This window comes from Ursus americanus, chromosome 21 (assembly GCF_024610735.1).
Source record: "Ursus americanus isolate L20-20 chromosome 21, mUrsAme1.1.p, whole genome shotgun sequence".
In the NCBI taxonomy this organism is placed as follows: domain Eukaryota; kingdom Metazoa; phylum Chordata; class Mammalia; order Carnivora; family Ursidae; genus Ursus; species Ursus americanus.
In genome coordinates, this window is record NC_142147.1 from 14,691,641 (window position 1) to 14,944,702 (window position 253,062).

General features: G+C 51.4%; 7 protein-coding genes across 15 annotated transcripts; 3 read left to right on the forward strand and 4 right to left on the reverse strand.

Moving 5' to 3' along the window:
- Positions 1-2,009: 2,009 nt before the first annotated feature.
- On the reverse strand, positions 2,010-63,894 carry CNGB1 (cyclic nucleotide gated channel subunit beta 1). Its single transcript, XM_045806719.2, has 32 exons — positions 63,721-63,894; positions 61,594-61,651; positions 61,241-61,313; positions 60,313-60,433; positions 60,182-60,224; positions 59,951-59,987; positions 57,871-57,946; positions 57,543-57,582; positions 56,981-57,140; positions 56,109-56,184; positions 54,632-54,668; positions 48,950-49,112; positions 47,880-47,960; positions 42,057-42,144; positions 41,355-41,391; positions 35,618-35,777; positions 33,314-33,421; positions 31,106-31,263; positions 29,867-30,022; positions 28,006-28,214; positions 26,969-27,019; positions 26,635-26,721; positions 24,649-24,713; positions 23,702-23,824; positions 18,861-19,002; positions 17,994-18,153; positions 16,011-16,108; positions 15,829-15,912; positions 12,626-12,744; positions 12,217-12,363; positions 5,458-5,677; positions 2,010-2,954 (listed from the first exon to the last, which is right to left on the reverse strand). The coding sequence occupies exons 1-32, from the start codon at positions 63,892-63,894 to the stop codon at positions 2,646-2,648; spliced, it is 3,660 nt and encodes a 1,219-aa protein (XP_045662675.2). The 3' UTR covers positions 2,010-2,645.
- Positions 63,895-70,209: 6,315 nt separating this feature from the next.
- SPMIP8 (sperm microtubule inner protein 8) lies at positions 70,210-76,912 on the forward strand. 2 transcript variants are annotated; one of them, XM_087853347.1, is made up of 7 exons: positions 70,210-70,436; positions 73,816-73,877; positions 74,369-74,543; positions 74,973-75,034; positions 75,150-75,319; positions 75,671-75,703; positions 76,775-76,912. In XM_087853347.1, exons 1-7 carry the CDS (start codon positions 70,214-70,216, stop codon positions 76,803-76,805), a joined length of 756 nt encoding a protein of 251 aa, XP_087709473.1. In that variant the 5' UTR covers positions 70,210-70,213; the 3' UTR covers positions 76,806-76,912. The 2 variants fall into 2 exon arrangements, with proteins under 2 accessions (XP_087709473.1, XP_045662676.1); XM_045806720.2 differs by having other exon boundaries at positions 75,255-75,319.
- Positions 76,913-83,331: 6,419 nt separating this feature from the next.
- On the reverse strand, positions 83,332-90,181 carry ZNF319 (zinc finger protein 319). The gene is made up of 2 exons (XM_045806885.2): positions 89,238-90,181; positions 83,332-87,241 (listed from the first exon to the last, which is right to left on the reverse strand). Exon 2 carries the CDS (start codon positions 86,987-86,989, stop codon positions 85,232-85,234), a length of 1,758 nt encoding a protein of 585 aa, XP_045662841.1. The 5' UTR covers positions 86,990-87,241; positions 89,238-90,181; the 3' UTR covers positions 83,332-85,231.
- A 50-nt stretch (positions 90,182-90,231) lies between these two features.
- Positions 90,232-113,745, forward strand: USB1 (U6 snRNA biogenesis phosphodiesterase 1). Of its 5 annotated transcripts, none has more exons than XR_015728036.1 (8): positions 90,232-90,430; positions 91,302-91,468; positions 93,252-93,435; positions 99,625-99,678; positions 100,609-100,714; positions 101,960-102,043; positions 107,454-107,566; positions 112,877-113,745. XR_015728036.1 is itself a non-coding variant. In XM_045806887.2 (7 exons), the coding sequence occupies exons 1-7, from the start codon at positions 90,321-90,323 to the stop codon at positions 107,514-107,516; spliced, it is 768 nt and encodes a 255-aa protein (XP_045662843.1). In that variant the 5' UTR covers positions 90,232-90,320; the 3' UTR covers positions 107,517-109,138. The 5 variants fall into 5 exon arrangements, 3 of the variants coding, with proteins under 3 accessions (XP_045662843.1, XP_087726591.1, XP_045662842.1); XR_006781306.2 differs by lacking the exon at positions 112,877-113,745 and adding an exon at positions 108,216-108,468; XM_045806887.2 differs by lacking the exon at positions 112,877-113,745 and having other exon boundaries at positions 107,454-109,138.
- Positions 113,746-114,909: 1,164 nt separating this feature from the next.
- On the forward strand, positions 114,910-136,448 carry MMP15 (matrix metallopeptidase 15). The gene is made up of 10 exons (XM_045806890.2): positions 114,910-115,637; positions 127,000-127,148; positions 127,837-127,965; positions 129,261-129,568; positions 129,928-130,089; positions 131,087-131,340; positions 131,709-131,847; positions 133,012-133,162; positions 133,250-133,365; positions 134,494-136,448. Exons 1-10 carry the CDS (start codon positions 115,476-115,478, stop codon positions 134,943-134,945), a joined length of 2,022 nt encoding a protein of 673 aa, XP_045662846.1. The 5' UTR covers positions 114,910-115,475; the 3' UTR covers positions 134,946-136,448.
- Positions 136,449-175,364: 38,916 nt separating this feature from the next.
- Positions 175,365-187,659, reverse strand: CFAP20 (cilia and flagella associated protein 20). Its single transcript, XM_045806891.2, has 6 exons — positions 187,319-187,659; positions 178,303-178,382; positions 177,512-177,623; positions 176,722-176,910; positions 176,316-176,426; positions 175,365-175,804 (listed from the first exon to the last, which is right to left on the reverse strand). Exons 1-6 carry the CDS (start codon positions 187,400-187,402, stop codon positions 175,799-175,801), a joined length of 582 nt encoding a protein of 193 aa, XP_045662847.1. The 5' UTR covers positions 187,403-187,659; the 3' UTR covers positions 175,365-175,798.
- A 6,929-nt stretch (positions 187,660-194,588) lies between these two features.
- On the reverse strand, positions 194,589-231,670 carry CSNK2A2 (casein kinase 2 alpha 2). 4 transcript variants are annotated; one of them, XM_045806892.2, is made up of 12 exons: positions 231,490-231,667; positions 230,592-230,703; positions 221,250-221,351; positions 218,782-218,832; positions 209,963-210,022; positions 205,201-205,284; positions 204,288-204,398; positions 203,933-204,034; positions 203,301-203,401; positions 202,342-202,490; positions 200,793-200,887; positions 194,589-195,040 (listed from the first exon to the last, which is right to left on the reverse strand). In XM_045806892.2, exons 1-11 carry the CDS (start codon positions 231,591-231,593, stop codon positions 200,811-200,813), a joined length of 1,053 nt encoding a protein of 350 aa, XP_045662848.1. In that variant the 5' UTR covers positions 231,594-231,667; the 3' UTR covers positions 194,589-195,040; positions 200,793-200,810. The 4 variants fall into 4 exon arrangements, with proteins under 4 accessions (XP_045662848.1, XP_045662851.1, XP_045662852.1 ...); XM_045806895.2 differs by lacking the exon at positions 205,201-205,284 and having other exon boundaries at positions 231,490-231,669; XM_045806893.2 differs by lacking the exon at positions 194,589-195,040 and having other exon boundaries at positions 196,562-200,887; positions 231,490-231,668.
- Positions 231,671-253,062: the final 21,392 nt, after the last annotated feature.

Consider the following 253,062-nt stretch of genomic DNA (forward strand, 5'->3'; position numbering starts at 1 on the left):
TCTGAGCCCAGAGTCCCTGTTCATCAGCACACTACATCATTGCACAAGTCTAATGGAGATGGGGTCATCGTAAACAGTCGGCGTGGTGAGACCAGTAGGGTTTGACCAGACATAAAGGGGCTGTTTTTGAGGGTCTTAGAGTCCTAGGGCCCATGGAGAGGTGTGCCACAAGGATGTCCCTCCAGCAACAGGAAGGCAGGATGGATGGCAGCCCCAAGGACGTCACTCGCAGATAAGAGGAGCCTGAACCAGGAGACAAACTTAGTTTTCCTCATCAAAGGGTCTGTCACACATGGTCAATTTCTGGAATGAATCCACAAGCCGGGAACATTTGTCTAAACATTTTAATTAAAATGCACTGTAACAGGATGAAAGCCAGCATCTACGTGCAGTGCTCACTGTTGCTAAGAAAACAGATGAAAATATTCCAGGTGGCCAAATACATTTTGATAATGAAATTTAAAACAGCTTCTCAGTTTTAATCTTATTTAAAATATTTATATAGTTAAAAAAATAATTTGCTATTCCTTTTCTACCCCCATACAAGAAATGTGGAGACATCTGAAATCGGTACAGATTCAACATAAATAAATAAAGATTCTGTTTCAGGCACAGAATTACAGTGTTCTGAGCTGTGCCATCCATACCTGGGCAACCAACCAGTCCAATTCTACTTGGAGAATAATGCTAGCTTCAAATTCAATTTATCTACTATCCGACTTTGGTGAAAGCATCAAGTTTAATGAAATATCACAGTGAAATTAAGACACCGCTCGTCTCATTTCAAAATCAATTTTCTTTCCAGGACAATTCTTGGGAACCTCAAGAATGTCTCGCTTTATATAATAAGCAGGATACAATCAAGAGTTGATATCTAAAAGAATGAGTATGTTCATATAAAAAAAAAGATTCCTTATAAAACAGGATCTCACAGTGAAGGTGCCTTTGAGACATTTTGCCAACTACTGGAGGGTAATACATGGACTTTACTGATCTATCCGAAATCCTTGGCTAAAGAGGGAAGCATTCTATATGCTTGGCTCTTAGAATGTGTAGTTTAAATATGAATATGATAAATGGGGATGGTGAAGACAAAAATTAGCCCAAACCTCCAGACTTCCCCTATTTAAAGACAGTGCTTACTGTATGAAATTATGTATAAGATTTTTTGTGTATTGCGGCCTTATTTATTTTTTTTTTTTTAACAGCGTGAGATTGGAAACATTGCCAAATGCCTGTCCGTGGGAGAGCAGTTCAACATTATGGTCCTTGCAAACGATGGACCAGACTGCAGGCATGGAAAAAGCAACATGCCCTTGATGGACGAAGAAGGGAGGATCTTCAAAAAAAATCAAATGAAAAACAACAGCAGCTCTAGTATGTTACTATTTGTGTAAAGAAAAGAGAAAAAAGAAAAACGGAAGGGTACGAGGAACTGATAAGTAGTGGTTTAATTCCAGGAAGGGGACCACCGAGGTTGGGCACCCGGGGTAGGAGAGATCATTTTAACTGGGTAGCCTTTCGGATCCATGAAAATATGTTATTAGCTATTAAAGTAAATCCAGAAAAGCTTTTTAAACAGCTAAAATCATGCCGCTCATCATTATAGTCGATGCAGTGATTACTCAGACCACGTGGTATGTCATCAACTGGATAAATCTGTTACCCTGGGATTTGGAAATGTTTAGAGCAGCCTGGCAACTCCCATATTGTGTCATTTTTTCACAGGGGAAATGAATGTTCTGCGTTTAGTCTGATGGACAAATACACACATTTGCAAGCCCTCAAAGGCCCCTGTGGCAGCGCACAAGGTCCCGTGATTTTATGTAAGGTGGGCAGTATCTACTGGAATTCTGGGCCTTTTGTGTTCATTGTTGCTGGTGGAAACAAATAGCCCAGTACTAGTTTTTGTTTCTAATCACCCACTGCCCCAGAGCCATTAGGTATGCAAATAAAATCCTCCCAATAGTCAGTGACTGAATGACTCCCCCCCCCCCCCCCCCCCGCCTTTTATCTTCTTGAATCGTGAAAGCAACATGAGTTGATCTGGAGAAACTTCAGGAATGTCAGTGGTGTCAGCTGTGATTTCTGTCTCCTAGGATTAATGGAAGTTGCTGCCATCATCTCTGTAGCGAGGGTGTCAAAAGCAAGCAAGCATGAACCCCTGCAGACCTGGGGACCGGCAGGGGTGCCCAGAATCGCCCACAGCCCACAGCCAGTTGCCAGTAGGCCCACTTCCATTTTATCTGTTCTGAGATACCTGCATTGGACTCGGAACTGAATACAGCATGGGGAAGATCCGTACTAACCACCCTAATGAGCATAAGGTCCCTTCCCAGATGTTGGAACCCCGTTCCCTGCTCCGTCTATAAACCTTTAAAATAGAAAAGAATTTTGTTCTTAAAAATCATAGTCGGGAGAGGTAGGGTTCTCAGGCGACGGGGGACTTCGGGACACGAACACTACATCGGTTGACTTCAAGACCAGCCGTGGCAGAAGCCGATGCCGGGGCAGAAATGACAGACTCTACTGTGCCCGGGGAATCCGGGCCTGCGGAAGCCGGGCGCGGGGCTGGGGGCCCGCCTGGGGCGCGGGGAGGACGCGCCGGCACTTGCCCTGCTGGGAGTGGCGCGCTGGGGGCCGCCTCACTCGCCCTCCTTCTTCTCCTCCGGGATCTCCACCGACAGGATCTGCTCACCGGGATCCGGGCCCGGGCTCACGCGGATCTGCACCGAGGGCTCCGAGGGCCTGGCCTCCCCCTCCCCGCCTTCCTCGGGCCTCCCAGAGGAGGCAGGTGGCGGAGAGCGCGGGGCCTGGGGCTCCGGGGGCTCCGGGGGCTCCGGCGGTGGCGGTGCGGGCTGCTCCGGGGGCTCCGGGGGACCCGGCGGTGGCGGTGCGGGCTGCTCCGGGGCGGCCGGGCCCGCCTCTCCCGCAGCGTCTTGCGAGCTCTTGGCCTGAAATCCGGAAAGAGAACGTCTGAGAATTCTTGGAGGGTTCTTGAACACCTTCCTGTTCCCCTTCTCGGACCCCAAGGAGGAGGACAGCAGAGCGCTCAGGGGTGCAATCCAATGGATGGGAGGTGGGGGGTCGGAGCGGCATCAGGATTATTCGGTAGAAACAGAGTATATTATGGGGAAGTTTAGGCTGGATTTGGTGGATGTTTTCTGCCTCTGTTGATTGGCAAGGCTAGAAGCCTGAGTGAAGCTGCAGGGGCAGGCCTGACCCTGAGCTATGGAGGGGGAAGAGGCTGTGACCAGGAGGGAGGACTTTGCAAAGCTGAGCCAGCTGCCCTGTCCACCCCGGTTACCAGGGCTGCATGCTCCTGGGTGAATGAGAAAAATTCCAAGCTAACAAGATGGAGGCTGAGATGGCCGAAGCAGCCTGGCCCCCTTTCTGGAAGATCTCAAAGGTGGAGACCCCACCCCCACCCCCACTCCCATGCCCCAGGAGAACGGGCAGGGTACTTCTGGCATTCGGCTGGGCTGAGCCCCCATGTTTGGGAACTTGGTGGGGACTTCCAGCCTCCAGCCTTCGGGGCTCCTGTGGACACTGGCCATAGTCCATGTATCAGTAAAAACCCAATCCTTCGTGCATACCCATGGCCTGTCCTGCCCCGTCTGACCCAGCTCTGCCTGGACAGAAATGGGAGGGAGTGGCCCCCGGAGGAGACCTGAATGGTCCATAGCTACCCAAGACCCACTTGAGATACTGGTAGTGAATTTAAAATGAGAGCAGTCAGCACACTTGTAAGGAAGAAAGACCCCCTGAAGTTTGCTCAAATCATAGGGTGTTGAAGGAAGGGAAGTGGGGTGGGGAACCCCACTCCCAGAAAACCCGACAGCTCTGGGGACCTGTCCCTCCCTCTGCTTCCGTGTTCCCGCATGTTCTGCTGCCCCTATTCTGCCTTCCCCTGTCCATCCTAAATTCTGACCACACACTTCCAGGGCAGGATGGTGCCCATTATGGGACTTCTGGAAGCATCCTGCTATGAATGGAACCGGAAGAATCCTGGGAAGGTTGGTCAAGTGCTTCGTCATGTTCAAAAGGCTTTAAAAGACATCCAAGGTATCCTGCTTCATCTCTGCAACCATGAATAATCGGTCTCAGAAAGCGTGAGGAGCTTCGCCCGGTCACAGAGCTGATGGTGACAGAGCTGGGATTTAGACCCGTGTCTTCGGATTGTTATTTCAGAGCTCCTTGCACTCTGCCTTTCTGCCCTGATTGTTCTAAAATTGCCTTTTATTAGAATTCTCATGCAAATTTAATTCACCTCTCCAAGCTGCCTGGGTGAAGAGCTAATACTCAGGAGCGACAATCCCCATTTCAGATAAAGCCTTTCACCGTCCTGAGAACAGTCCTGGAGCTCATGTCCGCTCATTCCCACACAGCAGCGGGCACTAAAGACACCAGCTTGCTGGCTCGACCTTGACCCTGGCACTTGGTGAGCCAGGCAGTTGTGTCCGTCCTCCGTCTGCGGCCATGAGTGGCTGTATCTTGAGAGTATCTTGGAACCCTGGGTAGCTTTGATGTCACCTCCCAGACTCCAGATGTCAAATGCTCTCTGGATGGGTCCTCTGGACTCACACCAGCCTGGATTGAGACTGAGTTCCCTAGGATCCCTTGAATTCTGTCCTGTAGACTGCAGCACCCTCCCTGCCATTGAGCTCCTGCCTACCCACTGCCCCCCTTCCCAGCGGCCTCCCTGAAGGACGGTCATGAATAGTCATAATTAGTGCAATCATTCTAATTGGCATTTTTGGCATTAGTCACAGAAAAGAGTCCCAGAACTAATTTTAAAATTCCCTTCAGATTTCCGAGAGTGGGGACAGTTGGCGCTGTGGCTGTCGGCAGGGTTTTTTCTCTTCACATCTCTCAAACTGTCACAGACACAAATATTAAATATGAGAATATCACTGCCATCTGGGGAGAGACATTCCCTGCCCACACCCACTGCTCCCACCTCTGCAACAGCACCAGGACTTCCCGCGAGGGAACGGCCCCCCTCAGCCCAGGGATGGGCACAGGAGCCTGGCCTCTCCCAGGGCTCCACAGTGAAAGGCTCAGGAAGTGACACGTGATCCGATTCTGTCCAACGACCATGAGCCCTGGGACTTCTGCTGGAATCAGGGGGCAAGAGGGGCTTTCCGTGGGCATTGCTAACCCAGGAGGCTGCAATCCCAGTGCTCTTGCGATCTGAAGCCATCCTCGAGGGAAGCAGAAATGACAGGACGGCAAAACGAGTCCCAGTGGCAAGATAGCTTCTGGATCCAGCCGTGCCTGAACTTCTCAGCTAATTGACCCACTCGATTCCCTGTTCCCCTAAGCTAATGTGAGCTGGCCCAGCGACCTGCATTTCTGTCACTTGCCACCAAAGGCATCCCGACTGAAAGGAAGGAAGGGGAGTGCAGTCCACGCCCTGCCACGAGGTTGAAATGGGGGGGTTCCCCACCGCCTCACCTGTTCCAGCAACTGCTGCTGCCTCGCGGCTGCCTCCAGCGCTGCCAGCTCTTTGAGCCGAGCCCTCAGGTGGGCAAGCTTGCCGGCTTTGCCCCCCTTGCCGCCCATCTTTCCTGCTACGGCCAGGGCGGCATTGAAGAGCTTGGGGGTGCCTGCCCGGGGAGGGAGGATGAGCACGCTCTTCGGCTCCTTGGGCTTGTTGTTATTTCTCAGCATGCGCCTGGAAGAAAGCAGTGCCCGCTAAGGTCCCACGCACGCTGCGGGACAGAAGCAAGGCTCGTCCCTGGAGGACCCCCTGCTGGACCGCGTGGTGGTGCTGTCCTGCCTAACAGTCTGGGAGCAAGCACGCCGTTAAATGCGTTGCACAGCATCGTAGGGAATGATCAGAACAACCAGAAGGACATGGGTCTTACTGTCTGGACCTTATAGAGGAGGGAACGGAGGCTCAGAGGGGTTGAGTCACTTTTGTGAGGTCACACAGGAAATACCGAACGATACTACAATAGATGGACTCAGAAACAGGATGCCCAGATGAAAAAAGACCCAAAGCTTTTCTTCTCTGCCTTTTGCTTTCTTGTCATGTCACGCTTCTCGCCATCACGTCTATCAACACTGAATGAGTGTCTATACGTGTCAGGCCCTGGGCTCGGTCCTTTACAGGCACTCTGGTGGCCCTGGGGGTCGCCCTTCCTGGTGTCCGTGCCTCTGTGTGATCCCCTCCCCTCGAGGGTGAGGGGGACATGTGACTTGCCTTCGACCAGTAGAATACAGCAAGGGTGATGAGACATCCCCTTTGTGAACGTGTCACATGGGACTGGGATCTCTGTCTTGCAAGGAGACTCTCCCTTCCTGGCTTTGATCCAGCCAGGGGCCATGTTGGGGGAGGCCCACGTGGCAAGAACAGAGGGCAGCTGCTGGCCAACAATTAGCTGGGAACGGAGGCGCCCAGTCCTACAACCACAGGGAACTGAATTCGGCTGACCACCATGTGACCTTGGAAGCAGGTCCTGCCCCAGGGGAAACTTGAGATGCGAGTCAGCTCTGGCCAGCACCTTGATGATGGCCTTGGAGCAGACCGACCTTAGCCGTCCCAGACTTCCGACCCACAGAGGTAATACATACATGCGGTTTTAAGCTACTGAACGTGTGGTAATATTATTTCACAACAGACAACCGATAGACACTTCGTCATTTAAATCCCACAGAATCCTCACAGGCAGGCCCCTATTTTTCTCCCTCATATCAAATAAAGATATGGAAGACCAGAAGGGGTAAGTAATTTCCCCAAGGTTACACAGCTAGGAAGTGGCAGGGGCAGAATTAAAACTCAGATCTAAAGGCAGTCTGCCACCCTGCTCTGTAAATAAGGATAGAATCTTTCATCGAGCAGAGCCCCAGCCTTTGATGGGGAATTGTTCACGCTACAGAGATGTGATGCGTGGTCTGGCTCAGGAACAAATGAATTTCGTCTGCAGTCTAGTGGGCCTACACTCCTAATTGGCAAATCCATTCATCAGGGCTGCGGCAAAACTTGTTTGTTGAAGAATGAGGCCGTTACCGGCTGCTTATCTAATCAGAGGCAATGGATTTAAATTGTGCATATTGATATTAATTGGCCAAGACTTGCATTTTCTGGCTGGGGCTCCCCCAGGAGAACACAAACATGATAATTCATCAGAGGCCTCTTCATGCCTGGCACGGTCACCTGTGTTACTCAGTCCATAATTCACAGCACGACGGCCTGTGGGAAGGCTCAGCGTGGTACAAAAATGACACAAAAGAACTCTCTGTGGGACCTTTGCTGATGGCTAATGGCCGTCTCTCTTTTGAAACATTGTGCTGGCTTCTGGGCCGTTTCCAGAGTCAGGAAATTCAGCCTCACTTTCAGGTAACGTGTTTTCCTCTAAGCAGGATCATACGTTCATCCCCGGAGAAAGCGGCATGCGTGAAGCCCTCCTGCCCCAGTCCTTGGAGTGGCCAAGCCAGAGAGCTGAGCCCTTCATGTGTCTGGGGCCGCAGGTCCCCCATCTGTAAAGCGGGGAGTTGAGACAGAATCCTACACGTGTCTCTCACCAGCTCAGATATCCCCAGACCCCATGGCTCTCAGACCACGTCTTTCCTTTGATGGGCAGAGCTCACACACGGTCCCCTGGCCCTGTCGTGAAGCTCGCCTGTCCAGGGAACCAGGCTCTCTGACGAACCCGGCTCAGCCTGGTCCCAGGGCCTCTGCTGCAGGACCCGGCAGCTCCTCCTCTTTCCTCACCTTCTCCAGCGCAAGGCCAGAGGCTCACCGTGCACGGGTCAGCAGCCTCTGCGGGACCCTAGCCGATGTGCCAACCCCTCACCTAACCTTGCCAAAGGAATGGCTGGTGACTATAAGCTTGGCTTTCTTGGGCCTGGCTCCTCTTGCAGGGGGAGGAAGAGAGAGCGGGGTTGGGGGGGGGGCAGGTGCCTGCTTTCAGACAGAAACAGTCGATTCTCAGTATTCGCAGTAGTGTCGTTCCATAGAGTCCCTGCAAATACTGAATTAGTGAATACCGAAACCATGGCTTCTGGGGGAAATACAGAGTTGGGTTTCTGGTGAGCCTCTCATGACAACATTTCAGCAACTGATCAATACGTGTGTGTTTCTGTTTAAAGACATCTTATTTTCATACAGTGGATTCGTTGACATCGAACTCACGACCCACAGCTCTAGGAGTCATGCCTGAGCGAAGCTTGTCTAACCCACGTGTCTTCTCTGTATGAGGGACATCCCAGCCTCCTGGCCCTCGGGAACGCTCACAGCACCTCAGCACCACGCTTCGAGCCCATTTTCGATAGAGACATCGCCAACGACAATCACAGAAATGTGAGCGATGCGGCACTAAATAGACCACGGAGAGACTCTTGTTGACAAGTGCTCAGACGCTTCTGAGCCGAAACGGTAAAGCAGAGCGTCACCTTGGTCAACTTCTGCTGGGAAGGTGAGCTTAGGGCAACGCAAATTTCTCACTGCTCTCTCTATGCACGTCCGCGAATTACTGGGGTGCCCATGAGTGCTGATTTTGGGGTTCCACATACATTTCAGTGAGTAGGTGAATTGCAGATACAGAATCGCAACTGCGTGAATGGTGAGGATGGACTGTGCTTGCCTGCTCCTCAGGAGAGTAGGAGGAAGGGGCAGAGTTTGTGGGAGAAGCTCAGACAGACCAGCCTTTGGAAGGGCCCAGTGGCTTCCTTAAGAGCAAACAGGTAAGCTGAGTTACAGGGCAGCTTCCTTCCTCAGGCGACCCCAGGAGCCTGTGTGTATTACCTTCTAACAACAATACGGAAGCCACTCACCTGGGGTTGCCAGAGGGGTCCTGCCATCTGCCTCAGAGCAAAACCCAAGGCCACTGCAAGGCTTCACCTACAAGGCCCTACCCACTTGCATCCCCTCGACTTCTCCCATCCCGCATCAAGCTCCGCTTATTTTCTGGTTCGTCTGCACACACACCGAGCCTGCTCCCCCACACAGCCTTCCCACCCTCTGTTCCCTCTGGCTGGAATGCTCTTCCCTGCAAGCAGTCCCACTCATTCTTTCATTCTGTGCAGGTCTCACCTGAAATTCGACTTCCTCAGAATGGCTTTTCCTGACCAACCTATCTGAAGGAACTCCCTCCATCACCTCCATCTCTTCCGTGTGGCTTTCTGTTTCCTCATAGCCCTGTCCCCAGCTGACACATCACAGGTCGTTCATTTCTCCACGGTTGGCCTCCCCTAGTAGAAGGCCAGCTTGATTTGGTCCCTGCTGTGTCCCCAGGGCCTAGAACTACGTACTCAATAAATGATCATGTGCAATGGGGAGATGTTGGGTTTGTGCCCTTTATCATGACCTCTCTCTGTGCAGTTTATTTATGGTGTCATTTCATAGAATGAGGTAGAAAATAGGAATATGGAGTAAAGGGCAATAGAGGAAAAACCAGATATGTAGATTTAAAAGACTTCATCCGGGGCACCTGGGTGGCACAGCGGTTAAGCGTCTGCCTTCGGCTCAGGGCGTGATCCTGGCATTATGGGATCGAGCCCCACATCAGGCTCCTCCGCTATGAGCCTGCTTCTTCCTCTCCCACTCCCCCTGCCTGTGTTCCCTCTCTCGCTGGCTGTCTCTATCCTGTCGAATAAATAAATAAAATCTTAAAAAAAATAAGATAAAATAAAATAAAATAAAATAAAAGACTTCATCCAATGGGAAAATTACAGAGAGGATTTAATGGATAAAGAGGAACAATTATGATTATGAATATTCATTGAGCTCTCCCACATGCTGGGTACCCTGCTGGAGACATTTGCCACACATACTATTTTGTTTAATTTTCCCAACAACAAAGTGAGGGGTTAAAATACCCTTAATTTACAGAATTTCAGAAAACTGAGACCAGAGAAGTTAAGTAACTTTTCCAAGGCCACATAGCCAGTACCTCACACAGATAGGATGTGAGCCCCATCAGCTTTCCAAGCCTGTTGTGGATTTTCTATCTTGGCCGTGCTGCCTCTGTCACTTGGCCTGAAACCTGATCCTAAGGGTCTGAAGGCAAAAGTTACCCACTTTTCAACAGTGCAAAATACAGATGCACAAGGTTATTCACTGTGGCACTGTTTATAATTACAAAATATTGGAAATCTAACTGTCCATTCATAAGAACGCTCTGCAACTGGCAGGAACGAGGCAGCTGATGGGTCTACGGACTGAGAAAGAATGTTTTCCAAGATTGGTTGTCATGTGAAAAAAAGCAAAGTGCAAAAGAAAATCTACAGTATGCTACATTTTGTGTAAGACGGGGAAAATAAAATGCACTGATCTGCCTATTTTTCCAAAAGGAAACACATTAAGGAAGCAGCAGAAACTAATAAGACTGGGCTCTTGTATGGCTGGGGCAACAAGTGGGGGGAGCTAGGAAGCTTCTCCGGTCACCCCATTCTGTTGCATTATGACTTTTGGTACCATGTTGGCATATTCAAAGCAACAAAAAATCAACAAGCATTGGGGCAGGAGGGATCATAAAAAATGGAGTGCAAATGGAAACACACGAGCCTGGCGAGCCTGGGTATATTTCAAACGAACAAGCAACCACACTCAAGGGAGGCGAAAGAAAATGAATCCAAATAACTCTGAATACAACACGTACCTCATAGGTACTTAGGCTAAAGACAAAAAGAACAGCACCAAATAGTAAATTCTGCTGAGAAGGCTTCCCCACCATCTCAGTGCTTTGGGATAGCAATTCTGAAATTGCTTTGTCTGTATTGTAGGGCTGAATAAATGAGTGAATGCAATGAGGGTAAAGAGAGCCACATTTCTTAGTGTTGGAGAAGGAATTTACAAAATATGGAAAAGGAGAGGATTAGAAAGAACTCTGTGCTGTGGGACTGAAATTGTTAGATAGATACAGATATAGATACAGACGGAAAAAAACAAATGGTGATATATACATATATGTATATTTGTATATGTAAGTGGGCATGCGGGTGTGTCCCAGCTCTGTCCACTTGGGAGCCTAGTAGCCGTGAGCACACATGATGCTCAAATGTTAGTTTCTAAAAACCATTTCCACCTGCAAGGAATCAAGGCTCCTTGGAGAAATGGCCATTCCCAGAGATGTGGCAGGAAAGTCACGAGATGAGCCCGGAGCGTCTTATCGTGCTTGTAAGCAAGGATGTGCTCAAATATTTTGGGGACATAACAAAGAGCCACAGGGGCCAGCCTGGAGAGGCGCCTGCTGGCCAAATCCGGAACAATTTGAGCCCCGAAGTAATGATTATAACAGGATATTTACAGAACAAAACAAATCCACACGGATGTAGATAAATGAATAAACAAATAAATGCGGGAGAAGAGAAAGCTCTTCCTCACAGTAGAATGCTCACTAACAAATGTAGAAGGCACAACGGAATCTGAAAAATCACCATTTTGCAACCATGACGGCAACTGCTGACTCAGCAGGGAGCCCTCCGTGGATGCTGAACGTCGCGAGAGAGCGAAGGCTTGCCGGATGGGAAGCAGGAGGTCTAGAAAGTCTCAGACTGACTCCCCGCTAATTACTTCTTAATTGCAAAGAGAAAAATGTTCACTCTAGAGGGCAGAGACCTTAACGCAGTGATCGAAGGGACAATCACCGGTACTGAGAGAAGCCAGCATCCCGTGCCTCTGGCTATGCTGCACTAAGAAGAATACAACGTCACTTTTTTTTTTTTTTTTAAAGCAGGCTCTGTGCCCAATGTGGGGCTTGAACTCACAACCCTGAGATCAAGAGTCGCATGCCCTACCCACGGAGGCCACCAGACGCCCCACAGCATCACTTCTGAGAAATTCCTGCCCCCATGCAGAACCTGAAAGTAATCATGAGAGAACATGAGAACCTCAGCTAAACCTAAGTGAAGGGACGTCCCACGGAATAACTGGCCTGTCCTCTTCAAAGACGCCCAAGTCACTAAAGATGGAAAAAGCCTGACGGGCCAACCCAGATCCCAGGAGACTGAAGACACGAGGCGATGTGATGAACAGGGGGTCCTACCCTAGGTCCAGGAATGGAAAAGAAGACAGGAAAGGCTATAAAAGGCATGGTTGGAACAACTGGCCAAATTCGGAGATGGTCTGGGGATGAGGTAATAGCGTCGTCTCAACACTGAATTTCCTGATTGTGATAAAGGTACCATGGTAGGTAAGAGAGAGGTTTAGTCCTTCAGAAATGCACGCTGACATAGATGCGGATTGTTTTATAAATTAAAAAAATGTACCTGGCCTTCTTCCGGAGTAACTTCTGAGACTCGGGATAATGCACCAAAATTTCATTGAGGTCCTTCTTATCCAGAATGAAGAGGTTGGTAAACCCGTGGGCGACCACGTTGGCTGTGCGCCGATTCCCGCCCCCAACAGCCAGCAAGCTGGGGCAGAGAAGGAAGGAGGTGAGACCTGGCGGGCTGGGGTTGGGATCCCCCTGAAATGTCCCTTTCCACCCCTTGCCCGGAGCATAATGGCGGCCCCACACGGGTGAGAGCCGGGGCCCACCCTGCATATGTCAGCATCCACGGCACCTTACTGAGACCCACCACAGGGCCTTTGAGGATGAGGTCCTCCCCCCACTGGCCACTCCCCCCCCCTCAGCTTGGGCCCAGGTCCGCTCATTTCACCCCAGCTCCCCCTGACCTTATTTCTCCAAACACGGATCCAGCCTTCAGCGTCACCAGCACGGCCTTCCCATCGGGGCCACCCAAGACCTGCACCTGTCCCGCCTGGATGATGTACATCTCTCGGCCTATCTCCCCCTGAAACAGAGATGGGGTGAGCCCCTCTGCCATTGCCAAGAGGGCCCGCAAAGGCGGCGGGCTGGGCCCGGAGGCTGCTGGCACAGCGCGGAGGAACCTGGGCTGGTGTCCAGCCGACTTGGTGTGTGGTGCAGGGTCCGTCACTTCCCCTTGGGGGCCTCAGTCTCCCCATCTGTGGATTGGGGAGAGTGGCCCCCCCCCCCCCCGCCACCGGCCTGCTTAACTGACAGGATCTGTGGGGAGTTAGTGGTGTGATGGAAAGGAAAGTGCTAGGTAAGCTAGAAGGTGTGGGTGTAATGGCATTCTGCAAATTCCCAATTATCCACGCCAATGGAGGGCCGGCGGCATGGAGGAAATTAACAGTGGTTCATACAATACACTGACACCTGTGCCTAGCACAGGTCACTTCAGGAGCTCGGTAAGCATTTGCTAACTGAAACAGGAGTGATAACAACGTTGGTAATGAAGTCCAGCTCTCGTGCAACATTTTTCTGTGCAAGACATTCGCTCTACGTGCTGGGCCTGCTTATTCCTCCACAGCTCTGGGGTAGGAGCTCCTTGCCTGAGGCTGCAAAGCTAGGAAACGGGAGAGCGGGGATTTGAGCCCAGACAGTCCAGTTTCAGACCTCATGGTTGCTGTGGGTTGAATGCTGTCCCTCCCAAAGCCATCTGTTGAAGTCCTCACCACCAGTTGCTCAGAATGTGACCTTCTTTGGAAATAAGGTCATTGCAGATGTCATTCGTTAAATTAAGATGAGGTCGTACTGGAGTTGGGTGAGCTCCTAATCCAATATGACTAGTGTCCCTATTAAGGGGACATTTGGACACAGAGACAGGCATACTGAGAAGACATGTGAAGTGACGCAGGGAGAAGACAGCCATCTATATGCCAAGGAGAGAAGCGGATCCTTTCCTCACCGCCCTGAGAAGGAACCAACCCTACTGACACCTTGGTCTTGGACTTCCACCTGCAGAACTGAGAGACAATGCGTTTCTGTTGCTTAAGCCGCCCGGTCTCTGGCCCCCTTGGTAGAGCAGCTGTAGCTGACCAATGTATGGTCTTAATCCCAAATTAAAGCAAAGGGACGGATGCATGCATGCATGGCTTGCTTTGGACTGCAATCAGAAATATTCAGTCTGGGGCACCTGGGTCGGTTAAGTGTCCACCTTCGGCTCAGGCCATGATCCCAGGGTCCTAAGATCGAGCCCCGCATCGGGCTCCCTGCTCAGCGGGGGGCGTCTGCTTCTCCCTTTCCCTCCACCCCCCCTAATGCTCTCTCTCTTGCTCTTTCTATCTCAAATAAATAAATAAAATCTTTTTAAAAATTTAAAAAAGGAAATACCCAGTCTGCCATGCGCTTCCCAATCCTCATGCCCTCACAAGGCCCCTGCTCCCTGTCCATCACACCTGGCATGTTTAAAAGGAGAGAGACCAAGGATAGGTAAATTGATGACACTTTGGATTCACGCAAAAAACGTTTCCTGGGCGTTTCACACATGCATGAGCTTCTTAACAACCAGAAGAAAGTTTCATGTCCCTGTTTCTGGGTCCAATTTGACACGGGACTGAAGAGTCTAAAGCCCTGGGGTGGGCGGCTGGGGGCGTCCCAGGGAGGTCTCTGCGAGATCATCACAGAGCAAGACGGGACAGCAGAGGGCGCCATTCACACTTGCTCCTCAAGTGCTCACTTCCCTGCCCCCCCCCCCCCCCCCCCCCCCCCCCCCCCCGCCAACTCCAACCACCTGGTTTGGTCTTCCTCATTTGCCAGCAAGTTCTACGTTACCCCCAGGGATAGTAACAGCAGCAGTGGCACCTACTCTGTGCCAGCATGGTGCCAAACTCTGTAGGCACCGCTTAGTCCATTTTCACAACAACCCCATATGGGAGTACCAGCAACATCCCTACTTTATCCATGAGAAGAGACTCAGAGAGGGCAAGCCACTGCCCCAGGGCGGCACAGCTAGGAAGTAGCCCCAGGGTCAGACAAATCACTCTATTGTTCTCAAACCCCTCTTGGCCTCTAGGGCTGCAGCTTTAAGTTCTCAACCATCTGTAGCACTGTTTGCCCATTTTCTCTGGGCTCTATGCTTCCAGAAACTTCACTGCTATACAGCGCACAACTTGGAGATGAGGGCCTACTTGGGCTGAAGTTTCCTGAGTCTCACAGGGGTTGCTTGGGTATTATTTTCACCTCTGTACACATACCCAGCCTTAACCACCCAGTAATAAGGGGACTGAAATCTGAGTTCTTGCCATTCCGCCCTAACCACTCACTCCCCAGGTGACCCTGGTCTCACCTTGAGTTCCAAGGAATGGGAGCAGAAAGAGCTCTCAACACTCTGTAGCCCCAGGTTCAAATCCAAATGTTTTCGAGGATCAGATGGGCCGTGAAGGGAGCCTGGTATGGGGCAGTGGGGAGGGTGGGGCCTGTGGCATCAGGAGGGAGGGCGACATCGCCCTTTGGGGGCAGCCCCTTCTCCACTCCAGTTGACTCTTGCTATTTGGGAAAGTGGGGCTCCATTTTCAACCAGAAATCTGGATTTTTATGTGAAACCTTCAAATTTTTAAAGGTTGGGGACTAATTCAACCTTTTTTTTTTTAAGATTAGGGGAAAAAAAAACCAAAACACCCAGAAAATCACGAAACAATGTATCGGCTGGTTACTATGGGAAGGCCCTCAGTTTGCAACCTCTGACCTATCCCAGCCCTTCCTCTGCTCCATTTTCCCGACAGGAAGACCAAGACCCTGGAACCATTTCCATCGACACAGTCAAAGCCCTACCTCTCACAAGGCTCCTCACTTTCCTTTTCTGAAAAGTGGGGTTCCTCATCCTGGCTCCCCTGGTCCTGTGTCAAGGAAGCAAAGCCTGATGCACACCGGAGTTCAATGCCTGGAGCCGGACAAAGGCTCCTGTGCCAAACAACCTGGGAGCCCCGGGGTCAGCTCACGGGTGCTGCGGCTCCTTGCCCTCCGCAGCAGTTCCGCCCTCCTGGGCCTTCGGAGGCACCCCCTTCAGCCCAGCTCCTGCCGGCAGGTGCACTGTAAATCCCAGACTCCCTTGCAGCTGCCTGGGGCCACCCACCTTCTTGCACACGTAGTCATTGGGCAGGTAGACGACAGAACGGAGCCTCTTCAGCATGTCAAAGATCAGCTGTCGGTCACAGCCCTGTCCCCAAGAGGAGGGGGAAAGAATGCCCGTTTAGAGGAGGGTGGGGGCTTGGGGTGCCCCAGAACCCCAGGACAGGGGTGCTGGGTGGGCCGTACCTGGAAGAGAGCCACTTTGCTGACGATGTTATAGTTCACGTCGATGGCAAGGTCCAAACGCATCTTGTCTGGAAGCTGCACCATCAGTTCTGACTCGTCTGCAAAGGAGACCCTGGCAACGGTCAGAGGCACATCCGGCCTCCCCCGCCCCGCCACCCCCCCCACACGCGGGGCCCTGGCCACACCATTCCTCGGCCAGAGCCACGCTGTATTGGGAGAGTCCCCTCTCTGGGCTTTTCGGGTGCTATTCCCTCTGCAGGGAACACCCTCGTGTATTTCCCTGGTTAATGTCTACTCCTTCCTCAGAACCCAGTACTAACGTCACCTCCTCCAAGAAGCCCTCCCTTGAGATCCCCACAGCCGGCTATTATGTTCAGCAGTCTCTGTGCTGTAGCACTGATCACACGTCTTATTGCGATGGTTGTTCCTGCTGGTCTGTCCTTCTCACGCTCTAGGAACGTTCGCAAGAACTAGAGCCTGTCGAGCACTGTTTGTACAGAGTGCTTTACAAAGATGGTTGTGTTAAATCCTCCCAACAACCCGACAGGTGCCTGCTACAGAAAGGGGGGCTCGGGAGGGCAGGGACTTGCCCACAGCCCCGCAGCCCAGGGGGAATGGAGCCAGTATTCCACCTGGGGCCGGAGGGCTCCAGGGCCTGTCCCAGGAGAGCAGGGGCTGAGACTGTTTTGCCCATGATGGGGTCTGCAGTGCCCAGCGGAGAGCCTGGCACAGAATGACTGTTGCTACTAGGGACAGGAAACATACTAATTGGACCCCAATCCCGATGCCCCTCCCACTGCACCACAATTATTTATGGGCTCAAGTGCGGATCTGCACGACCCCGGGCAGGGGGAAGCCCTCCCTGGTCCTTCACGTGCGCCCCTGTGAAAGGGGACAATGATTCAGATGTCACATGGCTGTCTCTGGAATGGAATGAGGTGATGGACGGGACCATGCCTTGTACAGAGTGAGTGCACCCACGACGGATACCAGCGACACCTCAACCACTCACTGTCCACAGCTGTGACAACACCCTCAGCTCAGGAAAGCTTGGAGCTGAAGTGTGGCTTCTTCGAGGGCAGAGGAAAGCCCATGGAAGCCGGGGGCCCTTGAATTAGCTGAAAGCATCGAGGGGCTCTAAGATAGTCCCCGTGGCCCACCGGCTTGTCAGGGGCCTCCAGAATGCTGTCTCAGCTCTGAAAACAAAATTACTAGCTCTCAACGATAAAAAAGAAAAAGAGACCGGGAAAAAAATTGTGACTTAATTAACATATAAGTAGCATATTCCCATTTCATTAAGGGTTCCATTTCGAAGTCACGAAAACATCACTACATTTGGAAACAACGTACAAGTGAGATTCTCCCACTTCACAAGAAGCACTGAGCACACCCCAGCACTGACGAGAAAGTGGAAACAGTGGGGAGTTTAACGCATTGTTGTGGCCAAACAATTTCAGAAGCAAAGCATAACATCAACAAATTTACAAAAAGTATATGTGTATGGGCACGTGGGTGGCTCAGTCAGTGAAATGTCTGCCTTCAGCTCAGGTCATGATCCCAGAGTCCTGGGATCGAGCCCCACATCAGGCTGCCTGCTCAGCAGGGAGTCTGCTTCTCCCTCTGCCTGCTGCTCCCCTGCTTGTGCTCTCTGTATCTCTGTCTCTCTCAAATAAATAAATAAAATCTTTAAATATATATGTGTGTGTATGTCTATGGAAAGAGAAGGCGAGAGAGGGTCTTGCTTCTGCCCTGATTTCAACTGTACTTCTCACTCTGATGGGGATGCATTTCAAGGCAGGGGAAGGGAGGGGAGTCAGGGCGTCCAGAAGACAAGGCTCTCAAGCCTTCAGGGGTCTCCTGACGGCCCAGCTTGGGGCACCGCGCGGGCCTCCCTGGGTCCCCCTCACATGAATATGTCCAGTCAGGGACACAGGTCAGAGGTAGGGCCCTGGAAGGAGGTGGCAGCCGAGGCACCTGTCTTACCCAGCATGCCTTGGGACTGCCAGGTGTACTCGTACCAGGTCTTGACCCGGTTCTGCACGGACCGGGGGATCTTGTAGAAGTTCATGTACTTCACGGTGCTGTCCATGCAGCTGCGGTAGTAGGTCTGCCCCGCGGTGGCGGCTCCCACCACGTCTCTCATCTAGGCGCAAGGTGGAAGCGTCAAGGGGCAGAGTGGGGCTTTGGGGTGTGCGTCATGAGCACGGGTATCTACTCGGACCAGGGGTGCACGCGGGAGGGGGGTCAGGAGAGAGGGAGACCCATGTCCACCGACAGAGAAGGTTGCCGACAGGAGAAATTTTGCCCCCAGGGCGGACACGGGAAGGGAGGAGTGACGCTGCTGAGCACAGCCCCCACTAGGAGGAAACGCCTCGCTGGGCTGGCCCCTCGGTGCCAGAGGCCACTTTGACCTCCTGGAGGAAATGTGAACCCGGTGTACTGCTCCTCAGGGCAGGACCCAATTCCGAGGCCGCCCGACTGTGGCCTCATGCACTGATTAGAGTAAGAGATGGGCCGCCTGCACACAGACACCCCCAGGGGTCTCTCCGAGGGAACAGCCCCAATCCCCAGCCTTTGCAGAAAGTTTTTCAGCCTAGCTCTCCAAAGATATCCCAAAGGGACCAACCTCTCCGGTGGAAGCAACCGTAGAGAAGAATGGGACCGAGACCTCCACCCCCATCCCCTTCACCTAGCAGGGCCCAGAGCTCCAGGCTCCTGAGTCCAGGTCCCGTGGTCTTTCCCGGACTTAGGCTGAAAGGAATGGCCACAGATGGTGACATTACTGGCAGCAGTGGGGGGAGGCGGGGCTGCAGGCAGGTGGGTGGCAAGCCCGACTAGTGACCCAGCTACCTGTCCGATCATCACAGAGAAAGCGAAGACACCCGTGAAATAGTTCAGCCCCTGGAAGACGATTTCAAAGAGCGTCCTGGGGTCAGGCAGCCCACCGATGGTGATGAGGGTCTTCACAGCCCAGTAGTAACAGCGAATGTAACTAGAGAGAGAAGAGGAAGGGGCCCCGGTCAGCAAAAACCCCGCCCTGCTGGGTCTGGGTGGCCTGGCTCTGACAGACGTGCAATATGCAAAAAGAAAACCCTTTATTTCTACGTGCAAGGAAAACAGCCTCACACCCCCAGAGCACGCGGTTTGCAGAGTGTGTTCACAGAGGCAGAGGCAAGTTGTCACCTCCATTTACAGATGTGGAAACTGAGGCTCCAGGAGAATGCTAGAAAGACTTGGCGGGAGGATAGACCAGCTGACTCCTGATGCCTGGGCTCCCTCAATATTCTTTCAATTTCCACTAACTTCCCTTTGCCAACCCGCCATGTTGGTTCACAGAGAGCAAGAGCAACGTCGAACTTGGAAGATATCTTGAGGACCTTTTCTGATCCTCTCCCTTGCCCATCCCTTTTCCAGACGGGGAAACTGAGGCCCCAGAAAGCAAAGGAAACACGCAGGGACACCAGCGGGCCAGGTCCAGAGCTGGGATTAGAATTTAGGCTGTCGTCAGCTTCTCTGAGCTGTCACCCACTGTTGGTGACGCTTCTCCACGGGCGCGTGAACCCTGGAAGGGAGGTACGGGCATAGCAGATGCCCTGAGCTTATCTCATCATCACAGAGAAGTCAGAGTCCCTCATACATCTGTTCACACCTTCAGGCTGTGCCCTCCCAGGGGTCAGCAATGGGTGAGGTCAGCAGGGCTCAAGGACAGGACCATCCCAGCTGGTTTTCCTGCGCCTTCCTGTCTTCCTCCCTGGGCACGCAGGAGGCATCCAGAGCCTGCCCTCGCTTCAGTGGCCTGATATGCCCACACTGCTGAGTCCCTGCTCAGCTCCAAAATCAAGACTGGCGAATCACCCAGTCTGATGACGACGCCAAATGGGTCCTCCCCTGGGCTCCGTCCTCCCCTGGGCTCTGGACGGGACTGCCTGGGCTCAAACCCAGCTCTGCCACTTCTGAGCCACGTAACACGGACAAAGCACTCATCTCAGCAAGCCTTGGCTTCTTCGTCCTGAAACGGACATGGCAGTAGCACAGACTTCAAGGGGGATGGTGAGAACAAAGTGAGGCACTAGAAGAGCGCCTGGGACGTGACAGGTGCTCAGTAAATGTCAGCTTCCCTGTCGCTGGTACCTGCCACATGCCCACAGTCAGGGAACAGCAGACTCGCCTACATCCTCAAGAAGTTCACCGTCTAGTGGGGACAGGCAAGAAATCGTGCAAAGAGCACTGGGAGGGGGAAGCAGAGGTGGTTGGGGAGTTATGTTGGAGGGGGGCTCTGCCTCTGACTACTAGCTGGGAGGCCTGGGGCTGGGCGCTGGTCCACCCTGCACCTCATTCCCACCTGGTACATAGAAATCTCAGGGCATGGGGCACCTGGGTGGCACAGCAGTTAAGCGTTTGCCTTCGGCTCAGGGCGTGATCCCAGCGTTATGGGATCGAGCCCCACATCAGGCTCCTCCGCTATGAGCCTGTTTCTTCCTCTCCCACTCCCCCTGTTTGTGTTCCCTCTCTCGCTGGCTGTCTCTATCTCTGTCAAATAAATAAATAAAATCTTTAAAAAAAAAAAAAAGAAATCTCAGGGCAACACAGGCCTCCCCTGTGGAGCCCCCATCATACTGTGCCTAGCCACCAGAGGGCGTGCAAAGCAGCCTTAAGCAGGGACTGAGCTAAGCGCTGAGTGGGGGCTCCTGGACCCCCAACAGAAAGGCTATGGGAGCAACGTTCCCAAACATTCCCCCCAATAGAAGGAGGAATCCTCTATTGGCATGGCACGTCTTAGTAGCCTCCCTGAAGTCCCCGTGTCTTCCATGCTACATGACCTCTGCATGCTCCAGGCCAGGCAAAGGCAGAACAGGACCCAGCTATGTGGGAACTTGGGTCCTCAAGCCCCTGGGCCAGAGCAGACACTCAAAAAAAGGTCACTATTTTGAAAGTGATTATTACCCGTGATATTGGACTTCTGGAGGGATCCTTCACTCTGTGCTTTTTTGCACATATTGGGGGTTTACTGTAGGATTTTGTCTAGAGAAAAGTAGGACTGCCAAGACAGTGTGCCCCTTCCAAGATTGCTGCAGAAGGAAGTCCCTGCCCTCCCCTTCCCTGCTTGCCCTTCCACCCTCGGTTTGCCCGTGATGGGTGTGTGCCACACCCAGTCCTGGGACCTGGGTTCTCAGGTTGTTGGGGCACAAACCCCTTTGAGAATCTAAGGAAAGCTGCCACCTTCTCCTTAGGGAAGCCAGCATGTCCTCAAAATTTAGCTCCAATTTCTGGGAGGGCGGTGGTGGGACCCCCGTACATCTCTGGATCCCAGGTTAGGAACCCCTCTCCTGCTATGCTGGTTTCCCCGTAAGAATGATCGTAGCTAGGAAATGGTCACTGACTCCTGTCCAGGCATGATCTGGACATGTTACACACGTGAGTTCATCATTCTTCGCAAAAAATCTGAACATAATACTACGCTCAGGTTGTAGAGGAGAAACTGAGTCTCAGAAAGGGGAAGGGCCTCAGCCAAGGTCACAGAGCAAGTTTTAATGAATACCTTCTGTTCCTCCCTTCCTCGGATCCTGTCCCTAAAGCCTGTATCCTGGCTCTCCAGGCTCACACCAGGACCCCAGGAATTTCTGCTTGCCTTCCCTCACTGCCCTCCCTCCCCCTGACTGCACAAACCCTTTGTCTGTTCCTCCCCCTGACTGGTTCCTTGGCTTCCCCCCGTTCCCCCCCAGTCCATCCTCCCCTCAGTAATCACCAGCAGAGTCATCTTTCTGAGATCCCCCTGGGTCCTGTCATCTTCCTGCTTCCAAGCTTTGGAGGCAAGAGGTGAGGGGGTAGCCGGGCTATCTTTCCATATCCATCAGACCTTTAAAAATATGGCAGCCTACGGGAACTCCCTGTACCTTCCCACCAGCTTTTCTGGAAACCTGGAATTGCTCTAAAAAAATGGCGTATTAATTTTAAGAATAATAATTTTTTTTAATCTTAAAAATGTTCATATCCTTGGCCTGGCCATCCCTCTTTAGGAATTATTGTGAAGAAAAAATCAGGCCAGAGGACAAAGGTTCAGATACAAACATGTTCAGTGCAGCATCATGTGTCAGACTGAGGAACTGGAGACCCTTCCGTGCCCAGGGACGAGGGCATAATTAAATAAACACTGGCCTCGTTGCGCGGGGAGGATATCAGTATCGTGGTTTTAAAAAGAATTAATGATGGGGAAATATGCACGATATTATGTTAGTCAATATCCCTGTGGGTGACATATTTTTCCACATTTTCACATTTCTTTAAAACTGGGATGGATCTTACAATCTATGTGTCCATTTATTGTAATACTTATTTTTTTTCCCAAAAAGCTGCATTGACTTAATAATAGGTCATAGAAGGAACTACATCTTAGAAGCAAAGAAATATAGTCAAGAATGTTCCTGACCTTTCTTCAATAATCAGAATAAATAATTATGAAACAAAGAACAGCAAAAAAGAACCCCATACCCGTACCCCATCACCTAGAACCACATTGTTATCCTATAAAAATACAATGCGACCCACCTACGTAATTTAAAATCTTCTAGTTGCTACATTTTCACAAAGTCAAAAGAAACAGGTGAAATTAATTTCAGTGTTTTTTAGTGACCCAAAATACCAACATTAATATCATATCAACATGTAACCAATATTTTAGGCACGAGTAATAAGGCAGTTGACATGTTTCTTCATATCTTCTGAACATGTATATTTCACAGCTCAGTCATGCTGCGTCTCAAGTACTGAGTGGCCCCCTGTGGCTCGCGGCCACGGTACTGGATAGTCCCTGCCACCACACAAGATGGCTCCCAGAGCCCCGACTCTGCCATTTTGCAACTCCGTGCCTTTCTTCAGGCTGCTCCCTCCCCCAGAGCATCTCTGCCCCTGCTTTCCACCTACCGAGGCCAAAATCAAACGTGACTTTTTGGAATTGACTACCCCGTGCCACCTTCCCTATGCCTCTCCAGCACCAGGCAGATGGTACACACGTTAAAAAGGCAGCCACACGCCTGGGGTTCAAATCCCAGCTCTGGAACTGATGAGCTAACTGTGTGACCTTGGAAAGTGACTTCCCATCTGTTACCTCCTCTGTAAAATGGGAATGATGATAGTGCCTATTTTTGTGTGCTGACTGGAAGGATTAAGTGAGACCCTATGTTGAGTACTTACGGCAGGGCCGGTACAGAATAAGCGTTCTCTGCTTGCTGCTATGATTAGAAGTACCGTTGTCATCGTTATTACTTGAGCATGTGCCACAACATACGGCAGCTCTCTGGATTGGCAAGTAGGTTTCACCTTGTTTGCCACATGGCTGACGATGCCCAGGGAGCTATGTTGAGAAGTGTGCTCTGGCTTCCTTCCCGCTTGGCCATGTCCATGGGGTAGAGGAGTAGACACACATGGGAGGTGGCTCTGCCAACTCTACTGGGCTTTAGGAGGCTGAAAGGATCTTTCTAGCAAGTCTTGTTCCTGTCTGTGCCCCCCTCTGCCTGGCACATGGCAGGTGCTCAGGAAATGTTAGCTCAGTGAGGACACGGACACATGGTCCTTAAACTTCCTCATGTCAGTGGTTCCTTGGGAGCAAGACACCTTCAGCAACATGGCGGCCATGGGACCGCTTTCCGAGACTCTCAGTGAATTCTAGCCCCAGGAAGAAGAATGTGGCTCACCTGTTTCCCACACCATCGTAAACCCAGTGAGTGGAGCCGATGCCCTGATAGGCTGACGCCCAGTAATACAGACATGAGTTCACATGCAGGCTGTAGAGCAGGTAAGCCGTGGTCCTGACCACCCTGCAGAAGAAAGAAATGCATGGACACAGCGGCAGGGAGGGTGGCCATGATCTCTCACCCCAAGGGTAGGGACTCCAGGAAACAAGCCTACCTTCACCTCCCCCGACACCTGCCTCGGCATGCCCCTGGTGGAACGTCATGGCCTCGCCCCACTGTCTGGCAGGATGGACACCCAGCAGGACGGACACCTGGCAGGATGGGACTGGGCCAACTGCATGCTCTTTGGGGACTTCACCAGCTAGGGATGGTGGTGGGTGAACAGCAAGTTGTCAAGGCCAGGGGCTGGGCTGGCCCTGAGTTCCGTGTGCAGACGGGGGAGTGAAGGACAGCGGGGGGCTGTATCCTTGGAGAGAGGCAGGGAAGGGGCAGACACGTGCAGAGAAGGGCCACTCCGTGAGCAACGTGGAGAAGCTTTGTCCCTGCGCCCGGCCCGGCCGGTCTTGTGCCCTACTCTCCGACGCAAGAGATGGCCCGCCGTCCTTACAAACATCCCCTCTGTGTTCGAGCTGGATCGAGGGGCCCAGTTCCCTGAGCTGAGGTCAAAATGACCCAGCTCCCTGGAAATACCGGCGAGCGCGCATGCGGACCTCTGTGTGCCCTCCTCACAATGGGGGGAAATGGGACATTCCTGGCTCTCTGAAAAACAAACAGCCCTTCAGAGAAGGGCCAGGAAGAGGCCTGGCTTCCGGTAGCACTGGGGCCTGCAGGGCCAGAGGAGCTTGAAAGGGGAAGAAATATGAGTAGAGAAGGCCTCGCTCCGTTGTTGCTGCAAAGGGCCTGTGTGCGTGTGCGTGTGCGTGTGCGTGTGCGTGCGTGTGTCTCACCTGTAAACATAGGCTTTGCTGAGAATGGATTCCAGGCGGCTGTTAAACTCGAAGAAGGCCATGTACTGGGAAGAGAGCAAAGCATCAGGACAGCCCGCCGTCTGTGGGGTGGGGCGCTACCCTCCCCTGTTCCCCTGCACGGAGGACTCTTTCTGCAGCGCCCCCCAGAGGAGGCTGGACAGTGAGCATTCAACATCAGAGATCCTTAGCCCTCTGAGGGTTGGGGGCCAGAAACTCCATTTACCGAACCGCAGGAAACCGTGCCCCTCCTCCCATAGAAATTACGCCTAGTCCTGTTATCACAGTGTGCATGTGTGTAAGGGGATTCCCAGACCTCCCGAAGCCTATCGTGGCATTTTCAGGGGTACATCTCAGGTGAAGGACCCTGTTTGCAACGTTTCCTTATAAAGGAAACCATTTTATCAAGAAACAGCATCCCTACCGCCCCTTACTTAGATCTTTCAAAGGCTTGTTTTTTATAATAAAACTGTAACAGGAGCTGCTCTTCTTTACTGAACACCTGTGATGACCGCACTTTCTATTCCTTACCTTCTTGCTTATTTACATGTGAGGTACGTGGTACCATTCTCCTTTTACAGAGAGGACACTGCACTTTGTGACCTTCAGTCACCTGCCCAAAGCACACAGCTGCTAAGTGACAGAGGCAGGATTCGAACCCAGAGCATACTCAAAGCGGCAGCCCACTGCATACGTGTTGTTGGACATTTGAGGATGACCGCGAGGGAAATTCCCGAGCCATGGGCTGGCCGTCCTCCAGGGGGTCCTTCTTAAAGTCCCTCCAGAGTTTACATCGGATGCAGGGGGCTGTGGGCTTAGATCTCTCTCCCCTAAGGCCCAGAATTTTGTCCCGAGTCGTGCTAAACACCGGGCAGGTGAGTTATGCACACTCACCACCACCCCTGGACCCCAGATATGGATCCCACCACTATGGGCGGGGGGTGGTAATACCTGGCTTGTGGATCCAGCCCTCCCTGCTGTGCTGTTTGGCTCTAAAGCAGCCTCCCCTCTGTAGCCCCAGGGGACGGGCATGTCCCCAGATAAGACTGGTGCCGCTTCGGGTCCCCCGCCTCCGGGCCAACTGGGAAGCTCTGCAGCGGCACCCGTGCTCCGTTCCAACACGGCGTGCCGTCTTCTCATCCAGGGGCCTGCCTACTTCCTATTTCCTCCGCCCTGTTTCTCCAAGTTATGAAGGTTGTTGTGTTTGCCTCTTTCGTAAATTCCCTCATTACTGTTTTGGGGGAAGAGGCAACAGTATCACGTCAGGAGAGAGGTGAATTTAATTGTTCTGCCAGGAAAACCCATTTGGGGGATCCCAGGGGCTCCAACTGGCTGTCGACTCTGGTCACATTAAAAGGACCGCTGCCAGGTCTCTCCTTTACACTGTGTCACCTTCACTGCGACACCGGCTCTGCCCCAGTGTCAGGAGGGATGGCTGTCATGACGCTGAGCGACAACCAACAATGAGACAGGTATCGGGTGGCACGTCTAAATCTATCCCGGCTACTTCCAGGCTCCTGTGACCTTGGGCAAATCACCCAAGCTTTTCAAGCCTCGCTGTCCCCATCTTTTAGACGCAGACCATCATAAGGCAGAAGTCCCTCTGTTGTGCTTCTGTCATTACTGAAAGCATAGACAGTGGAGGCAGACTGCCTGGGTTCAAATCCGGACTCCATTCCTTCCTACCTGTGTGACCTAAGGCAAGTTACTTAACCTCTCTCGTAAAATGTGGGTACTAACAACACTCATCTCGTGGGGTGGAGGAATACGTACTTACAAAGCTTCCGGAATAATCCCTAACACACAGCACAATGAAGAAGCTCTAACACTTTTAAGGAACTTCCTGTCCCCTCTGGGCCACCCTGATGCCCCCCCACTCTGCCCCTGCTCCCCAGTGCTGCTCAGGGCGGACAACCAGATGCCACAGCAGAGCACGGGGTAGCTCAAGGCCCCAGATGGGAAGCCTACCTTCAAACAGCGGGGCAAGCGCAGGAGGGGACTCACACCGAACTTCAGGTAGAGCAAGTCCAAAGGCAGGAGGCAGAGCATGTCCATCTGAAAGCCCAGTGTGTAAAACAGGAGCCCCAGGACTTGAGGGTGGGAGAGTGACAGGGTCTCTACCTTCCGTGGAAGGGTGAGGTCAGAATGCCCCGGGAAGGGGCAGACAGCATTCTACCCTCAACCCTCCATTTGCCCAGTGTGATTCTGGTGGGAATCACATCACACCAGCCCCAAAGCACCCAGGGCCCCCAGCAACACCACCTGCCAAGACCCAGCGGAAGCTTGCACCCTTGGCACGCACCTTAAAGCGACGAGATTTCAGGTAGTTGTTGCGCATCTCCTTCTTGTCCGTCTGAAAGAAATGGAATACTGCCGGTGAAGTGGCCCGAGAGCTTAATCCCTGACTCGGTGGGAGCAGCAGGGACGGGCCTGCAGAGTTTCCACCTTCCTATCAGAGTAACAGCCCCGGGGGCCAGCTGAGCTTTGGGGAAAGCAGCAGGGTCTGCAGGCCTGCAGGTCGGGAGGCAGGACACCCCGGAGGGAGGCAGCTGTCCAAGGTCACCCGGCTAGGGTCCGATTTCCCAGCTGGAAAGTCAATATTAGGCTCATTCTCTTAGCACAGGGGTCTTGCCTGGACCATTTGCAACCTGGTTTACTGAGGAACCCGCTGCTGCCCTGATCAGGCCGGGGAAAGAGGCTGCCCAGGGAATCCTTTTTCCTCTAGACTGTTTGAGAGACACAACCCCAGCTTGCCTGCACACAGAAGCAGGCACCCCATGTGTGGCATTTTGGAAAGTGACCTGCACAGAGAGACAGTCTCTGCCAAATCGAAATCAGGACTCGGTTTCCTCCCCGGTAAGTGGGGCCTGACCAGAGCACAGTGTCTCACGCCGGTCCAAGCAGCATGCTCTTTGCAGGACCCCCAGGAGACACCGTCCGCCAGCAGTTCCCGTGCTGGCCGCTCTGTGGACATCATCTCAATCCCCCCTCGCTGCCACATTCTGAGGTGGGAACAATGACTCCCCCCGTTTTACAGATGAGAAAACCGAGGCTCAGAGGGGGGCTGCAGCTAGTGGTGGTAGAGCTGGGATTTAGACCAGGTCCACCTAAAGGTTGTTCTCTAGTCCACTTTCCATCTTTAATTACATCAGGTGGTGCAGGTGCCATTTCACCCATGAGCAACATTTGGCGTGTGTCATTTGAACAAGGACGGGCACACGTTGCCGAGGTCTTGTTCATTCGTCTCATCTATCACAGCGGCAGCAGGGCTCAGACTCCCGAAGGCCCTGGCTGCAGGGTCTGCCCCCCCACCCCTACCCCTGCCTGCCCAGGACTCACGATGATGTCTCCCCCTCTGACGAACTGCAGACGCATCTGGAACACGGTGATGTCCAGGAGGTAGATGAGGTCGCACAGGTAATCCAGCAGCAGCCACAGGTGGATGTTGGCTGGCGTCTGGTAGGGGAAGGCCCAGCGCACGGGGATCAGCCAGCAGTTCCAGTTCCAGGCCAGCACCACGAAGAATAGCCACAGGATGTACATCAGGTCTGCGGGGGAGCGGAGCGGCAGGAATGTGCTAGAACGTCGGTCAGAGGAGGGCTCCTTGCAGTAGCATCAGGGTAGGGCTTCCTTCTTTCCACTGGTCTGTTCCTAGACATGGCACTTCCATAACTGGGGTATGCATGTGCGTGTGTGTGCCTGTGCCTGTGTGTGTGCACGTGTGTGTGCCTGTGTGTGAGTGTGCCTATGCACATGTGTGCCTGTGTGTGCGTGCATGTGCCTGTGTGTGCATGTGTGCCTGTGCATGTGCGTGTGTGCACATGCGTGTGCCTGTGTGTGCGCACGTGTGTGTGCCTGTGTCTGAGTGTGCCTATGCACGTGCGTGCCTGTGTGTGCGTGCATGTGCCTGTGTGCGTGTGTGCATGTGCGTGTGTGCACATGCGTGTGCCTGTGCATGTGCGTGCGTGCCTGTGCCTGTGTGTGCGCACGTGCGTGTGCCTGTGTCTGAGTGTGCCTATGCACGTGTGTGCCTGTGTGTGCGTGCATGTCCCTGTGTGTGCCTGTGTGCATGTGTGCCTGTGCATGTGCGTGTGTGCACATGTGTGTGCCTGTGCATGTGTGCATGTGCCTATGTGTGCACGCGTGTGTGCCTGTGCATGTGTGTGCCTGTGTGTGCATGTGCTTGTGTGAGTGCATGCCTGTGTGTGCCTGTGTGAGTGTGTGCCTGTGTGTGCGCACACGCACGTGTGCCTATGTGTGAGTGTGCATGTGTGTGCATGTCTGAGTGCATGCCTGCGTGTGCACGTGCGTGTGCCTGTGTGTGAGTGTGCCTGTGCATGTGTGTGCCTGTGTGTGCATGTGCGTCTGTGTGTGTGTGTGTGCGCGCCTTTGTGTGTAAAACTACCTCTGATTTTAAAAATAAATCACAGCCAGGCCTGAATAAACCAGAGAACTTGGGGGGGGGCAGTGGGGGCATTCTTAGATAATAGGCAGCTAACTAGAAAACACTTTTGCTCTCATTCTTATTGAAATATTTCCAAAAATATATTTCCTGCTTTAGTAAATACACAACAGTGGATAATGCATAGAAGATGGATACGCAGACAGATGGATGGATGGATGGATGGATGGATGGATGGATGGATGGATGGATGTCGTGGGTCACGTGGTCATTTTAGAGGCCCAGTGGACACCAGGGTTGGCATCCTGTCCCCCCAGGGCTTGTTGTGTGACCACAGGAAAGTCTCTCTCTGGCGCCTACCCTGCCATCCAGGGAAGGCACAAGGGAGAGGGCAGCTAAGAAGGGCTGGGAGGTTCTTCGTAAACTGTAAAGTGCTGTGCCCATAGGAAGGGTTGTCATTCCCGAGAAATAGAACATGGGCTACAAGCGAAGTGAGGAGAATTCACTTCAGAAGTCAGAAGAATTTCTGCCCTTTTCTGCTCAGAGCAGCAGCTCCTGGAAGGGCCCGGCAAGAGCAGAGTAGAAACAGACTTGGCCAAGGGTCAGGGCCCCTGGGTCTGCCACTCACGCGTCGTGCCTCAGTTTCCTCGTCTGTAAGGTGGGGGTGATGGCAGGTTCCCATTCAGGGGCTTTTGGCTCGTTTGCTTCTGGCATGCCCTGCATCCCCCCGCTTCTCCGTCTCGCTCTCCTGCCCTTACACAGTACGGAGCGCGAGGCCGGGGCCCAGCCAGGACTCACTGGTCAGCGGGTCGATGCTCTGGGGAAACCGGTACGTCTTCCAGGGCCGGCGCTTGACCTTGCAGCACAGCATGTCACAATAGTGCTCCTCCTCCGCCTGCCCCCCCTCAGCCGGCTTCACGTCCGGGGCCGGCTCCGGGGCTTTCTTGGCCGGGGCTGTGGGATGACACGGGTCACCATCTGGCCCAGCCCTGAGGCTCGGGCAGAGGCTACAGAGACAGGGCAACCCAACGACAGACTCTGGACCTGGAGCCGAGGGGACCCTGGCGTCACCCCCCAACCTGCTGTCAGCTCTGCATGCAGAAACCGGGGTGCTCTCCGCAGCGAACCCCACAGCACCCAGCCGGACACTCTTGACAGCCACCAGTCTGGAACTGCTTGTCAGGGGCTTCCCAGAATGAAGTGTTTCTGGGCAAGTTGGGTGTTTCCAAAAGTCTGTTTGTGTGTCTGTGTTTGGACCCCGTTGGTTCTCTCTGGAGGGCTGGGGGCGTTTTGTACCCCAGGCCCCCACCGCCCAGGGCCAGAAACCTGGGAAACCTTGCTCTGGGCTTTTCAGAGCAGGAACCTGAGCTCCCTCATCTCTGAAAGAAGACACGGAAGGACCACAGCCTCCCTGTGCATCGAAGGCAATGGCGCTGGTGACCTAGAGGTTGACTTTCGTAGGTTCGATATGGTTGCGTTTCTAGGTTTAGGACTGTGGATCCAGGCCCTGCTAGGTCCATCGTTGGTGCCCTGAGCTCTGAGGCACAGTCCTCCTTTGGGAAGACCTGGAAAACCTCCCTGGCAAGAGAGCACTTCCCTTATTTCCTCCTGAAATCTTGAAAGCAGGAAACTTTCAGGTAGCCCCCTGAGACTATTGCAAATGAGGCCTCCGAAAAATAAGACAGCCCGGTTCCAGAGTGAGGTGAGGACACCATCTGTGTGTAAGGCCATGGGATGCCTCCCAGGCTGGACCACCTGCCTGCCAGTGGGAAAGGGCCAGAAGGGTCCATGAGGGTACTTGCCCTGTGGGAGTGGGAGCCAAGTACGACTGGATCATCGGTCAGAACTTTGACCTTATTCCCTCCCCCGATTCCATAGCTAAACCTGTATATACGGGACCCAAAAATCTAGACAGTGGGGATCTGGGCTTTTCTCAAGCACCCCGAGCATTTCCTTGGGGGTACCCTCACGATGAGTTTACAAGGGGCTTTGGGGGCCCCATTTCCGGTGGGGTGAATCACCCAGCTCTGGACTCACAGGGCTTAGGACTGTCCTCATCAGAGGTGACATCAGGGTCGATGAGCTTCTCCTTCACCTTCTCTGTCCGTTCCTTGAAAAGCCTCACCAGCTCCTGGAGCCGGTCGTTGATGATGGCGCTGTTCTGGCTGGCTGCGGAGGCTGCGCGATCCTGGCCACTGTGGACACACCACCCGACGCGGAGTGGGCTGGATGGGAAGGGGCCCTGTGCCCCCGGGGAAGAACCGAACGGCATCTGTCCACCCCCCCCGGCCCGAAGGATGCAAAAGCTGCCCCAGTTTCCTTCTGACACCAGAAACATCAAACCCATTTTAATAGCTCCTAGGAGGAAATTCAGTCTGGGGCTCACACCTGGGGGCCCAGCTTCTAGAAAATGTACCACACAGGATCTGATTCAGATGGACAGCTCTGAGAAAACTTTGATCCTATTTGCGATTTAGGGGGAAATTCTTGGAACTCAGGTCAGGACTGTTGGTCCTAGTTTGGCGTTCCCATGAAATTCATGTCTGGGACAGATCAAAGAGGGGACAGGGCCACTCTTGTGGCTCGGGAAAGAGCTGATGGAAAGAAATAGCGCAGATACATTCTATACCCTTTTAACTTACAGGAATTTAACCTGTACGCACTTGCAGAAAGAGAGACCCACGGACAGAGAGAGAATGAATGTGAGTCTGTCCAACGCTCCGCTCAGCATGGGGCAAGTGCCCTGGGTGGGCTGAGACAGGCTGCACATTGGCTGTCCTCTGAGCAGTGTCACTGTGCCCATCATGCTGAGCTGAGGGCAATTCTAGTGTCTTCACATCTATTTGTTTTCAGACACGGGGGTCCCGGAACTCAAGCCAGCTACTCCCCTAGTGCTCTCATGACAAAGCGGGCTGGAGACAAGCAGTATGGGGGTCCCAACAAGAAAGGGCACATAGGTATGGTGGAGATGCTAGCCACTCGCCCACATGTACTCCCTCCCGTGGGGCGTGGCCGCTGGGATTCAGACACCCAGCCAGAGCTCCCAGCAGGGGAACCTGGGTAGACTTGCTACATGCATCATCGAGCCCCCTGTCTGGCGTTCTCCCCTTCTAGGGGTGACCGGCGGGGTTCTGGGAGCCACACAGAGGTGGCAGAGCTGCTGTCGGCCCGGTTCCTACATGACTGCATGGAGCAGAAGCCTCTCCTGAGATGAAACAGGTGTCTGGTGACATGATGATGATAAATGAGACGTCTTGTTGCTTAAGCCACTGAATCTGTGGGGTCTATTTGTTACAGCGGCTGAGCCCACCTCACTAATGCACGGATCCCCACGCTGAACTCTTTAAGGGGCTTCAAGGGTAATTTTTATTCTTATAACTGATTTCTGCCTGGTTTTCTGATACTAAACTCTGACCCTATCCCTACCCTACTGCAGAGGATGGGATCCCACTGTATACTCAGAGGGACCAGTGAACTAGGGCTAAGGTTTGGATTTTTTTTTCTTTCTCCTTTAACTTTTCTGAACTTTCCACAACTCCATAAAACAAACACCATAAAATTATGATGGGGGGGGGCGGAGGAGAGGCTGGAAGGAAAGCCCAGTGCCTCCTGTGGCCACCCCAGGAGCTGTGGCTGGGAATAGGAAGGGGATCGCAGGCTAAAGCCTGGGACCAGGGGATTCACCACCAACCAGGCATCTCAGACTCTTCAGGAAAACACCTTCCGTTGGCCCAGCCCTTGCAATAGCTAGATGTCAGAGACCCAGGTCCCACTGCCCTCAGTGTGGCCTCTAAACATTGTCCCACAGACCAGCGGCATCAGAACCAGCTGGAGGCTTGTAAAGACATGGACCCTTGGGGCCCACTGTCTGAGGTTCTGATCCAGCCGGTCTGGGCTGGGAGCTGGGAATCTGTATTTTTAACAAGCTCCCTGGGTTCAGGCCCCTGGAGATCCTTGTGGTCCTCGTGCTGCCTGCTGACCCTCTCAGGGGTTCAGAGCCAGGAGCCTCTCCTTCACCACAAAGCCTCTGTGCACCGTGCAGATGGTACAGAACTCCTAGGCCCACCAGAACCAGCCTGGACAGGAGGCCCAGTCCTGTCTTATTGCTCAGAAGCCACAGGCAAAGTTGTGGTGAAAGGTTCTAAAAACGTCCATGTTCTCCCCCCACCTCAATCCCCTCCCCTCATGTGCTCACCCCATCCAGACTTCCAGCTCTCTGAGACCCCGGGGGTGGGCCCCACTCACTCAGTGCCCTGTGGGCTGGATGGGTCCAACCAGGCGACCATGGGGGACTCAGCTGGTGACAGTGCCTTGAGCTCTTCAGCCTCGTCATCTTGGGAGGGCAGCCTCTTCCTGCAAGGACACAGACATGGAGGGGCCTTCAGCAAGGGCAGGAGCCATAGCGGGACGTGAGCCAACCCTGACCCCTGCAGATTACCCGGAGCTGCACCCTGGGCAGGGGGAATGAGGCAGGCGGTGGTTGGTGCTGCCAAAGGGCCCCCACTTGCCTGCAGGGAGACAGAAAGGGAGAAGAGAGAGACACAGCCACTCTCTGACCGCAGTCTTCACATCTGTTCAATGGCCTAGTGCAATAGTAACAACATTAACTTGGTATCTGGCAAACCGGAGTTTGCATCTCCATCCTGCTTCTTACTAGTGTGTGATCTTGGCAAGCAACTTAATCTCTCTGAGCTACCTCAGTTTTACCCTCTGTAAAATGGGACTAGATTTACTCAACTCCGTGAGATACTCAGGACTCAGGGGGGCCTCAGCTTAAATGTTCTTCTGCTTTCCCCTCCCACTCCCCAGCACACCCCCTCCAGGCTCCCTATCTGAGGAAGGAAGACATAATCCTCCCCGGGGTCCCCTGTCATTCAGTTCATGTCTGCCACCAGGTAGTGAGCTGGGATTCCCACCAAATCAAGGCTTTAAGCTATGAGGCATGGCCTTGTACGTGTGCCCCTCCAGCAGGGTCTGTAATTTCCATGGTTTTTTGGTGCCTCTTAGTTGCCCACAATGCTCATTCCATCCCTGATCCTAGGCAGCCCCATTGGCCTCCCAAGTCAGGTATCAGAATTCTCCCTTCTCAGGGCCAAGCTCAGGCAGGGAGGCTCAGGTAGATATTCCCCTTGTTTCTCAAAGTCATGTTCGGGACAGTCTTGCTTGTGTATTTAATTCCGTGTTCATTGTCTGTCTCAGCCCCACTAGAACATCAGCTCCGTGACAGTAGGCCCCTGTCAGGCTTCTCCTTGATGTGTCCCCAGCACCCAGAGCAGAGCCTGACACATACAGATGTTCAATGAACGTTTATGAATGAATGAATGAATGAATGAATGAATGAATGAATGATAAGGACAAAAGGAGCCTCACAGGCCCAGCCCATAAACAGAAGGCAGAGGGCTTGGATTCTGTCCCCAAAGGAGCCTACTCCTCTCTCTGTGCCCAGATACCCACCCCCCAAAGCAGCCCATATAAAGAGAACAGAGGGAGGTAGACCAGATGTCTACAACAATGTTGGCTCCATTTCTTCTGCTATGTTCTGCATAGTTCAATTAATGAAATAAGAGGATTGATGGAACAGTGAGCTGTGTTCCAAGGCTAGGTGAGATTATGACTCTTTTCTTCACATTAAAATCAGAGAGCCCTCAATTGGCCATATCTAGCCATCTCTGTTATGATAGGCTTTTTACTTTGGCTGAGAAAGTCCTCAAGGACCCATGGATGAGAGCAAAGATTAACCAAGAAAAAAGAACTATCTCCCACTCCAACCACCTCAGGAGAAGCACTGGCAGCTCCCCTGCAGCTTGAATGCTGTCATTCACAAAGCAATGCACTGCACTTCACAGTTTGCCTACAGCTGTACACAAGACCTCTCTGTTACCTGGCTCAGGTTGTACAAAACCAACTTTAATCATGCAACAAATTTATATCAAGAAGCATAAAAATGTGCACAAACTTGACCAGGATTCCCACTTTTAAGAAAGGAGCCCAAGGACAGAAAGAAGCCCAAAGAGATGTCCATAGCTCCATTATGGACAGTGCCCAAAAAAGAAGGTATTTGTTAAGTTCATTCTGGCACACAGAAACAGAGGAATGTCAGATGTGGTCTCAAATGAATTGTGATCCAAATCACCCCTCCAGGTAAAACCATACAAAAGCATGGGCCCATAGACAAGGTATGAAGAGAAGGCAGTAAAATGAAATCACTATCTAGCGTGGTGGGGAGAGGGATGCTTATTTTTCTAGGGTTTTTTGGTTACTATCTCCATTCCATTATTTTAATAATAAAACAAGGGGGTGGAAATTAGCCTTGTCACATTTATGACCCCCCTTCTATACTTCTGTACTTGGGACAGGACTCCCTTGGAAAACTCCTTATAGAATCCTAAACCAGGGTTGAGGACCAGGAAGTGGGGCCATAGTCCCAGTTCTGACACTAAGTCAATGAGTGACCTTGGGCCAGCTGCTTTCCCCACTCTGGCCTCAGTCTCCCCAAACAGACAGGTGGCCTTGTGCTGCGAAAAGCCCAAAAGCAGCATAGAAGGTGACCTTTCAGTTCCTGCGGCAGATCCCGGGATGGTGAGGGTGTCGGATTTGGCAGGAGAAGGTGGTGGCAGCTCGGGTGATGGTGGGTTCTCCACGATGAGGGGGTGGCTGTCTGCATCAGCGTCTTCCACCTGTACTTCGGGGTGCTCTTTTGTAGCAGGCACTTGGAGAAGGGAAGGAGAGGACAGTCAGAGAGAGAGAGAAAGAGAGAGAGAGAAGCTGGGTCCTAAGGGCCTTGCTCTGTTCCTGATAAAGCCATAGCAAGCACGTTTGGAGGGGCCTCTGGCTGCCTTACCTTCCAGTGCGGCCCACGGGAAAGCTCCATGCAGGGGGTGCAAGAATGCAGAGCCTGGGGGCCTCTGAGGGCCTTGGCCACCCCAGACACCAACCCAGGAGCTGCAAAAGAGCCATGACACCATCGAAGCCACAGGTGCCCCTGAGCACGGCGTGGAGTCCAGCTCTCCAGTGAGACTGGTTTCCCTGGGCCTAGTGCAGCCTCAAAGACCTGGGGTTTGGCCGGATTGGGGGTTGGGGTTGGGCGGCAGCACCCAGAGAGGGCAGGGGGAGGCTGTGAGAGCCCAAGTCAGAGTGCCTGGCCTAGCAGAGTCTCAGCTGCTTCCCCTTGCTGGGCCTCAGTTTCCCCATCCCAAGGTAGGGGTGACAAAGGCACACGACCTCACACTCTTGAAGGGCCTCAAATGGAGACACTGGGCCATTTCTTGCAATCAAGGATACCAGCCTGTCCTTGTAGTGTGTGTCACCCCTGTTTGGGAATCTGTCTCCTTGTTTCCAGACACTCCAGGAGCCCCTGAAATTCATCAACCTAACTCTTCTTCTGACCTCTAGAGGCCTGGTGCCGGGTCCCACGTCCCAAGGACCAGGTCTGCCCTGGTGAGTCTGGGGGCGGCCCTGCCTCAGACTTCATCACCCACCCCAGGGGCTGTGGGGACAGGCCTGCCTGAGATGAAGCTCAGAGGAAGTGGAGGGGCCAATACATGGACCCCTCTCTCCGCCACACCTGGGCGGGACCACTTGCTAGCAGCCAGGCCCATTGCACCCAAAATAAGGAGAGGGAGCATTTTGAAGCCCTTGGAGACTCGACTTTCTTTTTAAATGGCCCCCATGGGGAAAAGCCAGCTCTTCACGGAATGTGGCAGAGGGAACCTAAGCAAGACCTTTGGCATTTGTTCTAAGACTTAAGCCCTGAGGGGAAGAGGATGAGCAGGAATGGAGAAGTTTGCAACATTGAAGCAAGAAGTGTTGCCAGACTGACAAGAGATCAGCGGGGCAGGGTGAGCTGGGGGCGGGGCGGCCTGTCCAAAATGCTCAGTGTCCCAGACTGCCCCCAGCGTGGCCCCCGGAGCCTCTGTGAGGCCGTCGCGGGGAGCCTGGCAGGGGGCAGGTGCTCCCCTACTCTGCCTCCCCCTGAGCAAGACTGTGCGACCTCCATCACCCTCGGGAATGGAGGAAAACTCCTAAGCCTGGTGTTTCATTTTTATAGAACGAGAATACGATTATGAAAGATAGAATAACATGGCACGATGCTATTGGTTGAGAGAACAGTCATATTTACCGGGAAGCACTTCCTACGTGCCTGCCAGCCATTCATTTCACTAAAGTCTTAGTGCTTTATATAGATTAATTCTTTCCCCCTTCCCGGCCCTTCCAGAAGGCCGCCGTTAACACTGTCCCCATTTCGTGGATAAACGAAGCACAGAGAAGTGAAGGAACCGGCCTCAGAGCCAGGACGTGGACCCAGGCAGCCCCGCTCTAGCACTTAGCCTCCTCTTGCTTCGTCCTGAGGTTGGTGACCGGCTGGCATAGAGGCCTCCGTATAAACAGAACCTCACTCCAGGCCAAGCGGCATCACTGCAGCGGGGAGAGTGTTTTTCCCACGGGCTGCCACGCCTTATCCACAGTATCTCACATCATCGCGGGCCATACCACCATGGCCACATCAGCCCACTGTCCCAGAATGGCCGTGGGACTATTTCCCCAAGTGTGGGGCTCCCGGGGACCAGGGAGGACACAAGATGACTTTGGATGGCGCAGACAAGGCAAAGGGAACGTGTGATGAGAAGATGCCTCTGATCTCAACTCTCTCTGGATCTGGAATGCACAGAGACGGAGTCTCGGCCTGGGGCTCCCCCCGCCTTAACGCCGCTAGGACACAGCCGAATTCCCCTCTGGGGCTAAGAGGGCAGGTCTGGGGGTGGGGGGAGGGTGCCGACAGGTCATTGCCCTTCACTAAAACTACCAGCATGACTTTGTTTTCAGTTCATTTGTGGTTATTCCTATTTATGCCTTCTAGGCATGGCAAGCAATGCTGGTTTCCCACTGGAATAGTATGGTCAAGGTTCCTGATTGAATAAGCTTAATTAAATTTAAAAAATGAATCCACTGAAAGAAAAACAGCAAGCCAATAAAAGTAGAATTGGTACAGAATATAGCACAAGTTGGGAAGGGATCTGTGGGGGGTGGAAATTGGGGGATGCTTGGGAGTAAGTAGATGGAGGGCTTGCCCAGAAGACCAAGCCTGGGGGTGTCAATCCTTGCTGTGGGGGTGATCACCCCCACTCTGTGCGTATCGCAAGCTGGGAAGAGAGGACTGTGGTGGATCATTCTCATGAAATGTTCAGTTCTGCTGTCTACTGACCTCACAGGCAACCTTGGACACTATCCCCCAAAATAAACAAATGAAAAGGGAAGGCAGACGGGTCTGGCTTGAGTCAAAGCAGAGTGACAGGGGCTGGTCCGGAGGCACTCCGCTGTCCCTGAGCACTTTGTCATCAGGAAGCAAGCAGTAGGAGCCCAAAGGTTGTCACAGAAACCTTGTCACATCGAAACAGATCTAGAATGGCCCTCCTTCTTCACTGGCCCCTAAGGATGTCTCCCCCCGCCCCCGTCTGCCTACGGACACCTGGGGGCCTCTCCTTTCCTGAAATTGGATTTGCTGGGCAGATATCAACTCTCCTCAGAAAATCCAGCTCCCAGAAAATCCTCAAGGTCAGTAGGATTCTGTCTGAAATGGGTCCCCACGTCCTTCTTCTGCTCCATTTCCCTCAATTTATTCTCTTCCTCTACCCAAGTCTTTTAGCCTAGAGATTATAGTAATTTGTTTAAATTAGGGTGTGACTGACTACCTGTAAAAAAAAAAAATGATGATCTGCAGAAAGTAATGTTTAACCCAAAGAAATTAATTGCTAATTGTGGGATTTTAGGTACAGAGATAAGGGGACTAATACCCCTTAAGTCACCACAAAGCAAGATGAAGGCAATGATCAACAGAGGAAGAGGGGGTGGTTTTCCACAAGTTCAACCGGTAATCCCACACCTCGACCATGGCACCCAGCAGGGAACAGCCCAGGCCATGCAGAAGCCCACACCACAGGCGCGAGCATGCTGGCGGCACGAGGTCACGCTACCTAGGCGACGGATGGAACTCCTGGTCTCCTTGGCGAAGCTGGAGTTGGACAAGGTCGTCCTCCGGGAGATGAGGACAGGGATGCGGGTGATTGAGGGGCGGTAGCTGGGCACATTGGGGAGGTGCTCCGCCAGGGTTGGAGGAGCAAGCCCTGGGGCCACCTGGCCAGGTGGCTGGTCCTGGACCAGGCGATTCAACTCCACGTCCTGGCCTGGTTGAGCCATGGTGCTGGGGCCAGAGGGACTCAGGCAGATGTGGGACCCTGGGGACTGCAACCAGGAACACAGGGTTGGAGGAGACAGGGGAGGTGGGCTCCGCCCCACCAGCATCAACTCGGACCAGCCCGGTGACCGCCTGCTCTTGCAGCCACCACACCCGAAGCCCGAGCATCGTTCGTGTCCCTGGAGTCAACGTCGAAAACATCACCAAGTCATGTTGGCTGGTCTACTCGGCAGCTCTGAGGGACAGCATCAGGCCCCCCAACTTCTTGTGTTCTGTTAACCAACCACCAGTAACATTTCCCACCTCAGACAGAAAAAGTTAGAATCAAAGAACCCCCACCTCCTGGACTCAAACATTCCTAGCCTGGTCGGATTTTCCATCCCAAAGAAACCCTGGAGCTCAATGAATTTCACTTCCTCCCGAACAGAAGCAGGAACTTTCCCTGGGCTTCTCATTGGAATCACCTGGGGACACTTGGAAATATCTGATTTTTTTAAATCTCCCCAAATGATTTTGATGTGCAGACATGTTTGCAAACCAGGGCTCGAGGCCATCGCCTCTCAAACACTAATGTGCAAACCAGTCCCGGGGGATCTGGTTATAACGTAGAACCTGGCTCAGCAGGTCTGGGGTGGGGCCTGGGATTCTGTATTTCCAACCTCCCAGGTGACCCCAAAGCTGCTGGTTCTAGGGCCACACTTTTGAGTAGCGGCAGACAAAGGGCCATGCCTGTGTTTCTCAGAGTGTGGTTCCCAGGCCACCCGCTCTCTAACGAGCAGGGGCGGGTGGAGAACAAGCCCCACAGAACCTGAGTCAGCATCGGGGTGACCCCAGTCTTATTCACCTGTGTGGGGTGCAGACTTAGCAGCTTTCCTACAGATAATGTGTTGAAGTGCACAAAAGGTGCTTTTCAGGGGCGCCTGGGTGGCTTAGTCGGGTAAGCGCCTGCCTTTGGCTCAGGTCATGATCCCAGGGTCCTGGGATTGAGCCCCACGTTGGGCTCCCTGCTCAGTGGGGAGTCTGCTTCTCCCTCTGCCTGCCGCTCCCTGCTTGTGTGCTCTCTCTCTGACAAATAAATAAATACAATCTTAAAAAAAAGAAAAAAGGTGTTTTTCAAAGACCAGGTAGGGAGCAAGCTTGGGACACCTGGGGTCAGGACACCTGCGTCCAGTCCCGTGTCAGTCTCAGGCTGGCTGGGACAGGAGCATCATGGTCCCCCTTACAGCCTCCTGCCTCCGTGCTGCACGGTGTTGGGTACCTTTGACACTGTGCCCCCCTACTCTGCCCCACGGCCCTGTGAGGTAGGTACTACGATTGCTCCATCTTTCTGGATTTGGGGGCCACAGTTAAGAGAGGTCACACACCTGGCTCCAGGTCCCACAGCAAGGAGGAGGCAGGAGCCTAGAGCGAGATGCAGGTCTGTGCCCTTCACCGCTCAACCCCTTCCTGCCCACTTGGAGCCTCAGGTTTCTCATCCATGAAATGGTCTGTCTGCCTCACAGCGTGGCTTGGGGAACATGGAGGCCCGTAAGGCCAGGGCTCCATGTCTGTCTGTCTCGGGGTCCCCAGCCTGGCTATCCTCGACTCCCCTAGTCTCTGCCACACCCACCCTGGAGTTTTCGGGTTTGGCAAGAAATAATAACCAAGGACCTGTGCTGGGTACAGCCTGGACATCTGAGCAGTAAGGGAAAGCTCATCAAGACACATGGGGTCTCGGACAGGCCCTTAGCAAGCCGGGTCCCGATTTTCACTCAGAAATGCTACATTTCAGCCACACCCTCCCTAGATGGTAGTCCGGGGAGCTGCGTTCCCAGCGAGAGTGGCAGGAGGGGCTGACCGGGAGTGGGGTTTCCACAGGCCTGCTGGAGTCCCGGGAGCCTGCAGCAATTCCCCTGGGGCCTCTGAAACGCATCACCAAGCTCTGATAATGTGGCCCCAAGATGCAGACGATGGCTTTCGCCTGAGGATGAGACAGGTGCAGGGGTGTGGGGACGGTAGGGATGGAGGGAGAGGGGCTGAGTGCCCTTGTCCCCAGGCATCCCCAGCCTGCAAGTATCATCAATGCTCTGTGCCCTCCCCCCACAACACACCTACCTTCTGGGCTGACAGTTGCGGCCTCCTCCTGCAGCTCCTGTTGGAGACAGGGGAGGGGAAACAGAAGCTGGATCTTCAAGGCCCCTCCTCGCCCCAAGCCAGCCCACACCCTGTGGGGAGATCTGTCTTCAAGAGTCCTCCCTGATTCTACTCCTTGCCCTGCCTGACTGGCCAGGCCCTGCCACCCCACCTGCTGGGGCATCCAGGGAGGCGGCCCCCACCATGCAGAAGGGAGGGCACCCAGGAGCCCTGGGCCCCAGCGCCTGGACTTGGCACAGATGGAGGGGTGTTCTCATGCAGCCCTGTGCATGTGGGGACCAAGCAGCCGCCACAGCTCTCCCCACCTGGGCGCCGCACTTCACAGGGACAACAGTGTGGGACACCCTGGGGAGGCGTTTTTAGCCCCATTTTACAAAAGTGGCCACTGAGGCCCAGAGTGGGGAGGTGACTCGTCCAGAGTCACACAGCCATGTGAGGACTGGCGTGCAGGCCCAGCTGCTCCCCACCCATGGCCATGTCACTCCAGGCCCTCCCTGACACCACCTGACCCCTGGTATAAGCCAGGCCCTGCAGTACCCACCACCCTGCTCCCCTCTGTCCAGTGGGGATCTCACCAGCTGAAAATCCCCCTGTAAACAAAGTAGACAAAGCCCGCCCAGGCCTCAAAGGGAGTCGGGTACCAGGCCTGGTGCTGCTCCGTACCTGGTGCGAGGCCCTCTGGGGCTGCGTCCTGCCTACTCTGCTCGGATGCTCGCCAGCCTGTGCCACCAGACAGCTATCCAGCAGGACACTGTGACCCCAAGAGGAGAGGAGGAAAGGGCTAGTGTTAGGGGCATTAGACATTTCCTGAGCCCTGCCCACCGAGAGCCAGCCCCTGTGCTGGGAGCTGGTGCACAAAGATGGCCAAGAACAGGTCCTCACCCTCATGAGGCTTCCCACGTGGGGCAGGCAGACCACCGTTGTGCCTAGGGAGGAGGCCTGCCCAGAGAAGGTGGCCTCTGGGCTAGACCTCAGGGACAATGAGTTGACTATGAGGAATAGGTGAGGAAGGGTGTCCAGGAAGGGGGAAGAGCATGTGCAAAGAAAAGCATGGTGGATGGTTTGAGGAGCTGTCCTCTGGGGCGTGGGACCAGAGGGTACTGGATAGTGTTCAAATGTACTCCCAGCTTTTCCCCTCCGCAAGTCTCCAGGTGACGTTGGTGATGCAGGCAGGGCAGGGAGTATGAGAAAAGTGAGGCCCAGAGAGGTGATCTGACCTGGCCAAAGTCACACAGCAGACTGTCTGACATCATAGAGATCTCGAATGCAGGCCCTGGTTCTTTCCAGGCCACGAGATCAGAGCCACACTTCAGCGCTGAGGTTTCAGGGGTCCCTGGCCCAGGCTGCAGGCATACGCAGGTGACGGGGACCAGAGGTGCAGAGAGGCCTATGGCCCAATTAGAGAACGTGCACCCATCTGAGTCGGCAACCCCACTTGGCTTGGAAAATCTTCCGATTTTCAAGAGGAGCCTGAACTACATGTTTTAAAGGTGGAATCTCTAATCTTTGGATGCTGATAATTAATCCAATTTAATAGGCTCATAGCAATACATAGATAAACAAAAAAGCCGGTTTACAGGTTAAATTGGCCCCTTCAATGCCCATGTGTGGCCTCTGGGTTAAAATGGTGACTCAGATCCAGGGGCCAATGGGACTGTTGTAGTTAGAATTGGATCCTGGTTCCTAGTGGCCCACCCCGCCCCGCAGACCTCTGTCAGCGAGGACTCATGGAGGGTGACCTGCAGTGTCTACCGTTCAGAAAACTTGGATTCATCATCTCCTGCCCAGAGGACTAAGCCTCAGCCCTCCCAAGGTGGGTGAAGATGTGGGGACAGCATTGCAGCCCCCGTCAGTTTGGAGCTAGCGGCCTGGGAGCATGACTCAGTCGGTGATCACACGGTCACAGCAGCCCCCACGGGCTGTGGCTCCCCACATCCTCACCCAGACTACCCTGAGAGCCCATCCCAGGGTGGTCCCATCCCAGCTCAGCAGTCGAAGGCACAGAGAGGGCAGATGGCCCGTCCATGGTCACACGGCTGGCATAAGGCAAGCCCAGATAAAACACGGATCTCTCTGACCCCACGGCCATATACGCGACACTTGGCTGTCTGCCCCCGAGCGTCTACATGGCCCCATGTGACACAGAGGAGTGAGGCAAGTGTGCTGAGGCCCCGAGCACCCAACTCTCTTCATTTCCCTTCACTAACACAGAGCTATTTCCATCGTAAGGCGCCTCAGCTGTCAGGGTCATCCCCCCCACCCTGCCCCGGAAGAAACAGGTTTTCATAAAGAGATTCAAGTCACAAAAGCAAGGGCACATGATAACTTTCCAGGGGACTGAGCGCTTTAGCCTTCATGGGCCTATTTGTCCTTGAAAATAAAAATTATATTCTGGCACCGCCCGTATGTAAGATTCAATATTATATATATTCTCTTCCACAGAAAAGTTCATTTTGGGGTCTGACATTAAAAGAAATTAAAATGTGCTTGAAGGCCCCTAGATGTGTGACGGGAACCACGCCCTTCCCCGTTCTCAAAGCACAAAGGCCCAGGACATGAACATCCGCAGCCCCGTCTGGGACTGCCCGGCGTCTTGCTCATTCCAGAATCAGGCCAGGACAGCGCTGGATGGCCCCAAGCACGTCACTGGGAAGCCCTCAGGCTGCCTCTCTTTGCCCATCTGTCAAATGGGTAGGACTTGCTCAGCCTGTCCAGCCGGACTTATTTGAGGGAGGTCAGAAGGGCCAGTGAGAATCTCATGAAAAAGTCAAAAATGACATCCCATGTCTGGTGTCCTCCTTGACCCTCCATCTCTCGACGCCGATAAGCGACTCTCCTTGCGTGCGGCACCAAGTGTTTGCTTCGCTCCCAGCTCTGCGCCTGCTGGCAGCGCACCCCTGCACATGGAGGGGACCATGTCTGAGCCCCCGTTCTCTCGTCTGGGAAACAGGATGAATAATCAGTGCCCAGAGTCCAGCACGGACACGATGTGTGAGGCAAATGGCCGCTGTTGTCATGATTGTTCTCGTCATTATTATTACTAATAGTAGAGGAGGCAGCATCCTGCAGGGTTATGATCACCCACGTGGATTGGGGAACACCTTACACAAACATCTCTGGCTATCAAGACACCTAACGAGCCCTCCCGTGGCCCTGCCAGCACCACCAGGGGCTGCTTTGGGAGCTCCATACCCAACGTCATGTTGCCCCTGATCGGTCCCCTCTTGCCCATCCCAGAAGCCACAAGCCAGCAACTTCTAGAAACCTCCCCAATCCCAGGGGGTTTCCAAGCGGAGATCAGACAGACGGGCTGAGGTGGGTACCCCTGGAGGGCCTCTCCCCCCGGCCATCCAAGTTAAATGTGCAGGGAGTAGCCAAGAGATGGCCATCCCGCTCCCTGTCTCCCAAGTCACCTGGCGGGCTACACCCCTAAGCTAAGGTCCTCAGTACACTCCTCACCAGATACCCCAACCCTGAAAGAAAGAAGGGAGCCCTTAGGAAGGAGCAGCCACCTACTTGGGTCTCGCCGTCTTTGCCAACAAGAACGCCCATGATGCAGGAGGTCAGCTGGGGGCGATGACATTCATCCCAAGCCCCGGGGTCGGGTGCACACGGGTAGACAGTGGGAAAGCCCCGGCCCAGCCCCAAGCCTGCCAGGCCAGCTCTGGAGCCAGTGTGGCTCGGGTCGCGGATGAGCCACTGATCCTTCCTGCTTCTAATCAGATTGAGGGGATGTGCAGGGAACTCTGCAGAAATGCCCCCAGGGAGGCCAGGTGGGGACCAAAAGGCTGCAGTTGCTAGGAAAAGCCGAGCCGTTGCCGGCAGAGACCAGGTCGCTAGGCGACCGTCTGCCTGTTACCAGGGCCCGCGCGCGTCATCAGTAACCCCTGTGCCTCCGCGAAGCTGGCCAAGAGCCCCCTCCCCCAGCCAGTGACAGCCCAGTCCACCTGCCCATGCTGCACCCCCTCTGGCCCCGGCGCGGGCATCACTCACTCTATCACCCAGTGCCCTTGTCCCGACCTAGGGCCTCGGGCCCCAAAGTTTGAAACTCTGGGTAAACATTTATGTGAATACGTGTGTGTCTGCGGCATTTGTGGGTGACTCTATACATGTGCTTGTGTGCATGGGCACCCGTGCAGGGCGTAGCGTGCCCACGTGCAAGTGTGTATCAGTGTGCCTGCGTGTGCACGTTTGTGTGTGCGTGTGCATGTGTGCAGGCTGCGTGCAGGTGCAACTGTGTGCAAACCTGCCCGTGACCCAGCGTGCACGTCAGTATCTGTGTGTGTGTGTACCTGTGTGTACGGTGCACTGAGAACACGTGTGTACTTGGTGTGTGTGCATGTGTGTGAGCACACTAACTCACTGGCCTCCGAGGTGGAAAGCAGACAGCAGACGGGGCTGCACTAACGAGGCTGGGCCACACCTAAGTCTTCACCCAGGAGAAGGGGTGTCACCTGTCAGTGAGAGCAGCCTGGCTCTGGGGGACCCAGAGGGCAGAATTCGGACCAGGCTACAGAAACCATAGGGACACATGCTTATTTTTGGTGGAAGAAATACTTTCATAAGTCAGAGGTGTATAAGGATGGGATGGACAGCCCTCAAGAGGTTGTGAGCTCCCCATCACTGGAGGCAAGCAAGTAGCTGTGTGGCCTCCTGCCAAGGATGAAAAAATTATATGTGAACTAGGGAAAGGTGGACTAAGAGCAGAAGCCACCGAGCAGGCCTCCAGCCCGGAAGTCCTGCGTTGGTCTCACTGTGTAACTGTTTCCTGCCTGGGTCTGTAAGTGACCCTCCGTGGGGACAAGAACATCAATGACCTCTGATGGGGCGCCCACTGAGTGCCATGCCCTGCTACGCCCGCTACACAGCTGGCCTTGTCACCACTCCACAGGGGTTGTGCGTGTTCCCCTTCCACAGACGCGGAGGCAGGAGCTCTGTGCGGTGTGCGCCTGCACAGGTCACTCTGTCAGGAGGAGCGGAGTCCATGTCTCAGGCCAGGGAGGAAGGGTGTGGGCCAGGGGGCACCACAGAGGGCTCAGTGATCCAGGGGGCACGCAGAGGGCCCAGGGAGTAATGCAAGGGACAGATTAAATCCCTTAATGGGGCAGTCTGGCCTGCCGCATGATAACAGCCTTCTCACAGCTCTCCCTGCCTCAGTCTCCCCACAGTGCAGCTGCCACATCATGCCACTGCCCTGCTCATGAAACTTCAATGGCTCCCCATTGCTTCCGGGAGAGCAAGTCCAAGCTTTCACAATCCGGCCGCCCCCATCTGAAGCACTGTCTCCCCCCACTTCCACCAACTGCATTGTCACTGTCCCTGGACATGCGGGCTGCTTTTGAGGCTCTTCAAAACCCCCAGGCTCTACACTCTTCTTGCCTCCCACTCCCCTCATTGGCACCTCCTCATCAGGCCTTTCTGGTTCCTCAAACCCTGGCTGTGATCTGGCCTTTGGGCCTTTCCTCTGCCCACGCTGGCTCCCCCAGCAGCTCCACCAGCCCCATGGTTTCCAGTTCCGTCTACGTGACCAGACTCCTACTTCACATCTCCAACCTCTCACCCCCAACTCCACACTCAGGCCCAACTGCCTGCTCTTCATCTCCCCATGGGTCCCCCTCTCTAGCTGTCCTTCTGTCCATCCCACGTTGCTAAAAATCTTCTCCCTCTTAGTGGTCTTTTTGTGTTATTGTTGAAAGACGTTTGACCTGGAACGTTGTGGAAATTTTAGATGCGTGTTGATTTGATGCGTTTGTAGATAATATGATTGCCACCGTGGGGACAATTAGCACCTCCATCGTGTCACATAATTATCATTTCTTTTTAGTGGTCGGAATAATTAAGATCTAGTCTCTTATCAAGTTTGATGATTTTAACTTTTAGTGGTTTCTGATCCCCATTCTTAACCGTTATTGTAGCTGACTTCTCTGTGTGTTCATGTGAAGTCTTCATGAATCTGGACAGAGAAGCAACCATTCCCGGGCAGGAGGACAGAATTCAGGGCGGCCTTCGCGGTGTCAAAGGCACCCATGGGACTGTTGCAGGCGGGGTGGAGGGGGACACAGCCCGGTGCTTTGGCTTTGTTCATGACGGGGCTGTGAGTGCACTGCATGGGCCCCTTCACTCCTCCATCCATGCATTCAGTGACATTTATTGGGCGCCAAGGATCTAGGGACATGGGAGTGAGAGCAACAGACAAAACTCCCTCACCAAGGAGGCTGCATTCTGGGGTGTGTGTGTGTGTGTGTGTGTGTGTGTGTGTGTGTAGGCGTGTGGGAGGCTGTTAAGTGGTGGGCAATAAGTGTCCTTGGTTATTATGAGCACAGTGGGGGACCCCCAGCTTCCCCAGCCTCTCTGGTCAGTACCCGGCAGCACCCAGTACAGAACAAAGGAAGGAGCTCCCCCACCCCAGAAACCCGGCTGCCACTCGCTGCAACCCCTCCCTGGGTCATCCTCCAGGGGAAGACGGAGAACACACAAGCGCCTTACTTCGGCTCCTCCTCCTCTTCTTCCTCTTCCTCTCCATCCTCCTCCTCTTCTTCTCTCTCCTCTTGAATCCGAGGCAGCTCCCTGAGTTGAGGTCAGAAGCAGGAGGTGAGGCCCCCTGCAGCTCCACCCCAAGTCCACCTCCTGTCCCCATTTTCAGGAAGATGTCCCATGACCCCTGAGACCAGACCTGAACTTCTCCACCAAGGCTTGACCCAGGGAACCCCACCAGAGCAGCCTCGGGCTCCCTCCAGCAGCAAGGCCTCCTCATGGCCAAGGGCCTGGCCCAGCCCCTACCATCCTAGTGGCAATCCTAGGTCAGCCCTTGAGCCTCTCTGAGCCTCAGTTTCCCCACCTTCACAAGTAGATCATGGACCTGATGACCTGAGACCTTCCAGCTCGAGAGGCTATCACCAAGATCACTAGTGGGAACAAAGATCATGATGTCCCTACAGAGGGCAAGGGGGCAGTCATTACCACCGTTACAAGTTCCCATGGAAATTTATGGAAATTTCTAGAAATTTATCCTGCACACCTACTCATGTGCCTATGTAAATTTCTAGAAATTTATCCTGCACACCTACTCATGTGCCTATGTAAGGACATCTGTGCCAGAGTGTTTGTTGCAAAATTGTTTATAACAGAACTTCAGTATCATAAATGTCCACTCACAGTGGGCAGATTAGATCAATTCTGGCACATTCACACAACAGAATATCACACAGTTGTAAAAAAAAAGAAAGAAAAAGAAAAACGGTGGATGATCTTTCTATGCACAAGGTGGAAAGACCTCAAGGTACAGCTAGGTAGGTGCATGTGATATGCTATTTTCTGCGCAAAAAAAAAAAAAAAAAAAAGGAGGGGGAACCATGCTTGTAAACGTTCAGATGCTCCCTGGACTGGTAGGCACTGTTTCTGTCCACAGACAGAGGGATAGAAGTCTGGCATAGGGAGGAGGAAAAAGTGGAGGCGGGTTTGGTTCCTGTTCTATACCCTTTGGTACCTTTGGGATTCCCTACCGTGTGCCTGTTTTCTTCCCAATCATTTTTTCCAGGGCTTTCTCTGGCTCCCACCTGGGCATCTCCTCCACGGCCTCGTTCTCCTCTTCGTAAGCTGGAGCTGCCTCTGAGCCCTGCAGGCCAGTGCCACCGTCCTGATGCTCGTCCTCCTCCCAGTGAGGGTCAACCTCCTCTAGGACGAGATCGGGCTCCTCTTGGCCTCCAGGGAGGATGCAGACTGCAGGCGACATAGGATGCGGGAGAGAATGAGCTTGGACCTCTGAGTCCCAGGGACCACATGGGGGGCCTTGGCCATCACCCACCGCGAGCCAGCTCTCAGCCAAGCAGCAGAAACAGCAGCATTATTCAGGGTGATAGCACTGATCAGATCAGTGGTAAAAGGACAAGCTGAAACCCATGATCATTCACCCTGTCTCCTTCCAGTTGTTTCCCCTCTCCTTCTCCTCTCGAGCTAGAGCTTCGATTACAGTTAGCCCTTATGTCCCCGTGGGCCTCCTTCTTGGAAGTTTGCACAAAAACAGAACCACAGCACTACAGGTGATATGAAAGATCTGGGCTCAGGGACCGCCTTGGCATGTGCAGGTGCAAGGTGGCCTGGACTGTCCTGTGAGATTCAGAGAGGGCCTGCCCCTGCCTGTTCTCTAGATGCCGCCCACTGGTGACAGCATACTACATGTTCCTAACCTCAAAATCCGCTTCCAGAAGTCTTCCCCTCCTGGGCCTAGAGGCTCCAACTTCCAAAGAGATTGGCTTTCTGGTAGAGGTGGTCCCACCTTCACATAGGAATTGGTCACTTTCACTATTTCTCCATATACCCAGGTCCCTGACAATGCAAACAGTGTGGGGTTGTGAGCTTGGCAGAAGTGGGCATAGGGGAGACTCGTCAGGAACCTAAGCCCCCAACAAGCAAGAGAAAGGGGGGAAGAGGGGAGATTGCCTGGATCCCAGGTGTTCCCAAAAAGCTCCACAGTCTTGGTTGGCCCTTCAATCAAGCATGAAATTATGAACAGTGACTTTAAATGGGAATTGGTCTCATGTCTTACCCTGAGACTAGGAATTATTGCTCATGGTGTAGAAAAAATATATATATAATGGCAGCTGCACTGATTGAGCACTTACTATGTGCTTGGCCCTGTACTTATGATATACATGGATTAACTCAACGAGTCCTCACACCAACCTTTCGAGGCGGGTCATTGTTACTTTCCATTTTATTTCCCTCTTTTATATTATTCCCCATTTTATCGATGAGCAAACTGAGACCCAGGTGAACACCTTCCTTTCCAGGGTGCTTCCCATGTGCCAGGCTCGGGCTGTCTGCTTTCTGAGAGCTGCCTCTTCCGGCTCCCGCCTCCTGGCTCCCAAACACAGACATTGTCCTGCCTCACAGAGGACGGATCAGCCTGCCCTCCAGGGAAGTACCCCCCACCCCGGCCATGCATCCTGAACTAGCTAGCCTTTTCCACACCAGTCCTGGCTCCTCCAGCCCTACAAACAACCGTGGTGTCTGACCTGGGAGGGCCTTTCAAGCAGGACCTCGAATCCAGTGGTGGGACACATCCTGAACATCATTCTAGAACATCGTCCGGTCATGGTATAGCATCTCTGCCCTGAGCAGCCACTTGGGGTGCAAGTCCCCACCTGACATAGCAAGGGACATCCAGGGGACAGGACAACCTCTGGCCCATGAGCTCATTAGCTTTCACAACAACCCTGCTTGGGGAGAACAGTACTCTCGCCATTTGATAAACCACAGAGCCAGCTCAGAGAGGCTGAGTGACTTGTCCAAGGCCACACAGGATGTCGGAGGCATTGCCGGGTCTCCTGACTCCCTATTCCCTGATATGCTATCTTAGGAGATAAACACGTGCCATGAGTGTCTCTCTGGCATGGGTGGCCTCTCTGTAACGGGCACTGGAGGAGCCCAGCATGTGGGTCCTGAAGAGTCAATGCCATCTTTGTTTACATCCTTGCTTTCTCTTTCAACCCTTTCTTTTTAGGTACTCTTTAGTGAGCAAGCATTTTACAAGCTTTTCCTCCTTCCATAGCTTTGCCAGGCCTGTGAGCCATGCTCTATACTGTCTCATGTGACAGCTCAAAGATTCTGTGGCTCTGAGAAAAGGATGGTGACCAAGCACTGGACAGGACGGGCAGGCACAGGGTACTCTGCCACGCTGACTGGGGCAGGGTTCTGAGACCCTCTCTGTAAGCATCCGATTCACAGCTCTCCTGGCTTTTCCAGGGCCCCACCCTTGGGTCACAGATGGGGCCACCCAAGCACTGTGGGTGCTTGAGCTCCCACAGAAACCCCTGCCCCATCCGGGGCTGAAGCTTTGCTCCTGGAGTCCCTCCCTGTCACACCACCTCCTGGCCAGCATCCTCTCTGCCAGCCTCAGGTGTCCCTCAGGGCAACTGAATGGGGTTCTGACTCCAGCAGTGAAGGTCATCAGGTGCATCTGGGGAAGGAGCTCCTGTTTCCAGGATCAGCAAACAGGCAGCCTGGGGCATGGGTTCTAGGCCAGGCCCCCCACCGGATCCTGGGGTGTTGGCAAACCCAAGCTCTGGCTCATCCTCTCTGGCAGGCCTGGGTTCCAGGTGCTTTGGATGTGGCTTCGATTGCTTTCTCTGCCTCCAATGCTCAGCCTCCGAGTAGTCTTTGTGAAGGCATCCCCCTGCTCAATCACCTTCAATGGCTCCCCACTGCCTACAGTCTAGTCCCCTAAAATCAGGCCCCAGCTTTTCTAGTTTTAACGGGTACAGCAAGAACTCAGGTTTCATGGAAATACCCACCACTCTCCCTCTCCCACCTCCAGGCATTTGCTCACTTTATTCCCTCTCCCGAGTTGCCCCCCACCCGCGCCGCCTGTTTGGGACCTCAGGTGTCTCCAAGTCAAAGGCCTGTGTAGCCAGGGAGATGGTGTATGTGGGTGTGGGAGTGTGTCCCCGCCTTCGGAAGGCAGTTGCTGCTCAGACTGTCCTCACAAGCACGGTGTGTGTCCGTCACAGCCGGATAGTCCTAGATTTTGAGAGAAGCCAGGCTTTTCCTCTGCACCATCACCTCATTTTTAGATGTTGGCAACTAATTCTAACATTGAAAATCATTCCGTGCCCCAAGCACGGCCTTCTGTGAATCAGCTGGGCCCAGGGCAACTGGCTCAGTATCCCTGGCAAGCTCCTCCTTCCTGCTCCCCCCACCCCACAGGCCGCATGAGCCCGTCCATCTTTCGAAGCTAAGTACTCATAGTAGCTTCACCCGAAGCAAGGACATCATGCAATCACAGCTCTGATGTGCCAATTTGTGCTTTTTAATGTCAGTGAAGGCATGTGTTGCTGTCCACTGCTGGACCCCAGCTCTTCAGGGAGAGAACATAGCCAAGTCTAAGGGGATCCTCTTCTGGGAAAAATTGTGTCCCCTGGGGGCACCAGCTGGGTGCCCAGCCCCACGCTGAAGGCTGTGCAGGCGACCTCCCAAAGACAGTCCTCCACAGGCTTTCCCACAGCCTTCTGGGGGGAAGTCCTCCTGCTGTCTAGCCTGAATCCCACTGGCTGCCCTTGGCCGCCCTTCTCCTTGTTTCCGTGGAAAGGGGCTGGCCTTGGTCTCGGAGAGGCAGCTCTGGGACTGGCTCCCGTCGCCCTGCCTGGGAGCGTGGGGAGTGGCCGGGGTGGGGAGGTCATTGTTCAAGGAGGGTGCGGGGTCGACAGCCTCCTCTTCCCTTCCCCTGCCAGTCTTCAGGGCACCCTCCTTTCTTTCCATCCATCCGTCCGTTTGTCCATCCGCACTCTCCCAGGATCCCTTCTCTCTTGTTTCAGAGGCCTCCCGCTGCTGCCACGCCTGAAACAAGACAGAAGGGTGGGTGGCTGGGTGGGCAGGCGGAGAGAATGAATGAGCAGGTGCGTGCGTGCGTGAGTGAATGGGCAGGGAGGCTGGGGGCGGAGGGGGCAGCCGGGGAGGGAACTCATCCCCCAGCCCCTTGGGTTCACCCCCTAGCATGGGTTGAACAGTGTCCCCCCAAAAAAGGTATTCAGTCCTAATCCCTGTGACCTGTGAAGGTGACCTCATTCGGAAACAGGGTCGTTGCAGGTGTTATTAGGTAAGGATCTCAGCCTGGATTTAGGGTGGGCCTTACATCCATGACTGGGGTCTTTACAAGAGAAAGGAGAGGAGACTGGACAGACACAGAGGAAAAGGCAGAGACCGGAGGCCAGCTGGAAGCCTATAGGACACCGAGCATTGCCGGCAGCCACCAGAAGCCGGGAGAGAGGCATGGGATGGTTTCTCCCCAGAGCAGCAGGAGGAACCAACCCTGCCAAGGCTTCGAGTTTGGGCTTCTGGATCCTGAGCGGTGACAGAACGCACATCTGCTGTTTGCAGGTGCCCAGTTTGTGGTCCTTTTCTCTGACAGCCCTAGGGAGCTCACACACCCGGCTCCTGGCCCTGGAGCCCCCGCGCCCACCCATGACCCACACGCTCTGGGCTCATGGGGCAGCGCCGCCCACAGCTGGCTGAGCACCCTGCCTCCTTCCAGGGGAGCAGAAAGGAGAAGAAAGGGCTGGGGCCTCCGTCTTCAGAGCTCTCCAGGGCCCCAGCTCCAGGGTTTCTGCTCCAGGGAACGTCTTCTGCTCCTTTAGTCTCAACAGCGGCTGCCGGGACAAGTGGACGCTAGTCGCCGCTCCGTGACAACTTGCTCTGTGACCTTGGCACATCCCTGTGCCCTTGCCAGCCCCAGCAGCCATTTGGGGCTCACTGCTCTACGCAGGGTCTCCACGAGACCAGGCAAGCCCTGCTCTGAGGCCTGCCCTCACAACATCATCACCATCATACAAATGCCATCTCTTCCTGCAGCCCCCTCTGCCAGAGCCCAGCTCTGTGGTCACTGGCCTGTCTGAGCTATGGGCCTGGTGGCCATCCTCATCCTCAGAGTGCTTGGAAAGACCGCCATCTGCCTAGCGGAGCTAGGGTTGACAGCCTGAGGACACCCAGGGCCCAGGCTCTGAGGGCCCGTGTCCAGGGTGGAGTAGGGCCACCGCCCACAGGCCCTGAACTCTGCTCTGCTCGCCTCTAGAACATATCACAGGCCTGGTACATAGCAGGCCCTCTATGACCTTCGTAAATGAATAAAAGCCCTGTATGCCACATGCTTATCCTGAGGCCATGAAATACAGGAAGGACAGACTTGGGACCCTGGCCTTCCCCTCCTGGCCTCTGTTCATCCCCCAATACCAGTGTGGGGCTAGGATAAAGGGCAGCACACAGCTCCCCACCCCACCCATAGATGAGGGGAACCCTCCTGGCTCAAGAGAGCTGGAGTTTATGGGACCTAGTCCCCCAGGGAAACCCCATGCCTTCTCCCTGCCCCCTCAACCAGGGGCTCTGCTTAGCCCAACCCACTGGCCCAGGGAAGCAGTGGGAGCTCTCTCTAGGTGTTGCCAGAGGAAGGCGGTCCATCCAACTTGGCCTCAGAACTGTTTCCTCTGCATAGAAACTGGAAGGCAAACCAAGTCCCCCACCACGTCTCTCCCCAGCCCCTAGGAGGGGCCTCCAGCCACCATCTGGCACTGGGCTGGGTTGACCTGGGGGGAAGTCTGCCTGGCATGGGCGCTCACAGCTCCAGGTCAGGAGGCCCTGACTGAACCTCCCAAGCAAGTCCAGGCCTGGCCAGGGACTGGCCCACCGCACATTCAGACTGAGGAACCCTCCTGGAGACGCCTATGAGGACCCACTAAGGTGTCACTTACTCGTCTGCACGTCACATGTCCCAGGGGAGTCAGGCTCCTGCATGGGGAGAAAGGAGCAAATGCCATGTCTCCTCACCAGCCTCCCCGCTCCCACCACCCCTCCCAGCACACACAGAAGCAAGAGAGTTTTCCTCATCCCCTACTAGGTCCCATTGCTCCCGGCTCCTCTCTGGCCTGCTTTTCCCCTCCTGCCTCAGAGCTTGCTCTCCCCTCCCTGGATCACCACTGGGTTCCCCCTCAGCTCCTCTGCCCGGCTGGGCCCCCTGCCTACCTTCTGCTCTCCATGTGTGGGGAAAACCTCCTCCCAGCCTTCCCTGGGCGGGGGGGGGGGGGGGAGTGTCTCAAAGATCCGTCTGCAGGAGAGCACCGTGTCTTCCCCTACCCCAGCCCCGTCCTCAGGAGCCCCTCCTCTCTGTGAGGGCATCTTCATGGACACAGTGTTCCTGCCACCAGGCCCCTCTTTCCTTGTCTTGGAAAACTCCAAAGCTCCATTTCCTCTGCTTCCTGCAGAGTCACATGGATACAGAGTCTGAGGGCTTGGCCTGCCCGGAAGGGGGCCCTGAGGCTTCTTGTCCACCTCCTGTTACAGCCAGGACTGGGACACAGGCCTCCTGCCTCCCAGCTCCAGGTGCTGCTGTCAAGATACACAATTGTCCCCAAAGGAGAAGGGCCAGATGCCAGGGGATTTTTTTCTTTTTTTTCAGATTGATCAATCAATAGATCGATTATTTATTTATTTATTTAGAGCACAAGCAGGGGGAGCGGCAGAAGGAGAGAGAGAAGGAGACAAAGAATCTGAAGCAGATTCCCTGCTGTGATCATGACCCCAGCCAACATCAAGAGGTGGACGCTAAACCAGCTGAGCCACCCAGGTGCCCCCAGGTGCCAGGCTCTTGGAGAAGGAGAGGAAGAGGTGACAGAGGCCTTGCTCCCCCACCCACCCATGTCAGAGTTCTAGGTTCTCAGAAATGCATACAGTGCCCTCTGCCTTCCTACAAGCCCCACTTCTTTCCAGAACATTCCAGGCCTCTCCTGTCTCTGGGCCTTTACATATGCTGATCTTTTGCCTTCCTACACAACCCCCCTTCACCTTTACCCATCCCCATCCTACTTCTCCCTCAGGTCTCAGCTTGCAAGCCACCTCCATCTGGAAGCCTTCCTTCATGCTCCTGGGGGGCTCCTCCTCTGCACCCCACATCCTCTCTGCTCCCTCTATAGAAGCACCTCCCCCACTGACTGTGACCTCCTGGTTAGCAAGGCTGAGCTGGCTCTTCTCAGCCCTGTGGACAAGGTGCCCCGGAGAGTGTGAGTGGAAGAAGTGTGAGCCGAGCAGATGGGCAGGCTACATGGGCTGGGCTCCCACGGCGGGCTCCCTTCTTCCTTCTGTACCCCGCCCCCCAGACCATCCATCCTTGTCTGAGCTCCCAAGACTCTTCCCCCCACGACCTAGGCCCCAATCCCCCAGCCCAGCACTGACCTGCTCCCTGGCCTTCCCGTGGAGCACTGGCTGCGGCAAGGCCATCTCCAGCCTGTGCAGGAGCCAAGCCGTCAACCTGCATGTGGGAGAGGACAGGCCATGTCTAAGCAGCAGGGCTCATGGGGAAACTGACACCAGAGTCAGGTCCCCTCCCACGGCAGACAGCAAGCCCACTGGAAGGCAGACCAGAACCCAGGACTCCGGCCCCAAAGACTGTTGTCCTCCTCCCTGGCCTCCCTAGGCCAGCATCTGGGTACCGCTCAGACCCCAGCAGGTAGCTCAGCAGCCCCCCAGCCCGCCCTGCAGGTGCACGCAGGCCTCTCCCCTACCGCCATGGCAGGAGCATTTGGCAGCGCCGATCCTGATTTTTAAGGCACGCGTTCTTTGGCTCAGCAACTGCCGTGCCTTGGACTTACTCTACGGATTTACTTGCACAGGAGCAAAATGATGCCTATGCAAGTGGAAACAAACCTAAGTGGCCAGCAAATGGCTAAAGAAAAGCTGGTGGGGCCATAAAATGGGGGACTAGGCAGCTGTTGAAAGAATGAAGCAGGCCCATGTGCATAAAACCACCTCTAAGATACACTTTTTGGTGGAAAAAAGCAAGATGCGAAGCAGTATATAGATTTTGCTGTTGTCTGGTACGTGTGTTTGGCTAAAGGAGAAATGGCTGCCCTGGCCTGTGTGTGTGTACAGAACGTGTGGAGGACAGTGGCTGATGGGGCTGCCCGGGGAAAGGCCGCTGGGAATCCCTTTAAATTTCTCCCAGGGGCATATGCTACATTTCTCATTTAAAAAACTAGTTTGGTGATGTGTTGGGCGTGGGGCTGGGTCCTGCTCCCGAGGAAAGGTGTAGCATTTGGGGGGCTCACCTGGTGGGGTCGCTGGGGGGCAGCAGGGAGGAAGCCTGAGAGCAGGGCTGGGACTCTGAGGTCAGCTCCTCCGTGGGCTCCGGGGGGCCAGCCGTGGGCTCACTGTGGCTCTCTGGGGCCTGCAGCATGGGCTCCGTTTCCAAGGTGGGTTCTGGGTGCTCTACGCAGCGGGGAGAGCAAGAGTCTAAAGATGACAAGGCAGGGCTCCATGCAACCCCTCATGGGCACCGGGGGCCAGATTCGAGGCACCAGCCAGACCGAGAAGGGAGCCCCTTGGGCCCACTCCAGCTACCCCTCTCATCAGACCAACATGGAACCGAGACCTGAAAGCTCAAGGCACTTGTCTAAGACCTCACAAGACCGTCCCACACCACTGGCTTCCCAGCCTAGACTGGGGAGGAGTTCTGAGGCCCACCACAACAGCCAGTACTGGCGAGCCTTGAACCCCTCTGTAGCCTGGGTGATGGCTAAGGTCCTCCCCCAGGGTCCCTGAGGCCCCAGGTGCACCCTCAGCCCAGCCTGTGACCATGCCAGGCAGCCCTTCCCAGGTCCCCTCCCTTACCTGGGCCCAAGGCAGCACCTCCAGCCTCATCTCTCCAGTCCTAGAGCAGAAACAGGGAGTGGGGTCGTGGAATGAAGCAAGCCCTGTGCATTCCCTCCCCTGGCCAACTGTGCCCAAGGCAGGTGTGGCAGGTGGCAGGGGGGTCCCATCCTTCCCTATGAACCCCCCTGCTGTTTTGCAGTCACTCCTCTCCATCAAGAACCCTCCAGGGAGGAGAATACCCCCTCCATGTGTCCCAGGAGGTGGGGATAGCATGCTGGGTCCTTCCTGAGGCCCCAGAAACCCTCCCAGGTGGTCATCTGCCTGCTCCCCCTTTTCCTTGACTTACCTGGGAGGGTTTTGGGGGCTGAGGCAGCACTTTCTCCAGATTCTGCTCAAGCCACCTGAGCAGCCAGGGCCCAGACCTGCAAAGGGGCCAGCGGTCAATGCAACAGCCTAGTCACACTGACCTGAACATCTGTTGGAGTCCCAGGCTTTGACCAGCCCTTCCTCACCTCTGGTCCCATTGTGCACAGTGGGGACGTTGTATTGGATGCTCTGGAAGAGCCTCAGGTAAGGGGGGGCGACTTCCTCCAGCCTCAAATTCTGATGCATGGTTGGACCAGACCCAGAACAACAGGCCCAGCCCTGGCCTCCTGGGCAGCAGGTGAGGAATAGGGGCTGCCTAGGAACCTGAATGCAGCATGGGGGGGCTGGCCCAGGTAGGTCTGGCTCCATGGGTCTGGGAGCAGTGCAGTCACACGGGGCCTGATACCTAGAAGGGCCCAGTTTAGGTTTCATGCTGTTGTCACAACCTTAAACTCAATCTCAAATTTTTTTAAAGATTTATTTGTTTTAGAGACAGAGAGATCACAAGCATGAGAGGGAGAGGCAGAAGGAGAGAGAATCTCAAGCAGACTCCCTGCAGCCCGACATGGGGCTCGATCCCACGACCCTGAGATCATGCCGTGAGCCGAAACCAAGAGCTGGACACTCAGCTGACTGAGCCGTAGGAGCCAAACTCTTATGAATGTTTAAAAGAGTCCTGCATTTTAATTTTGCACTGAGTCCCACAAATTACACAGTTGGTTCTGGGGTAGATGGGTCCCAGACCCACCTGGCCTCCAGGCAGCTGCTCGCTCCTCAGGGAAGCTCCATGTTCCCAGGGGAACCCATTCCCCCAGGTATGGCCCAAAAGAAAGCTGGCAAGTCCTCTGGGGGCCTTCATCCTAAATTGTGTTACTGGTCTCGTGAGTCAGCGGAGTGGCCCTGGGGACCCCTGACCTGGGCAGCCTCTGGGAGACAAAAAGACTATGAGCTAGGACAATGAGTGAATGAATGGAGTACATTCATTCATTCATCCCCTTTGTGCTGAGTTCCTTCCTTATGGCAGGCACTGTGCCGGGTGCTGGGGGTTCAGCAGAGACGAGACAAAAACCTCTGCATTCAAGGACCTAAAAGTCTCACAGGCGCCTGGGTGGCTCAGTTGTTATGTGTCTGCCTTCAGCTCAGGTCATTGTCTCAGGGTCCTGGGATTGAGCCCCTTGTTGGGCTCCCCGCTCAGCAGGGAGCCTGCTTCTCCCCCTGCTTGTGCTTGCTCTCTCTCTGTCATAAATAAATAAAATCTAAAAAAAAAAAAAAAAAAGAACCCAAAAGCCTAACAAATGAATAAGAGAAGGAATGAATGAATGGGGTGAATAAAGATGAATGCATGACTCTGGGTTTCCAGCAGAAATTGCAAACTGGAGGCTTCAGGCTTATTTTGGGGGGTCCACAGTGTTCCAAAAATTTTTCAATTAGTTGGCAACAGCTAAAAATTAAGGATTACATAAAAACCTAAATTTCTAGCTTCTCTTGAAAAACTGGAGGATCTGGCCACACTGGGCCTGAACTCCTCCGAAGCAGAGGCAAGGGGAGCAGAGCAGGGACCCTCCAGGAGAAGGACATGGGCTCCCCTGTTTGCCATAGCCCTCACCCAGCCCGCCACCCTCCTTGACAAGACAGCCGCCCACCTTGGTCAAATCGGAGAAGTCTGAAACTATCACCAACTGTGAGGCCAACCTGGGTACCTCTGTGTCCCCCACAGTGGCCCCAGGCCTGCCTCTGGGCTCCACATGACACCCATGTACACCAGCCCATCTATGAGAACTCATCCATGCCCCTCCCTGTGGCCCCTCACCTGGGGACCTCCCAGAAATCAGCACAACAAACCACGGGAAGCACAGGGCCCTTTGGCTCCATTTTATGGATAAGAAAAGTGAGGCCCAGGAGAGCTGAGAGGCAAGTCCAATGTCACACACCGAGGTGGGGGTGGACCCCGCTGCTGAACCCAAGATCCTCAGCTCTAGGCACACTGCTGCCCCCACCACACACACACTACACATGAGGCTCAGGGGATCCCAAGCCAGTGCTCAGGGATAGGGACTCACCCAGTGTCCTGGGCCCCAGGAGCCTCCCCGAGTCCATCTGCAGAAGAGAGTAAGGTGGTCAGCAGCAAGAGGCCCACCCAGCCCCTCTCCTCCGGTCAGCCTCACTCATACCCAGGCTGGAGTCTGGGGCCAGAGGAGAGTCCCCCGCCTGTGGGCTCTCTGCAGGGGCAGGGCCCATCCCAAGCTCCCCCTGTCCCAACCCCAAAAAGCCGTCCTGCCTCCTGGCCTTACCTGAGCCCCCAGTGCTGCATGGCCCAGACGTCTGTGCACCTGCCTGCTAGGACAGATGGACACATGAGGACAGAGAGCCCAGATGCCATGGCCTCCCAGGCCGCCCACCTCAACTCCTGGCCCAGAAGTACCTGAGCAGGGCCCTCCGAGCCAGCAGCCATGCTCTGGGCGGGCCCGCCGCTGGGCACGGGCTGTGGGACAACCTTCTCCATGCCCTTCTTGAGCCAGCTCAGCACCCAGCCGCCGGAACTGCTGAGGGACAGAGATACAGACCCACCCTCAAGGTCCCCAGCCCCCCCACCCCCCGCCAGGGGGCACTGCACAGTGTCCTAAAGAACTCAGTTTGAATCCCAAATGTCTATCTCCTTACTGTGAGACTTCACATATGCCACCTCCCCCGAGTCTTGTGTCCAACTCCGGAAAATGGGGGACACCGACCCTTGGTGAGGCCAGGTATGCCCGGAGCCAACCTGAGCCCAGCCCCATCAGATGCTGGGTACAAAGCAGCCAAGTTTGTCAACCTGCTTCCCCCGACCCTGGCTCTTGGGGGTCCCCTCCTATCCTTGGCACATGTCTTGTGCTCCAGAAGGGTTGAGGGTTTCCGGTGAGGTGTTTCCTTGTGGCTGAGGCTGGGAGGCCTCGATAGAAGGGTCACAGACTCACTGCTTGAGCCTAGCCCCCCACAGGTAGGCTCACGTGGATAAGCTCTAGGGGTCTAAAATGAGCCCACTTGGAGATGTCATCTCAAAGTCTGGATTTCTGGCTCAGTTAGAAAAATGGGAAGCTCTGGCCACACTGGGTCTGCATTTCCCCCAAGCAGAGAACACTCTGGCCCCTACTCACTGTTTCTCTTGGTCACATTATCCATTTGGCCCAGGAGATCCCTGCCCTCTGCCTGAATCTCCCTTCTGCCGGTTCCCAAGATGTTCTTGGCACTGGGCAGCTGCCTGTGAATGACTAGCGACCTGAGAGCAGGGCTGGTCCCCACCCCCAAGTGGCTCCTTAGTTTTGGGGTGGGGTGGGGGCCGGTCCCCAACAGAGGGGTGGTTGGTGTGGTACCTGTTCACTTCGGGAACCACGGCGACCTGGGCCTGGAGGGATGTAGGCGGAGTAGAGGCAGCCTCCTGGATTTCTGGAAAAGAGTCCCTCATACTTAAGATCTGGAGTCTCAGAGCGGCCTGTTTCTACCCTGCTGGAAAGTCGAGGCAGGGGAAAGGGGAGAGCCCCAAGGGACTCAGAAGGCCAGGGTTCCAGCTCAGCTCAGCTAAAACTCCCCAGGAGCCCAGCCCTCAACTCCTCTGAGCCTCGGTTTCTTCACGAAGGGGGCCCGCCATCCCCCGGATGCAGAAACACCTACGGGGAGCACGCTCCTGCCCGCTGCCCGCCCGCCAGCCGGGGCTTCCGGCACTCACCCTGAGGGCCCGGGGCAGCTGCAGCCAATTCCTCCCCCTCCAGCGGCTCTTCAGGTGGCTGGCAGGTTCGAACAGGACCACGGAAGGCCTCAGTGAGACCAGCCTGGTTCGGCACGGGCAGCCCCTACCCAACTGCAAGGGACCCACTCACCCCACAGGAACGAGCAGCTCTGCTCTCACAGTCGTCCCTGTAAATCCTGGCAGCTTCAGCTGCGGCTTGGGACGCTCCCTTCCTCACACCCCAGGGATCCCTCGTCCAGGCTAGGGCCCTCACCGCCACCCCCCTGCCCCCGCCAAGGCAGTCCCCCGGCCTACCACACCCCCCAGGAAGCTGCCCTCCAGTGGCCTGAGAACAGGGAGGAACACTGGCGCAAACTGAGGGGGAGAGGGAGGTGAGAGGACCCTCCACACCTAACCCCCAGCCAGAGCTCTCCCGCCTCCTCTGGGCCAAAGCTTCCATTCCCCTCCAGCAGCTGGAGAGCATGCAGCACCTGCCACCTGCCTCGCCTCTGCCTCCACAGAGACGGCTCCTACTGCCGCATGCGCATACGGGTCTGTATGGACAAACATGCACGCGCACGCAGAGACGCGAACACGTGCACGCTCACCGTGACGTGTAAACGAAGGAGCGCCCGTGAATTTCCATATACGTACAGATGCTTGCATACGTGAGCACACATAGGTATACATGCAGTAACGCAGAGATGGGTGTATATACGCATGAACAGACGCAAAACCAAGGGTATCTGCCCACACGTGCATGTGTACGTGCAAGACAAAAAGCATACGTACATATACACTCGCACGTGCATGCATGCCGCGCTACACATGCATGTGCACGCGGGCCATGCAAACATTCATATATACATGGGCACGCATGCAGATGTACACATGTGCAGACACCAGCAAGTATCAGAGACACCCAAACGTGTGCATATGCACACACGGACATTTGTATATGTACACGCCACAGATGCTTGTGTATACACTCGTGCACACATATATGCTCAGTCACATAGACATGGGCATATACACACATACACACGCACTGACACACAGACATGTATTCATGAGCGCATCCTTTCATGTGTGCATCGACACACACACCTAGATGAACATACATATGCATATACACCTGCTTGCGCAAAGTTCTGCATCTGAATATGCATACATGAGCAGATGTGCACAGATGTATGAAATATGTACACATACATTCAGACACATATAAATATGTCCATACATACATGCACAGATACACAGACACGTGCACACACAAACACACGTATACATTCACAGACTCAGAAACATTTGCATACATATACACAGCATGCCCCACATGCACATGGAATCACAGGTACACCAATGCATGTGTGTGCGCGTGCATACATGTATGTGCATGTGCACACATACACATGCATGTAAACATGTGCACATTCATGTGCGCACAGTTTGCTAGTGTGTATGTATGCCCAGGCATACCAGTAAGGACAAAGGGCATGCACATGTGTGTACACATGTGTGCACATGTGAACACTATAGGCACAAACCCTATACCTGGGTAGTCATTGTTTACTGCAGGTGCCCTGCACGGCCCAGACTTGCCCTTCCTCTGCCAGGCACGCCCCACCTCTTCATCTCCAGTCACACTGGGCCCAGCCCACCATGTCTGGGAAGCACTCCCCCAACAGCTTCCACTCTTCAAACTTAAGACGATTCTCTCCCTCCTCTGAGCTCCCCTAGTTCTGTCTTATACACTGGTTTGGCCCTCCCGGGAGGGCAGAACTAAGCCCAGTGTTGGAAGTCCCCGCATTTCCTTATCACCTCTGTCTTCTGGTAGAATGACCTGGCTGGTACTTGTCTGCTAACCCCCGGGGGCAACGCCTTACTCATCATCATGCTCCCAGCACAGCGCACAGGCCTGGCATCAATTAGGAGCTAAATCAAGTCTGTGTAATTGAGCTTCTGAATTAGTTGTCATCAGGCTCCTGAACGGATGGGATGCAGAACTGGCAAGCATGGATGCGCTCGAGTCCCCCCTGTGGAGGGTTCCCAGGGGGCGGCAGATCCAAGCTGGGAATCCGTTGAGCCGCTAGGCCGGCAAGCCCTCCCTCAGCCTCAGTCTCTTACCAGGGACTCAGCCCCTCTCTCAGCCTCCTCGGGGGCGGTGTCAGGCTCCGGCTCTGGTTCCGGTTCCCGCTCCACCTCCGGCTCTGGTTCTGCGCCCCCCTCCTCCTCCTCCACCTTGGTCTTCTGAGGGGTCCCTGGGGGCTGAGGCAGCACCCTCTGGACCCAGCTCAACATCCTGACACCTGCAGGACACAGAGTCCTTAGGCCTCCCCAGAGTGCCCACCGTTGCTCCCACCACATGCAGGTCACTTTTGTGGGTCACACATTTCCCTTTTCTCTCATTCATCTTTCAAAACATTTCTACAAATTATACCTCTAAGTATTCACCTGATAGAAATACCCAGGCAAGAAACGAAAAGAAAAGAAAAAAGAAAAGAAAAGAGAGAGAGAAAGAGAGAGGAGAGGAGAGGAGAGGAGAGGAGAGGAGAGGAGAGGAGAGGAGAGGAGAGGAGAAGAGAAGAGAAGAGAAGAGAAGAGAAGAGAAGAGAAGAGAAGAGAAGAGAAGAGAAGAGGAGAGGAGAGAGGAAAAGAAAAAAGAAAAAAAGAAAATACTCAAGCCAAAAACCTGTGTATGAAGAGGTTGGTCACCACAGTGTTATAGCAAAAGATGAAAAGCGTCCAAATATGCATCAGTAGGACCCTGGTTATTAGAAAATATCTAAATGTTCATCTGTAAGAGAGACTTGTATTAAATAAATTACAATACATCCAATAATGGAATATTATGGAGCCGTAAGAAAGTGGCTCTATTTGAACTAATACAGAAAGATGTACAGCTCTGGCCTCCGGTCGTGACCAAATGAGTTAAACTCGGTGCCTCAGTGTGCTTGTCTGTGAAACGGGATGTTACAGAACCTATTTTGTGGAGAGGGTTGTGAAGATAAAATGTACCCACACAAACGTGACGGGCACACATTGGGAGCTTAATAAATGCTGGCCATGACTATTATTTGGTGTCAAGCAAAAACACCAATTGTAGAATATCACATTCAGCACGATCCCAATATAAATTTAAAAAAATACATTACGAATAGAAACTATTTTAACATAAACATTAACCTATTTTCATGATTTAAAAACGTTTAAGATGACAGTCACTTCCCCTTTTCAAGATGTACTGTCCCACCTTAGATGGGTCTAGTTTCTGGCGTCATTTCCCTTCTGGGGATGGGGGGCCTCTGCCCTTCTGACTAAATCCTTGCGGGCTGGCCCGGCCCAGCGGGTACAACGCAGGTTAGTACCTGCAAACTGCTGCCCTCGAAAGGGCCCTTTTGAGGCAATGCCCAACATGACAGAGTGCTTCTCTGTCCCTCCTCTGCCAGGACCCTGGCCCCACGCTGAAAAGGACAGGCAGAGGGCCCAGGATCCCTGCCCCAGTGCCCAGCTCCCCACAGCCCCCAGCCATGCTGCCTGCCCTTCTACTCACAGCCCTGACTTCTGCCCCTGCTCCGGCCTCAGCTGCCCAGCTCTCCTAGGAGAGGCCGCGGCGAGGGACCGAGCTCCAGGTGGGAAATCAGATCCCTGACCCAGTGTCCAAAAAGGTGAACCCGAGCCAGACGTGAACCCCTCCCGTCTCCCGTTCTCTTGTTGGGTGGGGGCACAGACACAGTGATTTCCGAGGTTGGGAGAGCCCAAGATCATATGTTTAGGATGGCAAATTCCACCAACAAGACCAGCCCCAGGCAGCCCCATGAGCCCAAATGGAGCTAAGTGTCCTCCACCCCGGATTACACTCATCCTCATTCTCCCCACCGGCCAGTAGCCTCAGGAAGATAAGTGCTACCACTTTACAGCTAAGGAAACAGAGGCACAGAGAGGTCAGTAGACCTGCCCAACGCCACACAGCCGGTAAGCGGCCAAGCTGAGTCACACTCAGGTCTGCTGGCCTCCAGATGTCCCACATCTACCCCTGCGGGCCAGTTCTGCAGACCCTTTCCCAGTGGGCACAATTCTGGCCTGAACCTTCTGGAAATGACCAGGGAAGCCTTCCCCACTCCCAACTTTTCTCCTTCCCCCAGACCCAGTCATTTCCTCCCGCATGGGCATATCTGCACATCCCTGTTGATTCCACAATGATAAGGGAGGCAAAGATGGGAAGGCGTAGCTGAGAGCCCAGGGTAAGTCTGGGGCTGGGACCACCAGCCTTTCAGAATCTCCTGGGAAGCTGGTGAAAACACAGATTCCTAGGCGCCTCTCACCCCTCTGCGGGACCTGGAGTCTGCATGTCACAAGGTCCCTTGAGGATTCACTAAGGTTTGAGCCCCACAGGCAGAGAAGGAAGCTCCAGGTTTCCAGCCTTGCCCTATTTTGAATGCCTTGCTAGAAGGAGAGCATGGGGGTCCGACCAGAGGTCCCACCGAGCCACCACCCCATTCTGTCTTACCTGCTCAGATGCCGACCACCAGCCAGGAATCACCTTCTCCCCGCCACTCACGCTGGTCTCCCAGACACAAGGGGGGATTAGCTGACAGCAGTGGGGCCGTGTGCAAAGGATTAGCAGGTGCCCAACAGGAGTGGGGAGGTGGCGGTGGAAGACAGGAGCTCGATGGCCAGGCAGCCAGCAATAACCCTCTGGGGGCCGTCAGGGATCTAGGCGCCTGGGGATGGAGCCCCTCAGGGCCCTGGTTGGGGTACCATGAGTTGCCAGGGGACCCAGTGTACCACACACCTTGGCCGGTGGGAGAATAACAGCTTCGTGTCCCTTTGTGATCCTGGGAGACTCTAGATGGCAGGGGCTGGTCAACTTGCAGTCATGAAGGGCAGGAGGCACACCCCAGCCCTCCAGCTCCAGAGCCAGGACTCAAGCAGAGTCTCCCTGGCCCAGAGTCTTCTGCAACTCCCCAAGGTAGCTGGCGTGGGAGAAGGTTCTTTCTGCCACCAAGGCCGAACATCAGAGGCAGAGCGCAAGGAGGTCCCTGCCCCTCCTCTGTAAATACACTGGGCTGCAGGGCATGAGGGCCCCTCCCACAGCACCTCTGGCCAGGCGCTGGCAGGGAACAGCATCTCTTCAGCTCTGCCTGGCCTGCAAGCGATGGCCTGGGTTCTCGGTGATATTCGCCCTTTCCTCTGGCTTGCTGGAGGCCCGTGTGGAGGTGGCAGGGCTTGGGCTTGCGGGGGGGCAGGCAGCCAGAGACAGAGAGAAAGGGGAAGGGTGGGGGAAAGGGAGGTGTTGGGGGTACAGCTTGAGCCACTGGTGGCAGGTGGTGCCCTTTACCTAAAAGAGGAAGCCTGGGGCTGGGAAGTGGGGGGAAGAATTTAGGGGGGCAGGGGAAATCATGAACTCTACTTTGGTAAGATGTCTGAGAGACACCCAAGTGGGAATGTGCGGTAGGTGGCGAGGGCGTGTGTGTGTGTGCGTGTGTGTGTGTGTGCGTGTGTGTGCGTGTGCGTGTGCGCGCGCGTATCCGGAGTTTGGGGAGATGGAAATGTTGGACTCATGAGCTCATCTTATAGATGCTTAAAGCCACAAGATGGATTGCGAACCCCTGGGAAATCCAATACAACTCAAGAAGAGAAAGGGACAAAGAACCCTCTGGCACATTTTGAGGCCAGGAAAAGGAGGAGGAGCAGCAAGCGAGGGGAGTGAGGTGCTGGGGGAGGAGAGATCACTCGGGGCCCTGCGTGAGCGTGGCTTGGCCTGGGCCCCTCTCCCTGGGCTGAGCAACCTGGAGGCAGTAGAGCCCCTGGGGAGTGGGCCAGGTCAGATGTGCCTGGGGGAAGAGGCAGGGCCTCTAGAGCAAGGAAAAAGAACAAACTTTGGCCACACACCAATTTGGACGACCCTCATGTGCATATATATGGAGGGAAAGAAGCCAGACTCAAAAGAACCCAATGAGCCACACAGACAAAGCTCAAAAGGGGCAAAATTAGCCTGTCTTGTCTATGGCTGCAAACAGAGGTAGTAAAAGGACCGAGAAAAGCAGTGGTGATGTTCTATAGTCAGAGAGTGGTCACCTCTGCAGGGCATTGGGCTGGGGAAGGGGTATATGGAAGCTTCTAGGGGCAGGCAGGGCCTTCCCCGTTTCTTGCTTCCTTTAGCTGGCATCACTTTTTAAAAACAACTTACTGAGGTATAATTTCTATGCCATAAAATTCGCCCATTTTTAATAAATTGACTGAGCGAGGCAGTTAGCACTGCCCCGTTTTAGACCACTGCCGTTCCCCCAATGAGACCCTTCATGCTTGATAGGACTCACGCCCGTCCTCAGCCACAGCTCTGGACAACTGCCAGTCGCCTTCCTGGCCCCTCAAATGGGCTTTTTCTGGACATTTTCTGTAAATGGGTCATACAACACGGGGAGTGTTTTTGTGTCTGATTTCTTTCATTTAGCATAATGTTATGAGGATCACCCACATGGTACCATGTATCAGTAATTCCTTTTGTTAAATTCCTGAGTATTCCACGTGGGGGTATGCCACAGTCTATGAACCCACTCACTCGTCAGTGGCCACTTGGCTTGCTCCCACCTATCGGCTATTTGAAATCATGCTGCTGTGAACATTTCCATGCCAGCTTTTGTGTGGACATACATATTTTCCGTATGTTTGGGGAGATTCCTAGGGGTAAAATTGCTGTGCTCTGTAGTAATTTTATGTGCCGTGTTTTAAGAAACTGCTAATCTGTTTTGCAAAGTAGTACCTCTTGTCTTGGCCTGAGTAATAGAACGTGGGCTCTCGCTTTATAAATTATTAGTTACATTCTGTATTTACATGCCTGCTGTATTTTGTTGTATTTTATAACTTTAAAAGAATTAAAAACAAATCGGGGGTGGGGTGGTGCATAGGGGCAACTCTGGGAGAGTTTTCTCTAAGGGGTGGGGCTCAGAGGTGCTGTCTGGGGGTGGGGGACTGTCTGGAGCAGCGAGGGAGCCAGCTCCTGCATGACCCTCCCAGGAGGGGTCTCCCAGGACCCTGCAGTCTCAGCACCTGGGCCAGTGACTGCAGAACACACGCCAATACCAGCAAGTCAGTTAGCCTCTCCCCAGGTCCCCTCACCTGTGGGGCCCATCGCCAACGGTTGGGACCAGGGCAGTGGGCAGGCCCCAGGGCTTTCAGGTGCTGGGCTTAGGCACTCATGACCTCTCTTTTCTGGGAAGGAGGGAGGGAGGCAGCAGACCTGCAAGGGGTCGGGGCTAGAATATCACCTGCTAATCCCTAGCCTGCTGAGGCCACCACTCTCCCTGATCCCTTTATGCTGACCCTGGATACTGGCCACTGCTAATCGCCACTCCCTGGAGGCTCAAGGGCTGGGCAGGCAGGGCAGCACCCTCTTCTCTCAAGTCTGCAGGAGGGCTCACGGTCGCCCTACATGGCAGGTCCTAGGGTCTTGCCTAACACGGAGCCTCGAGGCTCAGAGAGAGAGAACAACTAGCCCAGAATCACACAGCATGCCCTGGCTTGTGCTGGCATGGCCACCTCCAGGGAGGCCCGCTTCCTTTCTGACATTTCTCAACACGCCTGGCTTGGGCTCAGGTCTGAGAGACAGCAACCTTCAGGAAAGCCAAAAGCGGGAGCCAGTGCGCAACACCCCAGGTAGTGGGCTCCCCTCCTCAGAGCCGAAAGTTGCCAGGGTTGCCGAGGAGTTGGCGCCCTCATAATCAGGCGGCAATGGGCGTTGTCTCTCTGCAGAATGTTCCTTTATTCTCCTACTGTATAAGGCACTAGGGCCAGCCCATCTCCCTACCTCTTCTCCCCACTGAGCCGTCAGAAGAGCAGAAACCCCTCACAGGCCGGTGTACCTGCAGACCAGGTAGCTGCTTTCGGGGGGGGGGGGTCAGGAGCAAGGAGTCCTTTCTCCCCTCTTCTCCCTGCCCCACTTCCCCGTCCTCCCTGGGAAGGCCCACTCCGGAGACAGCTTCCCTAGGGCCAGTCCCCTTGCCCTCTCCCTGCTGCTTCATGGTCCAAGGTCCTTGCTTCTCCTGCCCACCTACACTCACCTCCACCTCACACGTCTAACTGGGTCAGGCAGAAAGCAAGCAGACTCAACAAATTCGCACTAAATTTCAATGACCGACAAGCCACTGGGAATAGCCACTCTTTGAAGGGAGGCACTGAGCAATCAGCAATGCTTTTCTAGTTCTTATCTCTCATGCCTCACCCCTTATTTAAAACTTTCCTGTGTCTCCCTGTAGAATTTTGAGTAAATGCCAGATACTTTAGCTAAGGCCAGAAGTCCATAATTAGCTGCCCAGAGGCAAACGGTGCTAAATTCTGAACCCACTTGCCGCTGCTGCTTCCCGATCACGATTTAAGAATAGACTCCCATGCAGCCGCTTTTAGACGGTTCCCAGCCACACACCCTGTACTGACCTCTCAGAGCCCTTAGCACATCGTGCGTGCGTGCGCAGGGGCGGGGCGTCTGAACATCCCTGACTCCGCATGGGGAGCCCCCAGCTCCGGGTAGTAGTGTTGGAGGAGTAGAGAAATCCGCACTGGCCAAGGTTGTGCTACCCCATAGAAGGGTGTTGGGTCGGGGTGTCTCTGCTCCCCAGCCATGGCCCGCATCATCGACCTGGTGCCCTGGGACGACGGCTCCACGCACGTGTACGCGTCCCCGGCCATCCTGCTGCCAGTGGAGCGGCCGCGCAACCATCTGGCCGGCGTGAAGCAGCAGCTCTACCACCCGGCCCTGCCCAGCCTGCGCCGCATGGACATGGACTCGGTCAGGGCCTGCCTTTCCGACGAGCACTGCCGGTCCACCACCTACTGCCGCAAAGGTCCGGCCACCTGGCTGCCAGGGTCACCGAGCCCCTTTGGGCCTTGCGGGGGAGGGGCAGGTGGTTTCCAGGAGAGCCCTGGGGGAGAGAAAAGCGGGGGACGGGGGGTGGGGTGGGGGGGGGAGACACCTGCCCGGGTCTCAGCCTCTGTTTCCTTATCAGGAAAATGGGATAACAGGGCCTGCCTCATATTATGGTGAGATTAAAAGGAGCTGAGAGAATAGGGGAAGGGAGGGCAAAATAAAACAAGACAAAATCAGAGTGGCAGACAAACCATAAGAGACTCTTAATCACAGGAAACACACTGAGGGTTGCTGGAGGGGGGTGGGGTGGGGGGATGGGGTAACTGGGTGACAGGCATGAAGGAGGGCACGTGATGTGATGAGCACTGGGTGTTACATACAACCCACGAACCACTGAACTCTATCTCTGAAACTAATAATACATTATATGTTAATTAATTGAATGTAAATAAATAAATAAATAAATAAATAAATAAATAAATAAATAAATAACAAGCTAAGAGAAGCACTTAAAGTCATGCCTAGCACAGAATATGTGCTCAACAATAATGGAATGGTGGTTACTAATGGAGAGAGAAGTGTGCAGAAGTCCGTCATCACGGTAGCAGGAGTGACCATAAAGCGATAGTGACAGTCTCTGCCCGCTCTGCTCTCCACATGGAAAAGGAAGAGAAGACGCTCCTCACACTTCCCATGAATGAGAGGTAGACAGAAGAGTCTTTGGGGTGAAAAGGGCACATGCACCCAAGGAATAGCCCTTCATCAATTGAAAAGCTTGGGTGTGGAGGTGGGGGTGCCTGTGAATGAATGAATGAGTGAATGAATGAATGAATGAATACACGTTCATTTCAGCACAGGTATTCAGCATTTGCTTTGTGCCTGATGCTGCCCCAGAGGCAGGGAAACAGGGGGAACAGCATGTGCAGGGGCCTGGAAGGGAAAAATTGCCCTAGGTATTGGGGGAACTTGAGGAGTTTGGTTGGGCTGAAGGACAAGGTTGGGGCAGCAGCAGGAGCTGGGGCTGGGGGCAAGGGCTCTGTTGCTAAGCTCAGGGAGATTTGGAGGCAAAGGGGACCCTCTGAAGACCTGAAGTAGAAAAAAGGTCTGAGCATTCTGGGGTGGGGAGGGGGTGAGGAGGGGGTGGGGGATGGCCCAAGGGACCAGAGATGGATGGTGACTGGGGGGTATGACACTGGGAGGGACCGCCCTGTAGGGCCTAGATGGGAAATGCTGGAGGTGGGTGGGGAAGCAGTGAGGAGGGAGGGATGAAAGGTGAAGTGGAGCCCCCATACCTGTCCCTCTAAGGGGGAGCAGTCACAGGGCTCTGGCTAACTGCTGCGTGGGAAGGCTCAGCACGTTTCTTCCAATTTCCTGGTTTCTCTTATCTAGATTTTTTAGGGAAAGCTCTTGATTTAGATATATATTTTATTGCAAGTATATGCTTTTAATAAAAGTAATGGAGTCACGGGTTCAAAATTCAAATGCTGTAACAATATACATCTTAACATCTCCCTCCCCCCACCTCTGCTGACTTACAGGTAACTGCCCAGTTTCCAACCTATCCTTCCATTGTTTCCTAATGTGAATACAAACATATATTCTTTTGCTCCCCAGCTTTTTGTTATGAAGATATTCAAACAGAGAAATGTGAAAGGATAATACTATGGACGCCCAGTGCCTTCCACCTGCTTCAGTTAATCTATTACCATTTTTTATTATTCTCTAACACACACACACACGCACATACACACACACTCACACTCTCTCACACACACTTCAGCAAGCAGTTCCCAGTGACAACAACTTCCTATATGACACAATACCATTATCACATCTAGGAAAGTTAACAATCATTCCATAACATCCACTCTTCGGTCCATATTGAAATGTCCCAAATGGCCCCTAAAGATGTCTCACAGCTTCAAAATCCTTCTGGAACCAGCCTGCAATCTAGGATTGTGCATTGCAACTGGTTGCTACGTATCTTGTTTCAGTCTGAAATAGTCCACCCACTTTCCCTTTTCCCCTAATACCGGCTTTTTAGAGGTCAAAATAGTTACATTGTAGATAGTCCCACATGGTGTATCTGAGTATTTCCTTACAATGTCATTTACTTTGATTGCCTTCCGTGAACTAGCAACTAGATGCAGAGGCTTGGTTAGCCCGGTAAAACGCTGCTGGCCAGAATCTTGCACCGGGGATGGACGCCATGTTTGCCCTAATGCTTCAGCGGGAGACACGTAATGTTATTATCCTGATATTCGTGAAGTGAAGTTTGATGACTTGGTTATGGTAGTGACCTGAATGCATATTCTTCTCTGCCTCCAATGGCCTCAGTTTTAGGCGTTTAAGCAAAAGGCAGCAAACAGCATATACCCTTGTGCGCCTTGAGGTTGCGTATGGAGAACTCCGTCTATTTATTTTAAGTGGCTGCCTAGTGAGGACGTCTCATGGCGTATTTAACAAGTCCTTGAATGACAGACCCTTGAGCTGTTCCGTCATTCTCTGCTACAAACAATGCTGAAATGGGTAGATCTTTTAGCCACATCATTTCCCAGGTGTACACCTGTAATGTGGGATAAATTCCCCGAAGTAGTACTGGAGGGTCTGCAGGTATGTGTATTTATACTTCTGATAGATAATGCCAATTGCTTTCCATCGGCTGGAATCAATTTATACCCCCTCCGGCAATGTTACAGCAGTGGCACTGTTTCCAATAACTGCACTGACTTTGGGATTGTTTCCAATCTGATAGGCAAATATTGGCATCTTCGTGTAATTTGAATATGCATTCATCTTATTGTGAATGAGGCTGAGTGTCTTTTTCATGTTTGAGGGACCATCTGCATTCCCTGTGTTTGCGTGTGAACTACCTATGCACGTGGCTCGCTCCATCTTCTTTTCTTGTCTGGATTCCTAGGAATTCCTTAGGGAAATTTCACCTCATCTGTAAAATAAGTAGAAATATTTTTTCCCATTTGCCCTTTGACTCCTGTCCGTTTTGCCAAGTAGAAGTTTGTTTTTATGTAGTCAAAGTCATCAATCTTCCCTTAATGGCTATCAGATTGTGAATGAGTTGGTATGGCCTTCCCCACCCCAAGGTTATAAGGGAATTATAATGCCTTCCTCTAGTACTTTTACGGTTTCGGGTTTTTTAACATTGAAATCTTTTATTTACTTGGAGTTTATCCCGTTGAAAAAGTAAAAATCTCTTTTATCTTGAGTTTAGTTTTTTTTTTTTAAGTTGTCAAATATTTCCAGGAACTTTTGAAGCAATGTGAGCCAAAGTTCTCCTGAGTGGGCCCATGATGGCAGGTGGAGGAGACACCTCTTCTCCCTCTCTCTCTCTTCTTCAGATGACTTTGACAACGCCTACTTCACACTTTTGGGTGTCCCCAACAAACCCCTGCAGTGTTTGGTGAGTGTCCCCTGCTCCTGGCCGTGGGTTTGCTCAGGGGAAAGGGTGTGAAGGTCCCGCCTGAGGGGCACCTGGGTGGCTCAGTCGTTAAGCGTCTGCCTTCGGCTCAGGGAGTGATCCCAGGGTCCTGGGATAGAGCCCCACATAGGGCTCCATGCTCTGCTGGGAGCCTGCTTCTCCCTCTCCCACTTCCCCTGCTTGTGTTCCCTCTCTCGCTGGCTGTCTCTCTTTCTGTCAAATAAGTAAAATAAAATCTTAAAAAAAAAAAAAAAGATCCTGCCTGAGCCCAGGCCAAGTACCTCGGGTTCTTCAGCTGCCTGCTTGGGCCCTCGCACCCTTCCCATCTCCTTTAGGGGGCTTCAGGCTCTCCACCTGGCGCCTGGGTCCCAGGGGCCAAGCTGTTAGCCCCAGGCAATGGGATGGAATGGTCTGGGTCAGCCTCCAGGCCTCTGCACTTACCACCGTGGCCCTGACTCCCATCACCCTGGCAGGACGTCACGGCGACCGGCCAGAGACTCCGCAACAGGTGCCACGAGGGGAAGCTGGTACCCATAGTGCCGGGCATCAACCGGGTCGACTGGCCCTGCTTCACACGAGCCATTGAGGACTGGTCCCGCTTCGTGTCCTCAGCCGGCGAGTTCAAGCTGCCCTGCCCAAGCAAGAGGGGTCCGTCTACTGGGCCCGGGGGACGCCCTAGGGTGGGAGAGACCCGGAGCGCCAGCTGTGGACGGGAGGGCAGGGGTCGGGCGGCTGGCGGCAAGGACGGCGGGGAAGCTGCGGAGCAGCTGGGGCACTTAGAGCGGGCAGAACCGAGGTGGGTTGAGGGGCAAAGAGGTGGGGGTCGTCGTGGGGAGGGGCCAGGGGCCAGGTCCCAACTCGAGGGAGCCATTGGGGCGGCGGCCGAGCGCGGGGCGGGTTCTGGGACTGGTGGAGCAGGGTCTAGAAGCGGGGCTTGTTCAGGCGAGGCGGTAGAGGCGGGACTGGCTCCCCGACCAGCAGTGGGCGTTGTTCGATCAGGGGGCGGGGCTCAGGTGAGAGCAGGGGCGCGGCTTGTTTGGGGTGGGCTGGGACTGGAGCAGGGCGGTCTCCCCACAGTGGAGAGTTTCAGTGGCTACGCGGTGCGGTACTTGAAGCCGGAGGTGACCCAGAACTGGCGCGTAAGGAGGGCTGCACGCTGACCTGTCCTGGGGACCAGGGGGTCGGGGAGGAGAGGCTAACACGGGGGACGGGGTGGGGGAGAGGACACCCAGAGTAGGGTTTTCCGGTCCCCAGGGCCAAGATCGCTGGCAGAGAGCTATGTGGGGGGCGGGGGAGGAGGGTCAGTGTCCCCCCCTTGGCTCACGGACCCCCCCCCCCCATTCCTCTGGCCCTCTCCAGTACTGTCTCAACCAGAACCCCAGCCTGGACCGCTACGGACAAAAGCCCCTGCCTTTCGACTCCTTGTAAGTGACGCCACAGGCCCGGGGACCCCATACCTGGAGGGGGGAGATGGGGTCTTGGCCGCTTTCCTCAGAGCACACTTAGTGACTCTTGAAAGTGTAAGACCCGGGAAAACTGCTGGGTTCCAATACACCACAAGAAAACTGCAGGTTCAAAATGAATAGATGTTTGATTAAACGGAGCATCCCGTCGTCCAGTCCCTGGCAACCCCACCTTTCCAAGTGGAGGCATTAGGTGGGACCAGGGTGGAATGTAATCCGTCTGGTTGGCTGGCTCCTCCCGACATGGGAGTGAGGTTCCCGGAGAGGGTCGCCCTTCCCCACCTCCGGCTCACCTTCCTCCCTTTTTCTCAGGAACGCTTTCCGACGCTTTGGCTCTATCTACAGGTAGGGAAATGACCCCGGACCCGCTCCACACCTGGCCCCTCCCCCCTCAGGCTGTGCCCAGGCCGCCTCTGGGCTCAGGCGACTCTCAGACCCCTCTCCACCTGGCCTCGCACCAAGGGCTTGGTACCCCCCCGAGTGACATCCAGGCCGCGCCAAGCGAAAGCGCAGCCTACTGGGAGATGGGGGGAGCAGAGTGCATGTCCCACCCGACGTGGCTCAGACTAGGCCAAAAGGAGGGCGGCTTACCAGGGAGGAGAGCAGGGACCAAAGGAAAGGACCAAGAGTCTGCCTTCCAGGATGCGGGTAGGTGGGAAGGGCTGAGGCGTGTGTTCCCAGCAGGAAGGTGCTAGGTGCAAGGTATTCAAGCATCATTTGGCCATCGCCCACCTACCAGGCCCCCTTTCCTCCACCGCAGCAGTACCACACTCCTGGGTGTCCCCCAAAGCACCAGCACTACGAAGCACACAACACCCTTGCTGGTGCTGTTTCAGGGCCTAGGTGATCCTTCCTTCTCTGCCTGGAAAATTCCTCCTCACTCTTGAAAGCTCAGCCTAGATGTCCCATCCTCCTCGAAGTGTTCCCTGACCCTCTGCCTCTCCCCTCCAGCTCAAACCCCCTCGGGTTGGTCACCACAGGGGCATCCCTATCCGATAGCACGTAGACTACTGCATTATAATTACCGATGGGAAGTTGGCCTTCTCTCGCCCACCCTGGGCACACACACGGGAACGCTTTCTGATATTTTACTACATGTAATGCCTGCCAGAGTAAGCGCACAAAGGTCTGAAGAATGAGTAAAGCAGGGCAGGACTGGGGGTCAATGAGAAACAGGGATGAGGCAAACTGGAAGGGGGGGCTTGAAAGTCAAGCAGAGTCTCAGAAAATATATAAATGAAAGGAAATAAAGAGCTATTGAGGGCTCTTGAGCCACAGAGAGACAAGGATGGAAGCTGTGTTTTCAGAGCCTTGAGGACAGGAAGGTGGGTTTGGGGGGCAGGCCTACAGAAGGACAGCTTGATTTTCCCCAGGACACCCTGGAGGCCCCTGCCTCAGCCCTGTTTCTCTCCATAGTCGTGTCAACTACCTGACCCCCTGGCATTAATCTGTGAAAAGGAAGCTGACCCCCGGGCTGCTGGACTACGCCCTCCTCAGGTTCTCCAGCAGGACAGACGGTGTATGGTGGGACCGCCCATCTCCCTAAGAGTTCAGCCTGACTGGAAATAAACCTAATAATAATAATAATAAATCAGGCCTGTGTGTGTGTGTGTGTGTGTGTGTGTGTGTGTGTGTGTGTGGTGCAGGGAATGGGAGAGGGGTCAGTACCTCAGGATGATGCTCTCTCACCTTTACCTGTCCCCTGCCAACTCCTGGAGGACTGGTGGGGGGAGGAGAAAGAGGTCTCGTGACAACCGGTAGAGTCGGGGTCTTAGCCCTAAGGCTCAGCTAGGGGTGAGGTATAAAGGCAGCTTGGGAATCGGGTTTTCCCTGTGCCCCTGTCCCCTGCTTGTAGCCCCACAAGCAAGCCCCCTCCACCTCAGACTCTGAACTTGGGCCCTAAAGAGAAAAGAAGAGGTCTGAAAGGGATTTTAGATACTTTTCTCAGAAGCTTTCCCCATACCTGTATCCTCTGGGGGCTTCCCTGGGCCTGGCAGGCTCTGGTGGGCTACAGGCAGCCTCTGGGCATGGAGCAAGGGTTGCCTACTCTATCCACCTAGCTTCAGGACCAGCCCTCACATCTGTCCACCAAACTACAGAAAGGAAAGCATGACGTCCTGGGATAGCCACAGGCTCTCCTGGGCCAGGTATAACCCCCCTCAAAGGGCTAGGGAAGAGTGTCTCTGGCACAGTTAGGGAGAGCCAGGATCAATGCACAGCTCCCAGACCTTCCAGATACCCCACCCTCATCCCACTTGTGGGAAGTCTGCAAGGACAGATCCCAATCAGGGTAAATAGCCACCAAGCTCTAAGACTATTTGAACAAGACCCCTGCTGCTAGGATATGGGGCCTCAGGGATCCTTGAACTTTCTGAAATCATAAGCAAAACTGTATGTCCCCCCACATATACATTTTCCCATGGAGAATCTCCTTGTTTTCATCTGATTCTCAGGAGAGTCAGTGCCCACAAAGGTTAGGAAACCCTGACTTACACCCTCCCCATCCCCTTCCACTAATATTTACTGAGCACCTACTGCATGCAAGCCAGGTCTCAGGTGGAAAGAATTTAAAGAACAATACCAGCCTTTTATTTCTGGACCCCATGTTACACTATTCAAAACACATTATCAAGTGACTCATTATCTCCTGCACGCCTCATAGCCCATAGACACTCTGGAAAGTGACGGGAACAGATGCTATGCTATATCATAGACGGAAAAACAGGCCCAGATCAGGAAGTCGTTCACCTCAGCCAAATCCAGAACTCAGAACTCAAAACAAGTCCCAGCACCTGACACAGTGCTCAGATAGAGTTTGCCCTCAGTGTCGTAGAACAAATTTTTTTCCCGGAATGGGAGGTCTTTTGTTCAATCTTGGGTAAAAAACAAGATGAGTTGTGTTGTCATCTGATAATGCAGACAGAGCCTGCCTTACAGACTCCTGGCTGATTTTAATTTCTTTTAGGGGTGGAGGTGACAGTTACTACCCTTATACCGAGGTGAGGGACCATGGTGTCTGTCTCTCTCTCCTTGAGGGTGGGGTTCTGCTGACAACAGAGCAGGAACATGGGGAGGAGCAGATGGGGAGTGGTAAGCAGATCACGGAGCCCCTTCCTCCTTGGGGGCTTACTGAGAAGGTAGCCAGCTTCCTGCCATTTCATGCAGGAAGAAACCCTTTCCTCCAAGCCCAGTGGACAGTCCACCTGGCTTGAACCTCGGGAAGCCACTGGCAGAACCTCTTGGGGTGTCAGAGACACATCCTGAGAACCTGAATGCCTCCTCCAACATGACAGCTCGGAGAAGAGAGAGATTTGCCCAAGCCTCCCTTCACAGCAGGGATGCTGGACTCCTGGCCTGTGTGGGACTGGAGACAGCCAGAGAGCATGCCTCAGTGTGCCAGGGGGAGTCAGGTAACTGGGGTTTTTTCCTGGCCCTGCTTCCTTCATGTTGAATGACTGGGCAAGGCCCTCTGGGAGTTTGGCCCAGCAGACATCTGAGGCCTTGCCTGGCCCCATGCTGGGTGCAGGAAGGACACACACCAGATGCCATTCCTGCCTGGGAGATGCTTCCAATCCAGGAGGAGGAAGGCAGACCCAGCTGATTCAAACCTGAAGGCAGAAGGTGAGAATGTGGGCACACCTGGACCATGTTCCTCAAGCCCAAGACACTGTGGATGGTAACCCACGCTAGCAATATCAGATTCTTGCTCACCAATTACACACTGAATCCTGGTTCCACAGACCTAAAAATGTGTGCCCAAGAATAAAGGAAATGCGGGGTAGATGAGCATTAACAAGTCTGATTCACTATATACTTTCTTTTTTTTAATTAATTTATTTATTTTTAATTAATCTCTATGCCCAACATGGGGCTCAAACTCAGGACCCCAAGATCAAGAGTCGCATGCTCTTCTGACTGAGCCAGCCAGGCGCCCCAACACTTTCTATTTTTTAAGTGCAAGATAACGTATTAAACACTTTGCAGACACCATGAGGTGGGTGATTTTAGACCCATTTTATGGATGATGGAATGGACTCAGGGAGGTTAAGTACCTGGCCCAAGGTCACACTGCCGGTGATCGGCAGAGCTGGGGACTGAAGCCAGCCTGCCTGACCCTTGGGCTCGCAGGCACCACATTGCACTGCCTTCCCGCTATGAGAGAGATAGAGGCAAGAGTGGGGAGGAAACCAGACGGGGCTTCCTGGGGGTGAGGACATCTGATAATCCCACCCAGAGGCCAAGAGATGGGAAGAAGCCCCACTCCAACCTAGCCTGGGCCACTGTTTCCTGGCCTCGAAGTCCCCTCAGCCTCAGGGGGCTCTTTACTCATCATAAATAGATCAAATTAGAAATCCTCCCTATGGCCACTACCTTGGGGATAGTCCAGTCTCATGGCCTCACCTGTAGGTCTTCCTGGTCAGTCCCCCAATCCACTTCCCTGGCCCTGGGCCTCAGTGAATTACCCCACACAAAGCTCCCTGCCAGCCTCCTTGCTGTTCTGAACACCCAGGCTCTTGTCTGCCTCCTCACCTTTGTTCAAAGCCTTCCTCCCACCCGAAAAGCTTTCCACATCTCTTCCGACCCAAATCCCACCATGTCTCCCAGGCAGGCCTCTCTCAAGTGTTCCCTTCTCCCCGTATCTCTTCCCCGATACTACGGAACAACTCCTAGCCTCTGGCCCACAGTCGGCTCTAAGGGAACACTGCACTTGGAGCCTCCTTTTATCTCTCTGAGTGAATGGGGGCTCAGAAATGGGGCCTGGGGCCACCCAGAGCCCACACGCAGATCTGGACTAAATGAAACAACTACTACAAAGTACTAGCTGTGTTGATGACAAAGTAACACACCAAACACATCCTCACCCAGGGCCTGGGGCCGGCAGTGGGAGTGGATCAGGGGTGAGGCGAGGGTCAGGGAGGACTCACACGTCATCTTTTGTGCTAAAAATCAGAAGCTTTGACATTTCTGACCCTACCTTTTGACACACGAAAACCTCAAACCTCTCTCCTCTGAAGTGTTAGCTGCATACCCCGCAGCACCAGCTTGTGGATGAACAAAGGCAGGAATGCAGACCCAGGTTGGGGAGGGATGCAGAGGGAAGAGGGAGACCCCGCGGGCGCCCCCTGTTCCCACCCCTCCTGCTGACCTCCTTTTCAGGGCCCTGAAGAGGACTGGGCATTCCGAGCCTGGAAGCTTTGTAGATTTGTGACAATCAATAGCGGCCAAGGCTTTTCCTGGAGGCATGACCTTCAAGGAACAAAGAACCCCCCCCCCCACCCGTGTGAGGATGGGATGTGGAGCTAGGGAGGCCCCCGCCAACGTCCAAGGCCAGAGCAGCCCTGGGCCTGTCTGAGGCCTGCTCTGGAGGAGGGAACGAGGCCGGGAGGTGGGAGGTCAGGATGGAGGACTGGAGACAGACAGAAGACTTCCACAAAGGCGTCTGAGGAGGTCTAGGCTCTCCATGAAGCTGCCTCTGCACAGATGGGGAGACAGTGCCCCGTGGCTTTAATCCCTTGAGGAGTCGAGGGCCCACCGGATGGCTGGCCACCCCCTGTGCAAGCCAACGAAGAGCTTTCCTGCTCCCCTGGCCAGACTGGGTACCAGCATGGGGCCCAGCCATTGTGACCGGCTTCCTGGCCCGCGAAGAATGGGTTGGAACCAGAGCCCCAGGATTTAGTGGCCAGAGCTGGAAGCCTGTAAGGTCCAGAGCCCAGGGCTGTTGCAGCCCCTCTCTTCCCCACCAGGCCAGCCCCCACGATTCCAGGCCTCCTTCATCACCAAATGCGTGGCTTTGGGCAGCCCCAGGACTTCTCAAGGGTCAGCCCGAAGGGAATACTCAGGTCTGCCCTGCCCGTCTCCTGGAGATGGTAGGAGGGGACAGGGCTTATGAATGGGGTGTCGGGGCGGGGGCGGGGGGAAGAGCTCCGACATTCAGAAGGAAGAGTTAGGCCAGCCCCCTCTGGCCTCTGACCTCCAACCGTTCTGCTCTCCCGAGTGGCCACGACATGCCCTACCCTCCACACCTCCACACACATTTCACTGTGCCCTCGCCCTACCGAATTACGAACTCTGAAGTGGGAGGTTTCTGCCCGCCTCGCCCCCTCGCTCCCCCCAGCTCTGGTTGTCATCCCAGTGTCACCGCTCACCCCAAGGCACCACCTTCTCCCTATGCTGTCCGTGGTTGGGGCAAAGTGCATGATTCCCCAGAGACTAAAGGAGGTAGAACTAAGGAGGTAGTTGACAAGGAGCCCCTTGTCACAATGTCCCAAGTCCCCTCGTGAAAATGCTCTGCTCTACAAGAGGGAGACTCACGTCAGCCGTAGGATGCAGGAGGTTGTGGGGGCTCCTGGGCAGGCAGACGGGCGGTGTGGTCAGCTGCAGCGGACAGCTGCTCAAGCCAGTCTGCGCCGTTTCTGTCGCTTACAGCTGAAGCCAGACTGAGACAGGAAGACTGCAGGCTGGAGGCCAGGAGAGGCAGGGAGAGGAAAAGGAGACACAGCTTGATCCTGTCACCCTCCCAGAATCAGAGTGTCAGGTCTCTAGGGACACTTATAGATCAGGGTCAAGACCTCTGCTTCACATGGGGAACTGAGGCCCCATGAGGGGCAGATAACAAGTGCCTGGGGTCACTTCGTATCAACAGACTAGGACTTGAACCTGAACATTCAGGCTCCCAGGTTCCATTCACTGCCCTGGTTTGGGGGCGGGCTGGAGTCTGGAGGCTGAGCGCCAGATGGGAGCTTTGTGAGAGGAGCAGAGGATGGAGACAGAGCAAGGGAAAGTCACCGTAGGCTCCTTGTGAGCTCAGCCTCGCCCGGCCAGGGCTCCTCCTGCCCCAGGCACACGATGACCATGTCTTTTCAGGAAAGACAACCTGAAACTATAAAGCACCAAACACAGGCTAGTGCCTTCCAGGAGTCTCTGCAAGGTGGCTGGATTTTGCCTAAGGTCACTCAGCTAGCAAGGAAGACAGGACTGAAGCCTGGCACGGACACGAGGGGCCCTGGGTGTCCTCTGGCTGACAAGTGGACGCCTGCAGGAAGGGACCACACGGCTCCTCAAGGGAGGTCCTCCCATGGGCACACAGTAAGGAGAGTGTGTGGTCTGGGTCACTTCTGGGGTCCTCCTTAGCCTTTCCACAAGGCATCTGCACCCAGTTTTGAGCCCCCTGTGGCATGGGCAGCTCCTTATGCTCTTGACTTTCTACGCTCACCACCCCAACCTCCGGGGCAAGGTGTTGACCACCCTGCTGACCACCCTCCCCAGACCTGGGGAGGCTGTTTCTTCCTCTCTCCCCACCTCCACCCCTGCCTTTGAGAAATGGAAGGAGCCTGAGTCACAGCTGGCCACAGCAGGCCACGGGGGCCTGGGGCAGGGAACAGAAGAAAGGTGGGTTGGAAGGCCGAGAAGGGAAGCAGCTGGTTGGACATACAGCTGGCTGGCCATGGGATGGGGTGAGTACAAGTGAGGTGAGAGCAGGCAACCCTCTGGGGCAGGGCACCTGGCTGGGGCCGCTGCTGCTCCAGGCGAGCCCTGGTTTCCCACGGGGGCTAGAGCAAGCACTCATGCTTACCAGGCCAGGCTCCTGCTTCTCAGCATCCACACGCTGCCTGTCCCTCCAGCCCAGCTCCCTCCACCAGGGCTGCAGCTAGACCTCCAGCAGGTCAGGAGGCCGAGGGCCTCTTCCCTAGGGCCCCAAGGCCTGTCAGCACCTTCACAGCTCCCCTGCCCACAGGGCCTCCATATATGATGCCGTGAATCCGCAGCAACTAAGCAAGGCGACGGAGGCAACTGAGCCCCAAAGAGGTCGAGTGACTTGCCCAAAGTCACACAACCAGAACATTCAAAACTCAGGATTCGAACCCAGCCTCATGTCCTGATCCCAAGCCTGCCAACCTGAGCCTGTACCCCTCTGTTTCTCTCTCTCCACACCCCATCATCCCCTGGGGAAGAACGACTAGAACAAGCAGTGCTTTGGTCTGTGATGGTCAATGTCTTTACTTCTAAAGCATACATTGGACTCACTATATATTAACATCAAAAGGGGCTATCTAAAATGGAGTCGTTCTTTTTAAAAATCCAAATTTTCACATTTTTTATATAAGATCCAAAATGACATGAAATTAAACTATACAATGTTATGAACAGTATAACAACTGCTTTTAGAAAGCAAAGGAAAGGGAAAAATTAGCAGTTGGCCTGTTGTCGGCCTGGGTTCCATGTCTTTTGAGGCATTGTGACTGAGAGCCAGCACCGAGGGGAAGGACCAGCCCCTCTCTGCAGGCACAGGAAGGGAGCCCAGTCCGAGAGAGGAGGCGGATGTGGGCTGTTCAGCCTTCTCAAGGTGCGAGTGAGACAAGGCGGGCCTCCCTGCTCCTCTGGGCCCTTGGTGCGAGCACTGGTTAAAGTCTTTCAAGACCTACGCCCAGGGAGGGCTGGAAGAGGGCGGGGCAGGGGCACAGCTGGGTTCAGAAGAATCATTTTGATAATAAAGCTCCTTTGGGCTTCCCAAGGAGGGCCCCTGCTGACCAGCGATCTCAGTCAACTCCAGGCACCTACTGACTCCCTTAACAACCCTCTTCCCTGGCCTGCTCCCTATTGCCCTGGACACCCTTGACTCCATGAGCCTAGTGGGTAGGCAGAGACCTACAGGGACCCCAGGAGGACCCCAGAGAGAATCTCTGGCCTTGGAAGTCACTGGATAATGTCCAGGGCATTTGGACTGCCACAAGACTCCCAGGGTCTAGGCCAGGAGCCAGACTGATGGGGAGGGCTCTCAGGGGCTGGGAGAGCACTGGTGGAGACAGAGTCCTTTCACCTCCCCCACCCTGGGTGCCCAGGCCTGGTCCTGGCCCAGAAGTAGCTGGGGCAAGCTGTTTGGGGCCATGCCCTTGACACTTTGGTTCACACATTCAAGGGGGAGGACACCTGTTTGCATCCACTGGTAAGATCGTGGACTTGGCCCTGCTGCCTCCCAGGCACCAAGGTGGTCTAACAATCCCTTCTTTCACATGGGTAGATCTGTCTGGCCGAGAACACACTCCCCAGAGCTTGGAACCATGCTGCAAATGTTGGAGGGGTGCTTTCTGAACAGGAGGATTAGCCCTCAGTACAAAAGCTGCCTTTCCTCCCTTCCCTGTGGACAACACTGTCCCTGGCTGAGTGTGTCACAGGAGAACTTCTCTGCCTCCTCCCTTCTGGCTGGGCTGATTCTCTCCAGGCAGACCCCGCTCACAGATGTGCAGCCCTCCTGTATGTCTCCCTGTCAGGACCCGGGAGGCCACATCGCCCCTAGCTGGAGCAGACGGAGAGACCTGTGGCTCACTGTCTGCCCTCCTGGTCCCCAGGACTACATCACCAAGCTGGCCAGCTCCCTCAAACGGCGACTTGAAGAAGGATGCCCTACATCCAGACCACCTATGGGATTCGACCTTCTCCCAGGCCCGACCATGGCCATCCTCTTTCCTAACCTATCTGGTTTCTAGTTAGGCTGAAAAGTTTGGGAAGGTGGAGGCTGGCACCAATCCCTCCATGGGGTGGAGAGAGGCCACTTGACTTCCAGCCTGGTTCCCGGCCCCCAGAGACAAGGGAGGCTGATGGCTCTCAAAAAAAGGAATCCTGTAATGGGAAAGAGGTTTGTGGGATCTGGGCCAGCCACAGCAGTCTGGCTCCTCCCCGCCCCCCCCAACCTCCAGGCCGGTACCAGGAGAGCCAGGCACCCCCACCCCACGGCTGCCCAGCGCCCTCTGTCCTCACGCCCCTGGGGCCTCAGACCACCCGGCGGGGTCGGCAGGGGAGGGCTCGGTGGGCAGAGCGCCGGCGGGGACCAGTGGGGGCCGACGCGCACTCCGAGGCGCGCACTCAGGGCCGCACTCAAGGCAGGCAGGCGGCCACCTGGTAGGCGCCCTCGGCGGCCGCGGCGGCGGCGCTGTGCTGGGCGCTGTGCTCCTGCAGCAGGGCCACGTCCAGGAAGCGCTCGCCGCACCACACGCACTTGAACTGCTGCTCGCGGGCGTGCACTCCCTGGTGCTTGTTGAGATGCTCGCGCTGCTTGAAGGCCTTGTCACAGTTGGGGCACTTGTAGGGCTTCTCGCCCGTGTGCACTCGCCGGTGCCGCTGCAGGTCTGACGCGTACTTGAAGCGCTTCTCGCAGTCCGGGCACTTGAGCGGCTTCTCGCGGGCCGGGTCGCAGCGGTGCTGCACGAACTCCGAGGATGAGAAGAAGCGGCGCTCACACAGGGTGCAGCGCAGGGGCTTCTCGGCCGCGGAGCAGTGCGCCAGCTGGTGCTTCTGCAGGGCCGACGCCCGCTTATAGGCCTTGTTGCACACGGGGCACTTGAAGGGCCGCTCGGCGGCGCCCGGCAGGCACTTGTGCCGCAGCAGCTCGGCCGACTGGTCGAAGCCCTTCTGGCACACGGGGCACTTGAAAAGGGTCTCGAGGGTGTGCACGTGCTGGTGGTAGAGCAGGTGGCTGGGCTGCCCGAAGCCCTTCTCGCACAGGCCGCACTTGAAGGGCTCCTCGGTCTTGTGCGTGCGCCGGTGCCGCATGAGCGCGTACTGCTGCTTGAAGCCCATGGGGCACAGGTCGCACTTGAAGGGCCGCTCGGCGCTGTGCGTGCGCTCGTGCTGCCGCAGGTCCGACGGCCGCTTGAAGGCCTTCTGGCACTCGCCGCAGCGGAAGGGCCGCTCTCCGCTCGGCGTGCACGGGTGCTGCAGCAGCTCCGAGGACTCCTTGAAGTGCAGCTCGCACACGTTGCAGCGGAACAGGTGGTGCTCGCCCGAGTGCGCGTACATGTGGCGCACCAGGTGCGAGCGGTGCTTGAAGGTCTTCTCGCACACCGCGCACTTGTACGGCCGCTCGGAGCTGTGCGTGCGCTTGTGGTGCACCAGGTGCGACGACTGGCTGAAGCTCTTGTCACACAGCGTGCACTTGTACGGCTTCTCCCCGGTGTGGATGCGCTCGTGCCGCGACAGCTCCGACAGGTGCTTGAAGGGCTTCTGGCAGATGGGGCAGCTGTACGGCTTGTCGGCCTGCTCCGCAGGGGCCACGGCCGGCGGCGGCGGAGCCGGGGGCAGGGAGGTGGCGGCGGCGGCCGCCGGTTCGGCCGCCTCGGCAGGCTTGTAAGTCTTCTCGCAGATGGAGCATTTCACGAGGCCGCTCGTGCCGCTGTGCGCACTGTGATGCTGCGCCAGCGACGTGAGCAGCGAGAAGCCCATCTTGCAGACGCCGCAGACAAAAGGCTTCTGTTCGGCCTGCACACACTGGTGTTCCAGCAGGTCTGTAGCCTGATGGAAGATCTTGAGACACTGTGTGCACTGGAAGGAGCGGTCGTGGCCCGCCAGGCACTGGTGCTCGTGCGGGCTGGACAGGTGCGCCAGGTCGTGACCGCACACACCGCACTTGGGGCCTGGCTCGCCCGCCGCCTGCAGGGGCGCGTGCTGCGGGGGCTGGAGGCCCGGGTCCGGCTGCAGGAGGATGCCGTAGACCGCACAGCCCAGCGGGTTCTCGGCCGAGCCCGGGGGCAGTGTGTGCTCAGCCAGGGCCGGCGGTGGCTCTGCGTGGTGCTGAGGCTGCGGCGGCTGCGGCTGCTGCGGCTGCGTCTGTGGCGGCTGCTGCCAGCTTTCCGACATGCTTGGGAAGATGAAACAGGGTTTGGAGAGTAATGGCTTCAGTTTCCCGCTTAAGGTGATCCAGCCCAAAGAGAAGCTGCCCAGGATCAGGTATGGACAAAAACCTCGGACAAGGCACAGAAGAGGGACTGGTCAGACCACCCAAGTCATTAACCAAGACTGACTACGAGGCTCTGCCTATGGGATGGCGGGGCTCTCCGAGGCAGGGTGCCAGTGATGCCAGAGGGGCTCTGCCTTCCCCGATGATTGGTTCTGGAAAGAAGAGAAAAGCCATAAGCTTGAGGCAGAGACACACAGCTGGTCCCTGGGCCCCTCTCCCCGTCCTGCCCGCAATCGCCACACTGCTGCCACATCAGGGAAGAGAGAGGGGTTCAGGGCTGGAAGACCCTCTCTCTTCACACACGACCAAAGACGTCTGCTGGCGGCTCAGCCCCTCCAGCAAAGAGAGCCTCCCGCTTCCCAGCCTACCGCCAGCCCTCTGTAGTCAACTGTCTCACAGATAACGGTCCGGGATGATCTGCCCGTAATACAAAGAAGTCATAAATTCTGCTCATGCTCCAAAGGAAGAGGGAGGGCCATGGCATCCAAACCAATTTCAGCAGCATAACTTTTTTTGCAAATAAAAATCTTACTTGGAAGCCCAATATGTTATAGATAAAAGCCGAGAGGCACTGGTGGAGGACGCCCCGAGGCCTTCCAGCTCCTTTCCCCTGGCTGCCCTGAATCTCAACCCAGGACATCCCTGCTCAGGGTAATAACCTGCTGGGACAGAGAACCAGGCCTCCCAGACCTGAAGGCCCAACAGCAAACAGCCTCAGGCAGCCAATATTTAAAACAACTATAGGAACTGAGGACCATCTCAAACAAATTATTTTGTGAGGGGCTGACCCACATCCCTTTCAACTATCCCCCAGACCCTCTCTCCTGACCACGTGCCTGTTCTTTCTTCACACAACAGTTAGGATGGTCTTGCAGAGGCCTGAGCCGATGTACGATGGGGTAGCGATGACAGGTCCGTAGACCCACCCAGCCTGGAGGTCTCCATAGCAGAACATCCCTGCTCTAGTTATCTCCCAGAGCACCAAAAACTCCTAAATCCTCTGAATCTGACAATGCCAAGGCCTTCAGGAAAAAGGAGGCAATCAGGAGTCTGCCTCGGCAATGTGGGAAGTAGCATGCTAAGCACTGAGCATTTCTCCTCTTCCCAGGACAACCTGGAAAAGACAACCTTTCCAGCGACAACCCCGTTCCCTTGCTCCAAGTCTCTAACATTTTGGATAATCAATGGAAGGTAAAGACCACCCAGCCCAGGCAAATCTCTAACTCACCACTTTGTGGCAGCAGAAGGTAATGACAGCGAGAGGGAGGAACTTTTAGAATTACATGCAACCCACTTTCAGGTTTCCAGCTCCTCTGCCTCAAACATCGAAAAGTTTCTAAGTTTTCTCCTGAGGGAAAGAGGAGGAAAAAAGGGGATGCCTTCACAGGCCAGCCCTGCCTCTAACTGTTCTGCCAAAGAAACCTAAGAGTCAGGCGAACAACTGTCACCCACAGCATCTTCCCGGAAGGAAAGAAGGAAAGGAGCAGTTGCTCGGGGTGGACGCAGCAGGTTGCATGAGCAAGCAGGTAGGAAGCCTCCCCAGGAAAGAGGGAAGAGAGGCTACTCCGAGCACAGTCTAGGTCCGGATGCGCCAACCCAGATGAATTTTTTTCCGGCATGAATGGCTACCCAGAACCAGGGTCCCGGATCCTCGGCCCCCAGCTCAGCTGCCCACCCCTGCCCTTTCCAGGAAGGTGCGGCCCCGAGGCCTCAATGATCGTTCCGCAAAGAGCAGAGACTGAGGTAAAGGAGGCAAAGGGAGGCCCCCACCTGCGCCCCACGCCAGCCCTTCCTCCTCCCTGGGAAAACGAATGAAAGGCGATCACCTCCCCGGCGGCACTGCCAGCCGGCCCAGCTGGGCTGTCCCCTGTCAGCCCTCACCAGGAATGGCCAGGCCGCTACGGGCCGGAGCGCCGGCCCCGCGGGCGATTGGGCCCGAGGAAGGCCCCAGGGCCGCAGGCTGGGCCCGGTTAGTAGCTACGCGCCCAGGCTGGCCTGGGCGGCCCCAGAGCTCAGGAGGCCGCTGGGTCGGGCCGGAGGTGGAGGAGGGGGGGAGGTGGTGGTGGTGGCGGGCGGGCCGGCTGGGGAAGGGGTGCGGCGGGCGCGGGAGTGGCCCCCAGACGCAGCCCCGGGCGCCCCGCCGCTCACCTGCTCCAGGCCGCCCGCGGGGTCAGGCGCGGGGCGAGTGGCGACCGGCTGCTCTCTCGGCCGCCCCTTTATTCCGGCTCCAGCGGCGGCGGCGCGGCCTACGCGCACTGCCAATCCCCGGCCTCGAGTAGCGGCGGCGGCCGGCCCGGGGGCGGGCAACGGGCTAGCGGCGGCCGGAACCGAGGAAGCGACGTGCGTGGCCGGGATAGCGGGGCCAGGGCGGAGGAGCGCCGGGAGGGCGGGCGGACCGACCGACGGCCTTGCAGAGACCGGCGGACAGGCGGGCGGCGCGGGGGCCAGGGAGGCGGGGCCGGGGGAGGAGCGGCAGCCGGGGCGGCGGCGGCTGCGGGAGGAGCGGGCGGCACGGAGCGAGGCCGCCCCCTGCCGGGGACCCCGCGGCCGGGCCGGGTCGGACAGTCGGGCGTGCAGGGTGGCTCTCCAGTTGCCTGGCCTGCACGCTTCAGCTGACCCAGGGAGGGCGCCCCGCTTCCGACCAACCTGCTTGGCCTTAGGGGAAGGGGCTCCCGCGACCCGACCTGCGGCCCGACGCCCGCGCTTGAGAGGAGGGGCCTCCTAGACCCTCTGATCGTCTGGAACTGACCCGCCTCTGACTGCTCAGCTTGCTCTTAGGAGACGGGCCCCAGGAGCTCGGACTCTGGACCGGCTTGAGGAGGGGGCTTCCGGACCCCTGATCCCGTCCGGGCCTCGAGGCAGGGAGCTCCGCTGTCTAGGGCGCTGACCGCTGACCCAGGGACCGTCCGTGGCTAGGAGGTCTGGTCGCGGATGGCTGCTGACAGAGGAGCAGACAGAGAGGTCAGGGCCCAGAGCGATCTGCGAAATGGGCACGCAGAGACTAGGGGTGGGGTTCCGGGAGGCTCCAGGTAGCAGTCAATGCGCTGCGAGGTGCAGACAGCGTGCTCTGGGTGGTAGCGTCCCGCCAGAGTCCTGCGGGGCCCCGCCCCTCCAGGCCCCGCCCCGAGGCGGTGCTTACCCGGGCCCCGCCCCCGGGAGGGCACTTCCGGCGCAGCGGAATTCCGGGTGCGATCGCTCGCGGATACCGCCTGCTGTCGTGAAGGAGGCCCCATGAGTGCGGCGCCCCTGGTGGGCTACAGCAGCAGCGGCTCGGAGGATGAGGATGAGGCAGAGGCCGAGGCCGGGGCCCAGGCGCGGCCAGGGGCTGGAGGCTGCCGGCGGTAAGGAGAGAGATCTTTCTGGGGAGGGTGCTGGTTCGCGCGACACCCCGACGGAATCCGAGCGTCTGGGGGGAAAGGGGCGATGGCGCGGGGCGGCTCGCCAGGGAAGGAAGAGGGGCACAGCAGGAAAGGAGCGTCCGGAGGACACCCCTGGACACAAACCCCGAGGGCCCCCACCTGGCTAGGCCAAGGTTAGAAGGCAGGAAACGTGGGCTCGGGTCCAGCCTCCAGCGCTGGCCGCCGGGATCTCCTGGCGCGCACCACAGCACCACCCTAGGTCTGTTTCCACATTTCAGAGTGTTTTCATTCATCCAGTAAATACTGATGGAGAGCCCGCTCTGCGCCAGGCTCAGAGCTGGGACGCTCGAAAGTGAACGAAACGGTCGAAGTCTGACTTCGTGGAGCTTCAGTTCTCCAGTGCCACGCCTGGTGCTTTGAAGAGAGCCTTTCAAGCAGTAGTATCTCTGTTGATCTCAAAATAGCTCTATCAGGTAGAAATACACTTTACAGATGAGGAGACTGAGGCCCACAGAGTATACATGACTTGCTCAAGACCCCAGAGCTAGGAAGCGCTACTCCAGTTCAGGCTTGTCCACTGTTAAGGGAATGTGATCTCTGAACCACACACTCCTGCCTGCCCAGTTGTTTCCCATGCTCCCAGCTAAAGTCGGCCTCCTTGGGCTGTTGGGAGACCCCAGTGAGACAGTACTGGGGAAAGAGCTTTGTGGTTATCTAGAAGCTGCCTCCAGCACCTGGTGGGAAATCGATGCGCACAGTCACCCTGGATAAGGGGTTATGACTTTTGTTGTAGGTACAGAGGTAGAGAATGCCAGGAGGCTAAGTGTGCTCGTTTTCTTTTTCTCTCTTGCAGTGCGCAGAGCCCCCTTCCCAGCCAGAGGTTGCCAGTACCTGACAGTGTGCTGCACATGTTCCTAGACACCGAGGAGGAGCCTGAGGATGACAGGGAAAAACATGGGGGCCGGGTGCGCACCTTCCCCCATGAGCGGGGCAACTGGGCCACCCATGTCTATGTGCCATGTGAGTAACTAAAGGGCAAGTGGCTGAGACTGATAGGTGCTTCTTGATGGGAGGAAGCTGGCCCCAACCAGGAGGAACAAGCCAGAAACCTCTGACGTGGATGGACTTAGCAGAGAGAGAACGAGTTTCAAGAATTGGGGAATTTTTCTGTAAACTTTTTTTCAGTTTAGAGTTCATTGACTGAAATTTTTCTTTCTTTTTTTTTTTTTTTTTAAATTAACCCTGGGTATAATGTTTTCCCACTCATGAGGAGGTGACCAAGAGAGGGTCTAGGGCGGAATGTCAAGGCCATCCCAGAATGCAGCCACAGCTGGCAGTTTATTTCTAAGGGGGTCTGGGTGTGCTGGGGCAGGTCCCCCTCCTGCCCCTACCAGCCTGCATGAGTGAATGGCAGGCAAAAAATGCCCAGGCTTCGGAGTCAGACCTCACTTCACTACCCACTACTCTGGGCACCCTTTAGTAAGTTACTGGACTTCCGAGAGCATGTTTTCTTATCTCTAAAATGGAGATTATGGAAATCCGTATCTCCTAGGACTTTTGTGAAGATTAAATCAGATCATTTTTGTCAGGCTCTTAACACAATACACAGGGTAGGTGGTGGCTCTTAGTATTTTGTGTTAGATCAGGTCAACTCTTAGAACCTCCATTTCCCCACCCACAGAATGAGAACGATTCTCTACACTGCCCACTCACCAGGGCACTGGAACAAACTAGCACACTGGGTGTGAGCAGACTGTTACCCATGCAGCTCCAGTCCCACATTTGGTTAAAAAAGAAGAAGAGAATGTGAACATACAGTGGTGGTCATTGTACTGTTCTTCGTCTCTGTGAAAAATTAGGAGCATTCTAAACGTTTATCCGGAGAGCCTAGAAGTCTAATAGGAGACTGATCAAGGAAATGCTATTTGTGATTGTGGATTTCTGTGGAGCTGTGATCATGCGCTTGCCCTCTGCACTGAGAGGAAGACAATCCAACATGTAGTGTTACATGAAAAAAGCCAATGGAAGAACAGTTTGAATGGTACACTGTCATCTTTTCAACAAATAAGATGTGCACTAGGAAATGCGCTGAGAAGAGGCTGGGGGGGTAGGCATCCGACTGTAACAGTCTTGAGCTCCAGGGTAGTGGCCCGGAAAGTGGGGTGTGTGCCTCCTGGGGGAGAGGTCAAGGTGATCCATCCGGAAGAAAAGGATTAGAACTTCTTTATATATATCTTATTATCTCATCTTTTTAAAGTTTCTGTTCTTGGGCCGCCTGGCTGGCTCAGTCAGAAGAGCGTACGGGTCGATCTCGGAGTTGTGAGTTCGAGCCCCACATTGGGTGTGGAGATTACTAAAAAATAAATAAACTTTAAATAAATAAAGTAAAATTTTTGTTCTGAGAGTGTACATTTTACAATGGACAGACTTTTGTAACGTGCTGCACATTTGTAATTTATAAATAAATACACGTTTATTGCAGGTATATGTGCGAGTTTGTTTGACCAATGGCCCGGGTGACCACAACAGTTTGGAGACCGCTGCTCTTAAGTGCTAGGATTTCAGGGGGCCCTGCTTTCTCCTTGGCATAGTTCCTTTTTTTACTTGAATTCTTTACAATGAGCGTATGTGTGTTACTTCTATAACCATAAAATCATATTAAAATACATAGAGCTAGTCTGCTCTCGAAGTGATTTTCCCAAATCCAGAGTAACGAAAACCTTTCTCTGCCTTCTGGGATTCTTCATTCGGCCACATGGCCCTGGCTAAGCGTATGGCCTGCCCTATCCACTCTTCCCTCCAGATGAAACCGGGGAGGAGTTCCTGGGCCTGCTGGACGTGTTGCTGCCCCACGCCCAGACATACGTGCCCCGGCTGGTGCAGATGGAGGCGTTCCACCTCAGCCTGTCCCAGAGCGTGGTGCTGCGGCATCACTGGATCCTTCCCTTCGTGCAGGCTCTGAAAGACCGCGTGGCCTCCTTCCAGCGGTGAGTGCCCGGTGCTTCCTCGGCCTCTCCTCTCCCCTCTTCTTCTCTCCTCGGCTCCTCTTCCTGTCCTGAGCTACTGTGGGGGTGTATGTGTGGGGTGTGCTACCCCAGCCAGCAGGCCAGACCTAAGGTTAGAACACTGAATATCTCCTGGAGCCACCTGCCACATACCCCATCTTGTGTGACTTTGGACAGGCCATAGAAGCTCTGGAAGCCTCGACTCCTTACCTGTGGGCAGGTCATGGGAGCAGTGGTAGCTGCCTCCAGGGGGACCTAGGAGAGTGAAACGAGGTCATGCGGGCCTCGGCGTGGTGCTTGGCGAAGGATGGGAACTGTCTCTGGTTTGATCTGCCAGCCTAAAACTTTTCCTTCCTCAACTTTGCATATCTCTTCTTCCTACCAGAGTGCCTTTCCTCCTACACTTGGCCAGACAGAAGCCCTGCTCCTTCCTTGAGGCTCTCTGATTTGGTATCTCCCGCAGAGTTCCTCAATCCCGGGGAATCATCCCATGCTGGGGCAGTGTATACCCTCGTGCTCATTTTGTTCATATCCAGTCCTTCCGGTCCGTCTCCCCTTTGGAGCCAAGCGCCTGCAAACCCAGGAATGCGACTTCTCTCTGAATACCCCACTTCTCCAGGTGCTTTGCTGACTATAGGCATCAAATGGATGTTCACTGAATGACTGAGCAGGAGGAGAGAGGTATCCTCTGAGTGTTGGTTCCAAAAGGAGCCTAAGAATCCGTCCAGGTGGTGGTTTTATTTGCAGAGCCCTTGCTTCAAATGAGGTGTTACCCAAAAGCCTGGATGTGTTGATGTGTAGGAGAAAAACAGAAGTCTAGTGCAGCCCCACTCCCACAGTGCAGGAGGCCTCAGGCCCAGGAATTCCATAGATGCACTCCACCCAGTAGGGAACTGCCCATTCGGTTCAACCTCTTCTGACGGCCAGAGGAGGAAAGGATTTGTTCCAATTCAGTCAGCCAGGGAATCGGGACCAAAACTTATCTCTCCACCTCAGTCCCCACCCGCCCCTCCCCTCCCATTTTTTTTTTTTTAAATCAACATTACCAGGTTTACTGAGCAATATGTATGTTAGTCAGGACTTCCTTGGTCACAGGCACCCGAAATTCAACCCAAAGTGGCTTAAACTGAGGGGGAATTCATAGGCTGGTATGACTAAAAAGTTCAGAAGTCAGGCTGGCTTCATGCCTGAGTGGATTGGGGTGACCAGAAAATGGCAGCTGACTCTCACCATCTCTTAGCTCTGCCCCTCCCTGTGTGGGCTTCCTTCTCACAAAGGCAGAGAAGGCCATTGGCAACTTGGGGGTGCCAGTCCACCAGCCTGGGAAGCCAGCCCTCTTTTCTAATAGCTTCAGCAAAAGTCACAGGAATGACTTTGATTGGTCTGACTTGGCTAACGTGTTCTCCGTCTGTGAGTCCAGTTAGCAAAACCCTTTCCCCTTCTATGTGAGGCTGTTTCAGCTACCTGCTTCCAGCTCCGTTCTCTGGGGGAAGGTGGAATGTCCGCCATGTCTGGGGCCACGTGACTTCAGTACCACACTGCATGCATCTGGGCTGCACAGACCGTGAGGGAGCAAAACCTCTGGGAAGCCACGGCTCGGGGATCCTCTGCCTTCAGTGGGTCTTCGACTGGACAAGTCCCTTACTGGGACCTCTGGAAACTTCACCCCCGGGCCATTACTAGAGATACGGGTCCCTGGGGAGCACAGACGTAGCTCATCCTCTTCTCCCTCTGAGACTGGAGAACAGCTCCTAGGTCACCAAGCTGGCTCCCCCTGACTCTCCCCTGCTGGTGCATGGTGTTTCCTCCCCTGTGTCCTGGAGAAAGCCGGACTGGGTGGCCTCTTCAGGTTTGTCTGGTTGAGCCTATGACCAAGAGTGGGCAGCGCACCTTCGATCTGTCACTGCAACTGAGGGAGTGCTATGTTCTGACTGGCCAGGAGCCCCGGGGCAGCGGGGTAGAGAGCCCTCCCTCAGCACAAAATGGGAGAGCGGCCCTCCAATACGAGATTCCTGGGAGGAGGGGGGTTGGCTGGTGTCTTAGGGTTCTGTGAAGTCTGGAGTAGTGGCTACTTCCTGCTCACTGGGTCTGATCCACAGTGCCACCTTCAATGTCATGGGCCAGTGTAACGTCTGAAATAAGTGACGGCGTAGAGCCGGAGATGATCTGCCTAAGAGGCGGGGCCGTGAAGGGGTGTTGCTGGCCTTGCCGGCTGAAAGCACGCTGACCCTGGCCTCGTGGACGGGGCTGGAGAAAAACGTATTTGCCAGATCAGTAGCCACATGCCAGGAACCAGGGGGCATGTTGATTTGCTCGAGCAATAAGACCACATCTGCATCACCAGCTGCAAGTGCAGTCGCCACTCAGTTAAGCCTATTCTAACCTGCTGTCGTTCTCCAAGATCATCTGGTTTCCACACGGGCCAGATACAGTGCAGTGGAGGTGGGGGGACCCCCATCCCCGCACCTTTCAAGTCCTTGGTGGTGACACTGATCTGTGCCATCCCTCCAGGGATGGAGTATTGTTTCTGATTCACTACTTTCCTAAGTAGAAGCAGTTCCGGTAGCTTCCAATTGGCTGTCCTACCACAATCACCCTCGCTCCACGGGTCAGGGAACCGATGTGGGGATTCTGCCCGCTGCTTAGTGTGTGTTCCAATTATGCATTCAGAACTGGAGGAAATAACCACAGGGTTAGGGGCCCACTGAGACAGACCTGAGCTGAAACTCCATTGGTCACCTGGCTTCCATGAGCCCCCACCTGACTAGAGGGTGACAGTGACGTTTTGGTCTCCTGGAATTAGTTCAGAGCCAGTGTCCCGTGGTTTCCAAAAGGCCTGATTATTTCCTTTTCTCTAATGCACCATTACCCCGGCAAAAGGCCGTAGGTCCCTTTTGAGAAGGCTAGGGAAAAGATGAACTCTAAAACTTTAGTAGTGTACCAGGGTCCTTCCTCAAGGGGACCCACCGTCCCCTTCATTCAAAGGGTCTTAGGTCCATAAACTGGCTCAAGTCTGGAAATTGAGGGTCCATGACTTTCTTTTTATGATTCGAGTTAGACTTTGTTCACTCGGCCTAGAACGTTTCTGCTTGTACAGATGAAGTAAGAGTTTAGTAGGCTTCCTGTCTCACTTCTGGGAACACCACGACAATTAGCCAGTGCACTAGGCCTGCCCAAGACCCTGCCGTCTACCATGGTAACTACACCCACCTGTCAGCTCGGCTGTTCCCAGCCCCCTCACTGGAGCCACCTCTTGGTCCACGTTTCAGGCAATGAACCCAGCAAACTGTGAGATCCCCTTCCTAACTCCCCAAGCTGCAACATTCACGCTGGATCTCTGCTTAGTGAGCCCATATCAGGAAATTCGGCCTGATCCAACAATACGATGCTTGCACCATTATCGCAGACCTTTAATATCCATTCCCACACACGTTCCCTGGATTTCTGCTCATGCAGATTAGAAAACTCGGGTAGCACTTTGGAGTATGGCACATCTACTCACGAGTCACGCTTTGAACCTCACCTTTAGGGCTCTGCTGGGACTTCAGTTATAGGTCTAGAAGCAAACAGGGTAGGCTCAGTCGGTTAAGTGTGTCTGCCTTTGTCTCAGGTCATGATTCCAGGGTCTCTGCTCAGCCGGGAGCCTGCTTCTCCCTCTCACTCTGCCCTTCCTCCCTGCTTGTACACATTCTCTCTCTGTCAAAAAAAAAAAAAAAAAATCTTTAAAAAAAGATGTTAAAAAAAAACAAACACAGCTTTAAAAAAAACAGAAGCAAAGAGAGGTTGGGGGGGTGGGTCCTGAAGAGACTCGCCGTCCTGCAGGGTAACGCCTCAGGGGAGGCCATTACCCGGCCCTCCAACAGTGCCAGGTGACTCCCCTCGGATGGAGGTGGCCAGGCCCAAACCACTGTTGGTGGGGGAGCCACTTTCACTGGGAAAGAAACCTTGTGAGAATTTAGGGGCTCAGTGCCCCAGCCTCGTCGGGGTTTCCCATGAATCCCCATTCCAAAGGATCCCCGTCTTTCTCAGGCAGTGTACTTAACTTGAATTGTAGCACCCGGCACAGCTAGGAGGTCAGCTGGTGTAATTCAGCCGATCACAGGATGCGGTTCTGCCTTTGAGTTTTTGCGGTTACAGCCCTGAGGCTACAGGACAGGAGGGTCTAACCTCAGGGCACACCTAGAGGCTCCTAGGTCCTCAGTGCTTCTTGAGTTGGGAATTCGAACGCCCGAGCTCACCTTTTTCTTTTACCACTTTGTCCGTTGACATTAGGAGCAACCAACCAACCAATGTTATTATGTTCCATAGTTTCCCCCAAATTGTTTGAAAGTATACAGTCGCTTAGCTCCTTCGAATAAATGGTTGACTGGGATTATGCAGTGCAGATATCGTAGACGTCTCTATAATTGGTTCCCACGTGGACTACCAGCGCTCTCTTTACTACTAGAAATAGAGTCAGCAGTGTCTTTGAATCTAATCAGATTAGAGAGCCAATTCCAGAAGCCCCAGAACCAATTCAGAAAACTCAACCTTAAATCCTGGTTTAGAACCACTCTCAGTACCAAAAATCTGTTGGGGTTCTCTAGAGAAACAGAACCAATAGGATAGAGACAGAGACAGAGATACAGAGAGATTTATTATAGGAATTGGCTCACACAGTTACGGAAGTTGAGAAATCCTACAATCTGTCATCCGCAAGCTGGGGAACCAGGAAAGCCAGTGGTATCATTCAGTCTGAGTCCAAAAGCCTGAGAATCAGAGGTGGAGGGGGCGGGGGAGCTAGGGGAGGGGGAGATGACTGATGGTGTAAGTCCCGGTACAGCCTAAAAGCCTAAGGACGAGGAAAGTCAACATCCAGTGTCCAAGGGCAGGAGAAGATGAATGTCACCGCTCAAGCAGAGTAGGAGCACCAGTCTGCCCTTCCTCTGCCTCTTTGTTCTGTCCAGGCCCTCAATGGATTGAGTGATGCCCACCCACATTGGGGAGGGCCGTTTGCTTTATTCGTTCACCAATTCAAATGCTAATCTTTTCCAGAAACATCCTCACAAACGCACCCAGAGATAATGTTTTACCAGCCCTTTCGGGATCCTTCAGCCCAGTCAAGTTGACGCATAAAATTAACCCTCACGGTTGGGCACAAACCTCCAATGTCCACTTCAGGATGTTTGTCAGGTCCCTAGCAGAGCTCCGTGTAAACTCCACGCTTAACCAAGCTCCTGCTGGTTCTGTCATGCCTTAACATTTTCCCCAAATGGGATGCATTAGGAGGCTGAAGGCTGATGGGGAAGCCAAAAGTTCATGGAGTCTGAGCCCCTGGACAAGCTGTGAGATTCTGCCCGGCGTGCTGGGGTGTGGTGTCCCGTCATATGGAACCTTGGCCTGAGGCCATCATTGATCCTTAACTGCAATGGAATTTGCCAAGTTGGTCCACAAGTAGCCCCCCCTGCCCCCCGCCTGAGATCTCCTAGTGTCTCAGAGAACATAGCCAGAACCAGTCAGAATGAAGGCATTTACCTGAAGGAACTTGATGGGCCCTGTGTAACTGATCTGAGGGATGGGTGGGTAGTGAGTGGGCAGGTGTTTCTGCCCCATTTCCACACCCACAAAGACCCACTTTCCCTCATTAAAGCATCATAGGTGACAGCAAGGGTTTTGGAATCAGACAGACTGAGGTTAAGATTGTGGCTCACCGAATTCAACTTCACCTCACCTCAGCTTCTGTGTCTGTAAAATGGGCATAGTTCTAGTGCCCGCATCACAGAGTCACGTGAGGATTCCCTCAGCTCATGTGCGGAGAGCCCTCAGCTCAGCCCCTGGCACATGGGAATTGTTCATCTGTTATCACCTCCTTGATGAATAAGACTTTCTCAGTTCCCATCAATAAAATTGAAATAGTCTCAAATTGTTCATTGGAATGAATTGCTGTTAATAAAATTTTTGCTAGCATCTGAATGAAGCTATATGTTACTTCAACTGGGTGATTATGTAAGGCCTTGTCCAGCGCTAATATTTTAGGGTTCAGTTATACCACCTGTACAATAGGGTAACAAAATGAAGTGTGCAATGAGTTAACTGTATTTTCAAAGTCCTCCCTTTTAACATAGACTTTTGGGGGATTTTTTTTTCTTATTCTTCTTCCTGAAATGTGGTCTTTTCTCTTCTAAATTCCAGATTCTTCTTTACTGCCAACCGGGTAAAGATTTATACCAATCAAGAGAAAACCAGGTGGGTCTCCCCGTCTGCCCCCACCTGCTTCCAGAAGATTCTTTGGAGTAAAGACTGAAAGGGTGCTTTGCTTCTGGCCTTGTCTGCCCCAGTTTTTTCTTTGTTTGTGTTTTAACCAACTCTGTGACTACAAAAGCAGCTGTTCCCAAATCTGGACCTTTCATTAAGAAAAATAACTAGAGGAACGTGGGGGGAGGGAGGCAGAGGTAGAGAAAAACATCTTGGTAAAGTGAACAAAAGCCTGCCACTGGAAGAAAACATGGACCCCTGCCCAGCTCCGTCCCCAGCTGAATGTCTAGCTCATACCATCACCTCCGTGACCTCTCATTTCCACGCCGTCACATGCCTGCCCTTGATACGTCCATCCCTGGGCAGCCATGAGATGCAAAAGAGCCCAGCATGTTCCAGAAGTGGTGGAGTGGGTTGAAGCTGAGAGGTGAAGGATTAAAGATAGTGACAGTAGGCAAGTCATCTAATAAGTTTCACTGAGACGGGGAGGGTGTCTGGCTGAAGAGGGTTTTTAAAGATGAGAGAGCATGCCTGAGAGCTGAGGGGAGGGTAGCTGGTGCCCGAGATCCCCATCCCCAAGAGAAACGGTCCAGACTCGGGAGCGATCTGACGCTGGAGAGCAGGGCTGCAGAAGCTTGGGGGTTGTAGACACGTGGCAGGGGCAGATGAAGGAGTTCCTCAAGGGCCTTGAGCCCGCGGGAAGGAGGAGAGATGTGTGGTTAGAACTGGGGACGGAAGGTTTAGGGACAGAGGAAAGAGCCAGCTCAGAGAGTGGGCAAGCAAGGCAACCAGGAGAGGGGGCAAGAACCCACGGCCGACCTGCTTCCTGTCTCCTCCCCCGCCCCCAGCGTGGATGGCGTAGGTTCGCACGGGCTGCAGCTCATGCCCCTGTTGTCTCCACTTCTGCCTTCCCTCCCCCAGGACCTTTGTTGGGCTCGAGGTCACCTCCGGGCACGCCCAGTTCCTGGACCTGGTCTCGGAGGTAGACAGAGTCATGGAGGAATTTGACCTCACCACTTTCTACCAGGTAACAAGCAGCCTCTTCCTCTCTGCTGGCCCGCCTAAAAGTGGAGTCAGACCATCCTCGAAGCAGCCCTTGTTAGAGGCAAACTGAAGAGCCCTCCAGAACTTGCCCCCATGAAGGACACACGTGTCCAGGAGAGAGAGGGGAGTAGAGGGGCCTCGTGGTGTAGTCAGGTGCAGTCCATCAGAAGTCTGACGCTTCATAGAAATCTCTTGTTTTATCTTCAGTTTGCACAACATTTACCCATTCTGCTCCGTATGGATCCATGTTCATCTCTTTTTAAGAAGTAGTAGTTCGCTCAAATTTTTTTTAGTGAAATTGGCACACCAGGAAGAGCGGTAGCTTTCGGTACCTTCCTGCACCTCGCCCCACCCCATGCCCTCCAAGGGTATCTGACTCCAAACCGAGTATCAGGTCCTTAAAGGGCCCTTGGTTTTGCTTGTTGTGTTCTTTTTAAAACCTTGCTGAGGCATAGGAGTATGAGTTTCAGTGGAGATTATTACTCATAATTTTAGACATTTTGGTTTTTGTTCATTTCATCTTAGAAAGTATGTCATCTATTGAAATGTTCTAGATCAGAAAATAGAGTTGTAGCCTGCGTTCTCATCCACGTCCCAGATTTAATGAGTGTGTAAGGGAAAGCCTCTGGAAGCGGGACTTCATCAGCTGAGACCGCCGTAACAAAATACCCAAGATGGAGTGCTTTAAACAACAGAAATTTCTTTTCTCGCAATTCTGGAGCCTAGAAGTTCAAGATCAAGGTGTCATCATGGTCCGTTTCTGGTGCAGACTCTCTTCCTGACTTGCGGACAGTGGTCTTCTCACTGTGTCCTCACACGGTGGAAAGAGAGGAAGCCAGCTTTCTGCCGTTTCTTATACAGGCATGAATCCCACCATGAGGGCCCCACTTTGATAAGCTCATCTAAACCTAATCATCTCCCAGAGGCCCCATCTCCAAATACCACTGCATTGGGAGTTGAGGCTTCAACATAGGCATTTGGCAGGTTTGGGGGGGAGTGGTGGTTTACAGACAAAATTCAGTCCATAGCCAGGGTCAACCCGGAGCTATTTTATCTGTCTGCGGAGGGTGCTTGGGATCAACACTGATCAGCACTGAGGGTCTAGTCTGTCATGGAGCAGGCCAGGGCTCCAACAGGAATACCGTGACAATGGTCAGAGACCCTCTGTCACGTCTGGACCTGCCAAGGCATCCAGGTAACCGCCTGCTTCCCTGATGTTCCCCCGCAGGACCCTTCATTCCACGTCAGTCTGGCCTGGTGTGTGGGTGACGCGCGTCTCCAGCTAGAAGGACGGTGCCTGCGGGAACTACAGGTGAATTCGCGGTGTGGGAGCACAGAGGGTGCCTAGGGCCAGGAGTGACAGCCGCGTGTTGGTGAGTGGGAGAGTTGGCAGCAGGCCCTGAGAATTATGCGTGCAAACCAGAATCTGGGGGAGGAGACCCCCATCACTTACCTTGCTCAAAGAGCAGTCCCATGGCTACAACTCCCGGGAGCTTATTAGCAATCCAGACTCTGGCTCCAACCCAGACCTAAGAAATCAGAATTGCATTTTAACAAGATCTCTAGGGATTTGCGTGCACGTTAAAATTTGAGGAGCACTCCCCTACACCACTGATCTGAGAGAATGCTGTAGGCCTCTCCTGAAGTCCTAGCCCCTCGAGCAGAGGTCAAAGGCTCAGGTGCCTACCAGGGCCCGACAGGTGTTGGAAATGAGTGAAACGTGCCAGGCGTAAGGCCTGTAGCCTTCCTGTTCTGATAAGTGGGCGAGACGTCTCACTTTCCCGTCAGTGCCTTCGGAGGACCTGCTGCTCCTCCACCGCTGGGAGAGGAGACAGCGGGGAATGCTGCCGTGTAGGAATGTGGGCCTAGTGTCGCTAGCACTTCTGTTTTTCAAGGGAGACCAGAAATCCAGATTTTTATGTGCAATTTCTCATTTTCAAATGTTGGCACTAATGTGTATTTTTTTAAAAACATGTTGCAAGCCAAGCAATCGTGTGCAGGCAGGATAGACCCCCTGGGCCATCAGCAAGCAGCCACTTATGCTCTTGGCCTAATCATGCTATGGGGGCACAGAGCCCTGGTTTCGGGCTCCAGCGGACCCGATCCCCAACCCAGTTTTATCGGGTTCTGAGCATCCATTTCCTCCTCTGCAAAGTTGGGATGCTAGGACCCACCTCACCAGATTGCAGAGCTGATGAGACAAGACACCTAAGCGCACGGTGCCTCACCCCTGAAGGGTTTGAGTAGGCTGGTCTGGTTCGCCGTGCCCTCTGGGTCCCTGATTCCCCTAATGCGACTGTCCTTTCTCGGCTCCCGGTGGAAGAACATTGTGGATGAGTTTGAAGACCCGGAGATGGTACTGCGTGCGCTCGTCGAGCAGGTCCGCTGCAAGTCTGGGAACAAATTCTTCTCTTTGCCTTTGAAATGAGCACCAGAGACCCTGGTCCCAGGCCCCTCTGCAGGCCAGGCGTAGATGGAGAAGCCTGCTCCAAGCTGTGGGGAGGCCTGGTCTGGAGGGCAGCCACTGCCCGGTGTCCCTGGGGGCTGGTTCGCTCCTGGCCAGTTTGGGTTGCAGGTCCGGCCCTGCTGTGTGTGGTTGTTGTCAGGAATCGCCAGTAGAGGGCAGCCTGGGCTTCCTAGTTTGAGGTCTGTGGTCTGTGGTCTGTGGTCCTGCCATGCACAAAAGAAAGTCAGGGTCACCTGGTGAGCCCACCCAACTCAGCCGGCACCCCCACTGTGGCCCCTCCAACGAATGGCCTCTCCCCCACACCCTTCCCCCACCAGCTGTCTGCATTTGGAGGCCATTGGCCTCCATCAGGGTTCTTAAAACCCTCAGGCCCTGGCTCTCCCCCACTCGTGCTGGACATACAGTGCTTTAATGGGTCTGTCACCCTTCCTCCCTGAAGCACGTCACTTTAGTTGTTTATTTTTGGTCCCCCACCCCCCGCGCCCCCGTGCCAGCAGAGGCCATCTCAGGGCCAAGGTGCAGAGCGCTCATTCGCGTTTCAGCATCAGTTTGCTCCAGGCCTGCCTCCCACTCGCCCCCGCCAGGTGCCTGGGGAGCCGCAGCAGATGTTTTATTCTGGCCTGGCTGGTGGCTCTGAGCCCCGCCTGCAATGCTCTGTGACCTCTGGCTTCTCATCGGCTTTCCCAAAGAGGCGGAGGGGCAAGGCCTTCCCCCCAGTTCTCTGCGCTGTCTCTAGCCGCCTGTCGCAGGCTGCGGGCATTCTGAGGGGAGCTCGGAGGAAGGGCCAGGGGGTGCCCAGGGCTTTTATTTTCCGTCAGGCCTTCACCAAAGCAAAAGACCAGTGCTCTCCCCTTGTCATCTGCATCTCTGGTGATAGAGAAAGAGATATTTTTATGTTATAGTTTTCAATTATGTTCCAATAAAAATTGCATTGTTAATATTGGATTTTGTTTGGGACTGCTTCTGTTTAGCTAGGTGACAGGATGACTGTCCTCGGCACACACCTTCTCCCGTGTGCCTCGGTGCCTCTTGGGAGTCCCCGTTATGGCTTCTGAGGTGGCCGTGAGAGGCACTGATGGTGCCTCAGTAAACTGACGGTGGGGTAACCCGGCCCGCCAGGCCTGCACCCAGACAAGTGGCACAGACCACCTCTAGCCCAGGGCGGGGCCTGTGGGGGGGGCACCCTGACTCCTCAACGGTGTAAGCACAGACATTCAGACCTGATGGTGCTGTAACATGTTCAGAGCTCTTTCTAGAACCATCTCATCTGTCCTCCCAGTCAGCCCCCCGAAAAGTAAACCGGGGAGGAATGAGTATTGAACTTGTGCAGAAGAACAGCTTAAATGCCTTATCTCTGGTCCTCCCTGACCTCAGTGCTGCCCCGGGGCTCCTGGTCAGGACAGCTTTCTCCCGCCTCACCCCAGGCCTGAGGAAAGGGGACGTGTAGTCGCTCTGGCTCCCACTCTGCCTCCTGCTCCTCTGCGCTCTCTGAGGCAGGCCCCCAATCACTGCCCAAAGACAGGAAATCACGTTCTGTGCCTGGTTCCCCAACTGCACTGCACTGATCTGCTGATGCAACTCCAGCCGGGCAGTCAGTTCTTATGGATTTTGAGGTCACACTGGAAAGGGAGAGGAAGCCTGGCCTCCTTCCTGGCATGCAAGGAACACAGCAAGTGTGCTGTGCAGCCAGCACGTAGGGCCACCAGCTCTGTGTCAAATGCTTACAGCGAGGGGGCAGGCAGGGCTTGTGGAGAAGCAGCCCCGTCCCCACTTTGCACTTCTCACACTGGGAAGTGCAAGCAAGGTCACCCAATATTCTGCAGGTTCCAACCTCAGCATGGAAGCCAGCCTCCACCAAGGCCGGCTTCGTAGGCTCAGACCACCCGATTTTCCTCATCGGGGCACTGGCTCTTCCCAGGAGGGCACCACCACCATTAACGAACCCAGGAGGACTGGCTGGGCCAGTCCCAGGGGAGGATGTGGCCCGGATGGAATTACAGTGCGGCAACTTTAAGAAATGGGCCAAGATCAATAAGGGGCTCTTCAGTGGGGAATGGCAGGTGGTGATAGAGGAAGGAAGCTGGAGAGTCGCTGAGGGGGGAGGGTGGGCAGGCTGGGCCGCAGGAGGCTGGGCGGCAGGAGGCTGGGCCGCAGGAGGCTGGGCGGCAGGAGGCTGGGCGGCAGGGCCTTGGCGGGAGCCCAGACATGGAGTGTGCCTCTGGAGCCGGGAGCTGGAGCCGCCCGCTCCCCAGCGCTCCGCTGACAGTGCAGAAGTAGCTGGGGCTCTTCCATAAGAGGAGATGTGATCCGAAGACAGAAGACAAGACCAGCACAGGCTGGGGTCCACCCCTTGGCAGGCTTGGCTCGGAATAGAGAGGTGCTCCTGATGCGGGTTTTATCACACTAAAGAGAGTGCAAAATCAACACATCTGGCCTGGGTGTCCTCAGATGTTCCCTGCCCAGCAGGGAAGTGATCTTCGAGGCCTCCTTGGCCCCTTTCCACCTGGCACTCTTGGCTCTCTCTGCACACGCCTCTCCAGACCACCCCAGCTTTGTTTCCAAGGAAGAGGGAAATTACCTCGGCTTGTTTGTTTATTTCTTGTCTTGGTACCAGGAGCCTGAGGGGCCCTCCAGGGTGGGGTGGGGGTTGGCCGGCAAGGATGGGGGTGGGGGCTCTGGGCCTGGTTCCAATCCACAGCGCCTGGCCTTCACAAGGGACCTCGGCCCCTACCTGAGCCAGAAACCTCCTTTTACCAATGAAGAGACAAACCAGAAGAGGGGAAACAACTTGCTCCAGATTGCCCAGTAAATCAGTGCTGAGGCAGCCCCCCCCCCCCAGACCTGGCTTCTAATCCCCACCTGTTTGTACAACCCCTCAAAACACCTCAGGGGCTCAGAGTAAATTTGGCCTATGAAACCACACATCTGCGTTTTGATTCCAAAAGGCTCCAAGAAAACAAGAGGGGCGGGGTGGGGGGAGGTTCTAAATGAAATGATATTAGCGAAATGTGGGTAAGTTTTAATGCTGGGTGACGGAAGCCTCGGGCCCACAGTGGCTGTCTTGCCAGTCCCCTCAAGCCTTGGGTGCTGGCCAGACCCCGCAGAGCTACTGACTCCTGTGATGGATGGGTGTAAAACCCACCTGGGAGCCCAGAGGAGCCTGCTGGGGCCAGAACCCAAATACTGGGAGCTTCAAGTTTGGGTCACAGGGATGCCTCCTCTTTAAATAGGATTTACCCCAGGAGAGGAACCTCCAACAGAGAGAAAGTAATTACCAAGCTGACCACAGGCCTCTAAGAGCATTACTCACGGTTCCTGGGTCCCTCTCTTGACTAAAAACCTCCTGAAGTCAAACTCTTTTGTTAATTTATTTTTTATTTTTTTAAGATTTTTTTAAAAGTAATCTCTACACCCAACGTGGGGCTTAAACTAACCCTGAGTCCCATGCTCTACCAACTGAGCCAGCCAGGCACCCCTCAAATACTTTTTAAATTGACTGACAATAAATATCGTGAAAGATTGCAATGCATTCAGTTAAACCAAGACAACCCTGTCGTCCATTTCCAACAACCACTATACATTTCACAGTAAAAAATTTAGAAATCTACCACGCTTACCATGGTGAGCATAGTATATGTAAAGAATTGTTGAATCACTGTGTCGTACACCAGAAGATAATAATAACACTCTGCTGTCAACTATTCTTTGATTTTTAAAAAAAAATTAGAAATCTATTTCTCAAGTGAGGGGTCCCACAGGTAAGGTAGTAGAAATGGATAAAATTGTCCCAACTGTTTCCCTGAAGAACCAAGGTCCTTCTGGGTACTTGCTGCTAGAATCTAGTTTTAGCAAGAAACCTGCTTAATCAGTTTAGCGAGAAATCCCCGCCCCCGATAATCTGATCAAACTTCGCATCCCCACTACCTCCTAGGTGATACCCGATCGCCCTGGCCTGCCTCAATCAGAGCCCACCCCAGACTTAACGTCTCCTTTTAGGGATTTCCCATCCACCAATGCCCTCCTCACCCCCACCCAGCTCCTTGGCTAGAAATTCCCCCATGTTCTGGTTTTATTGGGAATTGAGCCCAGGTCTATACTGGAGTCTCTTCCCCTATTGCAAAAGTTTTTTTTTTTTTTTTTTTTTTTTCGGTAAAATCTATCCTCACTGCTTTAACTTCTCTCCGACTCTGTTTCTCCTTAATGGTTTTTGGTGTCGTGACCCGGATCTGAACTGGAACCACCATCGGACTCACAGACGGGACAACCAGGCTTTGTGGTGTGCACCTGGAGTCTGTGCGCTGGCTTGGATGTCCCATGATAATCTGACTCCGGAGCCCACTGCGCTGAATAAACGTCCCCTGGAACACGGTGAGGCCAAATTTCGATTCTTAAGGATTCTGACTATACTTTAGAAGCTGGGTCAGAGTCAGTCCCGGGTAAACAGAGGCTAGGTGGGTCCTAGGCTTTTCTGATTGGAAGAGGCTAGTCTCTGTAAGGAACAGAGGCTGGGTTAGAATCCCAGGTATTTTTGTTCCTAAGTGTAAAGGTACCGTTAGTTAAGAACATGGGAGCTTTACCGCCGACTGAAAGCTCTCCTCAAACTCCTGCTGACTATATCCTTCTATGGCCAAGTGCTGTCCACTTTCTTTCTCATTAGCAAAACTTCACTAAAAACTCTCTTTACAGTGGGCCCTCTGGGGGGCTCTTGGGATATGCCCAAATTAGTCCACCTAAGGGGAGCCCTCAGGCAAAAGGAACAAAATTCTCTGAGGCACAATGTTCTGCTTTGTTCACTTGGTATGAAGAAGCCAAAAAGCAACTAAATGATTCACACCTCATTCAAACTACAGAAGTTCTTTAGCAATATCTTCAGAGAATCTGCTCTGATCCAATAAATCCCCAGAACCCATCACAGCTCCCCATTTTCCCCTCGCAGTTCTCCTTCATATCAATCCCTCTCTCCCAAAATGTCCTTCACCAACACCACGCCCAGCCCCTCAACTCCCATCTCTTGCAGATGAGGCCCAGGGTGTGACCCCTACCCGTTCTCAAGCCAGGCTGATGGAAGAGACACCATTTAATCCTTGGTGTCAGGGGCGCCTGGGTAGCACAGTCGTTAAAAGCGTCTGCCTTTGGCTCAGGGCGTGATCCCGGCGTTCCGGGATCGAGTCCCACATCGGGCTCCTCTGCTGGGAGCCTGCTTCTTCCTCTCCCACTCCCCCTGCTTGTGTTCCCTCTCTCGCTGGCTGTCTCTGTCAAATAAATAAATAAAACCTTAAAAAAAAAAAGTTTAAAAAATAAAAAAATAAACCTTGGTGTCAGTCAGAATTAACATCGTCGAGGACTTTCCTGACTCCTGAAAGAAAAGGAAAAGATTTATTGGTTACTTTAGGATTGTTCTGGGAGCATGGTCTCCAGATTCCCTGTTTAGATCAACTTCTCCACCTATGGTTTGGCCTTGGGGATGCCTCCCTTCGGTTTGGAAAGGCCAAAGGAGCACCATACCTGCAGACCCTCAAGGGTATCAGACTACCCCTAACTCCCATTAGAAAATGAGGGAAGTAAGAAAAAAAATGACTAGAAGTCATCCCTCAGGTCTCTCTCGCCAAAATTGATTGGTCACGTATTCAAAATTATAAACAAAGATGAAATGTGATGGTCACCATCAATTAGAGATAACAGGAAGAGGCTCTCGGGACTGGAACTCACCCTTCAAACAGCCACAGCTTTGGCAATGGTCTCAGACCGGAGCTCCCTGACACATTCCAGAGAAATAATATTAACTGGCAAAATGCAGACATGTCTAAGCGCCAGACATTAGCCTGGCGTTACGAAGATGGTGTTTCAAAACCATTGGGAATACAGAATGCAAGCTGATGGCATTGCAGTTAGAACAGCTAGGAGGACCTGAGAGCTTTCATCTATGGCAAATTCCAAAATCATGGTCTTCATTGATCTAGACACTCGCTGAAATGGTTAAGAAAGAAGGATGCTGGGCTTGGGAGTGCCAGGCCTCAAGAGGAGGGAGAAAACCTGAGTCCCGTCCTCACCAGAAAATTCTTGACTCTCCTCCTGGGAAGTAAGTGTCCAGTGCCCTCAATTGCCACCAAACTCACAAGGGGAAATAACCCTACATGTTCAAGGGCACCCCACCATGCTCTTGCTGACACCAGGGTAACACGTTCTACCCTTAACCCCACCTTGTTTCCTGCCGCCCTTCCTCAAATCGCCGAACTTTACCGGTGCTGAGTTTTGATCATTTACCTTGTGATCTGCCTGCCCGTGTCTCCACCCCTTAATATTTCCATGGGACCTCCTGAGGCTCTGCACAACTTCCTTGCCAGTTCTGCCAACCCGGAAGCCTGTTCGGAGGGAATGTTCTCATGAGTAGGAGATAAGAGTTCATCATGCCCTGGAAAGACCCCTTCTACAGGTCCCTGACTCCTCCCCTTCACGTCTACCTCCCTCAACAGCTCTGTCTGACTTCCCTGGGGTCCTCTGACCCCTTCAACTAACACCTCCTCACTGAATATTTAAATCAACTATCAGACAGGATTCCCTCTTCTTTATGGACCAAGAAAAACTCCACTGATACGGATGCATATAGATACAGAACCCCCTATGGTAGAAATAGATGTTTCCGTGCCCTCCCCAGGTTTCCTCAGGATCATTTAAAGCCAGAAGGATTTGAGGGGCCCCACCTGATAATCCAAGGTTTATCGGACAAAAAACTTCTAATCCCCACTTCTAATCCATGCAATATGCCCATTTTGGCCACTAAAAAAGCCAAATGGGCAAAAACATCAGCCCAAGATCTGAGAATCTGTCAATAAAATTGTTAAGTCCAGATTTGCCTTGGCACCTAACCCTAACACTATCCTGTCTGCCACTCCTTCCAACCCCCAGTACCTCACAGTCCTCGGTTTGTGTTCTGCCTTGTGTAGAATTTCTCTTCATAGGGAATCCCAAGACGTGTTCTCCTCACCTGGGATAGCCATCAATATACCTGCACTGCCGTCCCCCAGGCTTCACTGAGGCCCCTACGACGCACTTCCCACACACCCTAAATGCCAGTCTGAGGGACTTAAACGTCTCAGGGGACTCCACTTTAATCCCATACGTAGATGACCTCCTTCTATGTTCCGACAGTTATGACACTCCTCCTGGACACTGACTACCTTCCGAGGGCATTAGCAAGAAAGGGCCACAAAGTGGCCAGAGACAAAAATTCAGCTATGCTCTCTGTGTCTGATTTTTGGGTCACGTACTTCAGCTGCACGTGAAACTATCTTCACAGACCAAGGCTCCCCTATTTGACATGTTCCTCTCCCTGAAAGAAGATGACAACCGATAGGTATTTGGGGTCTTGGAGGATATTGTAGGATATGGATAGACCTATGTTCTCTCTGTGGCCTCACCCCTCTGTGCCATGACTAAGGAGGCATCCCTAGACCCGGGAGTCGGGGGCCCCAAGATCTCAAAGATGCTTTTGAGAATCTTAAGGGCTCTCTCTGCACTTTCACTTCCCATCCTTAGACTGACCAGTTACTTCCTGCCTTTTTCTTTGTGCATGAACACAAGGGTCACACTCTCAGAGTGTTATCCCAGAAGCATAATGGTCACCAAAGATCTCAGCCCCGTGGCTAAGGCATAATCCCCCTTGCCCGTGAGCCATGGCTACAACCACCAAACTTGTCCCAGCTGCCTCCGATTTAGCTTTAGGTCATCTGCTTGACATACGTGTTCCTCCGCTGCACAGACCCTATTGCTTGATGAAAACACATAGTACTTTTCTGCATCTTGACTCACGTCTCATGAAATCTGACTCTCTCCCTCTCACATCGCCGTATGTCACCGTCAAAACCCTGCCACCTGGCTTCCCTTACCCACTAATGGGATGCCCCACCATTGTGTCCTTAACCACGATCCTGTCCTAGGCTAGATTCATCAGAACCCCCCACCCTTCACTGCCCCCCCACCCACACACACACTGACCTCACTCTTCCTTTCAATGGCTCCTACCTCTGGAAGGAGGATGGAGCCTTCTAGGCCGGATATGCCATCACTGATCAACGTAAACCTCTAGAATATCGAGCCCTGCCAAATGTCAAATCAGCCCTGGCTGCCGAGTTAATAATTGCTTTTACTTGGGCTTGTATTAAGAGCAGAAGGAATAAAGGTTAACATATACACTGATAGCTGCTATGCCTTTGGGGTAGAATGTGACTTGGGTACGTAAAACGAGAGGATCCTTGACAGCAACCAGTCCCCCAGTCAAAAATAGACCCCAAATCGCAGAACTTTTAGAGGCACTGTTATTATCCTAGTAGATTACTATGGTAAAAACTGAGGGACACAGCACAAAAAATTCAGACTCGACCTAAAGAAACAGATTGACTGAAAAGTATGCTATATCAGCAGCCTCCTCTGTGCCCAGCCCAGAAATCCAAGCAGTTTCCAAGCCTTGGGACTATGCCCTTGCATCCTGCTTTGAGGGCCTAGGCCCCTGGTGGGATTATTCACCTTCCCTTGAGAGACAGAGAGCACTATTTTAGGACAACTCCTCAGGAAATCATAGTCATAATCATGGCCCGATGGTAGCTGCAGACTGAGAAAGAACCGGATGGGGAAAGCTGGATATTTAAGCCATTGGGATGGACTTTGGAAACACCAAGATGGCTGCTCCACAGTCCCCAAGTTCATCTCTTGAGTCATGTGTGGTTTACGCAACACGACTCACATGGGAGAGGACAAAATGCAGGATATAGTAGACAAATGGTAGTTTGGACTCTTTGGCTTTTATTTGGATCAAGCAGTTGCCCCTAGCCTCAACGGCCAGAAACATAAGCCTGGGAAAACCACAAAGGTGCAGCAAGGAAGGAAAGCAGCTCCCCCTCCACCATTTTCGCCCAGGTAATTACCCCCTTCGAGAAAACCCCGCACCTATTCCAATCTCTCCTCACAAGGGTCACGTCTTTTCCATTATAATTTTACCACAGGCCTTTTTCTGAGAATGAGCATTTATCGATACACTTACCTAACCAGCACTAAATCCAACATAAAAGCCCCAAGCCACTGCAGGATTCCCTGGAGATCCCTCACAGGAATGAAAATGTCCCCACAGGCGGCATCTCCTACCTCGCTTCTCAGACCCCGCGCAACCACACAGAAACCACCTCCAGACACGGCTTTTCCCCATCCTCACAATTAGCATTCTTTGGTTATCCTCAGCCACCAGATGGTTATTTCTATGACCCCTGGCAAATTCCCAATGGTTCTGACTTTGTCTGGGGAACCCACGCTTCTTGGCTCTTCCCTGCCAACGGGACCAGCTCTTGCTACCTCGTCAATCTTACCAAATCTCTTCATCTGACTCTATCTCCTGCAATCTTCTTGCGTTCTTAAATTATCTCTGAAACAACCACCCCCTCCCTCAGGGTCACTCAACTCTCCCTATAAGAACAAAAGGTATCCGTGACATCCCAGAGTCTCCTGCAGGTGATCTCCGTTCTTGGGAAGGTGAGGTAGAAAAAAAAGCCACAGAACTGGGCCTGTGTTCCATCCAGGACCTTGAGACTTTTGGGGGGAAAGTTTGCCACTTTTTGGGGTACCATCCCTAGGAATCCAATCTATCAAGAAGTTAGATTCTATAACAGAATCATCTATTCATTGCTGAAGCCATTCACCTCGTCCCTGGATAATATCACCATGGGCCTCGAATCAGTGACTGGCCAACTACAAGAAACCCAGCGAGCCATTCTCCATCACTTCAGAGCCCTCTATATGACCCTGGGTACAGAAGGGGGCACTTGCCCAGTGGTCAGAAGTAACTACTGCATCTTCAACCCCAACAATCTACCGGACATCTTTGCCATACCCAGGAAGGTTCCAGAGGTGACTGAAGAAGTGTTTCACTGCCATTCTAACTCACACCACCAAGGAAGGACAACAGGTCCCAGGACTTTTGGTAGCCCTCTGAAGGTCTGTGAAGTTGGGGACACATATTGGTTCCATCTCTAGTGTTCATCTACTTATCTTCAAGGTATTCCTCTCTTAAAGGTCTTGTGTGTCGTACAGCAATTATCTACTGTCACCAAGGTTCTAAACGATTAAAAGGCGACCACATAGGGAATGGACTTATGTTGTTCGGAGGGAAGAAAATTTCTTTTCTTCACTTGAGCAAGGGGGGAGACTGGCAAAGATTCTTTGCTTGACCAAACTTTAGTCAGGATCCCCTGAAACTTTCTAAGGAGGCCCTGCTGTGTACTTCCTTCTAGAATCCAGTTTAGCAAGAATCCTGCTAAATCAGTTTATCCAGAATTTCCCACCCTGAGATCTTATCACGCTAGGCATCCCTACTAGCCCCCCCAACAGGTGATATCTGATCTCCTTGGTCCACCTTAGGTCAGAACCCACCCTTCCCACCCCACCTCCCACCTCCATTCCACTTGCTTCTTGGCTGTAAATCACCCCTGTTCAGGTGCTATTTGGAATTGGGTCCAGTTCTATACTGGAATCTCTCTTCCCCTACTGCAACAGTGTTTTTTAATAAAATCTATCCTTGCCAGTTTAACTTCTGTTTTTCTTTCTCAGTGGTCTTTTTCTTTACCTCCAGGTCTCTGAACAGGCCATTTCCAAGCTCAGCTGGATTTCTGCCCATATCCGGGAGGTCAGTTGGGCTGGGCCACCCCAGGGTTTACTCTAGAGAAACCCGCCCTCAGGTAGGAAAGTTCCCATTCCCGGTGCTGGGAAGTGGCAGAGAGGAGGGAAGGTCTCCACCCTGCTGCTCTCCCCACCAGGTCATCACCTCATGACCCTGGAGCCAGTCTGTGGGGCCAGCACTGCCCTTGATCTGGAATCGTAGCCTCTGTGGACTTTAGACCAAGGCCCCTGGCCACCCCAGGCAGTCTGCGTCCCTGCAGGCGGATCTTAAGCTGCTCCCACGATAGGGTTAAATCTAGCACTTTCAGCTCCGCTCTGTGGAAGTTTTGCCCACTGGCCCATCACCTGGTGGAACCACATTGTTACATTTCACTTGCACAAAACAGTGTCCTCTGCTTGGACAGTTAACAGTGTGGAGACAGCGGCATACCTAACCCTCAGCCGCCGTTTGCCCCACATTCCAGATAAGGACCTGGAGGCGGCAGGTAAGTGACGAAAAGTGCAACTACCTCTGTCTGAAACCTGTGCCTTTGCCCACGCAAGCTGCCCAACCTCAGTGGGCGACTGAGGAGGGCCACTCAAGGACCAACGACACCCTGAGGCTTTTGAAAAGGCTCCTGGGGCCAACAAGCCGCTAGATTTTTATCTTTCTTTTCCCCTAAGACAGGACACTTGGGTCCCTCTTTCCTCAGCCCCCCTTCCTGCCTTCCGCTACCTTAGTATCCCTACACACCCGCCAGGTGGGAGAAAGAACAGTCTTTCTTCCTCCTTGCTCCCTCCCTCCCTAGGGGGTTGCTAGGAAGGGGGGGGTGTCAAACTCGCTCTCCACAAGTAAGGAGGGGGTGACGGGGGCGGGCTGGGAAGGATTCCCTCCTTCTGGGAAGAGTAAAAAGGCCGCCCGGTCGGACTCCACCGCCGGCACCTGCTACCGAGAAGCCCTCCCGCCGAGGTACCGCCCCTGGCCCCCGCCCGGGCCAGCGCTCGCGGAGAGCACTGGCCCTTTAAGAGGCGAGCAAGGGGAGGAGGGCTGGGAGCGCCCCGAGCTGCGCCGAACTCGCCGGGGACGTCGGGCGCCGGCTCCCTGGCTCGCTCACTCGCTCCGAGCGGCTCCCTGCGCCTCCTCCCGGGACTGCGCGGGGACCCGGGCCCGGGCGGGCGCGGGGCTAGCCGAGTCCCCGGGCGGGAGGCGCGCGCTCTGAGCAACACCCGGCCCCGGGCATGGACAGAGGGAGCTGGGCGCGCGGGGGACGCCGCGGGACCGGGCGGCCGGAGCGCTGAGCCAGACAAAGGCTCAGGAGTTGCGCTAGCTTTCGGGAGCCGGGCCCCGGGCGCCGAGGCTGCGGGACCCCGCAGCGGGCGGCTCCGGCCGGCCACCTCCCCCGCGGGCCGGCTCCGCGCGCCCGGACCTGCCCTGCCGGCTTCTCCTCGGGCGTGGGAATTTGCCGAGGGGACCTAAGCGGCTCCGACGGGGACAAGGACCGAGAGGTCTGCCGCGCGCCCCCCGGGCGGGGAGCCAGGGAGCGTCGCAAGTTTCCGAGCCGCGTGCGGGGCCCGGGCGCCCGCCAGCGGGCGAGCCCTGCGTGCAGCGCGGCCGGCCGGGCTAGGCGCCGAGAACATGGGCAGCGACCGGAGCGCTCCCGGACGGCCGGGCTGGGCGGGCAGTGTTTTCGGCGGCCGGGAGGCGGCGGCGCGGCCGCGACTGCTGCCGCTGCTCCTGGTGCTTCTGGGCTTCCTGGGCCGCGGCGCGGCGGCGGAGGACGCAGAAGTCAACGCCGAGGTAAGGACCCCGCCCGGCCCCTCCGCTGCGGGCTAGGGGCTTGAGGGGTGGGCGGGAGGGAGCTACGCCCGCGGCCTGGGGCGAGGGGTGGAGGGCGCGGAGACGAGCTCTGGTCCGAGAGATAGGGGGCGGGGAAGAATGGGGCCAGGCTAGCTGCCCCTCCCCAGCTCGCCCTCTGCGGCGCACCTCATCCCAAATCCTGGAGGGTGTAGGACTAGCGCCCATTCTATCCTTGCGGCCGTGCCCTGGGCACTGATCCGCCCCAGCCCGGGTCCCGGGAGTCGCTTCTATTGCCCCCAGCACTCGCTCCCCTCCTTCCCTCTCCCCGCGCGGCTGATTCCTCGAGAGCCCTGCGGGCGCGCCGTGACGTTCTCTGCGAGTGGGGAGGGGGCTGCCCTGGGGGGCCCACGGGCGGAGCGGGCAGCGCTCCTGCCTCGGTAGCCTCTGGTCTGGGTGACGGCGAGCCGAGCGCGCGGCGGGCCGAGACGGGGGAAGGAATTCAAACCTCCGAGACAGCAGTCTCGGATCGCGGGGACGCTTTGGCGACTTCCTTGGGCTCTTGCGCGGAAGCCGCCCCACGGTCAGGTGGGTCCAAGAGAGACCCTGTCTCCCCACGGCACTTCCTTCCACTAGCGCCCCTACGCCGAGGCCTGGGTCGGAGAGGGCAGACTCCGAACGTGTTTTTATTAGGAGCCCTCCTGACGTCTCTCCGGAGCTCCGTCTCTGGATCGGTCCCGCGAGTGACCAGGCTCGGCCTCCTGGGCATACAGTGGGGTACAGCTAGCAGCCCCACCACCACACGCGGGCTCCACGGGGTCGCCCAGCGCAGTCCTCCCGAGCACGGACAGTGAGGGTACCAGCTCCGTTGCCCCAGCGAAAGCTGGGTCCGTTCTCTCCAGACTTCTAAAACCCGACTCCCTGCCCCAGACTAGGAGCAGGGTGGACTGGGCAGGAGTGAGGGGGTGGGAAGAGAGACGCGCCTCAGTGCAGACCCCGGTAGGCTCGGGCCTCGGTGCCCTTGGGTCGGCCTGGAGCTTCCCGCAGCCCGAGCTTCTATTTGCAGCCGGGCCAGTGCTCCCTCCCAGCCCCCCGGCGGCTTCCCCACCTCCCCCCGCAGCCTGGGAGATTTTTCCGATGGAAGCCTGCCCTTCCCCGCCCTACTTTAATAAAAGCATGGAGGAAGGGCAGGGAATTCCTCCCGGCTCAAGTTACACCTCCCAGCCAATTCCCCACCTGCTCTGCGCTCCCTCCCTGGCCTGGCCAGGGAAAGCTGTGGGGAGCCAGGCCTTGGCTGGAGGTGGAGTGGGAGCCCAGCCCATGCCCAGTCCAGCTGCCCCCCCTTTCACAGAGTCAGTCAGGCAGGGGCTTATAGGGAGCTCCTGCTGATGGGGACTCCCATCCAGGTACTGGGTAGAGAGTGCCTGTTAGGCCCACCTGCTGCTCTGGAGTGGAGGACCCAATGATTCCAAGTCACAGACCCACCCTTGAGGAGTTTACAGTCTATTTAAGAATGGCATCTCCTGGAGCGCCTGGGTGGCTCAGTTGGTTAAGCGATGGCCTTGGGGCTCAGGTCATGATTCTGGAGTCCCAGCTGAGCAGGGAGTCTGCTTCTCCCTCTGACCCTCCCCCCTCTCATGTTCTCTCTCTTCTCTCTTTCTTTCTCTCTCAAATAAATAAATCTAAAAAAAAAGAAAGAAGGAGAGAAAGAAAGGCATCTCTGCACAGGAAGCAGTTATGGATCAAGCTGGAATTTGGTGGCCATGGTGGTGAATTGGCATTCTGAATGGCCGGGAGCTGGGGCGCTGGGACCTGTGGTTGGAGGGGCTTTACTCTCTTTCCTTTGCTTCTGCTCCTTCATCACCCCCTCCTCTCCCAGCTGAGGGAGTGCCCATAGCCCAGGGCCTGTACTGTCAGCCCTGAGTACCTGCAGATCAGGGCCCTAGCCTGTGGTGGCTCTGGCTAGAGATCTGTGACTGGCCTGCAGCCTGTCTCCTGGGGGGAAACCTGGGTTGGGCATTGTTGGAAGAGACTCTGGAAGGCAGAAGGACCGTTGATGTTGGAAGACAAGGTAGACAGAGGGCTAGAGACAGGTGGACTGTCCCAGCAACTACAGTTGGCTTTGGGGTACAGGTTGTTCTTTGGAGTCTGTCAAGTCTATCCAGATCTGGGCCTAAGAAGTCAAATGGCTTCAGCAACCAGCCCATTTGCCAGCAGGTCATGGGAGATGTGTCCCCAGGCCTGTGCTAGCTGAGGACCAGCATCAGAGACTCCTGGGCCTGGCCCTCACCCCAGAACCCCCATAGCTCCAGACTTCAAGTCGGGCCATGGCTGGGACCTTCTCCGAGCAGCCTGACAACTGAGTCAAGGCCAGCCTCTCTCGCTTCCCTCTCCCCCTCCCAGGACAGAAACCATAGGAGTTTGACCAGACTAGGAATCAGGAAGCCCTGTGGGTGGCATGTGCTAGGAGCTGGCTGCCACCTGCCATCTGCCAGGTCCCTGCCTGGAGTAGGCTGTCTTCCTTGGGGGAGCTGCCACTGAGCAACTCTGCCCTGTCCACTGGCTCCCCTGGATGTCCGTAGACCCACGTCCTGCTGGACTGAGGTGCCAGCGGCAGCTCCTGGACTCCCTGCCCTGAGAGTCCAGCCCCCACCTTCTTCTGCTCTCTGTCCTGCTGTTTCTGGCTGCAGCCCCTACTAGCCTGCTTAAGTGCCTTCCCTGTTCACCAGAGAATCTCTGGTGTCCCCCGCCCCCACATACCCCCTCCTTTTAGGCACAACTTCAGGCTCTTAGCCCCACCCCATGGAGGTGACTCAGCTGCCAGAGTTCACAGGTGTGGTACCAGGGCCACTAAAATGTGGACACACCCAGGTACACCGACGTAGAGACTCTCGCACATCTTCCTTGCCCTTAGGTGGTGGCTGAGCAGAATGAGCAAAAAAGGGGTGCGGGCCAACTTGAATTCTGATTTTGACCTTCAGATCTGACTGGCAGGCTGAAGCCGCAGGCTTCCAGTGTCCAGTCTCTGCTCCCACTGCTATGCTGGCCCCTGGGGGCCCCAAGGGTGCTCTCCTTTTGTACCCTTTCTTAAATGTGGAGCAGAAGGTGCAGAGGTTCCCTGTGTCCCCTGTCAAGGAAAAGGGGTTCATGCGAGGGCCTTGTCATCAGGAACCTGCAGAAGCTGCGTCTTCTCTCCTCCCTCCTGTCTCTGCTTTTCAGTCCTTTCTCTAACTACTCAACAGACCACTCCTCTCAGTCTCTTTCAAAACCCAGACAGAACTAGGCTGATCGGCACGGCTAGGGACCTGGCATCCCATTGGGCCCTGCCCTGCATGCTCAGTCCTCTGCCAGGTCCCAGTGCTGGGGCCGCCCCACGGTCCAGTCAGTCCACTGCCTCCGTGCACACAACAGCCCGGTGTGTGCTTGTCTGAACAGCGTAACTGGCTGACCCGCCCATTCTGACCCCTGGACGAAAATGCCTACCTTTGTCCCACCCCAAGGAGCAGAAGAAACGACCTAGAAACACACCCAGATCCCCCACAGGAGACTTTCTCCAGACCCCCAGTGCTCACGGCCTGTGCTGAGGCCAGCTCAATGGCAGCCTGGGACAGCCGTGCCCCTCTGAGCGCTGGGTTCTGGCCCCTTTGTGCCTCCCCTGCCCAGCTGGGATTTTGACGTCTGCCTGAGGCCAGCTGTGGGGGTTGCTGTGGTCGCCACTGCCCCCCACTTCTGATTATAGTTGGTGCTCTAGACTGAATTTGGCATACTCCCCCAAATTCATAGGTTGAAACCTGACTCCTGAGGCAATGGTATTAGGCAGGAGGCCTTTGAGAGGCGATTAGGTCATGAGAATGGAGCCCTCTTGAATGAGCTTGGTGCCCTTATAAAAGCAGCCCGAGAAAGCTCCCTTGCCCCTTCCACCATATGAGGGCACAGCAAGAGGTAGGCAGTCCACACCCCAGAAGAGAGCCCTCCCCAGAACCCGGGCATGCTGCCACCCTCATCTTGGACAGCCAGCCTCCAGAATGGTGAGCCATGCATGTTATAAGCTGCCCAGTTTGTGATATTTTTGTTATTGTGGCCCAGACAGACTAACACATTTGACATCTTCCATATCATCCCAAGGTTGACGTGGCTTGCATAGCTGGCAACTCAGGCGGGGACCAAGCCCCATGGCCATCTCTGCTTTCGGAGATGTGGTCTCTGAGGCAGCAGAAGCAGAGGGGCCGGGAGCTGTCTGCTCGGATGCTGTCCCCCACACAGTGTCCTGGGAGGACCCCACAGATGAATGTGAGGACCTGGGGCCATGCACATAGGTGCACCCCCAGGTGCCTTCTAGTTGGAGGAGCCCCCATGAGTCAGGGCTCCCATGAGGCTGCTCCCCAGAAGGACACCAGTTCCAGGGATGCCTGGAGACTAGTGGCGGTGGACCGGGCCCTTTGGGGGAGAGAGCCCAGATGTTGCATCCCCAGGTAGGAACAGTTTAGGTATACAGGCTGGGCTTGGATCAGAGGGACGAGGAAGGGTGCCTCTTACCAGATCCCACTTCCCTCGTGGGAACAGCAGGAAATGAGCAAGAAGACCCAACTCAGTCTCTGACATGTGGACAGGCAGATGAGGACCTAGCACCCCCAGATGAGGATGCCGGCCATCATCCAGCCTGTAGAGATGTGTCCCATCCTACTGCCATCCGGTGGTCGAGCTGCCAGAGCCTGGAGGCCAGGGTATGGAGCAGCTTTCCAGGGCTGGCCCTTAGCCCTGAGAACTACCTTGCCCTCCCAGGACTGCCTGCCACCCCAGAGGGGTGAGAGCCCAGTTTCACATTGAGCATTTAGGAGCTTGGCACTAGGGACTTAGGAAGTGCTTGCAAAATGGTGGCCGAACACAGTGACAGCAGCAAGTGGCATTTGCTGTTGGGCAAGTCATGAAACCTCTCTGACCTGTTTCCCTGTCTACAGAATGAGAATCGTAATAGCATCTCCTGGATGGAGTTACTGGGAGATTCAGCGCGTTTATGTGTAAAATGCCGAACACCATGCCCGGCGGTCCTCACGTGGGGCCCAGTGAGGATGCGCTGTCATTGTTGAGCACCTTCAGCACGCTTGGTTATATCCTAGGCACCGCGCACAGGGGTTTTGTATGTTTCCCATTTGATCCTGGCGTTAACTCTGCAAGTGGAGGGGCTATCATGACCCCATTGTACAGAAGAGGAAACTGAGACTGGGGGATCAGAGAAGTTGTCCTAATTCCCCAGCCAAGAGGTGGCAGAGCTGGGATGAACCCCAGTTGGTCTGGCTTGGAGCTGAGCTCCCAGCCCACATGCTGGGCAAAAGGCTTCGAGGTGCCATTCTGTGAAGATCCAGGTGGAGAGGTTGTAGAGGTGGGGCCAGAGCTGCCCTCGGCCGTCCCCCCACCTATCCAGCCACCCAGGCTTTGCTCCATGAGCAGCCCTATCAACACTGATAACACCTACCAGAGAGTTTGCAGGTGAGGCCTCAAGGCCTGGCTCTCAGCCAGCCCCGAAACCACTAGCAAACAGGACACTTTCACCCCGCCCACTGGCCAAAGGACCGGTCTGTTTTTCCCTCCAGGTTAAGGATTGCAGGAGCAGGCCCAGAGGGGGCAGGGTAAAGGAACCCAGGAACTCAGGCAACCACCTCCTTCCAGCTTCCCTGGCTGGACATTCCCCACCCCTCCTACTCTCCCTGCTACCCAGAGCCCCTTCCTCAGCTGTAACTTTCACATAGTGAGGGGAGGGCAGCTTGAGCCCCAAATAAGCAAACGAGTTCTTCTGGAACTGCTAAAGTATGGACCGTGCTGCCTGGAAAGGTAAAAGATCCACCAAGGACAGGGGGCCTGGCTTGGTGACCCCTCTCCTCACTGGCCTTGGTCTGTGTCATCTGTGCTATCATCCCTGTGTGACAGGAAGGGAGTGATAATATTGACTCTGCTTTGCAAGGAAGGAACAGGGGGCGCAGAGAAGCTTAATTAGCCCCCTCCATCACCCTAAGGCCTGTTATGCGGACAAGCAGTCGGGACCGAGGGGCAGGTGTCCCTGGGAGGCAGATTTCTGCTCAGCCTGACAAGCAGCTTTCCAACAGTTATTGAAGCCCAAAGACAGAATGGGCTACCTTGATGGCAGTGGGCACCCCATCTCTGCAGGGGTGCAGGCTGGAAGAGCCCTGGGCCCAGCTATGGTCCACAGAAGCTTCAGTGAGGCAGCTGGATTTGACGGCCCCGAGGTCCTCTCCAGACTGAGGCTGGATGAGTCTAGGGCTGGGTTGGGTCACCTAGCTGGTGAATGGGCTTCTGGCTCAGACCCCCTGGAGAGGGTGGGCCCAGTGGGCACGGGGTGCATGCTCTGCGCCTGCAGGGGCTGTGGCTTCCCAGGACTACAAATCTCTTTCAGCACTGGCTCTGTGCCGGCCAAGACCGGGAGTGCAGAGCCAGGCCAGGCCTTGGCCTGCTCCCAAGAGCCCACAGACTGAGAGTAAGGGAGACGAGCACGATGAGGACCTCACACCATGGAAGGTCCGGGTCCGTCACCGGCAGCCCTGACAAGATGCCTTTTATGCCTGACTGGCAACTCTGCCAGGGTCTGCGTAGATTGCAGAAAGAGCTGGGGTGACAGCAGCAGAGCAGAGCCTTGCAGAGATCCTGCTTTATCGCACAGGGTCCGATAAGGCCGGGGTGGGGGGGCTGGTGGAGGGGCCCCAGCAATCTGAGGCCAGGGGAGCTGGCCAGAGGAGCTGGCTGCAGTGGCAGCAGGGGCGCTCCCCCTCCCCCACACCCCACAGCCGCTTAATGCACAATATCGATCCGCGGCTCCTTCTCAGACACACCCTCCCCGTGGGCCTGCCTTGGCATTGTCTCAGCAATTCTGGGGGGCAGCCTTGCTGACATGGCCCGGCGCCCAGATCCAGCCGAGAGGTAGGGTGTGGGGAGGATTAGATGCCCTCCCCCAGTACTGTGCTCTCCGGCCAAGAGGAGCTGGTGCTGCTTCACAAGCGGCCTGGGCCAGTAGCACTGCTTGTGGGTTCCAGTTCTAACCAGACAGCTGTGTGACTGTGGGGGGGCCATCGCCCTCTCTGAACCTCACTGTCTGTATAATGGGGATGGGGTACTTGTGAGCATAGAATGGGATGATGAGAGTAAACTGCCTGGCCCACCGCAGGGTTCTCAGCCTTCTGCTACTGTGTTTATGGCCTCTTCTAAGGGCCAGGGGGCCAGGAATCTCCCCTCAGACTCCTGATGGCCCCATGGTTCCTTACCTAGGGCTAGCCTCACCTGAAGCGTCTATACATAGTTTTTTTTTAAAAGATTTTATTTGAGAGAGAAAGCATGGGGGAGGGGCAGAGGGAGAGGGAGAACCAGACTCCCTACTGAGCAGGGAGCCCAAATGGGGCTTGATCCCAGGACCCTGAGCTCATGACCTGAGCGGAAGGCAGACACTTAACCTACTGAGCCATCCAGGCACCCCACATCTATACATACTTATGGGATGGGGTCTGGAGCTCAGGAAAGAATGGCTGGTAGAATCCGGGTGGGTGGGGTCTCTCTGCATGGTCCCTAGAGCTCTCTTCAGAACCTTCCCTGCCTCCCACTGGACAGTGGCTCTCATGGAGGAGCTCCCCCTATTTTGCAGCTTCCTGACCTGTCCGTGCCTCAGTTTCCCTACGTGAGAAACAAAGTTTCACCTGCTTAGCTTACCCCACCTACGAGACTCTAGGTAACAAGGAAGAAAAGAAGGCTACTTTCGTAAAGGACAGAGTTTACAGTCACCAGTAGGAGCAGCCCCTCCCCAACTTCAAGACTGGGAGGTTGGTCATGACCTTGGGAGTCACGACCCCCTTTTGGCCCATGGCAGCAGAGCACGTCAGCAAGCTGGGACTTCAAGGGTGCAAGCAGCCCCGTCACACACCTGTGCACCCCAATCCCATGATCTTTTCCTTCTGCATCCTCACCTCCTGGGTTTGTCACACTCAGTGTGGCAGTAGGGTGGAGAGAAACATCCTCCCAGACACAGGGGACAGGAAAAGCCCACACAGCCCTACGGTTGGTGTAGACTGATGGGCACTTGGCAGTCAGCCCTGGGCACAAGTCTGCCAGAGTCAGGCAGGCTCCAGCAGCTTGTTCACCCTATCCTCTGGGGCTCAGTTGCTCTGGGCCTAGACCAGTATCTGCTCCCCTCCCTCACGTGCCATTGCTCCCTGGCCTGGATCCTCATCCTGGCCAAGGGCATTGGTCACCAGGAGACTGAGGGCTCAAGGTTTGGCTGATGCTGAGTTGGAGGCGCCTGGCTTCCCTAAGACCCCAAGGGTGCTTGTCTGTGGGAAGGAGGGTCCGCGGGCACCCATGGGACCTTCCCGTCAGCCCCTGAGCTGCCCCCAGGAGTGAAGGGCCTCTCAGCCCCGTCGGCTCTGCTGGGCTCTGGAGCTCTTCACTGCAGACAGGCCCAGCTCCCCTCCCTTTCTCTCCCCAGGGCCCCAGCCTGAGCCTCCCCTGCCTGCCCTCCCGCTGTCACTGCAGACACCGCTAATCAGCCCCTTGGTGGCCTGTGATTGCGCTCCCTGAGATATTTTTACCTTATGCAAATAGGTGATGTAGAGGCGCCCTCCTCCGTCAGCAGGCGGCTCCCCCCCCCCCCCCCCCCCCCCCGCCTCACTGTCAGAGCTGGCCTAGTATCACCGCCCCGCCTTCTCTCTCTCCCAGCTTCTTTAGGAAACTGCCCATTACGGGCACTGGACTTCCCACCCTGCCCTTCCACGCGCACAGAGCCTCAGGAGAGGTTTCCCGTGCTTGGGAAGAACAGGGAAGGAGCCCTGGGCCAGAGGGATGGGGGCGGGGGGGGGTAGTGCAGGGCACTCCTGCCTCCCCTTGCTGCTGAGGCTGCCAGGCATTCAGGCCCTGTTGGAGCCTGGACCCTTCCACTCTCTCAGGAGAGGCAAAAGGCTGCGGTTCCAGGGACAACCAGACAGGCCTCCGTCATTAATGATACATTTATTGAGCACCCTTCCCTACCTGGCACATTGCCACCCAGTGGTGTGGCCTCCCCATCGAATCCTCAGGGAAACCCATGTATGAGGCCGGTCCGGGTCCAGCCCGCCCTGTAAGTGGGATTTTACCTCTGCAAGCTCCTCCTCCCCAGTGCCTCCTGGGGGTCAGTGCCCCTGGCCGGTGGCCTGTTGACCCCTCCCAGCGCCTCCAGCTCTGCTGCTCCAGCCACCGTGGCCTGCTGTCCCAGGGGAAGGGAGCTGCTCCGTGACAGAAAGGCCCCTCTGAATGGCCGGGGCTCTGTGGTCGTCTCCTGCCTCCTTTGCCATCTGACATGGTTTTCCTTAAATGCGGCCTTGATGAGTAGACGTTTGATTTTTTTTTTTTAAACAGCACTAACTTGTAGCCTCTTTATGTACCTGGAAATGTCCCTTTGAATAAATAAAAACTTGGTGGTCTTGTCTTCTGAAAAACAAAACAACAACAAAAAAACAATTGAGTCTGATGATGCCTAAAGCACAGGAGGCACGCGGCCACAGCTCGCAAGTGGCCGGGCCAGAATCTGTCCCCAGCCCTGTCACCGGAGCTGATGGCTGTTTCCCAGCTCCCTGTCTCTGCCTGCTCGTTTGGTGGCTGTTTCCCAGGGCCCGGGAGGCCTGGAAGCTGCGGCCAGGCATCCGTCCATGTCACCCTCTTTGGCTGAACAGCCCCTCCCTCCAGCGGCCACCTGGGCACCGCTGAGCCGGCTGTGTGGGCCGCCCAGCCATGCCGGGGGCTGGCGATGGCATTGAGGGGGCAAATCTTTGGGGAGTTGGTTGTGATGCTGGTGGCAGACAGACATGGGCGTGGCCCTGGCCAGCTGACACAGGGCTGTTCGTCAATGGCAAGCACCATACCTGGCCATCATCCTGCCTTATGGGACTTTGATGTGCAGCCTTAACCTTCCAGAGCCTCCCAGAGAGCAGGCCTCAGGTGCCCTCACTCTGGGAGCCCTGGAGAGCCAGGGCGGGCCAGGAAAGGTACAAAACACACTTCCATGCAGCCAGAGCCCATAGCAGTCCATGGCCTCTGTGCTCACCAGCAGCCTCTCTTGGCAGTCACCGTGCTGTCACGGCACAATTCAGCTTGGCTCATCGGGGATCCCATCCTCCATTTGTGACTGCGACAGCCATGTCTGCTCACAAACCTGCAGGCGTGAGTCCCTCCCTCTGTGGGAACGCCTGGTCTCCCCAGGGAGCCTGGAAGCCCCTGGAAGGAAGCACACCTGTCCCGGGGCCCTCCGTAGCCTCCAGCTCGCACGGTGTCTAGCACAGAGAGGGCACCACAGACACACTTGGCAGGAGGGGAGTGGGTGACTGGATGGACAGATGGAGAAGACTCGCCCAGCAAGCTCTGGAAGGGGACAGGCACCCCCGTTGTGTGCCAGCTGCTTTTCCCAGGGCTGCCCCATTGTTCCCTGAGAAAACTCAGGCCCGGTGAGAACAAAGCATTTGTGGCAAAGCAGGGACTGAACTTCAGGCCTCCTGTCCCACCCTACTGGGCCCGGGTGGGCTGCCCGAATCCCTCCGCTCTTCCTCCAGGAGGCTTACGATGTGCAGTGGAGCAGCACCAAGGGGCTGGTTTTCCTCCTTGGTGAGAACCCCTCAGGATCCCCAGCGGTCTGCCAGGAGTGGTAGGGGGTCTACCCTGGAGCAGCCAGTACGATGATAAAGACAGCTACTGTGGACTGTGCTCATGGACAGTCTCCATCCTAATGGGGAAGACAACAAACACCGAAGTGAAATAGGTGTTAGATGACGAGTTCAGGGAAGGACAAGAGGGGAGGCAGGGTGTGCAGGTGGGGGTCGTCTTTTAACATTGTATTGTCAGAGAACACCCCTCCAGTAAGGTGAGGTGAAAGCAGAGACTGAGGGAAGTGGGGGGTGGGAGCCATAGAGATAGGTCTGAGAGAGAGTGTGCTTGGGCAGCAGGAACAGTAAGTGCAAAGGCCCAGAGGCAGGAGTGTGACCGGCTGGGGGTGGGTGGGAGGAGTGAGGGCTGAGGCAGGGGCAGGTAGTGAGGGCCTGGCAGCTCCTGTAAGACGGCTTTTCCTCTGAGCTGGGACGTTTTTGGAGGATTCTGAGCAGAAGTGGAAGATTGACCAGACCTGACTTGTAAAGGCCTTTTGTTCTGGCTCTTGTGTGAGAACAGACCGTAGGAGGTGGAAGTCGAGAGAGCAGTACAGACGCTCACACGGCCACTGCAGCAGGAGGGGGTGGCGGCCCCGACAGGGCGATGGTGGCCATCGCGGGCAGTGGTGGGATGCAGGCTGCGTGTGTTCAGAGGTAGCAGTGCCAGACATGCTGACCCAGGGGCGGCCTCTCCTTTGCAGAACTGGCTGAGGCTCTACGGCTACCTGCCGCAGCCGAGCCGCCACATGTCCACCATGCGCTCCGCGCAGATCCTGGCCTCAGCCCTGGCTGAGATGCAGCGCTTCTATGGGATTCCCGTCACGGGCGTGCTCGATGAAGAAACCAAGGCGTGAGTCCCTCCGTCGGGCCCTTCCCAGACCCCACTGGCACCTGCCCTCCTTCTGGCCTGCTCTGACAGGGGTTTGGCAGGTGGAGTTTCCAGAATAGAGTAGCCTAGATAAGAAATGGCAAATGGTCTGGTCTTCCCTGCTAGCTCTGATTGGCTGGGAGTGGCTGCCAGAAGCTTAAGGTCGAGAAAGCTCCGGAGACGAATCTGGCTGGGCACAAGGAGCATGGGAGTGATTAGTGATGTCTGCCACAGGCACGGGGATGGGGAGAAGCAGCACGCGGGGCCCTGGCTGGGACATCCTCGCTGGGCCTCAGCTCTGCGCTGAATCTGACAGAGGTGATGGGACCCAAAGTCACATCCTTGAGCATGCACTGAGCATAACATAACATGGACAGAGGGCCTCAGGAGTAACTCTCCCATTCCTGGGTGATACCGGTGAAAGGGGGCTCACTTTTGTGGAGCCCATGCTGGGCACTTGGTCTTCCAGCCTGAGGTCAACATGTCTGTTTTTCTGATGAGGAAACTGAAGTGCAGAGAGTCTCCCACCCCCACTGCGCCCATACAGAGGACAGCTGGAGGCCAAAGGCAAAAGGGTGGAAGAAGGTGGACTGCCTGGAAGAGGCAGGGCCAAAGTGGGCAGGCATAGGGAGGAAGCCTCTGGGCTTACCCCTCTGTGCCGGTGACCCAGGTGGATGAAGCGACCCCGCTGCGGGGTGCCGGACCAGTTTGGGGTGCACGTGAAAGCCAACCTTCGACGGCGGCGGAAACGCTATGCCCTCACGGGGAGGAAGTGGACCAACCACCACCTGACCTTCAGGTAGGGACTGTGGCTCTCCAGGGCAGCAGCCCTCCCACAGTGTCGGCCAGAGACTGCCCGCTCCTCTCCCTACTCAGGCTGAGTCCTCAGGCTTCCCAGTGGGCTTGTCTGGAAGGCTTCCTTTCCCAGAAGCCCACCCCAGGGCGCCCAGCATAGACCATCCGACCCACTCCCACGCTGACAAGATCAGCCCTGCATTCTAGGCAGTCTTCCCCCGGCGAAGGTCAGGACCCTTGGAGCTGCTTCCGCTCTGTCCTCCTTCCCTCCCGGTTCCCCACCCCACCCGCCAGCGGCTGGGGGATGGCTGCACAGCTGGGGGCCTCCGCAGCGCCTGGCACACAGAGCTTCGGGCACCTAAGGGATAGGGAGGGTAGCAAGGTGTTGGAATCCAGGCATCTGTCAAGTGGGCAGGCAGCAAGTCGCCTGCAAAAACCCTGGTCCAGGCACCCTCCTCCTTTGGCGAGGAACCCCCCCCCCCCCCGCCAAGCCCCGAGCCACGTGGCAGTCCCCAAGGGCTCCCCTTCCTGTTTTAGTCCAGCCATGGCCCCACCCTCAGCTCTGTCTCCCAAGGAAGAGCGGCTCCTGCGGCCACTTAGACCCCAGGCCCCCAGAGCGAAGTCATGGCCCAACCAGCTTTTAATGGAGGAGATCTGTCCAGCACACAGAAGCTTAGTCTGATTTATGTGGGCAATACCAGGCCTCCTCCTGCCTTTATCACATGAAGACTCAGGGCCCGTGTTCTCCATGAGCTTATTCATGTCCTCCTCCCAGCTCCTCAGGATGAGAGCACGACTGTCCTTTTCCCATTTTACAGATGCAGAAAACTAAAATACAGAAAGACAAAGTCGCTTGCCCAAGGTCATGTAGATCATGTCAGAGCCTGGCCTTGAACTCAGGACAGACTGACCCTGCAGTCCAATAACCAGAACTGCTTGGCCCATGTTTCCTAAACCTCAGCCATTTGTCTCCAAACCCTCTAGTTCTTTCTCTTAGCTACACGGCACCTGTTCTTTTATTTGCTTCATGGTTTTCTTATTTAAGCTAACTGGGCACCGTGCAACCTTATTTAGTGATATCCTCGTGAACTCCCAGGTTTGACGTGTTAGTTCTCTTTTTCAAACTCACATCAGAGTAAATGAATGGTTGGTATTGACGGGCACTGTCTGTGAACCAGCTCAGATCTTAGCGTGTCTCTTGGGACCATGTGTCTTCACCCCCATCCAGTGGGTGCTAGCAGTGGGCGGTGGAACCCAGTAGGCCCTGGGTTTACTCCCTGTCTCCCTGCCCACCCACAGCATCCAGAACTACACAGAGAAGCTGGGATGGTACCACTCGCTGGAGGCAGTGCGAAGGGCCTTCCGTGTGTGGGAGCAGGCCACGCCCCTGGTCTTCCAGGAGGTGCCCTATGAGGACATCCGGTTGAGGCGGCAGAAGGAGGCCGACATCATGGTACTCTTTGCCTCTGGTTTCCATGGCGACAGCTCACCATTTGATGGCACAGGGGGCTTTCTGGCCCACGCCTATTTCCCTGGCCCTGGTCTGGGCGGGGATACCCATTTCGATGCAGATGAGCCCTGGACCTTCTCCAGCACAGACCTGCATGGTGAGGACACCTGGCCAGGGCAGGGCAGGGGAGGCAGAGCCGGTGGTGGGCATCGCCCTCTGAGCCGGTTCAGTAGCTACGCGGTTGGGAGGGGAGAGTTTCCCCTGCACATTTCTCTGGAGCACTGACCCTCCATCTCAGTCTTTTGTCCCGTGATCTCCAAAGGGTGATAGGGAAGGGAAGGGATCATCATACCCATTTCCCAGGTAGGGAAGCTTGAGGCACAGCAGTCAGAGCAGCTCAGCCTCTTCTAAGATTGGCAGAAGGGCCAGCTCTCTGATAGCCTCAGCCCACAGGGCCTTGGGGGTCCAGAGCCTGGGCCAGGCCAGAGCTGACTGTGCCACCCGCCCCCACTGCAGGGAACAGCCTTTTCCTGGTGGCAGTGCATGAGCTGGGCCACGCCTTAGGGCTGGAGCACTCTAGCAACCCCAGCGCCATCATGGCGCCATTCTACCAGTGGATGGACACGGACACCTTCCAGCTGCCCGAGGACGACCTCCGGGGCATCCAGCAGCTGTACGGTGAGCAGGCAGCATGGGTACGGCCGGGAAGCTCTGCACGCCGGCTCTCAACTCCCAGCCCAACGAGGCATAGGTACCAGTTTTGTAGATGAGGAAACGGGCCCAGAGAGGATTAGTGACTTGTCCACATCACTGAGTAACTGATGGTGCTAGAAATCACACCCAGGGTTGGCTGACTCCAGGGCCTGGCCCTTGCCCGGGGCCCTCATGGTGGCTCCAGGCTGGGGTCCCCAAAGCCCCCCAGTGACCCCTCCTTTCCTCCTCAGGGTCAGTGGTATTCTTATTAAACTAGGCATGCCCCTGGGGTCCCAGACCCCGTTCTTCCCACTCTCGCTCCCAACCCAAGCCTGTCCCAGGCTCTCCAGTGAGTGTTGTTGGCTTATCACTGCCCGGTGGCTTTGAGGCAGGTGGTGCCCCCTCCACCCAGGCCCCACCCGAGAAGGTCTCCAGTGGTAAGGTCTCCTGAGGACCAGTTCTGTGGGTCAGGGCCTGTGCTCAGTGCCCCACTGAGCCCCTTGTTAGAGCTGGCGGTACCTGCCCTGCTGGACACATGACAGACATTCCCTTACTGTATCCCCGGCAACCTGGCAATGAGATGGGCCCTCGGCAGTGGTCCCAGAGCCACGTTCTTTCCTCTGCATGTGCCCACTACTTCCTGGTACACTGAAGCAGGCTAGTGTCCTGAGGGGAATGTCCCCAAGGGAACGTGGAGGCAGGAGCAGACTCAGGGGCACAGTGACCCACGTCCAGTGTGGGGAGGTCGAGGAGGGGGCTGTATGGAGGAGGATGGAGGTCCTGAGGATGATGGCCCACGTGGGGGAAGGGTCTGCTAGGGACAGACGGGGACTTGCACCTGGTTAGGCCTACCACCGAGGCACGTGACCCTCCAGGCTGGGGGCCCCAGGGTCCCCCGGTTCTGAGTAGGAGAACCTGGCATCCTGGCTGGGTTCTGGGGCTATCTGCTGACTTCCCACTCCCCCCCCACCCCACTCTGCAGGCACCCCGGATGGCCAGCCACAGCCCACCCGGCCTCTCCCTACTGTGACTCCCCGGCGACCGGGCCGGCCAGACCATCGGCCCCCCAGGCCCCCCCAGCCACCACCCCCAGGTGGGAAGCCAGAGCGGCCCCCAAAGCCAGGCCCCCCAGCCCAGCCCCGAGCCACGGAACGGCCTGACCAGTACGGCCCCAACATCTGCGACGGGGACTTTGACACAGTAGCCATGCTGCGTGGGGAGATGTTCGTGTTCAAGGTCTGGCCCCCACCCATGCCTCCCCTAGCCCCTTGGCCCCGTCTCAGAGCAGGAGAGCAAGCCCCACATCCCACTCCTGGACCCTTTCCCCACCTGGTTGCCCAGGCATCCCGGCCCTCCCTCACTGAGCAGCTTCTGGGGAGCCATCAGACCCTAGACCAAGAAGAAACCAGCCTGAGGGACAACGGGCTTGGCCAGGGTGACACAGACGTGCAGGGGCCTATGCCCCGCCCAGGGCTCCCTCCCCAGGCCACCCTGGGCTTCTGAGCTACCCCTCCGATCTCCCTGACCTGGGAAGGGGTGGATCGAAGAGGGGCCTTTCCCAGGATGAGGCCTACCCTGCCCACTCACACCCACACCCTCCCCAGGGCCGCTGGTTCTGGCGGGTTCGGCACAACCGTGTCCTGGACAACTATCCCATGCCCATCGGGCACTTCTGGCGTGGTCTGCCCAGTGACATCAGTGCTGCCTACGAGCGCCAAGATGGACGTTTTGTCTTTTTTAAAGGTAAGTAGGGGTAGGTGGGAGGCCTGGGAAGCCTTCCTGCCCTATCCTCTGATCTGGCCTCTGACCCAGCGGGCCTGAGGGAGGAGAGCAAAGGGCTACATTGCATGTAGTATCCTATTGCCCACTGTGGGGGGAGACGAGTCAAGGCAGGGGTGCGGGATGTAGACAGAAACCAGGAGACACCCGAGCCCCTGGGGGCCAGAGGCTGCTCTGATTGGAGGCCACTGTCCGTCCTCTGCAGCACAGGGGCTCCGCATTGGTTCCCTCCTTCCTTGCCTCTTGTGCCTCCGGCAGCCCCTCCTCATAAGAACAGATCTCCCGAGCCCACTCGGGCAGGATTTCTGGGGTTGGCCTGCAGGGACAATGAAGCTCCCTACCACCAGGCCTCCCTCTGGGTTCTGCCCCCCTGGGGAGGGCCTCAAGGGAAGTACCCCGTGACAGATCAACCGTGTCCCCAGCCCCCCGCTGGCCTGAACCCAGCGAAAAGCCCCCCCCCCCCCCGCCCCGGGCCCAGAGACCAGGCAGGGCTCCGCCTCTTTCCTCTCTATGTACAAGAACTGTAAAAACCAAGGGGCACCTGGGTGGCTCAGTCGTTAAGCCTCTGCCTTCGGCTCAGGGCGTGATCCCAGAGTCCTGGGATTGAGCCCCACATCAGGCTCCTCTGTTGGGAGCCTGCTTCTTTCTCTCCCACTCCCCGTGACTGTGTTCCCTCTCTCGCTGGCTGTCTCTCTGTCAAATAAATAAAATCTTAAAAAAAAAAAAAAAAAAAAAAGAACTGTGTTTGGGGGTGGGGTGGATGTTTACGTGGGAATGCAGGCCATATATAGTGTGCCTGAGTGGTATATATGTAAGTGTGAGTGAGTGACTTGTACATGTGTCAGTGAGTATGTCGCAGGTGCCCATGAGTGCCAAGTGTGTATGACATGCAAGTGAGTTGTGTTGTGTGTTGTCTTGGGTGTGTATAGGGGTCAGTGCCTGTCCTGCGTGCAAGGGTATGTATGATTCTGTGTATGTGTGGTGAGAGAGAATGTGTGTGTGTGTGTGTGTGATGAGTGTGGCCGTGGGTGTGAACAGATTTGTGGGCCCAAGGTCAGATTCCCTGTACCCCCCCTATATACCCCCCCCAGCCCCAGGCCCATCCTCATCCACCTCCCACTCCTACAGGTGACCGCTACTGGCTCTTCCGAGAAGCGAACCTGGAGCCCGGCTACCCTCAGCCACTGACCAGCTATGGCCTGGGCATCCCCTACGACCGCATCGACACAGCCATCTGGTGGGAACCCACAGGCCACACCTTCTTCTTCCAAGAGGACAGGTGAGCAACCCCTTCCCCAAAGGGAGAAGGCTCCAGTCCAACCTCTCCTACCCAGAGAGAACCCACAGCCCAGTGCTTCTGTCACAGGTACTGGCGTTTCAATGAGGAGACACAGCGTGGAGACCCCGGCTACCCCAAGCCCATCAGTGTCTGGCAAGGGATCCCTACCTCCCCCAAAGGGGCCTTCCTGAGCAACGATGCAGGTACCCGGGCCAACCCCCTGCAGTCTGCCTAGCACTCACCAACCCCCCCCCCCCGGATTCACCAGGATTGCGATGGCAGGTATGGGGGACACCGCTGTGTCAGGCCCTGGGCTGGGGGCTTCCAGAGCATGACTCTCCGATCCTTCCTGCATTGTCTCCATCCTCTTTTTACAGACAAACTAAATCAGAGAGTTTGAGTAAAGGGCCCCAAGTCCCATCGCAAGGGAGTTGGGGAGTCGAGTCCAACCCAGGTCTGCCTGTGTCCAGAGCTGGCACTTGGGACGGCCTTGCTCCCTGCAGAGTCCAGCTAGGCCTGGGCAGCCCAGAGGGAGCCTGAAGCCCGAGCGGTGAGCTTGGCCCAGGGCGATGGGGGGCAAGGGTCCTCCCAGTGTGCCCACTTTCCCGCCTGGAAAGGAAGCTTGACCTCTGTCACTATAACTGGGCAACAGGGAGCTGTGGCTTTTATTTCTCCAGTGGGGTCTCTGGCGACCTTAAGAAAAACCATTAGTCTTGGTTCTCAGGTTCTGGGTCTTTGGGCTCAAGGTAGACCCTGCTGGCTTTGCCGGGGCTTAGGCAGTCACGTGCATCTCTGTATGTCTGTGTATGATGGCATCACTCTGATCTCAGTGTGTCCAGCAGAGTAAAGACTCACCCATAGTTCAGACTTGACCCTTCCTGGGGCTGATGGGACGTGGGCAAGGTGCCCAAGGCCGCAGAGGCTGTCCAAGGCAGCGTTGGGCTCTGTTCCAGCCCAAGCTGCAGGGTAGCTGTGCGGCCTTGAGTAAAACACTGGCCTCTCTGGTGTGGGGTGGAGCCAATCCTGGGACAGGGTAGCAGGGCCCCCTGAGTGTCACCGCGGGCCCAGCGGGCTGCAAGACCCTTCCGTGCACCGTCCCAGTCAATGGCAGCCCAGCCAGGAAGCGCTGGAAGCATAGTCAGGCCCTTGACCCCAACCCGCCCCTCTTTGAGCCCGGTCTGGCTCCTGTATGTTGAGAGAGGGCCGATTTGAAAGTGCTCAGGCCAGCAGGTGAGAAGGGGGGTATTTTAACGCCGGGCGCCTTCAGCATGTCCTGGTCTTCTTTGAGGGTCTGCGGCCTGACAGCACGCATCCCTGCTTGCCCTCCGCAGCCTACACGTACTTCTACAAGGGCACCAAGTACTGGAAGTTTGACAATGACCGCCTGCGGATGGAGCCAGGCTACCCCAAATCCATCCTGCGGGACTTCATGGGCTGCCAAGAGCACGTGGACACGGGACCCCGATGGCCCGATGTGGCCCGTCCGCCCTTCAATCCTGACGGGGATGCAGAGCCCGGGGCGGGCGGGGACAGCGAGGAGGGCGAGGAGGGCCGAGAGGCCGGCGCGGGCGGCGGCGAGGGGACAGACGAGGACGGGGGCAGCCGCGTGGTGGTGCAGCTGGAGGAGGTCGCGCGGACGGGGAACATGGTGCTGGTGCTGGTGCCGCCGCTGCTGCTGCTGCTCTGCGTGCTGGGCCTCACCTACGCCCTGGTGCAGATGCAGCGCAAGGGCGCGCCCCGCGTGCTGCTCTACTGCAAGCGCTCCCTGCAGGAGTGGGTCTGACCCGCCGCCGCTCTCCTGCTCCTCTCGGTGCTACGGGCGCCGGGGCTGGCGGGGCCTGTGTTCTCAGACGGCTCCTGGGGGCGCCCGGCCAGAGCCTCCCGGGGCTCCCTCAGCCCCTGGGTGGGGGCCCCTCCGGGCCCTCTGACATCCCTGCCAGCCCTGCCCCATTGTTTATTTATGCCCAGGTTTGGGTGGTTGTTTTTTTTTTTTTGCACACTAATTGAGTATTTGTTTCTACTTTGCGACCAGGAGCAGCGGTCCCTCAGCAGGGGTTAGAGCTTTCTAAATGTAGTTCTGCTCCGGACAGGGAGTGAGCCCCCCGCCCAACAACACCTCCGGCTTGGCCACAGCCAGAGGAGCAGAGGGTCAGAAGGCCCAGCTGGAAAGTGGCTAAAGGGTTTCTGAGGCTCCTTCCCGCTCCGGGCCCTCCTCAGCCTGAGCTGGCTTTGGAGACTGGTGGGGCCTGACTGGTCTCCACCCACCTGGATCTCTGCCTTGGGAAGAGCTTTCACCCAGGGGCAGCCCCAGGCCACAGGGGACAGAAGGGTGAGGTGGCCTACTGGCCATGAGTCATGTGGAGTTTTGATTCCTTCCCCACCCACCCCTCTCAACCCCTAACCCAGCTTCTCATGCCTAAGACGCCTACTCTGGCCCTGGCCAGCCGAGCGGCCCATAGTCCCCAGCTCCCACATACCCCTTGAGCCCACACCTCCTCCCCTCTCTGCAGAAGAGGCCCTGGGCCTGCCTTACCAAGGACCAAAGGGGGTCTGCCAAGGCCCCTCCACCTAGGGGCCTCACCCCCCAGGCTGGGCTTCCAGCCCCCGTCCACCCCTCTCTGAGCTATGACCACCCTGGGCTCCTTCCCTGGGCTTCATCCCACTCTCCCTCACCCACACCACCATCCTCAGGGGTCTCGGAACCCCACCAACCTCAGGCACCAGCTGCCTGGCTCCTAGCTGTCCCAGGAAGACAGGGTGCTGCTGGGTGCCCACAGCCCACCATGCACCAGGCTTGCGGGTTCCTCCCCTCTAGCTCCCTGTCCACCAGGGCTCTGGGAAGAGGGACACTGGTGGAGAGAGGCCAGCAGCTCATCCCCTCATGCAGACTTGTGGGATGCGGCTGTGGAGCCCCCAAAGGAGCCACTGTGGTCTGGAGACTCCCCTTCTCCTTGGCTCAGCCCCAAGGGCCGGGATGCCTCCTCCTTCTTTTCCTTCCCAAAGTAAGCAGGAGGCAAGGCTGCTGTGGAAATGGTACTGTACAGCCGGCTCCTTCCCCTCTGCTTCCCCTCAGCCCTGAGCAAGTGGGTTCGCCACCCAGACCCCTGAGACCCTTGGAGGGAGAGGCATCCCATGGGCTGGCCTGGAGCAGGCTCCGGCGGCTTGCTCCCCGCTCCGTCCTCAGACCCGGAGAGCCAGCCAAGGGATGGGGGGTGGAGGGCAGTGTCCACCCCCATACAGTTCTTTCTGTAAATACTCTGCACTGATTAAATTGTACAGCCGGCAAGTGTGGCCTCCTTTGTCAGGGGCCCTGGGCTGGAGCCTAAGGCTGGAGGGGCTGCGGGGGACAGGAGTGAGTCCACGCTGCTATTAGGGCACCTGCCCTCCATGCTGAAAAGACCTTATTCCCAGTTCTACGGGGTTCCTTCCCAGTGGCCCTGGGAGGGGCAGAGCTCAGAGGAAGAGTGAGGGGTGACTGCCCTCCACAGACCAGAGGCAAGTGGGGCAGGGGACCAGGGTTGGCCCTGCTGAGGTGAGGCAGAGAAAACGCAGAATTTACTGGACATTCATGCACAGTGAGAAAGGGCATCCCAGCTTCCCACACGCAGTACATGTCTAGGAGGGGTGGGAACACCAGGCCAGGCCGGCCAGCCCTCCTTCCACTCACCCAGACTGGGTGCTGGGTGGCCTGAAGACCCAGCTTGGAGGCAAGAGACTAGAAGTGGTACCACTTTGGATTTGGAGAGGTCCCCTTGGCACATGCTCTGCTGGGGGGAGGGGGCACCCAAGATCGGCCTTGTCATCTTTGAAGAAGCAGGAAATCTCACCCTGGGCAGCCTGCAGATGAGGCCCAGGAGAGCAGGAGACTGAAGCTTTACTGCCCCTGGGGTCTGGGCACGGCTGGCAAGCCTTGGACCCCACATGCATCCTCTCGGCCAAGCTATTGGGCACTGGCCTGCACCCCCAGAAATGCAATGGTCAGCTGTAGTGGGGTTCCACCCCAACCATGGAGCAGGCCAGGCCTCTACAATAGCTGGGGCAGGGTCCTTCAACCTGTTCCAGGCCCCACCCTCCCCTCAACTGCACACCTCCTCCCCAGCCCCCTTGATCCCACCCTTTCCTCTCTTTGTGTTGAAAACTGGCTGAGGAGAGTAGGAAATGCTGGCCCTCAGAAGCCCCAAAGGCCTCTCAGGCTCAGCTAGGAAATGGCCCGCGAGCCCCCACACACACAGGGGCCTTGGCGGGCAGCATGGGGGTCCGGGGCAGACACCATCTTGTCAGCTTTCTTGTGGCAGAAGCCACAGGGCCACACCCAGGTCTGCCTTCTGCCTGAAGCCTTAGGGTCACCCAGAAGCCCAGAGGTCACCAGGCAAGTGGGGGCACAGGGACGAAAAAGGAGAGGATATGAGACCTCTCACCGAGCTCTTCCTCAGAACCCCGGGCCAGGGAAGAGACTTGGCAGAGAAGGCCTCGGCTTCTCAGGAAATCGCCCGAGGAGACTTCCACCCCCAAGCTCTCCGGTAGAATCTCAGAGCGACCCAGCGGCTGAAGGAACAGCCCATCTGGTGAGCCCGCGGGTGTGAAGGTCTCTGAGGTTTGGGTGTCAGGCCTTAGCCCTGCCTCCCCCAGCCCCAGAGAGCCCTGCCTTGCGACTTGACACCCCCTGTGCCCCCCCAGGATTAACAGGAACCTGCATCTTTAAATTGGTTTTGCTTAATGTGGCTGCACCTAGACTCACCATGGGCCCCACAGCCCCCACCTTGCCGATTCCCAAGTAAGATCATTAAGACTTAACAGATACACAAAAAGAAGCAAAAGAGGAGTCGTCTCATTCCCCAGGCCAGTGTTGACAGTTTGGCGTGTTTCTTCCAGCCTTTTTCCCTCTTATTTGCACAGCTTGGGGTTTTAGAGTCTAAAACATCCTGGGCTTTGGCCCCATGCCCCGGGTGCTTACATCTCAGAGGCGGGAGTAACGCGACCTGCCGCATGGGCCACTGGGGGGGTGAACGGAGGATGGGTGGCTGTACTGTGCCAGCCACGGTGCCTGGCACTCGGCAAGTGCTCGATGGGCGACTGCGACCCCCGTTGACTTGCACACTCCCCCACTTACATTTTACTCATGAGAAAAGTGGGGCTCAGAGAGGTCAAGTGACTGGGCCAAGGTCACACAGCTAGGACATGGCCATGATAGAGACAGGAGAAGAACCCAGACAGATTGACTTGCACAGCAGCTCGGCCCCAGCTCACCCTGCTGGAGCCTGCTGGTGCTGCTGGAGAATAGAGACAACGATGAGGAGGCCCCTGTCCACCCTGGTCTTCCCTCCCCACACATTCTAGGCCTCGAAGACCCCAGGGCCACCAACAGAGCCCCCTTTCAGGCTGGGGCAGGGGCCAAGCTGGCCGCTTCCTCCCCCTCTGACTTGGCAGAAAAGCCTTTTTGTTGTGGCTCACACAGAGGCCATTCTCTGGCTCACGGGAAGGAATGGCCGGCTTCCTGTCCATCCACAGCCTCCCAGACTACAGTGGACTCCTCCACATAGGTCCGACGTCCAGTCCTGCCTCTGGGGCCCAAGGCTGCCAGGCTTTACCCTCCAATTCGTGACACCACTCGAGGGGGTAGGGGTCAGCCACCCCTCGGCTCTCTCAGAAAATGCCAGAGATTCCAGGCCTCAAGGCACCTTCAGGGCACAGTAGTACCACCCTCACCCCACTGCTCAAGTGGTTTTGTGACTCACAAAACACTGGTAGAGGCCCCTGCCGGGCTGCTTGCCCTGTCCCAGCTGTCCCCTGCCCTGGCTTGCCTCTATGCCTTTGTTTATTCTGTTCCCTCCTACTGGAAAACCCTTTCTTGCACATTTCATGCTGTCTCAATTGTATAGATCCTTCAAGGCCCAGATGAAGCCTTGCCTTTTCCAGATTCCCACCCTCCCTCCTCAAGATAGTTGAGTTCCCTTCCTCCTCAGGCTCACCCAGCACTCATGTCCTGACCATTCCTTGTCTTCAAGCTTAGCTGGCCTTTTTTTTTTTTTTTAATTTAAATTCTAGTTAGTTAACATACAGTGCAATGTTGGTTTCAGGAGTAGAATTCAGTGATTTATCACTTACATACGACACCCAGTGCTCATCCCAACAAGTGCCCTCCTTAATGCCTGTCACCCATTTAGCCCATCCCCCACCTCCCTCCCCTCCATCAACCCTCAGTTTGTTCTCCATCTTTAAGTGTCTCTTACGGCTTGTTTCCGTCTCTCTTTTTTTCTTTCCCTCCTTCCCATATGTTCGGTTGTTTTCTTTCTTAAATTCCACATATGAGTGAGATCATATGGTATTTGCCTTTCTCTGACTGACTTATTTCACTTAGCATAATACGCTCTAGCTCCACCCACATCATTGCAAATGGTAGCCTTCCCATCCTTACAGGCACTCAGCTGCTAACCGTGGCTCCACTGCTCATGAGCTGTGTGTCCTTGGGCAGGGTACTTCCTGTCTCTGAGCCCAGATTCCCCCATGTGTAGAATGGGGCTAACAGCATGCATATCTCATATGCTTGTGAGGCCTGACCGAGCGAAGCCCTGTAAATAAACACTTAGAACAGCCCCTGGCCCATGTCAGACTCCAAATAGTTTGTCACTAATATCTCTATTTTAGGTGCGGGTGTACCTGATGGGCACTGAAGAAGCTTCCCTCCTTGCCTTTCTCTCCAGGAGTGTTTGTGGAATGTGGTCAAAGGTCGAGGAGCCTGGGGACAGGTGCCGGGAGGAGGGATATTCCTGTCCCACCAGCTCCCCTCCCAGCTGCTGAGCCCCTCCTAGCCCTTGGCACCAGCCCTTCTTCCCAGACCCTGACTCAGGTTTCTTCCCAGGGGCCCCTGACACCTCCCACCCCCACACTGTTCACCCACCTCAGTCTGCCAGAAATAGCCGCCAAACTCCCCTTCACTTCCAGCCAGGCTAAAAGGCCCCTCCTGGAAAAAACGGTATCAGTCCCCTGCCAGCATGGATCACAGCAATAAACTGGATTCCATTAAGAAATCGTTCCAAGTCACTGGAAAGGGAGAGGCAGTTATACCCCAATACCTTCATCAAAAACACACAGCACCATCCTAAAACCTGCAGGCTCCGGTCAGATCAACCTCTCTGTACAGATGGGGATACTGAGGTCTGGAAGGGGGCTGATTTGGCCACCATCCCTCGCTGACCCTGACTGGTCTTCCCGTCTTCAGGCAGGACTCCCTTCCACCTCCCCACCCCCACCCCCACCCCACCCCACAGTCTTTTACTCCTCTCCCTGCCGCACCCCCACATGCGACCTCCCTCTTCTGCTCTTTGGAGAGCTGAGGGCAGGGTGCTGTGATGAATCCTGCCTTCCAGATAAAGGGCATGTCTGTGCTTCATAGAGCACAGACCGTGGAGTGGAGCTCTGCCCTCTGCAAATAGCCCCCCATTGTCCTGTGAGAACAACCCCTCCCTCCCTCTCAGGCCTCGGATTCTGGTAGAGCTGACCCCATTCCCTTGGTGGCCAGATGATCTTGTGACCCAGGACCAGCCAATCAGCATCCTAGCTCATGGTTCAGGGGTGGGCAGAAAACCCATGCCGGGCCAATCAGGGCCTTCCTGGGACTTTCTCTGGAGCCCCTGGGAGAGAGAAGCCCTGTGTCTGCCAGGATTGCTGAGCTACTGGAGCAGGAGCCTGAAGCAGCTAATGGGTTATCTTGCCACTACATGCAGAGAGCCTGCCTCAGAGCAGGGACAGCACAGAGGGAAACAGAGCCTTGAAGATTCTGGAAGGCACCACTGGAGTACCTGGATCCAGCAATGCCTGAAGCTCTAGGGCCCTCGGCTTTCAGTGACATGTACCAATAAACTCCCTTTATTTCTTAAGCCAGTGTGAGCTGTTACTGGTTTTGGTCTTGACTTCTTAGATTTTTGTCCTGACTGATGCCCAGGGTTCCAAACTTGTGCTTAGCTTAACGCATTCTTTTCACCCATCTAGGACTCTTCACAGGATAGCGCCAAACCCCATGGCCACAAAGCACCCATCTCTCCAACCCTTGAATGTTTACTGAGAACCAGGGCTCTCTCTCGGGTCCCTGACACAACCCCCCAGCCTCAGTAACGCTGCCTAAGACAACATGGGGCACCTGAGTCTTCCCACCAGGCCCCGGAAATCAAGGAGCCAGATGGTGGCAAGTGTAGGGAGTTGGGGAGGCTCAGTTGACTGTTCCCTGACTTTTCCAGGTTGCAAAAGGTAATACATAGCCATCGAGGACAATCAGAAACCACAGAAAAGACAAAGATGACGACGAAATATTTCTACTCTCCCGCCAAATAGTCCTAACATTTGAATGTAAACCCACAGGCTTTCCCTTATGAGTATATATGAACATAGTTTATATTTAAAAAGTGAGTTCATACCAGGCATGTGTTTTTTTTTTACCTGTCTTTCCCATTTCATATAGCATGAGCTTTGGATGAGAAACGTTAGATGGAGAAAACTTTTACCTTATCGGTTCCTTGCATTTTTTTTAAGCATGCATTATATGCCCATAATGATGAAAGAAGTGAGTAAACGGTATATACCTGTAACCCCTTTTTGTGTCCACAGATTGTTTCCTACGACATTCTTTTGGTAAATGCATTCAATAGATGCCCCAGAGGAGTTCCCTCAACCCACGGCCAGACAATTACAGATAGTATTTTAGAAGCATCCATAATTATCGCTAATAGTTCTCAAGGGCTCACTCTGCACCAGGCGTTATATGCTTTACTATAGTTGATCTTGATAAGAACTTCAAAGGGTAGTTCTTCTGTTTCCACTTCATACCAGAAGAGCACAAGGCTCAGAGAGGGGAAGGAATTTGCTCAAGGTCACACAGCTAATCAGTGGTGAACTCAAGCCCACACCTGCTTCTGACCCGAAAGCTCATGCTCTTGACTCTTCATTTATTCAATAAATGTCTGCTGATGTCAGGAGTCAGGCCAAGGATCCAGCACTGAATAATACAGAGACCTTCCCTCGTGGGACTCACATTTGAGGGAGACGGGCATCCCAGGCAGAGGGAATAGGCTGTGCAAGGATCCTTAGGCTGGACCATGCCTGGAGTGTTTAAGTAACAGAAAGGAGACAAGCAGCATGACAAAGGGGAGGTGTGGGGACAGGTCCAGGCAATGGAGTCAAGTGTTGGATTTATTCTAAGCCCGACAAGAAGGCTTTAGAGTATTTTAAGGGGTGAGGAGGAAGGAAGCATGATCTCTGATTTTACAATATTTCTCCGGCGACTGTATATTTTGATAAACTACCTTTGCAAACATCCAGTATTCTTGCCTTCAGAGAGTCCTAGAAGTGAAATCACCAGCCCATGATGTTCTAAGACTTTTACTACATAGTGACAAATTACTCTTTAGAAAGAAAGTAGCCTCTCCTTCAAGTGGCTGAGCACCCATCCCCCTGTCCCCAACCCCCCCAACACACACTAGGTATGAGATCATTTTTGTTGTTGTCTGTTTTTGGTTTTGTTTGTTTTTTTAAAGATTTTATTTATTTATTTATTTGAGAGAGGGTGGGGGCAGGGAGAAGCAGAGGGAGAGAAAGAAGCAGGCTTCCCACTGAGCAGAGAACCCTACATGACATAGGGCTCAATCCCAGGGTCCTGGGATCATGACCTGAGCAGAAGGCAGCCAGTTTAACCAACTGAGCCACCCAGGCACCCCATGAGATCATTTTTTTTTTAAAGATTTTATTTATTTATTCGACAGAGATAGAGACAGCCAGCAAGAGAGGGAACACAAGCAGGGGGAGTGGGGGAGGAAGAAGCAGGCTCATAGCAGAAGAGCCTGATGTGGGGCTCGATCCCAGATCGCCGGGATCACGCCCTGAGCCGAAGGCAGACGCTTAACTGCTGTGCCACCCGGCGCCCCCCATGAGATCATTTTTATCAACATGATTAGTGAAAGTAATATTGCTTTGTTGGTTTTACTTGTAGTCTGTTAACTGATGCTGAATTTGCACAATTTGGGAATTTTTTAGGGGAGGTGAGGATTGTCTGCTCATGCCCACTGCCCAGTTTTCTTTCAGGGTGTTTCTTCTTATTGATTTATAGGAACTCTTTATATTGTAAGGAAATTGGCCCTTTGTTAAGCAATTTGTTTTAGAGCTACAAAGTTCTCAGCCCAAGCCCCTCATGTCCAGATGGGCAAATTGAGGGCTGGACAAAAATGGGTACTGGCCCTAGTCAGTGCTCTGAGTTCTCTGGAGCCATGCTGGTTCCAGGAGGATATCCATGCCAGCTGTGTTCATTGCTTAGACAGAATCCCCCTCTAGCCCCTCCTGATGTGTATAAGGTTCTTTCCCTGTCCCTACTCCCAGCTCCCCACCAGAGCCTTTTACTCAGTTCCTAATGGAGAGGAAACCATTCTGCAGACAAGGAGTTCTGTGTGCAGGTGATGTCACCCATGGAGGAATGGGTCCCAGAGAACAGAACTTAGTTTCCCGGGCGGGCAGGATATGGGGGGGAAGGGGCTGTGCTCCTGTCCTCCCCTTGTTCCCAGATACCAGGAGGGGACACATCATTTGATGGGGAGGCTGGCCACACAGACACCCCACACCAGCAGACTGCGCTAGGCTGTGGGATGGCAGGAGCAGACCCCAGAACATTCGTAAGGGGCATTAGAGAAGGGGTAGTGGGATGAGTCAGGAAAAGTCCAGGATCAGGGCTCAGAAATCCAGGGTGAGAGCCCAGCTCTGACTGGCCACTTCCATGGGCAATCAGCCCTTCCCGTAAGATGGGGATTCAAACGTGAGGCCCCACTTACTGTGGCAGCACCAGTGGCGTTGCCCACCTGGCACCCATCCACCTGTTTCTTAGATGCACACCTTGATTTTCCCTTTAGAGAGCCAGCCCTCTCCCGCGCTCATTTTATGACCTGCAGAAAGGCTGCCCTTCCCCCCAGCTGTAAGGACAGGTGAGAACCAGGTGGAGTGAGTCCCCTAGTGCTTCCTGCATTCCTACTAGGGTTGGGCAGTGGTCCAAGTCATACCCGGGAAGAGCCTGCTTGGAAACCGAGCAACGTTTAAGGGAACAGAGACACAAGACAGAAAGATGACATTGTTTGAGCCCCTGGATACAGCCCGACCTGACGTCAATACCCTTACTTTCTTTCAAGAGCCAATAAATACTGTCTTCAGTCAATCATTTAAGTTGGAATTTCTGTGATTTGTAACTGAGAAAAATACAGCCAAACACAACCATCACTTAATCCAGTTCTTCGTCACCAAAGTCTGGGGCTCAGTAAGAACATAACAACTTGGGAACAGAGTGACAACTCTAGGAGCCCAGACACGCTGTCCTCAGCCACAATGCCCTGCTCACCAAGGTCTGCCAGGTCCCACGACGCACAGCCCCACTCACTTTCCCTCACATCCAGGTGAACGTACAAGTTAACAGAAGGCTTTGCAAACACGTGATCTTGTTCAGTTTCATAAATGCATCGAGCAGTTTGGGAACCAATAAGAAGGAAGTCTATTTTCAAAACACGAGAAGACCTTTGTGCGCAAAAATGTTCATTCGCCTTTATTTGCAGTGGGAGTAACTGGAAGCAACCAGAGGGTCCAGTAACAGGACATTTGTTAAATAAGATGCAGCGTATTCTTTGACGGAACGGCATGCAACCATGTTTACATAAATGGTGATTCTGGAAATCGTCCATGTGGCCGCAGTGTGGAATCCGGCCGCGGGGCAGGGACAGGGGGGTGGGGGTGGGGAGAGGGAAGGGGCATTGGGGGAGGGCTCTGCTACAGACCACAGAGGACAGAGGCCAGAGGAGAAGGAAAATTAGCACCATAGCGTATCAGAAAGGGGCCTTCAAGTGCATCTGGTCTATTTCCTATTGGGGAAACTGAGGTCCAAAAAGGCACCATGGTTTGCCCAGGGTCCCAAAGAAAGTTAGTGGCAGAGTCGGACTCAGAGACGGTCCTGTGGTCCCTGGAGGACGGTGGTCCCAGCCCTCACTCGATTACTCGCCTGCACTATATGCATCCACTCTCTGTGTAGAAAGTGAAAACACTGCAGATAAGGCTACAGTCCAGAACCTTCTTACTGCTCAGAGGTCACGGCTCCTTCAGTGTGGTGTTGGTCGTTCCAGACCACTTCCGTGCATTTATAGACTATATCTATATAGTCATCATCGAGGGAGTGTTTGTTTTATGACCGATTTGTTCACTTAACATAAATGTTATATCGTGTGCAGTGTTCGGCAGCTCGTGTTTTCACCCAGTATTATGTCCTGGACGCCTTTCCACGTCAGCATGTCCAGATCGACCTTGTTCCTTTGAGTGCTCTCCATTTTGTGCAGAAGAGATTACTAGGGGTAAGGATGGCAAGGTCCCCTGTCCTCCCTGAGGGTACAGGAAGGCGGCCCCACCTCCTCCGTAGGCAGGGCTGTCAGTAGAAGCAGCAGGTGGGACTTTGGTGAGAGGCAGCTCGTGCAGAAGGGCTTCAATCCTCTTTCCCTTCCCCTGGAGGGCTGATCCCTGAAGCCTCTTGTGGAGAAGGGGGGGCCTTCTAAGATGGAAGAGCCTGCCTCAGCTGAGTCCCTCCCTGAGTGACTGTGTGGAGCAGAGAACGCACCTCCCCACCCCCACCCCCGCACTGGACACATAGGCGAAGCAAAACACAACCGTGTGTGTTAAATCATGACGATGTCAGGGTGAAGTCAGCTCTGCAGCTTAAAGGCTCCCGGGCCCTGGCTGACCGACGCAGTCTGGGCGTAATCGATTTTCAAGACAATTCCCTCCACCAACAGGCTGCCCCTAACGTGTTCATATTACAGACCTCGGTGCTGTTCCCGTACCTGCCTCCCTGTGCATGCTCGAGAGCATTTCTCCAGGCTTTTCTTCACATGCCCCTGGCCAGGCATCTCTGCTCTGCTCCACCTGCCCTGGGAGCCTGGCCCCACGACGACACTTCCTGGCAGGCTCGCTTGCCCTCTGGCCTCTGTTCTACCAACAAAGGGTGTCTGTCTGAAGGGCAGAAGAGAAGGAAGGCTGGGTACCTTCCCCCAACTCACCCCATCCCCGCTTGGCTTCCCCTCAGAGGATCTGGCAGCGGTAAACAGCTCCCCGACGGCAGACCCTCGCACTCAGCTCAGGTGATGCTCTCCCTCCCCTTGACCTCTGGGCTCTGGGTAGCTTTGTCACCCCACCGGGCTAGTCTAGCATCTTCCCTCACAGCGTCCAGTGACACCTGACAACACCGTGTAAGTCATGAAGACTGCCTGGCGTGAATTCTGTATCCTGCCAGAGCTCCGTTTGATACATTGGAGAGAAGGTCAATTCCCCGGACCCCTGGAAATGGGTGTTGTCTATTTTTAATAGATGCTTCCAAACCGCCCTTCCAGGACACAGCAGAGCTTTCCCTGAGCTGGCCACAGCACAGCCCTGGGAGAGACAGGAACGTGGGGCTCCCTCCCTGAGGTGCGAGCGGCAGTTTCAGAGCGGGCGTCCAGGCTGACCACGCACTGCACACGGGTGCGCCCGGGAAACCCTTGTCTGGACCCATGCCCAGCCACTCCTGGCCACTGCCAATGGAGCCCGGCCTGCAGCACCTTCCCCCAGTCCCACTCCGAGGCAGGACAAAAACCTGACAAGCGTGTTTTCACCAACCTGAGAGTTTCGGTCCTTCTTTGGGGACTGTTTGTGTTTCGGGTCACGTTGTTGGCTGCCCTCACCTCCTTCTTTCCTCTGCCAAAGTGTGTTCCCTAGGCTGCCAGGCCTTTGGGAATCTGGCCGTTTCTGCCCTGAGCTGCCTGGTGGGAATCTCCTTTTCCTATTCCAGGCCCTTCCATGTCCCCTGTGCCATTTCACGGTCTCCTCATTGTCCAGCAAATGGGAGGTACTGCCTCCACCTTACAGACAGGGAGCCGAGGCCCGGCAGGGGCAGCAACTGGCTCAAGGCCACTCTGCAGGTTAGGGGCTAGGGTGACCTGCAAACTGCCCCCCCCACCCCAACTCAACCACCAGACGGGGACCAGACCTGGTGGCAATCCCCCTCTCCCAGTCCATGTACTCATTAACACGTGCAGAAACAGACCCGCCCTCAGAGCAGAGCGTGACCTTGACCAAACCCTGGCCCCCACCTGTTTTTGTAAATAAAGTTTTGTTGGAACGTGGCCACTCCTTGCCGACTGTGTACAACCATCCCCCCCTTCTCCGCGGTTTCGCTTTCTGCAGCCTCAGTTACCCGAGGTCAACCGCGGTCCGGAAGTACACGATCCTCCCTCTGGAATTGTTAGAAGGTCAACAGCAGCCTGATGCTGCCGCATCTCAATGCCTGTGTCATTGGCCTCTCCCTTGTCCTCATGCAGGCATTTTATCATCTGGCATCATTGCGAGAAGAAGGATGCGCACAGCCCAGTAAGACGAGAGAAAGAGAGAGAGCGCACATTCACATAACTTCTATTACAGTATCTTGTTACAATTGCTCTATTTTATCATCAGTTACTGTTCTTCATCTCTTACTGTGCCTGATTTATAAATTAAACTTGGGGGTGCTTGGCTGGCTCAGTCGGTGGAGCGTGTGATTCTTGATCTCGGGATTGTGAGTTCGAGCCCCACGTTGGGTGTAGAGATTACTTAAATTTTTTTTTTAATCTTAAATGAAACAACTTTATCATAGGCATGTATGTATAGGAAAAAACATAGTATATACAGGCTCACTTCTATCTGCGATTTCAGGCACCACCCCCAGGGTGGGGGGCTAAGGGGGGAACTACTGTGCTGTCTATGGCAGGGGAAGGGTTCAGTCACATCAGAGACCATCGGTCCCCAAACTATTTACTATGTAGCTAGGGCCACTTTATGACTTTCTAGGCACTTTTATGCCATCATGAGCCCCCTTCCTTGAAAAAAAAAAAAAAATATATATATATATACCCCCATAATTGTATAAAATAATATTTTATGACTGTATTGGTATAAAGACAACTATAATCCAGGCTGGATTGTAGTCTCTTTTTTTTTAGTGGTTTTATTTTATTTATTTTTTAAAGATTATAATTATTTATTTACTTGAGAGAGAGAGAGAGCACAAGTAGGGGGAGGAGCAGAGGGAGAAGCAGACTCCCCGCTGAGCAGGGAGCCCACCTCAGGGCCCGATCCTGGGACTTGGGGATCATGACCTGAGCCAATGGCAGACGCTTAACCGACTAAGCCACCAGGCGCTCCTTTCTAGTGATTTTAAATAAATTAAAACATTTCCATGGGCCTCTAGATCAATTGTGGACCCTAGGCACTGTGCCCATTGTGCCTTATGGAGAAACCGGCCCTGAGTTTGCCATGCTTTGGGTCCCCTGTTGCTGAGAGTAAAGTCCCAAAGGGAGACACCCCTATGGTTAGCCCTCACCCTGGTCCTTACTCCAATAGTAAGGGGGCAGAGAGAATTTGATAGATTGGAAGGGAACCATTCAGGGCTCAGACAAAATGACTGCGTGTATTTCTTAGGATGCAAGTATTTCATGGGGCACCTGAGTGGCTCAGTCGGTTAAGTGTCTGCCTTTGGCTCAGGTCATGATCCTGAGTTGGGCTCCCTGCTCAATGGGGAGTCTGCTTCCCCCTCTCCCTTTGCCCCTTCCCTCTCCTTGTGCACGTGCACTCTTTCTCTCTCAAATAAATAAATAAAATCTTTGAAAAAAGTATTTCAAGTTTCCACATTTCATATTTTTCAAATTTTTAAATAATTTTTTTTGGAATAAATAATAGATGGCCGTGGGTTAAAAAATATTTTGAATGTCCCAAATAATTTGCAAAGGCATGTGACTCACCCTTCCATCTCTGCATCCCCACCCCCTTGCTGCCACTGGTGTGATTTCTTCCCAGCAGACTGCATATACAAGGGACGGGTACACAGGGTTTATCACACACGCTCTCCCACTCCCGGCCTTTCCCCCTCTAAAGTCTGTATTCTTTTTTTATTTTTTAAAGATTTTTTAAATTTGTTCAGAGAGAGAGAGAGCAAGAGTAGGAGCTGGGAGGAGGGTCAGAGGGAGAGGGAGAGGCAGCCTCCCCACTGAGCAGGGAGCCGGAAGACCGTGGGCTCCATCCCAGAACCCCAGGATCATGACCTGAGCCAAAAGCAGACATTTAACTGACGGAGCCACCCAGGCACCCCTTAAAGTCTATATTCTTATGCATAAATACGGCTTGTCTGTTAAACTGCTCTTTGGTATTCCACTGAATGAAGATACCATAATTAGGACATTTGGGTATTTTCAGCATTTTTCTGTTACAACAGTGGAACCACAAACACTCCTATACAGACCAGCCATTCCGGAATACATTTTTTCATTCCAAACAAATCTCTCAGAAAAGGAGTCTTTCTATACAAGTTTTGATAAAGTCTCTCCCATTACCTGAAGTTTTCTGATTCCTTTATTTTAAACAAGGAAGTACTATTTGCAGAAGACACAATAGCCTGAAATGACCTCAGCGAATTCTAATTTGGGATGTTTATGGCGGACACCCAGCAGAAGGAGTTTGGGAGGGAGAAAAGGAGGCAAAGACATTTAACACAGATTTAGTATTTTTCCTGGGGATATGACTTCACAATTGCAAGTGTTAAATAACACTGTAAACAAACCTTTCAAAAATTACTTTAGAAAGCAGTGCTTTAAAAATTAAGAGCGTCCATTCACCAGACACCACTAAGAGAATAAACAGGAAGCCAGAGAGTAGAAGATCCTTGCAATCCACACGTCCAACTGAAGACTTGTATCCAAAATATATGAAGAACTTCTACAGAACGATAAGACAAAAAAGCAGATGATCCAAAAGGAAAATGGATACATGACTTGGTCAGCACTTCATTAAAAAAAGGATACCCCAGGGACCAACAAACACACTCTATTAACCACTAGGGAAATTCAGATTACAACGACAATGCAAGACCACTATTAACCCACCAGAAGGGCTGAAATGAAAAAAAAGAAAAAGAAAAGAAGAAAACCACTATCAAGCGTTGACAAGAATGCAGACCAACCAGAACTCTCATACCCTGTTGATAGGAATACAAACGGCACAACTTTGGAAAATGGTCTAGCATCATCTGTGAGAGCTGAACGTACGCACACTCCCTGACCCAGCAGCTTCACTCCTAGAGGTAGACTCAGCAAATATGCATGCACCTGTTCACGAAAAGGCATGTGTACGAATATTTATACAGCGCTGTGATACTGTGATTTCTAATAAGAAATTTATGTTTGGTCTTCTTCAAGGTTCCTGGCACACGTCTTGGAATTTCCTAAGTGATAGGAGCTACAAGGTGTCTTTTGTTATGTTAATGACGTGACTTTTGGAAAACCCCCAGAGAAACCAATCAGTGATTAGAGACTTGGAAAGTTTAGTTCCACCCCATCCCCCCACCCAACCTCCAGCAAAGGAAGAGAGGCCAGCAACTGCGTTCAATCACCAACTGCCCATGATTTAACGGACCACACCTATGTAATGAAGTCTCCATAAAACCCCAGAAGCACAGGGTTCTGAGAGCTTCACCCCTTCCCCATGCCTTGCCCTCTGCGTCTCTTCTGTTTCTGAGTTAGATCCTTTTACAATAAACTGATAATCTAGGAAGGAAAATGTTTCTCTGAGGTCTGTAAGTGGCTCTAGCAAAATAATCCAACCCAAGGAAGCGGCTGTTAGAACCTCTGATGTATGGCCTGTGGATCTGAAGCACAGTTAACAGCTCGGACTTGCCACGCGCAGCGGAGCCCGTGGGGGAGGGCCGTCCTGCAGGACTGAGCCCTTAACCTGTGGGCTCCCACGCTATCTCCAGGTAGATGATGTCAGAATTGAGTTAATTGCTTTGTGATGTTGAAAAAAACCACATAACAGCATTAATACTATTAAGTACTCTTTTAAGTACCATTTGTGATAGCCAAACAAACCAGTGTCTCTCGACAATACAATGGATAACTGTGGTATAAACAGACACATATGTTCAGGGTCTGTTTGGGGTGATGGAAAAGCTTTCGAAACAGATAGTGATGATGGTCGCACAATATCGTGAATATAATTAATGTCACTAAATGTACACCTAAAAATGGTTTCAATGGCAACTTTTTAAAAAATATATGTGTTACCATAATAAATAACATTTTTTTTAACGATTTTATTTATTTATTCGACAGAGATAGAGACAGCCAGCGAGAGAGGGAACACAAGCAGGGGGAGTGGGAGAGGAAGAAGCAGGCTTATAGCAGAGGAGCCTGATATGGGGCTCGATCCCATAATGCCGGGATCACGCCCTGAGCCGAAGGCAGACGCTTAACCGCTGTGCCACCCAGACGCCCCAATAAATAACATTTTTTAAAAAGATCCCTATATTGCAAATAAAGAAATGAAGTCAAGGGGGAATTAAAAAAAAAAAAATACCCAGGTCAAACCAACCTCTGGTGTTAGAAGTCAGGCCAGTGGTTCTGCTTGAGTGGGGGATGGTGGCCAGGAGGGGACCTGGGGTTCTGGTGGGCGGGGCATGTTCTTTTTCTTGATCTAGATGCTGGTTACATGGATGTGTTCTGTTCGTGAAAATTCATCAGAATATCTGTGTGCTCTTCTGCACTCATATGAAGAGATGAAATGGATCTGTACCATCTAATATTTGGCAGATGGCTAACTGGGACCTGGGTTAAATTTCGGGGACAGTGTCTTAGGTGCCTGTTGCAAACACATCAGATGGTAGTCACACTGGAAAGTGGAGAGGGCCACTCAGAGAGTGATCACAGGGACAGTGACGAAGAAATGACAGAGATGTGTGGGCGGAGTGTAATGCAGAAAATAGGACATACTTATTTAATGAAATGTGACAGAGCGGACAAAGCTACTTTTCTAAAGTGGTGTATTGTTTTAGCTAATATGTGACTTTAAAATATCTGTGTGTAGCTAAGTCAATACATTAAATATTTGAAGTACTTGAATATTTAACCGACATGCCTGAAAGTTCTAGAGCCAAGCTGGCCCACAGATGTGTTGTTGGTTTTTCTTTTTTTTTTTTATGATTTTAAATTGCAATAAAACACACATAGCATAAAATTTCCCACCGTAAGCATTTTACGTGTGCAGCGGTATTAAGTACATTCACACTGTTGTGCAACCGCTGCTGCCGTCCATCCCCAGAACTCTGTTCCTCTTGCAAAACTGAAACTCCATGCCCATTACCCAGTAACTTCCCCTCCCCCCAGGCCCTGGCCACCACCATTGTACCTTTTTTTTTTTTTTTGAAAGATTTAATTTATTTATTTGACAGAGAGAGAGAGACAGCCAGCGAGAGAGGGAACACAAGCAGGGGGAGTGGGAGAGGAAGAAGCAGGTTTCCCGCAAAGGAGCCTGATGCGGGGCTCAATCCCAGAACCCCGGGATCACGCCCTGAGCCGAAGGCAGAGGCTTAACGACTGGGCCACCCAGGCGCCCCTGTACCTTCTGCCTCCATGGATTTGATTCTCTACGTACCTCATAGAGGTGCAATCATATAGTAATCGTCTTTTCGTGACTGGCTTAGTTCACTTATGTTCTCAACTTTCAACCATATTGTAGCATGTGTCCAAATCCCCTTCTTTTGAAAAGCTGAATAACATTCCATTGTATGGATATCCTACATCTTGCTTATCCAGTCATCCGCTAATGGACACTTGGGTTGCTTCTACGATTAATGCTGCTATGAACATGGATGTGCAAATAACTCTTTTAAGACCCTGCTTTCAATTATTTTGGGTATCTACCCAGAAGCAGAATTGCTGGGTCATATGGTAACTCCATGTTTAACTTTTTGAGGAACCCCACCCTACTTTCACGTCAGCAGCACCAATTTACATTCCCACCAACGATGCGCAGGGTTCCAATTTCTCCACGTCCTCTCCAACACGTGTCATTTTCTGGGTTTTGACAATAGCCCAATAGATGTGCCATTGCTTTTGTTTCTGAGCTCTCTGGGAAACAGAAGATTGTCATATATTCGGGCAATATGCTGTTATTAATATACATGTGCAAGCATGCCTATCTCGGGGATAAATTCCTAGATGCGAAATTTCGGGATCAGAGGATGTGTGCATTTTTAAAGTCACCAATTTCTCACAGAGGTTGCCCCAGGTCATACTGCCACCAACAGTGTGTGAGAGTGCCCATTTCCCCGCACCAGCACCATCCCCACGTGGGATCAAATACTACCAACTACTGATGTTCCCTGCTGGTGGCCCTGGTCCTCTGTGTGGAAAGTGAGGTCCTTTGCCCTTCCTTCAGGGCCACAGCAGCCATCAGCCATCTGCCCACTGAGCCTTGTTTCAGGCCCTTATGAGACTTCCCTCCCGAGTATCCTCTTCTCCCACCCCACCCTCCGCAGAGGCAGTCCAAAAGATTTTTCTCAAACTTGGAACTCTTTGGGAAGCTCCATGTCACACGTAGTTGTGTGGTGTCTCAACAGAAATTCGCCAGCAATTTGCTTTTGAAAACTGATGAAAGCAGCTGCAAGGGGACCCCTGTGTCTCATTTTGGGTTCCCCCAGAAGTGAGCCTGAGACAGGGATTCCAGGGAAAGTAGTGTAGTTTATGCTGGTGACCCAGGAACACGAGGACAAGAGCAAGAAAGTGATAAGGGAAAGGAAGACAGAATAAAGGGCACGTTATCAAGCTAGTTAACCAACGTGGGAAACCAGAGCTTATCCCCGTGGAGGACTCCGGGCGGTGGGGTAGCACACGCACAACCACCATCCCACCTGAGAGGTGGGGAGCTCGGGCGCTCGCTATGCACCAACACCCATCAACAACTGGCTGGGGGCTGCTCTGGGGTGCTCATTCTCTGGCTGACTGCGCATGGGCAGTACCAGGGGAAGTTCTCAGGTAAAGAAACGCAGGAGCTGGCAGCCAGAAGTTGGACCAGCATGCCTAGACCAGTAAAGGCCTGGGGGCTGACAGCCTCTGCTACACCCTATAATTGTGTCTCCCCGTTGTGTCTTCTTGAGTAAGAGAAAGGAAGAGTTGCAACTGGTGCAGGGATATCTGCACCCCAGCAGCTCATCTCGCTGTAGCCACAAGTCTTGTGGCTTTCCAGAACTCATTCTGCCTTCTCTTCATACCAGCTTCTGGTTCTCCCTGGAGGAATCACAGCCAATGTCCCATCCTCTGTCCCTGGGGTTGGGGTGGAGTTGGCCCTGCCCCTCAGATGCAGGCCGGTCACATGATTCTGGCTCGACCAATCAGCAGATACCACCATTGCTGCTGGCTATTGTGATTGGTTCAGAGATAATCAGATTCCAAGTAGCCCCATCAAAGGTTTTCTCTAGACCCACCACTGCTACTGGGAAGGTAGGGGTCTTCTCCTCCCGGGTTTGTGGGTGTGGAGCTGCGGGCCACTCCCGTGTCATCAGGAGGTGTCAGCGTGTTGGTGGTTGTTACCTCAAAGCCACTCAGGGAAAACCCAGCAGGGAACTGGAGACTGATTACTGGCGACCCCTTGAGCCCTGGATGCAGTCAACCCGAAAGTGAGGTCCCCCTCGGACCGTTCAGATACCAGGGCAAATTAAGTGCCCTTTTTAGCTTAAGCCAACTTGAGGTGCTGACAGCCGACGGAGTACTAACCAGTGCACCTGTGCACCTTGACAAGTGTGGCCATTGAGAATAACCGTGGGGCTCCCCTTGCCCACCCATTTTGGGGGCAGACCATCAGTCTGGGTCTCCCAGCGGGAGACAGAAAGGGATATTTTCCTCATCATGGGAACCAGGGCAGAAAAGGTGGGAGACAGAGACTCATGTGCAGCATGCTTTCCCTGCTCTCTCCCCCCTTTTCCACACCCTGGCCACACCAGCCTCCTCACCCTTCCCCACTCGGGCTCTGGGTCTTGGTCCTGCCCTTCCTGCCTCTGGGGATCCCCATACCTCCCTATTCCCACCCCACCCAGCTCAAACATACCCTTGTCGTAGCTGGCCTGGACCAGACGCCAAAGAGAATGACTTTTCCCCTCCTCCTGTGCTCTTACTGTTTCTATCCTATTTAAAGCAGAGCATGTGCTCAGTATGATCATTCACTCACTCATTTTTACAAGTTATTTACCGAGCATCTTCTGTGCTTTTGTGCATTAGGAATATAGCAAAGGATAGTACGGACAAAAACCGATCTTCCTGGAGCTTACAATCTAATAGGGGAACAAACAATAAAAATCAATAAATGAGGAAACTACACATGGTATATCTGAGAGCAAATACTAGAAAGAAAAATCAAGCAGGGAAAAGGGTAAGAGAGATCTGGAATGTGGCCAGAGAAAGTCTTTCTGAGAACGTAGCATTTGAGCAAAAGCCTGAAGGGGTATTGGGAAGTATAGCAGATTGAATGGTGGCCCCCAGAATATATGTCCATGTCCTAAGCCCCAGAACTTATGGAAGTAACCTTATTCGGGAAGAGGATTTTTGCAGAACTGTTAGAGAAGGAATTTCTGTTGTTAGGCCACCAAGTGTGTGACAACTTGTGATAGCAGCCCTAGGAAACAAATACGGGATATAAATTGTGTGGGAATCTGGGGAAGAATGTTCCAGCAAGAGGGAATCTCCAGGACGAAGACTCTGAGGCAGGAACCAGGCTTGGCGGGTTTATAGAAGACCAAGGGGCCGGAGCAGCTGGAACACACTGAATGGGGCAGCTTGGTAGGAGGTGAGGAGGAGAGGTTTAGGGACTCGATCATGAGATCATGTAGGGCCTTGTTGGCTTTTACCTTGAGTGAGGTGGAGCCAAGAGAGGGTTTGAGCAAAGGAGTGACATGATTGACTTATAGTTTAAATACACGAAGGAATAAATGAATGCATAGCAGCCACCCTATCACATCCCAATTATGTCTATGTCTGTCTATGCCGCCAGACTGGGAGCAACCTGAGGAGAGGGACTATGTCTTAACATTTTTTGCATCCCTAGGGTTCAACCCTAATGCCTGTCCTGGCTTTTCTTGGCCTACAAATCAATAAGAAAAAGACCAAAAAATAGGCAAAAGGAAAATTCAAGTTTAGCAAACATAGAAAGAGACCAGCTCAGTTGCATTCCTTGGTATTTGTCCAAGAGAAATGAAAGCATGGGTTCACAAAAAAGACTTGCCTCTGAATGTTCACTGCAGCTTTATTCATAAATAAAAACTTAAGCAGCCCAGGTTTTCATCAACAAGAGAATGTATATTTGTGTATCCATACAATGGATACCATACAATGGATGTTCAATACACGAAAGATAAGGCAATGGATGTTGGATTTACTCCACACTACTCGACATCACAATTCACTATCGCAACGACGTAGATCATTCTCACAGAAACATGGAATGAAAGAAGCCAGACACAAACACGTACACACTGTCGGACCCCGTTACAGGAAGTTCCAGAACAGACAAAGCTCATCTATGAGGAAAACATAAGAACCGTGGTTGCCTCTGGAGGATGGGGCAGAGACTGACTAGGTGGGCACAAGAAGGAATCTTCTGGGGCTCATGTTGTGTATCATGACGGAAATCTGGGTTACACGAACGTATGCACCGTCACTACTAATCAAAAGATACACTTAAGATTTTTGCCTTACCGGGGCGCCTGGGTGGCTCAGTCGGTTAAGCCTCTGCCTCTTGATTTCGGCTCAGGTCATGATCTCAAGGGTCCTGGGATCAAGCCCCACGTCGGGCTCTGCACTTAGCACGGAATCTGCCTGTCCTTCTCCATCTGCTCCTTCTCCTGTGTGCTCTCTCTCTCAAATAAATAAAATCTTAAAAAAGAAAAAAAAGATTTTTGCATTACCATGTGTAAATTTTACATAAAACAAAACAAACAAAAAAAAAGAATCATAAGCAAATATTGAACTCCAGTTAATGATATGCATGTTCCAGCATTTAGAGATGAAGTGTACTGATGTCTGTAACTTACTCTGAAATGTGTTAAAAAAATAAGAATCGATGGATGGATAGATCCATATGTGCTAAAGCAAGTCTGGTAAATGTTTTTTCATTTTTTAAAAAAAGATTTTATTTATTTGTTTGACAGAGATAGAAACAGCCAGCGAGAGAGAGAACACAAGCACGGGGAGTGGGAGAGGAAGAAGCGGGCTCCTAGCAGAGGAGCCTGATGTGGGGCTCGATCCCATAACGCCGGGATCACGCCCTGAGCCGAAGGCAGACGCTTAACCGCTGTGCCACCCAGGCGCCCCAAGTCTGGTAAATGTTAATCGCAGAATGTACATGGTGGGTGAACAGGTGCTCCTTGTACAATTCTTTCTACTTTACTGTATGCTGAAATTTTCATAATAAAATGGTTCTGGGGCCAAAGAGGCTCAGTGATCAGGGAGGTGCAATTTTTGAGACTCTATCTTCCACCTATTGGATTGAAATACAATGAGACTCTATCTTCCAAGCACTAGATCACCAAAAATGTTCAAGACTAGAGATACTCAGTGTCCGTGAGGGTGTGGGGATTCTTATATACTGTAGATGGATGGGTCTGTCACAGAGCCCCTGCCAAAGCCATCGGTCTGGATGCCCCGCGTGCTTCCTTCCTGTCCCCTTCCTTCCCCGAGTAGCTGGTCCTTTACATACAATGTATACAGTGCTGTATCCTGTTTTCTCCTCAGCATTAGATTATCAACATTCCCCAACTTCTTTAAACAGTCTTTGTAAACACTGTACTTAAAGGAAAAGAGGCATTGCAGGATTTGGGTGTTTGGATTTGTTTGGTTTGGTTTTTGACAATGACAAGGTTCATTGTAGAAAAATTAGAAAATACAGAAAAGAACAAAGAAGAAAATAAAAATCCCCCGAAAACCTCCCACTTGGACGTTTTGTCCGCCCCCTCCCTGCCTTTTCTGGGCATATGTCTGGGCACACACGCACACATTCAGATTTTTATGTTTGTGTGCATTTGATCAAAATTGGGATCCTATAGGACATCGTGTTTTATTACTCGATTTTCTTTAAATTCTTCTGGGAATGTGGTTTTCCAGGCTGCCTGGTTCTTTAATGAGGAACTGCATGATTTTTCCATTGTTGGGGTCCAGGTAGGGTCAGCCTGGTACTTGCTATGCTCTTGGGGAGCCCCGGGGAGGAAAAGGCCCACCAAACCAGCTGTTAGAGGTGTACAGGCTCCTGGGGTCAGAGGGCCTGGCACAAGCACCCACGGATTCTGGGGGGGAGGGCGCCCCATTCCTCTGGCCCCTGGCCTGGCTGCCCCAGCAGCCCCCACCGCCTGCTGCCAGGCTCCACGGGGAGCCGAGCCCATAATCACTGTCCCCTCAGGGTTCTGCTGCCTGTCCTGGTTTGTCCTGCCTGTCCTGAGCTGCCCTGGCTGGGCCCTGAGTCCCCCTGAGGACTGTGGGAAGAGCCGGGTATCTGGGGCCAGCCATCAAGGAGTCTTGCCTCAGCGAGGCTCTTGGCCCAAGAAGCAGCCTCTGTCCAGCCCTCAGCCTGGAGGAAACCCCTGTGTCCCAGGCCTCATTGTGTTGTCAGGATGTTCCGTTTCCTGACCGCCTAACCTATTTATGGGCCACAATGGCTGCTTCCCTGGGGAGGCCCCTACTGTACTTGGGCCCATCCTCTTCGAGCCTCTGGACTCGGCCCACATGTCACATCCTAGACCCAGCCTGGGCTTGCCCTGGAGCAAGGAGAGTAAATGGGTATCACCTCAGGTACTGATTCAGTGGATTGATGGGGCCTGCCAGGCGTAGGGTGGGGATTCTGAGGCTCTATCTGGACTCAGCAAGAGAGAGTATGACAGTCCATCCGCTGTGACCACTGTGTGGTGCTGAGTGACATGAGCTTATAGCCTGGTGACAGCAACCCTCTATTCTGGCCCAACTTCCCCTCTAGTCTCACCTCCTACCTCCCTTCCATGTTCCTCCCCTCCAGCCACAGGTCTGCTCTCCTTTGAATATGCTCTGCCTTTCCCTGCCCCAGGGCCTTTGCTCATATTGCTCCTCTGGCCTCTTGCATCCTTCCACAACCTGAGCAATTAAATCAGGCAAGATTTATCACAAGGAGCATTCAGCCCCAGTTCGCTGTTTAGTTCAACAGTTCTTACTCAACCTTCAAGACCCCAATTCAAAGGTTGCCTCTTCTGTAAGGCTCTCCTATGCCCCTGAGACTGGGTCCCGTAACCCACCCAGCCCTGAAACCATTCTAAAGGAGAAGCCACCACATCAGTTCTGTGAGTATCTTAGGCTGAGCTCCCTAGAAGCAGAGCCTGACGCGTGAATTCTTGTGCAAGTGGCTTATTGAGAGCCTCAAGCCATAGAAAAGTGAGGGAAACAGACTAGGGCAGAGGCAGAAGCTGTGGCTTCTGGAGAAATCTTGCCTCAACTTGATCTCCCGGGAACTCCAGAGCATGAATGGCACCAAAAAAGGTGTGGACTCCGGAGGCATGGGGACTGGGCTGCTCTACGCCCATGTCTGTCATTGCTCATAACCTCCCGGGCATCTCTGGGGAATGCAGCGCCCGTCAGCCAAGGGCAGCCTCTGGACAGGGGTGGGCAGAGAGCAACCAACAGCATGGCGGCTGAGGGAGGGGGCACCAGCCTTGGGATCTGAGTGTCCAGCAGAGTGCTCCACCAGAGAGCACTTAGCATCTGGCAGACCAGGGAGGGCAGCAGCTTCAGGACTGATACTGGCTGAGTCCAAGGCCTGAGCCCCAGCGCCTTCTCAGCAGGCCTGGTGTCTATGCCCCTGGGCCCCATCTCCTTCTGCTTGTGTCCCATCTCCTTCCCCTGGTTGTCTTACTCAGCCTGGCTATATGTCAAGCAGGCTCTAGGAAGGCCATAGGCCTCTGTGAAGAGGATGTTCTGGACTTGTCCCCAGCCCTGTCCACCTGCCACTCCTCTCTCTGGCCTGAGCATCATCCCTATACAGGTCACCTCTAGACTGGCAAGTAGGATCCCAAATGCCGCCTGCTCCTGGAAGCCTCCCCAGACTTGCCCAGCCCAGCCAAGGGGCCTCTCAGATCCACTCCCCACCCTAAAGACAACCTTGGGATTTACATGATAGAAGAGGGTTTGTGCAAAAGCCTAAATATTAGAAGCTTCAAAATAGCCTTTCTAAAAGGAGTTTTTTTATGTCACCCATTTCTCCAACCATGGCTCCACAGAGACAGACCTGCTGTAGCGGTGCAAGCTTGTGAAGCCAGTCTGCCTGGGTTGTGCTGGACGTGCCTGCTCAGGATGACCTGTGTCGGGGGGTGGCAGCAGTGTCCCCACAGTCCTCTGATACCCTCAGTGTGGTGCTGGTCAGTTATCATGGGCTCGTGGGGCTGGCCACTGTTGACAGGATGCGAAGTGAGTATATGTATTGGCCTCAGCTTTGCCTTTCTATGTTCGTTGTGCTTATTTGAAATCAAGGTCTCTAACATTCAGAAATAAGGTTAATGATGGAAATGAAGACTAAATGATAACAAATCTATACTTCACATGCCCATTTAACACCCCACAACCTGCGCCAGGCCCTGCACTTAGTACACGTCAGTGGACGGATGGGTAGTTGGGTGGTTAGGTAGATGGGAGGGCGGGTGGATGGATGAACGGGTAGATGTGAGTGAATGGGTAAGTAGCTGCTTTACAAATAGAGAAAATGGGGTTCCAAGAGGTAGTGCCACCTGCTCATGGTTACAAATAAATGGCAGAACCAGGATTCCTTACTTATTCTTAGGGCATCCCAACTCCACAATTTGGGAGTCGTATCAGTATGGAGGGAGGAGGCGATAAGGATTCACAGGTCTCAGGAGACGGGGAGAGGTGAACTGGACAGGAAAAAGGTGATACTGGGGAGTGGGCAGGGTTCTTGCTGCTTCCTGCCCCCTGGTGGTGGTGGTCAGGTCTCCAGCCTGACCAACGCTGGGGTTGACCTTGGGGATCTAGGTCATCCAGCCACAGGGCAATGGTGTTTACACTGGGATGAGGGGGAAGGGTGCAGACAGGGGGGTCTGGGGAAGGGCTGGGTCCCTTTGAGCAATCTATACAAGGAGGGGCCGTGCCCAGAAAAGGGATGGGCTGGAGGGGTGTCCAGAAGCTTCACTCGGCATTCCTAGCTCACTAAGCAACCTATTTGGGGAAGGCAGGGAAATTGTGGTAGGGTTTGGGCCAGGAAGAAGACAGAGAGGAAGGGGAGTGCGCCTGTCTTGCCAGCTCCTCCAGGAACCGGTTCAGCTCATGCTTGGAGGAAGGAAGAGAGAAAAACAGGGCACCACATAGACCACCAGGCAGGAAGCTGGAATCCCAGCTCTGCCCCTGATGTACTTTGCAATCTTGGGCACTAGGTCCCCGGGTCTCAGGATCCTCACTGGCAAATGAGGACAGGAACAGCACCTGCCTCAAGCGTTGGTACGAGGACAGCCAATATCCAGGGAGCTCAGGGACATGCTTCTGCCCTTCCCACCCTGGCTTCTGTGATCCTCACCTCAGCCCTATTAGGGGAGCAGGGCAGGTGTCATGCCCATGTTTCAGACAAGACTGACACTCTGGGTGGTGAGCTCAGGCTTGCTTCTTTTCCCCACTGATGCACCCTGCCCCTCCCACACCTATGGCTATGTGTGGTGATGGCCGGGCACCTCCATTTCCCACCTGCACTCGGGCTGCACCACAGACGCGCGCGCATGCGCGCGCGCGTGCACACACACACACACACACACACACACCCCTGCCCCATCTGCAGGGCTGCTTTGGGCTCAGCAGAGCTAAGGGTGGGAGCCGGGAGCAGAGCATGGTTTTTCCAGCTGCTAGGCTCCTTCTGCCAGAAAGCGAGGGAGGAAGGAATGGGAGGGGAGTGGGATGGGGGTGGACGGGTGAAGTGGGGGTAGGCGGCACTGGCTGCCTATTCTATGGAAGGATCAGTTTTTCCCTGGAAACACTCAGTGGAGTCCTGCCCTCCACCCCTCTCCCTTTTCCTGGAATGAAGGCTTGGGATGGAGAAAAGGTCCCAAGGCCCACCTGGCTGCACACGCCGTCACACCACTGGCCCGGCGTGGGCTCCAGAGCCCCTGCCCCCACCCCATCAGCAAACCAAGGCTCCTAAGTACATCTCTGCCTAATGGAGGGAAACCGAGGCAGAAGACCTGAAAACCATCTCCCTCCACAACTGAGTCCTGCCAACCCAGAGGAACATGGTTCAGTCCATGTCTTTCGAGGGGTCATGGCCACCAGTCCCCCACCTTGGGAATGCCAGGGGTCCAATGCGGGGCCACTTCCCTTGCCGCCTGCTCCGTTGTGTAATCAAGAAGTTGCTGCTTATGTCCAACCGGATCACCCCTGTTTCCTCCTCTGTGATTTGGAGAATAGACTGGGCCCTTCCTTGCCCCCGCCTCTCTCCTGGGCCAGTGAGGCCTGGGCTGGGGGTGCCGGGCGTGGGGGCATGGGCACAGGCAGAGGAAGTTCTAGGCCAGGAAGGACTGGGGGATGTCCTCTGGCTTTTGGCTCCTCCGAGTGGCTATGGCCTGGATCCTTCTTGCTCCCCCTCACTCCCTCCCTGCCTCCTGCTTTCTGGCCCGAATGTATTCTTCCTCCTTCCTCTCCCCTCTCCCTCCACCCTTGCCCAGAGTCTCCCTCTCTCTGGATGCCTGTCTTCTTGTGCGGGATCTCACTCTCCCTTTCCTTGCCTTCTCCTTAGCTTTCTTGCCCCCTTCTCCCTCTCATTTCTCTGTCAGGGCAGTAGCCCGGCCACCCCCTCACCAGCAGCAGGTCCCCGCTGGCTCCTCCCCCAGCTCCCACCTCCTCCGCTCCTGGACCCCTTTCCTGGCTTCTCTCTTCCCCCTCGGTCCCAGACCCCTGGGGAGGGCTCATTGCCCTCCTGATGAAGTCCCTTTTCTGGTGCCAGACTCGCTGGCCCTGACACCCTGACAAGCGCCTCCACCCACTACTGGCACATCTCGGCTGTAGGCTCGTCCTTCCTCTGGGTCTTTGCACTTGACCCCTCCACCTGGAAAGCCATATGCCTGCCCAACTCACTTCCAAGTCACTTCCTGACTGGGAACCCTCCCCACCCCCTGGGCTTTCACAGCTCAGCTCCCTCTGAAGGCAGGTGTCTGTCCAGCACAGAATGTCAAAGCCGCCATCAGAGACACCTGACACGGGTTAAGGGTGGGAGATCCAGAAAAACACTAGCCAAGAGGAATCCCTCACCAACACAAGGGGAGGCCAGTTGAGGCGGAACTCCAGAATAACAGAGCTGGGGTGGGGGGGTTCTGAAAGCACAAGTTCAGACCGTCACTTGACAGCTGGTGAGTCAGGGTTCCCTCTGTGGGGGCCCAGGCAGGCACCCCCAGACCCAGCAGTGCACGGCTCTTTGCTTTCTGGGCGCTGCTGGCTATCAGTGCCACCCCAGCAGGCGGCCCTGGGGCCCGGCAGACTGTAAATCACCACCATTGTCTGCCTGGCCCCAGTCTTGCCCATACTTTAAAAGGGAAGGGCAAGAATCTCCCTGCACTGGCCCCTCCGCCTGCCAGTCGAGAGGCTGGCGCAGGAGAAGAGAAAGGGGGTCTTTATGCCCACAGGCAGGAGGGCACTACATCCCCGCCCAGTCCCCCCACGGTGCCCTCTGGTGAAAGGCGCCTTTGTGAAGCCCCCGAGACTGGCCAGAGCAGACACGCAGCTGGGGGGTGCTCAGCCCCAGGGGGAGGGGCACAGGCCACAGTGGGGGAGGCCTCAGGGCCCAAGGACCTGAGGAAGAGGCCTAGTGGTGGCAGGAAAGGAGAAAGGACACACTCCCACTGCGGCACTCGGAAGTGGTCTCACGGCTGCCACGTCCTGTGTCCACACAGGCCCTGACCTTCTGCAGCTGCCGAGGGGCCACTTCCTGTGGATCTGTCACGGGCAGGGCCGGCCTCCCCGCCTTGCCTCGCTGATGGCTTCCTCACCTGCTCTACCCCTCGGCCACTCAGCCTTCCAGGCTTCTCAACAGCTGGCCATCCCCCCTGGGGGACCCAGAATGTTCTTCTCCAGGAGGCTGGCCTGCTGGCCGCCATCTGAAAGAGCCTGCTCTCACCGCTCCCCACTCTACCTGCCCTTCCCCACCTGCTCACCCTCTAGCCGGCCTCATCCTTTGTCCCTTGTTGTGGTGCAATTGCTGCCAGTCTCCCCAGCTAGAAGGTAAGCTCCGTGAGAGCACTTCTGTTCATTTCTTTCCTTTATCTTGCCCCCAAGCCTGACCCACAGTGGGTGCAGGCTGCATATTTCCAGGAGAGAACGAACAGATCATTTCTTTTAATTTACCCTTCCTCCTACCCTGAGAGTGAGGCACAGTAGTTCTCCGCCCGGGACTGAGGCATCTTTCTCAAGCTAGGCACTGAGAAAGACGTAGAATTGGGATTTAGAGCCAAAGCTGGCTGAGCCCCAAAGCCATGCCTATAACTGCTGTGCTCCCTGCTTCCCTGTGGCAGGCACCCCACACACACCAGGCCCCCTGCCTGGCAGGATCCCAAGGACAGAACGGCTTAGGCCTTAGGGAATGTTCTTGAGGATGCCCTTGGGAAGCAACTTTGGAGTTCCAGTGGCCCCATCCCTCCCTTGCAGGTTGGATGGGATCCAATGTGGGGTCCTCCGGCACAGCGCCCTCCCTGTGAGAATGGGGAGTGGCTCGCCTGCTCTCTACACCTCACAGCTGCAAGTCTGACCCTGCCCAGCTATGTATCATCAGGCAGGGCTCCTGCTCCCTCTGGAACATTAGTGCCCCCCACACACACCCAGGTGGGGCAGTAACACCTGTTTGGCAGGTGCATCTGTAAAGAGCACAGGTGAAAATCTGCAGGAAAGGGTTCCCGGGACCCGGACAGCAAAGCCCCAGATAAAAACGTGACCCTCACCCCATCTGCAAAGGCCTGAAGCTGGCAGGAAGCTAGGGGTGGGAAGGACGCCAGAGAAAGGCTCAGTCCCCCTCAGCCCTCAGCTGGAGGAAAAGGGCTGCCAAAGCTGTGAGTCAGTCGTCCCTGAAAATCCAGGCAGCCCAGGGCCCGGCACCATGGAACCCAGACCTCCTCTGTGGGTGGGGAAAGTGGAGAGGGTCTCTCCAGGGAAGAGCAAAGCCACCCAGCCAGGAGCCATCGGAATCTGTCTCTTCTGAGCCTGATCCAAGGACCTGGAGTGATGCTGGCAGCACCTGCTGGACAGCGCTGGTCCCTGGGAAGAAGCTTCCTGACAAAGGCCACACAGGGCAGCCTGCACCCTGCCCCCGACTGTCTTCATGTCCCTTCTGCATCCTGCTGCCCCAGGCCCACAAGCCCACAGTGCACCCCCCGCCCAGGCCCCTCTGAGCCAGGGACAGGGCCTTAGGGAACAGCAAGATAGCCCCTTCACTGAGCAGATGGGGGGAGTCATCCCAGGAAGGGGTCCCACAATCAGCCAGCAGTAGAGCTGAGCCCCAAGGCCTGGCAATTGGCTCTGCTCTGAGGACAAGTCACTCGAGTGCAGCTGCCCCTCTTGGTGCCAGGTTGGATGCTGTGGCACAGGCAGGCTCTGACTCCAGAGTGGAGGTCCCGTCCAGTGCCCCCTCTCACCCCATATCTCTCCACCCCCACCCCCCTCTCACATCCTGCAGTTCCCCAAACTGGTCAGGCTCTCTCCAGCCTCCAGGTCTTTGCCTACACTGTTCCTTCTGCCTGGAAAGTCATTGCCTTTTTTCCCCCTTTACCACCCTTCCGCTCTCAGTGCAGACAGTAGACATGGACTCCTCCAAGGAGTGCTCTCTCTCCTCCTGCCCTCTCTGGATTCCTACCCACCATAGAGGCCACTCTGAAGGGCTGTGGTTCAGCCCCGGCTCCCAGTGTCAAGGCCTATACAGAGCAGGACTCAGGGTTTACTTGGTGAGAGGCCTGCAGATGAAGGGGAATGAGCTCCCCGTGCTGGAGGGTCTCTCAGATGGGGGAAGGGAGCACTTTGCTCCTCCCTTTCTTGCTCCCCTCCTCTGACTACTTAGGTAGCTGGGGCGATTGGGGGGCACCTGCGAGAGAGGGACAGCCTGCATGCTGTCTCAGTCACCTCGCCCTTGGAAGGGCCCACTCCACCCCTGCTCTGTTGGCCCCATTTCTCACTTTGGCTTCCTGAGCCCCTGCTGCTAATTGACCCCTCCTCTCTGTATTTCAGTGTTCAAATTCCAGGCACAGGGATTTGAAGGCTGAGTCCTGCCAGAAGCCCAGGGCAGGTCATCACTCCAGGGAGCCATGATTCACTCAAAAGTCTATTCATTCATTCAAAAGACGTGCTTTGAGCCCTAGACCTGTGCCGGGCACTATCCTAGGTGCTGGGGATACAACTTGGAAAAATGGACATGGGCCCTGCCTCTCAGACCTTACAGGCCAGTGGGCTCCTCCCTCTTCCCTGAGCTTCTGGGAACCTCTGCCTTCCTCCCTGGTGAAGATTTCTTCCGTTCTCCTCTTCATGAAATCCCTCCTGGCATCCTCTATGAAGGCAGACACGCTGCCAGGGCCCTGAGGGAGGCCAATCCTGGTGGGTCCTGCCCTAAGCACAGTCCATCCATTTTCAGTGGATCCCTGCCACAGCCCTATAAGGTGCCTATCACTATTGTAATTCTTGTTTCTGTAAAAGACTCAGAGAGGTCAACTCTATGGCCTGAGTTCACAAGGCGGGTAAGAGCCGGGATTCAAGCCCACATTGGCATGTCCTAGAGGGAAGGGCGTAACCTCTGGTCACGTGGCTCTTCCCCCTCTCAGAGTGCGCTCACCTGTTCATATCATTGCCCTGCAGTGACCCCATGGGGAAGAAGGGCAGGTGCCACCAGAGAGTATGATCTCCACCAAACTTGCTTTCTGCTGGGAGGGAGGTGTTGGGGAGGTCTGCCTAGGAGGGGGGTCTGGGCAGTGACCACAGGCTGCCCAGCCAGCTCCCCCACAGCCCCTGTCTCTGTCACAAGGACCTCTTTCCCTCCCCACTGTTGCCAGTGGCACAGGGACCAATACAGGGAAGCTGTGTCCACCTTCCCCACCCCCTCCAGCCAATCCAGACCACACTCAGGACACTAGCTCCAGGTTCTGCATGCCCCATCTCCAGCCTGTTTCCTCCCTGGCCTGTCATTGTCCTCTACAAGCCCCGGTCTCGGGGAGGCCCATGTCCTGCCCCCCAACACCTCCTGCAGTTAATCATGAGGGCAGCCCTCCCAGTCAGGCCCAGCTCTGGCCCCTCCAACCCACCCTGCTGCCAGGCCTCAACACAGCCATCCGTGTCTCCTGGTCAGAAGCCAGTGACCAACTCAAAATAACTGTTTCCCTTCCCTCCAACACAACTGTCTTTGCTGGGGAGGACAACAGCTGCAAGGGATTAGGGGTGGGGAACAGAACCAGAGAGCCCCCCACCCTCAGCCCTACACCCAGGCCCAAACCCATAGAGCTGGAGGCTGAGGCAGTGGATGTGGGGCCGAGGAGGAGGCTGCCCACCCCAGTGTCGGGGCTGCCTTCCCCGCTGAAATAAAGTCCTCCTCCCCCGAAGCAGGAAGCACGAGGGGAGCTGGAGGGCGGCAGCCTCCGCCAGCCCAGGACCCCAGGCAGGCTCACCTGTGGCCACTGGGCCACCTCCAAGCCTGAAGCCGCTCCCTGGAAGTCAGGAAGAAGGAACTGCCTACTCTTTCTACAGCAGGAAGCCCAGTGCCCACTTCTGGGCCTTTGCTCCTGCTATTCCCTCCGGCTTGCCCTTCCCTTTACCGCCCAGTGTCCATGCCCCTAACTCCTCAAAGTCCTCCTCCAGAAAGCCCTCCTCCAACCCCCAACCCCTAACAAAATTCAAAGGATGGAAGTTACAGCCTTTACCTGACCGCACACCGTCCCTAATGGTATTTCTCACAGGAACAGATGCCTGGCAAGGATGACACAACATTGAAATGGCAGAACCACCCTCAGCTGGAGGAGATGGGGAGCTCTTTTGGACCTCACTGTTGAAATGGACCGGCCAGGCCTCACTCTGAGCAACGACCTCTCACCCCGGGCTAGCTCAGGCGCAAGGACCAGGGGAGGCACGACTGAGCTGAGGAGGGCCCGGAGACAGCTGGGATCTGAGTCCCCAGGGCAGGGCTCTTATCACCGCAGTGCCCGCCCCAGGCACGTCTTACGAGGACTAGGGCGCTCCCTACCTTCCAGGCTGCTGCCTTTCTCTCAGGGTGGCTCCTCTGTGCCAGAGCTGGAGTCTGGCTGGGACTCGCCATCTTACCCAGGGGCCACTCTCTCCTCCCACTCCTCCCACCTGCCGGCTCCTCCCACCTGCCGGCTCCTCCCACCTGCCGGCTCCTCCCACCTGCCGGCTCCTCCCACCTGCCGGCTCCTCCCACCTGCCGGCTCCTCCCACCTGCCGGCTCCTCCCTCCAGCTGCACACCCATTTCCAGCCGTCCCTTTCGCTGATCCTTGCTTTCTCCCTCCCGGTCTTGGTCTCAGGGGCTCTCAAGTCCACGTTTAGAGCCCGCACCCCACACAAACACGAGAGTGGGCATATCCTCACGGAACATCACCTGGTGGGCGGCGCTTTTCCTCCTGCCCTGTTTCTCCCTTCCACCCCCTCCCTGCTTCGCCCTCATACTCTTCCAACTTTGAAGATAATCTTACATTACATATATTTTTGGTAAACCACCTCATACACTTTTTGGAACTGAGATGAGATATATGATAGCAAGTAAATAAATATTACGTGCTCTGTCCCGTGCATTAATTTATCCTTTCCTATCCTTGGCGTCTGAGAAGGGGGCAGTGCAGGGAAGGGGTAGGTACTAAAGGGGACCCGCCAGCTATGCTTGTTACCTGTGTCCTGTGTCCCTTAGGTTTTGGTAATCTGTTGCTACCTAGTGAACCACTCCAGAACTTCCTGGCTTAAAACCACCGCTGTTTTATTTACTCCTGGTTCCTGCACCTGGGCTGAGCTCTCTGGGCAGTTCCCTGGCTGGTCTTGCTGGGAGCCACCTGCGTAGCCTTGCTCAGCTGGAAACTGAGCCCGTGCTTCTGCACATAGTTTGGGCCTCCCAGTCAGTCCTCATCCAGGTGCCTCTCGAGGCAGTCTTGGAGATGAGGGCTCCAGCAGAGTGGCTGAGCGCCAAGAGTGTTTCCAAAAGTAAAAACGCAGAAACTGCTAGGCCTCTGTAAGGCTTTGGCTCAGAACGGGCACAGCATCACCTCTGCCACATCCCGTAGTTAAAGCAAGTCACAGGGCCAGCACTGCACAAGGCGTCAATACAAGGAGGCAACGTTCATTGCAGGCCACCACATTCACAGGCTGGCGCAACATACGTGGGACACACTGGAAGCAGTACGTGAAAGATTGTAACAACGGTAATCTGGGGTGGTGGGACTATGGGGGCTTTGAACTCTATTTTTACATTTGAAAAAAGACAGGAAATAAAGGGGAGGCTGAGAGGAGGCATCCAGTTCACTGTTCTGGGTGGAGCTGTCCCAGGCAGCTGTCACAGCAAGTCCCTTGATTCCCGGGAAGTTGGGGCCTTCTGCCTGATGGGGCCCTAAGAGGGCAGGGAAGCTGTTGCTGATGCCAGGGCCTATCCTCTGGGAAATGAGCCTTCACTGGGAAATGCGCTGGCCCTTACATTTACAACAGGCCTGAAATTTAGGCTTGAGACATCATGTCTGAATGAGGTTCACAGCGGCCGAAGTACCCAGCCAGGAGTGAAAGAAGGTGATGCTCACCACTCACCAGGCTGGCATTCCCTGGGGCCAGGGCAGGGGCTAGTACAGAGCTCGTGGTGCAGAGCATCTCCCCTCCACAGCCCTCTGCCAGCACAGCCAACATGAGCACAGACTCTGGGAAAGAATCTCTACTTCCTGTAACTATACAGGAATCTCAGAAACACCTATTCATTGGGGAAATGAGTCAAGTCCAAATATATGACTGCCCAGAAACGTTATCTAGGTACCTGTGTCCCCAGAAAACGGGGCCTAAGAGTTTGGCAGGCCCAGCCACCTGAGCCCTGCAGAATGTTTTAGTCTGGAACGCCTGCAGGGTCTGCAGTTCAGCCCTGCCCCCACCTGCACACACTCAGCAGAGGATTCTCTTGTGATCCTGCTTTCCCATTTGATCCCCTATCACACATCCTCCCATTCCCCAAGGAAATGCATCAGAAGAGAGCAAAGAGACACTTGGCCAAGCTTTCGGAACAGGTGGCACGAATCTTTCTCACATGCTTACTGGACAACGTCCTACGCGCGGTCTGGGCTGTGCTTTCAGAGCGGCACCTGCCTGGTCTCCAGCCCCGAGGGACAGAGATCTGCGGCTCAGCGCTACCTCTCGCAGGTGGCGGCTACTGACAGTCACCAAGACCCTGACATGTTGCCTTTGGTAGGTTTCAACACCAAGAAAAGAGGCTTGGAAGCATTCTATTCTTCAGAGTTCGAGTGAAAATGAGAGCAGTCTTGGAAGGGAGGCCGCTTTGGAGGGCGCCTTGCAACCCAAATGCTCCTGTACACATGGACTGATTCTCTTGCATTTCCCAAATTGACTGTATTCCCTCCCAACTACTGGGAGGGTTCGCAACTGAGGACTTTAAGGAAGAGAGCTGGGGGAGACCCAAGTGACGAGAGAACTCACAAAAGTCCCTGTTCATCTCCATTCCCCTCATGCAGTGAAACAGCAGAGGCTCTTGGTGACATTCTCTGCCCCAGAGAATAAGGGGATCCATCCGACGTGCTTCCACATCCCACCCCTCGCACACTGTTTTGCTTTGCTTCAGACACCATGGATACCAAGAGGCACGATTTTTCCAAGGCTCATGCTCCATCCAGATGTTCAGAGCCTGGTGGATTTACGATCTGGAGGGCCTCTGCCACAACCCAGAGGCTGTGGTGGTTTGCATTATAGGACTCCATATTTCAGGTTCTGGAAAAGGGGCAGAGATGTAAGTGACATACTAGAATTTTGTATAAAAGGAACTTAAACCTCGAGAGGTGCTTTGCCTTATGCTTTCCTTTCTTCCCAGCATCTGGCCTCTCTGCACGCGACTCTTGCTCACTCCAACTTGGAGCAGCCTCTCCAGTGACCGAAACACCAAAAATCACCAGGGAGAAGGTGTTAACATGCAGATTTCTGGGCCAGATTTAGACCCACTGCCAGAGAATCTGCATCTTAATGAGCTGGGCCCAAGAGCCTGCATGTTAATAGGCCAGGGCTAAGTAATCTGACTGTGACCTTTTTAAAAGTGAGAAATACAATCAGAAGGACATCTTCAACAGTGTGTAACTCAAATTGTACTGAAGCAAACACCCGTGTGTAAACACTGCCCAGGCTAGGAAATAGAGCCCTGGTGGCCCTCGGAAGTCCCCGGCAGCACTTCTCGCCTCACTCACGGCGTCCCCATCCCATCCCGTCCAGCCCCTCCCCCCCCACCGCTGCAGCTAAAGCAGTCTCCTGAGCTCGGAGATACTCAGTCCTCTGCCTGTCACTAGGGACTGTTGTTTATCAGTGCACCCAGAACAGTGCACCGCTTGGCTTTTCTGAAAATCAGAAGTGGACTCGTTCCTAACACGCTGTACCTTGGTTCCTTGCTGTTTGTGCCGCGTGGCGGTTGTGTGCTGCCCCTGTTGCTGCCCCTTGCCGCACGGTGTCCCTTTTCAGGGCTGTATTGTATTCTGCGGTGTGACAACAACACAACTGATCGGATCCCTCATTCATGGGAGTCTCTCACAGCCCAGCTTTGAGGTAAATTTCCTCACCTGGCTGCTTTTGTAGAGGAGGAAACAGCAGGTCAAAGACGTCAAGGGATTTAAGAGCCTGGCGTGGGGGTTCGACAGCTTGAGTTTGAAATCTGCTTCTGTCAGCAGGGGTATCACTGTGTGAGCTCCGGCACATTCGTCTCCGTGCCTTGGTGTCCTCATCTGTAAAATGAGAGTAATAGGGCCTGTTTCCGGGCTGTGAAAATTCAGTAACACAAATGCTTGTGAAGTAGTTAACACTTCGCCCCTTCAAACACTTTCAGAAATGGGAACTGGGGCTTCCATCTTACTTCATATATTTTGTGTGGTTTAAACTTCCCATGAGCATGGGTTACTTGTGTGACCCATTAGTGAAACGCAAACCTTTGCCCCTACCACTTTGTACCCTTAGCCTCCGTCGCTGAAGGTCCGCTAACATGCAACCGTGAAGTGACAACCAGGCCAGCCCTCACCGCAAAGGCAGAGCTGAGTCTGGTCCTCGAGCTCTCTCCGGCAGCCGTGTCTGACCTGACTCAGCCACCTGGAGGGATTCTCTGACTTCTCACTGCCCTCTACCAAAAGTTCACAGTCAGCCACACAGGAGGCAAGGGGCCACCAACGCCAGGACGACAGGGATGGCATAGGACTCCAGTCAGGTGATCCGGGTCCTTGTTCCACCCCTGCCACTATTTGAGAGGCTAGCCCGTGTCTCTCTGGGCTGTGGTATCCTTGGCAGTAAAATGGAGGGACAGAGGGCTAGACAAAGAGAGCGCCAAGATCTTTCTCAGTGAATTCCCTGATCCTTGAGGCTTTTGGCTAAAGCTGCTGAGGTGCTGGGGAAATCAGCTTGGAGGCTGTTCTCTGGCATACCTGTCTTCCTGAGAAATGCCCCAGGAGGGGGCTGGCCTGGCTACAGGGAAAGCATTCAATGGGCCAGTGGCAAATAAGGGCCATCGTGGATCCACTCTCCCCCAAGATGAGTCCTGCTGGGAATGGTTGCATACCTATCTCAATGAGTTCATGACATTAACCAACGCTCTCATTTGGAAGGCAATTCCTTCTAAAACACGCCGTGACTTCCAGGGAGCCTCATAATACAACTCTGGCTGCTTCAATTTCTATAATCTAAGGTCACTCTGGCCCTGGCACCGTGAAAGAGGCCACTAACCCTCACAGCCTGTCCCTTCCTCCTTTCTGTGGCCTCATAACTAGTTGTCACCATCTTCCTGGTGAGCTGGAAGGCCGAGGGCAAGGGGCCGTGCAGTCATTGGTGCTACAATTCACACTGGCCTGGGTCCAGTTTAGATAATACATCCCATCACCCTCAACGCCCCCTCACTTCCTCTCGGACGGATATGTAAAGCATCTGGGAAGTCAACAGCTGCCGCCTTCCACCCCAAAGAGGGAGGTGAGGTAATCCCCATACATAGTCCGACAAGTGCCTCAGGGTGAAAGGGGCTCTGTGTGGAGGAGAGTGTGTTACTGTGTTTCTCTGGACTTCCAGGAGCACTTCACTGATGGCCTGGCACTGGAGAGTGATGGAAAGTTAACCGGGTTTTCTCATCTCCACAAAAGCATCTTTCATGCCACAATAGACCCCATATTGGAAGGAAGATTTCACTGTACGGTGACCAGAGACAAACAGCTCTGTTGAGGTCCCTGGCCACCCCACCGCCCCCCACTGCTGAGGATTCCAACCGTAATGTAACCCTGAAGGCTCAGGAGACAGGCACATGGAGTCTAACAACGGCAATGCTAGTATGTTTAAGGATGGAGAAGCGGGACGACACCCAGCTGTGACTGGGGTTGGCCCTGAAAGAAGAGGCACTGTCACCTGGGCAGATGGCCCTCTGCGTGCTGACCCACTGGTGCCTGTCAGAGGGGTGGCATCCATGAGGAAGGTGGCTCCCATCTAGTCTTTAGCAGGAAAAAAAGGCAGAGTTGTCCTGACTGAGCCCACCTAAGTGTCAGGTACTCAGCAACTGTGGGGAGAAACAAACTCCGTGAGGCGTGCAAGGTAGCAGTGGAGCCCCTTTCCCTCCAGACCCCTGACCCCCACCACAGCCCCCCGGTTGCCTCCGAGACATGGTGCTTACCCACAGCACACCCTGGAAGAGGACGACACGGGAGAATAGTGCTTCTTGCCATTTAACCTCACAGAAGGGAGCAATGGCCATGTTGAAGTCAGCGCTGCTTTACCTCTCATCGAAGTCAAGATGGCTGGTGCCCATAGTTCCAGTGCCATCCCTGTGGAATGGAACCAGATCCGGGGGAGTTCCCTGGGGCGAACCCAGGATCTAGGAAGGCCTTTTGTCCTTTTCTTGACTTGGAATTTTTTTTTTTAAAAGGTTTTATTTATTTGTTTGACAGAGAGAGAGACAGCCAGTGAGAGAGGGAACACAAGCAGGGGGAGTGGGAGAGGAAGAAGCAGGCTCCCAGCAGAGCAGGGAGCCTGATGCTGGGCTCCATCCCAGGACCCTGGGATCACGCCCTGAGCCAAAGGCAGACGCTTCACGACTGTGCCACGCAGGCACCCCCCCTTGACTTGGAAATTCTTATTACATAAATACTACTTTTCAAAAAAAAATGTATCATACCAAAGTCTATACATGATACAATAACCATTCTCTCCAGATGTCACTGTACCAGTTCTTCTGTATCCTTCAAGACCTAGACATATCTGCATATGCTTGTCTCTGCCCCCACGCTGCTTTCCCCCAGAAATGTTACATATGGTAGAGTTGCATCATGTCGGCGTTTAACTTTTGTGAATTTATTTGTGCCAGAGTCGGTCACTCCACTAACCAAGCATATGCCCAAGAAGAAGTGTGAGCAGGGAAAGAGGGGTATGGTTTCAGTTCTCATGTGATTCAAGTGTTTAAGGAAACACTTTTCCTCCAAGTACTAAATTCAAGGCAAGCACTTCATCTGGAGCTCAAACAGGGACGTGAGGATCGGCTGCCATGCTGAGGGACACTGCGTGTGCTGCTGCAGAGAGGATGTGGGGCTCCAACAGGACAACTTCCTAAGGAATCGAAGAGCATTCTGGGGGTGCCTGGGTGTCTCAGTCAGTTGAACATCTGACCCTTGATTTTGGCTCAGGTTGTGATCCCAGGGTCGTGAGATTGGACCCCCACGTCAAGCTCCGCACTCAGCTCAGTCTGCTTCAGATTCTCTCACCCTCTCTCCCTCTGCCCCTTCACCCACGCTCACTCTCTCTAAATAAATAAGCAAATAAATAATTAAATAATAATAATAATAATAATAATAATAATAATACAAAGAGCCATCTGGACTAGATGCCACTTTGTCTTAAGCTTGACATGGGCCCTGACCCCCAGTAAGATGATTCTACTGGTCAAACGCTGTTCACATTTTTTTCCATTTAGTTCATCCTGGAAGTTGTTCTAAATCAGTATCTATAGGTCTGTCTTGGTCTTTAAGTGCTTACTGCAAGCTATTCCATAGCACGAGTGTATGGGATATTCTTTGGAAAGAGCGCTATGTTCATATCACAAAGGAAAGAAAAATATTTAAAAAAATAAACTAAGAACAAATTTACAAACCAAGAATATAGTATTTTATTCATTTCCGGATTATGAGTATTACACAGCATATACATATATTTAGATAATATATAAAACAATGAACAAACCGTAGGAAGAAATATTGGTCTGAATTGCCTTATGGGACATTTTTAAATCTGTAAGTTCGTGGTGAGTGTATCTCCCCACACACTGAGGCAGGCAGCAGGATAAACTGCAGCATTCATATTCCAAAGGACGGCTAATTCCCCACTGTATTTACAATGCAATTACTGCATTATGGCATGGTCACTGGTGTCCACAACAGGGAACACCAAGTAATAGATAAAAGAACCACAGCACAGTAAACTAATAGAAATATTTGTTTTTTTGCATTGTCCTCCAGGTAGTTTCCTTTTTAAACTAAGAGCCATGTCCAGGGGCTATCCCTTAGAGTTGCATTCCAGTTATTGCTGGAGAAAAAGAAACAAACAGAAGAAGCATCAGTTTAAGTTATCAGAAAATAAATGGTGAGTGCCACTGACCACCCCCCACCCCAATCTCTGATGACACCGGAGGGGACGCTGGGCTGTGCGGAAATGCGTAATGTCAGCAGCAGTCAGGCACGTAAGCAGCCACCATTTTGTTAGAGGAGCCCAACGGGCTGCTGGTAATTTGGGGCTGCTAAAGAGGTTCGGATGGAAGACATTCTCCAAGGAAGGTCTGTGAGCAGGAAGCAGCAGGCTGTCCCCACGAGAGGGGCAGGATCACCTTGTGCAGGTAGAGACAGCAGTAACAGAACATTGCACAGGACTGATCCTGACTCAGGGCTGATGGTGGAAGAAGACCTTAGGAAGATTGTAGGATGAAAGGTGCTCCAGCCCCCATGTCAACATGGAGAGGCTCTGCGGCTGACCTCAGACGAGCGCACTTTCCAGCTTCCCCAACTCACCATCTGGCCTCCTCTGAGGAAGGGCAGCTTACCTTTGCTTTGTTCTGAACTGGGAGATATAGTTTGAACTCTGCTGGCAGTTCATCTTCTGAGTACAGTCTGTCTGAGAAGTAAACCCGTCGGATGCGACAGTTTGCATGGATCTGTGGGTGCAAGACTTATTTTAAGGGACAAAATATGATTGGCTTTCCTCTTTTCCTGCTTCTCCTGGAGCCCCTCCCATGATGCTGTCAGAGCTTCATCTCTCTGGCATCTCCTCAGCCTGGCTTAGGGATATTATGGATTCTGGCAAGAGCGGTATTTTGCTTGCTGTGTTCTCCCACTGTATCTGAGCGGACACCTGAATGTGTCCTGGACGTCTCTGAGCCCTCTGGACAGTGACAGGCAGCACACACTCCCCTCTCCCGTTTGGGGCTCCATCAGAAAAGGAGCCAGTACCTGCACTCTTAGGGTCTCGATATAATTGGTGCCATATGCCCGCCTAGTGAAGTCTGACAGATTGAACTGAATCTGGTTCCAGCCATCATCCAGCCGCATGGGCATGGTACAGATGAAGGGTTTGACTCGGGTGGTGCTCTGGTAGTTACTAGCCCGAAACCGCCGGCGCACATTCTTGTCATCTAGCACCTGTGAAACACAGAAAAAGAGCCACCACATTCACTCTACCTTGGAAGAAGCAAACAACCTTGGTGAGGCAAGGGCCTGAGCTCCCGCAGCCCGGTTTCCCAAGGCTGAGGCCCAAGGGAGAATAAACACACCAGATACAGGTCACACTGGATGCAGATGGCCCGGAAGGAGCAAGTTTATCTTGTCCGTTGCCGAGACAACACCAGCTGCTTAGGGCACATGACACAGCCGAGGGCCAAGAGACCACAGAATGATTTCATAAACGTTCTTCCATTTGAAAAATCAAAAATACTAGAACACAGGCCTACAATAACCAGTATTGAATGGACACTACTCTAACCTTCAAGCTTTGAAATCCTGTAGCTATCATTCAGATTTTCTAGGTGCTTGCTTCTCCTTTGAAAACTTTGCGTTAAAGGTTGAGTACTAACACCAAATTTATATCATAATAATAACGGCTGCATCAAGTGTCTAGCAGAGGCAGAAACGAAGACACGCAAAAGAGTAAGGGTACTTTCCTAGAGCTACTCTTCTCCTGCAAGTTGACAGGCCATCCCCCTGGCAGACCGAAGAGTATACACATTCGTATGCATCTACTAACCTGTACTTCAAAGGTAAAATATTTCTTCAGATTTTTGATAATCATGACGAGGAAGGGAAGTTTAATCCCCAATGTCTTCTTTGGGTCTGCAGGACACGTGATATACGTGGTGCTGCAGAGAGAGGAGACACTAATAAACACACCAGGTGCCTTTTCTTCTGTGGTATACACTGCGAAAACACTCGGTCCAAGAGGTGAATTGGAGAGTAGATCTAAAAGATCCAGATACATCATCCAATAATCCCTCAATCCTGAGGCTTTAAAAAAAAAAACAATGCTGGACCCTGAAACAAAAGCTTCACACAGAGCTAGACATCAGCAAGAAAATACCTGAAAAACAAAGCCAGGCCAATGAGCTGAGCAATTTCCTCCAGTCAAAGAAGACTCCCCTCTGGTCTAAGAGAACCATCAAGTGATAGAAAACCCAAACTAAGACCACTGTGGCCCAGGCCACCCACGGGATGATTAGTGCCACCCCTCCATGCACGTCCACAAGCCTTGGTTACGTATTAATAATAAGATAACTAACACACAGCACTTACTACGGGCTGTGCAGGCCCTAAGTGTGCTCATACACAATTCACTTACTTAATCTTCACAATAACCCCATAACGAAGGTGTCCTGTTATCCCTATTTTACAGATGAGGAAACTAAGGCCTAAGGGGATTAAGTAACTTGCCCCAGGCAAGGTGTAAGCAGATGGTCGGCCCCGCAGTCTGTGCTATTAACCTCTATGAAGTACTGCCTTGCTCGTGCACAGTGTCTCTGGGCAAACGGAGGGGCCGCTTACCTGACATTTGTTCCTTCAATCTCTAGCACCAGGGACTGGATGTCGTTATCAGTGATTCTTTTGATGTGACCATTCCGCACCTACAATGAAGAAAATTAAACTGATCAGTACTGAAATATTTGGCAATAACCTTGTTAAGATTTTGAAGGCCAAATGGGACCATTTAAAGAAGACCACAGTAGCCCTTGGGGCATAGCACAGAACTTTGTGACAGGGTCCCATCAACGAGCGCAGGAACCGCAGGTGACCTGGCAATCTGTACATCAGGATAATGTTGTATGCACTGCGCACCAGGGACATTCATGTACACTCTCTGACTTAATCCTAACAACAAGAGAAATCACAAAGTCGGTGGTACCTTACAGATGTGGACATGGACACCCGGGGAATGCAAATGAGGATCCTGAGAGAGTCAGGATTAATGACCAGGCTTTCCGCTGCCCTGCACTGCCTCATGCACTCCGGCCAGAAAGGCCGAACGCTGAGTGCCACTGAGAAGGAGGGTGGCAACCAAAACATGAAAGCATGCTGCCCCCAGTAGGAAGCATCGTTTCTGTCTCCTACAATGCTTAGTACTGTGCTCCTACCTTCCCTACCTTCTGCTCCCTAAATTTCAGCTTTTTAAGTTTTTGGTTTTTTGTTTTTTAATTTAAATTCTAGTTAGCGAACACCCAGTGTAATACTGGTTTCAGGAGCAGAATTCAGTGACTCACTGAACTGGTGGGATACAACACCCAGTGCTCATCACAACAAGTGCCCTTCTTAGTGCCCATCACCCATCTAGCTCATCGCCCACCCACCTCCCCCGCAGGAACTCTCAGTTTGTTCTCTATCGTTACGAGTCTCTTACACTTCAACTTTCTAAAGTAAGAATTCAAGTCTCATCTTTGCCATACACAGAAGCCTTCTTTAGCATTTCATCCCACACGGACCTCTCTTCTTTCTGATCTGCTCGTCTGGCTCATGTGGTCTAGAGGACATAATTCAGCACTTTATCCCACGTTGTTTTGTATTGTCTGCTGCTGCATATGTAGGAGGTACAGATGGGGACGGATCAACACTCAACACAGGTTTCCCTTCTCAAAATAATTCAGGAAAGCACAATTACCTTCAAGCTCTCAACTCTAAAGCACCTATAGGGATGGAGCAGAGTCGGGCACAGGCATTGTGACATGGGGCTGGCCTGTTAGGGCCGCGTGTACTCACACATGAAAAAGATCAACCAGCTTTAGAACAGTAGGCACCAAAAGCATGTAGTCTTTTTCCAGGTAGAGTGAAAATGGCTGTACTGGCCTGTCAGAGTCAAGAACTCAATCCTTTGGCCTTCCACTGGGCTTGCATATAAAGAGAGAGCACAGTGTCAAGTCTGACAGATAGTTGTATTTTTCACAAGGGATTATTAATAATATGGCATTTTGTGTTTAGACCTCGTCTCTGTGACCTGTGTTCCTATGAATCTGATCTGCTTATGGTGTGCTTGGTGTTCCCATGTGACATCTGACACCACTGCCCAGCTTTTTCTGCAAGATGCAACTGAGTCTTGTCTCCTCAAAGGTAGGGATCAAGTACTAAGCATTGTTGGTCTCTTCTACAATGCTTAGTACCATGCTAGGCACAAACTAAGCATTCAAATATTTGCTGACTTCTGGAATTTGTCACCCTGAGAGTTGGCAAGAATGAATAGATTCAAGGAGGATTTTTAAAAAATTCCTGGATAACATATCCACCATGGACTATTATAGGAAGCCAGAGAGCCTGGGGTATATCACAAAGCCAGGGAGGCTGCCAGGGAGAAGAATGCTTTCCCACAAATCAGCCTTTGGTGCCCATTATCAGAGACAGAATGCATGGTGGATGGGCCCCAGATCTCTGCCAATGCAGCATTTCTTAGGTTCTTAAGACACAAATGTCACATTGAAGTGCTTCTCAAACAAAGCTGGCGACACCCAATGCCCTCCTGCTTCGAATTCTGGGCCTCTTTCCCAGGGAGATTAAGAGCACAAAGCCTTGGGTCTGTGTAGTACATGCCAACACTGCCCACCTCATCCCCCATATAAATACTTTGGACCGAAGTGGCAATATTCCTCCTCTGTTTGCTAGCCCAAGCTGCAGACTTGTCGGTGAAGGAGGAATCAAATGAGAAATTATTTCCATTTCCAAATAACATGATGCAGTCATATTGCTAAGAGCCGCCAGTATTCCAACAAGATGCAAACACTAATTTTATAACATATTGCTAATTATTCTAACACAATTACAGTTATCTAATATAGCTTCATTCTTTTTTTAAAAGGTACATAATGCAACAATCAGATGGTTAACTTGAAAAGATCAAGGGCTCAAGGACAACTAAAAGGCAACTTGTTGCAATTTACCCAATGCTGCTTGAAAGCATGGCCTCAGATCTTACATCCAGAAGGTCTCTCCCAGCACAGTGAGAATTCTCTCTCAGCTCCAGAAAGTCCAGCCAGATTTCACAGGGAGGAAATGTTAGGAAACTTGCTTCTGCCCATCTCAAAGTTTATAGCGGATGACTTCACCCCAGCAAATGCGATTATTCAAGTCTTTACAGAAGAAAACAATGCCTTACACTGCACGCAGAAGCCAACAGACTGGAAGCCAAAACAGACTTTGTGTATTCTCTTCTGCTTCTGCCCCAGAGGCAAGCTCATTTTTAGTTAGACTTTCAATAACTTCCTAAAGAAAATTTTCTCTCAGCAACACATCAACCACCACACTCACAGACTTAATTCTTACGAAGTTAATTAACATAGTCCATAAAACAAGAGAACTCAGGAAAAAGGCAGTTTTTTCAAAGGAATGCCCACCAGTCTCTCTGGAGTTTTAAGTATTCTCATATCATCAGCTGCCAGAGCTTTCAAATCATATTAAGTTGATTTGTTAGTGAATTATGATTTTTCTCCTTTATTAAGTTCACAGGGCTGCAAATACAAACTCACTGGAAAAGAGGGGTGGGGTGGGGGTGCAATTAATTAGACATATGAGCACTGAAAGGAAACCTTCCAAAACCTCTCTAGGCTCTAAAACTAGGATCAAAGGGAAAAGGGGGGGTGGACAATTTGGGGCAAGGCCTCCCAACCACCCTGGCAATCTGGCTGTCACCACCTTAAATTGTAAAGATCTTCCAGGAAGCCAACCCCTCCTCAGTCCAGTTTCTGACAAACACATATAACAAGATACACAGCCTCAGAAAGCATTGACTTCCTTTCCTTAGCTCCTTCCAGTTCAGAGGTCGCTAAGCAGGCCTGGCTTTGAAATGAAGATAAAATGAACTGGTCAGCATTTACTGCTTACAGTGGAAGTGGGTTTTATTTTACTTCCCTCTCTAAATGAGAAAGTGCCAATTGTTTTTGACTTGTCAATTCTTTTTTATTTCATGACACATTCCTACTATCAAGGTGTGGGCTACAAGTGTTTCATTCCTCCAAAAAAGAAGCAAAGCCAATCTTACTTTTTTTTATGTACTCCCTACCCCCACCAATCCCCCCCAACCCTGGGAGAGGTGAGCCTGGAGAACCAGTGAAGTGGGCACCAGACCATGTGCTGTGTGTCCTGAGAGCCGTGTTAAGGCTTTTGGACTGGGAAAGCCCGGGTACAATGACAAAATTATTCTAATTTCTGAAGTCTGACTTTACTGCACTTCCTATTCCTAGGCATCCGTTATAGACCCCCCCGCACCCCCCCCCCCCGCCACTCCCAAGCTATGAGTGGCAGAACCCAGGCTACTAGCTGTTGCAAATGAGAACAGTTCTCAGCCTCTGCAGACACCAGGAAGGGAACCTTCAAGCCCTTCTTGCAATCACTCTCCCAGGCTTTCCATGGTTGCTGGGGCAACTAATAAAGAACACTGATTTTTTTTTTTTTTTTCAATGTAAGCTCCAGGGAGGAGGGTCAAGCTGAGGGGAAAAAAGTACTCCTGGGATAGGGAGGAAGCTGGCCAATGCTCCATATTTCTTCAAGTGTTTTAAAAATAACACATGAGTTGTATGCATTCCCTACCCCCACCTTCCATTTCTCTGGCTCCACCCACTTATCCTGGCAGACAGCTGAGCCCTCAGCCATCTGGCATCCTAGTCTTAATGACACATGCTCCAATTTACATTAAGCCATGAGAGCTGTCCATTTCAGCAGCAAAGTTTCTGCCCACAGCTAGGGGCTGGGATCTAAGTCTGAAAACAGGCAGAGGGAGACCTCTGTGGGGAGAGCTGGGCATAGCTCTGTCTTGAGTCTTGGGCTTCGCAAGCTCCAATGGATCAATTAAGTGCATTGCTAACCAGTCTTCGTAGAAATGCCTTGCAAGGGCAAGTATAACTAAAACCCATGCCTTCGTCCAATTATAGTAAAAGCTGTTCCTCAGAATATGAAACATCATCAGACTGATCCAGGGAAAGTCTGGAAAAAAAAAAAAAAACAGTTGTACTACCTTCCCGTCCAAATGCCCTCGACTCTGCTACTGGAAACCGCAGCAGTTTAACAATTTACCAATAAGGTTTGCTAATTAAAAACGAGGGTGTGGAAACTACTTTTCTGGAGACAATTCATTTTTTAAATTGAGAACAGGGAAAATAAATAAATAAAATTAGGAACAGGGAATGGGAATCTAATACTTTCCAACAACACCCACAAAAAGTCTGGTTCTAATATTTAGCTTTGGAACAGGCAAGAATCAGCAGCAGCTGAAAGACAAGGTGAGAGGCGAGAAAGGTAGAGAAGATGATATGAAATTAACATCCTCATCTAGTAGACTTTTAGCATTTTAGACATATTTATATGTTGAAATGTGAAAACTGTATGATTTATACAGGCATAAATGGGAATAGAACCATCTGGTATTTTCTTTACAAACCAGAAGTAATGTCTACATTAAACGTAAAAGTCCTTTAGTAAATGTAATATTTGCTGGTCCCAGAAGTTAAGGGAACATCAATTTCTCCTAAGCTGTTGGTTTGAAAAATCAGAGGTCTTGGGGCTCCTGGATGGTGCAGTCAGTTAAGGTCCAACTCTTGGTTTTGGCTGAGGTCATGATCTCAGAGTCCTGGGATCAAGCCCCACTTCTGCCTCTGGCTCAGCGGGGAGTCTGCTTGAGATACTCTCCCTCTCTCTCTGCCCCTCTCCCCTACCCTCTCTCTTGGGCTCTCAAATAAACAGATAAGTTTTTGTTTTTGTTTTTATTGCAGAGGTCTCCATCAGGAATTTTACAGTGCAACCAGGCATAGATTTTCGGAAGCTAATTTCAAGTACGAGGAGTACGATGAAAAGGAAGTAGAGGTTCTATAAGGGTATATAAGTGAACTTAACCTGTCGGGCGAGTGGATATAAACTAATGTAACCTGAGGAGGTGCCTTTGCACTGTGACCTAGAGACTAATGAGGAGGTGGCAGGGTGGGTCCCAGCAGGTACAGAAGCCTGAAGGTTCGAGAACACGACCTCTTTGAGTTCAGCAGGAGGTCACTGCTAAGGTGGGGAGCCTGGGAGAGGTGAGCCTGGAGAACCAGTGAAGTGGGCACCAGACCATGTGCTGTGTGTCCTGAGAGCCGTGTTAAGGCTTTTGGACTGGGAAAGCCCGGGTACAATGACAAAATTATTCTAATTTCTGAAGTCTGACTTTACTGCACTTCCTATTCCTAGGCATCAGTTATAGACTTATTTACTTTTTTTTTTTTTAAGATTTTATTTACTTATTTGACAGAGAGAGACAGCCAGCCAGCGAGAGAGGGAACACAAGCAGGGGGAGTGAGAGAGGAAGAAGCAGGCTCCCAGCAGAGAAGCCTGATGTGGGGCTCGATCCCAGAACGCTGGGATCATGCCCTGAGCCAAAGGCAGACGCTTAACGACTGTGCCACCCAGGCGCCCCTAGACTTATTTACTCTTGGGCAAATTCCTCGGTTTCCTACCCTATTTAATACTGTATGCCATAACTCTGTTGCCAAGCATTTTATATACATCGTCATCTAATCTCCATGACCATGGGAGGAGGTGGCATCACTACAAAATGAGAAAACTGAGTAGGTAAGTACTTGCCCAAGGTTACACAGCACAGGACAGAGGGCAGAGCCAGGACACAAATCCACACTGTCCCAACTCTAGCCCTGGGGTTTCAAGGTAAAATACTTTTCCTCCCCTTAAGGAACTTGCAGTCTAGTGGGAAATACACAATAAACTGGCAACTGCCATACAGTGTGATGTAGAGGGCCACAGGTGCACAGAGGAGACCTAAGCTTCCAACGAAATAATGTTTAAGTTGAGATTTGAAGGATGGAATGGGGGGGGGTATGAACTTCAAAGAGTATAGGATAAATGCAGATGTTACAAATGTTAGTAACCACACCCATGAAAATGGAGTTTGTCAATTCACTGGTATTAGGAATATGGCATTCACTCCTCACGTTCATAAGAAGACACAGAGCCTAAACAGAAGACAAACTTAATTTTTCCAAGATTATTCTTCACAGAAAACAAACTATAGAAATTCCGTCTTCATAAAGTTGGGAAGGAGAATAGTAAAGTTTGTGAAATCAAAATAGTAAAAATAGCCATATGTACCTACTGGCAAAGTTCAGGGTCATTTCTAGATAAATGTGGGCAGTCCATCCCTCCCTCCATCAAACTTTGCCTTCACTACAACTTTGCCTTACTTCCTGAGAGCAGGGAAAATGTCTTCTTCTCTCTTTGTACCTCCCCAAATCTACACAGTGCCTGTGACTTAACTGTTGTTCAATCAATCTTTGATAAGTATATCAGTTCCCAGTGTTTCCCCAACTGGGTTGGATCCCCAACACTTTCTGAGTATTTTGTCATATAGCACAAAGCCTATGGATCTGACCCCAAAATTGCCATTTTCCTCCCTTCCCTTCTCTTGCCCCAGGGGAAAAAATTCACCCCTAAATACTTTTCAGTCTAAATACGAAAAGTAGAAACATAATTAACTTTTACTATTACCAGAACTTTGCTCAAAATGAGTGCTATTCTAAATGTTTTCTTTGCCAAAATGTCTGTTTAATTTACTCCGTGTAACCCCGCCAGTTGTTCTAATGTTTTCACACGTGTTTATGTCATCAGGGTACCATCCGACCTCTAGTGGCGTTGTTAAGGGACACAGTGCACCATGGTTACTTTGCTTTTATATTCTGTGTGTAAACATGTTGACTAGTCAAAAAGCTGCATTTGAAAAATAAAACACACTACAAAAGATTAGACCCCGGAAGGGTTAAAATGGACAACTCTGGCAAGTTTCACCTACTAGAAATGCTGAGGCCTCTCTACTGCTGGAAGTTTTTCAGTGTTAGTTAAGTTCTCTGACCTGCTCTGTAAACCTCTCCTAGATCAAGTCCCATCCTCTAGTTCAACTGCCTCATACTGACACTTTTGTTACAATTCCATGTTCAACAGCACACAAGGTCACTCTCTCCATGCCTCCTGACAGCCCATAAGTTAAGCCGAGCCACAGCTGGGAACCCATCATCCTTACAAAGTTCTCAGGGACATTCACTTCAGGTTCTCTTTGCAGAGATGCAATTTCAGAGTTTACAGTATTTATTCCAATGTGAACAAAACCATGGAACTGAAAACCTCAGTACGCAGGGAAAACATTAAGGAACCACTTTCCTGTGTAATACTCTTGGTATTAGCCTGAACTTGTGGATAGAAGCACTGTGAAAGAGGAAAGTTAGTCAGATTTTTCACCCAAGCATAAGGCCCAAACAACTTACTATATTCAGATCTTTCAACTATCTTATAAAAATGACATTAAGAACACACCACCCTCAAAACTGCTTTGGAAATGCAGAAATCCCTAGTGATGACAGGCAGAAGGCTATCTGTGTTCTCTCCCAATCTCTGTGTGGCCCAAAACGCTTCTCTGTGGATACAGGAAAACGAAGACTTGTTCTGAGATGAAATCCAAGATTCTTGGCTTCATTACCAATAAACTGCTTATTTAGATTACTCCACATCCATCTCTATAAAAACACCATTCAACATAACACTTCTTTCTGTGATCCCCTGAGGAATCACCTGTCTTCCGCAATAGAGTACCTGTCTTAACTCACCCTTTAAAAAAAAAAGGGTACAGCTGACTGGGAACATGCATGAGAAATGGAACAATGAAGTAATAAAATGCAGACCAACTCACAGCATGCTTGACACACATGTCCCCTACTCAACAGCTCCAAAAAGACAGGAGATGAAGGACAGGGTCATCATCTCCTGGGGTCAGTGAAAGTGTTATCCAGTGGACACCTCAATAAAAATAATGAGGCTGATACTTGGCTCTGAGCTTATTACTCCAAACAAAACTTTATCACCATTTTGCAATTTTCCTGATGTAGACATCAAGCATGGAAGGCACAGCGCAGACCCCAAGTAGCAATGAATGTGGAGCAGGTGCCAAAAGCCACGAACTCTGCCTTGTTTGACATCACTGGAAGGAAAGGAGCAAATGAATGAAATCCAAACATAACTGCCTTCTGGCTGTACCCCTATAAGGGTGCCTGGAACAAAGGCTCTGTGTCTTGTGCCCAGCACAGTGCCTGGCACAAAACAGGATATCTGTAAATATTTGTGAAATCAGTGAACAGGAGCTTCTTTCATCTGTATGTTCCCAAAGCAACCTCAAGTTTATGCATTTCACACTAGGGGATGGGCACTATCGATCCCACTATATAAAGGGGGAAACCAAGGCTCTCTCTGAGGAACTGACTGACCAAGTCAAGACGGCGGCGAGGGACCACTGTCCCAACCACACCATGGCCGCAGGACACTTAAACCCCAGCCACGCCCACCCCACACGCACCCCACCCCCGCCCCCCGCTGCCGACACGACGTCCCCACCTCGCGCCTCTGTCACGCCAGCCTGGGGACAGGTCACAGCAGCGCCCGCTTGGCCTCTCTGGAGCTCCAACTCGGCACAACTACCCGCCACCCCGTCCCCAGCCCCGGGACAAGGAGGGGGCGCGGCCCCTGCACCCCGCCCAGCCACCGTCCCCCAGCTCCTAACCTTTTTGTCCCAGATCTGCAGGGGTTTGCTGCCAATGCTGTAGAGGATGGAGAGGAAGCCGCTCTGGAATGTGTTTTTGAACATCTCGCCCGCGGCCTTCCCAGCCGCGCCGGAGCCGACCTAGATACGGGAACCAAGAGGCGAAGGGAAAGCAGGGCCGACCCTGGTCCGAAGATGAGAAGCTGCGCTCTTGACCGCCTGATCTGTAGTCACCCGCAGCTAAACTTGGACGCGAGACGCTACGTCCTAAAACTTCAGCTCCCACAAGAAAAAAAGCCACCTCAATTCGGAAACCACAGCAACTGCCGCCCTCGCCGCTCTCCCCGCCTTAAATGGAGGCGGTGGGCCGTGCGCCGCGTAACATGGATCCCTCCGCCTGCTTGACCCGCCCTCTGGGCGCGCGGAGCCCAATCCTGCCACAAGTATCATGGACTTCCTGTTCCTTCCGCTCTTAAGCCCCGCCCCAGTTCCTCCTCCTTGTGGAAGGAACTCTGTAGCCAAGGGACTATTTTTCCATCGTAGTCCTGCACAGTTGCTTTTAGAAAGCGGAAGGAGACAGAGGATTATAGAATGTGTGGTACACACGCACGGTGTCAAGGAAACGTGGCGGGGGTGGGGTCAGGGGCGGGAAGACTTGCCCCCCCCCCCCCGAGAGACTGGGAGGAGTTACAAGGGCAAAAGAAAAGTGGAGAAAGGCGCGGAAGGTGGCTTGGCTGAGCAACTGCTTCCCTGGTGTTCTGAGAATGTCAAATAGGTGTTGGCCAAGTGCAGGATGAGGTTAAAGCACCCGACCATTATTGTGCACTCACTATGCTAAGCGCCTTATATGCATCATTGCTTTATTTATCAATAGAGTCACTATGAATACACCGTGTTATCTCGTGGGATGCAAACCAGTGCTCTCAGGAAAATGTATTACGAATGCACTAGCAAACAAAAAATTCTGAACATTAAGACAAAAGCAGAAATTAATAAAATAAAGTTGGGTTGAACCACCAGCTGTTTTAAATCGAGTAATACTTGGAACATTTTTTAAAAGACATAAAATAAGCTCTGATATTTCACAGTGGGGAAGAAATCCCAAATGTTGGAGACCAATCACTCATTGAGCGTCTACTTCAATATTATACGGTGTGCCCAGGCCTGTGGTTGGTATTGTGGCTGACAGAAAAGGAGTTTGCAGTTAACATCATCATCAAAACGGCTACAAATGGCTAAGATCAATTGAGCATTTATTAGGTGTCAGGCACTATACTAAGAGATTTAGCCTTTATTAAATCATTTAATCCTCTCAGCAACCCTGTGAACAATCTAACCAAAATTTCCAGACATATGGATCTTATTAGAGTAGAAAGTCAACTTATATTTATATGAAACTTATTTTTGGGTGACTTCTGGGGACTCTATATACTTTAGGCCAGTGAACATTTTATCCCTTGATTGTTACTAACATTTTCAGGGATCCTTCTTTGCCTCTTTCAGCTTCTGATGGCCCTAGGTGCTCCTTGGCTTGTGGCATCATCACTCCAATCTCTCTGCCATTTTGACATACGCTTTCCTCTGTGTCCTCTCCTCTTGTAAGCACACCCACCATTGGATTTAGCGCCCACCTTGAATCCAGTAGGACATCATCTTGAGACCTTCAATTTACTGCATCCACAAAGACCCTATTTCCAAATAAATGCCCATTTCTGATGTTCTGGGTGGACATGAATTTTGAGGGGACACTACTCAACTCACTATACTACCTCATCAGAGGACTTCTTTGACAACTAACCTGAAATGGCACCCCCACCCCAACTATTTGTCCCTCTACCCCACTTTATTATTTTTTACAGCACTTACCATCACTTCATAGTCAATATAGTTACTTATTGCTATCTCCTTTCCCCTGATTTTGATCTTCTGGGAGAAAGAATTTGATCTGTCTTGCTTATAGATGTATTCCCAGTACCCAATCCAAGTGTCTGCATAAAGTGGGAATGCAGTAAGTATGTGTTCAATCAGTGAATCAGAGTCACGGACCTGCGGTCCTGGTCACTGCAGGCCCAGCACAGGCTCTGTCTCTCCCGGCCTCAGTAGCTCCACACCACCCAGCCAATAGAAATCTCCTTCTGCTCTGACTTGGGGCTCACCTATCCCATTTGCCTGCTCACAAATCTCTCATTCCATGCATTCTCAACTAAAATGGAAACCTTGACCAAGCGTGGGCCCAAGTGCCTTGAACAGATAGCCAATCAATGAGCAAGCTGATGGAGAAAATGAGTGTTTGCTTCTCCTAACTACTCATTCTCAGTACATGTCTGCCTGAAATGTACTCAGTTCTTTCTTATGTTGGGTTTCAAAGTTGATTGTGATTATGGCCTTGGCACAGTAAAGATGATCTGATCAAAGATTGGAGAACATAAATTAGTGAGTTGGCTCCATTGTAGACCTAATTTTGGCATGCTTTTTTCAGATGCAGACTATCTTTTGTGCATGTATCCCAGCACCTACACAGTACCACCACCATGGCAGACACACAATGAATGAATGGATGGATGGATGGATGGATGGATGGATGCATGGATGCATGGATGGATGAGTAGACTAGAGCCAAATGATCATCTCTGACATTTACTTTCATTTCAAAGGTAATGTAGACCAAATTAACCTAAAACCACAGACATCTGTCACAGAAAAACTCATTAAACACTATAATTTTCTAAGATTGTTTTCCCTTCATCAACCTGAAGTCATGTAATGACAAAACACAAGAAAAATCTTGCTAATGAGTTGCTTCCTTCAATGATTTCTATAATTAGAATGGGGTGGATGAGTCAGTCAAAAAAGTAATAAATAGAAAGGAAGCAGAATTTATTAGGTAGTGGGTGAGGAAGCTCAACTGATGCAAATCAGGCCATTAAGAGTTTCAGAAGTGGTAACATAATTCTGTCAATGGAGTGAGGTACAAGATAGGGGTGGTCTTGAAAACCCATTACTACTGCAAGGGGATTAGTTTGTTAACCTGAAATTTGGGTAAAACCATTACAGAAGTAGCAACCAGTACTTGACCAGCCCAGAATCTCAGACCCTGAATGTATCACAGTCCTGAGTTTAGATAGGTTACCTTGGTAGGATGTCAAAACATCCACAGAGATTATGGCAGGTAAATCAAACCCATGATATCAGTAATCCATGTCAAAGTGAGGAATAAGTTTCTGATTATTGTGGTATTTCGTTATTTAAGATAACTTAACGCACTGGAGAGTCTGATACTTCGAATTTAATTTGAAATGCTTAAGGAATGTGAAATTAGATCTGCGATTTTAATTTAAAAATGTTGAAGACATTTTAAGTTATAAACATTTACTATTAAAAGATTTTGATTTATTAAATCTATGAGTTTAAGTATGTTCATATTTGAATGCTCAGGAAGGCTTCATTCGATTTTAGGTCTGTCCTGTTAGCTATTGGAAATGTTTATGGAAATCAAACAGATGAAATATGTGGGTGACTTTGAAATGTCTAAGGAAACTAGACTAAGTGTACAAACAATATTTACAGCTTAACCCATTACGTTTTGATTGAGCATTGATCAAGGAATAAGCAAAAGTGTTTATATACAAAACCAACTAGTTTATAGTTAGAACAAGATTTGGAAATCAATGTTAAGAACACGAAGAAGATTTTAAATGTACAGCTTTAATAACTAAGATATTATTAGAAACACCAGTAATGGTAAGCATCCCTTTCAGTGTGCAAAGGCTTTGGTCAGACACCAGGACCAAGTTGACAGTGTTTGTTCATGTCAAAGCCCAGAAACTCTGAACACTGGCCTCCGAGAGACATAGGGACTTGCCACACACGGCAAGGCAGAGTTTATGCCCTACACCTCCTTGCCGATCGGGATGGGAAGGTACAGCAACAAGGGCAGTAGTTGTGCCTGGAGAAACACCCTTTAGCTGGGAGCAAAGATGGAAGAGTGCCTTGGAACTGGGTGTTCGGCTGGTGGACGGAGGGCTACTGCGTGCCAGCGCCAGTGGTTGTATCCAAAGACCATGAGGCCTGACATCAGTAAAAGATCCAGTGGTGGGCACGTCTGAGAGTGAAGTTCGGATGGGACTCCGTTGGGCCCCTGCACATTATTGTTATTTTTTAAATTTATTTTTTAATTCACATACAGTAAAATGTACTCTTTTCTTGGGGGGGGTGTACAGTTTTGACAAAAGCATCGAGTCATATAACCATTGCCATTTTTAGGATACAGACAGTTCCATCAACCCCCAAATTTCCCCCCGTTACCACTCCCCTCCCCCCGCTATGCCGAATCCCTGGCAACCACAGATGTGTTCTCCATTTCCTACATTTTGCCTTTCCCAGAATGTCATATAAATGAATTACTCAGTAAGTAGCCTTTTGAGTCTGGCCTCTTCACTCAGTACCATGCATTTGAAATGCACATTTTAAAAGCTTGCTGAATACTCCTCAAACTGGTGCTCATCCATTCTACACCCACCCCTCTGCCCAGGGATATTTTAGAACATTTGCCAGCCCTCTGCACGCTTACTTTGGAAGGCTTCCCTACAGCACTTCAAACATATTAAAAGGTAGCCATTTTTCATATTTAAGGTAACTTTTTTCCTGTATTTTCTCGAAAAGATCTTTAAAAATTGCTTTTGAAATTATTTGATTTGGTGATTGTGACACTTCACTATGATGAGAAAACTATTTTTTAAAGCAAATAACAATGAAGCTCATAGGATTGGAAAGATATGTAATTACATTTATTAATTTTTTATTTGTAACTTTCTTATGTGAGCACCAACACCTTTTTTTTTTTTCCAGGTTTCAAACATTCCTGTTTTCCTGGAAATCTCAAAAACTCTGGACACACGTCCCGAGTACCTAACAGAGCCCCGCAAGAATCCATGGCTAAAGGCTTCATAGTTCCAACCTACACCAGTGAGAGAAGAGAAGCCTGCTTTCTCTGAATCACGGCAATGCCCTAAGAGAAAGCAAAACATATGGCACAGTAATTCCTTTTGAAGATTTTATCTCACACACAGTGTACCATGTAAAAATTTATGTGCAAATGTGTCCACTGCAGCAGTACTGGTCATAGTTCTGCAGACAGTCTATCATCAGTAAGGGGCTGCTTCGCCAGCAGTACGTCACACACCGGGACACCACCCAGCCACGAAAACGGGTGAAGTAGATCTCAACGTGCTAACGGTGAAATTGTCACAACTCCAGGAAAGCACAGGTTGCAAAAAAAAATTGCATAGCTTGATGATATTTCTGTAAAAATAAAAATCGTCATGATTTTTTAACTGTTAGTAAATGCAAAGGAAAAAAAATCGCAAGAGATATGCCAAATTTAACCATGGCTACCTCCAAGGGAGGAAAGAGTTTTCATGTGTGTGTGTGTGGCAGGGTGTGGGGGGGGTGGGAGGCTTTCATAATTGGCTTTTAGGTAACATTTGAATTTTTTGCCGTGAGCGTATTGTTACTTTGGTAATTAGAAAAGTTAAATAAACATTAAACAGCCCAAACACAAGCAGGAGCATTGAAAAGACGTGAATTGGTGTTCTGGGTTTCCAAGCATGTTGTGGATAAGCTTTATAGACTGTTTTTGGCTAAGCAGGTCCCTTGTCCCCTTCTCTCAAGGTCAAAAAAAGCCTAGGCAAAAACTCCTCCTTTCCCTTCATTCCACAAACTCTCTCCCACCCAACAGTATATCATCCACAAAAAAGAAATGTATCTGATATGCTTGAGAGGTTTCTGGAAAACGAGACTTTCCCACAGGGAAGTTAAAGAGCACCTTGGTTGAGAAGATAAATGGGGAGCTAGCATTCAAGTTCTGCATGGCATTTAAGCGTTCCAGGTCGATCAACATCTACTCTGAAGAGACCCCTCTCCTCTGGGAAGGCTTGCGAGTGCTGGCAGGTCAACACGGAGGTAATGTGCCACGTACATAAACGTGCACACACAACGCACCGTGTCTATACGAGCTGTGGGGTTGTGCTCATTGTAACGAGGTATTGAGAAGCCGTCCCCCAGAGACTTGGGAGACCACGAGAAATCTGCAGAGCCTTGAGTCAAAAGGGCCGCTCGAGAGCACCTGCTTGAGAAAACCAGGCCAGCGATGGTGCTGGAAAGTCCCAAGTCCATCTGCTCGGTGTCCTGTTGGCCTTACAGAGTCTGCTGGCAGTGGGCCTGAGGGCCCTCCTCGCTGCTGTCCGGGGGCAGGCACTGTCTCGGGCTCCCACACCTGTGGAACTGCTTGGATACGACAGAGGCTGCTCCAAGGGACACTGTGATGCCGTGGTGACCCCGAGGGGCCTCTTTGCTTTCCCCCCACAACTGCTTCAGAAACTGTGAGTGTCCACACCTGGGTTCCCACAGTCACCTGTTCAGGACAAGCAGCAAAGACAGAAGAAGGAATGTTGTGGGACCAAGTGGCTTTTGTGGGGAACTATGGGCACCCCTGAGCTGTGTGGGCATCGGGGTCTGCCCGGTGCGCCTGCTCTCTACAGGCTGTGGGAGGACGCGGGCCACAGCCAGAGGCAAAGCTGGGTGGCCATCACGTTATGGCTGCTTTCACCTCCCTGCGGCACATCTGTCCTGCAAGGGCAGGCCTAAGGGAGCCAGGGAAGGCTCATTTGTAAAGTGCGTTTCGTTTTCACTTAACAAATATAACCGGTGCTTCCATCACACCCTCTCTCACAGCTGAGCGGGCCACTTTTCCTTCCAGCTCATGAGAACTTCCGAATGCCATGAGAAACGGCCCTTGGATCTGGACCTGAGACCCCTGACCCCTTCCCTGCTGCACGACAGCAGACTCAACCAGCCTCCAAAGTAAGATGCTTTTCCAGAAGGGGCCACGGGGAAGAGGGGCAGGATGGAGAGGTGGAATGAACTATGGAGACACCAGCAATAGAAAAGCAAAGAAGGGGCTAAGGCATCTTCCAGAGGTCACTAGAGATGACATTTGTCTACTGCCTAATCACTGGGTTAGAAGGAAGGGTCAAGGCAAAACATGGCTCTCCTGGCTTGCCCAGTTTACTGGAGTCACCTGCGGTTTGCCCCATTCCCAGTAGTTCGTGATACCTGTTCGACTTCTCATCTCTGGTCAAAAGCGTCCTTCAAACCGGCCCTCCTCACCTCTGGGACTCCCCCTGCTTTCCTCTGGCTAGAACCTGGCACGAATGCTCTTCTATTTCACTCAGTCCTCTGTGGCCACAGGTCTCGGTTAATGGCCCCTTCCACACTGAAAACTCTCCATACATTTCTTTTAAAACCTTTTATTCAATAATATATACTTTTAAAATTATAATATGTAACTGCCCATCATGCCATAGATTACCCCCGTGCCCCCACTGTGGAGTCTGTGGTCGTCTAGTTAATGTGGTCTGCTGGAAAAACAGGTGGCCACAGGCCGAGTCAAGGGGGCGCAGGGGAGCAACAGTACCCAACAACCATTTTGCATACCCTTCACATTTCCCATGCTTTCTGGGTCAGGAGGAAGTCAACAGGAAGCCAAAGGCGTGTGAACCTTTTACATTCAGAAGTGAGGTTTGATATACGGTGGTGGGCTGCCCTTCAGTTGGTCTGGTTCGTGCTGGCCAAACCTGCCACCATTTTGTGTCTGCTCACGGAACGTGATCTCTCTACACACGTTAAGACGTTTGATTTGGTTCTTGTTCTGCTTATGGAAAAGTGGGAGGAACCGCAACAGACCTGGGGAAAGAGATGGGAGGAGGGGAAAGACGGCATTAATCAATCTGACCCAGAGTGAGGACAGGCCTTCACTTGCCTGCGGCTTCCTTCTCTGGAAGAGTGCTGGGAAAAGTGTGCAAGCTGGACTTTCCCATGCCACTTTGTGGAAAACCTAGTAAGAGCTAACTTTATAGTCTCAGGTTTCAAGCAATACCCTCTTCCTTCCTCTTGCAATCGCGACTCACAGAGGTGGTCTTAGGCGCGGCCTTCTGGGACAGCAAGGGAAAAGCTCCAGACATCTTGTGTGTTCCCCAGGCCTCCTCCCCACCTCTTGGGTCCAGAACACGGATTTAGAAGCACCGAAGTCTCTTGACCATTCTGTGCCAGCCGAGCCACAAGCTCAGCAGCCCAACTCCAGATCCCCATCAGCCCTGACCCAATTTACCTAAGAGGACATCTCAGGGACTAATAATCAGATGACTGTATTTACGCCGGGAAAGCGCCGAGTCCACTAATAAACAAAGAGCAAAAAGGGAGCTCAAATATTTTTAACTCTCCCCTGGGAGCAGCTGTGTGGCATGGCCTGAAAACCCCATTTCTCCTTCCATGTCCAGCACAGTGAAGTGGGCAGTGAGACGCCAGCAGTGGAATTCTAGAAGCTGGGTCTCAGAGATCGGCGCTACAGCAAGGAGAGAAGGGACTACGCCCCTGGGAGGTGGTCACAGAAACATCGTTTCATGAAAACCTTCCCTGGGTCAAGGAAGGGTCCTGAACAAAGGCCACATGGCACAAAGGTTAAGAAAGAAAGGACTATTTGCCTTTAAGCACTTCAGCAACTGATTTCCAAGCATCCAGCGCCACAGAGGGATCCATCAGTGAGAAGCACACTAATTAAAGACACCACCATCTGCCAAAGGCGGACACACAATAGTGTGTGCCTGCTTGTGATGCAAGGAACGGGGGCAGGGAGAGGTGTTCATCACCGCAGAGCGCGCTGGCACAGAGGTGAAAGGTGGGCACTGAAAGGGGCCCGCCCCAGAAGCAGGTGCCCGGGGGGGAAGCAGGTACGAAGGAACTGCACATGCCCCACGGGGACACCACTCTGACCCCACACGAAGGTGGGGATTCATTGCAACCCCCTTACACACATCTTTACAGTTCAAGGTGTACCCCGCCTCTCCCCCAAGACACAGGAAATACAAGCTTAAGGTCCCCACAGCAGTAGCTGGTCTCCCGCTTGGGAAGCTGGTGGTTATCAAAATTTTTATTTAGGAAAACAGGATTGAACATGGCATTTGTCTTTCCTCTAAGGGCAGCAGCGCACCAGTCATACATCAGTCATCCAGTGATACAAAGAAGTGGCCAAGTGTGTCAGAAGTGGTCACTTGGAAAGGATCACAACCCAGGCAGTGGTGTTTTTCTGCAAACAGAAGGAAATAGTTGGCTCCATGGGTCTTGAAGATTTATCCAAGCTTTCCATGGGGTGTCAAGATTTCTGTCCCAACCTCTTAGTTACCATTTACAGCAAGAAAAGCCAGCAAGTGCAAAACTGTTAATTTATTGATTCAATGAAAGTTTTTTTTTTTTGAACAATCCCCAATACATGCAGTTCAGGGTTAAGTATCACATTTGTAGCACATTGTTGAGTCTCTACACAGAAGTACTCATCTCATCAGCTGTATAACCCATCACATCGCTTTCCCCAGCCTCCACGGCACCTGCTTGTAGTCGTTTCCATGAACACATCCATACAGCTCAAAAGTATATGTTACTACTGGTTTTCTTGGCCAGATGTTTCACCACCACCTCCCCTCCCCCACTCCCACCCTGGGGTTAGTTTTTTAAAAGCAGGACGTTATGCCATCTTAGATTGATTAAGCTCGCTGATAAACTGGCTTCTCGTGTGCTCCTGTGCACCCTGCTTTTGCTTTTGGAAGGGCTTAGATTTCAATGACCTTCACTCTGCTCCGTTATTATCCACCCCTATTTATTTGTAGGAGGGAAGTTCGCTTTCTCCTGTGGGTGCTCATGCAGTAACACAGGTTTCTAAACAAATTGTGCGGTCTGAACTGGCATTATGGGAAACGGCTAAGTGGGCTCTCTTAGAACCATTTCAATGCATATATAAAAATTCTTCCAATTGCTGCTTGTGTTCCCCAAATCGTTTTGCTTCCATCCTTAATACAGCACCTGGGAGAACCTAAGTCATTTCCCTGAGTAGGTGTGGACCAAGACCCATGGCCGCCAGCTCTCTCTGGGACTCAGCACCTGCCTCAAGGGCACCACCCTCCAGTCCCGCTGGAACCACTCCAGGCGCCATGCCCATCTCAGGACACAATTCCAGCTCATGAAGGTGGTGCCCCCTAACTCTCAAGAAGTCATGCTCCCTCCTAAGATTTCTGCTTTGACTGTTTTTCTTATTGGTTCCCTTCCTTTGAACCACCTCCTGCCTGAGCCCCCACGGCTTACAAGCTTTTCTGTCTTCTCGAGCCAAGCAGTCTGAGTCCCTCCCTTCTCTGCAAGGGAACACAGCAGCTTTGAGCCTGGTGAGCAGCGATGTGCTAGAGAATGTCTGTTAGACCTGGCGCGGCGGCCAGGGTGTAAGCGCCTCAGAGAGCCGCCATCGGCACTGCTGTCATTGGTGGGAAGACCCAGGAATGCTTGGTCTGCACTGTCCACTTGGCTTCTCCCACCCGGTCCCCTCCCTCAGGGACGGGACAGGAGCAGGCAGCTGATGCGATCCAAGGGAGAGTGAACTGCAAGCAAGCTGCAGATGGAAAGATCACTTGGCATCTCCTCAGTTCTGCTCTCACCATGGGACTTGTCAGCTGAAGCCAAGCCGTGCACTTACGCTCACTCGTGGCCCATCAGCCCTGACAGACCAATCGGTATTTGGCATAGGAACTTTTTGTTCTCACCATACCAGGCCTATGTCGTAGAACACAGGCAGGACCTGAGATGATAATGTAACACTACCCTGTTCCCCACATTTTTTGCTTTTCTTTAGGAAATAACTAAGTCCTTATCATAGGCACTTTTGACTGGTTAAAGGTAACAAAGCAAACAAAATGGCTAATCAAAAATACTGAGATGAACTTCAGAAATAATCTGCTGGCCGAAAAGGATATTGGGTGGGTAAATACACCACAGCTGAGTCTAAGAGCAGACTCCCACTCATTCACACACACACACACACACACACACACACACACACACACACACACACACAAACACTCTCTCTCTCTCTCATCTTCTTTCCCTGCCCCCGCCCCCCCTCCACTTTTGGAACTCTCCATGACCATTTCCTAACCCAGGTTAAGTACTCTGAAATCTCAGGGGAGCTAGATACATCTGGACACAAAATGGCTCTGGAGATGGGTAAGAGAAAAGGTATGGACTGGACTCACTTCAGTCTGGGAAAGAACAACCTACAGTCAGCAGCCAGCCAGCTAGGTGTTAAGACCAGACTCAGAAAGGGGCGGGCATTTTAAACGCAGTCATGCTGTCTAAGGTAGGAGGAGAAGTGAAAGTACAGGCAGTGGAAAAGTAAACCGTGCACAGAAAGAAGAATTATGCCCGTGTCAGAGCCGCAGTCACAGAGCCCCAGGATAGGCAGGTCAGCTGTGTCCGCACCAACTAAATCATGATCAACGGAGAGAGGCAGAAGTCCATCCCTCAGCTGACTAGACTCCTCCAGATGCTTTCACTGCCTCTGGGAACCCGAGGGAAAGAACTGGGGTTACTACCTCACCAAGACCCTCCAGTGTGCTCCCTTTGCCTGGTCCAGGCAGGCAACTTAAAAAAAGGTGGGGGGGAAGGGGAGAGAATGAGTGACAGAGGCGGTGATGAGAGGGAGAGGTAGGGGGCAAAAAAAGACACACAGCGGCACATCTCCCTGATAATTACCAACAGTGCTGCCTAGAAGGGCACATCAGAAGGCTCCTGCGGCCTGACATACCAATACAGGTCCAGCTGAGAGCTCATGCCTTGGCTTTCATTTTCAGGTAGAACAAATGTATACATCAATATACAGAATGTGCAATATAGGCAGGTAGTATTGGTATGAGAATCCTAACTGAATGGATTTTCTGGCTTTGGGGTCTTATTTTTAGTTTTCAATCTGTAAGCTCAACTCTAGTAAGAGTTTTATTTGCATTTTAAATTCCCACCAACCAAACGACAAAAATACAATCTACATTTAGAGATAGGACCTGCTACCAATACCAATACGATTTTATTGGAATATGGAATGTAAACAGATGTTTTCAAACAAACAATCTAACCTTATAAAAATGTATGGCATTATTAAATAGTTAATAAAGAAATCCTAAGGTCTGATGTGGGTAGACGCCTTGAGCTCTAGCCTACCTGTAAAGTCCCCACAGCTGTGGCATGGCTCTGCAGCTGGGGGAGGGGACTGCTTGCAAACCAGACTAGTGACAAGTCCCCAGAATGAAATCAGCTTGACTGTTTACTTCTTAAAGTAGAATCTAGCTTCCTTTGCTAACATGAAAGCTGGCACAATGGATCCCAAGCTTTAACAGTGGCTCCAGGAGCTCCAACTAACCCCCCAGGCTCCTTGTATGATGCTCTGCTCAGTCGTTGGGGAACAGGCTGGCCCTGCACACAACACCCCAGTCCCTGCACGTGAGGAGGACAGCCCTGCCATCATGTTCACATATGACCTCTCGGAGCTTCAAGATGCAGCTTACCCTGATTACAGAGGGAAATTGCTTCTCGTGGGGATAAAGAGGCAAAAAGGGTGGTGGTGGCGGGGGAGTACATTTTTCTCACCCAATAGGTCTTTTCTAAATACATTCTAATAGGATGTTTCTCTCATTCCCCAACCTGCCTGAAGACCGACTTTCCAGCTTCCATTATGGCTGTGACCAAAAAGTGTCTGTTTCAGACAGGTGCATGAAAACAGGCGCACACACTGGGATGTATGTGCTGGGAAATGGTGAGATTTTCCTTACAAGGCTGCAAAAGGAAAAAAAAGGCTACACGGAAAAAATAGCAACAAGATTTTATGGTTAGGCAAATCAACAAAGGTTACAGTGAGCTCCAAGTTATGCACTTCGCATCAAACTTTTGATGAGACAGATGGACCTGTTCACGGCATCACAAGGTTTCAAGTGATGCCTGCTGACGGCAAAGGGGCCTCTTGTGAATGACTGCAGTTTGCTCCCAAATGAATACACTTAGAAGAAAACTGCAAGGATGAGGTACATTTCCTAGAGAGCTCATGTCATAAAAAAATACATAAAACATGACTTTGTAAAAGAGCTTAAAAAAAAAAAATACTGTCACTGTTTTAATATCTCCTTTTCGTAAATGAGGCTGGTGTGTCAGTACAGACTGCTGACGTTTTGCTAAAACTTGAGCCTGAATCTCACCAAAGGAAACCCAGACCACAGTGGAATAGATAGGAAGTCAGATATTCAGAGCTTGTTGACTGAACGGGTTAATTCAACAGTGGTCTCCTGTTAAATAAAAGTAAATGGACAACAACTCCGAGTCTCTCCTCTCCCATGCATTCCAAAGGGAGCGCTCCCTCAGATCCTGAACTATGTGCATCGTCACGCTGCCACAACGGCAGCTCCCTGTAGACTAGTACTGGGGGATTTCTTTCTTTTTGACAGACAGTTAGGTCTTTACTCTTCTTTGCATTTAGAAGGAATGACTAGAATTTCTTTTTATCACATTGTAGTTTTCCTTCAAGATTTGTGTTTGGTTGGTTGGTTTTATTGGCAAAGCATCAATGCCGCATTACCCGTCGCCTTCCAAGTCTTCACCGGGCTGCCGTGAGGCCACTGGAAAGCACAGCATTGTCTGCAGAAGGCTGGGACTGCTCCTTCACCACGGGGTCTGCAAAAAAACAGCATGGAAGTCAGCCGAATCTGGGCTGGAACGTGTGGGAGACACCATCACGACAAACCCCCTTCCACAGTGGGGTAGGGAGAGACAGACAGACTGATGGGAAAGCCAGGGTCAGAAGGACGAAAGAAATTACAGAACTAAGGTTAGAGAAAAATCAGACACTGAAAAATAATCAGGGGAATTTGCTCTTCTAGTCAACTCTTTCACTTCCCTCAGAGGGCAAGTTCAACTACGGAGACTCCTGGAAAACAGAGGCCCATGAACACTGACTTCCCACTGTTCAAAATCACTACTAATCTTCTTATGTGTTATTTTCCTTGAATACTAATGTCAGATCCAACCCCCAATTTCTTCAAATCATGTGCAGTAATGAGCACTTGGGAGCAAAGGAATGAAAAGAGCCATTAGAAGACCTATCAATTTTAAGCAACAGTTATTTGAAACACATTTTTTTTTTTACAGCAGATATGTATTCAGGAAAGTAGACGGATCATGAATTACATATTACAAACATCTGAATTCTTAATTGGATCTAACTCAAGGGTGAAAATAGCTTCCTGTGCCAGAAATTGGAAAGAGGACCCCTGAGTTGCACTTGTCTGAGGTCTAGAAGGACAAAGGGTAAAACCCTTCCAATTTGTTGTCTACTAATGCGTATGGGCCAGCGGGTTCAAGATTTGTATTATTCAAGTAAGATTTGCTTACTCTCCAGAGGAGAAGAAAAGAAAGGAAGATAGCGTACTGGCCAAGCCAACAGATAGGCTGAAGGTTTTCTTCTTGATTCAGAGAATGAGCTGAGATGGGTCCCATAACCTTTATCCCCAGTCTCCTCTGTGCCTGGACTAAATCATCTCACGTTGCCAGCAATTAAGGGGAAAGTTTATTTGAGACACACTTTATTGGGGGAGGAGGAGTGTACACATGTCGACAATAAGCAACCATAGGCACCGGATATATACACACACTTTGAAGGGAGACCTAAAAATTCTTTAACTGAGGTAGGATTTTAGTGAGGTTTTTCCACACCTGCTTTCCTTTCCTCAAATTCCTTTTATTTATTTAACTCATTTCCTTCTTTAAAAATATACTACAGTCACCTTATTTACTTTTAACTACTTGTTTTTCGAGGGGAAAATATCTTTGATTAGGTTTCCACACCGACGTAGATATCTGAAAACAATGTTTAGGTACTTGTGATCTATCAACTCAGGGCCAAGGGAAACGGTCCACAGACCACAGTCAAGGAGAGCTACGGGAGGGGGACAAGCAAACACCCCTGCAGGTCCAGACACAGAACTGCAAAGCCGTCTCAACAGTCTAGAACTAATGAGGCCAAATTCCAAGGACGATTCAATCCAAATACCTAGAATTCTCTTGACTGGCCTCAAAGATAAAGAACAGAAGAATTTTTTCTTTAATAAACTACACCCCTGGGCACTCACAGAAGTACGGGTGCTCCATGGCCTCTTTGGCAGTCAGTCTCTGTTGATGGTCGTATCGCAGAAGTTTGTCCAGAAGATCTAGGGCCTCGGGGCTGACGAGGTGTCTGTTCTCACTATGGATAAAGTTTTCCCAGCGTTTCCGTGAATGTCTGAGAAGGAAAGGCAAGCGTTAGTACTGAGATACTATTCAACAAGAATCCTGATGTTACTAGGGCTAAAGGCAACAAAATCTTAGAATACTGCACTGATTTCAAGCTCGTTAAATCTCTTCCTCACTGGTATCTGCCCCACCCCCCACAGGGACACCTGCAGCATCCTGAAACAAAAACCGTGCTCTCTGATACATAAAAGGAGCTAAAACTTCTATATCTGATTTAGAATTTGTGGCACCTTCCTAGATCATTTCTTATGCCTCAGGCTTTTAGTTCATTCTGGTGAGGCAAAGAGGTGACGGAGTTATTTTTGTCGCTCAGCAGAAATATTTAGAGCTAGCCTCAGAAACACAGAGGCCCCATAAAACACTGTTTGAAAACTGTCAACGCATTTTCTTTTCAACACTATTGCACTGTACCTGCAAATATGCTTTAAAGTTTGCTGCCCTGGAGAAAATCCATTACACAGAACAAGAAAAAAACTATAAATCTCTTACTCAAAGAAGAATCACAGCTTTCTAAGATTTTCCATTAAAAGAAGCATATGCTGTACCAGAAAGCTTTCTTCTGTAATAGGATTTTGTCTTCCATTTTCTACTGACTGACAGGTTACCTCTTAGAGAAGTACAATGCGCAGAAGACACATGTAAACAATGCCCAAATACCTCGAAGCAAGTTAAAAAAAAATACGGAGAAAAAAAGAAGGTTTCAATTTTGCTATGATTAGCAAGTGATCTTGGTGAACATTCCCGCTTCTGAAACGGCGTAAGTTAAAACCCTCGTTCCCTCTCCCTCTCTCTTACTTACTGTCCCAGGATATCGTTGAAGTGCGGATCTAGGTCTATGTGATACTTCTTCAGATACCCATACAGCTCATCTGTACCCAGAACCTTGGCAATGCGAACAAGCTGAAACACAAAACAAACTGACCAAATCACTGAGCACAGAGCTCACTGCAAGCCTGTGAGGACGCTGTCCCAAGGCATTAAGGGGCTTCCACATTACCGAGTCCCCAGGGACCAGATGCAGGCTGGAGCCTGGGGCCGACAGGCAGCAGACCCCAGGACACGATGTTCACACAAAACAAATTTCCAATCTGCCTTTAAAATGGTAACAACTTACGACAATAATCTTCCAGAAGCTGACAATTACGGGGGCATCACAATCTAATGCCTACAGTCCGGTTCTGTTAGACAAGGACTGCCTGACTTCTTCACAGACTCACTCTGGAAGTTGGGCATAAGAGAGCTTTATCTGTCTCTACGTTTGGGGACCTGGTAACCACAGACAAAATGTCATGAAACTCTGTACCCTGAAGAAAAACTTCTGTGCAGTCATCGAGTGATATTTAGCGGCTCGAGGATAGCATCCCTGTCATGGGACTCCACTTTCTTGGCCTAAGTCCCCACACGGGGAAGAGCCAGTCAGTGTTTGCTCACCTGGTCATAGTTGTCCTGTCCGTGAAAGAAGGGCTCCTTTCGAAAGATCATGCTCGCTAACATGCAGCCCAAACTCCACATGTCCAAGCTGTAATCATACATCTGGGGAAATAAGGTCAGCCTGTCAGTGAAGGGTGTTACAAATGCGTTTCTGTGATCTGGATTTCTAGTCTTCAGTTGACCTTTGCACATATTTTAGAATTCAAAGGAAAAAAAAAGTCACGGAGAAAAATCTGAAATTATCGCTCTGGGCTGGGGTTTTGAATGTATCCAAACTGACCGACTAAACAGCAAATGAGGAGAAGCCCTAAGGAAACATACAAAGAAGGCGGAGGTGCTTGGCTAAGAGTTTTACCTGATAGTCCACGAGGAGCTCCGGGCCCTTGAAGTACCTTGAGGCTACACGGACATTGTACTCCTGAGCAGGATGGTAGAACTCTGCCAGACCCCAGTCTATCAGTCGCAGCTACAAACATGACAGAAATCGAACACGTGAAGGAGTGTTTCTAGACGCCTGTGCCTTAGAACAAGGCCACATCACATTAGCTAACAATTACATGGGCCACAAAAAAATGTTAGCAAGTGCACTGGCAAAAATAACTCTTTCAGCAACTGTGGGGGAGGTCACTTCTAGAGCAGAGCCCTCAGAATCTTATTTACTTTATCTTTTTACAAATTTAAATGATCCTGGCTTATCATTCTCTTTAGATCAATCAAGCTTAAGCTTTTTACTCTGTGTCCGTACCCCTGGCATGTGGAACACACTCCCCCGTCATTAACAGCTTCCATTACAAGCTCTAGCCACACTGAGAGGGTTGGGCACCAGGCCCCAGTCCAGGACTGAAGCACTGCTCCAGCTTTTCATTCACCTCCTAGTAGCTGATGCGTTTACTCACCAACCAGGACAACCAGAACTGGATAGCAAAAATACGAGGGACCCAAGTGTACTTTTAAGGCCAGGCAGATTGATTGGTCTGAGGGCCATTAGAAGAAGCAGAAACCATCAGCTAGAGTTTCTTTTTGAGGCCCTCTGGAAAACCACGACCAAAATAAACAAGGGACTACAGTGAGGCTCGGCTGTCTACTTTCCTTGTGTACCATGCTTCTGCAAAGTAGAAAGCAACACCGGAGACTGAAGAGGTAACAGTAACACAAGTCTGCCAAAGAAAGTAGTACGGGTCTGCAGTACCACCTAGGTACTGGCCAGCGCTGTGGTCTGCCCTAGGCCTTCCACGGAAAGCCTTGTTGCTGCCTGGCTGCAATGGTACCTTTTTCTGTTGGTGATCTATCATGACATTGTGAGGTTTCACATCCCTGTGCATGATTCCCTTGCTGTGGCAGTAATCCAGAGCCTATTAGATAAGAAAGCACAGAGAAAAGTAAGCAAACCGTCTACCAACCCCCAATGCAAGCATATTATTATTTGTGACAGCTTGACTTGGATAGTCTCCCAAGGGGCAGCTTCCTGTCTGTAACAGAGGAGACGTGCTTCAGAAGGAACCCCTTGCTCTCTGTGCACACTATGCTGGCTGGTGGGAAGGGGGCTATGTTAGGGAGGGGACATGGACACTCTTCCTACTGAGGTGTTAAGTAGGTTACACTTCACCAGCCACCTAGATTTAGAAATCCTACATTAATCTATTGGTCTAACTCGATGGGTTCAAAACCAGATCTGGGAAACTCACTGGAGTCCCCTCTCATAGTGGTTCAAATGGCACGCAAGAGTCACCGTGGGGATGAAGAATGACATCCCAACACGTTGTTCAACGTGGCTTGTCTTTTAGCCCAATGCCCCCCCCCATCCCCGTGGACTTTCGAGATTACCAAGTATTCTAGTATTAGTATTTTCTTTTAAAAACAACCCCTGAACCAGTTGGCCTTTAAGAATTCAATTTTTACTCTAAGGGAAGATATTGCTTCCTACAAGATAGATGATATACAGATTAAGATTTTAAGCATATAAGTCAGTGATTTCTTTTAGCACATTCAGAGTTGTGTGACCAGCACCACAGTCCAGTCTTGGAACTTGCCATCATCCCAAGAATTCCCCTTTAGCTTGCCTGTGATCAGTCTCCATTCCCCTTTGCTCCCTACCTCAGCCATAGCCACAAATCTGCTGTTACTACCGATCTGCTTTTTCTGGGCATTCATAAAGTGAAACAATACAATATACAGTACTCTGTCTTCTTTCCCTCAGCACAATGTTGCCGAGACTCAGCTTGTTCCTTCTTTCTTGCTGAGTAGTACTCCACTGCACGGCTGTACTAGCTGACGGACATCTGGGGGTTTCTAGTTTGGGGCTATTATGAATAATACTGCTTATAAATATTTGTCTCTGAGGGGACACAGGCTTTCATTTCTTTCACGCAGACTCTAGAGGGTCAAAGTGCTGAGCTGTCGGTTATTACATCACCCTTTTTAAGAGTCTGCCTTATTGTTTTCCAAAGTGCCTGCTCCATTTTACATGCCCAGGAGGCACATATGGAGGTTCCAGTTCGCCACATCTTGTCACTGGTTCATCCTTGGGATTATCTCCGTTCTGGTGCGTCTGAAGTGGGACCTCACTGTGGATTTGAATTGTATTTCCTTACTGGGTGATCGAGTTGACATCCTGTATCTTCTCTGGACAAGCACTGATTCAAACCTTTTTTTTTTTTTAATTCTTAGCCATTTTTATCTTTCACCATTTTTTCTTTGGGTATTTGCTTCTAATTCTCCCTTTTTGACCACAGTAACTATTAACATACATTTCAAATTAGGCTCTCTGGCTTGCCTTCAAAAGCACTGCAGCCTACCTGAGTGCCATGATTTCCTCCTTAGGTAATAATCACAGCAACCGTCATCTTGTGCTTCCTACTATGTGCTTGGCACTGAGTGCTTCTAGGGGAGTTTTCCACAGGAAAAAATTAGGGTTTTTCCACCTCGGCACTGCTGACATTTTGGACCAGATAATTCTTTGTTGTGGGGAACTGCAGGATGTTTAATAGAATCCCTGGCCTCTTCCCACCAGATGCCAATAGCACTCTTCCCAATTGTGACACCCAAAAATGGTTCCAGATTTTGCCAAACTGACCTGGTTGAGAACCACTGGACTAGGTCAGAGAATGATCCCTAGGATCAGCATTCCAGGAATAAACAAATTTTGCTTTCCCCAGACACAAAAAAGTAGACAGTGTATGATGCTTTATATATGAAGGTTTAAAAAAATAGCCACAACTAAACTATGGTGGTAGGAGTGAGAATAGTATCTTCAGAAAAGGAGATCCTGAAGAGAAGGGGCACATGAGAGCCTTCTGGGGTATTCATAATATTCTCTACCAGCCCTGTCCAGCAGAACTTTCTGCAATGACAGGAATATTCTAGATCTGCACTGTCTAATATGGTAGGTACTAGTCACATGAGGCCACTGAAATGTGGCTACTGTGATTAAGGAAAGGAATTTTAAATTTTAATTAAAATTTAAATAGCTACCCGTGGCCAACAGCTACTGTATTGGGCAGCATAGTACTATATAGATCTGGGTGAAGGTTTCACTTATGTAAAACCCCAAAAACCTGTACACTTAAGATTTATTCATTTATGGAAGTTCTACTTCAATTTAATTTTTCTCTTTGTTTTGTTTCACAACAACAGGTGTAGCGAGATTCCACAATGGCTTTGTGGCAGTGTCTTATGAAACCAGGGCTCCTGAGGACAGACCTCCCCGGATCTGAATCAGGAGACTGCACTGTGTACTCAGCAACCACTCCATAGCCCTAGCCTCAGTTTCTTCTACATTTTCTGTGAAACTGAAGATTTCCTCTTCTTCATCCCCATTTTGTCCCCCCAAAGAGAAAATTTAGCAAGTGTTGATTCTGTTATTTTGCCTAGTCTTTGCCCAAAGGAATGAACTAATTAGGACCATAATACCTGGGATGTGAGAAATACCTGAGGAGAGCAGACGCTGAACAAGTACAGGAAGGGAATTAATTCTTTTGCCAAGTTCACTAGTCAGACTCCCTGTGGAGTCGCTGACATGCTTTTAAATTCCTTGGGGGAGTTATTTCAGTTTCAAAATCGTATTATCTGACCATTAAGCATGAAAGACATTTTTCAAGCTTCATGTGGGGTTCTGTGCCTCATTAGCAGAAAGCATGCCCTTACTGTCTGCCACTGCCTACAGAACGCAGAAGAGATATCAGACACATGGTACCGTCTGAACTACCAGCCTGTGAAGACCTGCGTCATCGGGGTGTCTTCACCTGACCGAAGCACAACTGTGCTACATTACAATCTTCATCTTTGGTGTGCTAAGTGAAAACCACAAAACCTTAACACTTTACTTAAAAAAAAAATAATCGATTGTGAGATTTGGATTGCAGTTCTCACTGGGTGGATGCATGGGGTTCTCCGGAAAGCACTTCCAGGGAACCTGATAGCTCGTAAGGCCACAACACCGCAAACCTCTTCCCCACGATGCCTTCAAATCTGGAGGACACGCAGAAAGGTGTGATAAACCAAGCTCTACCTTCACATGTTTCTGATCTTATTGACAAAAGAAAGACCCATTAGTTCTAAGAGTGGACCCTTAAATCCACCACCTTGGTACTAATGACAAGTGGTCTGTTATAAGGGCTTCTAAGAAAACACATTTACCTCACAGAGCTAGTTCTTCAAACCCCCGTTCCCTAAACCTTATCCTTAAACGTGGGATTTTGTTCAAGTAATTGTTCACAATCCCATCAAAACTCCATCTTGGCAATTTTCTTCAATAATGCCAATAACTTAGTCATCTCTATCTTTCAGAGGTTCTTAAATTGAGATCCACACCCCCCATAAATGTAATACTGTATGTAATATGTAATACTGTATATTTATTCATGCATTTTGGGGGGACTTTACACATTCTCATTAGATTCTTAATGATCCATGACTCAAAACAAATTAGGAGCCATTGGTCTATACCATTTTACAAGCCATTTTTGGAATTCCTTATCTAAGTGTTTACCTAGACAAACTAAAAAAGATCATTCCTCCATCAACCAGTAATGCTTCAAAATTTGCGTCTGGGAGATTACTAGATCTCCTAGAAGGACCACCCATCACCTCTCCCTGCGTGTCCAGGTCAGTCAACGCTGCAGAGTAGGCTGGGAAGGGGATTATGAGTGATGGCCAGAGAAAGATGGCCACGAATGCCTGCCCTCCCAGTACGCATGTCCCTCCACACTGTGACATCAATGCTCTGCCCATCAAAAGGTGAAGTCTATTTCCCCACACTTTGAATCTAGGTTTGGCCAGGATTTGCTTTGGCCAACAGGCATTAGGAGACAATGATACAAGCAGAGGCTTGAAAAGTACTTACACATCAAACTTTGCCCTCTCGTGCTGTTAGGAACCCTGAGACCACCATGGGAAGAAGCAGCTTAGACTAACCCCTGCAGAAGGAGCCTTCAGCTATTTCAGCTATCATCCCAGATATGTGAATGAGGCCATCCTAGACCAATGTGCCCCAGTCAAGTTGCCCCCGGCAAAAGACTCACCCAGGAACCCACAGAATTAGAAGAAATAATAAATAATTTTTTAAAAAATTGTTAAGTTCTGGGTGATGTGTTATGCAGTGAAAACTAACAGTATTAATTATGCAGCAAAAAGAAAATCCAAGGACCAGTACAAGCTATGAAGAAGGAGGTTCTGATTTCTGGCATAATGTTCCTGGTATCTCTTGATGTGGCCATCTTTCTCAGTTCCACTCAAAGTTTCTATGTAAAGATCCCATGACAGAGATCTCAATGTAAGTTAAAACAAAACCCCCCCTGGGGTGCCCGGCTGGCTCAGTCAATAGAGCCTGTGACTCCAGATCTCAGGGTCGTGATTTCAAGCCCCATGCTGGGCGTGGAGCCTACTTAAAAATAATTAAAAGACAGAAATAAAAACCTCACTAAATTCTCTAAGAAGCAAGAAAGAGTCTGCCTGAGTTCTCTTCGTTCTCTCAAGAACTTCTCCTTCAACGAACATACCTGAAAAAGGTCACTGCTTATGAATGCCACTTACCTTAAGTAGCTCATACATATAAAACCGGATATCGAAGTCTGTCAGGATCTGGTAAAGTTGCTGAAACAGATTTCAGAAAAGAAAAAGTTACTTTAGTCTCATTGCCTCTTGTCACCCTAAATATTGGTCATCATTCTCTGTAAACTTACTGCTTAAGTCACTAAAGAACTCCAGGACTTTTTACCACCTGATCTGGAACAAATGAGAACAAAGACCAAGGAGAAGGGTGTAATACTTCTTTCTTTGTTGGGGTGGGGGGAAGGAATTCCAAGGGAGAGAAACATTTAATTCAATGCGGATCTTTTAAAAACTTGTTCAATGCTCCATGATTTCAACACCCCAAATTACATTATTATGAGATGAAGTCCAAGTTGTCCAATCGTCCTCATATCCTTACTACCCTTCAAACAAACTAACCCCACTAGAGCAGCACAGTGTCCGTTAGAGAACAAAGTTCTGAGTGGAGAGCAGAACTTGAAGAACTTCATCGGCCCATGTGGTAAAAAGCGGCAACACAGCCCATCTGCTCATCAAAGAAACAGGAGAAAAGTGACAGCTCTAGCCCTTGGAGATGGTAAAGAGACTTAACAGAGCAGTAGGGGAGTGAGAGAGAGAGAGAGAAAAGGAGAGAGACCGCTACTGAAAATGATTCCAGGCCAAAAGGACACACAAAGAGTTCTCATACTGGGACAAAGACACACCCACTGGGAGTCTTTTTTTTTTTTTTCCATTTCTAGGAGACAGAGTAGCATTAATACATCCATGTTCATTAAAATCATCAGAAACTATACTAATACTATTATTTTTGGTAATCAGTTCCAAGTAGATCTGTTTCCCCATAAGTCCCAAGCAGCGCTTTCTGTAATATTACTCAGCACAACTTTATTAAACATACTTTGTTTCTTTATTGGAAGACTCCAGTGATAGAGGAGAGTTCCCTAAGGAGCACTGACCGACCTATACAATGTGTCTGTGTGAGGCAGGGGAAGCAAAACTACACATCCCTATTTGTTTGTAGTTACAAGAATGATATAAAGACATAAATAAAACATGGCTTCATATATATGCGTGTGGGGGATGGACAGCTGGAGCACAGGGAAATAAAGGAGATTTTTTTCATTGCATACCATTTTATATTTTAGATCCATGTAAATACATTACCTGTTCAAAAAGATAAACAATTTGCCAAGAATAAAATTTAACATCTTCTAAGAACACTAGGATTTAGCTTCTTTCTCGAATTTCCCCTGTTGAATAAAAGTAATTCTCCCTCTAGCTTGGTAAAAATATTTGCCTTCATCAACCTCAGGCAGCAGCCAACTCAGGGCAGCGGAGGGAATGAGACCATACAGACCAGTCCGCTGGTGGTGCCTGGGCTGGGAACTACTCTGGGAACAGCAGCACACACACACTACCACTTCTGCTCAGGAGGAATTCGACTGCGTAACAGCCAAACATCCAACTGTCCTGTTCTCCTCCAGCTCTGCACAGCAAGGAAGGCTTCCCAGCCAGCATACCAACAACCCGCATGTACAGACCCAGGCTGAAGATACCATTTCTGTGGGTGTCAAACCAGCTCCTCCTCTGAGAATTAAGGAGATCACTCCCAGAGACTGTGCCAAGTTGAACCTCAAGTCAATAAACAGGCCACGAAAGTGAAGCGAGCATTTTCTAACCCTCAGAGGGTTGGACTATTTTATTACCAGAGAACAAATATGGGCTATTTTATCTTTTGGACTTTTATCTGTGGAAGGCTTTCCTCTCCTATCGTGCGGTATCTATACGAAGCATCTGTGTAAATGGTGTTAAGGCATGACAATAAATGTCCTTGGACTGCCAATATGATATTTCTAGCTACTCCAACCAATATCAATTTTATGTAACATAAAACACTAAATGAATATAGTGGTTAGGCCTAATACATTATGAAGTCCCAAATGACAGGCTGACATTCACTCTCACTTCTCAGGAGCTCCGGGTAGGAGGAGACCCAACTACATCTGTAACATTTTACCACCTGGGCCTAAAACTCAGGACTCACCAGGGTCCACAGTCTGGCTTCTTCCGACTTCTGCAGCTCTGTCTCCATTGCTGCCCCCGGGAGTCCCCAACTCCATTCTTCCTTCTCCAGTGTCCCAACTTCCCACGATTCTAGAAGACCCCGCCCCTCTCCCTTAGCCAACAGTGGTCCCTTCCTTCTCTGAACCCCCTGGCTATTTATTTGCCCTTTGGGGTGTTCAGCAGACACGGACAGCAGTCGTGTCCCCAGAGTTAATGTTCCTCACTCAGGTACTTGCAGTGACCTGAGGTTCTCAAGATAACCTCACTTGGCTGTGAGCAACAAGGGGCTGCTCCACTCTGCCCGCACACCAAGTCTCATGCCAGCATCCCCACATATCAGGCCACACACGATGAGGGAAAAATGGGTGCTGTGGCTGGTGGTAGTCACCAACTTGCTGACTCAAGATCTTTGCTTTCCTTCCCCCAAATATACAAGGGGCCACCATACAACCTGGTCCATATTCTAAGTGCTCGGATAACAACAGCGGAGAAGCATGTGTGGTATACACCCACCCCATCGATGGTGGCTCTCAGCTTGCACCCAGAAGGCAATCGATTAATATTTGTCTTTGATAATGTTCACCAGTCAATGGAACAATTTTAAAACTGTCTTCCAGGAAACACAAGTGTGAAGAGTCCATGACAAGTTATAAAGGGAAATTTCACAAGAACCACACTTTCCTCCATTCTTCTTGGCCAGCTATGTGGAGAATACTGCTAACCAACCAACTGCAAAGTGTTGGCAGGAAGTTAGCTTTGCTTATATTTTCATGAAATAAGTGACTTATTGAAAGCAAAACAAGCCTATGCTTCCCAGAAGATTACAAAGGTGTTGAGGAAGAAACTATTCACCAATCCCAGTTTGGTTCCAAAGCCTCAAAACACACTGGCCTTTTCTCAGAAATCAGGCCTACTCCAGGACTGCTCAAAAGGCCCAAGGTGGAAATATCCTGGGACTTTTTACTAACCTTGGAAAGTCTGAGGAGGACAATGGAAAAAAGGCAATTTGCTCAACAGCCTCAGAACCCCCTTGGTCTAAGACCACCACCCAGAACGGAATGGCCCCACGTGGGCCTCGCTCTCGCTGTGTACTCGTTGCTCCTCAGAGACTGTGCGTGCGCTTCGGCTACAATCACGATCAACTATAGGCTGCAGGGCCCCATCTCTGAGGACTGTCATTCAGCAGGACCACAGGGCTCAGGAAGGTTGCCGGCCACACGTGGGAATCACCGACACAGCAAACTCTCGCCCTGCACACAGAGCTTGCAGAGTCCCTCACACACACAGCTCAGTCTGTGTCCAGAAATCCCAGTGGTCCCCACTCAGGAAGAAGAAAAAGCGGGGCAAGTGGGATATAAAGTGAAAGGTGCTTAATGCAGTCGTCACCAGTACTGGCATTAACACAGAACCCCAAGATCCAGAATAAAACCAAGGTCAATATTTATAGAAATTTAAGGAAGCAGAACAAATTACTAATCAAAGTTATTACTAATCACTTGAACATGTCTTATAAAGAAGATCCTCCCACCCTCACCTCTCAGGGAGTGATTGAGAAATTCTCCACAGAGCAATATGGGTCTACTGTCTTCTCAAATGGAGTCTACTCAGGATGCCTTACCAATCTTTAACATGTCCAGGTGATACATTTTGCTTAAAATGTGTATTCATTTTTATTTATACCCTTACAAAAGCATAGAAAATTGAGAAGCATGTCTCAGTAGAAACTTTTTCTACCGCAAACTATATTTTAGCTTCCTTGAGACAATGTCATGTTTGAGAGTGTTCTCTCAATGAACTGTTCGTTTCAACTAATAGAGAGACGGGCTTTTCCTATGCCTTTGTTTGGAAGTTTTGTCCTTTTTTCTAAGTGTCACGATGTATCTTTTATGATCGTTTTGACACATATGAAACATAACTGATGATTTCAAGGAGAAACTGGCCAAACCAGTAAGGCCATAGCTGATCTGAACTAAATTAACAAGTTTGATATAAAAAATGGCCGTGCACTGAAGTCACAAAGCAATCGTCAACACAGTCCAAATAACCAGCATTATATAGGTCATGTTCCTCTGGACACAGCACGGCCAAATTAGGAATCAACAATAAAAGAGTATTTTTGTTGAAAAACCATGTGGCGGGGCGCCTGGATGGCACAGCGGTTAAGCGTCTGCCTTCGGCTCAGGGCGTGATCCCGGCATTATGGGACGGAGCCCCACATCAGGCTCCTCCGCTATGAGCCTGCTTCTTCCTCTCCCACTCCCCCTGCTTGTGTTCCCTCTCTCGCTGGCTGTCTCTATCTCTGTCAAATAAATAAATAAAATCTTAACAAAAAAAAAAAAAGAAAGAAAGAAAAACCATGTGGCTCCTCCATTGCATTATTCACAAACATACAGATATGTGGGACATTCCTAGGACAATAACTACCAGGAAACTCTTGACTATGAACTCTGTACTGTGTATGAGATGGCATTATCATAGAAGTATTAAATGTCTTAAGTGTACTGATAGTATTGGCAGGTACCAAAAGGTCCTACCTAGTTCCAGGGCTAGTATATTTAGGAGTGAAGTATCATGATGCCTACAATTTACTTTGAGATGATTTCAACAAAAAGAGATAAAGAGGGGAGGGAGGGAGAGGGAGGGAAGAGAACAAACAGCAAATGTGGTAAATATTAGCAAATGGTAAATCTAGGGGAAAAACATGAGGGTATTAATTACATTATTCCTTCCCATTTTCAGTAGGTTTAAAATATTTCAAAGTACAAAATCTGGGGAGAAAAACCCAAATCCACAAGTTTGGAATGTGTATTTCTTCTTTTTTTAAAATAAAGACTTTATTTGAGAGAGTGCGCATGTGCCCACATGTGCCCACGTGCAGGGGAGGAGCAGGGAGAGAGGCAGGGAAGGATGAACCGACTCCGAGCTGAGTGCTGAGCCTGACACAGAGCTCCATCCCAACACCTGAGATCATGACCTGAGCCGAAACCAAGAGTCAACCGACTGAGCCACCCAGGTGCCCCTGGAATTTGTACCTCTAATTTGAAAACTATACAGAAGTGAGTTCCATAACCACGGAATGTAGCTAAGGCGGTGCTTGGGGTTACACAGACTTAAATCCCACCTACCACCAATCAAGAAAAATAGAAACACATGAAATGAGCAGACTTTGACTCAAGAAGTTAGGGGGAAAACAATGAAAACCCAACAAAAAAAATAGGAACAAAGAAGAGAGGAAGAAAGAAAATAATTAAGATAGGAGCAGAAACAAGGAAATAGAAAAAACAAAAACATTTGAGCAATAAAACCAAAAGCTCGTTCTTTGAAAATATTAATAAGAGAGCTCTCTAGCAATACCAGTAATTTTTAACAAGAGAGAAAAGGCACAAATAATGTTGAAAATGTAAATGAAAACATAATTACAAACATATTAAAGTTTCTAAGCCCTGAGAGAATTCTATTAACAACTTTACGTAAATAAAATTGAAAGTGGACAACTTTAGAAATAGATATCGTCCAAACAAACTCACGAAGAGATGAAAGACCAGGATAAACCCTTCACTTATACGTATGTACATTGTGAAAAGGAAAGTATAGTCCAAAGTCTCCCTTCCCTCCCAAAAGACAAGTAGATAATCCCTATTTCATATAAACTTTCAGAGACTAGAAAGGAAAAGCTGCCCAACTTATTTTATGAAGTTAGGAATAATCAGGAGTCGACGATAAAAGGAAATTATGAATAAAAATTTATGACCACTTACATCCATACAAAATTCTGAAAAGAACAGGCTACAGGTTGGATCACTGCTGATTCACCTCTGATATTAAACCTGGGACAAACCTCCCCTGAGCGGTACCTTAAATCCAGCTATAATACACTTAATCAGTAAAATGAAAAAAATAAAAACAAGGTTTCTAATAAATTAGACAGACACAGGACACAATAAAAAGCCTGAAGGGCACGAGGGCATTAAACTAGCTGATTTCCCTATTTGTGGCCTGTTATACTATCAGGAGCAGAAAACGACCATCTTGTCAGGATTTGCTCTTCCAAAACCTGCATCTGCTCCCTGGTATTTAACAATCCTGTAAGCTAACTGAAACAGCAGGGCTTGCCTGACCATGCGCAGGCCTCCAGATACGGCAGAGCACACACCCCCTACCCCCGCTTCCTCCTGAAGCTTCTCTAACATACGGTAAAAGGAGTGGGGCTTGGGGGACTCACTCACAATAACTAAGAGAATGGGAGAGACGACATTTTGAAGCAAGACAAAAATGTCCAACTGACAGAGCAGACCAAAAAAAGCTGAAAATTCTGCCAAGAGCAGAGGGGGTCCAGAAGCAGACAACCGCATACGGAAGAACTACAGAAAGGCTCAGGAATCAGTGACCCCAGGGATCAATGAAAGAGAGTCACCAGATTCAGCTGAAAACAGGAAAACAAGTTTAAAACATCACACTGAAAATGGGGAATTACGTGAAAGTAATATTCCCCACGGGCTCCTCCGCTGGGGCCGGGAGGCCCGCAGCCAGGCTTGTATCCTCCAGGAGCTGACACCAGTCATCAGTAATTTCATGACTCTAAAAAGTAGATAGTCAAAAACCGTAACATTTCAGACAACTGTAACAGAGACAAAAAACAAGAATACACACAAAAAAGAATTTGAAAGAAAAACCGAGAAAAGAACACGAAGAAGAAAACATCACGGGGCGGGGGGCAGGGGGAAGGAATCCACACATTCTCAGTGAGAAAATAGAAGATACTACATAAAAGAACAGATACTACTTTTAAAAGTTCTGAGAACAGAACAGAGCTAAGAGATGAAGTCTAATATTTGAATGAGTTCTAGAGGGTGAGAACAAAGAAGAAAGGGAAGAAAATCAAAGAATGTTAAAAATATTGTTCTATAACGGAAGGACATGAGTTTCTGGATTGAAAACGCCCAGCAAGTGTCCAGAACAAAAGATGAAAGTGACCCATTCGAAGGAACATCATTGTGAAATTTCACAGACTGCGACTGAAGAGAAAATCCTAAAAGCTTTCCAAAGAAGAAACCAAAACCAAAACCAGATCACATAAGGTGAAACCAGACGGCTTCAGTGGTAAAACTGGAAAAAGCTCCTCAATATTCTGAGAAACTTATTAGTTACAACCCAAAATTCTATGCCATGGCGAGTACATTAATTGGAAAGACAAAATTAAAACGTTTTCAGATATGCAAGCCTCAAAAAACATGAATTCTCCATGGCCTCTTTCAGGGAAGGCCCTAGAGAATGTGCCATTACAGCATCCCTTCGAGAGTTAAGATGCAAAAGAAATAAGATTTCTCCAGGGAATTCAAAATTCCTGCTAACCGATCTTCTGCAGGCTGTTAAATCCACAGGGCAGCTGTCAATTTAAGAAACACAAAATGCTGATAAGAAAATTTTATGTGTGTGGCCAGACAACTGGTAAAAACTCATTAAGGAAGTGGAAGCATTTAAAACTTAGGCATTTCACTATGAAGTCTCATTAAGACCAGCTTTTAAACTTTTGGTATTTCAGAAAATGTTTGATTTCATTAAAAATGCACACACATTCCCACTCGTGTATGTACACCTTGATAAGCTTGGGTCATTCACAGCAAAAGTGGGATCAGCCATGTGTCTCGGCAGAGAACTCTACTAGCTAAGCGCTGTGAGGCTGATGTAAACATTTATACCCTAGTTCAGAGCTCACTGCTGACTTCACCTTTAAGGAGTCACACTAACAAGGAAACTTGTTACACATGGAAAAGCTACACTGTATATAAAATTTGCTTATTGTTTCATAAATTAGAATATCCACCTTTACGTATTTTCCACTAATTAACCTTATTTCAGAGTTGTTTTACAGTGATTACCTAAGAAAAATTAAATGTGAGATAAAGCTCTTTTCTTTGCACCCAAAAGCTTCACTCCTGATACCGGCATCTTTGAACTGCTGATGTGGTTTTGGCCCTAACTTCCATCACAACAAAATCACAACCCTTTTATTCACTCACCGTATTATAATCACCTAAAAGTTCTCCAAACACCCCTCAAAATCAACACCAATATCTTGTTCTTATATTGGTTTTCATATTATGTTTTACCATGTTCAGAATAACTGGCCCCAAAAACCTTACCAGAAGTTAAGGTTGCAGTTTCTGAACAACAATAAAAACAAACTCATGAAACACCAGCTTAAAACCCTGCTTTTAGAAGAACACTTCAAGTCTAAACTAATTTGCATTATAAATATAAGAAAAGTAAATAACCTAGGACAGGGCTTTTCTAAAGCGCAGCTACACTTAACTAGCTTTTCTGTGTCATTTGCTTTGTCTACAGTGTTCCGTGAATACACACACTCTGACAGCTTGAATCCCATGCCCTGCTTTTCACAGGAGCCCTGTATCCGTTTATCACTTCCTATCAGCAAGAAAAGATTCCTATGCAAATCAAATATCTACCTGAAATGATGTTGTCTGAAACAGGAGTGCTATAGATGAGGCATTAGCTTAGACCCAGCCCAGCAGCTATTCCCAGAGTAAGCAAACGGTGATGAGTAATTTCACCAAATACAAGAACCCTACCCACTTTCGGCATCCTATACTCATGCGGGTAAGGAATCCGATTTGTTACTTCCCACTCTCACCAATGACTTTTCCTGGCCCCCTCCTGTTCTGCAGTATCAACAGTACTTATCACCACCTGCCCATCCCCCATTAACCCCATGCCAGAAAGAAAAAGCATATACGCACCTTAAAATCTGTATTATTGATATATTCAAATACCAAAGCTGGTGTCTTTGACTGCAAGAGAGAATAGTAATGCCTTATAAGTATTCAAACAATAAACGTGCTTTCCTTCTGTCGTACTGATCCATCCCCAAATCCCACTTAAATGAAAAAGAGATTCATTCATCAGGGAGAGCCTATTAAGAAAGTATCCTCTTGAGACTATTATGTGTCTGGAATTTGCTTCGAAATAAGTGGGGTTGGTGGGTGGTGGGAAAGTGGGTGGCAGGGAGATGAAACAAAGTTGGCCATGAGTTGCAGCCCTGCTAAAGTTGAGTGATGTGTGCACGGAGGTTCGTTATCTTATTCACTTTACTTTCGTAAATGGTTGACATTTTTCGTAAGGTTTTTCTTTTCTTTCTTTCTTTTTTTTTTTTCTTTAAAGGAGATGTATTTTCTGACCAACCTGTCAGTGGTCCTGGCACATTATGTGAAGAATTATACTCTGCAGTGTTCCAGTCTGCCAACCACAAAGGAGTGACGTTTTCATCTTGGTTTAGCAAGCCAGATGCATTTTACAGAATTATCATACGTCTTTGGAATCTATCATAGGCCTTTTCAGAATCCAAAAGGAAAATATCTATGATTATCAGTAGGCTATAATGTGAAATTATTGCCTTGGCTAGAGACACTAGAGAATGTCTCAATTTACAAAGTAGATGTGTTCCTCCCCGCAAAAAAAAAAAACAAAAAAAAAAACCATACATAACCAAGTATTTCTAAAGTGCTCTAATATTTAATGCAATGGAGTACAAAATGTCTAATATTTCCTTGTATATATTTTTCAAATGTCAGATTTACTTAAGTAAGGTAAAATAATGCTCATTAGCAGTAATAAGCTTTCAAAATTGGGAGAAAAGCAGGGGCTTAAAGGGTTATAGAAAGAAAATCACCTTGGAAATCTTTATGGCTGGGAAGTTTTGCTCAAGGAAGCAGGTGAAAGTTACCTAGGAAACAGGGCCCAGTACGTGCACACGGGGCTTTGTCAGAATGAGCAGCAGACCCGGCAGCGCTGGTCAGAGGGTTCCTCACTAGCCCCAAGGGGGTGGGGCTTCGTCAAGACCACCAGATCTCTCTACTGCCTGGAAGTGAGCCCATTTCCCTACAGGTTAGAGGAGAAGGGCTCCCCTCCTTGGTTTTCATCCAATTTTAATTTACTTGTGTTCCATATTATATAAAACACACACATGCCTTAAGCAACACATTACGGTATCAGTAAGACAAGTATCACGAGTTTTGTTAACTTAAAAAAAAAGACAAAATGCAGAGGCCCCTGGTACAACAGTAACATGTACTGGCTCACACTGCAGGCCATTTTCAAAGATGATGGGAGTCCAGAGTTAGTCATTCTAAAATCGATCTGAGCTCCTCAGGCTGGGACATATTTTTAATGCCAATTAGCTAGAAGCTAGCATACAAGCATTCTTCTCAGTCTTTTTAGGGTCCCAAAGGCAAAACTTTCCTGATTCTTTAGTTCGATGATACCGTGTAATCTTGAGCAAATTACTGAACCTCCCACAGCCTTCAGTTTTCCTATGTGTACAATGTAACAATGTGGCCAATTACAGCACCTACTCCAGTAGATTGCGGAGGACTGCCCTGAGGTCCAGAACAGTGCCAGCACACAGTAAGCAGTCAATGCATGTTCGCCAGCATGTCATTTCTCTATGATGTCTTCAGCAGAGAGAAGCAAAGACCTACCTCTTCATGGAAAAGCTAGCATGGGAGGATAGGAAAATAGGTGAGGTAGCACAGACGAAGACCAGAAATGCCATGGGAGGTGGGTACATAAAAACTAGCTAATCATAAACACTTAAGTTACTCCCCAACAAGAAAAAACAAAATTAAACAGCACATCTAAAATGGCTACAAAGTAAGCATTTTTAACAAAAATAGTTTAGTGTATCAGCATCTACAACGGTGAGCCCCAGGGGTAGACTGAATTAAAGCCTAGTATGAGAAACAGCAAGATGCCTTTCTCAAAGGGTCTGTGGGGCTGTGATCTCTATGCCAGGTGTCCACGTGCAGATATTTGGTACTTCCTCCGGTAAGGCCAGACTTTCAGATGTCAGGCTTACTTAAGCGAAGCAAAGTAAGGCAAATTGGTAGTAATAAGCTTTCAAAATTGGGAGAAAAGTAGGGGCTTAAAGAAGACGTTCTGCAAACATTTACAGGCTGAATCAAAGCGAGGTGATAAACCTGGGACAGGGATTTTTCTATACACACTTTAAGGTTCCATAAAAGTGGTGGCGGCTACTTCATCTTTGGGCCATCATGATTTTTTCTGGTTTTCAAAACTACTCGGTAGTAAAGATGAACACAATCATTCCCACTATGTCATAATGCTTCTCATTATTTTGACATTCTGTGTCTCACCACACATTCATACACCCACTCACTTTCTCCTTCTCCCCCAACCATCAGGCACCTACCACAGGGTCCTTCACAGTGTCAATCAGCTTAATGATATTTGTTCCACCACGAAGGTTCTCCAGAATCTTAACCTCTCGTTTTATCTTCTTTTTCTTCACTGGCTTAAATACACAAGAGTAATCGGAAGTGAGATTCCTTTTGAAGTTAATAAATAAAACCTTAAAACAACGTCACCTAATCAAGTGGCTAATGCGTTATCTTGCACACCGTGTCACGTTAGAGGGAGTGTCTAAATTAGAAAAGAGAAATCAAGATAAAAATGGGGCCTGCCCTTGAGAACGTTTAAGATCAAGTTAAATACAGGCTCATATAGCATGTGTGTCAGATCTTTAGGTAGTTACATTTAGGGCACTTACAGATTTCAAACACCCATGTCATACTTTAAAAATAAAATGCTTTCTAGATAACTGCCAAATGGAACGCGTGTTATAGCTCTGAACAGCTATATATCATGCACTTGCAAATGGAAAAACTGAAACAAAATGGTGAGACACCTGCTCTTCCAAAGCGTTACATGTAATTTTGTCTTCCAGGAGCGAAGACCAGTTCACTGACATCAAGTTACAAACTTGTTTCCCAGCTGCTGGCTCCCATTTCCTGTTGCCACTCCCATTTCCTCAACATCTAGAATCTGAAATCAGCACAGAGCCACTAAAACTCCCCAACACATCCCACTCCTAAAGAAAGAGATGATGGACTAGCAAAGGAGAAAACGGATCTCTGATCCAGTACTGACTGGAAACCTCAGCTACTTGCTAACCTTTCCATCTGCTGGATAGAAAAATTAAAGATGGCTATCAGAAATACTAGCATTACATGTGCTATTTACATGTGAATTTAAAGAATGTAAGTAGTTCTGGAACAACAGTCACATCCCAATCAATTACGTTTTATAAAGTACTTAGAACACGTGACTGGCATGTTGGAAGCACCCAATAAATGAAAATTTATTATTTATTATTTCATGTTTTTAGTTAGTAACAAACCACAAAATTCCTATGTAGTGGACTCAGCCTAGTTGAACCATTTGCCCAAGGTCCCACAGCTGACAGTGAAAGGTGGGGGCAGGACTGGGAATCTAGACAGTGACTCCGTAGGCCTCTGTCTCGGCCATGGTGCTCTCATTTCCCAAGTATAGCTATGAGAGAAAGGGAACTAAAGAAAAGGAGTATTCTATCACTAAGGCGCTGGACACTTTTCTGATAGCACAGGCAGAGTCCAATGGGTTTTCGATGAAGTAAGATTTTAAAAGCCTGCGTGTGTGTGGTGGTGGGAGGGGAGAGATACATACATAGGCCAGAGACACCGTCATCTTTTGTTGGTCACTAAGCTACAGCTTTGAACACATAACAAAACAGAGGGAGATTATGAAACACAGAGCACCTGCATCACCTCTAACGGGGTGCTTGACTGACAGGCTGGAATCTAGCTGCATTCTTCCAAGCCAGCTGCCACACTCATGTCCACTCCACTTTGTCAGGGTTCCCAGGAGAGTAGATCTGGCTACTGTGTCTCTCTCCCACTTCCACTTAGGAATCAAACTCACTCCCTTTTTCATAATTAGGGAGCTCAATACTTAGGGGAAATAAAGGACTCAAACATGAAGTACAACTTGATCAAAAACAAAAAACAAAAAATAAAAAACAGCCAGAGAAGGACATACTACAAAATAAGTAAGCTTCAAAAATGTCAATGTCAGGAAACAGATTGAACAACTGTTCCAGATTAAAAAGATAGGACAACTGAATGTAACACATGACCTGGGATTTTCTTTTGCTATAAAAACATTATATGGACAATTGGCAAATGAGAACAGAGGCCGGAAATTAGCTAACAGCATTGTATCAATGTTAGTTTCTGATTTTTGATCATGGCACTGTGGGGTTACATAAGAATTGTCCTTGTTTTTAGGAAATGCACACTACAGTAAGGATCACTGTGATTTACTAACACATAGTTACATATGTTTATACACACTTGTATGTGTGTTTATATATAAGAAAGAGAAAAGCATAAAGCAAATGTTAACATTTGAGAAATCTGTGTGAAAGATATATGGGAATTCTTGTAACTTTTCTTTAAGTCTGACATTACATCAAAAAGTTACAAGAAAAATAAAAGCTGGCTATTGTATCTGTAAATTCAGCCAATGCTACCAGTATACTCAATATAAGAAAATTCTAGAGTTGGAAAGCAGTTACATATCTGTGATAGGGGTCACAGAAGAAAAAATACACCACAGCCAGATATCTGTATACATCAAAAACCTTCCTCTCCCAACAGTGAATTAGTACTGAGGTAACCCACTAACTAAGTTGGCTTTATGACAATGCCCCATATAAAGCCTTGCTTTGCCCTCCTATTAGGCAGCAACAGGTCAAGCAGGCACACGGTTCCCAGACAATGCCGCTGAGATTTAGGTATCTCTCATTATGTCCTAAGGTAACTTATGGAGCAAGTGAGCGTATTCTGCTACCCAACTGTGACCTGTCCAACAACTTCCTCACCTAGAGACTGGGGACAGCAAGGCAATTCTGAAGTGGCACAATGGACTCACACAGCACCTGGAGTCCTCACATCCTGACAAAAGACCAAGAAACTATACAAAAGGAAAGTGACCTACAGTCCAGGACACTCCTCCAAAGCAGGGACATCTATTCTCTACAGGAACCAGGCCTTGGGGAACTCCCTTTAGCCTCAAGCTTATTCCTCAGAACCTGGGAGATGCGCTAGAAGCTAAAAAACCAATGAGCTCCCTGGGAACGAAAGTGATCATTTTAATGCTGTAAACAGAATTAGAGAGGAAAGGTTAGAATTTATAAAGGAAGACCCTTTGCATCCTATGGAAAACAGATCATGGACTTTATAGAAATAAGAATGCTTTGAGCCTGTAGCCCAATGTTTGCGTTCAGTCACCTGCAGCTACACAAACAGAAAACACACACTTTCATCATAGTCTCATCATTTCATCCAGCTAGACAAAGTCTCTCCCAGTTAAGGTTCATTTATCCCAAGTCAAAGAATATCTGTTTAAAAGATTCAAAATGAATCAGCTTAGCTGTTTCCCAATACTCTTTTTTCTACTCAAAGCCTAGTAGATAAAAATGGCAAAAAGCTAAAAAAAAAAAAAAAAAAAGGAAAAGAAAGAAAGAAATTAAAGTATTAAATCAAGTTTCGTTAATAAATGAATTCTGGCACACATCTAGAGAGAATGTTTAAAAGGAAAAAACTCAATTTGAAATTTTCTGTGCATGAGCTCAGGAAAGGAAGGGGGGGGGGAAGGAAGGAAAAAACAAGAAAGAGAGAAAGAAAAAGAAAAAGAGAAAGAGAGAGGGGGTGGAAGGAAGGAACTCTCCCAAAGGTTTCTGCCCACGTGGTGGAGAGTCCCAGCTATTCAGGACAACCTTGTTCAACATAATTCAAGAATTAAGATACTACTTCTCTCTCCTTATTGACCAACATTGAAAAACTTAAAACAAAAGATAAATTTAGGGATGGGCTGCTTAAAGAAGTCAGTGATTGGTCCTATTTACATGGGGCTGATTTTTAAAAAGCCAGATCTGAGAATGATTTCAACTACTAGCATTTGATTGTGATTGAATTTGTGAACTAACATATACAAAGGGCATAAGAATCAGGACCTCAGGGGCACCTGGGTGGCACAGCGGTTAAATGCCTGCCTTCGGCTCAGGGCGTGATCCCAGCGTTGTGGGATCGAGCCCCACATCAGGCTCCTCCGCTATGAGCCTGCTTCTTCCTCTCCCACTCCCCTTGCTTGTGTTCCCTCTCTCGCTGGCTGTCTCTCTCTCTGTCAAATAAATAAATAAAATCTTAAAAAAAAAAAAAAAAGAATTAGGACCTCAAGAAATCCCTGCAAATGTTAACAGGCAAAGTCCCATTTTCATTTCTTTCTAAGCACAACTGAATTAATAAATTCGACACAGGCGGTTAGGTGGCTCAGAACTTCCAAATCTGGAATTACTTTTATTCCAGTGCCTCGGTGACAACGGACAGATTAGTGTCGTCACCTACAGTAAACAACCACAGTGGACACTGGTTGCCAGGGCTGTAGGACAGAGTCAGGAAGAAAAGTTCAGCCTGGATGACAGCATTTATTCTACTACCTCGGGGGCGTCTCTCAAATCCTCTGCAACTGACCCAAATATAAACATTATCTGAGCAATGTTATTTCTTCACGGCAACTTTTCCCTTCATCTTTCAAGTCCCATCTTTCCAGTTACGTTATCAACTCCTTGAGACTGTTTATTGTCAGGATGTTTGTGTGTGTTTTAATTTAAAAAAGCAAGGCATACAGTAGGCCTTTTGAATCTCATCAAGAGGATGGTATGGTCCTTTCTACTACTGGTTTTGCCCTCTGAAATCATTCACAGGGCCCAACTGAAATATTGTTATTAGAATTGCTTTCTAAGTGCCAGGCACTGTTTTAAGCACATTTAATCCACTTTTAATAGTATTCTGAGAGGAGTTACCATTGGCGCAATTTTACATGAGGATGCTGAGGCAGTTTAAATAACTGCTCAAGGTCACAGAGCTGCCGAGTCTTGGGAATGACCATCTGAATGCAGGCAATCTACTTCCAGGGCCACTTCTGGGAAAGAAGGACCGTGCAGGTTACTAAAACACTGTCCTCTACCTACGCATCTCTGCAGATCTCATTTAATTCTCCCAACAACCCCGTGAGTTCCACAAGAAACGTATTTCCATTTTATAGATAAGAAAACAGAGTCAAGTGGGTATAAATGAGGAGGCTGGTTCTAGAACCCAAGTCTTCTGCCCTCCATTTACAGCACTTCTTAACACTATACTGTCCTCATCGTGAGGTGGCAGATCCTAAAATCAGGCTCAAGAAACTATCTACAGCCATGCCCTACACATGCAAGTGGGTCCTCTACGTCACGATATTCTTTTTACACATGGCTTACTCTCCAACAAACCCTAATATATTAGAGGGATAAAGCTGTTAGCTTTATCTGGCAAGTCATCATGATGAGGGAACTGTATGGGTTAAAAAAAGTGTAAAAACACCGGTTATTGTGGCTTCAAACCAAGAGAGCAAAGTAACATTTCACTTACACATTCACCACCCCGCTGCAGACCCAAACCACACAGCCCCTGGCTGGGTCCCTAGGGCCCTCTGGGTATTCATCTATTCCACACTCCATCTAGTACCGGTCCAAGTCAAGCATTTCCGTACAGAAGAATAACTCTCCAAAACCATTAGAAACAAATTCATTTGACTTCCAGTGAGTGTTTATCCATCTTTCCAGTACAGTTCAACACCTCAAGAAATCAAATATCCTGCAAATGTCCTAACTGCTCCTCACATCTGCAAGATCCATGAGAGGGACAGAGGACCAGGACCCTAGTGCTTACACCCCCTAACCATGTGACTCTGAGCAAACTACCGAGCTCTGGGTCTCAGTTTATCTGTAAAAAGGTTTTGGGTTCTAAGGTTTCTCTGCTCCCTCACTTCATGATTCTGTTTCACTGCACTCTCCAGGACCCTACAACCACAGTATTGGAAAGAGCAATGACTAGGGGCCCTGGGTGGCTCAGTTGGTCGGGCATCCAACTCTTGGTTTCAGTTCAGGTCATGAACATGGGGTGGTGAGATGGAGCTCCACATGGGGTTCCGTACTCAGCGAGGAGTCTGCTTGCGATTCTCTCTCTGCCCCTCCCCCACCCTGCTCACGCTTGCACATGCACACGTGTGCTCTCTCTCAAATAAAATAAAATCTTAAAAGAAAAAAGAAACAGCACTGACTAGTTCACACATAATTTTTAAAACTTATATTATTTTTGATGTTAGTAATACTTTAATAATACCATTTTAACTACTTTTATACCACAAGACATTTGCGGGAACTAAAAATCACAAAAACTTTAGATAAATTAATACTAATGCCTTGCTTCAGGAAGATGATGTCTTGGTACACTTGCCTAACAAAGTACCTGGAGGGAAAAAACCTACCACCGGAGAAAGCAGAAATAAGGCAGAAAGCCCCGTACCAGCATGAGCAAACACCACTTTAATATAACCTAGACAGTTGCCTGCTCGCTCTGAAGTAACCCCACATGATGGGTCATCAGCAGGCCTCCCATCCTTCTTTTAGCACCATCTCCTCATAGCACAACATTTTAGAAACATCTACAAACATGCTAAGCAGACTTAAAAAGTAAACTTGCATTACCACCATTCTTTGTTTTAATCTTGAGAATTAACCTCTGGGGAAAAAATGGATTTGCCCAACTCTTTATAAAATAAGACCACCAACAGACTATCAATTTATTCTCTTATATATGATAATTTCCAACTCAGGGCAGCATGGGTTCAAAACGCCATACACGTTTATTTAAAAATGGTATTGCTCTTAACTTCTATTTAGGAAATAGCAGTTTTAACTTGAAGGATCCCAAGAAGGGCTGAAATCCATACACAGGTGGTGCCCACGAAATGCTACAAGTTGTCCAAAATGGCCAAATGCTTTTATCTCTGTGTATACCTTCCTAAGGGGTACTACAAAGGAACTGCGCAATGGATTTTTCAGAATCAAAAGATGAAACTTTCAGCACAAAAGTGGCTTTCTGCCCTCCTGTGCTAACCCTTCCCACCCACCATCTCCCCTTCTTTTTCTCCTCAAAATCATTTTGGCCAAAAAAGATATAACCTTCCTATTGACTGGAACATTTTAAGATTTCAACTTCAGAATTTCACTTCTAAATAGACAGTACAATTTTGCTCACCAACTTCTAAATTTCTAAAACCTTTGAAGAACTCCAATATATTCTGACCAAAAAAATACTAAAAAAAATCTACGGATACAAATTAAATCATAGCATTCCTCTGTGGTCTCTAAGCAAATGACCACCCTCATATCCTGGAAAGAATGGAAGGAAAATGTTATTGACCAAAAAAGAAGACAGCCCTGGCTTCAAGGAATATACCCTCTACCTTGGTCACCGTGACTACGTGAACACATAAGTTCCTTCCTGCAGTTGAAGTACAGTAGGCCTTTTACGAAGAGGAAGTTTTTTCTAAATTCCTCTAAATTACGAACAGCTGGTACTCTGTTAAGGACCTAATTTCCTATGAGCAAACACTGTAACAGCAGATATTAGTCATAACTTATCTGAATAAGGGTGCACAACTTGGGATCAAGACCCTGTCCTTTAAAACAAACAAACAAACAAAGTACTTTTAATCCACTTTAATTCAGCCTGTGAAAACGAGAAAATCGCAATACCGTTAGTAGTTTCTTACCCCATCCTTCAGATAGAACAAAATTTGGATAAAAAATGCCACAGGGCTTTGGAAAAGAAAGAAGTGAGGGTGGTTTTCACCAGTGGCAATGAAGTTGGTTCAGGCTGTACCCCAAAAAGAACTTGTATGGAAAAGATACAAGGAACACTTCATTAACTAGAGCATCCAAGGAGCCTCCTGAGTCCTATTGCAGAACACGGGCACTTATCCTGAAGATCTTACAAACCCTTGCTAAAATGAGGAGAGAGGGAGAAAGAGGAAACAGGAGTTCTGGCTATGGGTCATTTCAACATAGGGGTATCAGGTAAGTTTTCCTGTGCCGAGGTTTCTCGTCTGTAAAAATAACCTCTGGCTTCCATGTTGGGTTCCCTAACACATCCTGTGAATCCTTAGGGGGAAAACTATCCAGCAGCGGATGCTATGAAGATCTCTAGAAGGAAGACTAAAGAGCAATGCAATGTTCTCTTGCATCAATGTACTGTTACTTACACATATACCTAAAGGCCATTCCTCTAAAAAAGACACCACAGGAAGTTACACACTTATTCTAAAAATGCTGCTATTGCGTAAAAGTTTAGTTATTTTTCTAAAATTGTTCCAGAGTCAGCGATTCATTCTTCCAAATGCACAGCAGTGGAATATGGATATTCCTCAGTTCAATTTATGCCTTGCTCACTTCCTAGAAAGATTTTAAGCAGCTTATATTAAAAACATTTATGCTTATGTATAAAGGAAAAAATCATATGGCTTACCCAGGTGACTTCCCTGAAGGGAACATTTCTTTAAATATTTATGCTTGTAAAGAAAAAAAAAAGACCATGTGACTTTTCAGGTCCAATTCACATTTGAGGAAGAGGGGAGTCAAACTCCTCATCTTCAGTATCAATTCCTCACTTCTCACCCCCAGTGCCTCTGATGGCACAGATAACTTTGTCTACTTCTCTCTACTGCAGCTCTGCTTCTTCATCACTAGGCTTGCACGGCACTGAGTAACAGAGCTGATCACTTTTCTGAAAACTGATTTGCAGACAGCGTAAGCCTGACCCCTCATACTAAGGGACACAGCTGCCCTAACTCGATCCATAAGACACAAAAACAGCTTTCCAATTCCTCATCCTTATTCACGGAGCCCCTGCAAAATGGCCACATCGGAAATCTCGTACATGCCAAAGTGCTTATATTAATTATTCTTTAGTCTTTCCGATATTTCACTAAATGACATGCACACACATTCAATGATCTGGCAACAATGAGGACCCTTCACAAATTCTAAGAATTACCTTTTTAGTACACCCTACAAAACATTATTAAACCTATCCAATCTGTTACCCAAAGGAGAATTAGCCAACTCTTCATGCTCATTAAGATCATGTCTTCACCGAAGAGACAATAAAAGGTGTATCTTTATCAAACCTAGGTGACTAAACCAGACACTAAGACTGTTTGTTCCAACCACTAATTTTAGTCATTGCAAGTGTACTCTTCTACTGCTCCCAACTTCACTTTTACTATTTGATAAGCAACAATGAACCTTCTGGGCACTACTGCTTTGCTGTATCCAACCCCACCTGACACACTTTTACTGCCAAAGGAGACGAAACGACTCATCACCCACTGAGGTGTTTCTACCCAAGCTTCAAACTCATCTTTGGAGCTGCTCTATTCTTTCAACTTTTTTTCTGGAATAATTTTGAGCACCAAGGGTAACAAACTCCATGTCCAAGGAGCCCTCGAATTGATGGGATTTCTGGAAAAGCTTTTCTTTCATCTGAATCCCTATTTCTTTTGTAACAAATGGACCCCTTTGGAATTTTCACTTTGGAAGCCCACAGAGACATTTCAGGACAAGTATGCTCCTGAATGATACTGCTCAGATTTGAAACAGGTCTACATACTTCCTTCAAAGTTCACAGGAAAACGGGTGGGAGAAGGAGTAGCGAAGGGACATCAGATAGAAGATGTGTGAAATGAGAGTTTGCAGTGCTCATTCTACAATGTGGCTGGAATTTACGTCCGGACCAGTGAACCAAATTTTTAATGCCACTCATAAGACACTCACCTTGAGAATTTTTACAACCACTCTCTCATTGTTGGTGATGTTAATGGCCTCAAATACTTCACTATACTTTCCCCGACCAAGTTTTCGAACCAGTTGGTAATCATCTTGATTACTGTGAAAGGCAAGAGTGACACATAAATGCCAGGACTTGGGATTAACCAAGCCTATGCCCACTATACACCCCCATCCAGCCACTTCCATTAATCAAGCGTTGGAAGCGTCTATACATCAGGACACAACTCATTCTAAATGAAAGCCCCAACATAAACTTGGCTCCTTTCACTCTGCGCACAGCACCTAACCTAATTGGTCCATCACAACTTGGGGAGCAGAGATAGGAAGGCAGGGCTCCGAGCCAATCTAGAAGGGTAAGCAAAGCATCCATCCTGGAGGCTCGGAGGGTGCCCCTCTGCCTGGGGCTCCACAGCAGCTGCCTTATACTTCACACCCCAAAGGTAGCCAGCGCCTGCTTTGAGAATGTGGATGTCTTTAAAAGATTTCCTCCCACCCAGCCTCATTTCAAAAAACTAAAAAGGCAGAGAATTTTAATAGCTCCAGAGGACAGCTGCTGACTGCCCACCCCAAATAGAAACCCAGAAGTGTAAGAAGGAAGGGCTGCTCCCTCATTTCCACCAGGCTCCAGGCCCTGGACCCTACACTTCTCAGTAAGAAAGCATTCCTTGGGGTAAGGGCGAGAGAGGGGTGCACAAGGCGGGGAGAAGGGGGGGGGGACAGGGAGACAAGCACATGTGCGGCGGGAGGAGGGGGCTCTGCCTTCCACCCCAGACCCGAGAAAGCGCCGGCCAGCGGCGGGGCGGCGGGGGAGGCAGACCGCGGGGTGGGGGGCCAGTGCGGTTTGCGCCGGGGGGCGGTCGGGCGGGGGCGGCGGCGGCTTTACCCCCAGCTCGGGACGTGAGCCTCATAGTCCCAGTACTCGCGGCTCCTCAGGCTGTTCACCTCGGCGTAGACCCGGGCCCTGCTGCCCGCGGCCGGGCCGGGCATGGCGGGCGGGACCGGGGGGCGCCGCGGGGCGCAGAGGGCGGCGGCGGCGGCGCGGCGGGGGGCGCGGGGCGGCGGGCGGAGGAGGCGGCGGGCCGCCGGGCGCCGGAGAAGGAGGAGGAGCGCGGCGGCGGGCGGCCACGCCAGGCCGGGCCCGCGGGGGCGGGCGGGCTGGGGGCGCGGGGGGCGCCGGCCGAGCCGGCCGGGCCCTGGAGGGGCCGGCGGGGCGGCGGGGCGGGCGGCGCTCGCGCTCCGCGGCGGCCTCCGCTCGGCTCGCGGCCCCGAGGCGGCGGCGGCTGCGGCGGCGGCGGCACCAGCAGCGGCGGCCGCCGGCCGGGAAAGGGGCAGCGGCGGCGGCGGCGGCGAAGAAGGAGGAGGAGGAGGAGGCGAAGGAGGAGGAGGAGGAGGAGGCAACCCGGAAAAGGGGCCGCGCTCACTAGGAGCGGCCGCCGCCCGGCCCGGGGCCTCCCAGCCTCACAGCGCCCCCTGCAGCGCGGGGGGACCGGCCGGGCGGTGCCGGCCCCGCCCCCGGCCCCGCCCCCGGCTGCTTGCCACCCCGAGTCCCCCTGCCAAAGCTGCCCGGCCGAGGGGCGGCGTTGTGCGCCCGCCATGGGGCTTCCCCAACCCGCTCACCGCTGCCTTTGGGCCTTGCCCCTCGCGGGCCTTTTCAGGACGGTCTTAGCGACCCCTACCTCAAGCCCTCCACCCTCTCATCACCCAGGGTTTACCCACCCCATACTGACCCCGTTCTGACCCTCCTGTCAACCGACTCGTCCCCATCAAGTCCACCCCAATGACTCACTCTTACCACTGAGAACATCCCCCGCCTCAAGATTTCTCCCCCCCTTCCGGAGACACCCCCTCTTTCTCGAATGGACCCTGCCCCATCACCCATGGATTCCTCCTCCCTTCAACCAGAGTCTTCCTCACAAAACCCTTCTCTTACACTAACCCCTAATTCCCTTCCGGAGCCTTCCCTGAGAACACGCTGAATGCTCTCTTCTGTGGCTTGGTTAAGCTGGAGTGGGCCAGGTAGCTCTTTGTGAAGTTCCTATTTTTCCTTTTTTTTTTTTTTTTTAAGATTTTATTTATTTATTTGACAGAGAGAGACAGCCAGCGTGAGAGGGAACACAAGCAGGGGGAGTGGGAGAGGAAGGAGCAGGCTCCCAGCAGAGGAGCCTGATGTGGGGCTGGATCCCAGGACCCTGGGATCAGACCCTGAGCGGAAGGCAGACGCTTAACGACTGAGCCACCCAGGCGCCCCTTCCCTTTGTAATTAATAAGCAGTCTGTGGGGAGACCCTTTGAGACTATGAAAATGTCCTGTTTTGTGGGCGAGGACAGAGCAGAAGAAGAATAGTGAGTCCTGCCTGAAGGGACAGGAGAGGGGTTGGGCGTGGATTGAAGGTGAGGCGGCCAACCAAACTTTGTCCTATTTTATTATGTTGCTTTTTAGCACCTAACACTCTACTGTCTTTGATCTTCTGGGCCTTTCTTTTGCCTTGCTTTCCCATTCCACATCCTTTATCGACAGCACTTCCCACTCAGCCCCGGTTGCTCTGACTCCAGTCTTTTTTAATATTCTGTTTTCTAGGTGAGACCCTGCTTCTCCTTCTTGATATAGTTAAGAGCATAGACTGTTGAGTCAGGTCCATCCAGGTTGACTCCTAGCTGTGCTGTTTATAAACTGTGTGACCTTGGGCCAATAACTCTGTGCTGCAGATTTTACAGCATAAGAACAGTAGTGGCCTTCTTCACAGGGCTATGGGGAGACCTAGACAAGGTAAACCACTTAAAACAGTGTTCAGCAGTTATGAGGTGCTCAGTACCAGTAGCAGCAGATCCAGAGCCTTTTCCTATCACTGTTCCCTTCCTGAGACCACCACGTGCCCAGCTTTTGGTTCCTTTCACCCTCCAAGCTTGGCCGTGGCTGCCTCCTCTCCCTCCATCCCCACCTCCCCATGCCTGCCTTCTTTCTCCTCCTCAAGGCTCATCTCTAAGGCTCATTCTGTTCACTTGGATGTGGATTATATCTAGTTGTTTTTTTTTTTAAGATTTTATTTATTTATTTGACAGAGAGAGAGACAGCCAGGGAGAGAGGGAACACAAGCAGGGGGAGTGGGAGAGGAAGAAGCAGGCTCCTAGCGGAGGAGCCTGATGTGGGGCTCGATCCCGGAACGCCGGGATCACGCCCTGAGCCGAAGGCAGACGCTTAACCGCTGTGCCACCCAGGCGCCCCTGGATTATATCTAGTTTTAACATGGAATGGCGTGAGCTCAAGGTCCTCTTACTCCATCTTCCCAAGCTCTCTTTCAGTTCCTCTTTTGTTTTTTTAAATTTTTCTTATTTTTAATGGATTTTTTAAAATTTAGGGGCACCTGGCGGGCTCAGTTGGAAGAGCATGCCACTCAATCTCAGGATTGTGAGTTCGAGCCTCATGCCGGGTGTAGAGATTACAAAAAAAAAATTTAAAAACAACATTAAAAAAATGATTTTTTTTTTATTTGAAGGGGGGAAGGGGCAGAGGGAGAGGGAGTGGAAGAATCTTAAGCAGATTCCTGGCTGAGCGTGGAGCCCGATACAGGGCCCCATCTCACAACCCTGAGACCATGACCTGAGCTGAAATCAGGAGTTGGATGCTCAAGGGACTGGGCCACCCAGGCACCCCATGTTAAAAAAATTTTTTTTAATGGATTTTTTATTTAAATCTGTACTTTTTTTTTTTTAAAGTAAGTTCTACACCTAATGTGGGGCTTCAACTCACAACCCCACATTCAAGAGTCACATCTCTATGGACTGAGCCAGCCAGCCAGGCACCCCTTTAAGTTCACTTGAAATGGTAGAGTTGACACTTGTCTATCTCAGCACTCTATCCTTCAGAAAACTGCATATTTTGTAATTGTAATTCTCTCTCCTCCAGTGTAAAAACATCATGAGAGCAAGGACTGACTCTGGATGCTCGCCACTGGCTCACCCAGCATTCGCCACATTTAGAGGCTTTCAACGAATACAGTGTTACCCCACAAATCACTAACTAATTAGAAAGTGGAGATCACTGCTTTAACCACTAGTCAAATTTAACCTCATCAATAAGGGACCAACAGACCCTGTGATGTAATGCACCAAGAAGGAACATGGCATATGCCCAAAATGCTTACCTTGAATCTCAGTATGAGGACGGAATCAGACAAGTCCAAACTGGGAAACATTCTGCAAAACAGCGAAGTCTGGGACTCTTCAAAACTGTCAGTGTCACAAGAGAAAACAACACAAAAGAAAACAAAACTCTGAAGCAGTGTTCTTGATTAAAGGAGCCTGAGAGAGAGAACTGTAATTCTGGATTTGATCCCAAATGAGAAAGGTAGGAAGAAAAAGAGGGAGAGAGGGAAGGAGGGAGGGAAGGAGAAATACAGCAAAAAGGACCATAATGAATGGACTACTGGGGCAATTTGAATAGAGGATGTGCATTACATAATAGTATTGCATCAATGTTAAATTTTGTGAATGTGAGGATTATCTTGTGGTTATTCAGGAGACGCTCTTGATCTTAGGAGTTACATGCCATGTGTTTAAGGATGAAGTATCATAATATCTGCAACTTATTCTTAAATGGTTCTCCAGAAAAACGTGGGTTCCCTAGAGCACAAGCATACATGGGGAGTGGGGAGCAATTAGGCAGAAATGTTGACAATTGTAGAATATAGTTGAAGACTACATGAGCTCACAACTTTTTGGTAGATTTGAAAATTTTCAAAACAAAAGCTAGAAGAAGATAAATAAAGCATTTATGTAGTAAGTGGACTTTGGAATTTAAGTCCAAAACCTACAAACCTCTCTAGAGGTCTTCCACGCAAGAAGGCACAAACATTCTCCAGCTCTTAATGCAGTGTTGGATTTTTTTTTCTGACAAGTCCCTGTGAGCTAGTCTAGGCCAGAGATTCTTAATCCTGAGCCCTTGGATGAGCTTGCTGGGTTCCAAGAATCCCTGACACAGTAGGCAATGTGTGTGTGTGTGTGTGTGTGTGTGTGTGTGTGTGTGTGCGCGTGTATTTGCATTCTTTCCTTAGCATCCATCAGATTCTCAAAAGAGGCTGTGACCCAAAAATGGTTCCAAACCCCCGGTCTGTCTACTAGATCCAACCCCAGTGGGGCCCCATTCCTCGCCTCCACCGCCTCCTACCTCTGACCCCACACACCCTCTCTGTACCTTCCTCTCATCCCTCACCACCTAACCCACACCCATCTCACGTAACCGGCTTTCACACCTGCTGGGATGCCGAGGATTCACCCACACATCACTCTGGTGCAACGTGCTCCTGGATTTGGCTGACACTTCCCTAACTCAGCCCTGCAACCTGTAGCCGGTCCTCCCACGGCCACACTGAGTGTGTTTTTATGATGCGTTGGTGAATAGGTTGGGTTCCCCACGGCATTGGTGAAGACCCACCGCCTCTCCTTCCTGCCAGCCCACCATACGGTGTGCTTGGTGTGAATTAAGAGTGGCAGTTGGAGATGGTACCGATGCAGTCTTCACTGGAGTTAGTCTCACTAGGATATGGTGAGGGACAGGTCAGTGGCTCTGCAGGGTTGGGTGACAGGGAACCATAATCGACTTCTCCTAGTTACTGTGTGTGTGTGGGTGTAGGGGTGAATACAATCCAGGATTACACAAGGGAGAATGAAAGAGAGCATCTTGGGTTAAATAGGCCAACAATTTCATACCAACTCCTATGCTCCCAAACACACACATACAACCCCCCAAAATGTCAAACCCTCAGAAGAATACCTTCTATCTTCACAAGGTTTCTTTCTTTCTTTCTTTCTTTCTTTCTTTCTTTCTTTCTTTCTTTCTTTCTTTCTTTCTTTCTTTCTTTCCTTCCTTCCTTCCTTCCTTCCTTCCTTCCTTCCTTCCTCCTTTCCTTTCCTTTCCTTTCCTTTCCTTTCCTTTCCTTTCCTTTCCTTTTTTAAAGATTTTATTTATTCGTTTGACAGAGAGAGAGACAGCCAGCGAGAGAGGGAACACAAGCAGGGGGAGAGGACGAAGCAGGCTCCCAGTGGAGCAAGGAGCCTGATGCGGGGCTCAATCCCAGGACTCTGGGATCATGCCCTGAGCCGAAGGCAGACGCTTAATGACTGAACCACCCAGGTGCCCCCACGAGGTCTATTTCTAAAACATTTGAGAGAGTTATAGGCTTTTATCTCGTATGGCTGGTTCTAAGAACTTAGCTTAAGAAAATAATATAAATTACAATCAAAGAATTATTAAGAGTGATGACAATTCAGGGGCGCCTGGGTGGCACAGCGGTTAAGCATCTGCCTTCGGCTCAGGGCGTGATCCCGGCGTTCTGGGATCAAGCCCCACATCAGGCTCCTCCGCTATGAGCCTGCTTCTTCCTCTCCCACTCCCCCTGCTTGTGTTCCCTCTCTCACTGGCTGTCTCTATCTCTGACGAATAAATAAATAAAATATTTAAAAAAAAAAGAGTGATGACAATTCATGTGTTTAATATCACTGAATCCTGCAAAAACCCTGAGGCTAAAACCCACTGAATTTGTACTTTTAAATGGGTGAATTATATGGTATGTGAATTATAGCTCAAGAAAGCTGTTAAAAAATGCTGACGCTGGAGTTGTAACGATCCTGTTTTTGCAGTTGAGGAAACCAAGACTCTAATGACATGGAGAATTGAGACAGAGCCTGGATTTGAACGAAGGCCTTTCTGACCACCAACTCCATTTCTGTAGCCCTTTTCTAATTCTACATATTCCCCTCCCGAAAGACCCAAAGACATTCATCATGAAGATCATGGAAGATAAAACAACCCAAATACCCCAAATTGCAGGACCACTTAAATAAATTGTGGTATATCCCTAAATACAATATTAGGCACCATGAAAAATTATGATTATCCTGAAATTTTAATGTTGAGAAAAATTTTGTCATATAAGGTTTTAATAAGGGTTATTTATTTACTTTTAAAAAGATTTTATTTATTTAAGAGAGAGAGCACGTGTGAGCACAAGTGGGAGGAGGAGTAGAGGGAGAAGGACAAGCAGACTCCATGCTGAGCTCGGAGCCTGACTTGGGGCTCGATCCCACAACCCCAAGATCATGACCTGAGCTAAAATCCAGAGTTGGATGCTAAACCGACTGAGCCACCCAGGTGCCCCAAAAAGGGTTTTCTAAAAGTTACATAAGTAATGATGGTAAGCAGAATAATACTACCCTCCCTCCCTTGTTCTCCAAAGATAATCTACTTCCTAGTCTCTGTAGTCTGTGAATATGTGACTATGTTGCCTTACTCGGAAAAAGAGACTTTGCAGATGTGATTAAATGCAGGATTTTGAGTTGGAGAAATTATCCTGCGTTATATCCAGGTGGGCTTAATGTTGTAGGGGTCCTTAAGGGGTAGAGGGAGGCAGGAACGTCAGAGGTAGATGTGGTGATGGAAACGGAGGTCAGGAGGTTATGATTGCTGGCTTTAAAGAAGGAAGGGGGCCATTGGCCAAGGATTGTGGGCAGCCTCTAGAAGCTGGGAGAAGGCAAAGAAATGAAAAATCTCACCTAGAGCTTCCAGAAGGAATCCAGCCCTGCCAACACCTTGATTTTAATCTAGCGAGACTCATTTCGGACATCTGAGCTATTGAACTATAAGATTATAAACCTGTGTTGTTTTATGCCACTAAGTCTGCCCTGATTTGTCATGACAGCAATAGGAAACTCACTCAGTAGTGTATGGTTCCTAAACATTTACCGGGAAATGCACAAATCCGTGAGGCGAAAAGTGAAAGTTGCTCTTCTTTGCTGCCTTTCACATTCCCACAAATTGGCATGCATCCTTCAAGGCCCTTTGCTATGCAGTAAGGACGTAGACTACAACCCATGTCCTTTTGTATTGCTTCGCTTAGTTTCAAAGCAGGATACCGAGTGTATGTATAGATTCAGCCGGTAAGTTCTTGGGCACGTAACAATTGCATAGGAAAAGAACTGGAAGGAAATACACTTAGTGCGTTTGAGTCTTTTATTATCAGAAAAATAACCAATGTTGGGGTGCCTGGGTGGCACAGCGGTTAAGCGTCTGCCTTCGGCTCAGGGCGTGATCCCAGCGTTATAGGATTGAGCCCCCACATCAGGGTCCTCTGCTGTGAGCCTGCTTCTTCCTCTCCCACTCCCCCTGCTTCCCACTCCCCCTGCTTCCCACTTCCCCTGCTTGTGTTCCCTCTCTCGCTGGCTGTCTCTGTCTCTGTCGAATAAATAAATAAAATCTTTAAAAAAAAAAAAAAAGAACCAATGTTTACAGGTAGTTGACTATCCTAGCCCTTCCCCCAACAACGTGTGAGTTAATGCGGGCTTTTCGCCAGTTGGGAAGGCAATAGAGGGTAGGGCAGTAGAGTCTTAAATTCCCTCTGTAAGGAAGGAGTCTACAGGAAATGCTGGATCCTCACGTCAAGGTGTCTTTGAGGCTCCAGACGGGTGAATAAAATATGTTAATTAGGCCCCCACTGGCTGCACTTCACCTGCAGACATTTATATGCAACTTGCTTAGGGCTATCACATTTTGATTCTTTTTTTTCCCTAATTATCCTTAACGTGTGACCCACTCTGCCCTCCACCCAGAAAGTGCCTCTGAGAGGACTGGGGTTGGGGGAGGATGGGGCTCAGCCTGCCCAGGCTAGAAGTGATAGAAACAGGAATTTTCTGCTGGTGCTCCAGTGAGGTCCCCTTTTATTCAAGGTTGCCTGACTGGGAAAGGGGTCACACTCTTAGCCCCCATCCCTCAATACTCACCTATTCTTTTTTTTTTTTTAAGATTTTATTTATTTGACAGAGAGAGCAAGAGAGACAAGCAGGGGGAGTGACAGAGGGAGAGGGAGAAGCAGGCTCCCCACTGAGCAGGGAGCCCGTTGTGGGGCTCAATCCCAGGACCCTGGGATCATGACCTGAGCCGAAGGCAGTTGTTTAACCAACTGAGCCACCCAGGTGCCCCAATACCCACCTATTCTCAGAAGCTCAGTGAACTCAAAGTCTCCTAATAACTCTCAGGGAAGGATGGATAAACTCATTTGGGCTAAAATGTGAATAACACCTCTCTGAAAAGGATTTGTATTTCAAGGAGGGTCAGGACTAAGAGGTCTTGCAGAATGGGTCCTTAACCCTGAATGGGGGAGGAGTATTTTGGAGGGTAGAAGGTACTTTTCTGGGAGCCACACCCACTCTGGGAGGTTGTGGGAGGCTTTTGCAGGGAAGTGCGCTAATCTCTAAAGTAACAGGCACCGTGCCCATGGTAAGGCCATTGTGTTTCACAGACATTCATCTGCTTCCTGCCCAACTGCTCTTCCAAATTGTCCAGAATCACCATCACCTTTCATGCCCCATCTGTCACCGAGCCAGCTGGCTTTCTGTCCGGATGATGGCTCACTTCTAGCCTCCCGTCTGGGCGCCCATAGCCTTTGCCCTGATTTAAGCCCACATCATCTCTTCGTTGGGCATCCTGAAGGTCCTTTTCTGAAGTGATTTCTGGGCTGTCAGACTCACCACGTGATAACTCAGGGTCCTTAACCTGGGTCGGTGGTGAGGACTCAGTATGTTCATAAACTTGGATGAAAATAATTACATCCTTATTCACAAACCTTTAAATGATATTTAGCATTTCCTTCCATGATGGATATAGTAAATGTTCAAAAACAAAAATAAAAACCAAGCACATGAGCTGTACCTGAGAGTTTGTCACCACTAGAAATCACAGATATTTGCTTATCACTTTGCAGTTGGTGTAATTTTAAAGTAGAAAAGTTTGCTCTCCAAAAGGACCAGCTGCTCTAATTGTTGGAGGCAATAGAATATGAAGGAACGTCCTGACATTGGGCTTTTCCCCCTAGGTTCTAGCCCCCACTCTTCCTCATCTTAGGGGATCTGCTTAGAAGATTCTGAGCCTGAGATTTCATAGCTTTTTATTTCCTCCAAGAGATACTAGTGACTATACCAAGAAATTAAAAAAAAACAACAACACAAAACAATGACAACAAAACTAAAAGATGTTGCACCTGCAAGCTCTACTTTTTGTTCTAGGAAACACATCATTTCTGGGTACTTGCAGAAGTCTTCCTGTTTGACTGGAAGATGACCCGGGAAGCCCAGATGCTAGTGATGGGCCCTGGGAATGTGCAAGCCTGGCAGCTTGGCTGCCCACGTGGGCAAAGAGGACAACAGAATGGTCATCCACATGGATGAACTGCCAGCCCCAGAAAGCACAATCCAAGCCCAAGAAGAGAATCCAAACTCCACACTCCTAAGGTGGGGATCAATCCCTTCACCGAGAAAGTGGAGGAGGGGACACAGGCGACAGTGGCAGAGATGGTTGGGATAAGGTGGTCCTGGTCACAAGCACACTAGACATTAGTAGCATTCGTTGAACCACTGTGGAGGTGAGCAGGGACTAGCCCTAATTTGAGCAAGAATCGTGTAATTCTGCAACACCGTAATCCTTAGGCCCCATTCTAATTTTGCCATTTGCCCCAATAATGTCCTTTAGAGCCAAAAATCCCCTCCAGAACCGTAGAACCACGTTTAGTTGCCATTTTTTTAAATTGAGATATATTGACATGTAATGTATTAGTTTTAGGTGTATGACATAATGATTCAATACATGTATGTACCATGAAACAATGACCGTATTAAGTCTAATTAACATCCAATGCCACACATGGCTATGGAGTCGTATCTCGTTCATCTCTGTCGGTTTAGAGCAGACCCTCCATTTCTTTTCAAAGATTATTATCAGTTATTTTGTAATCTGTTCCTTGATTTGGGATTATTTGATGTTTCTTCATGATTTGATTTAGGTTATATATCTTTGGCAGAAATCACAGAAGTAATACATATCACAGGAAAAAATACATAATCACTGAAAAAATATATATCATAGAAAAATACATATATATATGTGTGTATGTATATAATCACAGAAATAATGCTGTGTACTTCTCATTGCTTCCTGTCAGATGGTGGACAATTTCTGTTTGTCTCGTTACTTGAGGTATTAACTTCAGTCACTTGACTAGCATCTGCCAGATTTCTCCACTGTAAAGTTACTCTTTTTATCTCTTTAAGAACTATTTTTTGCAGACGCATTTTGAAAACTGTAATTATCGGGGTCCTCATCAAACTTTTTATTTATTTATGTTGCCAAGGGCTCACAGATTCCTAGTTTATTCCATGAGTTATAATCGATTCTTGTCATTAGTTATTTTGGTGTTCAAGCTGTCTAGTATTTGGCTAGTGGGAGACGCTTCAAGCTAGTTCCTGTATCCTTTTGATGTGTCACACCCCCCTTTGAGCACTTTCTTAGTTTTTTTTTTTTTAAAGATTTCATTTATTTGTTTGAGAGGGAAGAAGAGAGCATGAATGGAGAGAGGGAGAAGCAGACTCCCTGCTGAGCAGGGAGCCCGATGTGGGGCTCGATCCCAGAACCTTGGGATGATGACTGGAGCTAAAGGTGGACGCCCAACTGACTGAGCCCCAGGAACCCCAGCACTTTCTTAGTTTTTGGCACAAAAATGTTTTAGGCTCTTCTTGAACTTTTCCTGCCCCAGGCCTGGAATCCACCATTTCTCCAAGGGGTCCTGATTCCTTTTAGTAGAGAATAATATTGGAAGTCAAGATCTGGGCTTGAGATGTGTTCATTGTTATTGGACTCTTGCTCCCGGGCCTTCTCCAGTGATCTGAGCTAGAGAATATATGTATGTACACACACACACACACATACACACACACACCCATTTCCATCTGTATTTATTTCTATATATATCTGTGTCTATTGAAAACCATGAGTTCATTCCATATCTCTGATTCCAATCTATCACCCTAGAATTCATTCTGGTCTTCTCCTTTTCTGTATTCATAACCCTCTTTTCTGACAGTGAGCAATCTGGCGCATGCAAGGGCTCTTCTAGGAGGAGGAGGGACTGCTAAGAAAGGTCTCTCTGAGGAGGTGACATTTAAGCTGAGACTCGAAGGAATTGAGGGCATAAGCCATGCAAGTTCTGGGAGAACGGTGCTCTAGGCAGAGCACTGCAGTCATTGTGGGGGCCCTGAACTGAAGCACGCCGGTGTGGCTGAGGAGCAGCCGGATTCCTGCGGCTGAGCCAGTGGGCAGATGACGTTAGCCAGGTAAGAGAAGGTAGTTCAGGTAACACTTTAGACCATTGTAAGGACTTTGGTTTTTATAGTGACAAAGATAGGAAGCCAATGGAGCATTTCAAATACAGGAGGGCCGTTCTTTGGTGAAGGATTGCTGTGACTGCAAAATGGGGAAGCAGGGAGACCAGCGTGGGAGCTGCAGTAAGACTGAGAGGAGGCGTTGGCTGGGAAGGTGGTGAGAAATAGTCAGATCGGGGAATCATTTTATAGGGGAAGCCAACAGGATCTGTGTTAGCTTATAGATGTGGCACATGGAGTGTGAGAGATGGGTGGCAGTACATGGAGCTCTATAAGTGCTTGTTACGTAAATAAAACAGAAAAATTGTATGCAAAGCACTTAGTACACCGCGTGGCATGCCATAAACTAATCATGATCCCTGTGTATCATTGATGAATGAAGGTGAACACGTTCCTTGCAGATCCAGTGCTGGCCCCGTCCTGGCATCCTGCAATGTTACCTCTTTTTTTTTTTTTAAGATTTTATTTATTTATTTATTTGACAGAGAGAGAGAGGGAGACAGCAAGAGAGGGAACACAAGCAGACAGAGTGGGAGAGGAAGAAGTAGGCTCCTAGTGGAGGAGCCTGATGTGGGACTCGATCCCAGAACGCTGGGATCACACCCTGAGTTGAAGGCAGACGCTTAACGACTGCGCCACCTAGGCGCCCCTGGAATGTTACCTCTTGAGCAGAGCTACCCCTTTTCCACTAGAGCTCCCTCCCATCCCTCCCCACCCTGTCCAGTGAGTCAAAACGCCCACTTGCTCTGAGCCCTGTCTCGGCCGGGTGTGGGTCGGCATCTGATAAGCTCATTCACAACCAGCTATTGACTTCTTGCAAGATGCCTACCCCTCCCAGAGGTATTCACATTTTCAAAAGGCGGCAACTTATTTACCGAGTTTGGAGATGTGGTGGAATCTCTGACCCTGACTCTGAGTGGTGAAGGAGGTGGTGAAGGAGGTCATTGGATTGTGGGCAGCACACAAATGACCCCTGGTAGAGACTGGGGACATTCTTGAAGGGGCCCAGCCCAGGGCCAGCCTGCATTTCTCCTCTCCCTTGTCTCACACAACAATCCTGGGCATTTACCACCTCCTTTTACCATGAGGATGATGCGGACCACGTTTGGCCAGAAGATCATGCATTCTAGATGTTTCCTCCGAGGAGGGTAGGGTTTGGTCTAGGCCTCCTGCCCCTGCAGGACCTCTCATCTTTGGGGTGGCTCAGCAGGGCAGTCTTCACTCAACCCTCAGACTCAACCCATAGTAGAGGCTTAGAACCATGAGGCCACTGTGTTCCGTTCCTCGATTGTGTGCAAAATTGTTTTCTGTGCAAGACTGATTTAAGAAGCAAGACCTTGAAAGCATCATGATGTGACTTCACACCCATTAGGATGGCTAAAATCAAGAAGGCAAATAATAACAAGTGTTGACAAGGATGTGGAGAAACTGGGACCCCTCCTGCACTGCAGGTGGGAATATAAAATGGCAAAGCCACTTAGGAGAACAGCTTGGCAGCTCCTAAAAAGGTTAGGTATTCATTACCAGTATGGCTAAGAAATTCCACTCTTAGGTAGATGGGCAATGAAAACATAGGTCTTCACAAAAACATGTTAACTCAGCTTTATAACAGCATTTTTCCTAACAGACAAAAATGGAAACAACTCATATGTTCTTCAGTTGATTAAAATGGGGTATATATCTATCCAGTGGCATATTATTTAGCAATAGAAAGGAACGAAGCAGTGACCATGCTACAGCATGGATGGACCTTGAAAATATTGTGCTAAATGAAAGAAACGAGACACAAAAGACCCACATGTTGTATGATTCCATTTGTAGAGAAGGTCGTTCAGGAAAGACTAATACGTAGAGACAGGATGTAGATTACCGGTTGCCAGGGGCTGGGAGGAAATGGGGAGCGACTACTAACGGGTAGAGGATTTCTTTTTGGGGTGAAGAAAATGTTCCAAAACTGATTGCACAACTGTGAATACACCAGGAACCATGGGATCATACACTTTAAATAAGTGTGCGGTATGTGAGTTGTGTCTGGCCAGGTACAGTGACTAACTGGAAATACCCTGGTCTGTGGGGACTGATCTCACCTTCCTAGAATGTAGGTAGAGGGGAGGAAGCTGAGGGATGCCAAGGACACCACAGAAACTATGGCCACTTTCCCTTAGAAAATCTTGCAAAGAATTTGTTTGGGGAACCAAGGTAAAGAAAGAATTTTAAGAAAAATCATCCCAAACTTGGAAATAAGGCGAAAAGAGGACTGCACATCCTTTCAGTGCAGACTGGAACACTGTCTCACAAACAGACCATCCTGGGATTATTTCATTATCCAGGGGATAGACTTCTGTTTTACTTGAACTTTCCTCTTGACTGGGGCCCCACTTCTGGAGGGCTGTGTGCTAAGTTGTGGAATTTTGTTTGCTGGAGATGCAAATGATTTTTGTTTGGAAGGATAACCTGAAAGGTTATGGTTCTATTGCCCTGTGAGATATGAATCCGTTTTGCCTCTAACCTAGCACACTGATTTTCGTATGCCTTTCCTGATGGACTATGATACCGCTTTTCCTCTACTTCTCCTTTGTAAAGTTTTTACCATCCTGCTTGCTTCCCTCATTTACAAGGTAACTATATCTGAGGTGGGTGCTCATTCGTCTGAGGGTGCCATGCTTTTAATATTCTTCAGGTTATACTTGGACAGGCAACAGGGGTCATTTGCAGTATTTCGACCTTGGTACAGGCGAGGGATCTCCTTATCAGTGCCATCAGAACCCGAGCAGTAAGGCAGAGCCCTCTGGATGCACAAATTAGAAGTGATTACAAAGGACTCTGGGGCTTAAAGCAAGAAGAGCTATTACAGTATTATCATATATTTTTAAAAGATTTTATTTATTTATTTGAGAGAGAGCGAAAGCGAGAGAGATCACAGAGGGAGAGGGAGAGGGAGAAGGAGAGGGAGAGGGAGAGGGAGAGGGAGAAGCAGACTCCCCATTGAGCCCAAGGAGGGACTTGATTCCAGGACCGTGAGATCATGACCTGAGCCAAAGGCAGACGCTTAATCGACTGAGCCACCTGGGCGCCCCTATCATATTTTTTTTAAAGGAGATTTTGCTTAAAATTTTATGCACACACATAGGTGTATATATACAGATATACATTCTACACAGGGGAAGAGAGAGAAAAAAAGACCAGAGGCTGTCTAAATAATCACCAAAATTATGTTATCAGTGATTATCTGGAAGGTGTCCAGAGGGGAAATTTTTCTTTTCTTTTCTTTTCTTTTTTTTTTTTTAAAGATTTTTATTTATTTGACAGAGAGACTGCTAAAGAGGGAACATAAGCAGGGGGAGTAGGAGAGGGAGAAGCAGATCCCCGCTGAGCAGGAAGCCCAAAACGGGGCTCATCCCATGACCCTGGGATCATGACCTAAGTCAAAGGCAGATGCTTAACAACTAAGCCACCCAGGTGCCCCTTAATTTTCTATTTATAGAAATTTCTCTCTCTGTATATATATTTGTATATATATATATATATATATATATATATATTTGTATATATATATATATACTTATCTCTCTCTCTCTCTATGTATATAGTATGATCCATTTTTGTATAAGTGAACTATACAATGAGGTACTAATGCTTGCTTATGTGTGTAATGAGGCATTATTGCAGCAATTTTTATTAGGGGAAAAAAGGAAACATGGCACTTTAAGTTAAAATAATAGATTGAGGGTATGTATTTTCCTTTGCCCCTTCCCCAAAGCCTGAGCAAAATCAGAGTAAATCAACCAAACATGTATTAACTCACAAAAGAACCAAAAAGAACAGGAGGGAGGGCAATAGCAGATGAGAGGTGTCGACAAGTTTGGGGGTGAGGGGTGGAGAGCAGAGGAGTGAGCGGAGCTGAAAATGGCTAGAGAAGGCGGTGCCAGCAAGGAGCCGGGCTACCCACTAGCCTTAGGCTAGCCGTGCACCACCCAGCTTGCACGTCTGCACATGGGGGCCCCAACAAGAAGCAGGAAGATTCATGGACCAAAACTTAAAAATGCCAGGAATTGAATCAGAATGATGTGTCAGGGGATTGCCAACAGAAGCATGGCTAGGACCCTGTGTGAGAAGCCATGAGACCGCTGTGGCAGGTAGGATTTTCCAGAGATGACCACCGCCGTAACTTCCATTGCACATGATGTGTTCCACAATGTGGCTGTGACACGCCTCCTATTGAGGGATGGGGTCTATATCCCCTCCCCTTGAATGGCTTGTGACTCACTCGTGACAACAGAGCACAGGGGACAGTGACACTGTGTAATTTCTGAAGCTGGGACTCGGCTAGAACCCTAAGCCTCCGTGTAAGCAGTGGGACCGTCCTGAGACCTTGATGTTGTGAGGAAGCCCCGATGGAAGAACCCATGGAGTGACCCTGAAACGAGAGAGAGAGGGAGAGAGAGAGAAGCAGAGAGAGAGAGGGCGGGATTGAGAGAGACATACAGAGACAGAAGAGAGCGGTAGATGCCTGGGCTCTGTTATTCCAGCTTCAGTCATTCCATGAGAGATCCCCAACCAGAAATACCCATTCCGAGCGTTTCCCAAATTCTTCAGCCACGGAAACTATAAGAGATTAAAACAAATGAACATATTGTTGTTTTGATTAGTTTCGGGTGATTTCTTACTTATCAGTTATAACAGGAGTGACCACCTACCCAGGGCCCCTTTCAGAGAAATTACCCCTTCCCGACCTTGGCAGAAGTATGTTCTATGGAAAAATGGGACCAGGGAGGCTGCAGACCTAAGAACACCAGGCACAGCAGAAGGCAGGACACGACACGAAAATCAGGGATGTCATGTGAAAGTCTGGTGCGGACCAGGAAGAGCCCTGCCCCTCCAGCCCCCTGGCTCTAAGGATGCTGCCAGTCGGAGACATGTCCTCACCACAGTTGGAACCTGGAAGTTATCTGTGGAGAAACCCCAGAAAACTAACCTGTAGGTATTATGAGCCAAGCTAAGTCTCCATATAACAGCAGGAGTAAACTTTATAAACAAATGTTAGATCTCACTGTAAGTAATATCCTCAGAGAGATAATAAGCTATCGTATCCATGAAACACAAGATTCTATTTAAAAAGGAAAAAAAAAGGAGTGTTTTGGTTTGGGTTTCCCCAGATGCCCATTTCTGAGATAATGATTCCAGTGCAAGTGATTTTTGGCAGGTAACCCCAGAAAACATGGGTTGAGGAGTTGGGGAGTGAGGCGGGGAAGGGAAGGAAGCCAGCAAAAGGTGTGTTATCCTAGGCAGTTACTACTGGGGGTCCCCGGAGCTTGATATTTCTGGAGAACCCTGGGAGTTGGTGTAGAACCTGCCTCAGAGGCACCAAGCAGTGCCCAAGGATCCACGAACTGCTTCTGGGGGGGGGACCTTCTTGCTTCCAGCTTGTCCTGCTCTCAGGCTGAGGATGCTGTTGGGAAGAAAACAGCCCTTGGGCAGAGCGTCACAGATCTTTGCACTAAACGGCCTCGGGCAGCACTCAGGGGTGAATGCCCAGGGCCTATGCCTGCCATGTTTGCTGCAAGATGCAATCAGAAAGCAAGAAGGAGTTCTTGTAAATTAAAAATGTAAGAGCAGAAATAAAACATTCAGTGGAAGGTCGTCAGGGAAAAAGTTGAAGATAGCCTGACTTAATCGATCTGGGGTGCAGACTGGGCTTCAGGATTATTTAAAGCTCCCTGGGTGATTTAAAAGCTCCCTGGGGGAAGTTAATATTAAGAAAAAATAAAATCAGCTTGGCAGGAAAAAATAAAATCACAATAACATAAACAGAGAATGCTGATTTAACCAGAACATTGTCATGTAGTTATATAGGAAGAACGGAGAGAGGGGAAGCAAGTGGGTGGGTGTGGTGTGTATAAAGCATGCCTACCTCAATAGGAAAGCAGGAGATCGTGTTTCAGGTGGGTCAATCAAGAAATAGCATATAAGCATCTGATTCACAGATATGGAGGTCAATGCCAGAAGAAACAGCTGGAAGAGTAGAAAGTCATTTTCTCAGAGGAGCAGGACTCAGGTGTGTGTGTATGTGTGTGTATGTGTGTGTGTGTGTGTGTGTGTGTGTGTGTGTGTGTTGCATTACTGATATTTGCTAGAAACCTTATCACATCATTTGATTTTTTTAAATACCATGAACATGCATGAATTTGATCAAAAATTTAAAAGATCATTTTTATAAAGGGACTGAAGAAAAAAATCGGGAGCCACCTAAGCATACATCAACAGGGGAAGGCTAAATACGTTGTAATATGTTCATTTAATGGACTACAATTCTATGCTTAAAATGAGGTTGCTGTATATGTGCTGACATCGATGAATTTTTGAGAGTCAGTATGACTGTAATTGGCGAATAATAGGTGCGATATGCCAGCATTTATGTAAACCACGCACACACAAAATAGAGCTACTTATTCCCCATGGAAATACAAATATGTACAAATAAAAACACGTGGAGAAAGGTGAGGAAGAATACACTCAGGAGAGATAATAGGCATAACCCATGGGCTGTAGTGAGAACGGACTCGGAGGATAAACGTCAAGGCAGATTTTGTACTGTTTCACTTTTTTCCCCACAGACAGTACATTTCTGTATTACTTGTAAAATCAAATTATAATTTTAAAACTGAATATTCACCAAGAAACCGAGAAGATAGCCATAGATTGGGAGAAAATATTTGCAAAAGGCATACGTGATAAAGTACTATTATCCAAAATATACAAACAACACTTAAAATTCAACAATAAGAAAGCAAACAACCCAATTAGAAAATGGGCCAAAGACCTTCACAGACATTTCACCAAAGAAGATAGTCAGGTGGCAAAGGAACATATAAAAGATGTTCCACGGACTACGTACCAGGGAAATGCAAACTAAAACAACAATGAGATACCATCACCCATATTTTAAAGAGGCCAAATTCTAGAACACTGACGGTACCAACTGCTGGAGGTGATGTGGGGCAGGAGGAAACTCATTCATTGCTAGCAGGAACACAAAATGGCACAGCCACTCTGGAAGACAGTTTGGCTATTTCTTACAGAACAGTATACTCTTACCATATGACCCAGCAATCACACTCCTTGATATGTACCCAAAAGAACTGAAAGCTTATGTTCACACCAAAACCTGCACATGGATGTTTCTAGCCGCTTTATTCATAATTGCCAAAACTGGGGAGCAACCACGATGTCCTTCAGCAAGGGAGCAGATAAATTGTGGTACTTCCAGACAATGGAATATCACTCAGAGCTAAAAAGAAATGGGCCACAGAGCCATGAAAAGACATGCAAGAACCTTACATGCATATTTGTAAGCGACTTGAAGCAATCTTGAAAGGCCGCATACTGTATGATTCCAGCTATGTGACATTCTGGAAAAGGCAAAACAGTGGAGACAGTAGAAACGTCAGTGGTTGCCAGGGGTTGGGAGTGAAGAGAGGGGGTGAAGAGGCAGAGCACAGAGGATTTTTAGAGCAGTGAAAATACTCCACGTAGTACCAGGATGGTAGATATGGGTCACTACACATGCGTCCAAACCCATAGAATGTACAACACCAAGAGTGAACTGTAATGTCAACTGTGGACTTTGGGTGATTGCGCTGTGTAGACGTTGGCTCATCAGTTCTAACAAACGTACCGCTGTGGAGGGGGATATTGGTAATGGAGGAGGCTGGGCATACATGGGGGCAGGATGGTTATGGTAAATCTCTACACCTTCCCTTCAGTTTTGTTGTGATCCTAAAACTGCTCTGGAAAAAAAAAAAAGAGGTCCTAATAAAGAAAATTGAATATGCATTATACAGAATCTGGAATGTTCTACACGAAACTCTTAATAATGGTTTCCTCTAGGGCATGGATTGAGATGGAGGGCAGAGAGGAAGGGAGAGCTTTCTCTTTCCTCTATGTCAGTCAGTAAGAATTGTTTGACAAAAACTATGATAGTATGAAAGACTTTTCAACTGAATGGGGATCTGGGGTCCTGGTAGTTCTGGCTGGCACGTGTCTCTTTCTTTTGGCGGAGGAGGTGGGTGAGCTTTCCGGCTTGGCAGGGGTGGGGCCCAGCTCCAGGGGGATCTGGTAGAACCAGCTGTGACCTCAGAAGGGCATGTTGACAGGGTGACTCATTTTTCAGGAGGGGTGGAGATGGCTCCCTCCTCTTCTCCATGTGAGCTGCCCCTGGGGCTGGAGCCTACAGAGCGCCCTGTTTCGGCAATCCTAGAGGAGGAGTTCTTTCCAAATCAATAGAAACGGGGGACCGTTTCAATCCAGGCCTTTACAGAAAGATCCCTTGGAGCCTGGGATGGGGGGGTATACATTGCTCCATCAGGGTTCATTGCTTAGAGCAAAGGAAAAAGAGGAGGGATGGAGGGGGGCTGGGGACGAGTCTTGAAAATGGAGATCTGAACACTCTTGGGCCTGTAGGTGTGTGTATCGGGGGGTTGGGGATAGCAAAAGCTTCTCATCATCATTGAGCCTCATTAGTGAGCTTTTATTTAAAAGAGCTTTGTGTTAGCTGAGTAGCTGGTGCCGGGCTAGCAGGAGCAGAGGGACCCTCAGACAAGCACTGGCCTCTGAGTGGGTCATTGCTCCTGCATCCACCTAGGGTTGATGGAACCCCTGCTCTGGGCTGGGCACAGCGCCGAGCACCCTACATGCATGATCTCACGTCAGTCTAACAACAAGCCTACGATATAGGTGCTCCCATAGCTATGAGGGCAATTTTTATAACCCCGTTTCTATGCTCCTTCATTTTGCTTTTTAACATACAGGAGTCAAACAAGAGTTGGTCTATCTTGATGCCTGTTTGCCTGTGTTCATTCAGCATGTACTTACTGAGCCTTGATCTGTGCTGGTTCCTCTTAGACGTGGGCAGATGACAGGGGACAAAGTATGACGTCCCCGCCTTCAAGGAGATTACAGTCTCCCCCTGGTGGGGTGGCCCAGAGAGATCATAAACAAACATTATCGCGCTTGATCTTCATAGCATGCTGGTGACGGGGGCCTGGGGGTGAAGGAGATTATCTTTAAGTTCATGCAGAAAGTGGCTGACAGAGGACTGGGATCTTCTGTGGTCAAAATGGAAACAAACGGAACCACAATGATACTTATGGGAAAATGGTACTTATGGGACAGTGGTACTAATGGGTGCCCCATAAGTCCTGAGGCCCCGCAACACACAGTCGACAGAGAATTCCAGACATCAGCCATCCCTCCCCATAGCCAATGTTATCCAATTCTGCTAGCAGCCCTTTAGGGGGGGCAGGCAAGGTTTCTTCACTTAAGGGAGGCTCGGAGAAGCTGAGTCCCTTGTTCAGGTCACACAATCAGTGGGAGATATAAAAGAGAGGGGGTGGTTGGCCTGGGACTCCAAATCCAGTTCCCTTTCTCACCCTGCCACACAGTGGAACTTAGAGGAAGGAGGATGAAAGTAAGACCAAGAGGGACCCTGGCTTTCCAGACTGATGCCCTCATCACAGTCCCATGCTTAGAGTTTGACAAAGTGCTCTGACATTCACATCTTTGTCACACTGTCTGTTCCTTCTTTTGTGGTCACTGAAGACCTCATGTGTGCTCCAGAGGTGAGTGTGGATATCAGCAGGACACAGGCGGTATGCTCAACTGGGTCACTGAGGAAAGTATAATGAAGGGTCTTTTGCAAAGGTGAAGGCAGGATCCAGGGAAACCAACAAGAACTGGTAGTACCCTGGGGACTCCAGTGGCTAGCAGCCATCATCACCTTAGCCTGGTGAGATAAGGAGAGGGACTGATTACAGGGTCCAGGAGGAAGTGTGGTGTATGGAGAACGTCCCTTGGCAGGAGCTGGGACCTTCAGTGGAAACACACAGTCCCAGCTCAGAGCAACCTGGAAGGGAAAGAGCTGGAAAATCCACACCCTGATCGTAACCTCTTTCTATCTTCCAGGCTCTTGCATGTGCCTCCCATTTGCTAAGCCCAATCTCAACCCAGAAGGCAAGGGAATCTGTTTTTGTAGTCTGCATGGGTCAGTCTCCCAAGGCACAGAGGAGGGTGGAAAGGGCGGAGAGTGGCCATGGCAGGGCAAATAGGAGAGATCTAGCATCACATGACCCAAACAGACCAATAGACATCAGCCTCAGGACCAGTGCTAAAGCTACTAGGAGAGACACATTCTCTCTCTTTTCTGGGGTTACTCAGCTGGTAGGATGTGAGGCTGGGGCCATTGATCATCTTGCTGCCAC

What these genes read in the sequence shown, in the direction of transcription:
- CNGB1 (XM_045806719.2), bottom strand. Translation starts at nt 63,894, where the DNA reads ATGTTGAGCTGGGTCCAGAGGGTGCTGCCTCAGCCCCCAGGGACCCCT. An exon ending in TCCGTGTTTGGAGAAATAAG is followed by an intron (nt 12,364 to 12,625) that starts GTCAGGGGGAGC and finishes TCTCTGCCCCAG; the next exon opens with CTTGCTGGCTGTTGGGGGCG. An exon ending in TTACTCCGGAAGAAGGCCAG is followed by an intron (nt 5,678 to 12,216) that starts GTACATTTTTTT and finishes GCTTTCTTCCAG; the next exon opens with GCGCATGCTGAGAAATAACA.
- SPMIP8 (XM_087853347.1), top strand. Translation starts at nt 70,214, where the DNA reads ATGGCCCGCATCATCGACCTGGTGCCCTGGGACGACGGCTCCACGCAC. An exon ending in CACCACCTACTGCCGCAAAG is followed by an intron (nt 70,437 to 73,815) that starts GTCCGGCCACCT and finishes TCTCTTCTTCAG; the next exon opens with ATGACTTTGACAACGCCTAC. An exon ending in CCCCTGCCTTTCGACTCCTT is followed by an intron (nt 75,320 to 75,670) that starts GTAAGTGACGCC and finishes CCTTTTTCTCAG; the next exon opens with GAACGCTTTCCGACGCTTTG.
- ZNF319 (XM_045806885.2), bottom strand. Translation starts at nt 86,989, where the DNA reads ATGTCGGAAAGCTGGCAGCAGCCGCCACAGACGCAGCCGCAGCAGCCG.
- USB1 (XM_045806886.2), top strand. Translation starts at nt 90,321, where the DNA reads ATGAGTGCGGCGCCCCTGGTGGGCTACAGCAGCAGCGGCTCGGAGGAT. An exon ending in CACCCATGTCTATGTGCCAT is followed by an intron (nt 91,469 to 93,251) that starts GTGAGTAACTAA and finishes TCTTCCCTCCAG; the next exon opens with ATGAAACCGGGGAGGAGTTC. An exon ending in GGTGCCTGCGGGAACTACAG is followed by an intron (nt 102,044 to 103,054) that starts GTGAATTCGCGG and finishes TCCCGGTGGAAG; the next exon opens with AACATTGTGGATGAGTTTGA.
- MMP15 (XM_045806890.2), top strand. Translation starts at nt 115,476, where the DNA reads ATGGGCAGCGACCGGAGCGCTCCCGGACGGCCGGGCTGGGCGGGCAGT. An exon ending in AACCACCACCTGACCTTCAG is followed by an intron (nt 127,966 to 129,260) that starts GTAGGGACTGTG and finishes GCCCACCCACAG; the next exon opens with CATCCAGAACTACACAGAGA. An exon ending in TTCTTCTTCCAAGAGGACAG is followed by an intron (nt 133,163 to 133,249) that starts GTGAGCAACCCC and finishes CTTCTGTCACAG; the next exon opens with GTACTGGCGTTTCAATGAGG.
- CFAP20 (XM_045806891.2), bottom strand. Translation starts at nt 187,402, where the DNA reads ATGTTCAAAAACACATTCCAGAGCGGCTTCCTCTCCATCCTCTACAGC. An exon ending in ATTTTACCTTTGAAGTACAG is followed by an intron (nt 176,911 to 177,511) that starts GTTAGTAGATGC and finishes TGTGTTTCACAG; the next exon opens with GTGCTAGATGACAAGAATGT. An exon ending in TCGAGACCCTAAGAGTGCAG is followed by an intron (nt 176,427 to 176,721) that starts GTACTGGCTCCT and finishes TTGCACCCACAG; the next exon opens with ATCCATGCAAACTGTCGCAT.
- CSNK2A2 (XM_045806892.2), bottom strand. Translation starts at nt 231,593, where the DNA reads ATGCCCGGCCCGGCCGCGGGCAGCAGGGCCCGGGTCTACGCCGAGGTG. An exon ending in TCAATAATACAGATTTTAAG is followed by an intron (nt 210,023 to 218,781) that starts GTGCGTATATGC and finishes AATCTGTTTCAG; the next exon opens with CAACTTTACCAGATCCTGAC. An exon ending in TAGATCACCAACAGAAAAAG is followed by an intron (nt 204,399 to 205,200) that starts GTACCATTGCAG and finishes TCATGTTTGTAG; the next exon opens with CTGCGACTGATAGACTGGGG.